Source organism: Schistocerca cancellata, chromosome 4 (assembly GCF_023864275.1).
Source record: "Schistocerca cancellata isolate TAMUIC-IGC-003103 chromosome 4, iqSchCanc2.1, whole genome shotgun sequence".
Classification (NCBI taxonomy): domain Eukaryota; kingdom Metazoa; phylum Arthropoda; class Insecta; order Orthoptera; family Acrididae; genus Schistocerca; species Schistocerca cancellata.
The window spans coordinates 128,932,283-129,220,640 of NC_064629.1; the positions used below are offsets into that span (position 1 = coordinate 128,932,283).

General features: G+C 42.1%; 1 protein-coding gene across 3 annotated transcripts; it reads left to right on the top strand.

Moving 5' to 3' along the window:
* The first annotated feature begins 10,995 nt into the window (after window positions 1–10,995).
* Window positions 10,996–161,317, top strand: LOC126183567 (trafficking protein particle complex subunit 10). Of its 3 annotated transcripts, XM_049925645.1 has the most exons (20): window positions 10,996–11,236; window positions 11,338–11,555; window positions 11,634–11,827; window positions 12,851–13,046; window positions 17,231–17,342; window positions 17,504–17,691; window positions 31,027–31,242; window positions 43,913–44,098; window positions 47,577–47,809; window positions 53,425–53,531; window positions 72,323–72,611; window positions 96,624–96,752; window positions 99,533–99,659; window positions 110,771–110,986; window positions 116,599–116,784; window positions 119,802–120,032; window positions 124,826–125,008; window positions 142,220–142,397; window positions 152,040–152,183; window positions 160,163–161,317. In XM_049925645.1, the coding sequence occupies exons 1-20, from the start codon at window positions 11,203–11,205 to the stop codon at window positions 160,312–160,314; spliced, it is 3,519 nt and encodes a 1,172-aa protein (XP_049781602.1). In that variant the 5' UTR covers window positions 10,996–11,202; the 3' UTR covers window positions 160,315–161,317. The 3 variants fall into 3 exon arrangements, with proteins under 3 accessions (XP_049781602.1, XP_049781603.1, XP_049781604.1); XM_049925646.1 differs by lacking the exons at window positions 10,996–11,236; window positions 11,338–11,555 and having other exon boundaries at window positions 11,686–11,827; window positions 12,883–13,046; XM_049925647.1 differs by lacking the exons at window positions 10,996–11,236; window positions 11,338–11,555; window positions 12,851–13,046 and having other exon boundaries at window positions 11,737–11,827.
* Window positions 161,318–288,358: the final 127,041 nt, after the last annotated feature.

Genomic DNA, 288,358 nt, shown 5'->3' on the forward strand with positions numbered 1-288,358 from the left:
CATTACACCGCAATCTCTTCTGTTCCTAGATGAGACATATTTCCCACGTACGAAGACCAACGCTGTGAACCGGATAAAAGGCCTCTCGATCTCTTATTTGTTCCATGAAGGTGATGAGAGTGTTCTTGATTTTTGGACGTTCCTGCAAGATCACTTTACTTTTCTCGTGCACCATCCGCGGTACCGTCAGTACTATGCCAACTTTTTGGGTAGTGCCTTCTTCGATCCCTCCTGCAGCTGGGGTGTCCCAGGTATGAGATGGTGAATTCAGTGGGATTGTGTAATACCAAGACTCGATCCAATATATCGGCAAATGCAACATTCTTCGTGAAGACGTGCCTGGAACAAACCTGACTGCCTTGGAATTCAGAGCGCGTCTACCCACAAGTTGGCGGGACGCGGATGCCATTTTGTCTGTTCTGCTAGGAGGCCGTTTTCTTTAAATTCTGTAATTCCCTCTTTATTTTGTTTGTTATTGATGGTAATTACACATAATTGTTTTTCGCCTGGAGGGCGTCCTATGTGATCTCAACAAATATATAAAAATAAATAAATTAGTAAAAAAAAAAAAGATGGATAGAGCGTCTGCCATGTAAGCAGGAGATCCCTGGTTCGAGTCCCGGTCGGGACACACATTTTCAACTATCCTCATTGATGTATATCAACCCCCGTCAGCAGCTAATGGTATTGATGTAATTGTAATTTCATTCTAGAGAGCTGCACGGTCACCAAAGGCATCTGTTCTTTCGGACATGTTAGAAAGAACAGATGCCATCTTCATATAGTGAATAGTAAGATCGTTAGGGGAAGGTGTGGTAAAGTGGCCAGAACGGGAAGAGCGGCCATTGCATTGTTTTTGCCCTGAACAGTGTTGCTGACTAGTTCTAATATACAGACTAGTTCGAATATACATCATCTCTGTTATCAGTGACATTGGCAGAGGAAGCTTGTTCCGTTATTTTGTAGTAAATTTTTTTTTTTAATTTCGAGTCGTCTGATAGATGGTAAGTCATTTATACAGGGTGTTACAAAAAGGTACGGCCAGACTTTCAGGAAACATTCCTCACACACAAATAAAGAAAAGATGTTATGTGGGCATGTGTCCGGAAACGTTTAATTTCCATGTTAGAGCTCATTTTAGTTTTGTCAGTATGTACTGTACTTCCTCGATTCACCGCCAGTTGGCCCAATTGAAGGAAGGTAATGTTGACTTCAGTGCTTGTGTTGACATGCGACTCATTGTTCTACAGTACTAGCATCAAGCACATCAGTACGTAGCATCAACAGGTTAGTGTTCATCACGAACGTGGTTTTGCAGTCAGTGCAATGTTTACAAATGCGGAGTTGGCAGATGCCCATTTGATGTATGGATTAGCACGGGGCAATAGCCGTGGCGCGATACGTTTGTATCGAGACAGATTTCCAGAACGAAGGTGCCCCGACAGGAAGACGTTCGAAGCAATTGATCGGCGTCTTATGGAGCACGGAATATTCCAGCCTATGACTCGCGACTGGGGAAGACCTAGAACGACGAGGACACCTGCAATGGACGAGGCAATTCTTCGTGCAGTTGACGATAACCCTAATGTCGGCGTCAGAGAAGTTGCTGCTGTACACGTTAACGTTGACCACGTCACTGTATGGAGAGTGCTACGGGAGAACCAGTTGTTTCCGTACCATGTACAGCGTGTGCAGGCACTATCAGCAGCTGATTGGCCTCCACGGGTACACTTCTGCGAATGGTTCATCCAACAATGTGTCAATCCTCATTTCAGTGCAAATGTTCTCTTAACGGATGAGGCTTCATTCCAACGTGATCAAATTGTAAATTTTCACAATCAACATGTGTGGGTTGACGAGAATCCGCACGCAATTGTGCAATCACGTCATCAACACAGATTTTCTGTGAACGTTTGGGCAGGCATTGTTGGTGATGTCTTGATTGGGCCCCATGTTTTTCCACCTACGCTCAATGGAGCACGTTATCATGATTTCATACGGGATACTCTACCCGTGCTGCTAGAACATGTGCTTTTACAATTACGACACAACATGTGGTTCATGCACGATGGAGCTCCTGCACATTTCAGTCTAAGTGTTCGTACGCTTCTCAACAACAGATTCGGTGACCGATGGATTGGTAGAGGCGGACCAATTCCATGGCCTCCACGCTCTACTGACCTCAACCCTGCCAGCCGGGGTGGCCGAGCGGTTGTAGGCACTACAGTCTTGAACCGCGCGACCAGTACGGTCGCAGGTTCGAATCCTGCCTCGGGCATGGATGTGTGTGTTGTCCTTAGGTTAGTTAGGTTTAAGTAGTACTAAGTCTAGGGGACTGATGACCTCAGATGTTAAGTCCCATTTTGCTCAGAGCCATTTGAACCATTTTGACCTCAACCTTCTTGACTTTCATTTATGGGGGCATTTGAAAGCTCTTGTCTACGCAAGCCCGGTACCAAATGTAGAGACTCGTCGTGCTCGTATTGTGGACGGCTGTGATACAATACGCCATTCTCCAGGGCTGCATCAGCGCATCAGGGATTCCATGCGACGGAGGCTGGATGCATGTATCCTCGCTAACGGAGGACATTTTGAACATTTCCCGTAACAAAGTGTTTGAAGTCACGCTGGTACGTTCTGTTGCTGTGTGCTTCCATTCTATGATTAATGTGATTTGAAGAGAAGTAATAAAATGAGCCCTAACATGGAAAGTAAGCGTTTCGGGACACATGTCCACATAACATATTTTCTTTCTTTGTGTGTGAGGAATGTTTCCTGAAAGTTTGGCCGTACCTTTTTGTAACACCCTGTATTAGTCTTGTTACCTTACTTGTATGAAGAGCAATTATATTTTACAATTTCAGAATTTAAACAACGTCGTTTGCCCTGAAAATGGAACTCCTTGTTATTTCTTTCAGTTTGATAGTTTCTTCTGTGGATCGCTATTACCGACGTGGCACCTGATCGGGAAAAGTCAGATAAAACTGAATTCTAAACCCTTTTATGTGCAAAGCTGCCGACCACCATTTTATCCCTTTGTGATAATCTTGAACTAATAAATTTACATTATATAAAAGAATCTTTGTTCTGTTGTATTTGGCCTAGTACATGAGCCCCACTGAAAATGGACTGCTGCAACCACTTGGTATTGTTTCAGATACTAGGGCATGAAGATGCCTAGAAAACATCCCTGGAAATCAGAAAAAAAGACTTGTGATGCTACTGTGATGGCCCTAGCCACATTACTTGCTTGTGTACGGAAAGTTGCTCACTATGTGTTGTTGTTGTGGTCTTCAGTCCTGAGACTGGTTTGATGCAGCTCTCCATGCTACTCTATCCTGTACAAGCTTCTTCATCTCCCAGTACCTACTGCGACCTACATCCTTCTGTATCTGTTAATTGTATTCATCTCTTGGTCTCCCTCTACGATTTTTACCCTCCACGCTGCCCTCCAGTATTAAATTGGTGATCCCTTGATGCCTCAGAACATGTCCTACCAACCGATCCCTTCTTCTAGTCAAGTTGTGCCACAAACTTCTCTTCTCCCCAATCCTGTTCAATACCTCCTCATTAGTTATATGATCTACCCATCTAATCTTCAGCATTCTTCTGTAGCACCACATTTCGAAAGCTTCTATTCTCTTCTTGTCGAAACTAGTTATCGTCCATGTTTCACTTCCATACATGGCTAGACTCCATACAAATACTTTCAGAAATGACTTCATGACACTTAAATCTATACTCGATGTTAACAAATTTCTCTTCTTCAGAAACTCTATCCTTGCCATTGCCAGTCTACATTTTATATTCTCTCTACTTCGACCATCATCAGTTATTTTGCTCCCCAAATAGCAAAACTCCTTTACTACTTTAAGTGTCTCATTTCCTAATCTAATTCCCTCAGCATCACCCGACTTAATTCGACTACATTCCATTATCCTCGTTTTGCTTTTGTTGATGTTCATCCTATATCCTCCTTTCAAGACACTATCCATTTCGTTCAACTGCTCTTCCAAGTCCTTTGCTGTCCCTGACAGAATTACAATGTCATCGGCGAACCTCAAAGTTTTTATTTCTTCTCCTTGGTTCAAAAAAAAAAAATGGTCCAAATGGCTCGGAGCACTATGGGACTCAACTTCAGAGGTCATTAGTCCCCTAGAACTTAGAACTATTTAAACCTAACTAACCTAAGGACATCACACACATCCATGCCCGAGGCAGGATTCGAACCTGCGACCGTAGCGGTCTCGCGGTTCCAGACTGCAGCGCCTAGAACCGCACGGCCACTTCGGCCGACCTTCTCCTTGGATTTTAATACCTACTCCTAATTTTTCTTTTATTTCCTTCACTGCTTGCTCAATATACAGATTGAATAACATCGGGGAGAGGCTACAACCCTGTCTCACTCCCTTCCCAACCACTGCTTCCCTTTCATGTCCCTCGACTCTTATAACTGCCATCTGGTTTCTGTGCAAATTGTAAATAGCCTTTCGCTCCCTGTATTTTACCCCTGCCACCTTCAGAATTTGAAAGAGAGTATTCCAGTCAACATTGTCAAAAGCTTTCTTTAAATCTACAAATGCTAGAAACATAGGTTTGCCTTTCCTTAATCTAGCTTCTAAGATAAGTCGTAGGCTCTGTATTGCCTTACGTGTTCCAATATTTCTACGGAATCCAAACTGATCTTCCCCGAGGTCGGCTTCTACCAGTTTTTCCATTCGTCTGTAAAGAATTCGCGTTAGTATTTTGCATCCGTGACTTATTAAACTGATTGTTCGGTAATTTTCACATCTGTCAACAACTGTTTTCTTTGGGATTGGAATTATTATATTCTTCTTGAAGTCTGAGGTTATTTCGCCTGTCTCATACATCTTGCTCACCAGATGGTAGAGTTTTGTCAGGACTGGCTCTCCCAAGGCCGTCAGTAGTTCTAATGGAATGTTGTTTACTCCCGGGGCCTTGTTTCGACTCAGGTCTTTCAGTGCTCTGTCAAACTCCTCGCGCAGTATCGTATCTCCCATTTCATCTTCATCTACACCCTCTTCCACTTCCATAATATTGTCCTCAAGTACATCGCCCTTGTATAGACCCTCTATATACTCCTTCCACCTTTCTGCTTTCCCTTCTTTGCTTAGAACTGGGTTTCCATCTGAGCTCTTGATATTCACACAAGTGATCCTCTTTTCTCCAAAGGTCTCTTTAATTTTCCTGTACGCTGTATCTATCTTACCCCTGGTGATACACGCTTCTACATCCTTACATTTGTCCTCTAGCCATCCCTGCTTAGACATTTTGCACTGCCTGTCGATCTCATTTTTGAGACGTTTGTATTCCTTTTTGCCTGCTTCATTTACTGTATTTTTATATTTTCTCCTTTCATCAATTAAATTCAATATTTCTTCTGTTACCCAAGGATTTCTACTAGCTCTCGTCTTTTTACCTATTTGATCCTCTGCTGCCTTCACTACTTCAGCTCTCAAAGATACCCATTCTTCTTCTACTGTATTTCTTTCCCCCATTCCTGTCAATTGTTCCCTTATGCTCTCCCTGAAACACTGTACAACCTCTGGTTTAGTCAGTTTAGCCAGGTCCCATCTCCTTAAATTCCCACCTTTTTGCAGTTTCTTCAGTTTTTTCGGAAGAATGCATGTAGTACCTATATAGTATTTTCTTTTGCACCTAAATATTTGGTGTGGTATAATATGTATATTCAAAATATGGAAGTGATAAACTAGAATAACTAATCATGGTTTGATGAAAATTTTATTTCCCTGCGTTGGCCACTGGACTCCATCTCTCTCCCCCCCCCCCCCCCCTCCTCCCTGTTCGACGACCACTGCTATAGACACAAGTCTTGGGTGACTCCATCTCCCTTTATTCTAACCGTTTGGGTACAACACAGCCGACTTCCCACCAGCCTGAGTCAAAAGTGGCAACTCTGTGAAGACGACCTACTATCAATGCAACACTGTGTTCGGGGAAACATGAATTGTGATCGTTTCGACTCCAATTGTTGTGAGACGTACAACGCCTAGTAATATATTTCCCCTTGATGTCCAAAGACCGCTGATCTGTGACGGCGAGTTTTCTTACTGGTTTGTTATTATAGAAAACGTGTTAAAAGATTTAATAAAACATCGCGTTTCTTGTAATAAATGTGCATTGTTGTTGTTGTGGTCTTCAGTCCTGAGACTGGTTTGATGCAGCTCTCCATGCTACTCTATCCTGTGCAAGCTTCTTCATCTCCCAGTATCTACTGCAACCTACATCCTTCTGAATCTGCTTAGTGTATTCATCTCTTGGTCTCCCTCTACGATTTTTACCCTCCACACTGCCCTCCAATGCTAAATTTGTGATCCCTTGATGCCTCAAAACATGTCCTACCAACCGATCCCTTCTTCTAGTCAAGTTGTGCCACAAACTTCTCTTCTCCCCAATCCTATTCAATACCTCCTCATTAGTTACGTGATCTACCCACCTTATCTCCAGCATTCTTCTGTAGCACCACATTTCGAAAGCTTCTATTCTCTTCTTGTCCAAACTAGTTATCGTCCATGTTTCACTTCCATACATGGCTACACTCCATACAAATACTTTCAGAAACGACTTCCTGACACTTAAATCTATACTCGATGTTAACAAATTCCTCTTCTTGAGAAACGCTTTCCTTGCCATTGCCAGTCTACATTTTATATCCTCTCTACTTCGACCATCATCGGTTATTTTACTCCCTAAATAGCAAAACTCCTTTGCTACTTTAAGTGTCTCATTTCCTAATCTGATTCCCTCAGCATCACCCGACTTAATTCGACTACATTCCATTATCCTCGTTTTGCTTTTGTTGATGTTCATCTTATATCCTCCTTTCAAGACACTGTCCATTCCGTTCAACTGCTCTTCCAAGTCCTTTGCTGTCTCTGACAGAATTACAATGTCATCGGCGAACCTCAAAGTTTTTACTTCTTCTCCATGAATTTTAATACCTACTCCGAATTTTTCTTTTGTTTCCTTTACTGCTTGCTCAATATACAGATTGAATAACATCGGGGAGAGGCTACAACCCTGTCTTACTCCTTTCCCAACCACTGCTTCCCTTTCATGCCCCTCGACTCTTATAACTGCCATCTGGTTTCTGTACAAACTGTAAATAGCCTTTCGTTCCCTGTATTTTACCCCTGCCACCTTCAGAATTTGAAAGAGAGTATTCCAGTTAACATTGTCAAAAGCTTTCTCTAAGTCTACAAATGCTAGAAACGTAGGTTTGCCTTTTCTTAATCTTTCTTCTAAGATAAGTCGTAAGGTCAGTATTGCCTCACGTGTTCCAACATTTCTACGGAATCCAAACTGATCTTCCCCGAGGTCGGCTTCTACCAGTTTTTCCATTCGTCTGTAAAGAATTCGCGTTAGTATTTTGCAGCTGTGACTTATTAAACTGATAGTTCGGTAATTTTCACATCTGTCAACACCTGCTTTCTTTGGGATTGGAATTATTATATTCTTCTTGAAGTCTGAGGGTATTTCGCCTGTCTCATACATCGTGCTCACCAGATGGTAGAGTTTTGTCATGACTGGCTCTCCCGAGCCCATCAGTAGTTCAAATGGAATGTTGTCTACTCCCGGGGCCTTGTTTCGACTCAGGTCTTTCAGTGCTCTGTCAAACTCTTCACACAGTATCTTATCTCCCATTTCGTCTTCATCTACATTCTCTTCCATTTCCATAATATTGTCCTCAAGTACATCGCCCTTGTATAAACCCTCTATATACTCCTTCCACCTTTCTGCCTTCCCTTCTTTGCTTAGAACTGGGTTGCCATCTGAGCTCTTGATATTCATACAAGTGGTTCTCTTCTCTCCAAAGGTCTCTTTAATTTTCCTGTAGGCAGTATCTATCTTACCCCTAGTGAAACAAGCCTTATTATTATTATTAATTAAATAACATTTTACAAATGTCATACAAATATGTTGTATCAGGATGTGTGAACAGCTGTCGTTACAGAGGTGAAAAGAGTTACATCGCTGTATTTAGGTTCTCAACAGATACAGACACCCACGGAGCAATTCCGAAGAAAAGGTGGATAATATCCTAGAGGTCCGTGGTCTACGTGAAACATTTTTAAGAACAGAACATTAATAAAAATTAATATTTTTCAAGGTCTGTAAATAAATGAGCGGAAGTACCGATACCAGTACTCAAGAATTCGACCAAAATTACGTAAACGGGCTATTACCTGATCCATTACATTATTTAATTAACAATAATCTGAATCTGCGAAAGTTCGTAATGGAGTAATACGGAAACGAGAACAAGATCTTCGTGAAAGAAATGAAGAGCGGGTTTCAAGAAGTGTGCTTAAAAGGTTTACTGACTTGTATGAAAAAGTATGTAAGATTGTGGGAAGTGACAAAGTGTACTGAACTGTAATAAACTACACTATGTGATCAAAAGTATCAGGACACCACCAAAAACATACGTTTTTCATATTGGGTGCATTGTGTTGTCACCTACTGCCAGGTACTCCATATCAGCGACCTTAGTAGTCATTATACATCGTGAGAGAGCAGAATGGGGCGCTCCGCCGAACTCACGGACTTCGAACGTGGTTAGGTGATTGGGTTTTACGTGTGTCATACGTCTGTAAGCGAGATTTCCACACTCCTAAACATCCCTAGATCCGCTGTTTCCGATGTGATAGTGAAGTGGAAACGTGAAGGGACACGTACAGGCCGACCTCGTCTGTTCACTGACAGAGACCGCCGACAGTTGAAGAGGGTTGTGATGTGTAATAGGCAGACATCTATCCAGACCATCATACAGGAATTCCGAACTGCATCAGGATTCACTGCAAGTACTATGACAGGTAGCCGGGGAGTGAGAAAACTTGGATTTCATAGTCGAGCGGCTGCTCATAAGACACACATCACGCCGGCAAATGCCAAACGACGCCTCGTTTGATGTAAGGAGCGTAAACAGTGGACAATTGAATAGTGGAAAAACGTTGTATGGAGTGATGAGTCACGCCACACAATGTGGCTATCCGATGGCAGGGTGTGGGTAAGGCGAATGCCCGGCGAACGTCATCTGCCAGTGTGTGTAGTGCCAACAGTAAAATTTGTAGGCGGTGGTGTCATAGTGTGGTCGTGTTTTTCATGGAGGGGGCTTGCACCTCTTGTTGTTTTGCGTGGCACTATCACAGCAAAGGCCTACACTGATGTTTTAAGCACCTTTTTGCTTCCCATTGTTGAAGAACAATTCAGGGATGGCGATTGCATCTTTCAACAAGATCGAGCACCTGTTCATAATGCACGGCCTGTGACGGAGTGGTTACACGTCAGTAACATTCCTGTAATGGACTGGCCTGCGCAGAGTCCTCGCCTGATTCCTACGTAACATCTTTGGGATGTTTTGGAACGCCGACTTTGTGCCAGGCCTCACCGACCGACATCAGTACCTCTCCTCAGTGCAGCACTCCATAAAGAATGGGCTGCCATTCCCCAAGAAACCTTCCAGCACCTGACTGAACGTATGCCTGCTAGAGAGGAAGCTGTCATCAAGGCTAAGGGTGGGCCAACACCATATTGAATTCCAGCGTCATCTATGGAGGGCACCACGAACTTGTAAGCCATTTTCAGTCACGTTTCCGGATACTGTTGATCACATTCTGTTTCTAGATGTTTTTAGTGGAAGGAATTGCAAAAAACTAATGAAAGGAATCAGTTGCAAAATTATGACTTCTTTACGCAGTTCCGCTAAAATTTAGTCAAATAAACCTATATTCAAGTAATCTCATACCTCTTTTGCATATACGTGATTCTGATTTTTCCTTGTTGGTTTTTCTGATGAACTAACTGTGGCGAGGAAACAGCATAAAGTGAAGTATATACCAATTTCAAACAATATCACACAAAATTGTATTGTACCTCAATACTTACTTAAATGGAACCTGTGTTCACAGTGCGCATGTATTCCGGCTTTCCGTATCCTTTTAGATTTCCTTTTCGTAACTGCTTCTGGATATGCAAACCTGATTCCACCCAAATAACTCATCAGAAGAGTGTCATTTGTCAAACCATACAGTGAGGAAACAGACAACGAAATTCATTTGAATTAAGCGATTGCATAGTAACATTACAAACGGCTTTGTGCATCAATACATAACAGCAATTTGTCATCGTCTCTTACATTTATTACCGGCCGTGGTGGCCGTGCGGTTCTAGGCGCTTCAGTCTGGAATCACGCGACTGCTAAGGTCGCAGGTTCGAATCCTGCCTCGGGCATGGATGTGTGAGATGTCCTTAGGTTAGTTAGGTTTAAATAGTTCTGAGTTCTAGGGGACTGATGACCACCGATGTTAAGTCCCATAGTGCTCGGAGCCATTTGAACCGTTTACATTTATTGCCGTGGAAAAAATGTTTTTTAACCTTTTACGTATGTGCATACCGTACATTCTGCACTATACTTGATAGCTGCGTAATGTTTGCTTTTCGTGCATCATAATTTTCCTAACTTGTTAGAAGTCCATTCTTGCTCGTTTAAAGTGGGAATGATATTCCGATTCGTTCTCGTGCACATGTGGCAGTTGCAGCATCGCATTTACGCACGAGAATATGACACATCCTGCTACATAATTTACTCGATTTCAGCGTTGTACGAAACATTCCGTTCTCGAGTTTCGCAATTTTCGGCACTTGTTAAAATTACATTTGTGGATTTACAAACAGGAAGATGTCAGTGACTCATTCTTGTATGCATGTGTTCGACACAGTTGCAGTATGAAAGTAAAACAGCTTCGCTTCTGATGTGCAGCGAGACATCCACTGGCCGTCAGTTTGACAGCTGCGCGTTGTTGTTATACTGAAGCTCCGGGTTATGTAGATTAGACTATGGGTATAACGGGTATATAATACCTCCAGAGTACCGTCTACCAGGAAGTACGTTTTAATCTTTGACTATAGAAGTGGTGTATCTTCGAAGTTGTATTGTAAGAAATGCACGTCACGCGTGTTGAATGTTTGAGTGGTGGCTGTTTGAAGTTGTGATAGAAGCTGAAGTAGGCCATGAGATGTGTGTGACATATACAAACTTCCGTTAATGACAGTGAATGTGTACCTAGGAAATGGTAGTTGGTGTAACATGGTTTGCGATAGTTGTTGTGCTTTGTTGTCTCCTAACTCTATTTTCAGATGTTACAAGGAAGATGAATAATGTACATTATGGACAACAAACCGATAATTACATGTAAGTACAATGATACTTCCCAGAATGATGTTAGTGTGATACGAGAATGCCGCATTATCCTTGAGGTGCCTCCGTTTATTTGTTAATTCGTGGCGTTGCAGATTCTGGAGATAAAGCATTGGTTTCTAGTCTTGAAACCCTGTTAGAGAAAGGAATTCCTCAAGAATCTACGGAGTGGAAGAGATCATATGGAAGAGCCGTTAAAAGTGTATTTATTGAAGCCAAATTTATTCCTTTTTCGAAGGAAATATTGCCGAAAGACTCAGATTGGCACTTGACTAAGCAACCAATCTTCCATACATTTTGGACAGATTGTTCTGTAAGTTTGGCTTCTGTGTATGTTCAGTTATTAAGCCGTGTGCAATAACTTAAAAGTTCCATTATTTACTTCTTCCAGGACGTAGATGTGTACAAAACTTCCGTTCGTGATGACATTGAGAACTGGATGAAAATTCTAAACCAGCATAACATTCACGACTGGTTAATTGTGCTTGTCGAAACTTATGATGTAAAGAAAACTAACAAATTGCTACTTAGAACGTCCGTATTGGACAAAATTAGAAGTGACTTTGCATCGAAACATGCTGACAGGTAAATATATTACATCAATCATTAGTTTCATGATTTAACATAGTGTAGGTGACAGAAATACTGTTTAATTGCATTTTAGCACCTCATTGTTGTGGCACACATTGAAAATTTTGTAGTAGAAACGATCTAAACTTTTTGCATGTGAGTTCTTTATTAGAATATGATAATATTAGCAGTTCAGGTTACATACCATAGCCCCCACAGTGTTTATTATTTGTTTGGCCCAATAGGTGGATTGAATGACATACAGTTTTTGAATGAAATGGTTTTTTCGTGGGTCTCTCCTTGCAGTGTTTGTAAATATTTATCAAACTCTGTATTCGGCTATAGGGCAAAATTCCACCACTCACGAACAGTACGAGTATTGATGCCAAATTTGGGAAGGAATGTAACACATGAGCTAGGATTGAAAGTGCTCATGGTGTATTTATTGTGTAAAATGAAAAACCACAGCCTAAAACATTTTTTGGTATTTTGTATGTTTGATATGAACACAGTGCTTTCTATTGTAAAGTGGTTACCATTAGGTACACATATGAAAGCACCAAACAGAAATGTTAAGATACAAACTCTGTATAAATGTGACCAGTTCAGGAGTGACATGGAGAAACTAAAAAGTAGTAGACCTATTTGCAAATAAGTTACATTCCCCTCCCTCCCAAATAAAGTAAATAAATGAATAGAAATGCCTTGTTGAAAAGACCATAAAATTGATATTGTTGGAAATGTGTATTACTAAATTTTATAAATTAGTTACAAATTACATACTTAACTCAGTTGCTGTTGCTTTCAGAGAGTATTCACTAATGACACAGTCACTGATAACTTAAGAGGATGTGTGGTTTCAAGGCGAGAGACTTTCCCTTCTTATTTCATTTTAGATCAGACAAGCCAGTTGCAGAATATGGCCTGGCTAATGTCATTGCATTGTGTTACATTGTATTCTAAAAGGTACCTAGATAATAGTATTTCCCTGTGTACATCTATTGGAATGATTGTTAGAAAAACTGGCATGTATTTCAGGTGTTTATCTGTCATTAATCCTATTCGCTCAGAGTCCCGTTCTGCTGAATCTTGGCGGGGTATGTTGACAAGAATTAGAGTACTGGTTTTGGCAGCATACAATAGGACATTGATAAAGTTTGAAGAAGTAATTAGGGAACAGAGAGAACGAAGAAATGAGCCTGGATGGAACTTCTGTCATTATTTTCTTTTGCAGGTAAAAGAACTGTACTATTATGTAATGACATTGCTGATTTATGTTAATGATTTTGTGTAGACATGAAGCATACTTAATGCAACACAGTACAACTGTGTTGTGAAGTTAGATTTGAATTGTGGAACTGTGGTATCTTCCATTGTTATGTTAATTCTGAATGATCTCAAACAATCATGGTTTTCCCAGTAGAAAACGTTCTTGAGCTAGTATTTGGTTAGAATGGTTATGCATAAATACTATTACTTAAGAAATTTTTAAAGTGTGAGTTATTGCCACTGGAGTGCCTTTGCTGGCATTTACACCAATTTTAGGTTACAGAAGGCTGTTGGTGACAGCAACATGCATTATTTGTCAAAAATGCTTACGTTTTAGCAAATGGCTAGAATACTAACAAATGATTGCTGTACCAAACAGTTAAACTGATAACTGAGAGCAGAATTAATACACTGCATGGAGGCTATCTGCCTTGTAGACAAGTGAAATGTGTAAAGATGAAGAAACTTAAGTACTCAGTGATAGGCCCTACTGTGACATGTATATGTTTTATGTAGTGATCGAAAAATTATATAATTTTAGAAGAAGGTGTTCACTTGTCAAGAAAAAGTTAGTATTACTAGGGAATTCATTTGTTGGAATTAGAGAATAAAAACAAAGGTTAATGAAGTGTCCTAGCTGTCCGTAGGGTAATTCTTTTCAGTTGACTGGAGTGAGATTGATGCTGATGCTTGTTAAAACCTAACAGTATTAAGAAGGAAACTGTTTCCTAATGTTGTCCAAAAAATTACTTATTTGGTTGTAGGCCAGATTATAGCTTATTAGGCCATCATCAAATGATAGCTGAATGTTTTCCCTATTTCATATTACTAATTTCAGTTACTTAGGAGGAAGGAAGTGGTATTAACAAAGATTTTTCTGGGATGCAGCCCTGTGAAACAGGGCCATCTGTTTGGGTGAAAGAACCAATTGTGTGTGTCAGTTACATTGGGTTATTGTTGATGCAAAACATTTTGTTAAACTGGTATGAAAGCAATATGAGACCTTAAGGTTATTCGTTGTCTGAGCTATAGCACTGCCAAAAATAATTACTGGGTGCCTTGTTTCAACATTTACTTTCCCCACAGCAATGACACACCCAAGTGATGCAGCCAGTTCCCATCCCCAACCTAAACTTGTGATCTGTCACTAACAACATCATCACTGGGATGTTAAACAGTATTCTTCCTTCTCCCCATTCTAAGTGGGAGCCTGAGGGTGCCAATGTAAAGAGTTTCACAAAGAGATATAACTGTTGACTTCAGACAGAATTTCAACTTGCCCATGTCAGAACACATAACTCCAGTTTTTATCTGATTAAAAGTAAAATGTAAGTATCTAACTCTGCATGGCACTTAAACTATGAGAACTGTGGTTACGGTATTGTTGATTGTAAAAGGGTATTGTGTGTGGAAAATGCAGAAAGAAAATTGACAAAGCTCTTTGGCTTCTATATTTTGCACGTGTCGTCCTTTGGTGCTCTTGTGATCAACTTGTAATGGCTCAATTCAAATTGAGATTATTGATACTAACACAGTGAAAGTGCAGAAGAAAATTGTGTTGCTAATGTACCTATTGTTAGCTCCAAAATAATGCTAACAAGTAGTCGTGTAGGCTTAAATAAATAGCTCCACAAATACATAAAATAAGTAGTGTTTGCTTCCACTTGTTTGATCTCCTCCAGAATGGGAGAAAAATGCACAGGATATTCAACCAGAGCTTAAGAAACTATGACTGAACTACCAGCACACATAACATGTACAGTTGGTGGTGGTCATTAAAATGTTTACAAAAAACCATAAAGTAAATGTGCCCTCTTAGGCACATCACAGTGCTAGAGAGATAAAGGAAGAAGGGGAAAAACACAGTACATGTCTCATAGCTAATGGAACTTTCATCAGATGCAGGACTCATGTGGAAGAATTAGTCCATAAAACAACCAAATGCTTTCACAGGAACACATTTGGATATGCTTTCCTGTGGAAATCAACTACACTGTACATTTATTTTTACTTTCTAGGTTGTGCAGACCCTTTTCAGCAATAAATGAAAACTGATATACACTGTAACAGTCACTTTTCAGACAGGTGCCATCCTTAACAGAAAACAGTGCAGAGTACAAAGACGTCTAAACCGAAAGAAAGCAGGGCAACCTGGACACAATGCCACATTTAAAATCTTATCTTTAACCCACTCTAATAGGACAGAAATGTTGTGTTTATTTGTGACTGGTTTATTTTGTATATCACATGATAAACCTGTGTAACCCTTTTACTATTTTAAACAATTGTGCAGTTATTTGTTTTTAAAATGTTTTTCAACAGTAAGACCTTAAGAGATTCTTGTGCAGTATGAATGAAAATTAATTTGTGGAGTTCAAATTGAAATGGAAACTTATTCCTTTAATAGCAAGCCTGATACTTTCATTGTGTAGTCATCATTTTTCACTTTAGTGTTTTTAAAGGAATGACTTTTTTACTGGGTGAAGACATTCTGACATGGATGTATACAATGCCCATGTGGATGAGTTTCTATCACGTTCATAAGAAGAAGCATTTGTTATGTCTCTGCAAGACATAGATGTATTTATGTAGAAGGTCTAATGGCTATAGTGCATCATTACCTCAGTCTGGAAGAGATGGAGGTAACATGGCCAGCCTTAACAGTGATGACTGCTGTACCTCCAACTTTTCTGTTTATCAATTACAGTGAGCAGTCTGTCAGATGTGCAGCACTGCATATGGTGGTGTGCTTTTTACAAGTGCCACTGCAGATGTTCGCAGAAGCCAGTAGGAGAAGCTTCTCTGCCCATTACTCTACCTTAGAAATTTTAAGCCACATAAAATCCTAAACAGTCCTACTAACTTTTTTCCCAGTTGTGACATTATTTGAACCCCCCTTCTTGGGAGGGAATGACCCCTGCTTCAGTATGGTAATATGAGTTATTAGTTATCATTCTTTCATGTGCAACCTTTCCACTAAAGGCCGCCAGACTATTAAAAGTTATTAGTTAGGGATGGATTTGTGAGAAAGGTGAGAACTCTGGAATAAACAGTGAAGGCAAATGCTCAGGAGAGAAGATAGTCACTGTTCAGCCAACTGATTTTTGTGGAAACAGTGTCTCAATGTTCTTGACAACGTGAGTCACATTAAATGCTTTATTAACCTGGATGCTAATATATCCTATTCAAAGTGTTCTGGTGGTATGCCTTTTGTGGTGCAGAATTGAACATCAATACCCAACCGAGTACAGACCACAGTTTCTTTGATGACTGAAATTTGTCAGTGCGTTAATCGAGGGTTGTTGGGTATCAGTTATCAAATGTAATAAAATTACTCATTCCAGTTGTGGAAACTGCTTACTACAATGTATGTGCATTTAAAAAGTCCCAGAATCAGATGCTGTTCAATAAATCATGCTTCTTTACTTTAATGTGAGATTGAACCAGCTTCTTTTGACAATTATTAATAAAATTAGCCAGGAAAAAAAAGTATCTGCACCTGCAGAGAGACACTTATCACTGAACATCAAAGGCCATGACAGGTTTTTACTTCAAAGTGTATATCACTGTTCCATAGGCAAACTGCATAGTGCCAAAATGCATTTGAACCATTGCTCATTTTTCCAATTGAGTGAGCACTGTAATTAGCCTATTTAATATTTATATTTGAGAAAGAGATTACAAATCTGTATTGAGTCATCTCAATTTAGGCTTTCCGTTGTTTTCCATATTACTTTAGCTGAATCTAGATTATATTTTAAGCAAGGCAATGACCAGTTCCTTAATCGTTTTTATCCAAATCAAGCATATACTCGATCTCTTAATGACCTCAGTGCCAGTGAGATGTTAAACTTTACTCTGTTTTGTCAAAAATTAACATTTTGAAAAAACTTAGCTGTAATACTATAAAAATTATAATTGAAACAACCACCAGCCACATGGTTACTGTCATAGTTACATACCTGAAACTTTAATTCCTATTTATTGGTCATGTGGATCCTTGAGACTAGATAATGTAACAGCCTAGTGCAGCATCAGTTAAAGACGTACCAGTTAACATTTTGATTGAGAGAGAGAGAGAGAGAGAGTGTGTGTAAATGTAATAAAATGTGTAATGATTAACAAATAAATTTCCTTTTATACTTTCAGGAAGAATTAGCATTTGTGCTTCAGATGCTTGGTTTACATGATGAAGCACTAGTACAATATGATGAGTTGGATGCCTTATTTACTCAGTTTGTCTTGAACTCAAATGTTGGAGGTAAGAGAAACAATTATTTTCAGTTCAACTTATTTTAGATTGGAGCACCTAAAATGTGTTTTTAATGTTTACTATAGTCTATTGAAAAAAATTAATATTTTTGAAAGGAAACTAAATATGTAATGTGCATTACATAGTATTATTATGCCTTTTTCTGCCAGACACACCTGCATGGCTTAGTGACTTCCAGAAGCCGTTTGATAGTTGGTCCAGCATTGTTTTGAGCAAACAGCTGGATGTGGGACGGCGGTGTCTACTTACGGAGTGCAGAATTTCTTTGCTAGACTTTCGTGGCTACCTGTTTTCACGTCAGAGTGCAATGCTCCTGCTGTTACTCCGACCAGGAGAGGTATGGCAGTATGTAAATCTATCTGAAGTTAATTTGCAACATTTTAGTAAGTTTTAGACAACATGCTTGTAGGTAAAATGGCAATTATTGCAAATTATTATTTAATAAAACAGTGAAAATTGCAAATAGATAACTGATTGCCTGTGATTTTTACTGTTTCATTAAGTGATAATTTTAGTTAGTTTCCTTTGTAAGTCGACTATATTCTGCAAAACATCACCCATGTAGACCACCTGTGTGGTCATGCCAAATGGAGAGCACCTCAGGCAGTTCAGTCAGCAAGCACTGAATTTGAGTTTGCTGGATCCATGGTCTCCATTCTGGTGCTAGTCAGTGTCATAATTGGCTTGCTTAGGTTTATGGGACACTTCCTGAGCTGACATACTTAGGAGTCCAGTGGTTCTACTCTCTCATGCTGCAAATGTTGCTGAAACTGTGTCTACTGCCTGGCAGCAGAAGCACTCAACCTAACTGGTGAGCACCCTGAAGCCATAATAATAATAATAATAATAATAATAATAATAATAATAATAATAATAATAATAATAAACACCCAGTCAGTCAAATCATCTTTAGACAATATTACTCAGAGCCATGCATCTTAGAAAAGCAATGTACAATAACAAAACATATTCTGTGATATTAAGTTGTATTGAGTAGAAAAGAAAAATCTTTGAAAGGTAGTATTCTAAATACACAAATATCTACGATGTACTAGTGACACACACAAATCCATGAAAAAATTGTGCATTATTTACAGAAATATTAATGTAGCCACAAACAACACAGATAAAACATTATTAATCTTCCTACTCATTTGTGCTGCCAGGCTGGTTTCCTTAAAGTGCAACCCTGTGTGCCAAATCCAATGAGGTGCTTAAAATTTCAGTGGTACGGTCATATCTCAGGTCTTTCAAGGGCCAAACAACCTATTGCCTTGTTACTACCACCCCTCAAGTATCAGTAAAACATCATTGGAGTTGCTTTCTCCTTACTGGATAATATTAGCCTGTAAATATTTACATAAATATTTGACCTCAGTTGCCCCCATGTGAGTTACTCAGCAGAAAAATAATTATATATATGAAGATGGTATCTCTTCTTTCGGACATGTCCGAAAGAACAGATACCATCAGTGACCATGCAGCTCGTTAGAATGAAATTACAATGAAATGAATACCCTTAGCTGCATACAGGCATTGATACAAGTCAACGGGGACAGTGGAAAATGTGTGCCCCGACTGGGACTTGAACCCGGGATTTCCTGCTTACATGGCAGATGCTGTATCCATCTGAGCCCTCGAGGACACAGGGCATAGTGCGACTGCAGGGACTTACCTCTGGCACGCCTCCCGTGAGACCCACATTCCCAACTTATTGTCCCGCACTATATTCATAGAGCCCCTGCCCATTATACTCATTACTCACGGCTTTTTGCCAATTCCTGTAAGAGTTCAGGCACTGTTTGTGCATCTATATATAGATGGTACCTGTTCTTTCAGACACCCAAAGGTGCCAGCCCAGCTGGGAGTGGAATCACTGGGGGCAGCTAAGCATTGCGGGAAGGTGCCAGGGGACTGGGCCCCAGTGGAGGCAGGAGGTGATGACATCCATAAGGAGGGCTAGTCTGCCCCTGCAAAAGGGACACTCTGCGAGGCCAGAAGAGGCACTGAGGGAGGAGGCAGCAGATGACCCCACGGTTCTCGTCATGGCGTGAGGACACAGCTGGTTATGGTGGTGTGCAGTCAACCCATAACTGTTGTGAACCATACAGAGGCGGTGGCTTCGCCAGCTTTGGGCTATGGATGGAATGTAATTTGGTCGGTGGCCGAAGGAGCAGATTTAGATACCAAAAGCATATATGTGCACTCACAGGCTGGTGTCTACTGAAAAGGAACATTGGAGGGGATGGGCTAAATCAGCCACACCTGAAATAAATTTGTGATACTAAGCTCTTCTACCTAAAAACCCTTGGCATTCTTTGACATTTGTTGGGCAAGCCAGTGTTGTGACCATGGCGACATGATGACGTAAAGGTTTAACACTGTCCGAAGAAACCTCAAACCCAGTGTACACAATGATTGCAGAGCCAGCAGCCGATCATGATGAGCGCCATGCCAACGAGCATTAGTGGGGAGACATAAACAGATTTACAATGAAATGTTGGCTGGCGGCGACCTTAGAGCATTTTGACCTGACTCTGGTCTCACACTAGTATAAATCCATAGGAACTCTAAGAGTGTGTCAAGATTGTGTCTGTGGATGGATAAGTAGTGTACCTCTTCATTTGAACCTTGAATGTGTGGGTGAGATGTGCCACCTCACCATTAGATTGGGGGTGAAACGGAGTAGTAGTTCAGTTGTGAATGCCTTGGTGGTCCATTACCCATCACAAGCATATAAGGCAATTCTTCAATAGAAAATAAAAAAAGAATTGGAGAGGATCTGAATCATAGATGTGGCTGATATCAAAGGACAGTGGATAACATATGGAAATTTAGAAAGCATCGACAACCAACAACCAGGAAGAATTTACGAAAGGTCCTGCGAAATAACGTGGATGTGTTCCCATGGACATTGCGGTGAGGGCCATCGAGAGAATGTTGCCTGTGGCACTGCCTGTTGGATTGCACAATGAGAGTAGGCCACAAGAAGATGGACAGTTTCACCATCAGTGCTGGGCCAAAACACGTGTTCAAAGGCCAGTAACATGGTACGCGAGACCCCTCCCCCCGTGCCCCCAAATGTCCCTCATGTTGGAGCTGAAGCACAGCCTGCTCTAGGGTGGCTGGGATCAAGAACCCTAGGCAACAGCCCTCCATAGCTAAGAGAACACCACCATCAGACACTAAAAGGTGGTGACAGAGGGCAAAATAGTTACACAAAGGATCAGAAGCACTATCCGGCCAACCATGCTGAATGAGGTGAAAACTTAATGAAAAACCAAATTGACAGCGACAGCAGCTGTGATATGGGAGCCCGTAATAGGAAACCGCTCCCCTGTACATTGCCCTTCAGAATCTAAGTGAAAACAAGAGTTCATCCTGATCAAAAGTTGGATCCAGCTCTATCGGAAGCACGGATAGTGCATCAATGTGCTGCTAGGTAGGCCAAAAATGCATTTCATAGTTGTAGCGAGACATAAACAAGGCCCAATGCCTTGCCGGGCAATGAAGCGGAAGAATGAAATAGCAAAACCAAGGACTTGTGGTTGGTAATGAGGTGGAACATGAAGCCATACAAGAACAAATGAAACTTTTTGAGGGCATAAACAATAGCAAGTGCTAGGAATAGCGCCACTGAGCAGAGTTCAGCATTTTCAATGTTTAAGCTATCGGTTGTTAGGAACCATCCTCATATCAATGTGTGAGAACAGCCCGGAGTCCGTACCGAGAGGCGTCCATAGTGAAAACCAGTTAGTGGCCAGGATGGAAAGTAGCCAAACAAGGAGCAGATTTAGATTTTAAAAGCATATATGTGCACTCACAGGCTGGTGTCTACTGAAAAGGAACATTGGAGGGGATGGGCCAAATTGGCCACACCTTGAATAAATTTGTGATAGTGAGCTCTTCTACCTAAAAACCCTTGGCATTCTTTGACATTTGTTGGGCAAGCCAGTGCTGTGACCATGGCGACATGAAGATGTAAAGGCTTACACTGTCCCAAGAAACCTCAAACTCAAAGTACACAATGAATGACTGAAAAAAAGTGTGTCTTGTCCAAGTTGAATTTCAATCCTGCAGTACTTAAGACCATTAACAAGGTGCATAAGTTACATAAATGCTCTTCTGTGGATGCACTTGACACGACAGTGTCATCAAGATAGTTGATGCATCCCAGAATGGACGTTCAGTTGTTCTGAAAAACACTGAAAAATCACCGGGGTGTTAGCCACACCAAACAGGAGGTGCTGATATTGGTGCAGCCTGAAGGAACTATTTAGAATCGTCATCCAACAAAACCTGTTAACAGGCCTCAGATAAATGAGGTTTGGAGAAAAACTAGGCCCTGGGCAGTATAGTCACCAACACATCGGGACGGGACAAAGAGTAGGTTTCAGTGATGGGGCATCAACTAAAAAAGTCACCAAAGAGGTGAAGCTGATCAGTCAGCTTTTTGACAGTCATAATGGGGTTAGACCAATCACTTATAAAGTGTAGCTGCAGTTTAGATTTCAGGGTAATGTGGGCTGCAAAATTAGTGACACAACTTAACCCATCTGAGAAAAGAGATGGGAACTCAAAAGACAGAGAATCCAACTGCTGGTAAGGGACCTGGTTGGAAAAGAGGAGAATGATATCCAAAATGGAAAAACCAAGACCATTGAAAGCATACAGACCGAACAAATTTGTGGTGTCAGCATCATTCAGTACCAAAAAAGTCAAGGAACAAGCCACAGATTTATAAATAGTGGGAGCCAAAATTGCTGCAAAACTGGAATATGCTGCTTGTTGTAACTCATGAAACATAGAGTAACTGGAGACAATGCTGGAGATCCCATATCCACCCAAGTTTGTGAGCTCAGTAAAGTCACAGCTGCACCCGTGTCTAATTGCAATCTGAGTACTTTGTCCATCATTTGCACTTTGATCAAGTTTGTTATGATTTGTAAACACTGGAGAGACACAGTTAAAATCCATATCCGTGACCACAGGAGGGGTGGGAACGACACACAGATGCTGTATGTTGTTTTTTCCTACAGTTGTTGCAAGTCACCTAACATGTAGGGCATGTGACCCTGTCATGTTACACAAAACAGTATGGGTAAGATGAATGTTGTTGTTGTTGTTGTTGTTGTGTGACAGTTATCCAGTATGATGCAGAGGCCACATTTGTATGTCTGCCACGTCGTCCTGTCCCCAAGAACTGACTGACGCTCGACAACCAGGAAGAGGAACCACTGCAGCTATGTTACACTCAGTCTCAATGTAGTCGCCAGCTGAAAAAGATAACTTGAAAGAGTGAGCCATGTTTAACACTTCAGCCCAAGATGGGTTCTCACACTGTTCTGCACATTGACACACTTCCTTGTCAGGAGCCATCTGAATGATGCATGACAGACCATAGGATCTGCATAAGAATCATGTTGAGCATAGGCAACAAACTGACATTTATGACTGAGGTCATGGAGTTTGGCAACACAGTCCTGGTAGGACTGGTGGAGCTGTCTATGACAACAGTAGAACGTGTGCTGCAGTGATTTGCTTGCATTTACGGTGTTAATTTGGTTGAACAAAAACGATGTAGGTTCCTGGAGGGCTCTAAATGCCACAACTAGTAGATGTGAGGAGAAATCGAGAAAGAAAAAACGCCTTACGCACTTTAGCATCAGCGACATCAAAAGAGATGAAATGTTGCCAAAGCTGCTTCTCATAAGTCTCCCAGGCTTAGACTGCATTGTCATAATGGGGAAAGGGTGGTAGGTATTAGAGTCCTGCATGACCGAGTAAGCGAGCACAAAATACGAGATGGGGCGAGCACACCCTAACTGGATAGGCTGCCCGCACTAGTTCTAGTGACCGAGCATAGAAGCCGTGACCGAATACGTAGCACGTAACTTCAAACACTTTATACGTGTCATTATCCGTGAGAGACTGCAGCCAGTACGGGCTTCTCATTTGTGGTGTCTCTCTCTCTCTCTCTCTCTCTCTCTCTCTCTCTCTCTCTCTCTCTGCAATCATGCAGCGCGAGGAAGCCAGTGCAGTTAAGACGTAATATTGAAACCAATGTTTACACATTGAAGAAAGGGAAGGTCTAAAAAGCCAAGTATGGAGTACATTTCTCTTAGTTGTAGAAGAAAACAGTGCGTCTACTGGGTACGTATCGTGCATAAACTGCTCAACATTAGTGTTTTTCCAGTTGGAAACCACTCATTTAAAGAAACATAGTTGCAAGAAACCTCACAGAGGTACAGCTCCTTCAGGGATACCGGCAGTAATAAAAAATAGTATTACAGCAAAGTGTGTTGCAATCTGTGCTAACGACGTGAGACCTTTTAATGCTGATTCCAGTGAAGGTTTCAGAGAACTAGGTGTGCATTATGGAGAAGTTAACGTGGCAGATGTCAGCCAGTTAAATTCGGAACGCGTTAGTGATTTACTGATCAACAATAACTATAATTTTCTGTTGCAAACAAGTGAAAAGTATGACAAGTTACGTCTGTAAATATTGAATGTTCTTTGTATGCTTTCTTTGTGAAGATGGTTGTCTTTTAGATTACAGGGACAGCACTTATTCAATGTTTCCTGTTAATGAAAGGAAAAATAGATCTTCTGTTTGGAAATGACACTCGTCTTCTATCCGCGATTGTATTGAAATATTTTACTTTCCAAATGCTTTATGAATTTAGCTGTGTCACGTACCCGTTCTTGGAAATGTTACTTTTGTATTAAAAGAGCGAGAGAGAGAGAGAGAGAGAGAGAGAGAGAGAGAGAGAGAGAGAGAGAGAGAGAGAGAGGCGTTGGATTTGTACAGTAAAGTACAGTGCAGGGAGCCGGGGCTAGGCGAGGTGAGACGTCAGCGGTGACCGGTCATGCTCGGTTATCCGCGTGTCCGGAATCCGGACAACAGACATGGGGCGAGTACGTCGCCGAGCCGAGTCGTGTGGGGCCGGACACGAGCGGCTCGGTCCCCCCGTCAACAGACGAGCCGTGACCGGTCAAACACGGAGCGTTGCAGCACTCTAGTAGGTATGCCAATGGTGTGGAAGCCTCCACAGTCAGTGTGGTTGATGAGATCATTATGGCAACAGTAAGAGCCTGCTGTTGCTGGAGGGGAGATTGGAACACTCCCTCCGTGGCAAGAAGAACCAAAAGAAAAACCAGACAGACTGGGCACGTGGAAGTGAACATCACAGTCATCGCCAGTTATAATGTACTGCAAGATAAAAACAACAGTACAGCCAAAATGAGCCACAGTTTATTCTTCTTCCACATACAGGCAAATGACAGTTGAGAACATAGACACAAACACTGAAACAATCCAGGAACTGATACAAACAGTTGCTGACAGTAAGTATGAACACAATATGAGGGTGAGTGCCTGCTGCACAGTGCTTATAAAGAAGGGGGGTTCCAGTAGACATTGTGGCTGGTACCACGCAGTGTGCCTCTGGTGGTCGGCTCACGCAGATGACATTGGTGGAATATTCGAACTGTACCACGCCAGCAGCCTAGTGCCGCAACGTGTATCCAAATATTACACACAGGCTTATAGCAGTAGTGACATACTGACAAGATTTGGGGGAGTGCAGCGATTCCATTGTAGTATAAGATTTTTATGACAGTGAATGTAAGTTGACATTCTCTAACTTGTCCAGTCTTTACTGTTCTGAAGTAGTTGAGAAGTGCACAGTTTTTCTTTCTCATGTTGTCCCCCATACACCTTTAAAGTGTGTTTTCGTCATATTCAGTGATTGCAATTATATCTTTCTTCTGAGCAATTTATTTGGTTGTGGCTTATCTTAATTTTGACTGTTTGTCTTGGACATTATCTAAGTCCCACAAAGACATGGTCAGGTGCTTAAGTAATTTCATGAACATACACACCATCTACGGTTTAGTATCCCCACTAGCGAGCATACATATAAACTTAGATGAGCTGTTATGGGTCTTACGGCAGAATAGTGTGGAAAGCTATGATGGATGGTGCACGTGGAACATAGTAGGGGCAGACCCACTCACCAAGACATTTACTTGGCAGCAGCAGTCATCCAAGCCAGCCAGTTTTTAGGCTGAGATCAACTAACAGGAGCTTAGCTTCTATACTGTGCCATACTTGTAGTTCCGAGTGCCAGTTGTTTTGATCATTTCTGCTTATTATGTTTTGTGCCTTCTCCATGTCAGTCTCTACACGATGTTCAAGCTCTCTGTTTCCTGTAGGTTGATCAGCATGTCGAGTTTTCGCTGCTTTCCGTTCGAGCGCCCACTGTTGGTTAGAAAAATGACATTTTTGCCAACAGGACAGATTAGCATCATTGTCACACCTATGCAGAGACAAAAAGTGAGGATGTAAATAATTGGAGTTTATTAATAACATTGAATACAATGTATTAATGTTTCACAATAATATTTATTAGTTTATCAACCAGCTTTCGGCTTCTTAGGCCATCATCAGGTAACTAATTCTGAACAGATAGCCCACACAACTTCAGTGGGAATTAATAGCTGAACAAAGAGTGCCGTACAAAGATAGCTGACATTTTATGACACTATCGATACAAAACACAAGAATGATGTAATACATAAAGAGACACTGAACAAACAAATCTTACATTACACAAATTGCAGGAAATTCTATAAATTCCATTCTGTTCTAAAGATGGATGTAAAAAGCTGGAGTAAATTTCCTAGATTGTAGTTTCCTGGCAAGCACCCGTGAAGTCGTACCCACAAATAGCATTGGATCCCATAACCTATCAAATCTAAATTTGTCTTCTGAAGAAATACAATTTTTAAATAAGAGAATTAAATACGCTCTGAAATCCAATATTTCCAAAAAAAAAAACAGCTAGACATACTGGAAAGTGGATCTTGAACATTCTTTATCAGGTGATGTGTCCGTGAATCATTTGGTAGCTCATGAACTAAAATCTGGAAATAGAGATACATTTAACACTAGTTGTAGGGAGCAAAAAGTGTTGTGCACATTAAAGAAAAAACTATCTCACTAAGATGTGATTGCCACCAAGGGTGACAAGGGGAACAGTTCAGTTTTACTTAATAAGGCAGAACGTATTGAACAAGTATTTACATTCCTCAACCCTGTAGAGTTCCCTAAGTTACATGAACGATATCACAGTGAAATATGCCATGGAAGTGAAGAACCTTATTAAAATCTGCAAATCCTTATTTAGTGGTAGTGATGTCAAAAACCTCACAAACATGAATCCAATAGAACCCAGGTTATATGGGTTACCTAAGATTCACAAAGATGATGTTCCAATAAGACCTGTAGTGTCTTCAGTTCAGCACCTTGCCATAAATTAGTGAAAGAGGTACAATCACTAAGTAAAACAAAAACTAAATTTCAAGCAAAATTTGGAATACCTACTTCACTTGCATTAGTGAAAAACTGAAAGATGTACCCATTACACCTAGTGCAAAACTAGTCCCATTTGATGTTAGCAGCCTGTTTTCTAATTTTCTTGTTGGAGAGACAATGGAAATTGTAGCAAAATAGTTACATAAAACCAGAACAAATCCAATGGAGATGTAAGATATCAGGATGGCAACTGAAACATAATTAAAGCAGAAGACAAATTTAGACTTGATAGGTTAAAGACACATTCTGCGAACAGATGACATCTGCAACCAACAGCATTTATTTAAGATATACAGAAAAGTAACCTCAACGGACACAGTAATACCAGCCAGTTCCCAGCATCCCATAAAACACAAACATGCTGCCTTCCATTCCATGGTGCACTGCCTACTTTCTGCGCCCCAAACCAAAACAGATTTTGAAAATGAATTGAAAATAGTTAAAGAAATAGCATACAGTAATGGTTATAGTTCTACCCTGATTGACAATATAATCAGCAAAAAGAAGATACAGAGGATAACAGCTCTCCTTTATCCACACCAGACAGCACCAAACCACACTCATAGCAAATGAGTCCTGATGCTGTATGTGGGTAGGACTTCACAGGTGCTTGCCAGGAAACTACAATCCAGGAAATTCATTCCAGCTTTTTACACTAGAAATATTGTTGCCCACCATCTCTTCAACAGTAAAGACAGAATTTCATCTTTAGAACAGAATAGAATTTCCTGCAATTTGTGTAATGTAAGATTTGTTTGTTCAATGTTTCTAGGTATTACATCATTCTTGTGTTTTGTATCAATATATTCATAAAATGTCACATATATTTGTATGGGATTCTTTGTTCAGCTATGAACTCCCACAGAAGTTGTGTGGTCTGTCTGTTGAGCATTAAGTTATCTGATGATGGCCTAAGAAGCTGAAAGCCAGTTCATAACGATTTAAGAAGTATTATTGTGAAACAATTAAGAAGTTGTATTCAAGTTACTAATATGTCTATGTTCCTCCAAGAACCAACAGAATATTCTATAAATTGGAGCTGAAATTCTCTGTGATACGTAGAGTGACCACCAGAGTGCATTAGTATTGTGTTGAGTGTTACCAAGCCTGGTAAGGTATATAAGGGTGTGAGCTGTGTCAGATGTTGAATGATCACTGTGAAGGACATGAGAGGCTAAAGTGTAGTTACAGTGTACTATGGCTCATTGATTGCATTCTGCTGTTAGCAATTCGTTATCATTGTTCGTAGCCAGTCAGGTGATAGTGTACGGCAGCCAATGAGAATTGCTCAGTCTTACCTTGTTTGTCATAAATATTTCACATTTTCCCCAAATATGTTACAATTACCGAAGTTGTGCTTAACTTGGGACCTGATAGCTCAGTTTAAATTGATGTGAGTGAAACAAAATACTCATTATCTTCATTTATAAATCATAGGACATTACGAATGAGTGTGACTGCTACGCACTTCTGACTCGTGATTCTTCATGTTCATTTTGTGTCATTCACCACGTAAACCGTTACCAACAGCAGTACACAACAGAAAAACTGTGGTACATTGTAAATTGTAGCTGGTTGTTGCCCAGGGGATGTTGCGTACTTGTATGAGGCAGCATTATCAGTGCCTGATAGAGTTTGAAAGGGGCTGAATTGTGGGACTCCATATGGCCATCTGGTTGAACGTGCAGTGTCCAGATTTGTGGGGCATTTGTAGTGACAGTGGTCCAGTGTTGAACTGCACAGGAATGTGACTGCTGGCATACTCATCATAGAGATTCTGGTTGACTGTGTCTGACCATTGTAAGGGTGGATAACTGTATTGTGCAGCAAGCACATTGTAATGTCTTCACGTCTACACCTGATAATCGAGAACAGGTAATGGACACCCTGCAACATTCTGCATCATCCCACACCATGGGCTAGAGACTAGCTACAGCCAGACTAATGAAATTATCTAGTGCATAGGCTTCCATTAAAACAACAGCAAATACGGCTCCATGTGGAGTAATGTCTTTACAGGGAAGCTTGGAGTACTGATGGATGGCATTGGACAGTGATTAGTGATGAGTTGTGGTTCTGCACCACCGCAAATGACTGTTACCGGCGAGTATGACACCAACATGGGCAGAGGTCCCATTCTTTCGATGTTTTAGAGTGTTGCTCCTGGCAGCAGGGCATGGGGAGGAATGGGGTATCACTTCAGGTCGAAGCTAGTAGTCACTGAGGGAACTCTGATGGCACAAGGGTACGTCACAGACATTCTCTGTCCCCATGTATTATGTGTCATATGACACTATTGTGATCTCATTTTTCAGTGGGTCAGTGCTTGTACACACATGGCATGTGTGTCTATACACTGTCTGTGTAATGTTGAGGTACTTCTGTAACCAGCAAGATCCCTAGATCTGTCCCTGATATAACATGTTTGGGATGAGCTTGCACTTCAACTCTGTTCGACTTTCGGTATCCAGGATATCAAAGAACAGTTAAACACTTGTGAGCCAGCTTGCCTAAGGGAAGGATACAATCACTCTGACACCCTTCCCAACTAAATCCAGCCCAGATAGGGTGTAACGTCTTTCTGATAAGCGAGCCCATACTGCCAAGTTCTTCATCACTTTGACTTGGTTTTGTAACTACGGATATAATATCGCATACTCTCTAGACCTGTCAAGTTTAATTTTGTTTCCTTCTTCCTTTCTGACTGTTTCAAATTTTTTGTCCGGTGGTATACTTGAAACATTGTAGTTTACCCTGTCTCATCTCTTCACTTCATAAATGTCTAATTTATACGTTGCTTTTAGTGTACGACAAGAGTCTGCAGAACTGTGTAGACTGCCTAAACTTGCTACCGCCACACTGCTGCTGCGTGTTTCATTGAACTGATGGAAAAGTTGCATCCGTGAGTGAAAATGCTTACGATGTTACATGAATGTTGCCAATAGAAGCCTAAGCATTTAGTCTCATGTGTACCTTCAGGTGATGAAGATTTCTGCAACTGTGCACTTCATAGCTCCTGTGGCATGCTTAACAAAGTTATTTCAAGAAGAAAGAAGGTAGAATTTGGTAACTTGGTGCAAAGAATACATGAGTGTATTGATCGATGATATGAACTGAAGTTTACCCTTTTTGACATCAGAAGGAAAGATGATAAAAATAGGAACAAACGTGGTGCAGCATTAAACAAAATATGCTGTATGTTAAGAGTGTAGGCTGCAGACAACAGTACATGACATTAAACAGAAAATAAAACGCCTACATTTACAGTATTGCTGAGAAGACAGGTAATTGAGACTTCAAAGAGAAATGGTTCTGTCAGTTAGGATGTTGGTGTACCAAAAGTATAGCTCTTTGGTGTACTTTGATTCACCAGTGGCATGGAATCTTAGAGTAGCCAATAACTTCTTGGAAAAAGTAATCGCTTTTCTTACACCATCTCCTGGTGCATTAAATTCTGTTGCATGATGTCCTGTACGAATTGATGATTATACCTGTTCATCCTCTGTTAATTTTGGCACACACACACACACACACACACACACACACACACACACACACACACACACACACAAAATAAATTTACATGAAATGAAACAGATGAACACCACATAGCTATGGCAGAAATGAGAGAAATAATTGCTTTAACATGTCATGAATACAAGAAATGAGACCATAAAAAAAAGACCCTGCAACATGCTAAATAACGCTATATAGCAATTTTTGTTTTGAAATTAATGAAAGACAGAAAAATGTAAAAGTTCCATTGTTTGCAGGTGGCAAACTGTATAGTATATTATGGTAGATTCAGCATTCACAACTAAGTGTCATGTGAGTGTTAATAAATATACATTTGTATTATTTTGAAATTAGTACCATAGATGTAAGCTAAGTGTAACGTAAGTGAACAACGCGTAATTCCTCAACTTAGTGGCATATGTCTTAGCTGTTTACTCTATGTAAACTAATGTAAAATATTTGACACTTACTAATCAATCCTTTACAAATGTAAATTCCTTTGAGCCGAAAATTCATGTAACCTACAAAAGTTGTTAACATGTAACAATACTTTCTCAGAAAAAAGTTAAACAAAGACCCTGCTAAAGAAGTCTATAAAGTGCTAGAAAATGTTTGGGTAATAACAAAACTATAAAACTGTGTATTGCACAAGGCATAATTGCTCTCCAGTTCTGCTGAGTAAGCATGGAAAGTAGAAGAGCTACAACTTCCTAAAGATTATTATTGTATATGTTGGCCTGCACAAATAAAGTTACTCATAGTGAAATTTATTTCCAGTTAGCAATGCGTGCACTTCAGTTCCTACACATGTGTATCAGAGAGCTGGAAATCCTAGAAATCTCTACACCACCAGGTGCTGTAGCATGCTGGGTCTTCCTTTGTTGTCTTGAAGTCTTGCAGACATGTGAGAGTTGCCCAGGAAGTACAGATTGTGATAGTGGTGATTCCTATCCAGTGCATGCAGCAAGCCTCTGGGCCTATGCCCGTGATAAGGTAACTCATTGTAGTTGCACTAAGAGACCTTGAAGATGTTCTCTGTTTATGCTTGTCTCTTATTTAATATACACATTTTACTTTGAAATAATTACAACAATCTAATCACTGATAATGTCTTCTACATATTTTGATTAGACAGTTCACTTGAATTGTCATAAGTATCCATACTAAATCGATTTTTTGAGGATTTCACATGGTTACTTAGCAGCCAGTAATTAAAGTTCCTATAATCCTTCACAGGTGTTTGTAACTTGTAGCTACCATAAAGAGAAGCTGATTTTCTATGTATTTAAAGCTGTAGAGTGTTTATTTTTGTGTAGTCATATCTAGTTCCACTCATATCTAGTTCTAACCTCCTCCTTTTATAACTATTTTATAGGTGTGGACTAACAGAAATTAGCTTCCTGTATTGACCCCTATATTGAGAGTGGGAGAAGGATTAAACTGTGATCGTCACTCTGTGTAACATTTCAAATAAAAAACAGTTGATCGTAGGAATATCACATGGCAATATATGACTGCAGAACTTGGATTTCTTTTGTAATTTCATCAAGACGATACAGGAATTGGAGCATTAGAATTCCCATTGTTTTTTAGAAGCATAGAAAATTACATGAAGGTACTCTAGTTAGGCAGTGTGAGGCTGCCACTTTGCATCATTTATACTAATGGTTTTTCACTTATGATGATGTAAAATCATGTATAAATAAAACAACACACAAAAACCAGATGGGAAACAATTATGTCCCTGCATAAAAAAAAATACCTAGAGTATGACACATTTTTTCAGGCAACACCTTTATGTTACTTTTAACTAACTTATCATCTTGTCTCGTAGAGACCTATTGTCATATGATATATTTTGGTACTTAAATGTTTTACATATTTTTATACTAAACAAAGTGTGTGTCACTATTCATTCTTGTGTTATGACTGTGTGAAGTTTCATTTGTTTCAAAGTGAGAAAAACTATAAATAATGAAAGTCACAATTTATTGTGAGTTAGTGGCCAGTACTATGACTCCTTAAAAAGAGGAGCCTCAGGGATGATCTCCAAGCATAACTGTGACAACAGTTTTTTGTGAGTGGTAAAGATTTTCTTTCAATATCTGTGAATTGTTCCAGAGGGTGATTCGTACACATACATGAATATAAATGGTGGACATAAAGATGCTAGTGATATTAGGTACTGTCATTATGGCAACTGCTTCCAAATGTGGCCTTTTTAAAAATGTGATTAAGGATGAGATTTGTTTGCAGCCACAACACTTTTGATCAGTATTCCACATTGGTGTGAGGATGACTAGCTGGTAGTGACAGACAATAAACTCTGTCTAGTAAAGCGCACAGTGCTGCCATGGCATACCTCCTTCCAGCCATGTCGACAGGACTAGGTTTACCTTACTCATCTTCACCTAGGCCACAGCCTTATGTCGTGTGGCTTCTTGCTCCAGCGAGAGAACCTTCCAATGTGTTGTGGTTGTGGTGTACAGATCACTGTGCGCCCCTTTTTATTAGACTGTGTTTTGTTTCCCAACCAGAAGGCAGTGGCAGATGGTTCTGTGATTTGTCCAACTTGTTTCCAAAAATTTTAGGGAGATTTTCTTAATGTATTAAAAGGGTGACTGTCTCTTCCAGTTTATTTGTAAGTGGTCAGCCAGTCACAGTTCCCTGTCCCATTCTTTTAGCTCTCCCATGGTTTTACTTCTGTTTTAATCCCATGTGTAGTACCTTCTATTTTTCCCCATTTTCTTATGGTGTACGAGATAGTGATTCAATGCAAGTGAGTGAATGATGCTTAGTAGACTTGTTGCTTAGTTTATCAGTACTGTATTCTGTATAAAGTGGCACACATCTGCAAGTAGTTGTCTGGCATTACAAGGGATACTTCGTTCTCTCTTACACTGCTTGTATCATCATAGAGTATTGTTAAGTTTGCTTGTTTTGTTGGGTGATAGAGGTAGGTCAGAAAAAGTCCAGGACAGGTTTTTTTATTATTTCTGAGTTTGCGAACTAAAAAGGAACAAATGTTGTTTTTATGTTACCTGGTATGTGTGCATCCTTGAAATGACCTTGGCCATGTTTCCATGCGAACTCACTAGGTGGCAGGGCTGTGCTTAGCAACACCTTTGTTTGGGTTCATGGTGCATTAGTTACAGTGACACAATGGATATTGATTGTGAGCAAAGAATGAACATTAAGTTCTGCGTTAAGCTGTGGAAAACCCCCTAGTGAATCAAAGATAATGATTAAGCAGGCAAGGCACATCAAGAAGTCGTGTTTTCGAGTGGCCCAAAAGTTTTTTTGAAGGCGGAGATTCAGTGCAAGACAATCCCAGAGCTGGTCACCTGTGTACAGCACATACCAATGCAAATGTGGAGTGTGCCAGGCAGTTATTGCAAGAAGACAGTCATGTAACTGTGCATGCAATATCAGAAGTTAATTTGAATTGTGATGTGTGTTGTAAGATTTTACGTGACGATTTAGGGAAATGAAAACTTAATGCAAAACTCATTGCTCACACACTAATGGACGAACAGAAAGAGGAAAGATAAAGAATTTCTGCTGAGGTACTGGATAGAGCCAGATGTGATCCCACATTTGTGTCAAAGATTATTGTTGACAATGGAAGTTGGTGCTACCAGTATGACCCTCACATGAAGCATCGAAGTGCTGAATGGCGGAGGCCTTGCTCACCAACCTCAAAAAAAGTCAAACTGCAACCTTCGAGAACTGTGACAATGTTGATCACATTCTTTGACAGTAAATGATTAGTTCACCATTAGTATGTCCCTCCTGGTCAAACAGTGAACCGAACTCCTTACGTCAAACTCTTGAAACGTTTGTAACAAGCAGTTTGACGTTGCTGCTGTGGTTTGTGGCATTCTCAGGACTGGTTCTTACTGTGTGACAATGCAAGACCCCATACTGCTTTATCTGTTACTGAGTATCTGGCCAGACATTCTGTTATTACCATCCCACATCCACCATATTTGTCCATCCTCTTGCCTTGTGATTTTTTCTTGTTCCTGCGAGTGAAAATACAGTTGAAAGGAAAGCTTCATCAAGATCTCACAGACATCCAACAAGCTGTGAATGAGCTTACAAGCATTGCAGTTGAAAATTTCCCTGCTTGCTTCCAAGACCTCCAGAAACATTGGCAACTGTGTGTAGATAACCAAAGGGACTACTTCAGCAGGAGCTAGGACCATTGCTTGGTAAATAGAATTGTCTGTTAAAAGAAAAAACATATCCTACAACTTTTATAACAAAAAGAGTATAAATAAGAAACAGTTGGAGACCAAAAACAGTTGAACGGGAATCCATAATGTAATGATCGAGATTATTCCATAATGTACCATTCACAAGTCACGGTATCCCTCAGTCCAATTTCTTATTTATATCTAGGTCTGTAAGTTTTGTCTCTTCTGTATATAAGATTTTAGGCAATTATTTATCAGATTCTGTTGCATGCTGTCATAAAAAGTATTGTGAAGTCGACAATTAAAAGCCTAAAAACTCCCTGCGGGTTCGGGGATTAGAATAGGCCCGCGGTATTCCTGCCTGTTGTAAGAGGCGACTAAAAGGAGTCTCACATGTTTCAGCCTTATGTGATGGTCCCCTCTCGGGTTTGACCTCCATCTTTCTAAATTATTCCGAAGAGCGAGCCAATTGGGGAAGGGCGCCTTACATGGTGCACTGTATCCGTCGTGCAATTAGACCTTTAGCCGGCTTTCTCGTCCTTGCAATGGTGTCCCGCTCATTTTCGATCTCTTGGGCGAGGATACGTCCCTGGGTGCGACTACCACGCTGCACTCTGCAGTGTTTCTTTTAACTGCGACGACAACCTTGGACATTTTTGCACCTAAGATCCAGCATGGTAGCCAGTCCGTTGTGGTGGGGCCGCCATGTACCCTATTGGTTGTAGCCCCCTGACAACACAGGGATCGCTCTACTGATGCCTGCGCCGTTAACTCCCCACGTATGCCAAGGAGTAGATGCCTATCCTCCTGGGGTATCGGGACTCCCGGCAACGGCCATCCTGCCAGGTGGCCTTTGCTGTGGCTGGGTGGCGCCCGTGGGGAGGGCCCTTGGTCGGAGTAGGTGGCATCAGGGCGGATGACCCGCAATGAAGCGTGGTACATCATCTCTCGCTGGCGGCCAGCCGCCTCTAAGCGTTCTCGGGCTCAATTTAATGCTCAGAATTACGATCCGAAAACGTTCCCCTCCCTGGCCACGCCGTGGGAAGAGCGTAAGTCTCAGGATGGAGGTAACAGTTATTCGCCCCGATTCTTAGTTTGCACGAGAGCTGATGGGGAGTCTTTTCTCTCCACAAAGCCTCAGTTCTTCGTCGAGCATTTAGAGGACAAGTTTGGGGAGGTGGAGGTCTTGTCTAAAATGCGCTCTGGGTCAGTACTGATACAAACGGCATCCTCCGCCCAGTCACGCAGGTTACTTGCTTGTGACAAGTTGGGGGATGTTAACGTTACTATTACACCACATAAGAGTTTAAATATGGTCCAGGGTGTTATTTTCCATAGGGACCTCCTTTTGCAGTCTGATGACGAGCTGCGCGCCAACTTAGAACGTAGAGGTGTTTATTTCGTCTGGCGCGTTCATCGGGGTCCGAGGGACAATCAGGTTGCTACCGGTGCCTTCATGTTGGGCTTCGAGGGTGATACATTACCGGAAAAGGTCAAGGTGATGGTCTACCGATGTGACGTCAAGCCCTATATCCCTCCCCCGATGTGGTGCTTCAAGTGCTGGAAGTTCGGCCATATGTCTTCCCGCTGCACTTCCAGCCTCACATGTCGAGATTGCGGACGCCCATCTCATTCCGATACTCCATGTGCCCCGCCTCCCATCTGCGTCAACTGCGGGGAGCACCATTCACCTTGCTCGCCAGACTGCAGAATATTCCAGAAAGAGCGCAAAATCATGGAATATAAGACCCTGGACTGACTGACTTATACAGAGGCCAAAAGGAAATACGACCGATTACATCCAGTGAGAATGACGTCTTCCTACGCCGCTGCTACAACACCTGTGCTCGCCCCCTCAGTTTCGCGACTTCCGGCCGGATCGACGAGTGGTACAACTTCTCCTGCCCCCTTGCCAGTGGGGGGGCTCTACCCACCGGGTTGCTCCTATGCCACCTACCTCAGGAGCTACACCATCCCCCCCATCGGGGACGTCAGTCCCCGCTTCTAAGCCGGAGAAGTGTCCAACTTCTTCAGCTTCTCACGCTCGCAAAGGGTCCCTTGGGTCCCTCCCTTCCCAGGTTTCTACCAGCGGGAAGGCTGATGACCGACAGTGGTGTAAGTGCCCACAATCAGCTGGTCGAAGGGCTTCACGATCCTCCTCAGTCCCGGAGACTGAATCGGTGAAGCCCTCCCAGCCAGTTAAACCCAAGGAGCAGCGTGAGAAATCAAAGAAGAAGAGCTCTAAGCCCAAGGAACTCGCGGTGGCAGCCACCCCACCGCAACCTACCAGCTCTGCGTCTGAGGACGAGGTGGAGATTCTGGCATCCGCTGAGGATCTCGATCTCGCCGGTCCCTCAGACGCCATGAATAGCACTAGCACAGGTGCTCAATCGGAGGCAGCAGGTGACCCAGAAGCGTAATCTGCCTTCCCAGTCCCGTCACGCCTTTCTCAGCCATGGACAAAACCATCCTCCAGTGGAACTGCAGCGTTTTCTTCCAACATCTAGCTGAGCTCCGCCAACTTATCAGCCTTCACCCTTTCCTCTGCATTGCTCTGCAGGAAACTTGGTTTCCAGCAATTCGCACCCCCGCCCTCCGTGGCTACCGGGGTTATTATAAGAACTGAGCAGCTTATGAAAGGATGTCTGGTGGCGTCTGCATCTATGTCCTTAACTCTCTTCACAGCGAGTCTGTCCCTCTACAAACAACTTTAGAGGCTGTCGCTGTTAGGGTGTGGACGCCGCAGGCTATTACCGTCTGCAGTCTTTACCTTCCACCGGAGGGTGATGTCGCGCAGCATGTCCTGGCTGCGCTGATAGCCCAATTGCCGCCACCTTTCTTGTTACTGGGCGACTTTAACGCCCATAACCCTCTGTGGGGTGGGTCAGTGGCAACAGATCGAGGCGCCACTATTGAGCATTTATTGGCGCAGCTCGATCTCTCGATCTTAAATGACGGTGCCTCCACACACTTCAGTGTGGCGCATGGCACATAACTCCGCCATTGACCTATCGCTCTGTAGCCCTAGCCTCTTGCCGTATGTCCAGTGGGGTGTGCATGACGACCTGTGTGGTAGTGACCATTTTCCAATCTTTCTGTCACTGCCACGGCGCCACTCTTCTGGGCGCCTCAGCAGATGGGCTATGAATAAGGCTGACTGGGACTTGTTTTCCTCCACTGCCGCTATTGAGCCTCTCTCTCGTGATGACATTGATGCGGTGGTTCAATCGGTCACCACCGGCATCGTTACTGCCATCGAATCTGCCATTCCCCGTTCTTCTGGGTCCCCTCGGCGGAGGGCTGTGCCTTGGTGGTCGCCTGAGATCGCTGAAGCGATTAAAGATCGCCGGCGGGCGCTCCAGCGTCACAAGCGACATGCCTCCATAGACCACCTTATCGCCTTCAAACGGCTGCGTGCGCGGGCCCGCCTCCTTATCCGCCAAGGCAAGAAGGAGTGCTGGGAGCGGTATGTGTCCACCATTGGCCTCCATGTCACTCCATCGCAGGTCTGGGCCAAGATTCGACGCGTCTACGGCTATCGGACCCCTGCCAGCGTCCCTGCACTCTCACTGAATGGAGCAGTTTGTACAGACTCCGATGTCATTGCAAGCTGCTTGGCAGAGCATTTTGCTATGAGTTCCGCTTCTGCGAATTACCCCCTAGCCTTCCGTTCCATTAAAGAGCGGATACCGCTCCTGGACCAGATAGCATCCACTGCCAGATGCTGCAACACCTCTCAGTGGACTGCCAGCGACGGCTCCTCGACCTTTACAACCGTATTTGGGTCGAGGGTGAGTTTCCGTCGCAATGGCGGGCAAGTATCGTTATCCCCATTCTGAAACCAGGCAAGAACCCTTTGGAGGTGGACAGCTACCGCCCCATTAGCCTCACCAACGTTCTTTGCAAGCTTCTCGAATGGATGGTGAGCCGGCCCTTCAATTGGGTACTGGAGTCTCGGGGCCTTCTGGCTCCGTCTCAGGGTGGGTTCTGGAAAGGCCGCTCCGCCGCCGACAATCTGGTGAGCCTGGAGTCGGCCATCCGTACTGCCTTTGCCCGCCATCAGCACCTGGTCGCTGTCTTTTTCGACATGCGGAAGGCGTACGATACGACATGGCGTCATCACATCCTTTCTACGCTTCATGAATGGGGTCTTCGGGGCCCTCTGCCGATCTTTATCAGAAATTTTCTGTCGTATCGTACCTTCTGCGTGCAAGTCGCAGCCTCATATAGTTCCACCCACGTCCAGGAGAACGGTGTGCCACACGGTTCTGTTTTAAGTGTCTGCCTGTTTTTAATAGTCATTAACGGGCTCGCTGCGGCCGTGGGAAATTCTGTCTCTGCTTCCCTGTATGCTGACGACTTCTGCCTTTATTACAGCTCTACTGGCATTGCAGCTGTTGAACGTCAGCTACAGGGTGCTATCCGCAAGGCGCATTCTTGGGCTGTAGCTCATGGGTTCCAGTTTTCGGCAGCCAAGACCTGCGTTATGCATTTCTGCCGGCGACGCACTATCCACCCGGAGCCGCGGCTTTATCTTGCCGGCAAACTTCTTTTAGTGGTGGAATCACACAGGTTTTTGGGGGTGGTTTTCGATGCCCGGTTGACTTGGCAGCCTTATATCCGGCTGCTTAAACAGGCGTCTTGGCGGCATCTAAACGCTCTGAGATGCTTGAGCCACACCCGCTGGGGCACCGACCGATCTACCCTGTTGCGGCTCTAACAGGCATTAATCCAGTCCCGTCTGGATTATGGGAGCCTGGCTTATGGCTCAGCATCCCCCTCTGCGTTGAGGGTGCTGGACCCAATACTACACAGCGGGATCCGACTTGCCACTGGTGCCTTCCGCACCAGCCCTGTGGACAGCATCCTTGTTGAGGCAGGCGTCCCTCCACTGCGTCCGATCGCCGTACGCGTCAAGGAGCTTCTCTGCGGGCTTGAGTTTTTCCCTGTTCCACCTCCTTTCCGGGCACCTCTGCGTACACCCCCGTGGTGTGTTCCTCGCCCTTGCCTTCGGCTCGACTTGGCACAGGGCTCGAAGGACTCGGTCCCTCCAGAGGCCTTCCGCTGCAGCTTTTATTCCATCCTGGCCACGTATCAGGGCTCTGGAATTGTTTACACCGACGGTTCGATGGTTGCTGGTCGTGTCGGGTATGCACTAATTCTATGGGACCGTTCCGAACAACGGTCCTTGGCGGCTGGCTGCAGCGTTTACACTGCTGAGCTGGTCGCCATCTTTCGAGCCCTAGAGTATATCCGCTCCTGCTCAGGTGAGTCCTTCGTTATCTGTAGCGATTCCCTGAGCGGTTTACGAGCTCTCGACCAGTGTTTTCCTTGTTCTCGTCTGGTGATGGTTATCCATGAGTCCCTGCATACTCTTGCGCATTGCGGCCGCTCTGTGGTCTTTGTGTGGACGCCCGGGCATGTCGGTATCCCAGGCAATGAAAATGTTGACCGCCTGGCCAAACAGGCCACCAGTGAACCCACTCTAGACATTGCCCTTCCGGAGACTGATTTGAGGGCAGTCTTCCGCCGCAAAGTTATCTCACTTTGGGCCGCTGAATGGCGCGGTCTGGCCACCCCTAACAAACTCCGTGCCGTCAAGGAGACGACGACTGTGTGGAACTCCTCCTTGCGAGTCTCTCGCAAGGAGTCTGTCATCCTCTGCCGACTGCGTATTGGGCACACGCGGATGACCCACGGCCACTTATTGCGCCGTGAGGTCCCTCCTCTCTGTCACTGCGGCTCGGCATTGACAGTGGTCCACATTTTGTTGAACTGTCCACTTTTATCTGTGCTCAGGCAGTCGTTTGTACTGCCTGACTCACTCCCTGCCCTTTTAACCGATGACTCTGCTATGGCTGACTTAGTTTTACATTTTATTCGGGCAGGGGGTTTTTATTATTTAATCTGAGTGTTTCTGTTTTATTTTATTGTCTTGTGTTGATTCTGGCCTTTGGCCTACGGTTTTAAACTAAGTTTTTTTAATGTGTTTTCGGTGGTTGGCTTCTCCTTTTTTTGTTCCTCTGGTCGGCCAACCACCGTCACACTCCATGTGATTTTATTTCGTTTTGTCTGGTCCTTGTCTGTTTCTTTTGTTCTGTGTCATTTGTCTCCTATTTTGTTGAACATTTTTTATTCTCTGTGGGTATTTTTAGTATTTTGGAAAAAGGGACCGATGACCTCTGCAGTTTGGTCTCTTTAATCCTTAAACCAACCAACCAACCAAAAGCCTAAAAGAAAAAATCTGGCAATGTCTCCTTGTCTAGGCATTTAAAACATAGTGTCAAAGTGAAAGTATGACCTTATTTTCAAAAACGAAATTTATGTTTGCTAATAATATCAATGCTGCTAACATGCTGCACAATCCTGACACAAGGTAGTTTCCAGGACCTGAGAGGACTCGATGAAAAATTGTGTGAAAGGATGATCTGTAACACCAGGACCATCACCTTTTTGTAAAGTAGCTTCACAGTAGGAAATTTTGTTCTGTTGGAGAAATCAGATTGATCAGTTATGGCATTGAATATACGAGCCAGGATATTATTTAACTGGTTAAAGCAGGATCTTAGCAGTAATCTTACAATATTGTCTGTACCTGTTGATCTTTCACTTTTAAAAGAAGTGACCATATCCTTTTCTTGCATTTACTGTTACAGGTGTTGTAATTACCTCATGTAAAGGTGTAGTAAGTGCCCTTTGGCATGTTCATGACTTATCTTATATATAAATAATAATAATAATAATAATAATGCTTTTGCATTGTTTTCTCAACAGCATTTACAAAATTCTTGATAAAGATTTCTGCTGTCATCTGTGGATTGTGGACATTTCTATTTTGAGTTTTGTAAAATATCTTCAGTTCTATTGTGGTTGATAAAAGTTCTCACTCTTTATCATTTCCAACTTCATTTGTAAAATAAATTTTTGTTTGAACTTAATAAAAACTGTTAGATTGCTTAACTTTTCCCTTCCATTGAACAGATAATGACAGATAAGTAAAAAAGAGAATACAAAGCAAAAATGTGGAAGATGGTTTGTAATTCTCTATTCAGTTATTGAAATGAATGCATAATGGCATTATTGGCCAGGAGACACCATCTGGGATTGTTCTACTTGGTCCAAGTCTTTCAATTTGTTGCAAATTTGGTGACTTCTGCATTTTTGTGAAGAAGATGAGAAGAGATGAATAGCTGGATATGACCAAACAATATTACTAACAAGGCTTGCTCAGAATTAACTTGGAATTTGTGTGAAGCACTTCACAATCCCTTGGCCAGTGCATATATTTTCCACAGTGGATGTAAAATAACTTAATGGTTCTAATGATGGTCACTCAGTGTATTACATTGCTTTACCTTTTCTTGAAAACAGAAAACGGTGACATGAAAATAATGTGTGCTTTTGAACTGGGTAATATTCCCAAAACAAGAAATAGCAGTGCCATGCGCAGTCTGATATGAATGTAGACAAGCAGTGTCTGTGCTATTTACCAGCCTTTTAGAAATCGATGCTTTTGTAACTGTTTATGTTGACAATACGATGATAAGTGCAGTGGCAGTAGTCCAGGTTCTAATTCAATTTTCAGAAGAGTGGAATCATTTTTTGTGATTTATCGTTTGGTGTGGAATTGCGTCCTGAGTGTCCATAGCATGCCCCAAGGTAGTATGTTATTTGAGTCTGTTTCATTACTTGATGTATGACAGGTTGGTACACTTACACAAAATCTTCATCATGCGAAATTTAGTTAATGGTGATGTTTTAAATTACAAACTATTTTTGGGATGAATGCTAGAGATTCTTGGTATTGTTTTGTCGGTGGGTAATGAGTCGCATTTCCATTTGGACAATGATGTAAATACTAAATTTTGGGTAGCAGGAAAGCCACACTGCTTCCTCCAGAATACACCAGTGGTGAGTTTAGATAATGATGTAATATCTTTATTATTCAGATCATTGGACTATACTTCTTTAAGTGCTACACAGTGTGTTAACTATGGCAGCCTGTTACACAGTTCTGTATTTTCAAACATAGGGCTTCGATTTTGAACATTGGAACAAATGTGATTCTGGCATGATGAAGACTGAGGCTACAAGGCAAGGCTTGCAGTGCAAGTTTTTTGAAAATAAAAGTCATTCTTTGGCCTCTGTGCTTCACAGATTTGTATCACAGTGACTTCTTTCTTTGCACTTATCTCAAATCCAAGTCAACATTTCAATTCTCCTGCAGCAAAGAAGCTGCAAGTTATCAGTCTTAAAGGAATTATGGCTGTTTCACAGAACATGTTTAGCGGGTTTACTAACACACACACACACACACACACACACATATATATATATATATATATTGAATGCATAAAACCAGTTTTTTTTTTTTTTTTTTTTTTTTTTTTTTTTTTTTTTTTTTTTTTTTTTTTTTTTTTTTTGTCTTCAGTCCAGAGACTGGTTTGATGCAGCTCTCCATGCTACTCTATCCTATGCAAGCTTCTTCAACTCCCAGTACTTACTGCAACCTACATACTTCTGAATCTGTTTAGTGTATTCATCTCTTGGTCTCTCTCTACGACTTTTACCCTCCACACTGCCCTCCTATACTAAATTGGTGATCCCTTGATGCCTCAGAATATGCCCTACCAACCGATCCCTTCTTTTAGTCAAGATGCACCACAAATTTCTCTTCTCTCCAATTCTATTAGTTATGTGATCTACCCATTTAATCTTCAGCGTTCGTCTGTAGCACCACATTTCTAAAGCTTCTATTCTCTTCTTGTCCAAACTATTTATCGTCCATGTTTCACTTCCATACATGGCTACACTCCATACAAATACTTTCAGAAATGACTTCACGACACTTAAATCTTTACTCAATGTTAACAAATTTCTCTTCTTCAGAAACTCTTTCCTTGCCATTGCCAGTCTACATTTTATATCCTCTCTACTTCGACAATCATCAGTTATTCTGCTCCCCAAATAGCAAAACTCCTTTACTACTGTAAGTGTCTCATTTCCTAATCTAATTCCCTCAGCATCACCCAATTTAATTCGACTACAGTCCATTATCCTCGTTTTGCTTATGTTGATATTCATCTTAAATCCTCCTTTTAAGACACTGTCCGTTCCATTCAGCTGCTCTTTCAGGTCCTTTGCTGTCTTTGACAGAATTACAATGTCATTGGCAAACCTCAAAGTTTTTATTTATTCTCCATGGATTTTAATTCCTATTCCGAATTTTTCTTTTGTTTCCTTTACTACTTGCTTAATATTAAAGTTGATAGTTGACTTCACGTATTTGAAAAAATGGCACCTCTTACTTTACACCATCTATTACTTTGCCCTTGCACATTTATTTGGCTAATGTGGTGTGCAATTAGTAAAAGTTGAAATTAGGTAATTTTAGTTGCTTTCATGAAAGCATTGTTTATGATACATTAATCTGTCGCCACAACTAGTAATTTTTTCATTTACAGCTGAGAGAACTGGGTGAATTGTGTGGACTTACGCCGGGTTTGGAACCTACAAGTGAGCAGCTTCATACTGTAGTGCTACTTTCAGCTGGTATGGGAGATCCACCTCCAGGCATCAAACAGCCAACGCCCACTGACAAACTGAAAGAAGCTCTTTCATCAAAAGAAGCTTTTAGGAAACATTATCTGGTTAGTTTAACGCTTGCTTTATTTGTTACATTTTAAAGGGTCCTTTACACACTTGGATATTTGCAGTGACATATCTGTACAGTCAGTGTTCATGCAGACAAATCGTTAAGAGTGAATGAATCGCCAACTGAAAAATTTGTCTGCGTTACTGTCTGTGTTCAGCCTGTGTCGAGTTGGGCATTGCTTGAATAGATGCAGACCAGAGTAAATACTTTAGCACTTCGTATATGGTATGACACGTTTCCAGAAAGATGTGGCTCAACAAGGAAGGTGATAAAACAGCATAAAATTTCAGATCAACATAACTTCTGCTAGTTGCCAAGTACCTCAATGTTACTGTAGGTTATTCATAAGCACTTACTGATTTTTCTCATTACAGAATCATTTCTCCTTATATGCAGTGTAACATACTTCAACAACACAAAGAATATCTCTTTGTCCTAGGTAGTTAAAAGAGTCGTCTTCTTCAATAATTAATGCCTTCAAAAGATTAATATGCAAGAGAGTTATGTGTGTTTGAAGCCAGTCTTTTGTCCATATTCTCCATACTGGTCTTCTTCTTTATATAACTTCCAAAGTATTAGCACAACACAGAATAATTATCTGATAAGTTCATTTAATTAATATGACCAAGGCCAGAAAATACTCTGCGCTATCAGACTACTGCTTCTGGACTGTGTGAACTTGTGATTGAAAGGTGTGACTGTGAATTGATTACTGCAGACAAGATGCGCAGATAGTCATTGAGAACATGATGGGCTTCACCTGAGTGTGTAAATGACCCTTGACATTTTTGTAACTTTTACAATGAAGAATATATGTCTAAACTAGCTGCCAAGAATTAGAACTAAATAATATTGGGAACTGACATAAAAAATTAGTCTTTAAAGCCAATAATTCGCAGTAGAATACTTTCATTACAGAGGCATGGAGTATGACAAGTGAGCATCTTGAAAACAGAGTTAAGTTCACCATGGGGTCTGATCTACTGCATCTGTAGCTCTGTAGGGTAGCCATGTAATGTGATGTCAACAGTGTTCAAACTTGCGGAAGTCTCCATAGGGGCTGTGCAAGAACAAATAGCATTAGTCAAACATATGATGGAAATGTTCCTTGATTCCAAGGTAAAGAACAATTCAGGTAGAAACTGCTTCATGTTTGGAGTGAAGCTACTTCTTTGAGCCATAAGAAAGTAACATTTTGTTACAGAACTGCGGAGATACATCTCTGACAGTGTGGCCTTGTGTATAGGATAATTAATAAGATGTAACAAGGTTAATTCATTGATAAAATGCAGATCAATGACACTGAACGTTTAGCTAAGCTTGCGGACAATGTATTCCATTATAGTTACCAAATGTGACATGCACCCACGTGTATACACACACATTGTTCCCAGCTGGCCTGCAGTCTTTAAATTAAGTAAACCTATTCGTTAATGAATATTCAGGCCTGTGCAGTGTTCATCATGGAATGGGTTGGTGGTGGAAACTGCATTGAAGCAAGTACATCGGTATCAGGGGAAGTCATGTACAGAATATAAGACAAAAAACAAATGGTAAAACACTGACAAAAAAATCTCAAGTTAAAATGAAACAGTAATGGTTGCAGAACAGAAAATAGAGAGACCATGTTAGTTGAAGGGATGAATGAGGCAGAGGTGGGATGACACATATTTTTAAAAAAGTTAGCATAGTGTGTTGGTGGCTTTACATACAGTACTGGTCATCGAAACTGCAGGGTGTAAAATTTAGTACACAGTGCTGCCACCTCTTGCAGCAACAGTGGCTCTAACCTGGCTTGGCATGGAGTCCAACTGAGCACGGCTGACAGATAGGGTTATGTCATTTCATGATACTTCATCATAGTCGTGTTGTGTCAGTCTCTCAGCAACCCATGACCACATAAGTTCCACGGGTGATAGATCTGGAGAATATTCTGGCCATGGTGATAGTTGAACTCCCTCTGCTGTGAGGTAGGGCAGGAGAGCAAGGGCAGCATGCTGCCTCGTGCTGTCTTGTCAACAGATAATGTCACACAGACCTCAAAGACAAGGCTTAGCCGGCAGCCTCAACATGTAAGAAACAAAACAGCTGCTATGCAGTTTACTGACTGTAGTGGTTTCATTGTATGCCCAATGGAACCCTATACCACTATGCCATTTGTTGGGACCCTGTCATAATGATGAGTGACATCTGTCAGTGTTCATTCCCCTCAGTCTCCACCCATTGGATGCTGTACACGGAACTGGGACTTGTCAGAATGGATGACGTGGTGCCACTCCTGTGTCCATTGTTTTCATAGTCTACACAACTGTTGTTCCCCTCTGCTGTTGTGTAAAGGGAAGCCCCAGCAATTATTGCTTTAATGACAGCCTTTAGTACTCCAGATGTCTTTGCACTCTCTCTTACTGGAAGCCAGCACACATCCTGACCCAAGATCCATGATGTGGTTGTATGACCCCACACAGCTTAGTGAACAATATGCCTGTTCTCTTGGATGCTAGTCATGTGAGTCCACAGAGTTCCTGCATGGGATTTAGTATGGCTTCCTAAACCAATTGGTTACTTGTTTCTATGGAAGTCACAGGATCCCAACTGAAATGAGAAATAATATTGCAGAACAGTAAACCACAGTCCCTACAGGCTACAATCTTGCAGAAAGTAAACTACTACAGACTACAATCCTGTTTCTGTTAAATTCTGATACATGCTGGTAGACATTTCTTTTTCTTGTACAAGGCATAACATGATATTTTCACAAACAACAGATTTCTGATTGAGAAACCTGCTGTGTAATTTTTTTTGTATACAGAATGTAGATGTTGTGGTTGCACTGAAATGCTAATCATTTGCATGTCCAAGCATGTGGTACACTTCATAACAACTTGATGTTTGCTGCATGTCACCTTCATGGTCTTGCAGTTTTATTGGTCAAGAGAGTAATTGGTGTTGACATAATTATAGCAGAACTTTTGGTAAAGAAAAGCTGATGTAGAGAGAACTCTGTACATAGCTTTGTAATACTGGCATCAATAAGTGAGAGCACCTGACTTCTGTGATCTTCGTGATATTAACCATAGTTATACACAGATTTTGCATTAGTTCTGTTTTTTTGTATTGAAATACACACATTAATTTATTTTAAACTTTTTAGTCTTGTCTAAATTAAATATACTCAAAAAATCATTTTTCATTTTTGGTACGTACAGTGCATTTATAAAACTTCAAGAATGAAAGACTAGGATAACCATATGGATAATATTGGCATTATTACCTCTTACTATTTGTCTGATAATACTTTCACATTATTGTGAAGGGTGTACAGATTTAGTAGTGATGAATCAATTTTGAGTGAGTGATAATGATGTAAGTAGAATCAGCAATGGCATATGAAGATTTAGGGGGAAAGTAGTTCCGTATGTGCAGTAATAACGTATTAGAAGCACTTGCTAATAATTTTTAATTTCTGTGTCTAGGAGCTTGCTGAACTTGCAATGGGGACATTCAAACATATTGGTAGATTTCGTTCAGCTCGCATGGTTGGCAGAGATCTTGCTGATTTTTATATAAAAATGGAGGAGCCACATAAAGCAAGTGTTTTTCTTGCTGAAGCATTTTTACAGTATGAAGAGGAAGGCTGGTTGAAGTTAGCAGCTGAAACACTGTTGGAACTTGCTTCGTGTTATAAGAAGACTGATATAGTTGACAGGTACTGTAGTGTTTTTAATTGTTGTTTGATTCCTTCAACGTTGTTGGTTTTCTGAGTATTCTTAACTATTAGCTTTTCAGTATTCTGTTTGATCAGAAAAGTATTCTTTCTTTCACCTTCATGTACTAAGCTCATTTATTGTATTCTCTTCACTAATTTTTAAGTAGAATGTTTATTTATCAGCAGAAACAAAAATTACGTGAAATTTTGCTCCAGTAGATCAATGTGTATTATTGTTTTTTATTATTTTTTGTATTGTTTGTACTGCCTGTAAAAACAAAAAAAAGGAGGAAAAAGTAAAATAAAAATTATGATCAAATGAAAATAGTTTTGTGTAACACTAAATCCTGTTGAGGTGTGCCAGTATGCTATTTCTGCACACCTGTTCTGTAATCCATTGGCCTCCTGCATAAAAATGAACACTGGTGGTCTGTCATTCTATCTAGAAAATTAAATTATTGTTTTATATCAGTACACTTATATCTAAGGAGAGACCCTTGCATAATAAGCATGCCGATTGCAAAAATCTAAATCTTCAAATATGACATTACTTGTTGTTTGAGGTTGTTGGTACGCGTCACTTTCGATAAGACACAAACAGTGCTGATGGTCCGATGCAGTTCATTGTAGATAGTTGTTTAAGATCAGTTAACAGGTTTACTTTTACTAACTGCGACATTACCCTCAGGCTTTGGGATTCTGCAAACAGCAAGGTGTTGACACACACGAGACAAAGGCCACAGTGCAGAAGTTCATGTGAGCTGTAAGGTGGGTTAATGATGTCACATTGGCACTAAACTTCACCAATCATGCCCAGCACCACTGTGGATTTGTCACATAATGGGAATGTCGTCACATCCTGTGTTACCCATATTTCACACTTTTTCTTTGATGCCTCTGTGATAGAGGTCAGAACCCAGACATCCAGATATGAAAGTGTGTGGTCTTCTTCTGAATGGCAGAGGAAAAAATTCCAGTCACACCACTGCTCAGAATTAACATGGAAAGGGCTCTTGGGCATGACGTAAAGGATGTCGATGAAACTTCACCTTCCATCGGGGCTCTGATTCCTACACATTTTGTGGTCGAAAACTACAGTTCACTGGGTGGTGATCAACATGACGACGTTCTTGACTCCCTGCCACTCTTGGAAGTTCCAAACCCTCTCTAAAAGCATTGTCGAGCTGCAACTCTGGTGAATGTGATATAATCCCTATGGAGTATAGTGGGACCCCAATTTTTGATCTGGTATATAGTGTGGAAACACTAGGGATCATTCAAAACCATTTGATGAAATTAGGAAGTGATCTGAAGCAGCAAAAGGTGTTAATGTTTTTTCAGTCCTCCGCCATCCTGTTGTGTGATCACAGGGATGCCACACTGACATGTGCATGAATAAAATGGCAAAGGGTCCCTCTAAGACACGCCCCCCCCCCCCCCCCCCAAACCCCCTAGCCTCTGTTTGGCAACACTCTTTTGTTGCCACCCACAATTTGGTGAGGAAGTTAAAAATACAGCTTTCAGCATCACGGCTGCTCTAGTGCCAGAGGACAGTCAAACCTGTTGAATGGGTTGCCTAACCCTCATGTACTACAGCAGCCAGGAAGCCAAATGGATGTCGAAGTTTCTGACAGGTACATTTTTAACATGCGCAACAAAAGTGCATGGGTGGTACTGCAGGTGTTGCACACCCCTATGATCATGGCACAGGAAAGGAGGGGGGCAGGGTTGAATCAGGAGGGCTGAAAAAGCATAAAATACCCCTTGCTACTTCGAACCACATTCAGATTTTGTCAAATAGTTTTGAACGGTCCTTGGTGGTTCTACCCTGTATACCAGAGCAAAAATTGTAGTTGCAGTACACTTCAGAGGGGTCAAACCATGTTAAGTGTGATTGCAGCCTCCCACTGATGTCTTTAGAATAGGTTTGAAACACCCAGGGGTGGCAACAGTGTCTAACTTTGACCTGTTGCTCATCCCTCTGTGAATGTTGTTTTCGACTGTGAAATGTGTAGGAATCAACGTGCCAATGGAAGGTGCAGTTTCATTGATGTTCTTTATGCCATCCTCAAGAGGCCTTTCTATGTTGATTCTGAGTGGTGACGTCTGAAATGTTTTCCTCAGTCATCCATAAGAAAACCATGCGGTTTCAACACTAGCTGTTCTGGTTCAGACCTCTATCGCAGAGGTATCAGAACAAGGAGTAAAATGTGGGTAACGACCTTCTCATCATGTGGTATGCCCCAGTGGCATTGGGCAGAATTGTGGTACAATTTGGTGCCAATGTGACATCACTAACACACCTTAGAGCTCACATGAATTTCTGAGCTGTGGCCATTTCATCACGTGTCAACACCTTGCTGTTTTAAAGTGTTGCTGAGTCTGAGGGTGACGTTGCTGGACACCACACTTTTACACCACGAAAGAGGGAGATTGTAGCCACCTTTCAGACGAATTTCAAACTTATGCATTACAATAGGAAGCAGTTACAGGATTTTGATCAAGTGGTCCATCTATTGTGTTTCACAGTGCCTTATTGCATTATGTGTGCGTTAATTAATTAATCTTGAATAATAATGTTTCCTTTTCTATGATCACAAGATTGTAAGTTTTCTTTTTTAAGCATTCGTTCATGTTTTTGTCGGTTCGAAAATGATTTCATAGAATGCAATTGATAGTCTCTTAGCTACTTCTGGGGGAAAAAAAAATAATAATAATAAATATTCTTTTACACAGTTGCTTTTACCAGCAACATTTGATTCTGGGGTGTGATACCCTATGTGTCTGTTGATACAGTAGTGTGTACAAAATGCATTTTTTTTTTTTTTTTTTTTTTTTTTTTTTTTTTTTTTTTTTTGAACAGTTTGATTTTTGCTTTTGAGATTGTGATTAGCAAATGCTTGATGTGTTAGGACGGTGTTAAGTACACCCTTCCTTAGTTTCATATAAAAATGGGAATTTTGTTTGGTTATACTTTGTGAAAATTTTCTCCATCCTACACTTCATTGCCTCATATCAGTAAATCCAAGAATTTTTGTGACTTGAATTTTTTAAAGTACTGTGTTTGAAATTAATGAATGTGAGATCATTTTGCTATTTTTCCAACAGATATAGTGTAATGAAAAATCTTTTCTCTGTGTGAAAGTGGGCCTTCTATAACTGCATAAATAATGGCAGGTTGTTCAATGTAAATTAGCTTAGTGTGGCAGCACATGGAAAAAAAGGGCTTATCTTGGGAAAAATTTGATTGTATCCCTGTCTTTTGGGAACCATGGCAGTCTCAAAGCTCATCATAATACTTTCAAGTACTAGGAAAGGCTCTTTGGAAGATAGACTATTCACACTTTAACTCTTGCTCGATTGCCATGGAAAGGAATTGTGTTTTAATGGACTGAGAACCATCAGTTAGTTGTATTTTGACAGGCTACATGCCTGTTGATAGTGAAACAGTAGTCAGTTTTTCAGTGGGGCTGCTACACCTTTCACCTGATTACAGGGAGTGTGGGCTATTGCCATGGAGTGAAGTGGTACTAAAGAGGTACCTCAGTTAACATGTAACTTTTAGAATTTTTATTGCACTTGGTCGTATTTGATTTACTAAAAAATGAAACTTTGTGTCTACTGCTTCCGTTTATCCTGTTAAGAGAGAGGAAAAAAAAAAAAAAAAAATTTGTTCTGTTTTCAAGTTTGTAAAACTCTGCCACTAGATGTTGATTTCCACATGCAAACTGAATTACTCACACAGCAAGAGCAACCTATGTTCTTTCATTGAAACTTCAGTTTTAAATTTCGTGGCTTGTTCTGTGAGAGGAGGAGAAACATTGAAGGAACTACCTAAGTTTAAAGAGCATTAAATGTGAGGAAAACATGTGCTACATTCTACATGGGCCCTAAATTGATGCCCTCTTCATTGTTGTAGCTTCTGCTGCCATGAACTTGCAAGAAATTAACAGTTGAGGATGATACCCTTCTGGTTTAAAACAATTCAGCATTCTGAACTTCCGTGAACTTATTGTGACACCATGGAAAATATATCTTATATCGTGGACTGTGGTATGAAAAATCTAAAAACAGTTAATGTCATGTTGCGAAAGACTGCCCCTTTAATATTAACTCCAACATTACAGACTTATCTGAACGTATTTTGTTACTACCATATTAATATGGGGGTTATGCACTACTTACATGTAGTATTCTTAATTATTGATGTTTCACCATATGATAAATAAATGTCATGTGACGAGGGCCTCCTGTTGGGTAGACTGTTCGCCGGGTGCAAGTCTTTCGATTTGAGGCCACTATGCCAACTTGCATGTCGATGGGATGAAATGATGATGATTAGGACAACACAACACCCAGTCCCTGAGTGGAGAAAATCTCCGACCCATCTGGGAATCGAACCTGAGCCCTTAGGATTGACAGTGTAGCACGTAAAAGCCAAACAAATTCATAAAAATTAAAGCTTCCTCTAGTTTTTAGAAGAGTGTTTCCATCTGTTGTAAAGATAGCCTTTTCAAAGATCCATTTATCCGAAACCAAGCCTAAAAATATTACCACCAGTGCATGTGCTTGCCAGGGCAGTTACAGAAGTGTGCTTCTCAGTATGTCAGCCATTTCCTATTAACCATTACCTGAGGCAACAGAGTTAAGTATTTGTCACCTCATCATGTCCTTGTAGTGAATTGGTTGGTAGTTCACCATCTCTGGTGGAGAAAAACTCAACAGACAACAAAAATTGAAAAAGAGTAAATACAAAGCTGCTGGTAAACCTTTTGGGATGTGAGGTTATGGTCCAAGAAACTCTTCCGTTCCCAACATTTCATCCAGGACATCTTCAGAGGCACTTCTCTGCTGAGTCTTGCCGACTGACTGGTTGGACGTCCAAGAGAGACATATATACTGTAAGAAAAGGGGCCTGGTCGAAGTAACACACGATGAGCAGAGATAATCCTTGTCAAAGATAAAACTTAATTTTTGATTGTCATCTTGTTAAAGATAAAATTGTCTAGCGATTCTGCAGAGCTACTGTCCATATGTCACTAAATTTAATTGACTCCTCTTTTCTATTAAAATTATCCTTATGCTTATAAATTTCAATGGCTTCTCTACATAGCCGTGGATAATAATTTGATGTTGTAGTCCTGGATGAAATGTCAGGAACGGAAGAGATTCTTGGACCACGACCTCACAGCCTGAAAGCTTTACCAGCAGCTATGTCATCCAGTCGTGAAAGCCTTAATTTTATGAGTAAATACAAAGCCAACATGAACTTCGTTAAACTGTCGACAGTCACATTCATCTGAGGATAGAAGGGAATGTTCTACCCCCCCCCCCCCCCATCCCCTGCCCCCCAGTCTCTCTCTCTCTCTCTCTCTCTCTCTCTCTCTCTCTCTCTCTCTCTCTCTCACACCCACACACACACACACACACACACACACACACACACACACACCTGTCCTGCATTTCTCCTTTCTCGGTCACATGGTTCTCACTTTACTTTGATGGAATAAAAAAATGGATTGTGAGATATACAATTAGCATTCTTCAACTTTTATCTCATAGTAACAGTGTGATTACAGTTCCTCTTAAATTTCATTTTTTTCTTTTTTTTCCAGGTTTATCAGAACCTGTGCAAAAATTGCAGGTGCAAAAGATCTGAATTGTCAGACCAGAATATTCTATTTTGATGAAATGATGAGTGCGCTTATAAAATTTAGTAGTGGTAAGCAACAGATTTTTTTGCATTATTATTCTTTCTTGCAACACATGGTATAAAAAAGGGAACTAACTCTAATTATGCATGAATAATCAGCTTGAGAGAATGGAAAATGTAACAGCATGCTAGTGTAAACTATTGAAGAAGAGTTCGCCTAATTTACTTTTGCATTATACTTGTTTTTGAAGTGTTTTGTAAGCTGTGAAAGTTATTAGTTGCTGTTCTGACAATGCTTTTCCAGGTTGTCCTGTTTTGGCATTTAATTTCCCATCTAGGATTGTTATTTATTATCTTACGTCAAATAGTCTGTCTAGCAAGAGATGTTCATCCTGAGGGTATTCTGTATGCATGTGATGGGTTTTTCTTTCTTCCTGAGCTTGAAGTACCCTTGCAATCCAATGATGTCTCCTAGCTTTAATGTTGGGTGCGATTTGTGCCACTTCACATAAACTGTAGACTTGAGTGTTTGTTAGTTTTCTCAGTTCTGTTGTGATTTGATGTTGGATTCCTCCAAATAGCTTTCTCAAAATATTACTTCCAAATATTGTTGGTTTTACTTCTTTCAAATTTGTTAATGTCCAATTCTCATTGGCATATTTTAGAACAGGTATGCTAAGAGTTTTACGTATTTGTTTGGTTCTCTTTCTAGAGATCAGGCTGCTGCTTATTATGCCCAGCAGTGCAAGATAACAGCTATATGTCTCCAACAAAATGTTCTCAGTTTACAAGGAGTGTCATTTTGAGTAAAACACTAGAGCTTTCGATAGCTGTCTCCACCGTCATCATCAGGAGTGAAAGTCACTAACTACCTGGGCTGGCAAAGTGTTGTGTTTATGTAGACGCAATGGCAGCTTTTCCTTATATTTTCAAAATTGATACTGTTCATTCCTGTTCCCAATACAAACTGATTTGAGCATATGATGATTCAATATGCTATCCAGTCAGTCTTTCAATTATGTTGTGTGAAACAGGGATATTATATAATGTATGTTGCCATTAGAGGTATAGAGAAACTGAACTCATCGGTTAAAATATTGGTCATTGTTACAAAGCCTATAGAGGTATTCCTAATGATAATCTTGTCTCATGCTTTGTGGATTTCTGTGGTTGCTGTTGACAGTGGTCAAAGGCATGACATGAGAATTTGGAGCTGGTATTCAAAAACTCCCTATGGAGTTTCAAATTGTTCAGCAGAATAAATTTAGTGTTTACGTAATGCCTATAACAAATTTTATCCATTTTGATGCAAATTCAGTGCCTGCAGTAAAGGAAGGCCCACTATCAGTCCCAACAAGATAATTTTGTATATTCAGAGTGTGTCCAAAAGGAATATTTAGTGAGGTGACTTTATACAGCTGTCAGATACTTGAACTGCATTTTGGCTATTAGCTGTATGGATTATTATTTTTATTTGCTGGCTTCAGCCCTAGTGACCATCATCACAGGAAGACTTTCAACAAAAATGAAATATGTAATGTACGCACAAGATAAAGTAAATAGGTTAACAAGTATGTGAGATAATTATATGAAAGTACTAACAAAAGCAGTAAAACAGATGGAGAAGCACTTGATCTTTCCTGTAGATGAATTGAAAGCCACAAGGTGTTTACTTAACCATATGTAGTATATCATGACTCGAACAGCATATGAAATTGGCCCCACTACAGTTCACAACTGTGTATGAAAGATAAAGCTGAAATACTGACCACAGTTAAACAGAGACTGTCAATTAACACATTAAGAACTTTCAAGAATACAATGTGAATATGTTGTATCACATTCAATGTACGTTACATACAAAGACCTACACTGCCAGCAATCAAAGAGGTGGAAGAAAATACACATATGTCTGAGAAGTATATTACAATGTATCAGTGTTGTATACAGTATGAAGACACAGTTTTTGTGGAAACACAATGAAAATATCACTCAAAGTGTATTGCTTATGAATAATGGGATACCTAAAGTGTAATATTGTAACTTACGTCCTATACGTACAAATGTTTTAGTTTGAAAAATATTTGTTTTTGATGTTGTACGGACCTGATGTGTAAATCATCCATGTACCAAGGTTTAGGCTATTGATTTTCATGATTTCACTGACTAGTGCCAGATCTCTAGGTATGCAATAACTGATAAGTGTCTGTGTTTTAGGTTGTATGATGATACAATTTCAAATTTTTGTTATTGGTCAACATTGTTCCTTTAGATAATATCATACATATGCTCCTGTATTGTCCAATACCACCCTGGCAACATTGTAATTTAGAAATTATAGAGAACTTCACTATAGTTCTAAACTTGAGTGAGTAGGTTTCTGATGTTTTACCATTAGTTCTATGGCCTTCAATGAGGAAGAAGCATGTAGGCCAAACTATGACACTGTTAAACTTGACAGTTGCTTAGCTGTTCTTTATACTTACGAGGAAATAGTGCTCAACATGTAGGTCAGTGGTGCCGGAGGTTTGTCATTATTAACACCTAGCTTAAGTGATATAGTATCCATTATTTAAATGGTTGCTACCTGAGATTCAGGTTCATACTACAATAGAATCTTTGATAGTTTCTTTGTCTGCATAGTTCATGCTGCTACATTTAAAGTGAACATGTCGTTCTGATGTTTCTATACAAGTTTTTGTCATTGTACAAATGTACCAATATTTACTGAACAGAGAAATTTGTATTCTTGACATTGCCAATTGTTATTGTCAGCGAATGTAGTGAAATAATACTAATAGTATGAGACAGCTGCTTCAGAAACATATACGGCAGTTCATACTTATTGATTATCTTATGTTGTCCATGATTTTTGTCATCGGTATACTTATGTTATGTTAGTAATGTTTGTAATTTAAATGATTGCTGCCCAGTACCTAGGTTGTATCATTACTGATTGACACTTGATGTAAAAGTTGTATAATACACTCCTGGAAATGGAAAAAAGAACACATTGACACTGGTGTGTCAGACCCACCATACTTGCTCCGGACACTGCGAGAGGGCTGTACAAGCAATGATCACACGCATGGCACAGCGGACACACCAGGAACCGCGGTGTTGGCCGTCGAATGGCGCTAGCTGCGCAGCATTTGTGCACCGCCGCCGTCAGTGTCAGCCAGTTTGCCGTGGCATACGGAGCTCCATCGCAGTCTTTAACACTGGTAGCATGCCGCGACAGCGTGGACGTGCACCGTATGTGCAGTTGACGGACTTTGAGCGAGGGCGTATAGTGGGCATGCGGGAGGCCGGGTGGACGTACCGCCGAATTGCTCAACACGTGGGGCGTGAGGTCTCCACAGTACATCGATGTTGTCGCCAGTGGTCGGCGGAAGGTGCACGTGCCCGTCGACCTGGGACCGGACCGCAGCAATGCACGGATGCACGCCAAGACCGTAGGATCCTACGCAGTGCCATAGGGGACCGCACCGCCACTTCCCAGCAAATTAGGGACACTGTTGCTCCTGGGGTATCGGCGAGGACCATTCGCAACCGTCTCCATGAAGCTGGGCTACGGTCCCGCACACCGTTAGGCCGTCTTCCGCTCACGCCCCAACATCGTGCAGCCCGCCTCCAGTGGTGTCGCGACAGGCGTGAATGGAGGGACGAATGGAGACATGTCGTCTTCAGCGATGAGTCACTTCTACCTTGGTGCCAATGATGGTCGTATGCCTGTTTGGCGCCGTGCAGGTGAGCGCCACAATCAGGACTGCATACGACCGAGGCACACAGGGCCAACACCCGGCATCATTGTGTGGGGAGCGATCTCCTACACTGGCCGTACACCACTGGTGATCGTCGAGGGGACATTGAATAGTGCACGGTACATCCAAACCGTCATCGAACCCATCGTTCTACCATTCCTAGACCGGCAAGGGAACTTGCTGTTCCAACAGGACAATGCACGTCCGCATGTATCCCGTGCCACCCAACGTGCTCTAGAAGGTGTAAGTCAACTACCCTGGCCAGCAAGATCTCCGGATCTGTCCCCCATTGAGCATGTTTGGGACTGGATGAAGCGTCGTCTCACGCGGTCTGCACGTCCAGCACGAACGCTGGTCCAACTGAGGCGCCAGGTGGAAATGGCATGGCAAGCCGTTCCACAGGACTACATCCAGCATCTCTACGATCGTCTCCATGGGAGAATAGCAGCCTGCATTGCTGCGAAAGGTGGATATACACTGTCCTAGTGCCGACATTGTGCATGCTCTGTTGCCTGTGTCTATGTGCCTGTGGTTCTGTCAGTGTGATCATGTGATGTATCTGACCCCAGGAATGTGTCAATAAAGTTTCCCCTTCCTGGGACAATGAATTCACGGTGTTCTTATTTCAATTTCCAGGAGTGTATTACAATTGGAATCTGTTGCCGTTTATCTGCATAATGCCCTTTCAGAAATTAATAGATATTTGTTCATGTAACTTTATACATTGTATTATACACAATATATGATTAAATTATCTTGTACTAATGAGTGTACAAAACTCTGTGTACTTAATTCTGACATAACCTTGTAGTTGCAAGTATTATAAATGATGTATTTTCATGATGTGTCTTACTGATAACTAACAGATTTATTGCTAAGGTATTGACTGGAAATTTATGATTTACAAAACATTCGAGTCCTGTTGTTGGATCTATGGCTGTATGGAATGTAAGTTAGTACATTACTCTTCAGATATCCCATTACTCATAAGTACTAATTTTTGAGTGATATTTTCATTATGTTTCCATGAATACTCTGCCTCTACACACTGTTGACAACACTTACACATTCTAATATTATCTTCTAAGGTATATGTATATCATTTCCACTTTTCTGGTCACTGACAGTGTCTCTCTCTGTATATAACTTTAATCAAATATGATATGGTGTACTTCGCATTGTATTCTCCGAAGTTCTTACATATGTACTTGTACATTGATGGTCTCTATTTAACGGTGATCAGTTCTCACACTATTTCTTTCATACTCAGTTGTGAGTTATAGTGAGGGAATTGTTTTGCTGCTTTGAGTTGTGATATATGACATGTGGTTAATTAAACATCATGTAACATTGAGGACTTTGTCTTCATCTAAATGAAAGATAAATTGCTTGTACATCTAATGTATTTCCTGTGATGATGGTTGCTAGGGCCAAGACTGGTAAAGAATAAAGAATAATTTATACATCTTACAGTTAAAAGGAAGTTCTTCCTCTGCAAGGGTCATCACACTTAATTTTGTTGTGTTATTGAACTGACTGCTGAACAGGTACCAATGCCTTTCTTTAAAGGTTTGCCATATAATGTATTTTTCTGTTTAACTCTGTGTATGCACTGTTGGGTAGCTGAATATTTTTATTTTACATGTTTAAATTTTTTAAAGTTCTGCTAGTCAAGCTCAAAATAGAGAAGACTAGCTCTGTGCTGGTGTGCCAATTGCAGTGTCATCAAGACATACCACCAGTGCAGCAGACATCAGGGCATGAAGAAAGCCTTCGAGTGAGGAAAGCAGAAACAGAAAGACCCAAGCTCGGTGCCCCAACATAATTACTGAATTATCACAGCTAGGAAAGAGGCACTGATGGGACCGATAAATAAGGGCAAATGCGTTCATACACCCAGAGTCACCATGCCCTAGGTGCAGGCTCGGCCCTTCAAGTAATGAGAATTTTGGAGCTCAAAGACATCTCCAATCATGCTGCCATTTTTTTCTGTGTCACTAGGACCAGATAAAACGACGATCTGTTGAGTTTCAGTGAAAACAAGACAAGCTGATTGATGATGGTCTGCCTGCTACACACTAGCTTAGTGCAACACCGATACGCAGCCAACCTGATACCTATCACAGCCGTGGTCTGCTGTTACTGCCTACTGGGACATTGCAGATGCGGAGAAGACTGATGTGCTGCCAACCTTTACCCCCATATGCCGCCGCCCCCCGCCTCCACCCCCTCCAGCGCAGCAGGTGGCAATGGCTCACATCTCCCTGATGAGGCATCTTTGAGGAACATGCTTGCATCTGGCTGCCGATTGCTGCCCTGAAGACACTCTATGATTCAGTAAAGTCAACATAAGAAAGAAATCTTACTGCAGATACCACTGTCACTGATGCGTCCAGGCATGAACTGGAGCACTCGTCCAAACTCTGTGCCCGGCCTCCTGCACACAACGCAGCTTTCCAAGTTGCATCAGCACCCAAAACTTCTAACAGTGCAGTGAAGACCAGCTTTTTACATGAGCCTGTTCTGTTGAAACTACATACCATGTAGTTTCCCTTCTTTGATGAGAATATTGCACAATAGTTAGCAAACCACCAAACGTGATTAACCTGGTCATGTAGTGTATGTACAGTTAGTGTGGTTCTGACTGTAAAATGTATTGACAATTTAAAAAAAAATTGCTGTAGTTCATGGAGTACTACATGCTTCTTCTGGACGTCCGGTTCAGAAGATTAGGTGAGAGCAAACTGTTCAGTAGCTCAGAAAATGAGAAGTTAGAAGTGTAGTGTATCAAAAAGCTCGGACAATTTATAAATTTCAAGTAAAATGTTTGATGTGGATATGGGTGACAATGAATTACATTGTTTATTTGGGTGTAGCTAGTAACCTATAAAATGTCAGAAGTTGTGCAATTTCAGAACCATTCCTAATACAATAGAACCTAATAAGTGACATTAAATTATTATTTCTGTGCTTTTAAAAATGCTCCTGTTGTCTAATCCCATTATTGAGAAATACTAGTAAATGTACCTACCAGTAAAACCTTTCCTCGTGTATTTTGCAGTTTCAGAAACAATCACAGTCATGCTTTGTTTCCAGATACGAAATTATTTGTGCAGGCAGCGAAAGACGCCCCCAGAGGCTGATCAGAAAGCCTCCTCGGTGCGTCTGACAAACAGGTTTCAGGTGCTGTCTCTGGCTGAGCCAGATGCAGCAGCCTGACCTGTTTCAGAGGATGATTCTCAGCCTTCAAGGTCCGTGCAATCACAGAGGGTGGGCTTATTGGTAGTTAGGAGCTCCAATGTCAGGTGCATAATGGGGCCCCTTAGGGATATGGCGGCTAAGGAGGGGAAGAAATCCAGTGTGCACTCGGTGTGCATTCCGGGTGGAGTCATTCCTGATGTGGAAAGGGTCCTTCTGGATGCCATGAAGAGCACAGGGTGCAGCCAGCTGCAGGTGGTGGCACATGTTGGCACTAATGACGTGTGTTGCTTTGGATCTGAGGAAATTATCTCTGGATTCCAGCAGCTATCTGATTTGGTGAAGACTGCCGGTCTTGCTTACGAGATGAAGGCAGAGCTCACCATCTGCAGCATCGTCGACAGAACCGACTGCGGACATTTGGTGCAGAGCCGGGTGGAGGGTCTGAATCAGAGGCTCAGACGGTTTTGCGACCATGTTGGCTGCAGATTCCTTGACTTGCGCCATAGGGTGGTGAGGTTTCGGGTTCCGCTGAATAGGTCAGGAGTTCACTACACTCAGCTGGCGGCTACACGGGTAGCGGAGACTGTGTGGCGTGGACTGGGCAGTTTTTTAGGTTAGAAGGCCGCGGGAAAGTACGGGGTGGGCTGCAATCTCAAAGGGTGCATAGCAAATACAGGATGTGCTTGGATCAAGAAACAGTCGGAATTGTAGTTGTAAATTGTTGTAGTTTTTGCTGGGAAAGTCCCTGAGCTTCAAGCGCTAATAGAAAGCACAGAAGCTGAAATCGTTACAGGTACAGAAAGCTGGCTAAAGCCTGAAATAAGTTCTGCGGAAATTTTTACAAAGTCTCAGACGATGTTCAGGAAAGATAGATTACCGTATTTACTCGAATCTAAGCCGCACTTTTTTTCCGGTTTTTGTAATCCAAAAAACCGCCTGCGGCTTAGAATCGAGTGCAAAGAAAGTGGAAGTTCTGAAAAATGTTTGTAGGTGCCGCCACAACTAACTTCTGCCGTCGAATATATGTAGCACTACACAGACATGCTTTGTAGGCACAAAGATAAATACTGGCGTCAGTAAATAAATTTAAAAAAAGGTGGAAGACGAGCTTTTTTTTCTCCGCCCCGAGTTTCGACCACTGCATTTTCATACATTATCCAACGAAGTAAATACAAATTCCGTATTGTTCATCTTCGAATGTAGCAGAATTTCAATGTACTACGAAAATCCGACTGGCAAGACTGTTTGGGATGTTTTTCAATATGGCCAACTCTACCTATAACAGAGAAAACGGCACTTATCAGATCAAACAAAATAGCAATCGATTCAAACCAGACGAAACACGTGAAAAAGGAAGGGTACCCGTATAAATACGGACGGAGCGCCTGACGCATAGCAATGGCTACCTGGTAAAGCTTACGACTCGAACCAAACTACTGTAGCTGTATCGTCATTCATTCGACCTAAATTGTGTCTCATATTACAATGTACCAACTTTGTTTCGATTTGGAGGTGCGGCCTAAAACTTTTCTCTCCCCTTGAATTTCGAGTCTCAAATTTCAGGTGCGGCTTAGATTCGGGAAATCTTTTTTTCCTTTGTTTCGAGTCTCATTTTTCAGGTGCGGCTTAGATTCGAGTGCGGCTTAGATTCGGGTAAATACGGTAGGCAGAAATGGTGGTGGAGTGTTTGTGTCAGTCAGTAGTGGTTTATCTTGTAGTGAAGTCGAAGTAGATACTCCGTGCGAATTGATATGGGCGGAGGTTATACTTAACAGCTGAACTAAGTTAATAATTGGCTCCTTCTACCGACCCCCAGACTCCGATGATAGAGTTGCTGAACAGTTCAGAGAAAATTTGAGTCTCGTAGTTGGTGGGGACTTCAACCTTCCCTCGATATGTTGGCAAAAATACTTGTTCAAAACCGGTGGTAGGCAGAAAACATCTTCTGAGATTGTCCTAAATGCTTTCTCTGAAAATTATTTCAAGCAGTTTGTCCTCGAACCCACGCGAATTGTAAATGGTTGCGAAAACACACTTGACCTCTTAGCCACAAACAATCCAGAGCTAATAGAGAGCATCATGAATGATACAGGGATTTGTGATCACAAGGTCATTATAGCTAGGCTCAATACTGTTTCTTCCAAATCCACCAGAAACGAACGCAAAATAATTTTATTTAAAAAAGCGGATAAAGTGTCACTAGAAGCCTTCCTAAGAGACAATCTCCATTCCTTCCGAACTGACTATGCAAATGTAGATGAGATGTGGCTCAAATTCAAAGATATAGTAGCAACAGCAATTGAGAGATTCATACCTCATAAATTGGTAAGAGATGGAACTGATCCCCCATGGTACACAAAACCGGTCCGAACGCTGTTGCAGAGGCAACGGAAAAAGCATGCGAAGTTCAGGAGAACGCGAAATCCCGAAGATTGGCTAAAATTTACAGACACGCGAAATTTGGCACGGACTTCAATGCAAGATGCCTTTAATAGGTTGCACAACGAAACATTGTCTCGAAATTTGGTAGAAAATCCGAAGAAATTCTGGTCGTATGTAAAGTACACAAGCGGCAAGACGCAGTCAATACCTTCGCTGCCCAGTGCCGATGGTACTGTTACCGACGACTGTGCCGCTAAAGCGGAATTATTGAACGCAGTTTTTCGAAATTCCTCCACCAGGGAAGACGAATGGAATATTCCAGAATTTGAAACACGAACGGCTGCTAGCATGAGTTTCTTAGAAGTAGATATCTTAGGGGTTGCAAAGCAACTCAAATCGCTCGATATGGGCAAGTCTTCAGGCCCAGATTGTATACTGATTAGGTTCCTTTCAGATTACGCTGATACAATAGCTTCCTACTTAGCAATTATATACAACCGCTCGCTCACCGATAGATCTTTACCTGCAGATTGGAAAATTGCGCAGGTCGCACCAGTGTTTAAGAAGGGTAGTAGGAATAATCCATCGAACTACAGACCTATATCATTGAGGTCGGTTTGCAGTAGGGTTTTGGAGCATATACTGTATTCAAACATTATGAATCACCTCGAAGGGCACGATATATTGATACGTAATCAGCATGGTTTCAGAAAACATCGTTCTTGTGCAACGCAGCTAGCTCTTTATTCGCACGAAGTAATGGCCGCTATCGACAGGGGATCTCAAGTTGATTCCGTATTTCTAGATTTCCGGAAAGCTTTTGACACCGTTCCTCACAAGCAACTTCTAATCAAGCTGCGGGCCTATGGGGTATTGTCTCAGTTGTGCGACTGGATTCGTGATTTCCTGTCAGGAAGGTTGCAGTTCGTAGTAATAGACGGCAAATCATCAGTTGCAAAGCGATTTAGAAAAGATTGCTGTATCGTGTGGCAGGTGGCAGTTGACGCTAAATAACGAAAAGTGTGAGGTGATCCACATGAGTTCCAAAAGAAATCCGTTGGAATTAGATTACTCGATAAATAGTACAATTCTCAAGGCTGTCAATTCAACTAAGTACCTGGGTGTTAAAATTACAAACAACTTCAGTTGGAAAGACCACATAGATAATATTGTGGGGAAGGCGAGCCAAAGGTTGCGTTTCATTGGCAGGACACTTAAAAGATGCAACAAGTCCACTAAAGAGACAGCTTACACTACACTCATTCGTCCTCTGTTCGAATATTTCTGCGCGGTGTGGGATCCTTGCCAGGTGGGATTGACGGAGGACATCGAAAGGGTGCAAAAAAGGGCAGCTCGTTTTGTATTATCACGTAATAGGGGAGAGAGTGTGGCAGATATGATACGCGAGTTGGGATAGAAGTCATTAAAGCAAAGACGTTTTTCGTCGCGGTGAGATCTATTTACGAAATTTCAGTCATCAACTTTCTCTTCCAAATGCCGAGCCCAACCTACATAGGTAGGAATGATCATCAAAATAAAATAAGAGAAATCAGAGCTCGAACAGAAAGGTTTAGGTGTTCATTTTTCCCGTGCGCTGTTCGGGAGTGGAATGGTAGGGAGATAGTATGATTGTGGTTCGATGAACCCTCTGCCAAGCACTTAAATGTGAATTGCAGAGTAATCATGTAGATGTAGATGTATGTGTATAAATATTTCATTTCCAGGTAATGATTCATAACAACAGCCACAATCTCTAGAATTTTCTTTACACATAACCTTTCATGCCTTGAGTTACTCTTTATCAGTTTTGTGAACAGAATACCATAATTGTGCAGTGACATTGGCTTTCAGAGGCATTGAGATTATGTAGCAACATTGTAGTGTGTCTAGACCAGGGGCGGGCAAACGTTGCGCGCGGCTCGTGAGCGCACAGCGATGCACGTGTGCTGCTCGCGTACAATCATGGAATGGGGCAGTGGCGACAGCGGGCAGGTTGCGGCAGTGTAGTACAAGGCTAAGCCGCGGACGTTGATGCGAAGCGACCACTACGTAGTGAACGTTGTATTTCAAGAACCGGAAAATGCAGAGGGAATCAAGGAAACGGAGACGTGGAGATTTGCTATCTTTTAAAAAGTAATGGGAACATCATTTTTTCTTTGTGGAAAGACGTGAAAATTCGAAATGTTTAATATGTGGCAGTATTCTCGCTGGTCAGCGGAAGTTTAGTATTGAAGGCCATTATAATAAATTTCACAAGGACGAGTAAAATTTGTCGGATTCTGAGCGGATGGGGAAATTGACAGCTTAAGAAGAGCGACCTGACGATATTAGATGCATCTGTCCTAGTTGCCGTTGTCACGAGAGATCTGCGACTTTCTCTCGTCATGTCTCTCATCTAACTGATTTAACATTTTATGGAGCACTGTTTTCAATTTTTCAGGACGACAACAATAATAGCCCAGCGGTACGTGCAAGCTATAAAATTGCGCTTAATATAGTGAGAGCTGGAAAACCATTTGCTGAATTAATAAGCCTCGGTTAAGAGCAAACATAAGTGATGAAAATTTACGTAACTGTTTGCGTTTGTCTGTATGCAGAAATTTTGTTCCAGATATTAAACGTATTGTAAACTCCACCTGTGATAATTAAATAAAACGTATCGTAGTTAATAGGTACTCTTTCAAACCATGATTTATTTCAAGCACTCCTGCTAACCTTATTCCATCATTCAATAAAGCAAGCTAGAAAAACAAAACACATTACAGAGGAAGGAGTGGACAGAAGGTATGGTGGGGAAGGGAGGTAAGCGGGTGGCCAGGTTGCCCCTGTGTGCACGCAGAACACCTGTTAACTGCACACGTGCAAGTGCACCGCACATGTGCAGGATTCCTGCCCGCCCCTGGTCTAGACTGTCTCAGTGGTTATGTGCCAGTCCATGGATCCAAAAGTCTGATATGTCCTAGGATTTTTCTAGTCACTTATCACTGCTAGCAATGTTCATTAATGTGAAAAATGTTATGTTACATCTGGATTCCGAGTCCACATTAAGCTGTAGGTCCTCCTGTAACTTGCTGTGTAAGGTATTTCAGAGGTGGGAGGAAAGCAGGGGCATACCAGCTCCATTAGGATAACACCTAGTAAAGCACTGTGGCGTTCAAACCAATTCTGGGTTTCATAACAGCTTAATCAATCATTGCGTGCATTCAGCCAGTGCCTGATGTGTTTCTGAAGTCGTGTGTCTGAATACTAGAAAAAAAGGCATAATGTGGACTTACTTTCAGAGGGCCACATTCTGTTGAACATGTATGTGGTGTTACACATTAAAAAATTAAAATAATTTCAGTGTGCAGTTCTTGTCAAATTACTGAGTGGCACAACCAATCTGTCTAGTTCGAAACACAAATGATTTTAGGCATGCTATTGTGTTTATTTTCTGAGTTTGACAGTTGAGTGACAATGATTTCCTATCTGTAATTTATAGGTTTCCAACCTCAGCAATGTGAATTGTGACCAATACGTTCTTCAACATTTTTAACCATACTGAGTTGCACTAATCGTGGCCTACAGGGATTAAATAAACTGATGGAACTTTCCAAGCATGTTAATAATGAAGAAGCTTCTTTTTCAGTCCAGGAATAATTTTAGTGTACTTCTGTTGAAGAAATTTTACTACAGTTATTCTATTGGATTTTTGGTATGTTGAAACAGCCCAGCACTTCCTTGACAAAGTTTGCTGGAGATGCTACCTCATATAGTCTGTGGTTTGGAAAAGAGCACTTTTTGATTATAGATTAACTGATTACACTTGATGAAGCTTAACCACACCTATAATGGTGTTGATGTTGAATGGGTTCACAGAAGTGAAAAATGGTAATGGTTTCATAAGTGATTGATATACACACTGTAATGGCTGTGTGTGTAGTGAGAATTTTGTGATTTTTCATAGTCCAGAATTTGTTTGCACAGTTCATAAATGAACAAAACATGTTCTTACGGAATGTTACAGTGTTAGAATGGAGAATGTCTGTTACTTGATTCTAGTGTTAGGTATTTACATCATGAGTATACAACAGCATTAGAATGGAGAATGTTGATTGTACAAGGTGCATTCAAGTTCTAAGACATCAGATTTTTTTTCTCCGGACTGGAAAGAGATATAAACATGCGCATTGTTTTAAAATGAGGCCACGTTCATTGTCAATACGTCCCAGAGATGGCAGCACCGTACGGCAGATGGAATTTTACCGCCAGCGGCGATAATGAGAACTGTTTTAAATACTTAAAATTGCGACGTTTTCCTTACTTGAACAGCGTGCAATCATTCGTTTTCTGAATTTGCGTGGTGTGAAACCAATTGAAATTCATCGACAGTTGAAGGAGACATGTGGTGATGGAGTTATGGATGTGTCGAAAGTGCGTTCGTGGGTGTGACAGTTTAATGAAGGCAGAACATCGTGTGACAACAAACCAAAACAACCTCGGACTCGCACAAGCCGGTCTGATGACATGATCGAGAAAGTGGAGAGAATTGTTTTCGGGGATCGCCAAATGACTGTTGAACAGATCGCCTCCAGAGTTGGCATTTCTGTGGGTTCTGTGCACACAATCCTGCATGACGACCTGAAAATGCGAAAAGTGTCATCCAGGTGGGTGCCACAAATGCTGACGGATGACCACACAACTGCCCGTGTGGCATGTTCCCAAGCAATGTTGACGCACAACGACAGCATGAATAGGACTTTCTTTTCGTTGGTTGTGACAATGGATGAGACGTGGATGCCATTTTTCAATCCAGAAACAAAGCGCCAGTCATTCAGTGGAAGCGCACAGATTCACCGCCACCAAAAAAATTTCGGGTAACCGCCAGTGCTGAGAAAATGATGGTGTCCATGTTCTGGGACAGCAAGGGCATAATCCTTACCCATTGCGTTCCAAAGGGCACTACGGTAACAGGTGCATCCTATGAAAATGTTTTGAAGAACAAATTCCTTCCTGCACTGCAACAAAAACGTCCGGGAAGGGCTGCGCGTGTGCTGTTTCACCTAGACAACGCACCCGCACATCGAGCTAACGTTACGCAACAGTTTCTTCGTGATAACAACTTTGAAGTGATTCCTCATGCTCCCTACTCACCTGACCTGGCTCCTAGTGACTTTTGGCTTTTTCCAACAATGAAAGACACTCTCCATGGCCGCACATTCACCAGCCGTGCTGCTATTGCCTCAGTGATTTTCCAGTGGTCAAAACAGACTCCTAAAGAAGCCTTCGCCGCTGCCATGGAATCATGGCGTCAGCGTTGGGAAAAATGTGTACGTCTGCAGGGCGATTACGTCGAGAAGTAACGCCAGTTTCATCTATTTCGGGTGAGTAGTTAATTAGAAAAAAAAAATCGGAGGCCTTAGAACTTGAATGCACCTCGTACAGCTGTATTGCTCCCATTAAATTAGGCTTCATTCTCTTGTGATGATTGTCATAGCAGATACTGCTGTAAAAAAATAAAACTCCTAACTGTTCCCTCCTTATACATTTACAAAACCATGTTCTTCGTTCCTAGGCACAACAATTTTCTGGGGAGGAAATAAGTTCGCCCTTATTTGAAACACAATAAATAAAGGCAAGTACATGTTTCCCACACTAAATATGCTGAGACTCCACAGTATACTGTCTGCAAGCTGGCAGCTGGGTGCCCACAGGCAGAGTTATGAATGTGATTCATCAATACCACTGGACTGTAGCGTACCATCTGTGACTGCCCAATACGAGCTGACAGGTGCTTATGCCCCATGGGTCATGGTTGGAGCAGCGTGGTACACGGGGACAGAAATATATAATAAGTGGACAGACAAAACCATCCTCAATTTGAAACTGGATCCTGTTAAAAGAAATTAACAGGATGTTTTTGGGGGAAATTCCTACTATTTGGTAAAATAATTCATGTTCGATGAAATATGTTGACCAATGTGAAACTTAGCATAGATTTATTGATTGACCATTTTCTATAAGGGAACACTTTTAATACAGTAGACCCTTGTTATTTTGAAATCGAATATGCCGAAAACTCGGTTAACCCATACTAGCTGTTCGGTCCCAGCCAAATTACATTGAAAAATGTACCGCTTACACCAAATTTTGGATAATTTGTACTACAAACAAAATTTTGGTCCCCAAATTACATATTCTGTATCATACTCTTCATCTAAACATAAAAGTATGTAAATATGTAGTGCTGTGCGCTATGGTACTTTCCGTTATGCGTGTAACAAAATTTTCCTCAATAATGTTACTGTTCTGTACTTTCACAACAATGGCCTGATCACTTTTTTGCTGACCATGTGTCATTCCCTAGCGTAAGAGGCCAAGCTGGGGGAAGAGAGGGGTTTGTTGTTTGAATGGTTCCAACACATTTGCTCACAGCAAATTCAGTGTTCCAGCCTCATGCTTCAAGAAAACGATTATGAAATGGCCCAGAAAAATGAAATTTCCGGGTTTGTGTTTTCCGCAGGCTGGCTAAGGCATTTTCAGGACAGGCATAAAATCACAGTGCTGTCATTGTCTGTGTGGAGACACACAGAGTAAAGGAGGAAGATACCAATGAGTGAACATGGAGAATTTCAGTCCAAACTTTCTGATACCCAAGAGATATGTGTAGTATGGATGAAGCTGGTGTTTCCTATAACTTGATGCCTGAATAACCCTACAGGTCAAGGGCAAAAAATGTAAGGGAGGAAAACACAGCATGTAGAGACAGGCACTGGTCTTATGTTGTAATTCAGGTGGTTCTGAGAAGCTCAAACCATTAGTGATTGTAGAATACAAGAATCCACATTATTTTAAAAACTTCAACCTATCCGTATGAAGATGGTATCTGTTCATTTGGACATGTCCGAAAGAACAGATACCGTTGATGATTGTGTGGCTTTCGAAGAATGAAATTACGAGTACAATGAAATCCAGACCATTAGATGCTTACAGGCGTTGAGTGCCCTGACTGGGACTCGAACCCAGGATATCCTACTTACAGGGCAGGCGCTCTATCCGACAGCCATCGAGGACACAGAGGGTAGTGTGACTGCAGGGACTTATATCTGGCATGCTTCCCGTGAGACCCACATTTCCAACTTACTGTCCACACACTACATTTGTTGTGCCCCTGAGCATAGTTGATATTTATCGATGCCTGTAAGCAGCTAATCGTCTGGATTTCATTGTACTCGTAATTTCATTCAACCTATCCAGTCTGCCTGCCAATATGGGAATAACAATAAAGCTGAAACGACTGAATCTTTCTTCAGTAGCTGGCTCTTGAAGGCTCAACGACAAATGGCAGTGAGGAAGAGAAGTATTTTGCTAACTTTGGAGCACTCCTCGGCACATTAGTTAGATCACCTGGAATTTCTGAACATAGAAGAAGTCATCTTCTTACCGGCTAACAGTGTGAGCCCTCTGCAGCCATTAGACTGAGGAAAAATAGCCTCAGTCAAGTGTAATTACAGAAGCCAACTTATTGGGTCTGCTAGCAGTGTAATCAAACTACAAGAAACAGTTCCACATTGTAATGTATTGCAAGATGTCAGCAACATATCTGCTGCTTGGGATGAAATTACAACAGACACCATAACTAACTGTTTTAAGAAGGCCTGGACAGCAGCTGATACCACCACTGAAATTGACGAAGAAATGTATGATTCAACATCTGAACTCATAAATCAGGTAAAACTTTTGATTCTGATGCTGCTCTTCTGCAGACTTCAAACCCAGTTGGTGCCCTCTTGTACTGTCAATATAGAAGAATTAGAAGACTGGATGCAACCAGATATTATTGGTCCTGCTGAAGAACCAGTCAATACCGCTGATGATACAGAAGAGAATGATGGCACTTTGTCACGCTGTGAGGTGAAACATGATGATACGACACCACCACCCGGTGCTGAAGTTGCAGCTGCAGTTGCGGTTCTCAAGAGATTTGCTGCCATTTGTGATGTCTGCATGGCATTTCAGGCTACTTTGTGTGTGGTGTTTTCAGAGTGTGTCATAATATTATGACCAACAGTCTGACAAACAATAATTAATGATTTTCTTTTCAAACTGATGTATAGAAGTAAAATGTGTAATTGATAAGAATTGTTGTAAATAAAATGTGCTATGATCAAAACTTAGTGTTTCAAAGAATAGTACATAGGAGTGTTTATTAAGATCATTGTTTGTACTATTACATGACGTACTAATTCAATGAGGGCAATACTATTCTACAATATGTATGTAATTGTACTGCTTGGAGAAAAAAAGATGACAAGAATTTGACAGTATGTACCTATAGTTTCTCAATTAGACAAATGCCATAAATAGTGTTTTACATGTATGGTGTAGCTATTCTTACTTTTTCTTGGAGATTGTGAAAATAGAGCATACTTATTCATTGGTACCCATGACAAGAGAAAAGGTGAAAAAGTGAACTCAATGTTCAGATATTTTACAAAGTATCTTGTTACTTCAAATTTTGTCTAACTAAATTGTCTGCTTTTCGGTCCCCTGTAGAATGTTTGAGATTGTTGGCGGATGCTCAGTCTCATTTATGCTTGCACCAATTCATCACTATCAAAGTGAAGTCCTCCAAGGTATTCTTTGAGTTTTGGAAACAAATGAAAATCAGATGGGGTCCAGTCAGGACTGTATGGAGGATGATTGAAGGCAGTGAATCCAAGTGTCAGATTGTTGCAGAGGTTGCAGCAGTCGTGTGTGGTCTGGCATTGTCATGCTGAAGGAGAAGTGCTCAATGTGTGAATGACCTTGCATCCACCGTGTTTGAATGATCCCTTCGAATTCATAAGTTGATTACAGCTTGCCGTTTCTCACACACCCAACATAAATTATGTTACTCACCACCATGTTACACGCTACAATTCAGAGCCCTCTAGTGTTGGTAGGCTGCAACTTGGGTCAGTGAAGCAGGGAGGGTGACCTAGTAATATGCATGACATACCTTAATTAATATTGAGAAGAGAACAAAAAATTTGAAGGCATTACTTTTCAGCATGATCTCGTAAATTGACAGATTTGTTGGTTATTCAAGAGGTGAAATGTGTAGTACTGCCAGTGGACATCCAAGTGACACATTACGAAGCTGTAGGTTACTGCTGGCATGTATTGTACTTTAATAGTAATATTTATCACAAATGTCAAAATATTTTGAAACATACTTAACTGTTGTTTAATCTATAGGTTTCCTCAGTTTTATCAAATAAAGGTTTCACCGGTTATTGCCAAATCAGTGAAAATGCACTATATCATACAAGATTAACAGTTCTTGTTTTAATAAGAAACTTGGACTCAGTTTGAAGCTGAGACTGTATGAGTCACTATTTTGGGAAGAGTTAGTTACATAAATAGCAAAATATACTGCAAAAGCCATAAAATGTAAATATTGTCTTACAGGAGGCATACATTCTGTGTCAAATGAAATGACTAAGGATCTTTCTATTTAATTTTATTTAATATTTGTTTTCTTTGTTACAGAAAATCCAGTAACTACACAGTTGTCTGATGCCTTTCAACTTAACAGAGTTGAAATAATAAAAGCAAGCAAACCAATTATTAAACATTCAGTTGTGGAAGTAGAGTTTGAGGTGGAGAGCTTACTGCCTAAGGAGGTGTGCTGCAAGAGAGCATCAGTCCTAGTAAATGAAGTTAGAGAAACTTTGAGGCAAAGTGGGCTACCAGATCCTCGTCCCCATGAGATGGTTTCTGAGAAAAAATCAAAGCAGCATAGTGAAGATGCTAAAGCATCTTTAAAACTTGTAGATAGGTATGGCATTTCTTAAAGTGACCCATAGCATTTACAACAGATTCTTTCATGTTTTACTGATAAATGCTCTAATAATTTTGCAGTCTTTTTGACACCTCTCCCACATGATTTGGTGAATGTTGGGGTTTTGTAGTTTGCACATAACATCAATTTATTAAATAGAATCCTCTCTTAAAATGCAAAAGAATGCATCATGCCCTTCTAAATTAGACAGCCTCCATTACATTCGACTTAGTAGAGGATGGTCCTGCTTACACATTGTTCCAAATAGTAACATTATTTGGAGCATTGAAATTTCCTGCAATGCCAAAAAGAGAGAAAACTATTTCGAAACCTCTAAAAAAGTTCTCTAATACAAGCACTTGGAAATAACAGAGAACATGAAAATAAAAAGAAGTGGGTAACAGTCTTCCGAAGAATTGGTTTCCTATTATCAATCAAGTCTTGTGTTGTGTGTTAACCTGAGTCACTGTAATACAGTTCCACTGTTGGAAAGCATAAAACATTCGATACTGAAAAGAGGAGTTCTATTAATCATTGTTAGTACAGGTGTGCACAAGTAGTGACATCCCTTAACAAAGTGAGAGCAGGAGAGCTGAAAAACCCCAATGTGTCTGTGTATTCATTTAGAATACATTTAACAATTTATGGATTCATTTCTCAGATAGGAGCTGGAATCATTTAATCCACTTCATGATTTCTGTCTCCAGTTTGAGCAATAGTTGATCAAGCTCTGCAAAAATTTGTGTCTAACAGTACCACTAAGCAGAGATCCTCCTCAATATACAAACAGTGACATCAGAAACTTTTTAAGAAACAGCATCTGCTGAGAAACAAGTATGCGTAAACTAGCAGATGGGTACATATTAATCAAAGCAGTGCGCTACCAGGAAGGAAGTGTTTGAAGCTATTAATAACTCCAATGTTATACTATTGCAAGACTTCTCCTAAAATATCAAGAAATAACAATATCAAAGCCAAAATTTTAGAAATTTACCTTTAAATGTTTCCCACAAAGGAAGTCTAAAAATAGTGTTACCATTAACCCTTCTGCTGCCACAGACATTCATTCTGTGGGGACAGCTTTCAGCCTGCTGCATAACCTGCAGCAGCTTTCTGCCCTCCTTTTGAATATTTCAGCCATAGTTTGTGAGCTAAATGCTGTACAGTCTGCATGTTCACTCTCTTCAGTTCGTTCCTGTCTTGGTGCATGCTAGCACAATAAGTCATTCAAAAGGGAAATGAAGTGTTTGCTGAAACACACTATTGATGCACCTGAATACCTTAAGAGTATATAAATAAAATGATTTGTTCTGAGACAAACTTCAGAGCCAGAAATAAATGTTTCCAAATACGAAAATCTTTCCTTTATGTTGGGATAATTTGATGATACCTTAATAGGTGAATCTGTATAATTTTTTATGAACTGATAATATGTAGGCTGTGTATTTACTTCATTCATGGAGTAAGTATTGCTGCATATGCAGAATCGTATCCATATGATGCCAGCATACTACTTCATCTAGATAGACACACTTAAGTCTCAGAATATTTTAGTGTTTAAATACTTTGTAAAAAGTGCAGTATGTATTTTCAATCCTTTTCATGTCCCTAGACAGTAGGCACAGCCAAAAATTGTGATTCATGACTATAATTGTGTATGTTACATAGAATTAATTTTGACGTATTGTTAGAAGACGAATGTGTAAAAGTGCAGTTTCACCTGTGCAACATATGCTACATAATTACATAATGTACAAAATAGATATAACATCATCTGAAACAGAACAGCAAGTCTGTTTCTTGCCAACATACTTCTTCATTTGGTCTGATGCTCCAAAGTGAGTAAACTGAATAGTTTGAGCACTCTCTACAGTACATAATATGTGCATTCAATTCTTGTATACACCTGTAGTCAATTTTCAGGGCTTAAAATCAAGGTACCAAAACAGAATTGTTTTGTATCATGTTACAATAATTTCATCACATTGAAAAGTGATGAATATTTCCAGTTTCTGTGTAACTGGTGAAGTGAATCACATGTATTTATGTCACACAATGTGTAGATATTGTAGAACACCAAGCCTGTTTGTTGCCAGCATATTTGATCATGTGCGGAGGTACTTCAGACTCCAAAATTTAAAGCATCTGAACACTGGTTTGTACACATAGTATGTATGAACCCAGAAGTGTGTCACAACTGTCAACTGTACACACACTCGAACTGTAATCTGTGAGGAGTGTTCAGATGAAAAGGTACAGAACGTCTTAACAACCTGAACAGGTTGGAATTTGCGTATGCCACTTTGGTTTAATGTAGTAAGACGCAAATGTAGTGTCTGGTGTGGTTTTGCACAGGTGTAACCTCTTCATAAAAAATTCAAAGCTGTGCCCTTAGCAGGCAAGGTGGTACTCACCATTTTTTTCAGCATCCAAGGCCTAATACTTGCCGAATTCATCAAACATTGAAAAACCGTTAACACTGGATGTGTACTGAGACACAGTGTAGCCTATGCAAGTCCATCAAGAGCAAACAGTGGCTGCTCACAGAGAGAGTGATTCTGCTCCATGATAACAAGCACCCACACATTTCCAAGGTCACACATAGTGTAATGCTGAAGTTTAAGTGGGACTAGCTTGAGCATCCACTCTACAGCACAAATGTGGCACCTTGCAGTTTCTATGTGTTTGGTCCACTAAAAATATATCTTGAAGGGAAGCACTTCAACTCTGATGATGAACTGAAGGACACAGTGGAGGACTGGCTCCTGCCACATCACAGGAATTTTGGCAAAGGGGAAATATTCGGCTCGTGAAACAATGGGTTAGTTGTGCTCAGGCCTCTGGTGTTTACTTTTGAATAAAGAGTTCGTTAGGCACACAGTGGTGTTTCGTACATTTTCTTTTGAATACCGCTCATACAGTCTTTCTTTTTTTTTTTTTTTTTTTTTTTCAGTCTTCTGTCTTCTTCGTTTCAACCATTTGTGTTGTATTACACATTGTCAACATCCACATTTATCTTTTATCACATCACTCAAATAGCAAGCATCTCGTCAGTTGACTTAAACTCAGTTTCTCCTTGTTTCAATTTCTTTTGCAGTTTTGGAACCTTGTGCCCATTCTTACGAACAATGCCGCACCTGGTTGTGGAGCCAGAGGAACATGTCTGGCCTGGAATACCAGTTGTCAGCAGAGTATGCCCTTGTTACATACATGGTCTCATAAGTGCTGCCACTATGTCGCCACTTTTCCCTAAATTGTGAAAACCACTTTCTGTTGCACCTGTATATACAGCGAAATCCAAAATGTATCCAGTCTGATAGTCACAGAGCACAAACGTCTTTATTCCGAATCTAATTTGCTTCCATAGAATAAATTGTTTAAAAGATAATCAACCTTTCAACATCAAGAGACATACCATCAGTGCAAAGCTTATGATGTGAAATAAACACACTGGAAAACATCATGGGAACTATATCGCAAATATCTCTAATTTTAAACAAACTGTCGCCTTCAGTACTCACAGAGCTGTCACTTAAGTGAGGTGTCCTCTAAAGTGAGGTGTCTTCGAAAGTAAAATAAAACGGTTTCAGGACATAATTTCTTCAAGAACTTTGGTGTTTAAAAGTTTATCATAACACAAGTAATTACTTAACTTCAGCTTTTTAACTGGACTGTTAGAAAGGAAATAGCAACAAAACAATTAAAGTTCCCCAAATCCAGTAGCTTTCTGCTTTGACAGTTGAGAATGCACAGATTCAGGAATATTTGTCTTGGTTTACACACAAAATTGATTCATTTCATCTGCTATAAAGTGAAATAGGTATTTTGATAAGAATATCACGACGAATCACAGAATGCTGGAGTCATTAACCAGTTAACATTTGTGCCCTTAAGCTGACTCATAAAAAACTTGCTTTAATTGCAGGAAATTGATTTGTTTCCAATCAAGAAGGTCACTAAGACATGCACTTTTTTAAAGTGTTTCACTACCATTTTCTGATTCTTCAGATACTGAATATCTGTCAACTACACATCGTATAGAAACCTCAAACTAGTGTGCTTTACCAGCTGATGTATGGGCCTGAGGACTATTGCTCAGAGATTCCGTTGAAGACTAATCACTGCTATCGCCATCAGAGAATTCGCATTCACTATCACTCCTAGTGAGTACCTCCAGGATCTCTCTATCTGTACAACCATTGCGATGTGATATTTCTATTGTAGAACAGAAATCACAAAGTTAATACTGACAAAAATATGTGAAGTGAAGTCAAAATCTGCATTCAGGGACTGCAGCAGTAAGCACAAATTCAGCTGGGTGCGTTGACACATCTAGAGCATGCAAGTTGCTGTGGCTTAGTGTGCTTAAACTCATCATCAACATTGAGAGTGTGCACAGAATGGAATGCATAAACACGTGAATAGTGCTCAAGGAAAACCCAGAGGTTGCACTTAAACACATCCACAGAACCTGGGGAATTGTGGAGTATGATGAGTTAACTCAGCAACAGCAGTTGTAGGGTTAAAATTACTTTACCGTAAGAGAGTAACAAGTAGGGCTATTTTAATAATATACTGTCTGTAATCTTGGAGGGAGAGCAGGGTAGTATGGAGAATTTCACTGTTATGCCACCGGAGTATGTATGCACCTTTCTTCCACTACTGCTTTAGTTCACTCTTGACATTTTTGTATGTGATTAATGTAAAAGTTCTTTACGAGGTAAGAAAAATGACAACACTGTGTTTCTGGCTGTAACAAAGGTGATGGATAATAAGTCTGTGTCTTGTGTATGAGTGAATGTTAGAAGCAGTTTTCTGAAGATGGATAAAAGCATGACGATGATTATTTCAGTTGACTCCTGAGTGTGAGCAGTGATGAAAACATTCCACAAAGCAATAAAATTCTGTAGACACAGCTGAGCATATGGCTGTTGCAATATTGTTAACTTTTTCAAACATACATTCACGCATGACGACTTAAACGCGACTGAAGATATGTGTAGAAAAGATGGTAAAAAGAAAATGTTGATGGGGGACAAAATGAGTTCCTTATCCAGACTGTGAAGGTCCAAGGGATGTCATCCTATGCCTTGTGGTGTTGTGCAGATGTGGTATAGAGGGGCATCTGGTGAGCACATCCCTCTCTTGACCGTTTTGCAGACTCTCCAGACCATGGAGCTGCTACTCCTCAGTCAAATGGCTCATGAAGCTGAGTGCACCCTGTACCAGTCATCCCACAAGGGAGCAATCCTGGGCAGTACTGGGAATCAAACCTGGTACCCCACATGGCAGCCCTGTGCTCTGACCACTCAGCTATGGAGAGAGAATTAGAGACAAAAAGGCAGTCAAAAAAGCATTTGCTGGGACGTCAAAGAACAGTTAATAATAGAAAAAGACTCCCTGCAAAATAAGGAAAGAGACATTTCTGAAACTGTACAAAACACTGTCACTCCCAGTTGTACTACATATATGGAAGCAAAACCTGGTTAACAGCAGGAAAGGATACATTAAGGATCCATAGTGAGGAAGTGAGATTTCTTTGACATGTAGCAGGATACACAAAACAAGATTCAAAGTGAAATACACAAAGAAAGATTAGGATTAGTGTCTCTGAGACCACATCTGGACTTACAACTACTATCTTTAATAGACACAATTTGGAAGACAGAAAATATACCTGCAGACTGGAAAACCACAGCTATATGCCCCATATTTAAGTACAATGAGTCCCTTGGGTTCGATAACTACAGAGGAAGTGCTTTACTGGATGTAACTTATGAAACCATATTTATGTGCGTATTAAACACACGATCCCAATAATTGAAAAACTAATTAGTGACTTTAAAAGCAGTTTTTCCAGAAGTACCTCCACATTATATCATTTATTCACTCTAATAGAAATAACTGAGAAGGCGTGGGAGTTCAGTGTAGATATCCACGTATTATTTCTAGATTTCAAAAAGGCCTATACACAGACACACTCCTGGAAATTGAAATAAGTACACCGTGAATTCATTGTCCCAGGAAGGGGAAACTTTATTGACACATTCCTGGGGTCAGATACATCACATGATCACACTGACAGAACCACAGGCACATAGACACAGGCAACAGAGCATGCACAATGTCGGCACTAGGACAGTGTATATCCACCTTTCGCAGCAATGCAGGCTGCTCTTCTCCCATGGAGACGATCGTAGAGATGCTGGATGTAGTCCTGTGGAACGGCTTGCCATGCCATTTCCACCTGGCGCCTCAGTTGGACCAGCGTTCGTACTGGACGTGCAGACCGCGTGAGACGACGCTTCATCCAGTCCCAAACATGCTCAATGGGGGACAGATCCGGAGATCTTGCTGGCCAGGGTAGTTGACTTACACCTTCTAGAGCACGTTGGGTGGCACGGGTTACATGCGGACGTGCATTGTCCTGTTGGAACAGCAAGTTCCCTTGCCGGTCTAGGAATGGTAGAACGATGGGTTCGATGACGGTTTGGATGTACCGTGCACTATTCAGTGTCCCCTCGACGATCACCAGTGGTGTACGGCCAGTGTAGGAGATCGCTCCCCACACCATGATGCCGGGTGTTGGCCCTGTGTGCCTCGGTCGTATGCAGTCCTGATTGTGGCGCTAACCTGCACGGCGCCAAACATGCATACGACCATCATTGGCACCAAGGCAGAAGCGACTCTCATCGCTGAAGACGACACGTCTCCATTCGTCCCTCCATTCATGCCTGTCGCGACACCACTGGAGGCGGGCTGCACGATGTTGGGGCGTGAGCGGAAGACGGCCTAACGGTGTGCGGGACCGTAGCCCAGCTTCATGGAGACGGTTGCGAATGGTCCTCGCCGATACCCCAGGAGCAACAGTGTCCCTAATTTGCTGGGAAGTGGCGGTGCGGTCCCCTACGGCACTGCGTAGGATCCTACGGTCTTGGCGTGCATCCGTGCGTCGCTGCGGTCCGGTCCCAGGTCGACGGGCACGTGCACCTTCTGCCGACCACTGGTGACAACATCGATGTACTGTGGAGACCTCACGCCCCACGTGTTGAGCGCCCTCGCTCAAAGTCCGTCAACTGCACATACGGTTCACGTCCACGCTGTCGCGGCATGCTACCAGTGTTAAAGACTGCGATGGAGCTCTGTATGCCACGGCAAACTGGCTGACACTGACGGCGGCGGTGCACAAATGCTGCGCAGCTAGCGCCATTCGACGGCCAACACCGCGGTTCCTGGTGTGTCCGCTGTGCCGTGCGTGTGATCATTGCTTGTACAGCCCTCTCGCAGTGTCCGGAGCAAGTATGGTGGTCTGACACACCGGTGTCAATGTGTTCTTTTTTCCATTTCCAGGAGTGTATAATGAGGGAATTTGAAATACCATAATCTAATCAGATTCGTTAAAATTTTATGTACAAAACTTTGTTTTATATACACCCTTTGGAGAAACAGAAAAGTTTAAGGTTTATGCTGAACTGAGACAAGGGGATGCCATTTTATTTAACTTTGTCTTAGAGAAGACCGATAGAGAATTTAGTGAAAATATCCAGAGGGGATCCAATTGCAGGAGTTAAACATTACCAGACTTCCCTATACAGGTAATGTCGCATTAATAAGTAGTACCAAAACAGAATAAATCAGAATAATGCAAAATTACTACAAAACCACTGATAAAACAGGATTATTTGTTACTGAATAAGAGATAGAATATCTGGTCATAAGTAAGAAAATCCAAAGTAATGCACCTTTGGCTGTAGATGGATTCACTTTCAAGACAGTTCACTGCTTCAAGTACATGAGGTCTTTTTAGTAACAACAATAGAATGAACATAGAGATATATGCCTATCTAGCAACTGTGGAGAAAACCCTTCTTAGTTTTATCAAAATCTTGAAGGAAAAAAATCACTTAGTACTAACTGCAAAATGCACACGTATAAATCAATTATTATGCCGGTAACATTATACAGGTGTGAAGTATTAATATGTAGAAATAAAGATGAAGAAAAACTGTTAATTTTCAAAAGAAAAATACTAATAAAAATTTACAGCTTGTTATGTCAAGAAGATAACATGGAATGGAAGATAAGGAAAAATGAATTAAGATACCTGTACAAACATTGTAACATCATCGAAGTGCTAAAAAAGAGAAGGTTGAACCGGCCAGGCCATATAGCAGGAGTGAAGGTAAATAGACTGCCTTAAATAGCACTGAATTGAAAAACAGGCTCTTAGAGTAGGCATATAGTTGACAAGGCCCTTGCACGTGTAAAGTATAGTAAATCTCTAAATGAGAAAAATGAGTACATCTGTGAGATGGAGGAAGAAATGAAGTGAGGTGGGAGCATGGCTTCATAGTTGCAGCATCACACCGAGAATTAATAGCGGTCCTCAGGTTTGGAGCTAAGTGAAAGGTTTAAACCAGAGGCTCCAATGATCCTGCATCAATCTTGGATGTAAATTTCTGTATCTCAGCTATTCTAGACCCCACACCTTCTCACCACTTACTATTATTGCTGCTGTTTCTTGGGGCCAGTGTTCAAGTTACATACTGTAAACGGAGAAAGGTCATACATGTTACCTTTGGATGGGAATTTAGGTTCTTACAGATCAGAAACACAAAACATTAATGTGATGTTAGTACACTGTAGGAGTGTCCATGGATAGGTTCCAGAATTAGGCTCAGGTATTGAAGATATAATGCCCGTGTAGTCTTAGGAACAGGAAGGTAGTTGGAAGGCAGTAGTGAACAGTAAACTTCGAATTGGATTATATATCACAAAGATAACCTGGACAACAATGGTGGTGTCATATTTATTATTGTATAGAACAGGCACAGCTCGTGGTTTCTATACTGGGGAAGGCTGCGGCATTTATCGATCGGAGCCAACATAGACCTCGGGTTATGCTACAGATTAGTCTAGAATTCAGGTGGACGGGGTGGGCAGATCACTCTCTACACATAATTTTACGTACTGTATCTTCTATAATCAGGTATTAAATATCATTAGAAGCTAACTTCGAATTAAAATCTTTGGTAAGCGTTTTTATACGTCATCATTACATTTTCTGACACTTTGCAGCAAATCATATGGAAAGACGTGTTTCGGAGAGATCTTTAATGTGGGTCTGGATGCACAAAGTTCTTTCACTTTCATTCTATGGCCGTGTTCCAAGTTTTTACCAATTAAATTGCACACTGAATTCATATTGCGCTTGTTTCACACTCGCGGTATGTCGCAGATATTCACCAGCAAGTAAAACTTACTAAAATCTTGCAAAATATACTCCGAAAAAGAAACTTGCTAATATTACACGGTATCGACAAAAGCAGTCAGCATCAGCAAGCAAGGAAAGTAAAGTAACGGGACAAATTTCGCGCGCTTTGTCCTCTAACCACTTAGGAAACTCTCGCTAGATGGCAGTACTGGTATGTTACTGTTGTGTTGTGCACTCTGGTGGGATATTTGCAAACTTATTCTAAATGTGGATAAAATAGCCAATGGCTGAAACTAAACAACTATGTAAAACATTATCAAAACAATAATACTAAACGTCGATTAATGACGCATCGAAGCGTAGTAGAGATGTGCAGAGAGAGAGATAGGATAGCGAAGTTTCGGCCACTCTACATTCCTTTATTACATAGATAGTGGAACCTGAAAAATGTGTGGTGGTTGGTATGACACCTGTAGGCTGCAAGCTCTGAGCCTTCGGGTCGCCCATAAAGAGCAGTACTATGTAGAAGCCCCGCCCCCAAACCGCTACTACATGCAGCTTACGGACGTTCCAAGGCGCAGCCTAAACACTACTAACCATTCGGAAAACATCTATCGATATAAACAGTTCCAAAAACGTTGACCGCCGTTATTTTAATCGGAATGGGAAATACGCGAAATTCGTCCTGATAATTTAAATTATGTAATACGTTCTTGCGAAATTTACTTTAACATATATTTTGGGGCGGCTCCGCCTCAGAGCCTTTAATTACGAGCCGCGCCTGGTATAGAATGTAGTAATATCTAGTGATATTATTTCAGAAACTGAATGTGAAATAACCTGTGTGAAGGTAAGCATGATAGGTAGGTCAAACATGGTACTTGGATCCTTTTATGGACCACCTTTAGGAGCAGAGCACTTCAGAGAATACTTGGAGAATAATGTAAGTTTCTCATCCATACCATTGTAATAGTGACATCTACATACACGTACATACTCCACATGGCACTCCACAGTGTGTGGTGGAGGGTGCATTGTACCAGTGTTTCCTGTCCTATTCCATTCGCATATTGAGTGAAGGGGAAAAGTGACTGTGTGTATGCCTCTCTAAATGTGCTCCAATCTCTCACACAATCTTCTCATGATCCCTACATAAGATATACTATTTTCACCGCTACGGGCGCAGGTTCAAATCGTGCCTCGGGCATGGATGTGTGTGATGTCGTTCGGTTAGTTAGGTTTAAGTAGTTCTAAGTTCTAGGGGACTGGTGACCACAGCAGTTAAGTCCCATAGTGCTCAGAGCCATTTGAACTATTTTCACACAGTATTCTTGGAATACAGGTTTTCTAAATTCACCTGACAGAATTTTGTGAGACCTATGTCATCTTTCCTCCAAGTATTCCCATTTCTGTTCCCCAAGCATTTCTGGTACACGTCCATGTGGCCCATAATGACCTGTAACAATTCTGACAGTACATCTCTGAATTTGTACAACATCGATTGTCATAACTTTTCGATAAGCATTCCAAACACTGAAACAATATTGTAGAATTGGTCGCACTAGTATCTTGTATATGATTTCCTTTACGTATGTGTTACGTTTTTTTCAAAATGTGCTGGGTAAATGTAAGTCTTCTCTTCACTTTCCCTAATTACTGACTTTATATGGCCATCCCATTTCATATTGCCTGTCAGTATTACCCCTAAATATGACAGAGTAGGTTTTCTCAGTAACATTCTTGAATAAATCTCACCATATAGCGAAGATGCTGAGTCGCAGATAGGCACAACATAAAGACTATCACAAATCAAGCTTTTGGCCATTAAGGCATTTGTCAACAATGCACACACACACACACACACACACACACACACACACACACACACACACACACACACACACACACGGGATAATGCACCAGTTTGAATGGCACCCATTTCCCAGATTCGATACACCATGCAGTGCCAGCAAATTATACCTCCAAAACTGTGTCTTTTTGGAGAAAGCATTCAATTTTATGTTCACTCCACCTTCAGAAGTTCTCATTTATTTATGCCTCATGGACATTGTTTCTTTACTTACAATGTTTTCCAGTAACTGTGCTCTAAACTCCCATTACAAAATTACGCAATGCTGTTTGTAAAGAAACAATATTCATGACATGGAAATAAATGTAAACATCTGATGATGACATGTTGAAATGTCCTCATAGAAAAACACCTATAGAAGCAACTTGTTGCAGCTAATGCATTATAAATAACCTTCAATTCCAACAGTTGCTGGTAACACTATACTGTCTGTAATATTATTATTTTATTTTGCTACCAGTTTCGGTTCTGAAATATCATCAGCTGCTGTTGATGATGGTTCAGAAACGAAACTGATAACAAAGTAAAATAACATGATGGCAGACAGCACAGTGTTTCATATTTTTTGAAATTTGTACCTGCTGTTCACCATCACCTGCCCAAGATGTTATTTCGAGAAAGTACAGAAAAGCAACATACAACAATGAGATAGGCATTCCCAGTTGACAAGCAATTAGGAGTAACTTCGCCATTTGTGGCCACAGGCAGGTGATTTGAGTGTCTGTGGGTATTAACACACTAAATTTCAAACACTATTAGCAAGGATTTGTCAATACTTTTCAAAAAATACTTCTCATGACTTGTCTGTTGGGCATGGATTGTTTCTGTAACACTAAATAAATTATCATTTCTTTGCCCATATCACTTGATCTTAGTGTATGTCAGGTGTATTATGCAGAAGCAAAACTGGAAAAATCTGAATAACAGAATGAAGAATTGTCAAACCAGTAATATTTGCCCTTAGACACTCAGTATGCATTGGTAATACTGAGAATGTTTAGGTCAGCGTCAGTACTATCCATCAGTATTTCTAGTATTGACAATACAACACTGCTCACCCTCAAACGATCGTTATATTGACGTATTGACAATGATGTTGAACATATGAGGGCCCCTTAACTTTGGTCTGACACTTCTAGTATACTTCTCCTCACACCCCTTGAAGATAGTGAGCTATTTCACCCACTCTCTGAATGAACGCATGTGAGTACATGGCCCATAACTTTGCACTCAGACTGGAAATGTGTTTTGTATTTTTAAAGTTCATTGGCGGCAAAATGGAACTGGACATGCAGGGAGTAAACAAAACTTTCACTGATCTACGCCATGAACTGCAAACCCAAGCGAGCTAAGCATTGGCGGAAGTATCCAAAAATGCTCTCTCTCCACGAATTTCTTCCATGGGCCAGACTGAAACGAATTGCGAGCTGAATCTGGCCAGCAAGGCCACTGGTTGCCCACCTGTGCAGAAGGCTATTTGGTACATCATTTAGTTGGCCAAATTGTGTCATTGAGACATTAAGAAATCATGTAAATTCAATGCGCTAACAGAGATTATGTCAATGTTCATGATGAAAGAAAATTGGTACCCATACTGATTATATTAGATGCTTGATGACTCAGTTTATCTCTGTTGCATTTCAGCATCAAGTGACAGTTTCCATGCATGACTAAGGGTGTAGCCACTGTCTGTTAAAGGTTGTTACACGTTCTGTTTCCGGTGGCTTCTTTGATGACAGAATGCCATGAAGTAGATGCATATTTCCATTTTGTCAAACGTAATCATATATTTATCAGGCTGTGTTTAGGAACAGCAAATTTATTGAAATAGCAATACTTAATGTGGTGCCAGTACTCCGTGCAACATTCTGAAACCATTTGTACTGACTGACCTGTGTAATTGCTACCATATTCAAAGTACATTTTATAAATTCCAGAAACAGAGAGACCAAGGCTGCCCTTCACTAGTCACAGTGTCTTGTTAATTTGTTTGGTTGGCCAGAAAATGGATTGAATATCATGTCTGCCTGCTCTGGGAAGTGGTCAGTGACAAAATGATCCACAAGGACTGGACTTTAGCAACAGAGTAGCCAGACAGGAGGCAGACACACGTCCCAACAGGGAAGTGGATGCCCTCAGAAGGGAGACACCCAGTAGGTGACACAACTGTGTGAAAATACCAGGTATCCTGCATACAATCTTCACCTTAGGTGGAAGCCTGTAGCTTCTGGGGTCAAAGTCCACAGTAGGTGATTGGCTGTACATCCATGTAGTGTGAATGGTCTCCATCTCAAAGTAATGGGCTGGGACTGGTGACGTAACTTGACATCACACACGCACATGTGGATACTGTCTGAGAACATCTGAGCACACTGCAAGAGAGAATCTGATTCAAATACTATTTATGAAACCCAAGCTGACTAGAGTTTTCCTCTTGCCAGCACTTAAGCCCAGGAACCAAAACAAGTTATCACACTTGCTTGCCACCGTGAAGCAATAATGACCTGCTTTTTTCATCTGGTTAGCTTTTCTGGATGGCCTGTCATAGCTGAAAGGTGTCTCAATTTTGCTTTCCAGAAGCTGTGGCAGGCATATATTGCAGCATCAGCATACTAAATAAGTCCCATTGCATTTTGAATGTGTGTCCTTTTTTCACAGTGTGGGGTCACCATGACAGCACCTCTCTTCAGTTTTATTGTTTTGTTTCATTTGCCCCAGTCATTTAAGTTCTCCAAACTAGGTCGTTGTGCAGCAGATATCTGGTCTCAGAATCTTGTCACAAACAGTTTTAGCTCTAAGTATCAACTTGTTTAAAACTGCCTTCTTTTATGCCAGATGATGAAAACTTTGCACACTGAGATACAGATCAGTGTCCCATAAACAGAGTTGTCTAGCTGGCCATCTGATTCTCATTGAAGTGAAACATCTGAAAATTCTAATTTTCCTTCTCTGGGACTTAAACTTCTGCACGTCCCCTCCAGACTTCAATTGTGACACATTTAGTATGGCCATTGGAGTTGGGAACTTTCAGTTTACTGTGACATTTTCAGGCCTTTAGCTTTGAGATATTATTATTGCTCTTTCAGTATTCAAGAAATGACTTGCTGTTCATGGACTGCCATTGGAAGGTGGTCAGGATTCAGTAGGCAACCAGTTGAGGGGATGGTTGAAATAACCAAAACTTGATTGTGCTATAAAACTGACTCATTCACCAGCTTTATTGCTAAAGGCTAATGGATACACCAGTGCCTGGGGTGGAAACTGGCAGAGTGAGTGGTCATGGCATCCAAGAGGTATACGGTAAGGTGCATCTGCTCAAGTCTAGAGCTAACTTGCAAGTCTGCCCCATGGCCCCCACGGACCATTTACAACCTTTTGATGGGTGGGTTGACACCACCATCGCTATTCCTAAAGTGCCATCTTGACAGCAATGCCAACTGTTGAGAATGGCGTTTACCAAGCAATATGTGATCAGGGCATGGGTTGCTGCTGGCATTCAGTGCCAGTTGATGTCTAGCCACAGCTCACAAGAAAAACTTTGTTACTTCACATAAAAATTTGATTTGAAATATCTGCCTCTCATAGTCTGTTAGTCCACCATGTACGCTGTTTCCAGTTATTGTATTCCAAAGTACCTCCAGTCAGAGAGGATTGATTGATAGTGTCACAATAAATATCATATTCATTTCCTCCCTTGGTATACAGTGAAGCTACTGAGAAAATCTAGCTTACCAGACAATGTAATAAAGAATCTGTGAATGCAGTCTCTTAGGTTTCCAAGGCTGTACGGTTTGCCTAAAATTCTGAAAGGAGGTCTTGTTAATGCTATAGATACTACAACCTACAGCTTAGCAAAATACCTGTCCAAGTTACTTAAGCTAATGGTTGGTCACTGTGAACATTGTTTTGAGAACTCTCAAATGTTCGTGGATATAATTAAATAAATCAGAAACAATCCACATGAAATGGTGGTCAGTTTGGATGGTAGTCTCTTTGCTCACGAAAATCCATGTCAAAAATACACGGAAGTTATTAGCAGATGGTTTCCATCATGAGACTGTCAAATTTTTTCACCATGCTTTGATGACCAACTACTTCTTGTACAGAAGTAAATAGATGATAACCAAGCTGGCACACTCCTTCCTTTCCTTGGAGCTACAACAAATAAAATACTCTTTAGCAGAAGCAGTATTCAGTCCATTTTCCCACCACCCATGAAATTTGACATGCTGTGCTACGTGAAAGATGGCTTTTGTTTCTGTGTTTTGGGAATTTATGTAATTCCTTGTGAATCTCGTAGCTCTTACAAATGGTTTCAGAACACTGCACAGAGTAGCAGTACATTAAATATTGTGAAATATTGTGATTTCAACAAATCGGCAGCAGTAGAATCTAGTATCGAGAACAAACATACAATTACATTTGAGGAAATGGAAATATGCATCTACCTGCTGACATTTTGTGATCAAAGAAGCTGTTGAAATTATGTGTAACAACTACTATAACCAGGACAGTGGCTATACCCATAGTGGTGTATGGAAACGGGTGCTTGGTCCTGAAAGGCAACAGATAAATAAACTGAGTTGTCTGCCATCCAATGAAATCGGTTTCACTACCAATTTTTTTCCGTCATAGATGTTGACGTAATATCTAATTGCATATGGAAGTTTTGTGACTTCTGAATCTGGTATCTTATATATTGTATGCGGTGACTTCATCACATATTTGGCCAACTAAATAAAGTACCAAACGGCCTACAGCAACTTTCTGGCCGTAATGACAGAGGAAGTTGTCAGAAGCTTGAGGCTGAAGACAAATGCCGGTGTTGAACAAAAAATATGCAAATACTGTCAGTAATTGCATTCTTGATCATAACTGAAGATGCTAGCCAAGCCTGCATGTCTCGCTGTTATATTTGACCATGAATGGCACCTTTGCATAGTCTTAAATATATTGCAAGTGTAAGTCATGGTCAGAACTGTGTTCTGTGTAGTTTTGATTGCATTATGTTGAAGCTTAGTGAATTAGAGTGGGGGAAAATTGTTGGTGCTTGTATGGTGGATGCTTCCATAGCTAAGTTAGCTGAAGTGTTTGCTGTTTGTCATCTGTCGGTAAGTCACAACACAAATGAAGGTGAATGATTGTTACAGACAGTCATTGAAGAGTGTTGTGACAAAAAATAAGAGGACGACAGCTGCAAAAGTCACTGTAGAACTGAATGTCGCACATGCAAAGGGAGCTCCATAAGCATGCAGAACGAGCTGGAATTCAAAGCTATCCATCAGTGATGGAAATACCTGTAACAGGAAAACATGGTGTTCAAAGCCATAAAACATAGACTATGGAGTAATCAAGTAAAGTCATTTGGTCGATTGAGTCTTGCTTCACACAGTTTTCAGCTTCTGGCTGCGTTTATGTCCCGAGAGTGAAACATGGTGAAGGTTTGGTGAGGATTTGGATGGCCATTCGTGATAGTCCATGGGCCCCATGGTTACTTTGCAAGGTCGCATTAATGCCAAGGATTATGTGACCAATTTGATGTATGAGGTCCATCCTGTGGTACAATGTTTGTTATCCTATGGTGATGCTGTACTAGCCCTTGCTCCCACAGCTCACAACGTTGACTGGTTTTCTAAGTAAGAAAATGGATCGTCATGCCTCCATATGGCCACCGTAGTCACCAGATCTCAATATTACTGAGCCTTTGTGGTCTTTCTTTAGAGAGAAGGGTGTGTGATCAGTATCCACCACGTTCATTGTTACTGGAATTTGCACTATTTTGCAGGAAGAATGGTATAATATTCCCCTGAAAACAGTACTGCACCTGTACTTATCCACTCTGAGGTGACTGCAAGCAGTTTTGCATGTCAGTGGTTTTGCTACACCTTATTAAGCTGGTTAATATGTCCACCTCCTGTATTTAGTAATTGCCCTTAAATACTCCAGTGATGTTGAGATGCTTGAGAAGTTTACTGCTAATCTTGTAATTAGGTACTAGCAAGCTCTTCCCCTTTGTTATAGACATTGCCACAAATTTACCACACTTGAAAAACTGTGCTGTCATTCATTACGCCAACTGTAATTTTGTCCTAGTTATTTTCTGGAATTTCTCACAATCATCCAATGATGATACTTTCTGTACACAACAGCATCGTCAGTGAACTACCCTATAGTGTTGATGATCCTCTCTGATAAATCATGTATGCATATTCAAAACATTAAAGGTATTTAGCACTTCCTTTGGGGTCTCTTGACGTTACTGTTGTGTCAGCTACAGTGGGAGACAGCACTGACACAAACAAGGAAGGAGAGAAGTTGCATTGGTTGGTGGCAGGAATCCAAAATTATCTGTACATTAAACTTAAAGATTAATGTAACACTTTATTTCTAAAAAGAAAAGAAACAAAACATCTCTTTATCAAGTGGCCGCCTGTGCTTTTTACATGTAAATTCTTTTGTCCCTATTACTACTCGCAGAACGCAGGCTAATAACGTACTCAGTACTGATGCTCTAGAAGTCTGTGACCAAACTGGACTGGCTAGTGATGGGCAGCTGGTTAAGTCCGTGTTGACAGGGGCAGTGAACTCTCTTCCTGGAGGTGTGGCACTGCCTGCTATTTTCACTGGCAATTGGGCCAGTACCTTCTTGATGCTGTTTCACAGCACTGCACTGGTTGGTGTGCAGTCAATGCTTTAGGGACTGCACAGTTACCTTTTGTTCTGTGGAACATTTGGCATCCAATATAATCTGTTGGGCTCATTTAGTGGAATATTTTTCAAGGCTATCACAGTTTTCCGAAGACTCCCTATGCTCGTATCTTAGTTAGTAGTTGAAGTTGTGAGACAATTTTGAACACCTTTCAGAAATCTAGGAAATGGAATCTACATGTTACCCTGCATCTACTCAATTCCAGTCATGTTGGACTATTCGCTGCACAAGAGATTTTCAGTAAATATGAGCTTGGAAAAGAGCTAATTCTACCACATATTCAGTGTAAAATGTAACTGGGATTCTATGAGAACCTTGTGTCTTTTTCAGTTTGTGTATCAATGGATGCTGGTATTGATGCGTCTCATTTGCGTCTATATGGTGTCACACTGGTGTGACAGTATACTCCTGCATGCATGCCTTTTAAGTGCAGAACTTAAAACTTGTTCTGTCTATCTGCTGTCTCCTGTTTCAACACAAAATAGATCCTCGAGGCATTGAATGGAAAGTTTGGACCCATTCATTGTTATATGTATGAGCAGAACATCTAGGATTTGCTGATACCTATAGAATCAAAAGGTCATATGCCTATAGAATCAAAAGGTCATATGATTAAAACTAAATTAGTGCCAGAGGCTGGGAATTGCATGAGAATATCTGAATGTTTTATCTGAAAGTTACTTTATGCAGATAGAGAACTGACTCATGATGGGAATACTCGTAGTATCAAGTACACCCAAACTTCTTGAATTAATTAATGTGGAGAAGGGCGTAAGTGAAGTGATCTTAATGCTGTTTAGCTGTAACAGTATTGTGGACTACACGTATTACAAGAAATGTTAGGAAAGGTAGAAAAATATTTTTGCTAAGTAAGAGTGACAGTAAACAAATCACAGAATACCTGAGTAATCAGCATCAAATATTTAGCTTTGACGATAAAGATATATAGCACCAAAATTCAAAAGCATTGTACAATACACATTACAAGTGCGAGGCCTCAGATGCAGCTATCGATTCGGCTCATGTTTGGCAGCTCAGTTGTGTACAACCTACTATATAGGACTCGACGTTCTGGCTCAATACCCCTTCTCCCAATTTTGAGAAAACCGCCCCTAAAATTCATGACTTGCAGGAGAGTCAAAATTGACAAGGTAGGTAGATTGAGCATTTTTTGTCATATAGATGGAGTCTGCAAATGCATATTTTCGTAGAAATCAAAGGAAAAAACTGTTACTGTTGCCACTTATGCATCATCAAGGTAAATGCTGTTCAATTAAAGTGAAGCTGGTATAGTGATCAGGGCATCTGGTTGGGGAGCACAGAACTTTAGTTCAATTCCCAAAGGCATTTTGCAGTTTTCCCCTTTGTATTATTCTCCATATTGAAATTGATAGGAATAGGAAGGAAAGTAAGGTAAATAAAAAGTTTTAAACATGGCTGCATGGTCAGTGACCGTTTACAAATTAAAGTTAAAGCAATTACAGACTTTGGTCACAAGATTGTAATGGCTTTAACTTTAAGGTAAATAAATTAATAAAGAATAATAAAAAGCTAGGCAGGTATATTTCTCAAACAACTTGGATTGGGAAAGAATTAAAATTTTAATCCTTGTCGCCTTACAATGGCTCTTTCACTCATTCTGTTACATGTCCTCACTTTTTACAAACAAGATGCATGGTTCCTGTCATATAAATCTCAAAGCAAATATACTCACATTGCCAAGAACACCTAATGAATGCAATGTTTGCACAACATCATCATTCTTTCCAAAGCTTTGGTGGAAGACAGACTTGGTTTACGTTTAAAAATATTTCTTTTTCATGACTTAATTTTGATGCCTACCACATGTACGGTAACAATAATTCTTGTGTGCATTCTGCCCTACGCCCCACTATAAACAACCGTCATGTGGTTGGATGTCTTTAGTCACAAGTTCACAGCAGTCTTACTCAAAATTTTTCTCGTACAGCGAGGCTTAAATTTTAATTCCTTACTGACCAAGTTGGTTGAGAAATTTGTGTAGCTTGTTACTTCTTATTGATTTACTTACATTATTAACCCTCATTTTCCTGCCAATTTTATTATAAGAAAAAAAGAAACCTATAGAATGCATTCTGGAATTGAACACAGGTTCTCTGCTCCCAGAGTGCCAGTGGCACCTTCATTGAATGACATTTACATTATGGGCACCTAAGTGACGGTTGCAACAGCTTTTCCTTGATTTATAGGAAAATAGGAGTTTGCAGACCCCATACATGATGATGAAAAATGCTCAACTTTCAGTTATCTGTCACTCACAAATTTTGAGTCGATTGTATATTTGAAATTATCTGAAGTTTACTTTAAACCAGTGGTGGGGCATTATTGAGCCAAAACCTCTCAGAGGCCTTAATTGTAGTCTGTACACAAGCAAGCTGTCAAATAGGAGCTGAATCATTGGCAATGTCTAATGCCCTCCCCCTCGTTCGATCAGTATGTGCTGAACGAGGTTTTGAGGGATGGGAAAGATCCACTGTGGTTCAGTAACCACGATGGAAGTTTGCTACGAAACGCAAATAGAGCCACATCACAAATTTTAAGATAAGCTGTAGTCTTGTTTCAAACCAAAGCTGCACAAAGCAAAAAAGAACGTAAAGAGAGCAGGGTGAGAAATAAAATTTTGTAATCTGATCTCACTAAAAGTTTTAAGAAATTTTGGTTCTATTTAAAGTCAGTCAGCAGACTGAAATCATCTATTCAGTGGCTCAATGATCGTACTGGCACCAAAACTGAAGATGGCAAAAGGCTGAAGAACAGAATTTGTTATTCCAAAATTCTTTCATCATGGAAGAGAATAATATGTTTCCTCATTTTGGGTATCACACAAATGTCATAATTTAACATATTTGGATAAGTAATCATGGAACAGAAGATCGACTAACATCACTCAATTGGAGTCTGCCATCCAAACAGCTTTTGCTAAACGTCAACACCTTATAGCGGTCTTCTTCGACGTGCAGAAGGCTTAAGACACCACATGGCAGTACCAGATCCTCGCTACCATACACAATTGAGGTTTCTGCGGTCCGCTCCCAATTTTTATTCAGAAAATCTTGTCTCTTGTATTTTCTGGGTTCAAGTTGGTGCCTCCCACAGTTCTCTCCATATCCAAGAGAATGGTGTCTGGCAGGTCTCTGTATGAATGTCCCTCTCTTTCTAGTAGCCATCAATGGTCTGGCAGCAGCTTGGGGGGGGGGGGGGGGGGCGCTCAGTATCACCCTCCTTGTATACTGATGATTTTTGCCTTTACTATTGCTCCTCTAGGGTGGGTGTCGCTGAATGTCGACTGCTAGGCACCATACAAAGTGTGCAGGCTTGTGTCCTCACCATGGATTTTGGTTTTCAGCCACCAAGACTTGTATCGTGCACTTATGTTGACATAGTACCAGTCAGCCACAAGGAGAACTTTACCTCAACAGCCAACTACTCAATGTGGTAGAGACTTATCACTTTTTAGGTCTGATCTTCGATGCTTGGTCAGTGTGGATTACTCATTTTTGCCAGCTTAAACAAAAGTGCCAGCTGCATCTTAATACACTTCACTGCCTGAGTAACGTAAGCTGGGGTGCAGATCGCACTACCCTTCTGCAGGTTTACAAAGCCATGATACAGTCCTGTCTTGATTATGGGAGTCTGACGTATGGTTTGGCATCACTTTGAGCATTCCGAATACTGGATCTGATACATCATTGTGAGATTCAACTTGTGACAGGAGCCTTTAGACATAGACCTGTGAACAGCTTACTTATATTGGCTGGGATTCTTACATTGCAGATCAGGCACCTACAGCAGCTTGTCATTTATGCTACTTGTTTGCAGCTCTCATAAGCATCTGAACTACTGTCTCCTCTTTCCAAGCACGGAAATCCATCTCCCACAGTGATGGCCCAGATCAGGGATTAAGATTGCAATCCACGTTCGGTCCCTCCTCTTTGAACTCCAGCTGTTTCCTCTACTACCTCTCCTCTGGGCCCACTCATGTGCAACTCCATTGTGCATCCCTTGGCCACAGCTTTGTCTTGATGTATCTCAACTTTCCAAAGACTCAGTTCATCCCGAGGCCCTCCGCCACCGATTTTTCTCAATCTTTGGTGCATCCCAGGGTTCCGAAGTAGTCTATGCTTATGGCTTGATGGTTGCTGATCACGCAGGCTTTACTTACACACACACGGGACATACTGAACTGCACTTCTTGCTGGATGGTTGTAGTGTATCCACTGTGGAGTTGGTCACCATATCTGGTGCTCTTGAGCATATCTGTTCCTGCGCAGGTAAGTCCTTTCTCATCTGCAGTGACTCCTTGAACAGTTTGCAAGCTCTCAACCGGTGTTACCATCGCCATCCTATTGTCGTGGTTATCTAGGATTCTCTGTATGCCCTTGAACAGTGTGGATGCTAGGGGACCTTTGTGTAGACCACGGGCCGCATTGGGATCCCGCGGAAAGAGCTCGCTGATAGCCTGGCCAAGCTGGCTGCCAGTAAGCCGACTCTTGGGATCCATATTCTGGAAACAGACCATCGATCGGTATTACACCCTTCACATTTTAGGGGTTTGGAATACAAAATGGCGCACTCTGACTTCAGCAAACAAACTACGGCCAATAAAGGAGACTACAAATCTGTGGAAGTTCTCCATGCAGACTTCTTGCGGCACCCTTTGCTGGCTCCGCATCGGCCGTACTTGGCTGACACACAGTCGTCTCCTCCTACCCAATGTGGTTATGGCTCTCATTTGACAGTGGTCCACATTTTGCTAAACTATCCCAATCTAGCCATTTTGTGGTAGACACTTAATCTCCGTGGTTCGCTACCCCTGGTGTTTGGAGACAGTGTCACAGCAGCTGACTGTTTTGCATTTTATTTGTGAAGGAGGCTTTTACCATTCTGTTTAAGGGAGCCCCACTTAATCTTATCGTCCCACTGAGTGGTTGGCAGAACATTCTGTTGCCGCCTCTGCTCAGACCGAGCGGCGGCTGTCTGGACTTGGTGGTCCACCCCAATCCTCACCCTACCTGCCCTTCTACTCTTCCTCCCCTCTCTTGTGAGGTCTGTTTGACTTGTTCATCTTCTGTTTATCTGTGCTTATCTTGCCATGTCTGTGTTGTTCATGTTTTTTAGGCAGTTTCTGAGTGGTTTACCTCTGTTAAATGGCGGGGGTGAGGGATTTATGTCCCCTCATTGCACTCTGCTTTCGGAGGCTTCCCTGGTCCCTAGATGGGGCACCTCGCCTGCCTTTCTTCCTGTGTCTCCTTTTTTTTCCATCCTATATTAGCCTTTGTTGACCTTTGGTAGACCTTGGGATTTTCTTCCACTGAGTTTTGTGCGGTAGACCTCTGATGTACAGTCACGTAGACCTGTCTGTTCGAGAAAAAAGGTACTGATGACCTAGTAGTCTGGTCATTTTAATCACCCAACTAACATCATTGGCATGTTTTGTAGGCATCAGAACATTACACAAATCTTCAACAAACTCCAGTATCAGACACCAAAAGAGAAGCATTTTGTTTCATGGAGAAATTCACTGTTGAAATTCTAGAAGCATAAGTTGAAAGAAGAGTTGAGCAGCATTTTATTTTCTCTTTCATGTGTCTTGCAAAATGTCCACGACTGGAAATTTCCTGAAATTAGAAATCATATGGAAGTTTATCAGTAGTCATTCTGTGTACATACCATTCACGAATGGAACAGGGAGGGAGGAAAACAAGGAAAACAGTAGTGGTACCAGAAGTATCCTCCACCACACACTGTAAAAGACCTGCAGAGTATTGATGTAGATGTAAATATTCTTCCTACACACAATCCACAAATGGAACAGAGAGAAACAATCATGTAATACAATGAAAAGTGCACATTGCCATGCACTTTATTAAGATATTCAGTGTATAAATGTACTTACGGAGGTTGGTTAAAGATAATACACAACAGTTTTCCTTAAAACAACATATGCATACTGGATTGCCCTTTTCATAATAGTATGAGTACCATTTTCAGGACAGAATACGCATTAATTTCATTAAAAACAAATGCAAAGGCCACAGTATTAGGACATGGCACATGCATTTCCTCCTGTTCAGTTTCAGTTCTACTGATCAGTTAAAAACTGTTTTCTATCATATTTATTTTGTCAATTCTTCAGTGAACATTATTTTCTATATATGTAATATTTTTTTCTGCCAGGTACATTAAACCAGAAGCAAATAGTGAAATCGCTCAGAAGTTGGCTATGCTGGAACATCTAGATTATAAACAGGACAAAAATCTTGCTTCCGCCAGCGTTGTTGCGAAAAACCCAAAACAGTTCCTCAGGTATTTATCTGCTGCACTGCTCTTTATCTCAGTTGCCAAAACATTATGTAAACTGTTAGTGCTAACTTGTTTATTTTACCTCAAGAAGAATAATAAGTACAAGTCACATAAAATGATATGTAAATTAACAGAGGAAAGTTTCTATAATAATCAGCTGTCTATTTTTATTTCTATATACTGCAGTAAATTTTTGAACATGTTACCTTTATTAATTTAGTCAGTTTCTTTAGAGAAACAGACTAGGTTTTTGTGTTGCTTGTTTTTAAGACAGATATTCAGTTCAAGAATTCCTCACTTTCTGTTAAACATTGCCCTTCTATATAAACACATTATATTTGTGGAAGATCCACAATGTGTAACTCCTTTGAAGCTGTGAATATCACATGGCTTTTATTGCTTTAGCTTGATAAGCATTTTGGCTTACTGAGAATACAACATTTAAAGTATTGTAATGAGAAAGTACAGTTTAGGTTATTAATGAAGAACACTGATATAGTATAAAGAAATTTCAGTCCATCTGATTTTGCCAGTGTACTTTAATCCAAAGTGTACACTATAAAATTTAATTTTGTGAGTGCTGATCTTGGAAATCTGAAATATGCTGAGAGCAAATGTGTGATGCAATTCTCACCTTACAGCAGCAGTTCCTGCACGTGATACCGAAAGTACTTAAAATTGTTAGATTTATAAAAATTACATTCTCTTAATTGTGTGTGAAAATTTGAAATGTATAAAGCTAATTGTTAACAAGTCATACAATTTTGTGAAGTTAGTAACAAATCACCCTTTTCTCTTACTACTATTACATGGGTGGAGTGATACTTCGTGTATTAAATAAATTATTGGCCAAACTACCTGTCACCTGGCATTTTGTCGGAAGAATTTTGGAGAGGGGTATGGGGTGTGCATATACTGCTGTAATAAGGGATGGAAGTTTTTAAAGATATACATTTCTGAGAAAGGTAGTTCAGACTTTCGATCAGTTACCCCTAATAATGAACAACTGCACATTCTCCACCGGCAAATTGGCATTGGTGTCGTCTGCAGTTCATAACACAATAGTTGGTAAAGAAAATCTGTCATAGCATGCTGTGGGGAATGTTGAAGAATCCTTCTCAACCTTTTCCATCTTACTGCCTAAAAGAGAATAATTTACCATCTCACATAAGGAAGCTATCTTTGTCAAAAATTCTTCGTAATATCTTCGTGGGGAAGACTGTGGAGCAGGACTAGTGGTTTTTTCCATGAACTTGGGCAGCGTTTTGATCATTCAGGGAGTTCCTTGTTTTTCTTAATGTATCACACCTTCTTATGAGTGAATCATTTTTTTTACATATAGTTTATAAGAAGATACTGGATGTCAAATGGTTGGAGGGACAAAAGTATTGTGGTATTGTACAAGTGACAATTTGTAACTTCAAGGAGCAATTAAATTGCACCTGCCTCCAAGAAAGTTGCGTATATGGAAATTTGATACGTGCTGTATGTGTAGCATTGTGACAGTCGAGGAAAGTTTATGGAATGGCCTTCCTCAATTTTTCTCATACTTAACGGATTTGAAGCTCAGTGCATGGACTTAAGTTTCCTGAAGCAGTATGACATAGTTCCCAAACAACATCGAAGAATCATGTGGTGCTGAGGGAATTAGATTCACGAACGAGACACTAAAAGTAGGAGATGAGTTTTGCTCGTTTGGACAGCAAAAGTAACTGATGATGGTTGAAGTAGAGAGGATATAAAATTTAGACTGGTAGTGGAAAGAAAAGTGTTTCTGAAGAAGAGAAATTTGTTAATATCAAATGTGGATTTAAGTGTTAAGAGGTTTTTTCCATTAGGTATTTGTTTGGAGTGTAACCATGTGTGGAAGTGAAACATGGACGGTAAACAGTTTAGACAAGAAGAGAACAGAGATTTTTGAAATGTGGTGCTACAGAAGAACGATGAAGATTAGATGGGGAGATTGCATAACTGATGAAGAGGTACTGAATAGAATTCAAGAGACAGGAAATTTGTGCCACGGTTTGACTAAAATAAGGGATTGATTGATAGGACACATTCTGAGACATCAGCAGGTCAGCAGTTTAGTATTGGAGAGAAGTGTGGGTGATGAAAATCATTGGGGAAGACCAAGAGTGGAATATGATAAGTGGATTCAGAAGGATGTATGTTGCAAGAATTATTTGGAGATGATGAGGCTTGCACAGGATTCAGTAGGATGGAGAGCTGCATCAAACCACTCTTTGGACTGAAGAAGAAGACGATGACGACATTTCTTTCACCTCTAGCAAAGGTATGTTAATGAAAAAGAATGACAGGTTGCTCTGCAGTTCAGAGACCATGTTAAAATACAGGTGCCACTCTGACTTACTGGGTAAACCAGTTCATAGCCAGTAGAAAAGAACACACCACCTCCAATGGGGTCTTGCGTAGTAAAGCATCATGGTGTTCAAACCGACCCTGCTGAAGACAGTTTTACCTTTAGTTTGCAGTGTAGAAAACGTAAATAGAACACACTGTAAGAGAAACTGCAAATGTGGTGTTAATGAAGTTGAAAAACTTGACAGTGACATCCTTTTATTGGTCAGACGTATCAGTTTTTAACTGTTGTACACTGGCATAGTGTAGTCATTGTAAATATAATTTTAAAAAGTTTTTAGTTTCTTGTAACTTGCGAAGTATTCAAATCTATGTATATTCAGTAAGAAACATTTACATTACATTCCATAATAATAAAATTATTAAGATGTTTTTAATGATGTACAATCTTCTTCATATTTCAGGAGGACAGATAGTCAAGGAAAATATAAGAAAGTAAATGCAGCAGTAAAAAGTGATTTTATATGCGAGTTCAGTTTAGACAATTTCACTTTATATCCTGGAGTCAACACATTTGTATTGAAAGGAAAGGTAAGATGAAATTCATGTAACTGCAAATGAGTATTGGCGTAATTGTGTTTATATATATAATTTTGGGTTTTCAGTTATTGAAACTGCTACTTTATAGTGAATATTTTGTGAAACAGATGATGCATATTGAAAAAGCCACAACATCTGAGATATACTCCATTACTTACAGTGTAACTGCAACTGTTAGTGCATCTCACAATGCTTCAACACGAAAGATGTGTACAAAACACACTATAAACTTTAGCTACATTTAGGTTATGTCATCATTTCTGACTTAGGGTGAGAGGGTGTACAAAATTTAGTTAATTTTTTTTCCTTCAACATCTTTCTTTGAGATTGACACTAATGTTATTGAATCCATTATTACAATCCTCCAACATCTTTCTGATTTATTATGTAGATTTTCAGTCCTATCCCAGTATGCATTAGAGGAAGATGGCAAAGAGAAGGCCAGATGAAGCTGAAATTGGTTACAGTTTTGTGAAATAGAAGGCACAGTGAAGGTGAAGGAAATGACACTCTCATTTGTTGTGTAATTACTGTAGATGGTAGCCGGCTGGAGTGGCCGAGCAGTTCTAGGCACTACAGTCTGGAACCGCGCGACCACTACAGTCGCAGGTTCGAATCCTGCCTCGGGCATGGATGTGTGTGATGTCCTTAGGTTAGCTAGGTTTAAGTAGTTCTAAGTCTAGGGGAGTGATGACCTCAGAAGTTAAGTCCCTTAGTGCTCAGAGCCATTTTTGAACTGTAGATGGCGCCATTACGCATTTACCATTTAGGAGCAGCTAGAAACATGCGCATGTAGGAAAGGGCATTGAGAGTGTGAAATATCGTAATGGTCAAAACATAAAAATATATAGCTTAGGATGTGGTAATATCATCTTTGAAATGGTAGTGCATAAGTTCAGAACTGGCTCTTTGTGGTTTAGTGCACTAGGCAGTTGATGTATTTAGCTTTAATTGAGCCACAAATTTCTTTAGGAAGTGTTTGATACATTTACTTACATAAGAACAAGGTTCCATTTTTGAAGTTTTCCTTCTACTTGGTTCAGGCCAGAATTAAGGTTATCCGTTGCCATAGCAGTGAACCATTACAGGGACACCAGTTGCTGTTGGAGCATTCATTGACCACCATGCCACTGTTGAGTGAGGTTGTTAATGAGTAGTGTAGCTTGACCACAATAATAATGCATTTATATTGTGACGCTGGTAAGGAGGCAGAATTCCTAATGACATAACCATACTAAACCCAATTTGTGTAATTTTCTGCATTTTTACCCTAAATTGGGTACTCCTGAAATGTCTACATTCTAGGTTGCTTAAGAGTTTGCCTATTCAGGTGTGCCAACTGTTGCCAGTAACTGTATAGCTTAAGCAGTTGGTAAACATTCTCTTTTTGTCAGTTACTTGCTCACTTCAAAAACCGAAGGACTATTTAATTGGTTAATATTTAACAAATCAGTTAGGTAATACAACACATAAGTATTGCAAAATCTGTTTCATGATGTTGAGCAATATGGTCTGTTGACAAAATCAGTGGACCTGTGTTCAGGAAGGTGGGATCTGGCCATCCAGATTCAATTTTCTTGTCATTTCCTAAATCTCTTCTGGCAGGTGCTGGAAATGTTCCTCCAGCAAAGTCACAGTATATTTTTTTACCACTTCCACTGACTAGTGGTCCATTTCTAATGACGATGGTGAAGATAAGTAAATATCACTATCATAATCTTAGTTAATGATAAAAGCATCTCAGCTGTGTCCCATTCTCATACATCAACTACCCATCTTTTATTTGTTTACCAAACATTCCTTCTTTCCTTTCATGCTAATGGTTCAATGTTTATGTGCTACTATCATTGGCCCAAGTTTTTAAAATTCAAACTTAGGTTATTTTTTGCACACCCAAAATTCATAGTGAGTGTCGATACAGCTGCAGGTATTGTTCGTAGCTTTTTACCAATGTCACTGTATGGATGAATATTGCTACAGTTGGATATAACTTGAGGGGTTCTTGCATGACATTCAGGTAAAAATAACTAGATTCTCAAGCTTGGTGATAACCTCAGTAGAGTTAACGTTTTGATTTAAAAAAAAAAGTGAATTTAAAACATACATCCTTGAAAGCTTTTAGTTTGCAGTTCTGCTGCCAGAGTACCACCAGATGATATTTAGAACATATTGCTGAATGTTTTTTATGACACTGTGAAAAGAGCATTGATAATGAATTGGTGTCACTAATTTTTTGTCATTGTGTAGTGTAAAAAGAATATTTTATGAAATTGTTAACTAACAGACTAAAATGGGTTGTTAATGTAGTGGACTGGCAAGACAGCCAATCCACAGTGACAGGTAGCCGAAAGGCATGCGTTACAGCTCACGCTGACTGGCGTGAGGTCTGGAACAGTTAAGGGAAATTATAGTAGCAAATAAAGTACGTAGTTGAAGTAATACTTAACTTTATTCCATAATTGGTGTAAATCTCTCTTGACTGTACATGCTTCAATATCTCAATATTAACTGGTAATGGAGCCTTGCTAGGTCGTAGCAAATGACGTAGCTGAAGGCTATGCTAACTATCGTCTCGGCAAATGAGAGCGTATTTGTCAGTGTAGCATCGCTAGCAAAGTCGGCTGTACAACTGGGGCGAGTGCTAGGACATCTCTCTAGACCTGCCGTGTGGCGGCGCTCGGTCTGCTATCACTGACAGTGGCGACACGCGGGTCCGACGTATACTAGCGGACCGCGGCCGATTTAAAAGGCTACCACCTAGCAAGTGTGGTGTCTGGCGGTGACACCACAGTTAAGATGCCTAATAGCAGATTATTTTATCCTTCACACATGTTCTTACTCTGGCTTTTTATGAATGAAGGTTAATCATGCCAATTTCATTATGATGTCATTCAGTGAATGTGGAGATTTAGTCATCTGAAGTCAGTACATTTATTACATTAGAATGTAAGGATGCATTTATGCTGCCACTTGCTGCTCGCCCCACTACTCACCATACTGCTTGCTACGATCCTTGCCAGGCAATGGTATCAAGCTCTTTTATGTTTCATGCCACTCTTGGCGTGAGCAGTTTTAATTCCTTTTTTAAAACCCGGACACGATCCTGACTGGTTGTTGCAGTAACCATGGCAAAATACGCTGCCGTAGTCTGGGCAATGTCTAGCGGATCCATGTGGAGACAATCATAGAAAATGTAAAAAGTGAATACCTGATGAAAACAGCCAAGGTGGAAAACTTCAAAATGTCTTTCAACAAATATATAGCTGTGGTACCCCACACGAAGAAAATGACAGTATTTCGTTGCAGAAACATGAGCTCATGGAAACTGTCTCCACCCCCTTGTATGGATGGTGACTTGGAACTTATGCTATACTTAGGCTCGGACCACACACACAAAATGTTTCCGCAACAGGAGATATACTACAGTGAGATGTAAGATAAAACAAATCAACCACAAGAATGCAACTAATCCCTGAAAAATTGCGTTCTCAACTGCTATTAGCCTTTGAGTACGTCATTTTACAATTAAATGGCTGAAGGGCGAAAATATTGCTGTAGTGTACAAGTGGTTATTTGTAACTGTATATTTGAAAAATGCTCCAGTCCTCCTCAAAGCTAGTTAACTGTTTTTAATTGTTCTTTCTTGCCTCAATCACATACTGAAACGGATATGGCACAGCACATATCACAATCCCCTCCCCTACTTAAAAATACAACTGCACATATGGTGCAAACCAGCAAGTAAATAGTTTTAATTACAAATTCAAAGGCTGACATTTCAAGAGGATTAGAGACCCACTAGACCAGTTACATAATTTTAACCTAATATTAATGAGCATGAGATCACATTTTTCAAAGATGAAATATTCATTGAAAGCTTACAAGTCAACCACTGTTTTTATATTGTCCATAAAAAACCAAGGGTGTCCATAATTAAAGTTATAGTTTAAAAACGCTGTAGAAAGAGAACTACAGCTCAGAACAATATCAAATTTGAACAGTAAAATACTGACGCAAGGGGATAAGTGATGGGAAAAAAATTTATGAAAATTTGACCAATAGATAGTGCTGTAAGGGTCAGAATATGCTCACCAACTGATGCGTGGAACACAGCTGTTCATCAGTTTGCGTCTGGGATGCCAAACATGACTGTCTCCATGAAGGATAGCGTACTGCTGGTAAAGCTCTTTTACAAGGATGGTGATTGTGCATCAGTAGCCCTGCAGAAGTCCTACACACTCAAGGGTATGAAAACAGGCATTGGTCTGGTGCCCGCTAAGGGTCTGAAGAAGATTACAAAATTCGAAGACAGGTTCTTTTGAAGTGCAGTGTGGCAGAGGGAGCAATGTAGTTGATTTGACATCTGTCGATGTGGCCACAGCATTGCAGTAGGAGTTGAGCAGTGGTGTGCAAACATGCAGTGCATAGGGAATTGCCTGGACATTGGACATGGTGCATAAAATCCTATGAACATCCTGCATAAAATCCTATGAACATCCTGCATTGCTATCCATACAAAATCACTCATGTTCAGGAGCTGATTCCTGCCTACCTGGGAGCAATACAAATGTTCGCCCTGCAATTTCTTGCTCACATGAAGTGGGCAATGAATGGCCATGGAACATTCTGTAGTAGACAGATAAAGTCAATTTCCACCTCCAAGGGCAGGTCAATATGCAGAACTGCAAAATACGGGCAACAGAAAATCAACATATCTATTACCAGTACCAATTCATCCTGCAATGGTAGCTGTGTGGTGCATGCTGATGGCATTATTTATCATAGGGTCATATTTTTTCAAGCAAGTGAGCGCTGTTACCTGTACTGTCAGTGCCAGCTGCTATGAGCATCTTTTGGTCGCCAACGTCATTGCGACACTTCGACAGTGAGGATGTGTGACATCAAGAAGGCCTACGATACTACTTGGAGGCGTGTCATCCTCGAGCAGTTTCACGAATGGGGTTTTCGTGGTTGTCTTCCTCTTTCTATTCAGTCTTTCCTCTTGCCACGATATTTTAGATACCGAATTGATGTCCTATCTGACCGCATTGAGCAGGGGAACAGTGTTCTTCAGGGTAGCGTTTTAAGTGTGACTGTCTTTGCCATCGCTATTAATAGCATTACCTCCATAGTGAAAAGTCCTGTCCAGTTTTCCTTGTTTGTGTTTTTAGGCACCTGCCTAATCACACCCCCAGAAAAAAGAGCAAAAAGTTTTGATGACCAATGTTGTGTGTGAAAGATGAGCTTTTCTTGTAGATATGCTGTATGTATATTAATTTAAACTATTGACTTAAACTGTTTGTGTGTTCACGCTACTTAATAGTGATGTTACTATTGGGTGACTTCATCAAATGTTCAATGCTCTGAATATCTGCTCTCATTGGATGGCGAGATCATGTGACATGAGCCATGATTGGCTGACAAAAGCTCATCGCAGTCTTGATTTTAGTGCTTTGGCAGCTACTGTGCTGTATTTGGTGGAGTTCCTGTTGCTGTGTTTGGTGGTGTTCCTGTTCATATTTTGTAATGCAAAAATATGCTGTGTAAATGTTGCCACACATCAAAGATCTTTCTGAAACACATTGTTTTTTACTGGGTTTCATTTCCTAAAGTGCCGGGAAGTTCTATGCTGGTGCATAAAACTTTCACCATTCAAAGGATTGATAAATCTTACAGCTCTGTGGGGAAAGTATATTGTCACTTACTACAGGAAAAAATGTACTTTCACCAGGGGTATAACGTATTTCCATCTGGGAAAAAAGTGTATTTTTAACCGGCAAATCTAGGAAAAATCTGGATTCCCCCCCCCCCCCCCCCTCCCATGTGTGCTTGTACATCCTGTTACAGCACAGTTTCCACCTCCATAATGATCCTGGCCTCAACATACAGTAACAAACATACTGCCCACACTCACCCAACAGTGTCCACCCCCTGTCCTATCCCCCCAGGGGGCTCGCCACTCTTTGGCGGTTTCATGATTGGCAACCGCAGGCAGCATTTGATGTCACCAGGGCAGACTTCCTTCAGCTTATTGGGCAGCTATCTCCCCCATTTTTTGCTACTCGATAACTTTAGTGCGCATTATCCCCTTTGGGGTTCTCCCAGGACCTGTCAGAGATGCCCTCTTGGCTGACCTTCTTAACCAACTTAACCTCTTCTGCCTTAACACTGGAGCACCCACTTTCCTTTCCAACTCCTCGCACACCTACTCCCATTTGAACCTATCCTTTTGCACAGCCCAGCTTGCCCATTGTCTTGAGTGGTTCGTTCTTTCTGGCACCTACTAGAGTGACCATTTCCCGTGTGCTATCCATTTGCTGACTCCTACCCCATCTGCGTGCTTGCCAAAATGGCAGCTTTACTCCTCCCTAGCGACTTTCAGAGAACAAGATTTCACCAGTTGTCATGTCCATGTGGACTATCTTACAAACATTATCCTTACTGCTGCAGAACGTTCCATTCCATGCACTTCCTCTTTACCACGTAGTGTCCCAGTCCCTTGGTGGACTGAGGTATGCTGCAATGCAATTTGTGCACAGAGACATGCTCTCATCTTATGATGGCAAACTGCTTTCATTATAAACAGATGTGTGAAAGTGTCATTCTGTTCTTCAGGATAACAAAAGAGCTAGCTGGATTTCATTCACTATTTCTTTTAACAGTTCCACCCCTTCCTCTGTTGTGTGAACCAACCTCCGATGACTCTTTGGGACCAAGATCCATTCCCAAATTTCCACCCTGACAGTAGCAGACAATGTTATCGTGGACCCTCTTGGTATCTCCAACACCTTGGGCCACCATTTTGCGGAAGTTTCGAGCTTTTCCCACTATCATCCATCGAAAACTAGTGAAGGAGGCTCTTCTCCAAATTGTGAGTGCTACAATGCCGCCTTTACTATGAGGGAGCTAGATCATGCTCTCAGTTCATCCTCATCCTCCGCCCCAGACTGAGCGAGGTAGCGCAGTGGTTAGCACACTGGACACGCATTCGGGAGGACATCGGTTTAATCCTGTGTCCAGCCATCCTGATTTAGGTTTTCCATGATTCCCCTAAATTGCTTCATGCAAATGCCAGGATGATTCCTTTGACAGGGCATGGCCACTTACTTCCCCATCCTTCCCTAATCCAATGAGACCGATGACCTCGCTGTTTGGTCTCTTCCCAAATCTACCCACCCACCCTCCACCCCAGGGTCAGACGCCATCCACATTCAGATGTTGCAGCACCTTTCTCTTGTGGCAAGCACTTTCTGCTTAACTCATACAGCTGCATCTGGGCAGAGGGCACATTTCCTGGACACTGGCGTGAAGCCACCGTCATACCCATACGTAAGCCTGGTAAGGACAGAAACCTTCCTTCTAGCTACTGCCCCATCTCTCATACTAGCTGCGTTTGCAAGGTGATGGAACGTATGATTCATGCCAGGCTGGTTGACCATCTCGTTACTTTGTCCACCCATGTCACGAATGGTTTTCAGTGGAAATCCCAGACTGTGGCCTTATTTTTTGATTTGGAGAAGGCCTATGACACCTGCTGGAGAACTAGCATCCTCCGTACTCTTTACACATGGGGCTTCCGTGGCCGTCTGCCCTGTTTCCTGCAGGCATTTTTAAAAGATCGAGTTTCCAAGGTGCGTGTGGGTTCTGCCTTAATGGACATATTTATCCAGGAAAACGGTGTGCGTCAGGGTCCCATCCTGAGTATCATCCTCTTTGCTATCCTCATTAACCCTGTAATGGCCTGTCTCCCAGCAGGTAGCTGTGGCTCCCTTTCCGTTTACGATTTTGCCATCTATTGCAGTTCTTCATGGACCTGCCTCACTGAGCGGTGTCTTCGGTGATGTCTTGATTGTCTTTACTCCTGGAGCATCGACAATGGCTTTCGCTTTTCTTCTGACAAAACCATCTGTATGAATTTCTGGCAAAGCAAGTGGTTTCTCCCACCATCTTTATATCTTGGGTCTGTTGCCCTGCTGTTCATTGAAACTACGAGATTCCTGCGGCTCATCATCGATAGGAAATGCTCTTGGTCCTCCCATGTGCCTTACCTGGCAGCCCGCTGTACGCGGTTCCTCAATGTCCTACATGTCCTCAGTGGTACTTCCTGGGGTGCCGATCGAACCACCCTCCTTCGTTTGTACCGGTCCCTTGTGTCGGTTTGAAACTCGACTACAGGTGCTTTGCTTATGCATCTGCACGCCCATCCCTCTTACGCCGTCTCAACGCTATCCACCATCGTGGCATCCGTTTGGCAATGGGCGCCTTTTACACTACCCCGGTTGAGAGTCTGTATGCTGAAGCAGCTGAACTACCACTGCCCTAATGCTGTGACTTTCCCCTCAGCAGGTATGCATGCTGTTTGTCTGCCATGTGTGGCCACCCATCCTATGCCTCCTCCTTTGGTGATTCCTTTGTTTGTCAGTATTGGGTGTGTCCCTCTGCTCTGTTACCTCCTGGAGTCCGCTTTCGGCACTTGCTATGGCGGCTTAACTTCACACTACCTCCAACTTTTCCGGTGGATGTGAACCCTTCACCACTTTGGCTTCGTGAAGCAGCCCATGTTAACCTTGGCCTTCATTCGCTCAAGCCTCAGTCTATCGCCTTCAGTTTCATGACCTTTGCATGGAACTTCATGATAGTACTTTTGTATACACTGAATGGCTCTTGGACTGACCTTGGAGCCGGGTGTGCCTTCGTCATTGGCACCCGTGTCTTTCGATACCGGTTTCCGGCACACTCCTCAGTATTTACAGCTGAGCTCTTCGCCCTGTATGAGGCCACGGAGTACATCCGGTGACACAGCCTTTTCAATTGTGTCCTCTGCTCAGACTCACTCAGCGCCCTTCAAAGTCTATGTGCGCTGTACACCGCCCATCCCTTAGTGCAGTGGGTCCGGGAGAACTGTCACTTGCTCACTCTTGGTGGAGCCGGTGTGACGTTTCTGGTCATGTCGGTCAGCCAGGAAATGAGGCTGCTGCCAAAGTTGCAGTTCTCGTATGTCAGCCCGCGAGTACCTATATTCCCTCTGATGATCTCTGTGTTGCTGTCTGTCAGGAATTGGTGTCCGTTTGGCATTGCCAATGGTCCTTCCTTCACGGGAATAAGCTCTGGCTTATTCAGCCTCTCCCAGTGGCTTGGAAGACCACCTCTCGGCCCTCCTGCCGGGAGGAGGTCATTTTAACTATGCTGCATATTGGCCACTGCCTTTTTTAGCCAGCGTTGTTTGCTAAGTGGTGCTACCCCACCACCTTTTACACATTGCGCCCAAATTTTAAATGTCTGCCGCTTCCTGATGAAATGCCCATTTTTTAACCATTAACGTTCCTGCTTGGGTTTGCTGTGTGGTTTATCGGCCGTTTTAGCAAATGAAGCACTAGCTGTCGACCGCATTTTACTTTTTATCCGCCAAAGCAAAATGGTGAAGGCCATTTAATTTTTAGTTTTGGATCTACACTTCTGTATGGTGTCTTTTTTTAACCCTTTTTTCCACATGCTGTATCTCCACTTAGCCCTGGTTTTAGCTGTCTTCTATTATGTCAATTGGGACTGACGTATAGTCGTTTTTTAACTCCTCTCTGTCTTAGCGTTCTATAGTTTTGACTTGGTCGCATATGATCCCAGTTGTTTTTTGCGCCCTAAAGTAGAACAAAACCAAACCCCTGTCTTATGACATCCTCCCCATTCCTGTCTCCTACACTCTTTGACACAGTCTGCCAATGTACCTGCCCAACTTTTCTGCTCCTCTCCTTTTGTGCTCCGTTTTCCCCACCTTCCTGCCCCACAACCTCTTGACACAGTGACTGTTAGCTTTCTAGTCCCTGCACGGTCCACCAGACAGTGCTCCTCTCCTTCCCGACCCCTACCGTGTTATCCCTTCCCCTTCAAGCCCCCCCTCCCCCCACCACCACCACCAGGCTTCTGCTGCCATCCCATGTGATAGCTACATTCTAGCCTGAGTCGCCGGGGTTGATGGTCATTTGTATATGAGGTGTGCTTGGTTTTGTGGATGAATGGTTTATGTTTCTCTTTTTTCCAGCAAAGGGTGTGGCCAAAAGCTTTTAATTGTTCCTGTCTGCAACTTACTGTGCTATATTTATGATAAGTAGCAATCTATCTTTTCTTACATTATTGAGTTTTTAATATTTTCATCATTTGGCAATCCATATGTTACAATAACTATTATGACTGGAGTGGAAGCTATTTTAAGTCATAAATGTCACTTTCTAGCTAAGGCAATTTGTCACGTGTATGTGGTTTTGTAGTCAAAGATTATACACTAATTATGTACCGACTGGCGGAGCTATATTTCTAGTTATTTTATGCCCAAAATGTAATAAAGACTTTCTTTCCCCCTTTTCCTGGATTTCACCATACTCTGCAGACACATTTGATGCCTTGGCACACTGTTCTGGATTTGGTTTTTCAATTTTGACTTTTTAATGTGTACTAATAACATGTTTGACACACACATTCAAATTGCTGTATCTTTGCTGCAACTGTTTCCCACATGGATAGAAGTGACAATTGGTATCCAATAATGAAAGCAAGCGCATTTAGTGTTCTTTAACGTAGCATTAGTTATGAAGATGACTATTACTGCATGCAGTAAGCTTTCTGCTGTTAATTCTGGTGCTTGCATTTATATTTGTCCTCTCTTCCTGATCAGCTTTATCCGCTATTTTATAACGGGATGATTCTACAACACATTGACAGCTCTATGTACAATTCTAGGCTGCTCATTACGAAATATTGTTTTTGTACATCAGTAAGCCGAACTTATGCGTCCTGTATCTTTGATCTGTTCCTTTGTAGACTGTGCCTGAGAAAGCCCGTAAGGCTGAAATTGGCCAATTGTGCAAGATGTAATAAAATGAACACTTGTCAAAAGCATCCGAGGTGGAAAACTTCAAAATGTCTTTTAACTAAATACTCTGTTTTGGAATCTGAGAAGCATTTTGTTCTCAAAAATTAGAGAGAAAATACCGTTATATGCATGGTATAGATTGAGATTTTTTTGTTGATCAATATTGTACAAAATGCATGTACAGGCACAGTTTTTCAATTTTTAATGAATAATATATGTCTTCTGTTTCTCTTTCAAGGCCCAACAAAAGGGAATTTATCAGCTTGGTCAGTTGTCTTTAATGGTGGAAGGAAAACTGGAGTTTCTGTCACCTATCATATTACCTCGCTTAAGCTTTAGAGTAGTAAGGGAACCTTCATCAGTTAGTCTTAACAAAGGTGAAAAGGATCTGCTCGCAGGACTGGAACAAGAGATGGTACTCACAGTTTCGTCAGGAAGCTTTTCCATTGATGAGGTGAGAAAGTAATTTTTTATGTACTGATACTTCCTAATATAAGGTATTTGTAAATGATCATGATAGAATTTTCCTCTAAATCCCAGCTACTCTAAAATAAGCACCAGAACTTTATTGCTAGAGTAACCACTGGAAACCAAATTTCTTTGTAACTAAATTTTTCTAATGTAAATGATACTCTTAAAATATAACAAAATAAATCTTTCCATTTAGGTATTTAGATCGGTATTTAAGGTGTTTAGATTGTTCGAAGTAAAGAAAAGAACATAAGTACGTTTCTCTCAGGCCGGACTATGGTAGTGTCAGTATGTGCAGAAACAAAAGGTTTTCGAGGCACTGAGATCACGGTGTCAACTTCGAAGAGTTATGTTGTAGAAGAAATGTTATGTTCTGTACTAAGACATTACAACGTTACAATTTCAACAAAATGGAAACCCTCATTAGTGAAAGAATTGAAGAAGATGTAGCCACGTCAGTCAGTGAAGAATTTTGTTGTTCAACTCTTGTCCTTAACATTGACTTACAAGTATTGGTAATTGTGTGCCTAGAGGAGGCTAATGGTGTACTTAATCTAAAAGCCCAAGGTTATATATATGCATCCGTATCCTGTAAGTATTATCTTTCATGAACATTCTCCAACAATTTTGTCTGAAAGACTGGAATGTGCAATGGGTGTTACAACAATCAACAGCCATTATCATTCATTCCAAAGGCAGTTCATGTGTAATTAATAGTTTATAGGACCTCCTTTGCTATTTTTAGGGGGCTTAATCTTTGAGAACGGCTTTCCACTATGTTCTGATACCCTGAAACATTATTAATAGTGTTTTTGGATGTTTGGGTGAATGGCTCTGGCATGCATCTAATACTTCAGTCCAAAAGTTACTGGTTTTCGGAGAGAGAGAGAGAGAGAGAGAGAGAGAGAGAGAGAGAGAGAGAGAGAGAGAGTAACTAACCTTCGTATCATAGGGGAACCATAGTAGTTCAATGCTGGCTGAAAACGAGTGTAAAAGATAATCCTCTTCTTTTTCCTGGGCTTATTCAATGATCTTCTTGTCTCCCTTCCTTTCCTCCTCTTTCAGCAGGCCATTGTGTTTGCTCCCTAAGGTGCTTTGGTGCTTGTGAAAATGACTGACTGGAAGTGTGACTTGTTGGAATATCTGTCCTTCTCATCAGATTTCTCCCCCTATGATTTCCACCTGTTCCAACTTTAAAAGAAATTTGTTGCAGAACCAATGACCTCGCTGTTTGATCCCCTCCTCGCAAATCAACCAAACAAATTTGTTGGTGTAAAACGTTTAGCGTACAGTGAAGAGGTTATGGTAACATAGACGGACAAACTGCATTAGTGTCATAAACATTATATTGTTGTTGTTGTTAATATTAGTATCACTTATTATTATAGGATCAATTAATAACAACATTTTGCTGTAACTCTGTTACCTTTTGGCAAGCCTCTCTATTCAGGGCATCCTCCTTGTGTTCACCATGATGCTCTGTTATTATGTTGATGTACATCTCCATCTACATTTATACTCTGCAAGCCACCCAACGGTGTGTGGCAGAGGGTGCTTTACGTGCCACTGTCATTACCTCCCTTTCCTGTTCCAGTCGCATATGGTTTGCGGGAAGAACGACTGCCGGAAAGGCTCCATGCGCGCTCGAATCTCTCTAATTTTACAATCGTGATCTCCTCAGGAGGTATAAATAGGGGGAAGCAATATATTCGATACCTCATCCAGAAACGCACCCTTTCAAAACCTGGACAGCAAGCTACAGCACAATACAGAGCGCCTCTCTTGCAGAGTCTGCCACTTGAGTTTGCTAAAAAATCTCCGTAACGCTATCACTCTGACCAAATAACCCTGTGACGAAACACACTGCTCTTGTTTGGATCTTCTCTATCTCCTCTGTCAACCCGACCTGGTACAGATCCCACACTGATGAGCAATACTCAAGTATAGGTCGAACGAGTGTTTTTTAAGCCACCTCCTTTGTTGATAGACTACATTTTCTAAGGACTCTCCCAATGAATCTCAACCTGGCACCCGCCTTACCAACAATTAATTTTAAAAGATCATTCCACTTCAAATCGTTCCGTACGCATACTCCAAGATATTTTACAGACATAACTGCTACGAGTGTTTGTTCCACCATCATATAATCATACAATAAAGGATCCTTCTTTCTATGTATTCGCAATACATTACATTTGTATATGTTAAGGGTCAGTTGCCACTCCCTGCACCAAGTGCCTATCCGCTTGCTTCTGTTTGTCTGAGAGGTTTTGGCTGTGTTTAAATTTGCAGTTAAGCTCTCTTTGCTTTCACAGTAGCTTCCTAACTTTGTTGTTGAACCACGGTGGGTTGTTCCCGTCCCTCAAAATTTTACTCGGCACATAACTGTCTAAAACGCATTCTACGATTGCCTTGAACTTTTTCCATAAACACTCAACATTGTCAGTGTCGGAACAGAAATTTTCGTTTTGATCTGTTAGGTAGTCTGAAATCTGCCTCCTATTACTCTTGGTAAACAGGTAAACCTTCCTCCCTTTTTTTATATTCCTATTTACTTCCATATTCAGGGATGCTGCAACGGCCTTATGATACCTGATTTCCTGTTCTGTACTTACAGAGTCAAAAAGTTCAGGTCTGTTTGTTATCAGTAGGTCCAAGATGTTATCTCCACGAGTTGGTTCTCTATTTAATTGCTTGAGGTAATTTTTGGATCGTGCACTCAGTATAATGTCACTCAATGCTCCGTCCCTACCACCCGAACTAAACATCTGAGTGTCCCAGTCTATATCTGGTAAATTGAAATCTCCACCTAAGACTATAACATGCTGAGAAAATTTATGTGAAATGTATTCCAGATTTTCTCTCAGTTGTTCTGCCACTAATGCTGCTGAGTCGAGAGGTCGGTAAAATGAGCCAATTATTAACCTAGCTCGGTTGTTGAGTATAACCTCCACCCATAATAATTCACACGAACTATCCACTTCTATTTCACTACAGGATAAACTACTACTAACAGCGACAAACACGCCACCACCGGTTGCATGCAGTCTATCCTTTCTAAACACCGCCTGTGCCTTTGTAAAAATTTCGGCAGAATGTATCTCTGACTTCAGCCAGCTTTCTGTACCTATAACGATTTCAGCTTCGGTGCTTTCTATCAGCACTTGAAGTTCCGGTACTTTACCAACGCAGCTTCTACAGTTTACAATTACAATACCGATTGCTGCTTGGTCCCCGCATGTCATGACTTTGCCCTGCACCCTTTGAGGCTGTTGCCCCTTCTGCACTTGCCCGAGGCCATCTAACCTAAAAAACCGCTCAGTCCACGCCACACAACCCCTGCTACCCGTGTAGCCGCCTGCTGTGTTTAGTAGACTCCTGAACTACTCAGCGGAATATGAAACCCCACAACCCCACCACCCTATGGCGCAAGTCGAGGAATCTGCAGCTTACACGGTCGCAGAACCGTCTCAGCCTCTGATTCAGATGCTCCACTTGGCTCTGTACCAAAGGTCTGCAGTCAGTCCTGTAGACGATGCTGCAGATGGTGAGTGCTGCTTTTATCCCGCTAGCGAGACTGGCAGTCTTCACCAAGTCAGATAGCCGGCGGAAGTGAGAGAGGATTTCCTCCAATCCATAGCGACACACATCATTGGTGGCGACATGAGCGACTACCTGCAGATGGGTGCACCCTGTACCCTTCATGGCATCTGGAAGGACCCTTTCCACATCTGGAATGACTCCTTCCTGGTATGCACACGGAGTGCAAATTGGTTTTCTTCCCCTCCCTTGCAGCGATATCCCTAAGGGGCCCCATTACATGCCTGACAAGGGGCCCCATTACACGCCTGACATTGGAGCTCCCAACTACCAGTAAGCCCACCCCCTTGCGACCGCTCAGATCTTGCAGACTGAGGGGCAACCTTTGGAACAGGACAAGCTGCCATGTCCGGCCGAAGATCAGTATCAGCCGGAGACAGAGCTTGAAACCGGTTCATCTGACAAACTGGAGAGGCCTTCCGTTCAGCCCTCCGGAATGTCTTTCACCCCCTGCCACACCTCGAGACGACCTCCCACTCTACCACGGGTGAGGGGTCAGCCTCAATGTTGGCAGTATCCTGGGCAGCCACAGCCGTAGTCCGATCGGGGGATGCATGGGAGAACCTGGCCGTCCCCGACAATCCCCCGTCCGGACCCCCACAGTGATGGCCATTGACAACAGCCTCAAGCTGTGTGACCGAAGCCAACACTGCCCGAAGCTGGGAGCAAAGGGATGCCAACTCAGCTCGCATGCGAACACAACAGTCTCAGTCCCTATCCATGCTGAATACTGTTGTGCAAAGAACGTCTGAACTAATCTACAGAAAGCACAAACAATTCGACACAAAATTTAAATGATTATTAAAATACAAGACTGCCTAGTAAATGCAGTAATGCTGCTACTTGCCCACTGCTGACACACTGCTCGGCGGCAGAAGGTAGTCATTCCAAGAGTGTCATGCTCTGCTGCGTTTACATCTGCCAGATGGTTTTCATTCAGAAATTTTCTTTGGCCACTGATGAGATGGCATTCTCAGCAAATTCTCACATCACTGTAATGGTTCTCTTTCAGTTATTTCCATCACTTGTCTCAATTTCCCTTATCACAGCTCTTACTTCGTCATTTGTTTTTTTTTTCTCGATTCTTGATATTCTGGTACTCCTTCGAAAATAATCCGTTTCCACAGCTAATATTCATCTTCTGAGGTCAGAATTTATAATTCACAGTTCTGAACCATTGCATAGGACAGATTCAATCATTAGTCTAACCACTCTTTTCTTGTCCCACCACAAAGAATTCATACACCCTGTTACTTCTCTGCTTCATTGTATTCTGCATTTTACTTCTTATTGCCCAATCCATTTATCAGGAAAAACATTGGAAAGAGTAGATTGACCTGACCTGTGATTAAATAAAATGCAGTTACATTCTTTGCAAAACAAACATTTCCTGGCTAAGGATTTCTCCTTGCCTTCGTTGAATCATTCTGAAGTAGTTCACAATTGCACCTAATATTTGGTTTGTACAATATTCTTGTTTCTTGAACCTAGTTTGAGTTTATTTTTTCCCCTGACATGCCCACTTAATAATAATAGTAATAAAGGCAGTATGAGATGAGCATATGCAACTTCTGTGAAGTCTGTCTGACTGAACACCAGTTTTACTCCAGCTGATCGAAAACACCTTTTATGTTAATATAACTGTGAGTCTGCTTTTACACTCTCTATAAATCATAACCTGATAGCATACAGATAACACTCAGTATGGTGTACAGACTTCTGACCACATGACTCTTCTTTTTCAGTCTCCATTTAAGTAACCCCCATCCCCCCCATATCTCTCTCTCTCTCTCTCTCTCTCTCTCTCTCTCTCTCTCTCTCTCTACAAAAGAAAATTATTACCATGGCTAACTGGCATTTGTTAAGCAGACAACGGTGAACTCCTAGCTTCTTACTCATAGTGCCTAGATAGAGTTGCTAACAATTCACCCAAAAATAGGAACAAATGTTTTGGTGTATCACATTTTAAATACACTATTTACTTTTATTTTCCAGGGAACATGCATTCGATTAAGAACTTCAAGAGGCTTGTGTATGCAGTTAAAGGACAGCAGCGAACCTCTCTCAAATGAGGTGACTGTTTCTCTACCTGAAGCACAGCCATTTGAAACAAAGTCAATGCTCATGAAGGTATTGGCTGACATGCCTCCAGTGAAGGACAACACTGCTGTAGAGCATAAGGTAATTGCAAGGTGGGGTTGGGGGGGGGGGGGGGTAGAGTGAATTCATCTTGTTTATGAAGATGAAAAAGGGCCCAGATTTTAATGACCTGAGGTAACTTGAAAATTATCACTCAAACGACTTTTGAAAATTATCACTCAGACGACCTGAAAATATTGATAAAACAATCTAAAAATCATACAAAATGTATGTAAAGTGACCTAGAGTAATGAAAACTTTATAAGAGGTTTTCTTTTAGAAATAGCCATTGTACAGCCATAAACTGAAGTGACGGCCAGCAGGCAGACATTCTCAAAAGTGATGGAACATCTATTGTCATACAATATATGCTAGTAGCTAGAAAAACTTTCAACATATGCTGAGTCAACTGGAGCACGCACTTCAATATTTTCATTTAGTTTAAAAAACGAATATACAAAATCGACACATGAAATTTCACAAATTGACATAAAGTTTGGTATATTATTGATACAAGATATTTAAATTCTTGTTTCAATACCCATACCTAGTAAAAGTTAACAACAGTAATTGATGTGACAATGAAAATGAGTAGATAAACTGCCAGTTTATTTCCCACATGTACGAATACATTCTTGGGAAATTTTGTGTTCTTCCTAGAAGCACCTGCATCATTCGTTCTTGCCAACAATAAAAGAATGAATTATTGGGTCAAAAGTAGATATTAAATGCAAATGTGTAAAAAACTGAAGTAAAATCTAAAAAAATGACGTAATCTTCAAAAAATGAATTACACCACAATACCATAGCTTATAAGGAAAGAAATAGTGATGCCAGCTATAATGAAATGGAATTAAGATATTGATGTACTGAATGGCGAAACTACTACATGGGTATGCAGTCCCATTATGAAGGATAGCCAAACATGTGTTATTGTCTCAGAAATGTTGCCTTCCTAGTGAGTCACTGCTTGTGCACATTTTCATAAATATCAAATAGCTATTGCTAGTTGGTATTTACTTAAATATTGCACAGCAGGGTATGATGTTAACTATCCAGGTATCGATTGATGTGGCATGACGGTAATTAAGTAGTGACTAACAATTAGAGAAGTAATGACGGTTTGAATGTAACAAGTTGAAATGATAATGACTTCGAAGTGAGTAGTCTCAGACCCTTAGCAGCCTCAAGGGGCTCCTGTTTTTCCAGGCTTCATTCATGTCATATGTCACAAGGTTCAGGATGTGCAGGTTTCGAATTTAATGCAGGAAAGATAAAAATTAGTTGCCAGGGTTTCGTATTGCAGGAGAATGGATAGAATGCTTGCTTCTTGGTGCTACTCTGCAATCCTAAAGAAGAGTGTAGCATGTAATGTGTTCGACAAAGCTTTGATTGCAGTGAAGGTAAATTTGACCAACTTTACAGAGTTGAACATAGTGATGTGTTTCTTACTGAACAAGTTATAATGGCAGGAAAACAATTTATTAATGAAGTAGGATTTCTGTGATATCAACAGAAAATAATGTAACATATTTTATATAATGGAGTCCCTCCTAAGAGACATCAAGCACATTTTCTGTCTCATTTTTGGGCAGATAAGTGCAATTTCATTTTTGGAATGTGTAGCTGGAGTCAGCCAAAACAAATACTGTTCATCAAGTCTTTCATACGACCTCCAATGTTGATGGAAAAGTGTCTGTTTTGCATTACAAAGAGAATGATTTTTAAAGCAAACATATCCTTGTATATGCTTTCCCGGCGCAAACTATTGATGAAGGTTCCTCGGGTCTCCAGCCGGGTGGTAGCATTGATATCTCGCGACGTTTCGAGAAGTGTCATACTATCCATCTTCTGGCGAAGTGTCGAGATTCGTGGAGAGCGGGCTATTTATACCCGGCGGTCGCGTTCGGTTCTCGGTGTAAGCATTCTGTTTGCATCCACAGCGGAGGACATTGACGGGCGCACTTCCGACGGATTGCTGCTATTACCGGGTTGTGCCAACGACGCGCTGAACCTTAACACGCCAGGAGTATACAGTATACCATGCGAATGCGGAAAGCAATACATTGGGCAAACACAGCGCTGCATATCTAAACGCTGCAAAGAACATATCAGATGTGTGCGACTAGGCCACACAGAAAAATCAGCCATAGCAGAACACAGCATCAATGAAGAACACACCTTCAACTTCGAAAACACGAAGGTACTGTGCCGAGCATCTGGCTTTTGGGAAAGTGTGATCAAAGAATCCATAGAAATAAGGATTCACGAGAATCTGATCAACAGAGATGAGGGATACCAACTCAGCGCAGTATGGAACCCGGCGATAGCGGCAATCCGTCGGGAGCGTGCCCGTCAATGTCCTCCGCCGCGGACGCAAACAGAATGCTTACGCCGAGAAACGAACGCAGCCGCCGGGGGGGCGACCGCCATCCCCACCACCGCGCGCACGCCGCTGGTCCACCCCAGCCACCCAAGGTCTTGTGGAGGGGGGGTGACCGCGCATATAAATAGCCCGCTCTCCGCGAATCTCGACACTTCGCCAGAAGATGGGTAGTATGACACTTCCCGAAACGTCGCGAGATATCAACGCTACCACCCGGCTGGAGACCCGAGAAACCTTCATCAATATCCTTGTATGTTCAGAGGATGCATAATTTTTAACTGGCATACTGACCTCCAAATCTATGAACACGGTACACTCACTGGTCATTGTTACTATGAACGCTGTATGCCTTTCCCGTGTGTCTAAATCACATGTGTGGGGAAAATCTTCTGCCCCTACTAGTGTGAAAACCTGCAGGCACCTGTGATAAAGAGGTTACGGAGTCTATCCACATATTATTTCCTCCCACATGTATGTTGTACAGAGTGATTGTGAGGGTCAAATTGGAGAAATTCAGTCTCGTGCAAAGGCTTACCAATAGTTATAAAGTATAAATGAAATTTAGTTCTCAGTGTATGTATCATACTAATTACAAATGTAGTGACTTCATTTTTAGTTTGTTATTGCAGTCACAGGATTGAAAGTGTTGCTCTTATGTACCATTGTTTTATAGGTGAGCTTGCATTTACCTTGGACATCAGAAGAGAAGAATATTACTCTGCACTTTCAGCCATCTTTCAAGACATCATGCCGTCTTTACACAGAACATGCTAACAAATTCATTCAAATTGTTGTATGTGGTCTAAACCAGCAGATGATTGAATTGAAGGATCCAGAGCTCGTAATTAAGGGGAATAAAGATCATTCATTGCTTTCCCATAATCCTACTGCTGGGCAGAAACTAGTAAGTGTGTAAAGTGATTTATAAATTTTTGTGTAGTTTGATATGTTTTGTAAATACTGTTTTATTGAAACAGTTATCTTCATAGTTTCAGGCTTTTGTATGTAAATGTGTTAGAAATCAGTGTATCTTCTTTTGAAATGCATATGTGACTATCTCCTGGAAATCATACAATGAGGTGAAAAATATAAGCTTTTTGAATTCAGTTCTATTGTTTGAGAGAACCTTGAACTGAGATCATAGAACTTGGAAACTCCATAAAAGCATTTAAAAAGTCATTCAAAGCAGACTACAAATGCAGACAAAATCACAGCATAGTGAAAATACAAGGTTTACACGCCCTCTTCTGAACGATTTTCATTCATGATCTTGTTGTTGTAAAGTGTTAAATAACAGCGTATTTGGCGTATTGATCGTACCTGTGCTGAATATCTAGATGCATAGCAAAGCCAGCTGGTAAGCCATCAAAATATGTTACCTGTGTGTCTGAGCTGCAAGTGGTTGACACAACAGGGAGAGAAAAGCTTACTCTGCAGACCTGTAAATCTCCCAAGTGATACTAAGTTCCCTGATCATCAACAACTGCTTCCCTAATGTCTCAATGCAAGTAATGTTAAAAAGAAAGCAGTGACTGTAATCCAGGATTCAGTGTGAACATGATACGTTTTGGGAGATAGAAATTCTGTTTACAGAGTAAGGTAAGTCAGTGATTAAGGCACTGGACTAAGGCTTGGGAAAATTGTGGCTCAAATCTGTATCTGGTTACCAAGTTTAAAGTTTCCTCGCAGTTTTCCTAAATCACTTAAAGCAATTACTGTGATGATTCTTTTGAAAAAGAACACATCTGATTTCCTTCCCTAATTCAAGCTAATGCTCTTTCAAGTCTTCATGATCAGTTGGATCTTGACCTTCAGTCCTCCTCCCTTCCTTCCTACCTACCTATGTTCTTTGCAATATTGTGTGTCTAACTGCTTGGAATTGCTTACGGTACATGGAATAAGGGGGGAGGGGGTTGCAAGGGTGGTGGAAGTAATGTCCAGCCAGCACACAGTACATAGACTGTCATACACACAGCACATAGACTGTCATAGGGAGAGAAGTAGTGTGAGGAGAGCAAGTTGTGCTTAAGTCACATAATGCCGACACTACAGGTGTGATATGTCTCTCATACAGAGCATCATTACAAATGTAAAAGTGACACAGGGAAGTCGTAAACACACGTCTAGAAAAAATACCAGAATATGTTCATTTCCCCTACTTGTATCAATTGATACGAATCTTGTATTAGTGCTCAAAAGCAGCATTAAGTAACATTGTTAATTATTTTCTTCCCTTCATTCCTCATTTAGTAAACTTTAACTGAGGAGTCATAGTCCCACAGCAGGCTTGAAATTTCATCATCACACGTTTCAAAGTCCAGTACCACAATATGATATTCACTAACTACAGCAGAGGCTACTACAATACTAATTGTAATATTGTTGTTGTTGGATCTGTAATGTTGACAGTGTCTGTACATTAACCATTAGCAGTGCGAAGTATTCAGTATACTGACAACTTAAACAGATTCAGAACTAGGTAACCCAGCAATCAAGAGAAATCTGACCAATAGTACGTGGCATATCAGCGATAATTTTATCTTTATCATCATTTAAATGTAAGAGAAGCCTGAAGATACATTTCTTATATCTGAAGTGCTGTGTCACGTACAGTGGTATGCAAACATAAAGACATCAGTGATCTCCATAACACTCCTGACTGTGGGGGACACCCGTATTGATTCTTGAGAAATCTTGACAGGTTCAGAAGTAAAGTTGATGAACTGGGAGAATCGAGCATTAAAGGCAAATGAAAGTGATCATACTACCTCTTGGTTAAAGAGAAGTCACTACTTCAGGACTTGTGCTACCAGTACAGATACATCATCACTACCATGTGTTATTCTAATTGGAGAGTAAAGCCTGTTCATTGTACATAAGATACTTTTAAGTAAGTATACACACCCTTGGAAGCTTTGGCAGGATTGGAAAGCAGTATGGGCATGTAGTTGTTATGTATATGGTACTTAAGTTCAGAAAAAGAAATTGTATCAGTTTATTTGCCCATGGTAATTAAATGGTTTCGAATTGCCAAGGGAATGAGAGAAGATAAATCCAGTAGCCCCAAACCCATCTCGAAGGGTGGGGAAAAATGCAAAGATTAAGGAACTAGGCCATTTAGCATGTGCACTGGGCAGTGGCTGGGAACAGAAAAGAGAAACTTCTATGCTCACGACTCAGAGATCTCTCTGTCTCACAATTTAGGTGATCTTATGATGTGATTTGATTGGCAAGGTGGCCTTGCTGACTAAGAGTCAACCTATTCTGACATGAGGGGGTTGGGTTGATTTGGGGAGGAGACAAAACTGCGAGGTCATCAGTCTCGTTGGATTAGGGAAGGATGGGGAAGGAAGTCGGTCATGCCCTTTGAAAGGAACCATCCTGGCATTTGCCTGAAGCGATTTAGGGAAATCACAGAAAACCTAAATCAATATGGCCGGACGTGGGATTGAACCATCGTTCTCCCAGAGTCCAGTGTTCTAACCAATGCGCCACCTCCCTCAGTATTTTTTGACAGGAACTGGTAGACTGTTGTCACATCAGCTAAAAGGTGTTGGGTGTAAAAGGTGCTTCTTTGTAAAATTTAAATAACAAAAATTGCTCATCTCCAGGGCATGGGGGCACCTTGCATATGTCCTCCTCTCCCTGTGAAAGAATTCAACATGGTTGAATGTGACAGTCTCAATGGGGTCTTAAATCTACACACACACACACACACACACACACACACACACACACACACACACACACACACAGTGTCCAATGTCCTTAAAGTGACCAGGTAACCAGAGGGGGGCACCAATAGGGTATTCGACTGTTTTCTGGAAATCATCTTGCATCATTAATTTTGAAACCCATTGAAATGCTCCGTTTGAGTTGTGATGCCTATGATATCACTGGCAGGTTCATTGCTCCTATTGTTGTAAAGCTCATTCACAGTGGTATCTTGGTTTGGAATTTACATTTAGGAAAATGGGTAACAAATGATGTGTAATACCACATTGTACAAATAAATCTATAAAAATGCCTGAAAAATTGTTTTTGAGTGTTCCAAAAAATGAGAAAATGCGTAAAATGTGGTTGCACTGTACTGGCAAAATGCTACGGAGTCACTGCCCAAGTGCCCTAACTAAATTAAAAAGTCTTGCATTCACAAGTTAACATCAATTCACCTCCGATATATGCTTTGCCACTGTTGCAAGGAAGGACAGCATCATTCTACAAAACTAAATTCACAATGAAAATAAAGACAATTGACTGTCATTATACGAAAAGTTACATTCATTGTTTGCTAGTGCAGTTGGTAGAGCTGTGGTCTGTAATTGTTTATAAGTAAACAATGGAAAATCCAGGATGGAATGTAACAATGCCAGAGAAGGAAAGTATTTTGTTGTGCCTATCGCGACTAAGCATCTCCGCTATATGGTGAGTAGCAACTTTCCTTATCTGGTATTGTTTATAAGTAGTTATTCATAGGTTTGCGGTTCAAATCTGTACCAAAGGACTATTTTAACTTAATTTGTAGATGACTCAACATTCCTCTCTTATGAAAAGCGAGTCACAATTACAAAACTTCACCACGTCGATCAGAAACATGGTATTGTTTAGTTGTCCATGCTGTTTACATGTGCTTACATTCCCAATCGCTGTTCACACATGTCACCTTCAAGATGATCTCTAGTTAATGTGACTACACACATTTTACCTTAGTGGAAACAACCCTTTTTTTTTTTTTTTTTTTTTTTTTTCGTACTGGCCAACTAGGATCCTTATTGTAATAAATTTTCGTCATCATACATAAAGATAAACTAAGTTTATTTCGGACACTGATGTTAGTTTCCATTGTCAGACATCATAGCCCATACATTTGTGTTACATGGTTGGTGTAAATGCTTTATAACTTTCCGCATACAAAACCTCATCATCCTACACCTTGTTATGTTGTGGGCATGTGGTGATACCTTCACAACAGGCAAATTGTGAGTAAATTGTGTGTACGCAGATTAAATGCATTTATTCTCAGTTGTCTATTTCTCTGACCAAAATTAATGCAAAGCCATGCATAATACAACCCGCTGTCATAACAGTAGCTACAGTGATAACTTCCTAATGCTATTTTCGTATTTCGTATAACACTTTTAAAAAGTTTATGACCATGCCAGGATTCAACCCTAAAATGCTCTGTTCTGTAGTCAGATACAATATCCGTTGCACCACAGAGCCGAACAACAGGTTGCCTTGTATACTAGGAAATCTGCACTAAGATTCACTAAGAATTTTACTCTGCTTTGGGTTGTATTTCTTGACTGATAGATGACAATCGAGGTATAAGATGTGGGCCCACTTGTGTAAAATGATCTACAATTCCTTAGTTTTAAGTAAGTTTAATGATGATCCATAATCCTTATTTGTAGAAAATAAACTTCACAGTTTCGCTGATAGTGGTCTGTTAAGATTTTAAGAAATGATTGGAAGATGACCGACACTACCGGAAGCCAGTCAGTTAGAGTTAATAAAAACAGTGATTGAAAGACAAAAATACGTGTGAATTCTCAATTGCTTGTAACTGTCTTTTGTTCTTGAGACATGTTTATGGATACATAGAAAGTGTAACCTTGCTGGCTGAAAAACTAATGCTTTATATACAGTTATTACAATGTTTGACTTGGTGTTCAGTCGTTACCATTTATCTTTCAGGTGATAAAAACTGGACTAAAGTGTTCATTTTTATGGGGGCTAGTGCTTGGTGACACTGATGATACACCGCCTATCAAGACAGAGTTTTCAATCAAATATAGCCCCATAATTGATCCACTGAAACGAATGAGTAGTCCAGAATTCAAACCATATTCTTGTAGCTTTGAAATAAAAGATTACAAGGTAAGTTAGCATTCAGCTTCTGCTTAACATAATTATTTCAATATATTTCAGTATCTTCCATTATCTTAATCACAGATTCGATGTCTGCTTGTTCTATCCCCCCACTTCCTGTTACTCAGTCGTATGGTATTGCATTACTTGTTTAGGTAATCAATCACCTTCCATTTGCTTCAAAAGGTTTTTTTCCATTTTTATTTCTATTGTATTATTTTATAACTTAGTTTATGAACACCACCCTTGTCTCGTGTCTTGATTCCTCTGTCTGTGTAGAGTGTACAACCTTTCACTTTCAGCAGAAACTTCATTTCAGCTGCTTGCATGTTGAAATTAGCATTTTGAGAGGGAGCTTTAATTTCACTTGCGTAGAATATTGTAGTCAGTGCCATTTTCTTAAAGAATTTTAGGTATGTGTGGGTGGGGTGGATGCCCTTTTTAAAGTCATCTTTATTTTCATAAACAGTAATGTAATCATCAGTAAATAGAAAGTTGTTGTTATACCCATTTTGCTTGAAGTGAATGACATGTCTTACCTCAAAACTCCATTCCTTGAGAATATCATCATTATCAACATAAAATACTGTTGGAGAATGTCTACAACCTTGTTTTGTACCTGGATTAGGTTTTATTGGCTGCAGCAGGTTGTCTTTTATTTGAAACATGCTCCATTACAATATTTGTAATACTACGTGTGTGTGTGTGTGTGTGTGTGTGTGTGTAGAGTGGTAGAGTGAAGTGTAGTGGTTGTGTTGTGTTGGGTGGTGGTGGTGGTGGTGGTGGTGGTGGTGAAGAGAAGGGAGAGGGTGAACCCCAGTGCCAATACATAGCCTACTTCTCGCAAATCTACATATACATCTACAACTACATCCATACTCCGCAAGCCACCTGACGGTGTGTGGCAGAGGGTACCTTCAGTACCTCTATCGGTTCTCCCTTCTTTTCCAGTCTCGTATTGTTCGTGGAAAGAAGGATTGTCGGTATGCCTCTGTGTGGGCTCTAATCTCTCTGATTTTATCCTCATGGTCTCTTTGTGAGATATACGTAGGAGGGAGCAATATACTGCTTGACTCTTCGGTGAAGGTATGTTCTCGAAACTTCAATAAAAGCCTGAACCGAGCTACTGAGCGTCTCTCCTGCAGAGTCTTCCACTGGAGTTTATCTATCATCTCCGTAACGCTTTCGCGATTACTAAATGATCCTGTAACGAAGCGCGCTGCTCTCCGTTGGAGCTTCTCTATCTCTTCTATCAACCCTATCTGGTACGGATCCCACACTGCTGAGCAGTATTCAAGCAGTGGGCGAACAAGCGTACTGTAGCCTACTTCCTTTGTTTTCGGATTGCATTTCCTTAGGATTCTTCCACTGAATCTCAGTCTGGCATCTGCTTTACCGACGATCAACATTATATGATCATTCCATTTTAAATCACTCCTAATGCGTACTCCCAGATAATTTATGGTATTAACTGCTTCCAGTTGCTGACCTGCTATTTTGTAGCTCAATGATAAAGGATCTATCTTTCTGTATATTCGCAGCACATTACACTTGTCTACATTGAGATTCAATTGCCATTCCCTGCACCATGCGTCAATTCGCTGGAGATCCTCCTGCATTTCAGTACAATTTTCCATTGTTACAACCTCTCGGTACACCACAGCATCATCTGCAAAAAGCCTCAGTGAACTTCCGATGTCATCCACCAGGTCATTTATGTATATTGTGAATAGCAACGGTCCTATGACACTCCCCTGCGGCACACCTGAAATCACTCTTACTTCGGAAGACTTCTCTCCATTGAGAATATCATACTGCGTCCTGTTATCTAGGAACTCCTCAATCCAATCACACAATTGGTCTGATAGTACATATGCTCTTACTTTGTTCATTAAACCAAGAGAGCCACCAAACTTAATGTCCCCATCTAATAGATGGATCATCGTCAACGACACATGCCCTCACTTCATGACGCACTGTGGAGAGGTTTGGTGTTTAAACTAGGACATTGGCACAAAGTCTGGTGATCAGGAACTTTACACTACCAGTTCTCCTCCCCTTGTCAGCCAAATACTGGCAGAGAAAATATTTTTCCAACTCCAGGGTTCAAACCAGCTTACCCTCAGGTTGAGCGCCACCGCACCGCAGAAGCATGCGTTAACGACCTCGGCCATGTAGGCGGGTAAACTGCTGCAGTGGTGTGTGTCGAGTTTTATTTTAATGTTAGTGTTTTCTATAAAGACTGTTGATAGAGCCTGTTTTGGAACGACTTTTACTTTCATAATAGGTCACAGCTTGTACCATATCCCATGTCCTTCCAGAATCTATGACGGCTATACAAGTCCATAATTTAAACTCCCTACTCCTTTTTTATAATTTAGTTTAGAGACCACCTGCACAGGCAAATACTTAGCGTCTCTGCCTTTGGTGCCGAAGGACCCAGGTTCGATTACTGGTATCTCCGCAGGTTTCTTCGGTGGAAGGGTGGTCTGGAATGGGACCCACTCAGCCTCATGAGGCCAAATGAGGATCTGCTTGAATACAAAAGCAGAGAATCATCCAGACTCGTCTACTGGCAATAATGGCTGGAGAGATTGGCAACATGCTGATTGCATGTCCCAGGATCATTGATGCCTCCTCATACTGCTTTGTAGGCAACAGTCGGCCAGTCACAACAGGCCTATCTAATTCGTGAGTGGTCTTTATACACTGAAGCACCAAATAAGCTGGTATAGGCATGCGTATTCAAATACAGAGATATGTAAACAGGCAGAATACGGCACTGCAGTCTGCAACACCCATATAAGACAACAAGTATCTTGCACAGTTGTTAAATCGGTTACTGATGCTGCAACGGCAGGTTATCAAGATTTGAGTGAGTTTAAACGTGGTGTTATAGTCGGCGCATGAGTGTTGGGACACAGCATCTCTGAGGAAGCAATGAAGTGGAGATATTCCCATATGACCATTCCACGAGTGTACTGTGAATATCAGGAATCCGGTAAAACGTTAAATCTCAGACATCACTATGGCCGGAAAAAGATCCTCCAAGAATGGGACCAACAACAACTGAACAGAATCATTCAACGTGACAGAAGTGCAACCCTTATGCTAATTGCTGCAGATTTCAGTGCTGGGCCATCAACAGGTGTCAGCGTGTGAACCATTCAATGAAACATCATTGGTATGGGCTTTCGGAGCCAAAAGCCCACTCGTGTACCCTTGTTGACTGCACAACACAAAGCTTCATGCCTCACCTGGGACTGTCAACACCGACATTGGACTGTTGATGACTGGAAACATATTGCGTGGTCAGACGAGTCTTGTTATAAATTTTATTGAGTGAATGGACATGTACAGGTATGGAGATACCCTCATGAATCCATGGACCCTGTTTGTCAGCAGGGGACTGTTTCAGTTGGTGGAGGCTCTGTAATGATGTGAGCTGTGATCAGTTGGAGTGATATGGGCCACTGATACATCTAGATACGATTCTGACAGGAGACACATGTGTAAGCATCATATCTGATCACCTGCATTCATTCATGTCCATTGTGCATTCCGATGAACTTGGGCAATTCCAGCAGGACAATGAGACAACCCACACGACCAGAACTGCTACAGAGTGGCTCCAGGAACACACTTCTGAGTTTAAACGCTTCTGTTGGCCACCAAACTCCCCAGATATGAACATTATTGAGCATATCTGCTATGCCTTGCAGTCTGCTGTTCAGAAGAGATCTGCACCCCCTCGTAATCCTACGGATTTATGGACAACCCTGCAGGATTCATGGTGTCAGTTCCCTCCAGCACTACTTCAGACATTAGTTAAGTCCATGCCATGTCGTGTTGTGGCACATCTGCATGCTCGTGGCTGCCCTATGCAGGTGTACCAGTTTCTTTGGCTCTTCAGTGTATTATGATTTAGCAGAGCCAGATCCCGGCATATGTACGAGTAGTACCAGGTGAGTAGATCGTTTGCTCGTTATATTAAGAGCTTCTGATCCCAAATGATTTACTTATTTAGCATTGTCTGTGTGCTTCTGTAGTTTAAATTACAAATTTTTTGCATATTCATTGACAGTTCCACTGTCTTCAGGATGGGTGGGAACTGTGAATGGTGTGTTTGAATGTGACCTGAGTTGGTGACTGTTCACTGCCTGCTCCAGGTAATGTAGCTTGAGGTTGTTGCATCGAACGAGGGGTCTAAGGGATTTCTAGCACATCTCATGTGTCCTGTGAACAGGCCACTGCTGTGGCTGGCCCAGTTACTGCTCACATTGAGGTTGACTCCTCATCAGTGTTAGAGTGGGAGTTTCTTTTAAGGTGTGGCAGTCGGTGAAAGACTTTCTGGGGACCAATGGAAGGGCATTCCCAGTTTGTGTGACAAACAGATTTCGAGTGCGATCTGTGGCTGATTAAGATCCTGAGCCAATTGCAGTCAGTTGCTCTGTTTCAGTGGAAGCCTCTCGACCTGCAAAGTCCAAACATTCACAGAGGGTGGGATTATTGGTAGTTCGGAGCTCCAGTGTTAGATGGAGCCTCTTAAGGATAGTGCTGCCAAGGAGGGGAAGAAATCCAGTGTGTACTCTGTGTACATATCAGGGATGAGTCATGCCAGATGTGTAACAGGTCCTACAGGATGCTACGAAGAATACAGGGTGCGGCCAACTGCAGGTAGTGGCTTATGTTGGTTATAATAACATCTGTTGATTTGTATTGGAAGAAATTCTCTCTGATTTCCAGCGGCTATCTGAAGTGGTAAAGACGGCCAGTCTTGCTTGCAAGATAAGGCCAAACTCTTCATATGTAGCACTGTTGAGAGCATCAGTTGAAGTTGAGGACCTTTGGTACAGAGCCAAGTGAAGTGTCTGAATCAGAGGCTCAGATTGTTCTGCAACTGTGTAAGCTGCAGATTCCTTGAGTTGAGCAATAGGGTGGAGAGGTGTCAAGATCTGCTTAATAGATTAGGTGTCCATTACACACACAAGACAGCTGCATGGGTTGTGGGAAATGTCTAGAGTGGGCTGGACAGTTTATTAGATTAAATGGTCTTAGAAAAGTACAAACAGGGGCTCAGCCCGAAAGGGAGCAGGTCAAACATATGGTGAGGGTAGATCTAGGAACCATAGGTATGACAGAAGTGAATTATTGTAAATATGTTGGTGAAAGAACCAGAGCTCCAAGTGCTAACAAAAAGCACTAAAGCTAAAATCAGTACAGATATCAAAAGAGAGTTCAGTTGAAGTTTTTATCAAGGACCTAGTGGTGTTCAGAAACACCAGATCAAATTCAGTTGTTGATAGTGTGTTTGTTGGAGTTAGAAGTAGTTTGTCTTGTAGTGAAATTTAAGTAAATAGTTGGTGTTTATTAGCATTGGTAGAAGTTACAATTGACAACCAGAATAAATTAATAAATTGGTTCCTTGTCTGACCTCCTGACTGGATGAAAAGTTGCTGAACGGTTCAGAGAGAACTTGAGTCACATTTCAAATAGGTACCTGACGCACACAATTGTAGTTGGTAGTGGTTTCAATATATCCTCGAAGTGTTGGTGAAAATACATTTTTAAAGTCAGTGATAGGCATAAAACATAATCCGAAATTGTAGTAAATGCTTTCTCCAAAAATTATTTTGAGCTATTAGTTTAGGATCCCATTTAAAGTTTAAATTGTTTTGATAACATATTGGACCTCTTACCAGCAAATAATCCTGACCAGATAGGGGAGCATCATGAGGGGTGTATAGATTAGTGATACCAAGGCTGTGATAGTGAGACTGAATACTGTAACATCCTAATTCATGAAAAATAAATGCAAAATATATCTATTTAAGAAAAGGAGAGAGGAAAAAACCAGTAAGAAGTCACTTCATACTTTCCTTAGAGGCAGTGTCCATTCCTTTCAAACTAACTATGTAAGTGTGCACAAGATGTGGCTTAAATTCAGAGAAATAGTACTGAAGGCAATTGAGACATTTATACCAAGTAAATTAATAAGAGACAGGTCAGGACAAAGTTGCAAAATTAACAAAAAAAGTGTGATTTAAAAGAACAAAAAATATTGAAAATTGCCATGCTTTACAGAGGATTAAAATTTATCACAAACAAATGCAAGATGCTTTTAATAGTTTCCTCAACAAAACTCTGTCTCAAAAGTAGTCAGAAAAGCCAAAGAGATTCTGGTTGTATGTAAAGTACACCAGCCGCAGGGCCCACTCAATATATCCACTGTGCGACGACAGTTGTTATGTTACAGATGAAAGTGCCACTTAAACTGGAGATATTAAACATGTTTTCGAAATTTCCTACACCAAAGATAACACAGTAAATATTCGAGAATTCAAGTTGAAAACCTCTGCCAACAAGAGCAACTTATAAGTAGATATCCTTGGTGTTGCGAAGCAGCTTAAATCACTTCATAAAGGCAAGTCTCCTGGCCCATACTGTATAACAGTTATGGACCTGTCACAATATGCTGATACATAGCTCCATATTTAGCAGTCATATTCAACTGCTTGGTTAATGAAATATCACGTCCCTAAGGACGTGAAAGTTGCACATGTCACACTAATACATAAGAAAGGAAATGGCAATCTGCTAAATTATGGGTCCAGATCACTGACGTGAATGTGCAGTAATATTTTGAAATGCATACTGTGTTCGAACGTTATGAATTACCTCGAAGAAAAAGATATATTGACACATAGAATGGATTCAGAAAATACCATTCTTGTGAAACACAATTCTATTAATTCAAACAAATCAGTGAGTGCTATTGACAGGGAATTTGAATGTAATTCCATATTTCCAGAGAGGTTTTGACATTGTTCCTCAAAAAGGCTTCTAATTGTGTGCCTGTCAAGTATCATCACAGTTGTAGGACTAGATTTGTGGTATCATGTCAGAAAAGTCACAGTTTGTAGTGAGTTATGGAAAGACGTAGAGTGAAACAGAAATGGTACTTGGTATTTCCCAAGAAAGCATACAGATGTTATAAGTGATTATCTCAACAGCTTTCTTGGATTGCTTGCAGATGATGCTGACATTTACTGTTCAGTAAGATGATGATCAAAACCAATTGCAAAATGATTTAGACAAGGTATATGTATGTTCTGATAAGTGGCAATTGACTCAAAATTATGAAAAGTGTGAGGTCACCAAACCACATAAGTACACTACTGGCCATTAAAATTGCTACACCATGAAGATGACGTGCTACAGACGTGAAATTTATTTGACAGGAAGAAGATACTGTGATGTGCAAATGATTAGCTTTTCAGAGCATTCACACAAGGTTGGCGCTGGTGGCGACACCTACAACGTGCTGACATGAGGAAATTTTCCAACCGATTTCTCATTCACAAACAGCAGTTGACCGGCCTTGCCTGGTGAAACGTTGTTGCGATGCCTCATGTAAGGAGGAGAAATGGTACATCACGTTTCCGACTTCGATAAAGGTCTGATTGTAGCCTATCGCGAATGCGGTTTATCGTATCGTGACAGTGCTGCCCGCGTTGGTCGAGATCCTGTGACTGTTAGCAGACTATGGAATTGGTGGGTTCAGGAGGGTAATAAAGAGTGCCGTGCTGGATCCCAACAGCCTCGTATCACTGGCAGTCGAGTTGACAGGCATCTTATCCACATGGCTGTAACGTATCGTGCAGCCATGTCTCAATCCCTGAGTCAACAGATGGGGACGTTTGCAAGACAACAACCATCTGCTCGAACAGTTCGACGACGTTTGCAGCAGCATGGACTATCAGCTTGGAGACATGGCTGCGGTTACCCTTGACGCTGCATCACAGACAGGAGCGCCTGCGATGGTGTAATCAATGATGAACCTGAGTGCAAAAATGGCAAAACGTCATTTTTTCGGATGAATCCAGGTTCTGTTTACAGCATCATGATGGTCGCATCCATGTTTGGCGACATTGCGGTGAACACACATTGGAAGCGTGTATTTGTCATCGCCATACTGGCGTATCACCTGGCGTGATGATATGGGCTGCCATTAGTTACATGTCTCGGTCACCTCTTGTTTGCATTGACGGCACTTTGAACAGTGGATGTTACATTTCAGATGTGTTACAACCCGTGGCTCTACCCTTCATTCAATCCCTGCGAAACCCTACATTTCAGCAGGATAATGTACAACCGCATGTTGCAGGTCCTGTACGGGCCTTTCTGAATACAGAAAATGTTCGACTGCTGCCCTGGCCAGCACATTCTCCAGATCTCTCACCAGCTGAAAATGTCTGCTCAATGGTGGCCGAACAACTGGCTCGTCACAGTACGCCAGTAACTACTCTTGATGAACTGTGGTATCATGTTGAAGCTGCATGGGCAGCTGTACCTGTACACGCCATCCAAGCTCCATTTCACTCAATGCCCAGGGTACTGATTTGTCAGGATCTATGCACCCAAATTGCATGAAAATGTAATCACACGTTAGTTCTAGTATAATATATTTGTCCAATGAATACCTGTTTATCATCTGCATTTCTTCTTGGTGTAGCAATTTTAATGGCCAGTAGTGTACTAGAAGGAATCCATTAAATTTTGGTTCCCATATGAATCACACAATTCTAAATAGACACTCCTGGAAATGGAAAAAAGAACACATTGACACCGGTGTGTCAGACCCACCATACTTGCTCCGGACACTGCGAGGGGGCTGTACAAGCAATGATCACACGCACGGCACAGCGGACACACCAGGAACCGCGGTGTTGGCCGTCGAATGGCGCTAGCTGCGCAGCATTTGTGCACCGCCGCCGTCAGTGTCAGCCAGTTTGCCGTGGCATACGGAGCTCCATCGCAGTCTTTAACACTGGTAGCATGCCGCGACAGCGTGGACGTGAACCGTATGTGCAGTTGACGGACTTTGAGCGAGGGCGTATAGTGGGCATACGGGAGGCCGGGTGGACGTACCGCCGAATTGCTCAACACGTGGGGCGTGAGGTCTCCACAGTACATCGATGTTGTCGCCAGTGGTCGGCGGAAGGTGCACGTGCCCGTCGACCTGGGACCGGACCGCAGCGACGCACGGATGCACGCCAAGACCGTAGGATCCTACGCAGTGCCGTAGGGGACCGCACCGCCACTTCCCAGCAAATTAGGGACACTGTTGCTCCTGGGGTATCGGCGAGGACCATTCGCAACCGTCTCCATGAAGCTGGGCTACGGTCCCGCACACCGTTAGGCCGTCTTCCGCTCACGCCCCAACATCGTGCAGCCCGCCTCCAGTGGTGTCGCGACAGGCGTGAATGGAGGGACAAATGGAGACGTGTCGTCTTCAGCGATGAGAGTCGCTTCTGCCTTGGTGTCAATGATGGTCGTATGCGTGTTTGGTGCCGTGCAGGTGAGCGCCACAATCAGGACTGCATACAACCGAGGCACACAGGGCCAACACCCGGCATCATGGTGTGGGGAGCGATCTCCTACACTGGCCGTACACCACTGGTGATCGTCGAGGGGACACTTAATAGTGCACGGTACATCCAAACCGTCATCGAACCCATCGTTCTACCATTCCTAGACCGGCAAGGGAACTTGCTGTTCCAACAGGACAATGCACGTCCGCATGTATCCCGTGCCACCCAACGTGCTCTAGAAGGTGTAAGTCAACTACCCTGGCCAGCAAGATCTCCGGATCTGTCCCCCATTGAGCATGTTTGGGACTGGATGAAGCGTCGTCTCACGCGGTCTGCACGTCCAGCACGAACGCTGGTCCAACTGAGGCGCCAGGTAGAAATGGCATGGCAAGCCGTTCCACAGGACTACATCCAGCATCTCTACGATCGTCTCCATGGGAGAATAGCAGCCTGCATTGCTGCGAAAGGTGGATATACACTGTCCTAGTGCCGACATTGTGCATGCTCTGTTGCCTGTGTCTATGTGCCTGTGGTTCTGTCAGTGTGATCATGTGATGTATCTGACCCCAGGAATGTGTCAATAAAGTTTCCCCTTCCTGGGACAATGAATTCACGGTGTTCTTATTTCAATTTCCAGGAGTGTAGTTGATTCAGCCAAATACCTGGGGATTACTATTACAAAGAACCTGAATTGGAAGCACCACATAGATATCATGTGGAACGTGAAACAGATTCCACTTTATTGGCAGAATGCTTACAAATGCAACATGGGTACGAAAGAGACTGCATGCAGTGAATTTGTCCATCCTCTTCTGGAGTATTGCTGCACTATATCACATCCTTACCTGGTAGGAATCACGGAGGACATAAAAGAAGTCCAAATTTTGTACTGTTGTGAGATAGGGGAGATAAGCAAGTTGGGGTGGCAATAAAACAACTCATTGCAGTAAGATCTTCGCACGACCTTTCTATTACAATTTTTTTTCACCACCTTTCTCCTGTGAATGTTAAAATATATAGTTAACTCCCACCAGCATAGGGGGAAATATCCATTGTAATAAAATAATAGAAATTAGTACTTCCATGGAAAGACTGTTCATTCTTCCCAAGATCTGTTAGAGACTGGATTGGTAGAGAAATAGTGTCAAAGTGATTCGATGAACCCTCTATCGTGTAAATTGTACAGTAGTAGTTATGTAGGAGTGTATAAAACACACTGCTGACCATGAAAACTGCAACAGTAGGAAGGATAGCAAATAATGAAATTTTATCATACAATGTAGGCTTTCACGACTCGTATTGTCTTCATTTAAAACTTGAGGGCTGATAGGTGTTGTTGATCATAGGAGGAATTGCCACCTGGGTCACATGGATAAATTGGTCGTAGCAGAACATGTTTACCAGGAAGGTAACCGTGAAATAAAATTCAGCGAAATGAGTCATATCTAAAATCTCATATTATTATGCGCACATATATAGAGAGGCTATCAAAATTGATAAACACCTTAATAATTTTAACAGGAAAGACGAAGGTGTTAAACTGGATAAAATTTGGATGTCAGCGTTGCACTGCAAGTGTGACGATCAATTACTTTCAATTGAGAATGTTAGCATTACCAGAGACAGTCTCATAGCAGATGCCACATGATGGACAGTGGTGCCCTCTGTACTGCCTATATAATCAGCACTTCCTCGAGTTCTCTTTGCAGTTCGCTACTTTACCTCAGAGGATGTCCCCCGCAGTTGGAGACGAAACGTCAGGGTCGAGTTTTATACATTTACCATGGCCTGTCAGCCCGGAAGTTTTAAGTGAAGAATGAAATTTTACTTATTGTGCTTATACACCATAGGAAAAAGAACAGAGATTTTTAGTGTGTGTGTGTGTGTGTGTGTGTGTGTGTGTGTGAGAGAGAGAGAGAGAGAGAGAGAGAGAGAGAGAGAGAGAGAGAGAGAGCAAAATTTAATACTCAGAGCTGCCACTTATGGCAGCAACAATGACTTTAACCAGGTTGGTCATCTGATTGAACTGAGCTTGGATGGTGTATGTAGGTACATCTTTCCATGCTGCTGCAACTGTATGGCAGAGTTCATCAGTTGTAGTGGCTGATGGTTTGGCAGTACAGTCTAACACCATCTGTATTGAGGTAGATCAAGACGGCATGGGTGACATGTATTATTTTGTTATCTTGTCAAAAGATTGTGTCATTGTGACGTTGAAAATTGCACGTTGAAATTCTGAGAGCATATGGCTGAAGATGTGTCAGGCAATGTATTACTCCCTCCCACATACATCTCATGAAATGAACACAATCAGACAAGTTGGTAGTGTTGATGTAGTTGCTCTGTCTAGGGGGTTGCCACATCACTGTTTGCTAAGCCTCTTAATTAGACCCAGTGCTGCTTCCCAAGCCTTGCTGAGATTATAGTTGCAGTGTGCAGTACCGATTGATAAGATTATCCCTGGTGTGAATTTTGATGGTTTCTCTAACGACACTGTCCCAGTATTTGGAAGTCTGCGCTAAAATCCTTATATGTTCATTTTCCACAGTGTGATTCTCTGACAAACTATGCTCTGCAACCACCGACTAGTTTAGGTGCATTACTCGAGTGTGCTGCTGGTGTTCTCTGCATCAGTCTTAGACGGTGCCATGATTGTCTGATTTATGTCTTGTCACAATGACATGGAATAATGTGATAGGCTCCAGCCTTCCACAAACCAATGTCATATACTCCACAATAATGTCATCCCCTCAGGATGATGATTCTTGTGAGATTGCACTCATATCTGTGATATGGACCCACCATCTGGCATGTTGTTATGGTGTGCTAACAGATGCACAGTGCTCTCACCCCAGGTTTGCATAGCTGTTAATTGGAACAGCAGCCATTATATTTATAGCTGTTAAATTTATGATGTATTATGGCCAGAGGCTGTGCCCTATTTTCAACACTAAACCTCTCTGTTATAAACAACATCCCTCTTGTAGAGAGACTGTCACTACAGATTGTTGAGCATTCGCATAACACTTTTGCTCTTACTGATCAATCCTTTTATGAAATGTGCCAATGTTTGTTACATCTTTTCTGTCTTCCATTAATCCAACCTGGTAAGGATTGCAGATTGATGAGCAATACTGAAGAATAGAAAATAAGGTTTTGTTAGCCATTTTTTAGTGTATTGCAAAGAAGACAAGTTAAGTTGCAAACCGGCACAATTAAGACACTTACATAAAGCTTTCAGCTGCAGCCAGAGAAACACACACCATTCATACACACAAACAGGCACACTTGATGCACAATTGACGGCCAACTCCGGCACCTTGGGCCAGAGTGCTGATTCCTGCCCGGGGTTTCTATTGTTACATTTGCTTAAGATGTTCCCAGTGAATCTCAGCCTGGCATCTGCTTTTTCTACAGTTTATTCCATTTTGGGTCACTTCATATTGTTAATGCTAGACTTTTTATGGTAGTTCCTGTTTCCAGTAGTTTATAACCAGTAGTGTAATTGAACAGCAATGTCTCTTTGGCAATTTATACACAAAAAGACCATGTACTTACGTTCATAGTTGGCTGCCATTCTCTGTACAAAACATTAATCCCAGTAGGTGACCATACATTTTGCTGCAGGCTTCACACCCTTCCTGTAGACAACACCATTGCCTGTGAAAATCCTAGTGGAGCTTTCAGTGTTACCCACTAGATAGTTTATAACACTGATGGAAAAAAAAATTGCAACACCAACAAATAATGTAGAGTAATAAAATTTCAGAAATACGTTTGTCTAGGTAACATATATATGATTAACACTGAAAGATCACAGGTTAATGTAAGCACAAAATAAGTCATTCCAAATTTAAAACGCTGATAAATTAATAACCATTGTAACTACCAGAATGTTGAAGGCAAGCATGCAAATATGCATGCATTGTATTGCACAGGTGCCAGATGTCAGCTTGTGATGGAGTTCCATGCCTGTTCCACTTGGTCAGTCGATACAGGGACAGTTCATACTGGTTGTGGATGACACTCCAATGATGCCCCATATGTGCTTGATTGGAGACGGATCTGATGATAGAGCAGGCCAAGCCAACATGTTGACACTCTGTAGAGCATATTGGATTACAACAGTGGTATGTGGTCAAGCATTATCATGTTCAAAAACACCCCCTGGAATGCTGTTCATGAATGTCAGCACAGCAGGTCAATTTACCAGACTGGCATACAAATTTGCAGTCAGGGTGAGTGGGATAGCCACAGAAGTGCTCCTGCTGTTGTACAAAATCCCACCCCAGACAGTAACTTCAGGTGTAGGTCCAGTGTGTCTAGCATGCAGATGGGTTGGTTGCAGGCCCTCAGGTGGCCTCATTGTAACCAACACCATCACTGGCACTGAGGCAGAACCATTGTTCATCAGAAAACACAAAAGACTCCACCTTGCCTTCCAGTGAGCTCTAGCTTGACACAACTGATCTCACTGGCATTGGTGGAATGCATGCTATAGGGCATCTGGCTCTGAGCTGTTCTTGAAGTAACAGATTTGTAACAGTTTTGTGTCACTTTGGTGTCAACTACTGCTCAAATTGCTGCCGCAGATGCAATATGATGCAGCCAGAGCCATATGCCAAGTATGATGGTTTTCCTTCTCGGTAGAGCCACGTGGCCATCCAGAGCCCAGTCTTCTTGCAACTCTACATTCTTGTGGCCACTGCTGCCACTAATCATGTACCTTGGCTACATTCCTGCAAAGTTTTTACGCAATATCGCACAAGGAACATCGAGGTCCTTCTTGGAAGACCTGTTGCACAAACTCATTCAAACTCAGTGAGGTCTTGATAAAGGTGTTTCTTGTCACCTTAAAGGCATTCTTGACTTAACATCAGCTCACCTCATTCAATGTAAAAGATAACTAATGCACACAACCATTAAGTGTATATTTAAATCAAACCTGATTTGTATTCTCATAGTGGCACTACTAGTGCCACTCTTATGCAACTGGCACGATATTTGAATAGACTTGATCTTTCAGATGTAGAAACATGCCTACCAACTTTCATTTAGAAGGTGACAATGATTTAACAGTATGATTGGGGGGGGGGGGGGACGAAATTAGTTACAAACTACAGCGTGCACACACTTTATTGAACAAGTAAATGTCAATACAGATATTCCGATTTAGGTTATGACGTCTTTAACATGCCTGCCGTCATTGTTGTCGATGTGGCGCAGACAAATAGCAAAATTCTGCATGACTCACTGAAGTTTCGGAACATGGTTGCTGTCAATAACCTGAATGCTTGTTTTCATCTCATCAGTGATTTTGGGATTATTGCTGTACACCTTGTCTTAAAATATAGCCCCACAAAAATGAGTTGCGTGTGTTCAGATCCAGAGAATATGGCGGCCAATCGAGGCCCATGCCAGTGGCCACTGGGTACCCCAGATCCAGAACACGGTCTCCAAAGTGCTCCTCCAGGACATCACTCTCCTGATTTGATGGGGTCGAGCTCTGTCTTGCATGAACCAAATCTTGCCAAAATCAGTCACTTTGGATAATGCGAATGAAATCATTGTCCAAAACCTTCACATACCATTTGGTATTCAGCGTGCCATCAAGGAATATCCCACAGATTATTCTATGACTGGATATTGCACACCAGACAGTCACCTGTTGAGGGTGAAGAGGATTCTTGATCGCAAAATGCAGATTCTCATTCCCTCAAATGCCCCAGTTTTGCTTATTGATGAACCCATCCACACGAATGTGGGCTTCATCGCTAAACCAACATACTAATTGCTGTCATGCCCTGTGGCCAGCTGTACAGTTTGAACATCCTAACACAAACCGTTCAGAAGTTACGATGATTTTATTTCATGAAGTTCAGTAATTGTCACCATGTATGTTGCACAACTTCTTCTTGGTATTGTGATATTTTCCTGTCACTGTATGTTGTAAATGCTAATAGTCTTTAAATTACCTTTATGTCAGTCATCTTTTTCCTTTTATGAACAACTGTTATGCATTTTTGCAGCAGCAGTGGGCTGTGGAGTGGAAGTGGCTGTGATTGTGGGTGTGCAAATATATTTTTAGGTGACACAATTTTATTACAAACACACAGTTGAACAAAAAAAATAAATCAGTTGTAAACAATAAATTTGACTGCCACAAGAAACATTAAGAAACAATGGTAATAAAATAAGGATAAAATATGCCCAAAGCCTGAAATTCAGGCAGTGGATTATTCTAAAAAAATACAGATACACTCTTAAGACAAAATAAGTGCACCATCTGGTTATTTAGATTGTCAAAATCCCGAGCTGGCTGGAGGACCCTCCCCATAATGCTCCGAACATTGTCAACTGGGCCGAGATCTGGTGACCTTGCTGACCAAGGTGGGGTTTGGCAAGCACAAAGACAAGCAGTAGAAACTCTCGTCGTGTGAGGGTGCAAATTATCTTGCTGAAATGTAAGTCCAGTATGGCTTGCCATGAAGGGCAACAAAACAGACTGTAGAATATCGTCAACGTACAGCTGTGCTGTGAGGATGCCACGGATTACAACCAAAGGGTTTATGCTATGAAAAGAAATTGCACCCTTTCATCACTCCTAGTTATTGGGCTGTATTGGGGGCATCTAGTCAGGTTGGTATCACACTGCTGTCTGGGGCATCTCCATGCATGTCTTCATTGATCGTTTGACTCAGTTCGATGCAGATCTCATCACTGAAGACAGTTCTACTCCAATCAATGAGATTCCAGCTCAGAGGCATGTCTGGAGATGGCCTGGGCAGCAGTGGATACCAACCTGACTGTTGCCCTCCATACGGCACGGCAACCAGGAATGATGCTCTGGGGTACAATTTCTTTCTATAACAGCACCCTTTTGGATGTCAGCCATGAAACCCTTACAGCACAGCGGTACATCGACAATATTCTACACTCCGTTTAGTTGCCCTTTGTGACAGGCCATCCTGGGCTTACATTTCAGCAAGATAATGCCTGCCTGCACACAGTGAGAGTTTCTACTTCTTGTCTTCAGGCTTGCCAAACGCTACCTTTTCCAGCAAGGTCGCTGCACTTCTCTCCAGTTTAGAATGTTTTGAACATTATGGGCAGGGCCCTCGAACCACCTCAGGATTTTGACGATCTAACGTGCTGATTGGACATAATTTGGCACAATAGCCCTCAGGAGTACATCCAACATCTCTGTCAATCAATGCCAAGCCAAATAACTGCTTTCATAAGGGCCATAGGTGGACCAATGCATTATTGACTTGCTTGATTAGTGAAGCTCTTTCTCTTGAATAAATCCCCCATTTTTTCTGAAATTGTAGTCATTTGTTCATCTGCACATGACCATCACAGCTACCAATTTCTGTCCCATTCAGATAATTTTTTCGTGGTGATTTTCTTTTTCTTCTTCTTCTTCTTCTTCTTATATTGTAGGAGCCATGTGTTACATAACATCCCTGTTGGCAAGTTATAGTTACATGTCCAAAATTGCACTAAAAATGCAGTGAATGAACTAAAGTACACAGTCAGTCAACATTAACCAATGCTGCCTCCTTCTGAGCTGCTAACCACCAACCCCAACCCCTCTTCCTGCCTCCCACCTTTCTCTCTTCCTCTACCCACCCCACTTGACACCAACCCCACCCCGACCTAGTCCACCTGTCAGACTGCAGCACTGGCATTGTGCATTCAGCCAGTGCCATGTAATGGCTTTGTTATGATTGTGGTTACATAATTTTAATGGTTGCACCTATTGTGCTATTAGCCCATACTTTAAAAAGAAAATGAATAGTTGTGCAGAGGTTATAAGAAGCTTGATTTTCTTTTTTTTTTTCAGACACTGTATGAAGTCAAATCACAGGTTGAACCTTTAAAAGGGAACGAATTTTGTCGGGCAGGCAGCATGTGCCATCTCCAACTGCATGTCCGCCGAATTAATCCTAGTTCTCATAACTCCTTAATGTATGAAGTACTTGCTGATCAAACTATTTGGGCTGTGTGTGGAAGAACAGCTGGTAAGTTGATATAATTATTATTATCTAATTGCTGCACATTCAGCATAGAGGTGTTTGACTGCAGTTTTGCAGGATTCTTATCAGTTTGTATTACATTTGTTTGTCAGTCCTGCATTTGATCTTACTGTTTCAGCTACATTTATCCCCAGATGTGTACATCTGCAGTCTTCAGGCTTTCCACAATACCACAGGTTGTAAAGTCATATCTCATTTCCCATTGCACAGACCATTTAAACATCCCAACAGTTCCCTACAGTGATCTTTCCATGTTTCTTTGCTGTTAATGCTTCAGGGGTTAGAACCACAGAAACAATACATTTTTCTTCCTGCTTGCACTGTTACTTGCCATTTTTCACAGTTGGAACCCTTAGAAAACCAACCAAGGACTTGGCAAATAATCTGTCTCACTCAGTCTAAGGAAATTTTAAAATACTCTTGGCTTACATTGTCGTTGCTATAACCCACCCTGTGGCATTATAGGGCGTTGTTAATTTGCACAAATGAGGAACCTACTGCTGCTTTTGTTGGATAAGTCATGTTGTCATTATTGTAAGTCTCCACAAATGCTGAACTTAGTTATGCTTGGTGCAGTATGTTAACAAGGACATGCATTTGTCACCTGTGCTATGTCTCTTGTTCATCCCCCCCCCCCCCCTCTCTCAGGTAATTAATTTTCTATTACCTGTACATTTTTTCATTTTTGTTCTGTTATCACATATCGCCACTACTGTAGTCTTACTCTTTACTTTTGTTCATCTCTCTCTACTGATACAATACGCAAAGTCTGCACGTGTTATCTTTGAGGAAGGAGTTAACATTTGCCATATCTATAATATGTGTAATGAGTATTAAATGGAAAAAAAACCTGGATGCGCAGCCAGGAGGGATGGGATTGGGTTTTGTAAACACAAGGTCCATGTGGGTTGCTCAGTGACCCCAGTTATTTATCACAGTAAGATTTGTATGTGTGTCAATGACCATTGTTTGTAATAATGGAAAATTTTGTATAGCAGAAAACAGACATCTTTGTTAACACTCTAGAAACCGGCCACTTAGAAGAATATTAGGACTAGGAAACAGGTCAGTTATACTGTTATTTAAAGTGTTCTGCTACATGTGTAATTGCTGGATCTTGAAGAGTAATACATACTACCAAAGGACCAAGCTTCAAGATTTATTTTTCACATTTACTTTAGTTCTTTGATAGATATCAAATTTTAAAATAATGGCAATGAAAAGTGCAAATCTCCTTCCAAGAAAAAAGTGTGAGGTTAGTTATTGAGCAATTTCTTCCGTTTGAACTTTGAAAATTTCTTGCTCACTCACCAAATGTGATGTATTTGTGGCAGCAGAATTACAGCAAACTGTGAAACCTAATGAGTACAGGCATGGAATTATGTTAATGTGGTCACATATTGGCTCAGCCATTCGTGACAGCATCTACTACATTCAGTTGAGTCTCTTTTGAAATAATTCTAGAAATTGACAAAGAAAGTAGCACCTGTCAAGGGACAGGTAGCAAGGCATTGTTCTCACATGAACTGAGTGCAGTTTTTGAGCAACAGGTGGCTCGAATGTCAGGAAAATCGCAGCATGATCTATACTCGGACATGATCTTCTCAACAAAATTTTGTTGTGCGAGCTATGCTCGAGCTTGGTCTTCAAAGTGTTAACAATCCATATAATGAAAATGATGGCTAAAAAACGTTACTGTCAAATTGTGTGCTGACTTGGTTTATAACTATTATAGTAAAACTGTCAATTGTGAGAAACTTACAGTGTATCTCCCCCAACCATCATTTGTGATAGACTTAGCAAGATATGTTTTGGAGATGTGGCACCATTTTTCATTTTGAGAGAAGCTGAGGTCACTAAAATCTGTAGAGAGGTTTTGAAGTGGGTTACTGGTAATGCAGACAGGAACATCACTGTAAGCAGCCAGCCAGCTGAAAGAAAAATTGGTATAATACTCTTACTACAGTTCACATACTTTTGTTTCCACATAACTCATTGCCTGATGGAAAAGTCATCTGCATTTGATGAGTGAATCATCATCACATTTAATACAAATCCCCACTCCAGTAGTCACTGCAGAAAAATATCTGAAATTTTAAGCCAAAAATGTTGATATGGAGTGTGGTGATCAGGAACTCCACACCACCGGAAATTGGTGAAGGAAATGTCTTCCACTACCATAACATGAACAAACTATATCAGAGTAAAGTGTCACCACATAAACATACATGAATGATGTCAACTACAGAACTAAATCAGGCTCACACTGCTACTGCAAGACTTAATCAGAATTTAATGGGAAAAGCAACTTGACATGCCAGCGGGAAATTTGGACGTAGACAAATGTTGGCTGTTGTGCGAAATGCTGTTCTTCTTCAATGTTCAAATATAGACTGAGAGTGGCTGTTTTCACACTATTGTGAAATGTTGGTTTTTGTGTGGTTGCAGAGTTATTTTTTCTGTAATTGACTAAATTTAATAGCTTTAACATATTGTTTTCAATAATATAAATAATTGTGATATGTGAGATCATTAAATGTAATGTAATTGTGAAGTATATTTTCATTTTAATCCAGTAAAACAATGAAATAATAGAAAAAGTAAAGAACATACAGTACTCAACCAAAAAAAAAGAGCTGTCGGAAAAAATACAGGAATTTGCAAAAATTATGCTGGAAAGTCCCTATATATGGCATGTCGTGGCACCTTGAGTACAGAGAGAGGTAAATCTCTAGGCAGCCTTTAACAAAATCTGGTTGACTGGAGGTTCCCCTTACTCTGAAGGAAGACAGTATTTGTCCTCATCCTCAAATCAAGGAAGGACTTCATAATACCCCAGTAGCGATGATAGCATTATCCTTGTTAGCTATGTAGGACAGGTTGTGGATTACATGGCAAGTCAGATTCTGACACTAGACTTAGGATAAAAGAAGCTCGTCAGTAGCCTCTTATGTGGTTTCAGGAAGACTCACCCCCACACTTGGCAGATAAACCCTGATGGAAGCATCAGTACAAGTGGCATTTATATGCAGGCTGTACATACTGAATATTTTCTTGAATCTGCAACAGTAGTTGGAGACATACTATCCTTAGACAGCTCCATAAGTGGGACATCATCCCAACTTCATATGGCCCTTTCTTTCAAGTCAGTTTATCATTTGATAATATCATACACACAGACATGAAGAAAATCGTGTCTCCCATAGACCAGTTTGTTGCATTAATATGCTTTCTGCTAATTGTCTGCAGACATGTTGACAGTTTTGCTGATTTTTCATTCTCAAGCTCCAGTCTTGCAACAATTACTTGTTTGTTACAACTGGTAACAAAATAGAAGAGCAGTGGGTAGAGAAGCCATTATGTAGACCTAATTAGAGAAATGTGTATATAGTTTCAATTGCTCATATCCCCTTCAGATGAGGCATATTGCACTCAGTTTTAAAAATACAGTGATGTTTTTAGAACTCACTTTTGTTGAAAAGGTGATAGCATGTTTTAGGTATGGAGCAGATAACTGTTATTTTTCAAAAGAGCACTGCACTTAGCTTGTGTTCTGAGTCAGGTGAGCCACCACTTGGCATCTGGTGGCAGCTCCTCATGGTGCATGATGTGTACAGTGTCTGTCTTCCAATTTCTATCATTCTGTACTATTGCTTGCCTATCAGTGGACTAATTTTTCATGAACTGTCAGTGTAAACAAAGCACGTGGTGTAGATCAAATTTCTTTAATCAGTAATAGAAGCAGTAATTCCTTACCATAAGTTGCAAAGTAGGTTCAGAATTATTTTAGATGTGCTAGAAGAAGAACTGGTATCAAGGATATATTTGTAAACAGCTGTTCAATAATAATTTGGTTGAACACTGAAAAACTGTAATTTAGTGCAAGCTGCCCCCTCCCCCATGCCTCTTAGTTGCTCTGCAGCATTCAACAATTCTCTGAATGATTTGTTCTCAAAATTTACTTACCAAATCAACTTGTGATTTTTTAAATTGGGTTTACAAATATCCAGAGAGCACTTACACAGAACGGCTGTAACTATGCGTGAATACTTCTCATTTTCTCTAACACTGGGATTATGTCACTAAGCAGTCCAAAGTTTTCCAGCCATAAAAGAAGCCTAGGAATTCCTGCAAAGACAGAGAATTACATGGTTTTACTGTTTAACTGGGCACACAGGCACAGGGAAATAAAGCAGCAGATAATGTAACTAAGAGATTGTCATCTTATTGTTGAGATGGAACAGAATTGTGCATCAAATGTTTTTTTTTTATTTCGGGGGATGAGATTCAAATAGCTGCTGCCAGTGAAGCCAACAACTTGGTCATTTCATACCAGTACCTCCATGTCAAGGATGCAAAATCAAATTGTTAAACACATCTTTGTGTAAGACTGTGCACTGTGACAAATTAATTCCTCGTCTGTGAAGAAGAACTATCAGTGTAGTGTATTTGTAGCATACAACTTTACAGAGGTTCAACAAAAGTATGGAAACAGTGAGAACTGTGTGCTTAAACATAGATGCATATGCTAGCCAAGGTCACCGATGGTTCTGTTGTATTTAACCACAAACGGCACCTGTGTAATGCACTCAATAAGATGCAGCAGTCAGTTATGGTCAAAACTATGTTCTGTGTAGCTGCGAGTGCATTATGTCAGAGCTAAGTAAATACAAAATGGGCAAATCGTTGGTGCTTGTTTGGTGTGTGCTTCTGTAATCAAGGTAGCCTAAGTATTTACTGTTTCAAAAGGCATTGAAGATTTATACCGCATACAAGGAAAATGGGAAATTGTCATCCACTAAGTCACAATGTGGACAAAAGTGTGTGTTCAGTGATAATGAAAGATGGTCATTGAAACAGATTGTGATGAAGGAAAAGATGGGAGCTGCAAAAGCCACTGCAGAACTGACTGTTGCAATTTCGAACCCTGTCAGTAGCAAAACAACTCAAAGGGAGTTCTATAAGCTGGGAACTGCAGGTTGAGCTGTAATTGCAAAACCAGACATCAGTGATGCAAATGCCCATCACAGGAAAATGTGGTGCTAGAGCCATAAAACATGGACTATGAAGCAGTGGAAGAAAGTCATTTGGTCAGATGAGTCTTACTGCACACAGTTACCAACTTCTGGCTGAGTTTATGTGCCAAGAGTGAAACATGGCGGGGGTTTGATAGTGATTTTGGTGGCCGTATTACGAGAATTCATAGGCCAATGGCTACTCTGCAAGGCTGCATTCCTGCTAAGGATTATGGGAGCACTTTGTGTGATAAGGTCCAACCCATGGTACAGTGTTCGTTCCCAAATGGTGATGCTGTGTTCCAAGACAGGGCCCCTATTCCCACCACTTGTATCATCCATGAATGGTTTTATAAGCTTAAGGATGGCCACCACAGTTGATGGATCTCAGTATTACAAGCCTTTATGGCCTACTTTGAAGAGAAGGATGTGTGATAGCTATGTACCTGCATCATTGTTACCTAAACTTGGCACTATTTTGCAGAAATAATGCTCTATAAAATTCCCTTCCTGTTTGTGATCATTACAGTTAATATTATAAACTGTAATGAGTCCTGTTAGTTAATTTGCTCAATGTACTCATTAGAGGGAGGCTGACTGATAAAATGATTGATGAACTACAGCAGTATTATGGGATGGCCATTAGAAATAATACTGAGAATTTGTTGAAAATGAAGCAGACAGTATGGGCTACCTTCTTCCATAGACTGTCTGATGAAAAACCAGTACACCACCTTTGCCCTCCTGGACCTGTTTCATGGTGCAATTACGGCAGTGCCCAGTACTCAGACAGTTCATACAGCCATAAACATCCATCCCAGCAGCAGTCATGGGTATCATAAAACCTATTTACAGAGATCTGGCAAATCCTGATTTACTGAAGAACTGTCTGCATGGTCAGACTCAAAATCCCAATGAGTCATTCAATAATCTTATACGGACTCGCTTACCAAAAACTGCTACAGCATATGGGAATTAATCCTGAGCAAACTGTGTCAACTTAGAGAACTTGAATGGATGGACAAGATTTGCATTGATAAAGCAGAGTATGCAACATAGTTGGCCACTAAGGAGTCCAGAAAAAAGAAAAGAAGAAAAAACTTGGAAAAAGGTCAAGAGGATGATATACAGTATGGTGCAGGGTGCTTCTGAGTGACTAAAAATTAAAAAAATTAAGCATATATTAAGTGAAAAAATATATTAAGTAAGAAGTCTTTTGAAACTTTAGAAGCCGTTCCTGAAAATTTACTTTTTTCTGTTGCATTTTTCCGTAAATCTCGGAAACCACTTCGAGTAGAGTATTCAAATTTTCAGGGAGTAAGAACATATATATCCTGAGTCTACTGCACTAAAAAAAGGGCATAATGTTATGTATAATTAAAATTATTTAGGATAATGTAAAAAATAATACACAAAATTTTAACCATGTAATTAAACAATTGTATTTCTGAAAATAGTGGTTCAAACACAATTATTATAATTCAGTAGACTCAGAATGTACAGTTTAATGCCCTGTAAAAGTGTCATGTCAATGGCTACAGTGGTTCCTGAAAAACAGGAAGCCAAGTCACTAAGTTTAACACTATCAAAATAGGGTGTTCCAGCTCCACTTAACAAGCATTGTTAGCTACTTTCCTCCAGTTGCAGTACAGTTCATTGAAAACAGAAATGCATAATAAGTCCTTAGGAGACAAACTGCACCACACTTTCACACAAGGCAAATCCTCAAACTTTACAACAGTAACACGGGGATTATCTTTGGCCCAGTGCACATATTATGCCAGTTGATGGTTCCATTAATGTTTAATTGTACTTAATTAGACCAGACAATGTTAGTCATCAGTTCCAGTTCACATGTAACGATCCCCTGATTCCATTCACAAAATTACACCATGCAGCTTGGGTCACGACTACTTAGCTGTTGCATGGTCCTCAGAATGAAGTAACGTAACATACTTCTCTTCTGAATGTGTTATTCACTCTTAGCATGTAACCACTCTCACATGGCCCTTCTGTTAAAGATTCTTGTGGTGATTGCTGAAACAGTTCCAGTACTATGCTATAAAACAAGTTCACACAGATAGCAGACATGTTTTAAGCATTCCCCTCATTTCTATGCATACATAGCCATAGTCTGCAGACTTGCATTCACAGTTGTATTACTAAGTGAAATACTGATGATGACGAGTACACGTGTCTACGAGGCCACCTTGATCATCCTTTCTGCACTTCATTCACTATTTTATGTTTTGTAGACATGCTTTTATGAACCCTGTAGATAGATTGGTCACGTACTCACATCCATACTTTCTGTTAACTGCAGCAACATTGTCAGACTTCCAGTACCACTTAATAAGCTGCTTCTACTTTTCAAAGTTCAAATGTATGTCCACTATCTTGGTATTAGTGTTCTGCCACTCAGTGGATTTCACAACTAGACCGGCTGTTCTACAACCATCTGTTGAGGGAACATAAAATTACCTTCTCATAGGAAAAACCTTGTCAGGAGAAAAATAAATTTTCTGTGACAGTCCAAAATGTACGTATGGAGTTCGCAAATGAAAGATACAAAAGTCTTAACCACCAAACTGGTTCAAATTTGCATATGCTGCTGTCGGATACTGCACGGAGACATCTAGGGATTCGAGTGTGGTGTCTGGTGTGGTTGTTCGTATGCGTCACCTCCCCCTAAAAAATTAAGAGCTGTGCCCTCTGCAGGCAGGTTGATGCTCAGTCTTCTTCAGCATCCGATACTCATCGAATTCCTTGAACAGGGGAGTTACTTGTACTGTGAGGCACTCCATAGCCTATGCAAGTCCATCGAGAGAAAAAGGCCTGGGCTGCATGATGGTAATGTGCGTCCACACATCCCCGACATCACAAAAAGTGAAATGACAAGTTCAGATAGCAGCAGCTTGTGCATTCGCCCTACAGCCGGGACATGTCATCCTGTGACTTTTTTGTGTTTGGTACGCTAAAAAAAGCATCTCAAAGGGAAGTACTTTAACTCAGACATTAAATTGAAGGACACAGTGAAGGACAGGCTTGTGCCACGGCCACAGGAATTTTGGAAACAGGGAATCCTCCCACTCATGAAATAGTGGGATAGTTCTGCTCAAGCATCTGATTATTACTTTTGAATAGAGACTTCAGTTATACCCACAGTGTTGTTTTGTACCTTTTCTTTTGAAAACCATACATTTTTAGTGTATCCTGTACATAGCATGCTTCCGCTTTGTGTTACAGTGTAAGTACAAAAACTGCAAAGCTGCTACATGGTGTCACGTGACTTCACTTGATACAACATTTTGAAAATTAAGTACTCCTTCCATGTAAAACTCCATCGAGTATAGTATACGGTGCAGATTTTTTTGTGACTGTATGCAGTCAATGGACACAATTCTCTGTCATCGCAAGGCTGATTAAGTCCAGTGTAGCAGTTATGCATGAACGAATTAAACCATTGTTTCCAGAAATTGTTGATGGCCTTAACCCACCATTTGTATTCCACTGAGACCATTTTGGTATTACATTAATGAAAAAGAAAATGTTTTTATTTGTAAAACTTCACATTAACAGGACTTCATAACATCATCGGAAAAGTATAAATTTAAATCTGAAATTTAAAACTATGCTTGAAATTAGACCAAAATACTGAGAAACTGATAAATGTGTAATTAGTTCCCCCCAGGAATGAAGAAAATATTTGGAATTAAAACAGAAAATAACTCAATATTCAGTCTGTCAAGGTAAATGTAGGTATCTGTGGAGACTATTTGGATTCTGAGTGTACTAGAATTGTGTGACGTATCATAGTTGATCACACCAGAATGTGATTAACCACTTTGCACATAGGTAATATCTGTCAAATACATTAGTCCTGTTACTCCTTAGATAGAGGATACTAAAATGTATCAACTGAAAGCTGTGCTGAATATATTAGTGATGCAGAAATCCAGAAGGTTTTTGAGCAAGCAAGGCCTATGACTGACAGAAAAGAGTTACATTATAATTTAAGAAACTGTTGGTTTATTGAAAAAAGTTCTGGATCACTCACTATATTTTTTATTTTGATATGGTGCACAGATCAGCTTCTGATCCAATACAGGGAAAAAAGAAGAAAAGTGTACAACAATACAAAAATTGTCCCACACTCTTAATATCAGAAGTGAATATCTGCCACAACTTTATGGAAAATCCGGAGCAGTGTTTCCTTTGTGGACCTTCAGCCTTGAAGAGCCATGAACTCCAGAATGGATCTTTCCCACTGCATGATGGAATTTTGCCCATCCGTTATTTTATATTGTATGAATTATGAATTCTTTCATTGAAGTGTTTTCTCCCATTTTCTGTAGTCATCCTATGGTGTGTTGTGATGAGGAACTCCTTTATTACTAGTGGTCTCCACACTTGGTGCCTGGCTGATATGTATTTCCATGTGTACCAAATTCTGGACCACATATTTAGAGGCCTGTAAACAGATGTGTTAACATATTTTGTCCAACCTCTTAGATCGCTAATCTAGTTACTAAGTCTGGTTACACCATCACGACTGTTTATATGAAGAAGTTACATATTGAGTTTATATTACAGAATGATAATATTCTTTCAGGTGTTATATCTTTAGAAGACTCAGATAAACAGAGTGTAACATTGGATGTTATGCCTCTGATTGGAGGATATCTACCACTGCCATCAGTTCGCCTGTCTAAGTACATCCCTGCAGAAAAAAAGTCACCAGGAACAAAAGTTCAAGGTATAATATAAGCTGCAGTCTATCAATTTGTTTAATTCGTACTGTTATTTGACAACGGAGTCTAACCATTTAGTAGTACATAGCAACAGTACTGAACAACTGTGTTTCAACCATCATTCAAAACAGTGAACTTTATATCCAGGTTTGCATAAGAGAAGGAATGCCCCTTGAGTATTGATCCACTGGCAGTCATCAAAAGTATTAAGATGGCCAATTTCAATATCTAATTTCTGTATTGAAATTGGTTGCTTGTTAGGTAATTCGTCATAAAATGATATCAGTTACTTACCTGCTTGCAATTATTTCTTATAAAATTTTTCATAAATTAAAACTTCATTTTCAGGGCCAGTCTCTAACATAATGGTTTTTAGGTTTTTGGCTTGTTTGGAACATTCCACTTCACTTTCACAAAGTTAATTTAAGGTTATGCAGACATACATGGACCTCCACTGTGGCAATTTGTAGTTCTTTCCAATAAGAGCTGCTGCTACCTAAAAACCAAGAAACAGATTTCTATATCTGATCATTATAACTTTCTGTCGTCAGACTTCATTTGCAACAATTCAGTTGTGAAAAGCAATTTGTAAAATCATTTTAATTTATAAGGTTTGATGAAAAGCTCTCAGGTTTCCAGCTAGGTGTGATTGTTGAGATATGATGTTATTTTGGTGAGTGTCATATGCGTCATTTATACCAGAAGAAAAAGATACGCATTGAGTTTAGATTTCAGAAAGATAATATTCTGCCAGGTGTTATATATCTCTAGATACTACTTGTCCTCATCATCATCTTTGTCAGAAGAGACAATATCATAATACTGCCACCTGGCCAGAAACCCAAGAGCTTTTCATCAGTGGATACGCCTTAAAAGTCTACATTCCCACATTTAACAAATATGTTCCAAGATACAGAGTTTCTTAAACTCAATGTCACTTATATCTTTATCATTCACTTTGCAATTTACAGAACTGTACATATTGTGGGTATATAATTGCATGATAAATAACAATAAATCAAGAATGAATTCAAAAAATGTGATTATGGTTCAGCACCAGCTGTCAACTATTTCAGAACAAATGAAAATTTGTGTTGGACCAGAAGTCGAACCCGGATTTCCCACTTGTTGTGAGTGGTCACCTTACCCATTTTGGCTGTCTGAGCATGCTTGGAGGAGCAGCCCAAATCTCCATTTGTCCTGGTGTGTTTACTACATTCTCTTGTGCTCACACTATGTTCCTGTGATTTCCACACAGGTTGGGGCATTGTTTTCTCTCATCATATTGCCTTATCTTGGCATGAAATACTGTCATGCAGTTTCGTGTTGTACTATATAGTCCAAAGCATGTTCCTTCAGACATGGAAGTGGTATTACACTGCCTTCTTACTCTTACCTTTCAACTGAATTATCAGGTTGTTACAGGAGGCTCTATAGTCTAATAGGGCTCCAAATGATGGGGGAGAGGTAGAGGGAGAGGGAGAGAAGGGGGGGCGGGAGAGGAGGAGGAGATCATAGATGAAAAGATCTGAACAGGTCTTCCTCAGCAACAAACTATTAAGAGGAAAGGATGTTACTGCTAGCTGCCACAAGCGATTAACAGTGACATGGCAAAGCTCTGTGAGGTAGTTAAAGAGCTCTATAGACAGTCTGTCCCAACCCTTAGAAAGCCCCTAGCTGATGTATGGAAGAGTCTTTGATTGCAGTTGACTGACTGCAATTCATCTGCAGTGACATACTGGACTTGTATTCAGGTGTGCTTTGGTTGAAGTTCCAGTCTGGCCATCCAGATTTATGTCTTCCATGATTTCTCTAAATGACATCAGTCTAATGTCAGGATGATTCCTCAAAAAAGGTTGTGGCCAATTTCTTTCCCCGTCCTTCCCTAGTGCAAGCTTGCATTTCTTTATTGACCACATAGTCAGTGAGGTGTTTAACCCTAATCTCCATTCCTCCTTCCCTCAGAATCCCACCACCACCACTATCACCACCACCATATCTCCTGTAATTCCATGATTATATCAGCTGTCATTTTCCCTATATATGAATGTGTGATAAAGTTGCCACTCTTGATAAAGTCAGCATTACAGACAAACAGTCTGTAGTTGTGGTATATACAGGGTGAGTCACCTAACGTTACCGCTGGATGTATTTCGTAAACCACATCAAATACTGACGAATCGATTCCACAGACCGAATGTGAGGAGAGGGGCTAGTGTAATTGGTTAATACAAACCATAAAAAAATGCATGGAAGTATGTTTTTTAACACAAACCTACGTTTTTTTAAGTGGAACCCCATTATTTTTGTTAGCACATCTGAACATATAAACAAATACGTAATCAGTGCCGTTTGTTGCATTGTAAAATGTTAATTACATCTGGAGATATTGTAACCTAAAGTTGATGCTTGAGTACCACTCCTCCGCTGTTCGATCGTGTGTATCGGAGAGCACCGAGTTATGTAGGGATCCAAAGAGAACGGTGATGGACCTTAGGTACAGAAGAGACTGGAACAGCACATTACGTCCACATGCTAACACCTTTTTATTGGTCTTTTTCACTGACGCACGTGTACATTACCATGAGGGGTGAGGTACATCTACACACGTGGTTTCCGTTTTCAATTACGGAGTGGAATAGAGTGTGTCCCGACATGTCAGGCCAATAGATGTTCAATGTGGTGGCCATCATTTGCTGCACACAATTGCAATCTCTGGCGTAATGAATGTCGTACATGCCGCAGTACATCTGGTGTAATGTCGCCACAGGCTGCCACAATACGTTGTTTCATATCCTCTGGGGTTGTAGGCACATCACGGTACACATTATCCTTTAACGTGCCCCACAGAAAGAAGTCCAGAGGTGTAAGATCAGGAGAACGGGCTGGCCAATTTATGCGTCCTCCACGTCCTATGAAACGCCCGTCGAACGTGTACCTCACCCATCATGGTAATGTACATGTGCGTCAGTGAAAAAGACCAATAAAAAGGTGTTAGCATGTGGACGTAATGTGCTGTTCCAGTCTTTTCTGTACCTAAGGTCCATCACCATTCCCTTTGGATCCCTACGTAATTCGGTGCTCTTCGATACACACGATCGAACAGTGGAGGAGTGGTACTCAAGCGTCAACTTTAGGTTACAATATCTCCGGATGTAATTAACATTTTACAATGCAACAAACGGCACTGATTACATATTTGTTTAAATGTTCAGATGTGCTAACAAAACTACCGGGGTTCCATTTAAAAAAAAACGTAGGTTCGTGTTAAGAAACATACTTCCGTGCATTTTTTTATGGTTTGTATTAACCAATTACACTAGCCCCTCTCCTCATGTTCGGTCTGTGGAATCGATTCGTCAGTATTTGATGTGGTTTACGAAATATATCCAGCGGTAATGTTAGGTGACTCACACTGTATATCCAAATCTACCTGCATACTCCGCAAGTCACCTATGGTGCATGGTGGAGAGTACCACATACCACTACCAGTCATTTCCTTTCCTGTTCCATTCGCAGATACAGTGAGGGGAGAAAAGACTGCCGATAAATGTCCATACGACCCCTAATTTCTGTCATCGTACCTCTATGGTCCTTATGCAAAATGTATGTTTGTGACAGTAGAATGGCCAGCAGTCAGCCCCCAAATGCCAGTTTTCTAAACTTCTGCAGTAGTGCCTTGTGAAAGTAGCATCATCTTTCCTCCAAGGATTCCCATTTCAGTGTACAAAACATCTCCGTAATACTATAGTGCTGACTGAACCTACCACTAATGAATGTAGTAACTCACCTGTGCATTGCTTCAATGTCTTCCATTAATGTGACCAGTTGGGGCTTCTCAAATGCTTGAGCAGTACTCAAGAATGGGTTCCATTATCATTCTATATGCTGTCTCCTTTATAAGTGAGCTGCACTTTCACTAAATTCTCCCAATAAAATGAGGTCAAGCATTCGCCTTCTCTACCATCAACATGATGTATCCATTCTATTTAATATCGCTTCACATTGTCATGCCTGGACATTTAATCACAGTGACTGTGTCAAACAGCATACTACTGATGCTGTATTCAGATGGTGCAGGATTGTTTTTCCTACTCATTCACATTAATTTACACTTCCTATATTTAGAGAAAGCTGCCATTTATAACACCAACAAGAACTTCTTCTTGTCCCCTTGTATCCTCCTACAGTCACTTGACGATGACACCTTCCCATACACCACACTGCCATCAACAAAGAGCTGTAAATTGCTGCTCACGTTGTCTGTCATATCATTTATGTATATAGAGAATAAGAGTGGTTCTATCACACTTCCCGGGGGCACTTACGAGGTGCATTCAAGTTCTAAGGCCTCCGATTTTTTTTCTAATTAACTACTCACCCGAATTCGATGAAATTGGCGTTACTTCTCGATGTAATCGCCCTGCAGACGTACACATTTTTCACAACACTGACGCTATGATTCCATGGCAGCGGCGAAGGCTTCTTTAGGAGTCTGTTTTGACCACTGGAAAATCGCTGAAGCAATAGCAGCACGGCTGGTGAATGTGCGGCCACGGAGAGTGTCTTTCATTGTTGGAAAAAGCCAAAAGTCACTAGGAGCCAGGTCAGGTGAGTAGGGAGCATGAGGAATCACTTCAAAGTTGTTATCGCGAAGAAACTGTTGCGTAATGTTAGCTCGATGTGCGGGTGCGTTGTCTTGGTGAAACAGCACACGCGCAGCTCTTCCCGGATGTTTTTGTTGCAGTGCGGGAAGGAATTTGTTCTTCAAAACATTTTCGTAGGATGCACCTGTTACCGTAGTGCCCTTTGGAACGCAATGGGTAAGGATTACGCCCTCGCTGTCCGAGAACATGGACACCATCATTTTTTCAGCACTGGCGGTTACCTGAAATTTTGTTGGTGGCGGTGAATCTGTGTGCTTCCATTGAGCTGACAGGCGCTTTGTTTCTGGATTGAAAAATGGCATCCACGTCTCATCCATTGTCACAACCGACAAAAAGAAAGTCCCATTCATGCTGTCGTTGCGCGTCAACATTGCTTGGCAACCTGTCACACGGGCAGCCATGTGGTCATCTGTCAGCATTCGTGGCACCCACCTGGATGACACTTTTCGCATTTTCAGGTCGTCATGCAGGATTGTGTGCACAGAACCCACAGAAATGCCAACTCTGGAGGCGATCTGTTCAACAGTCATTCGGCGATCCCCGAAAACAATTCTCTCCACTTTCTCGGTAATGTCGTCAGATCGTCTTGTGCGAGCCCGAGGTTGTTTCGGTTTGTTGTCACATGATGTTCTGCCTTCATTAAACTGTCGCACCCACGAACGCACTTTCGACACATCCATAACTCCATCACCACATGTCTCCTTCAACTGTTGATGAATTTCAATTGGTTTCACACCACGCAAATTCAGAAAACGAATGATTGCACGCTGTTCAAGTAAGGAAAACATCGCCATTTTAAGTATTGAAAACAGTTCTCATTCTCGCCGCTGGCGGTAAAATTCCGCCTGCCGTACAGTGCTGCCATCTCTGGGACGTATTGACAATGAACGCGGCCTCATTTTTCAACAATGCGCATGTTCCTATCTCTTTCCAGTCCGGAGATAAAAAATCGGAGGCCTTAGAACTTGAATGCAACTCGTACATTGATACCTTCGCCTCTGATGAACACTAGCCATCGAGGGCAACATACTGGACTTTGTTATATAAGACGACTTGGAGTCACTCACATATCTGGGAACCTATTCCACATGCTCGCACCTTCATTAACAGTCTTTAGTGGTGCACCATTTCAAACTGCTTTTCAGAAATCGTGGACTACGAAATCTGCCTGTTGCCCTTCATCCATAATTGCCACAATGTCGCGTGAGAAAAGGGCAAGCTGAGTTTTACATAAGCAATGCTTTCTAAAACTGTTGTGATATGTGGAGAGAAGCTTTTCCATCTCAAGAAAATCTGTTGCATTAACACTGAGAACATGTTCAAGAATTTTGCAGCAAACTGATGATAAGGATATTCGTCTGTAATTTTGAAGGTCTGTTCTTTTACCCTTCTTATGTACAGAAGTCGCCTGCACTTCCCTCCAGTTGCTTGGGACTTTGCACTGAGGAAGAGATTCATGATAAATGCAAGATAACTAACGGGCTAGTGCCATAGAGTACCCTTTTAAAGCTGAATTAGGATTCCATCTAGACCTGGTGACTTAGTTGTTCTCAGCTCTTTCAGTTGCGTCTTTACCCCTGGGATGCCTACTAGTATGTACTTCATACAAATATCTGTGCAACAGTCAATTAATTTTCCTTTTGCTGTCTTCTGTTACCACCCTAGACTGGTTGACGATTGACTGGATAGAAGCATTTGTCCTGCTTAGTGATTTTATGTATGACCAGAATTTTCATGGGATCTTTTGCTAATATATGATGGTATAAGGTGTATGCTTCACACATTGAGCTTCTTATGGACACATGAATTTTTACCATCTTTTGCCTGTCCACATTTGCACGATCTTTTTTGGACTGAAATTTGCCGTTTCCTCAGCAATTTCCAAATATGATTATTAACCCACAGAGGATCTTTTCCATCCTTAATAAACTTGCTTGGCACACAAGTCTCGTGGGCATGATTTGCAATAAGTTTAAACTTTGCCCGTATTCCTCTGTGTTCATCATATTGGAACTAAATGATGTTAAGTGGGATGCTAACAACTGCTTATCTGCTTTTTCTAACATAATACTCTCTTAGCATCTTCGATGGATTTATTAAGTGACCATCATTGATGTGGTATCATGATCACTAATCCCTGTCTCTGTATTGGTGTTATCGGTAAGGTTAGGCCTGTTTTTAGCTACAAGGTCTAAAATATTTCCATTACATGTGTGTTGTCTAAGGCAGTTTTTGGAAAATGTGTTCAAAAGTACTTCACAAGACTGACTGTATCAGCTGCAGTGAATCACAGATGTCCCAATCTATACTCTGTAGATTAGTCACCTCCAACTAACACTGCATATCTTGGTATTTCTGTGCTACTGAGCATAGGGTTTCACATAGTTAAGGCCAGATACCAGTCTGGTGCTGTGAAGCGGTTACTCTTGATTGACCCTGTACTGACATATGATAAAAACTGTAACACAGCAGTTTCCTACTGCAAACTAAGTAGCAGCCAACGTTAACTAACCAACGATGTCATACTGTTCTCTCATTGTCCTGCTAACATCAGTTGTCTGTCAGTTTGCTTACCTGCTATTTTTGCAGTCACTGTTCATAAAATAACACTTTCCACATGCACATATTACTCATCTCTCTTTTTCCATCATACTCCACATGGCACTGGGTGAGAGATCATCACTGTATGTAGTTCAAAAGACGTGTATACTCTGAAATAGATAATACATTATTCAAAGTAGACACCACAGCATCATGCCCTAAGCAAACTGGGGATATACATAGAAGCTTAATATACTAAACATCTGTTGACCACGAGAACTAGTGAGTTTACTGTTTATTCCTCTAGGAAGAGACAGTGATCTGTACCAGATTAGTGACACTGATACGTTTCAGCATTGTCTGTGTATCGGAACTCTCACCATAGCCTTCAGTTGTGCTTTGTGGTAAACTCAACACTGCTGAGATAGTAGTCTGTCTTTGGCTTGGTTCAAGGTGTCTAAAGATTCTACCCTGCAAAACAGGATGACATTCTATAGCCAACTTCACCAAGGGAACACACTTCAGTGACAAAGAATTCAGGGTTAGATATTGATGCATCATTTGGCTGTAAAACAATCGTAAACATAGTGAGAGATTTTGTGCTCCTGTACTTCAGACTATTTGACAAGGTACAAAAAATTATAAATTGATGAATAAGTAGTTATTTTGAAAATATTTTTATTGCTTACCTCCATAAAATATTTCTGCATATTTTAATCTTTATTATTTTACATCAGCACATACAATTCATTTCCATTTTAAACATTCTTTTCTAGGTCAGAAGAACAAAATTGATGTGTCTCCTGTTCACCCAAGATTGGAACCTTTCAGCCCAGGGCAAGTGTATAACAGCAGCAGTGGTGAACAGATTCATGTTCTGGCTGCAGTAACACCAGCAATGTTACTGGATTCTGCAATTCATCAGTAGTAAATTCTTTTTATACAAATTTCTTGCCATGAGAAGTGGGAAAATTTGCTGTCACAGAGTACTTTATTAGCATCTAGTTCATGTTGAGGAAATATTGGTGTAACAATGGCGTAACATCAGAAACTTTACTCATTACCTACTGCTTGTCCATTGCACTTCAGATTAATACTCAGAGATCTGTGCAACATTTTCATAACTTCTTTCGAGACACTATGTGCCTTTTTCTGGCTAAACTAACTAATTCCAAACCTAACTGGTTGTACACTTTATAGAAATCTGAAAATGGAACTGACAGTTGAATTTGCATATGCATTGTGGAATTTGTACGACCCCTAATCTCCATGTTGTGTTGATACATTACAAAAGAAGTTTCCAAAAAGAGCAATTTTAGTATAGTTAGTAGCTTTGCAATAATGCAGAATGTGCAATGGTATCAGGACCTAAGAACTTTCAAAGTTATAGTTCTGAAAGTGTGTGCCACAACTATTTGTGCCAATGTTCTACTGTAAAGTGGCAGGCATGAAACAATGAACTAGTTTTAATGTTACTGTAACATTTGTTTATGCCTCATATGTGAACAAACAGTGTGTTCATTAGCAGTGTATGATCTTAATATTAGTGTTACTGTAAAAAGTACAAATGTACGATGCAGGAGTGTGTGCAAAAAGTTACTTTGTTTATGAATAGACCTATGCTATATGACTTGACAAATACTCAGTGTTTTATTTTCATGCAATTAGTGTCATCTTTCATTTAAGTTAATGGAGATATTTACATCATACTCAGATTCATCATTCTGTATAAATTTCTTCATGGACCCTCACTGACTGTCCCTAAATATAAATAGAGTGTGAGAAAAAAATGATTTTCCATGGCAAAAAAGGTCTTAGATGTGCGTTGACCATGACTTTTGATATTACCTCTCTGCAAATATAGGTAAAATTTAAAGAATGATATTATGCAGTATGTGCAACTGCCTTGTAAATATTCTCGAATGTATTATTAACAGAGGAAATAGTACTTTACATATTTTTTGATTTAAAGTGTAAATATATATTCAGATTTATAGTCATAGTGGCAGAAAAGCCCTTCCGTACTGGCTTTGCTCTGTTGTAGGAAAATCCTGATGGCTGCCGTTGTAAGTGTCAAATTGAAAATGTTTTTGTGTGCCACTTCCATTTAGTTCTGTGCACATGCTGTGATTTTACAGATATTTTTGTTTCTTCCTTTATTTTTACTGTGAGCTGTTGATGATGTCAGCATAAGTATTTAGAAAATTTGTGTTCCTCTGAAATCTTAACACATTCAAAAGTTATTTAGAAATCTCTTCGTGGTCTTTACATAAATCAAAGCTGCACAAGTATATTTTTTGATGTTACGTAGTTTCTAATAAAAAGTTCACTGTTTTGTGTGCTGAATATGATAGAGATTCTGTTCCCACCTTGGGCAAGATAAGTAACTTGGTGTATGCACAAACAGTGTAATATTTTGAAAGTACGAAGAGTAATTGTCTGTGGCTACACTACTGAAATTAATGATAGAGATTTATATTGCTATTCTGAGCATAGCAATCATTTAACATGGGCAAAAACTTATTTTGTTTCTGGTTTACTCGTAAGTTCCTAGTTTAGTCCCTTGATTTGTACAAGGAACATCATTTGTGTTCAGGAACAAAACTTATTCAATTTTGCAACGAAATTATATTAAAACTGTGGTATTATCTTCCATTAATATCTTTGTATGTTCTTGTGATGTGTTGAGTATATTAGCTTCATGCCCGCATGAATTCAAATTTGCAGGCTTTATATAGGTTACAGAGATTGTATTGCTCATATTTGTTAATTTATAAGTTAAGACTGTGGTGCTTGCAGATACTCAAAATTCTGGTATTTGCATTGTGAATTTTATAGACTGATTTGGATTCTAATATTAGTGCATAAATGCATGTGAGAATCCACAGATCATTAGTATTTGTGTGTTGTAAAACATAGTACCATTCTTGTTCCAAACAAAGTAAAATTTATTATGAAATGAATTTATTATAAAGAAGCGCCATCATTTCATGTGGTCACATTGGAACTATCTTAACCATATTACCAGTTTAACTGGGGCACAGGATGTTCTCTCCTTTTGTTACAAATTAGGTGAGGAACTGATTTTGTTTACAGGAATCTGATTTTACTGACTGACACTGAGAGTGAGTAATTGTAATAAATATGTTTAGAGCTTGTTTATGAAGCCAACCGGCCACATACTTGTGAACATAGCTTCATTATTATGTTTGTCATGTTTCTCTGTCCTGGATGTTAGACATGAGAATTACTTCACTTATTTTTCTGTTTTGTATATTATTCGCTCTCAGTGCAATGTAGTTTGCCAACTACATATTAGTCTAAGTGATTGACTTCCTTCGAGATGTCTGGTAAATAATTAGAAAATGTTTCTTAGAACATCCGTTTTTACATTTGATAACATTTCTTGTAGAAGTGTGTGTGTGTGTGTGTGTGTGTGTGTGTGTGTGTGTGTGTGTGTGTGTGTGAGAGAGAGAGAGAGAGAGAGAGAGAGAGAGAGAGAGAGAGAGAGAGAGAGAGAGAGAGAGAGAGAGAGAGAATGTCAGTATGTAGTTGTGTTGTAAGATCTAAACAGCATTTCTCCCAGTTCAGTGTTAGAAAATGTGAGATAACTGTTTCATGATATTACATGGAAATGAATTCTGTTAATTAATTTTATTTGATTAAATTTATAGTTTGTCACATATTGTAAAATTTTAGCCTATGCCATGCCATGCAGTTGATGACAGCAGAGTTGTTTGTATTTTGTATGTTATTGTCAAGTTTGGATATGTCACAAATTTGTTAAGCTTTGATATACATAATAGATCACAGCTTGCCCATAAATATCTTCTTACAGTTTCCTATTCTTAACGGGAGAAATTACTGAAATTAAATATGTTTTTTGTTCTCAGATATTTGTTTGTTGAAGAGTTATATATGTTAAAATGTTTTACATGAAACAAAGAATTAAAGGCTGTGAGTATCTAAGTTAATTAAATGTTATGTTCCAAAGAAAGTTCCTGCATTTTTAGTGTTTAACCCGGAGCCTAATTTTAGCTGCGTAAAAGTGAGTTAACAAGTTCAGTTACATCCTGGTGACAGAATGCTGTTTTGGGGCTAATCATGAAACTACAATAATAGCATTTTGCAAGATGGAATAGTGAGCTGGCTACCATGGCCATTTGCAAATATTTGGGGTTTATAAATGTTTCTTTACAATACTGATACAATGTTAAGTGCTTAGCTGATCTTAGGGTGTTTTATTTTTGTTTGGGATGTCATTTCACATCTTTAGTTTCCAGGTCTGTGGGTGTTAATTGTGGTAGAATAAAACTTAGATGGCACAACAGAGAAAGATGATGTTTTAGAGTACTATAGATAATACAAGTTTTGGAGAAAATCATATCATAAGAAGAGATTCCAGTGGACTTTAATAATATTAACAGTTCCATGCTTCTGCAACCATTATATGCTGCACACAGCAAAATACTGTTAACACTAATCTCTGTCTAGTTTCTGAAGTTCATGGAGCTAACATGTGTTCAGCTGGAAGATTGTGAATCCTGACATGGCAGTTAACATGATGTAATAGGAAACATGATTTGTTTGAATGGACAACTTGTTTCCATTGTTCAATGGTCCAATCAAGACATTTCTGTGTGCACTGCAGCAGTAACTGATAAGGGTTTTGATTGAACAAAAGAAGTCTGGCACAGAATCCCATTTACAAATGTCACCAATGAATGACGTCTGGCAAAACACTTTTGCCTTCCTCAGGACTGTGCTTATTTGTTGGTTGCACCACAAAGTGGTGCTTATTCTGCTTAACCCTCCAGAGGTCATGCTGTTGTATTTTGTACAACACCTGTCTTTTTTTTTTAACTACCCAATTCATCTGGTCAGCTTCTCGGAATATTGGTGCCATCTGTTCCTTGTGTCACTATGTTTCTTGCCACCTGCCCCTCTCCACCCCTTTGTTGCGGCTACTTTTCTGCTTCTAAACAACTTGGTTAGTACGTGCCTGGCTGTTCTACAGAGTACAATGCGTGATGGTTCTCATTCTGATTGTTTTTGGTCATGTTTATTCTTCATTAAGCTGTGTTTTACATTATGTAAGTACAGTTCTTTTCTGTTTTTCATATGTGTAATGCTAGTGAGTAGAATAGTACACATTCAGAATGTTTTTATTGGGTGTGACCTGGTAAAACTTGAATATATTTCCAGACTTTGTAAGCATTATGAGGAGAAGAGAATGAAAAAAAGGCTCACAATCAATCAACTCAAAATATTGATGAAAGCAGTTTTGATTTGAGTGAGTAGAAATAACAAACACTGACCTCAATTCTAAAACTAAAGTTGAGGGTAATGATAGAGGGGATGAAGATGAAATAAGGGCTGAAGATTTTTATGTTGGGAAGGATAAAGTTATGAAATGGTGCAAATCAAGTTTATTGAAATCTTCAAAAATTAAGGAAAATAGTTTTTGTTTTACCTGGTCCAAGAAGAATTTAAGAGATTCTGTATCTCCACTTGATGCACTTTCAGAACTTTTCGATGTAAAAGTTATTAATGAAATTTTAAGACATACTATTTCAAAAGTAGAAAAATTATGCCCAATTTATGCTTGACACTGAGATTGCACTGATCTAACCAGTGAGTAACTATTGTCCACTACACCTATCCTTATTGAAATCAATTTGAAAAATGGATAAATGTGGATGAAATGTGGAAGAGTTACAGGGAAAGGATGAGATGGGAATGACACTACCAAGAGCAGCCATGAGTTCTCGCAAGTTTCTACTGATTTTGAGTTGCATTTGATTTGATGATAACACAACCCAGTAGGAAAGATTGAATCTTGATAAGATTGCTGCCACAAGATGTAAAACAATTCCTTTTGCGTGTCTCTTATATTATAAAAAAATTAATATAATTATATACTCAAAACACTTTTTACTTTGAACATAAAATCGATAAAATTTATTTAATACATTAAACCTAAAATTAGACGAATAATTTAAGTGAAACAACATGTTGTACTTTATGCAACGTACGACTGCCACAGAGCGCAGAAGTAAGTGTGAGGCCTTTCCCAAGTGCACAGAGCCCCCAGCGCTTGGGAACCTACCACACCTAGCAGAGCCTCAGGCTTGCTGCTGTTTTCTCTCTGTCTGCTAGTTTACTCACTACCTCATCTTGACTTTCTGTTGGGTTTGCTTTAAATATGTTAGTTTTCAAGTTACTTAAATAAATGAGTGAATCTATACATGTTATAAAAGTGGATATACATACGTATGTATGTTCCAGATTTCCTCCTAAATCACTGGATCAATTTCAACCAAACTTAGTACCTGTATCACTTACTATCTGGAAAGAATCACTGTGGGGGTAATTGCTGTTAAAGGGTTGGGTGGGCGTAAAAGAGAAGTGTAGCCCACAATGCACGAATACCCAGACTTCATTTGTCCAGTGTTAGAGAATGAGAGCACTTAATGAATGGCAACATGCTTTACACATAATTTCAAACTGTTACAAACCGTTTTCTCGCTGACTGCATTTTCATTGGTCGTGCAGTAAAACTCCTGCATGAGGTATGACATTTCAATTTGTTGCCACTTTACTACTAACCCTATTTGCAGCACATTTTGCAGATGGACTGGTGGTGAGGAGTAGATAAGAGGGGGAGGATGAGGAAGAGGGGAGGAGCAGATGGGCAGAGAGGGGGAGATGGAGATGGAAAGAGAGAGGGGGAAGGAGGAGATTGACTAATAGAAGGTTAGATTAATTGCATTCCCAGGCAACACTGGATACTCGGCAAGAAAATTCAATCACACTTTGAACAAAATAATATAGGTAACATTGTTTCCTGAAACCAGGTAGCATAGACTGAAAAAACACATAAGAGTCAGTATCTTGAGCTGAAGACTTAAAGTATCTTTTCATTTAATTAAGTTTTTCTTTCATTTCCAGTTTCAGTTTGTGTTGGTAGAATAGCATTTATCGCGAATCTCTTGCCCAACGTAAAGACCCGAGCGACTGGAAAAAAGCGCAGGTGACGCCTGTATATAAGAAGGGTAGAAGGACGGATCCTCAAAATTACAGACCAATATCCTTAACATCGGTTTGTTGCAGGATTCTCGAACATATTCTCAGTTCAAATATAATGAATTTCTTTGAGACAGAGAAGTTGCTGTCCATGCATCAGCACGGCTTTAGAAGGCATCGCTCCTGCGAAACGCAACTCGCTCTTTTATCACATGATATCTTGCGAACCATGGATGAAGGGTATCAGACGGATGCCATATTCCTTGACTTCCGGAAAGCGTTTGACTCGGTACCCCACTGCAGACTCCTAACTAAGGTACGAGCATATGGGATTGGTTCCCAAATATGTGAGTGACTTGAAGGCTTCTTAAGTAATAGAACCCAGTACGTTGTCCTCAATGGTGAGTGTTCATCGGAGGTGAGGGTATCATCTGGAGTGCCCCAGGGAAGTGTGGTAGGTCCGCTGTTGTTTTCTATCTCCATAAATGATCTTTTGGATAGGGTGGATAGCAATGTGCGGCTGTTTGCTGATGATGCTGTGGTGTACGGGAAGGTCTCGTCGTTGAGTGACTGTAGGAGGATACAAGATGACTTGGACAGGATTTGTGATTGGTATAAAGAATGGCAGCTAACTCTAAATATAGATAAATGTAAATTAATGCAGATGAATAGGAAAAGGAATCCCATAATGTTTGAATACCCCATTAGTAGTGTAGCGCTGGACACAGTCACGTCGATTAAGTATTTGGGCGTAACATTGCAGAGCAATACGAAGTGGGACAAGCATGTAATGGCAGTTGTGGGGAAGGCGGATAGTCATCTTCGGTTCATTGGTAGAATTTTGGGATAATGTGGTTCATCTGTAAAGGACTCCGCTTATAAAACACTAATACAACCTATTCTTGAGTACTGCTCGAGCGTTTGGGATCCCTATCAGGTCGGATTGAGGGAGGACATAGAAGCAATTCAGAGGTGGGCTGCTAGATTTGTTACTGGTAGGTTTGATCATCACGCGAGTGTTACGGAAATGCTTCAGGAACTCGGGTGGGAGTCTCTGGAGGAAAGGAGGCATTCTTTTCGTGAATCACTACAGAGGAAATTTAGTGAACCAGCATTTGAGGCTGACTGCAGTACAATTTTACTGCCACCAACTTATATTTCATGGAAAGACCACAAAGATAAGAGGGATTAGGGCTTGTACAGAGGCATATAGGCAGTTATTTTTCTCTCGTCCTGTTTTGAAGTGGAACAGGGAGAGAAGATGCTAGTTGTGAAGTTGAGGTACGAGGTACCCTCCACCATGCACCATATGGTGGATTGCGGAGTATGTATGTAGATGTAGATGTAAAAGAAGAAAAACATAAGGCAGCTTCACACTCTGCATAGCAGGTGTCAATAGCCATGACAGTGGCGTATAGCTACCACCCTCGTTGTGGACTATCTCCAATATATTTCACTTATTCTCTCGAGAATGAAAATATGTATTACTCTCCTTCCCCTATTCAAAATAATTTCAATATACTAGCTAATGTATGGCGTAAAAGGGACATAATGTAAACAAGCCAGCAGTTTTTCACAGCAAACTTTTCAAAATATGCATGGTGTTGTACTTCACTCTAAAGTATCACAATAACTATGAGCACTAATGAAAAGAAAACAAGTTCATTAGCAGGCTGTAATGTGTGGCTATGGATTTTTTATTTATTTATTTTTCCAAATAGTATCCTCAAAATTGAATAAGAAAGGCTGCATAGTGGAGAACATTAGCTAATCCCTAAACAGTGGTTTTTAATTTCTTACATGCTGTAGCTTTGCCCCGTCTGCATCATACAGTTTATTTAAGCAAATCAACAAGCATCTCCGTGGGTACCCAAAGGTAGGGGAAGCTTGACACAACTTGCAGAAGTCCACTGCCCATGTGACAGATATTGGCATGACCAGTGGAAGGTTAGTAGCAACAAGAAGTGTTTTAGGTTCTTGGAAAGGACACGAAATTTGTCTGCTAACAGTTTCTCTATCACTTGTTCTTTGTGAATTGAAGCTTTTTGTCCATTCCACTGGTAGAAGATTGGTCATAAATTATGACAGACCTGAACCATTAGTTTGAAGGTGTCATTGATTTGCCCTGCTACATGCACTGTACATATTTGCAGCTTGACATTTTGTGTGATGGGTGCTGGCAGTGAACCCTGACTCCCACAAATACTAATTTCTTGAGGCAGGTAGCATACAAAACAAAAATGGATCCATACAAGAGTACACCCCTCATGGGTGCTCGTGACCCTTTCGTGAGTATGTGCTCACTCACTTCCTTACTTGTGCTGCAGTTTCTCGTTTTAGACTATCCTTCCTTCTCGTGCTTTCTTTCTCATGATGGCAGCTTTTGATGTTGACTAGACTATCAGGTTTGGCTTTCCTTTCTAGATATATTCTTTCATTTACTGTACATCACCTTTCAGCTGAAGTAATTTTTGATACCTTTTTGGGTTTGTCCTTCATTCTGAAAATTTTTTTCTGTAGTGTGGACCAATTGGAGAAGATCGGCTTAAATATTACCTGTTGCATGCAGTGCATAGTCTCATTTGTGCACTGAAAAACCAATGCTGTAACTAATCCGATGTGGTGGGGTCATTTCGTATCCTTCCAGTAGAGTGCCGCCCCCCCCCCCACCCCGATATCACAGGGATCACACTGCCCATGCCTGAGCTACTAGCTCCCCACACATGCAAAGGAATAGGTGCCAATAATCTGGGGCATCAGGCCTATGGGGTGAGCCCTTCATCGGAGTGAGTGGCATAGGAGCAGATGTTTTGCAACATATCAAATTAAATCAAGGTAATCGCCTTTCTGATCTGGCCATCTCATCAGACAGGTACAGAAATTTCAATGCAGATACTTACAATCCCGCCGCTTTTCCTTCCCTGGCTACCGCATTTGAAGTAGGATGAGCCAAACAATCGGGAACGAACAATTTATCCAATACCTGGGAAGTACGTGAACAGATGGACATATTTTTACTGCAATAAAACCAATATTTTTTGTGGTATGCATTGAAGATAAATTTGGAGAGGTTGAGTCATTGGGAAGGATGTGTAATGGATCGTTACTAATTAAAGCTTCCTGTGGTACACAATCTACAGCTCTTCAAGCATATAAATGACTGGATGATGTACCAGTGACAGTTGCCCCCACATAAAACATCTGAATGTGGTCCAAGAAGTCACCTTCCACAGAGGCCTTATTCTCCAGACAGATGAGGAGCTGCAGGCTAATCTCAAATAGTGAGGCGTACATTTTTTCTGGCACATACGAAACATCTCAAGGAAAACTGAACAGATACATGCACTTTCATTTTAACCTTTGAAGGAAATTATGTCTCAGAAAACGTTAGTTACGATGTACAGATGTGGCATGAAACCTTACATCCCACCATCCATGAGGTGTTTCCAGTGCTTACACTTTGGTCATATGACATCCTGCTGCGTTATGGACACAAAGGGCACAGACAGTGAGTGATCATTCTGCAAAGGTAGTCCTTGTGAGCAAGTGCCTTTGTACATAAATTGTATGCAACACCATCCTGATCTTTCACTGGTTTGCCCAGTCTTTAAGAAAGAAAAGATTATACATGATATAAATCTATTGACTGCTTGTCATATACCAAGGTGCAAAAAAAAACATATGAATGCCTACTTCCTGTTGACATCATGACCAAATGCGAAAGTCACAGCCATCACTCCCTGCTCCCCAACTTCTCCAAACCAGATCTCCCACCGCCCTCCTCAGCCAGACAAGCAGCTTCCTCCTCCAGCATCTACCAGTGACAGTGTACTCTCAAGACCACTCTCCACGGAAACCCACAGATCAACGATTGTGTAAGATGTCTCCATCATGATCACCCACACTGCTAGAACTGCTATTCCCATTTCTACAGGTTCCTTCGATTTCCAGCCAGTGCCATAGTGGATCAAAAACATCGCAACAGCTATTCGGAATCATCATAGGGCCCTGCAGAACCTAAAGCAGCATCTTTCACAGACCATCCTCCTCACGTTCAAGGGACTCTGCACTAAGGCTCGCTTTCTAAGTAGTCTGAAGTGTGCTCCCTGCCGCCGTTGGATAAGCAGCTGCCAGCAGCAAGTCGTATACACTTAGCTCACTTATTTGTTACATAGTTTAATTCTTAATTTCTTTGCGTGTTTTTGGGTACTTGCATTGTTTAATCCATAAATTTCGGGCGTATTATAGTATTTGAGAGTTGTAGCATCGCGTTTTAGTACCTGAATAGTGTAAAATCGCGTAGTCTCCTTCTGCCGCCGAGCAGTGTGTCAGCAGTGCGCAAGTAGCAGCATTACTCCATTTAATAGGCAAGCTTGTATTTTAATAACCGTTTAAATTTTGTGTCGAATTGTTTGTGCTCTCTGTAGATTAGTTCAAGCGTTCTTTGCACAACAGTATTCAGCATGGATAGGGACTGCGACTGCTGTGTTCGGATGCGGGCTGAGTTGGCATCCCTTCGCTCCCAGCTTCAGGCAGTGTTGGCTTCAGTCACACAGCCCGAGGCTGTTGCCAATTGGCATCACTGTGGGGGTCCAGATGGGGGTTTGTCGGGGATGGCCAGCTCGTCCCACGCATCCCCCGCTCGGACTACGGCTGTGGCTGCCCGGGATACTGCCGACATTGAGGCTGACCCCTCACCCGTGGTAGAGTGGGAGGTCATCTCGAGGTGTGGCAGGGGGCGAAAGACATTCCGAAGGGCTGAACGGAAGGCCTCTCCAGTTTGTCTGACGAACCGGTTTCAGGCTCTGTCTCCGGCTGATACTGACCTTCGGCCGGACATGGCTGCTTGTAATGTTCCAGAGGTTGCCCCTCAGTCTGCAAGATCCGGGCGGTCGCAGAGGGTGGGCTTACTGGTAGTTGGGAGCTCCAACTGCAGGCGCGTAATGGGGCCCCTTAGGGATATGGCAGCAAGAGAGGGGAAGAAAACCAATGTGTATATCGGGGGGAGTCATTCCAGATGTGGAAAGGGCCCTTCCGGATGCCATGAAGGGTAGAGATGGGTCGAACTCGTTCATTCCCGTGAACTACTTCATTCATTTCACTCAAGCGTTCATATGAAGTAGCTCATTCATGAAGTACGGAAGCCTGGCGAAGTTGCCCAGTTCGCCGCTCAGCCGCGGCTACGCTCGCTTCGCCTCGCTCGTACAAGAAAGCTTCGTAATACTTCATAATTTTATCAACAGATGGCCGAACTATGCACTAACGTCCACGCAACGTTTTACGCTCTTACAGGGTCTGAGAGTTAAATAGAGCATGGTCGAAGGGAACAAAGGAAAGATAAACAGCGAAATCTGTCACATATAAAAGAAGGTATTACATTTAATCTTGCTCGACATTTTCGGATGAAGCGCCCAAAAAAGTCTTTATCTGCCAAGTGAAACCTTATTTGTTGTATTCATGGACTGAAAACTAGGGCTACCAACGAAATGCAGTCCAATTTTTGTTCCTTTTAAAATTTAATGCAAAATAGAACGAGTATGTTTACCACTGTTACAAAGTCTATATACCTACGTTAAGTAATTATTCAGTAGTTTTCTTGTAGATTTCATTTTTGTTGAGAATAATAACCCTCCAAATTCAAAACGTAAACTGTCACCTGTAGTCATTGGTACGATTTCATGTAAAATCCCTCTTTATTTTCTTTGGAAAGCAGTTTTTGTGTCTGTTCACTTTTATACAATGGCTAGCAACTCGCGATCGCGTAAAAGTAGTGAAATTTGGGGTTTCTTCGCCGATTTATGTGATGGGAAAGCAAAGTGCAATTGTTGTTCTAAGTGTATTTCATATAAAGGAGGAAATACATTTAATCTAGCGCGTCATGTTCGAGTGCTGCATCCAACAGTGTCATTGTCAAAAATGGTTCAAATGGCTCTGAGCACTATGGGACTCAACATCTTAGGTCATAAGTCCCGTAGAACTTAGAACTACTTAAACCTAACTAACCTAAGGACATCACACACACCCATGCCCGAGGCAGGATTTGAACCTGCGACCGTAGCAATCCCGCGATTCCGGACTGCAGCGCCAGAACCGCTAGCCACCGCGGCCGGCTGTCATTGTCAGTCAGGCACTTAGGGCCCCCTGCTCCTGCATCTTCCCATATTTCTTGGACAAAAAACCCGGTCAATCCGGAACCAACATCAGCAAATGCCAGAAGCGAACAGCAGTTGGTGCCAGAAAATAACAGTATCACTTCATTATCAGACAGCAGACATCAATATCACGGAACATTACCTATGTATTTTCCGAAACCTCTTTCTAACAAAAGAAATCAGGAGACAGATTTCGCACTTCTGCAGACTGTTGTAAAGGATTCTTTGCCCTTCAGCATAGTGGAAAGCAAACATTTCCAAAGTTTTGTAGGCAAACTGAATGGTGCTTACAGAATGCCATCTCGGAAGACCAGTTCCAATACACTGCTACAACAACACTACACCATGATGAAAGAAATTGTGAGCGTCAAAATTAATTCTGCGGAAGCGGTTGTGCTCACAATGGATGGGTGGACCTCAACTACAAATGAGAGTTATTTGTCGGTGACAGCACACTACGTTAAAGACCTGGAGCTGGCGTTTTCCCTCCTAGAGTGCTTTAAATACGACGAAAGGCACACCTCAGAAAAACTCTCGGAAGAACTGCTACGTGTCACAAGGGAATGGGGCATTCAAGAAAAAGTCGTGTGTGTTATCAGCGACAATGCTGCTAATATTGTGGCAGCTATAAGACTCACAGCCTGGAAACACATCCCCTGCATTGCGCACACACTCAGTTTAATTGTTCAGAATGGGCTTCCGCACATTCAACCCATTCTGAATAAAGTAAAAAAAATTGTTGAATTTTTTAAAAGAAGTTCGCAGGCCTGCACGAAACTGAAAAAGATGCAGGAACAGTTAAAAGAGCCAGTTCTGACACTAAAACAGGACACTGTTACAAGATGGAATTCAACCTATGATATGCTGCGAAGAATAATCGAGGTTAAGAATTCCCTAATGACAGTTATCACTCTGAATTATCCGGATCTTCCAAATCTGACCTCAGAGGATATTGCAAGTGTAACACAAGCCTGTGACCTGTTGAAAGTTTCCAAAGACTGCACTGAGGAAATGTCAAGTGAAAATGTTGTCACTGCTTCTAAAGTTATACTCCTTAGTCGCTCGTTGAAAAAATGGTGTTGCAGGTTTGAACACTGAAATTCATGCAGACGTGCAACAGATGGCCGAAAAGTTAGCTGAAGACCTAAAACGACGATTTAGAAATATAGAGGAAAATTCCATTTTCGCGGAAGCAACTGCACTGGATCCCCGGTTCAAATTACATGGTTTTTCTGATAAAAATTCTGTTGAGAAAGTGAAATTAAACCTGATCAGGCACTGTGAGAAATTTGTGACGAACACATCAACTGCTACTGCAACAATCTCAGTTCCAACCACTGAATCTACTTCTAGTCTCTGGCTCGAATTTGATGAAGTGTTTTCCAGGCTGCAGAGTAATCCACACCCGAGAGCTGCTACAATAGTGGAAGTGGAAAAATATTTACAAGAGCCCCTGCTACAGAGACAAGGCAATCCACTTCAGTGGTGGTCTGAACGGCTGTCAGTATACCCCTCGCTCTTTGAACTTGCAAAAATACGACTGTGTATTGACGCAACCTCCACGCCGTGTGAAAGAATGTTCTCGAAGGCAGGACACCTTATGACTGACAGAAGAAATCGCCTGACAGGAAAAAAAGAGGAACAAATCATGTTTTTAGACGGAAATCTCTGAACAGTCACAAAATCCGTTGATATATATATATATATATATATATATATATATATATATATATATATATATATATATTAATTAGGGAAATCCTCAAATTGACATTTAGTGTAATTATTTCAATAATGTGTACGAGATAAACATTCCTACATGAACGATTATCTTTCAAGCGTGGATTCCACGCATGCTTCAGTTCCAGACTCACAAGGTAAGCATTTTATTTTCATGTTGGCTGTGCGTGCTCACACAGCCAGCCTCTTCGTTTCTATCTGTAATATTCATTTGTCTGCAAGTGCTGCCAACGGTAGGCTACCCGTAGACGCGAAGTACAACTGCACAAATAGTCACGGGTAATGATGTCAGCACTGCAGGAAACAGCTGACGCTGCCTTCCCCTCGCCCCTCATCGCCTGTAACCCTCCTAACCCTATCATTCCCCACAAACACCGCGCGATTCGTCGACAGGCACTAGAGGGAGGACTGAAGAGAAGGGAGAATGAGTGACGTAGCGCCGATGTACTGGGGGAGCGAGAGGGGAAGAGAGTGAGTGAACTAGAAAAAAGTGTGGAGTGTGCTATCTGTGAAGCGTTTGAAGTACCAGTACATTGAAATTGAGTGGTTAGTTCACACTTCACTGGAGTGAAGCGTTCATTTGAACGACTCATTCACGAGCTCCCCATCACTAATGAAGGGTACAGGGTGCACCCATCTGCAGGTGGTCGCTCATGTCGGCACCAATGATGTGTGTCGCTATGGATCGGAGGAAATCGTCTCTGGCTTCCGGTGGCTATCTGATTTGGTGAAGACTGCCAGTCTCGCTAGCGGGATGAAAGCAGAGCTCACCATCTGCAGCATCGTCGACAGGACTGACTGCGGACTTTTGGCACAGAGCCGAGTGGAGGGTCTGAATCAGAGACTCAGACGGTTCTGCGACCGTGTGGGCTCCAGATTCCTCGACTTGCGCCATAGGGTGGTGGGATTTCGGGTTCCGTTGGATAGGTCAGGAGTCCACTACACACAGCAGGCGGCTACACGGGTAGCAGGGGTTGTGTGGAGTGGACTGGGTGGTTTTTTAGGTTAGATGGCCTCGGGCAAGTACAGAAAGGGCAACAGCTTCAAAGGGTGCGGGGCAAAGTCAGGACATGCGGGTACCAAGCTGCAATCGGTATTGTAATTGTAAACTGTCGAAGCTGCGTTGGTAAAGTACCGGAACTTCAAGCGCTGATAGAAAGCACCGAAGCTGAAATCGTTATAGGTACGGTAAGCTGGCTGAAGCCAGAGGTAAATTCTGCCGAAATTTTTACAAAGGCACAGACGGCGTTTAGAAAGGATAGATTGCATGCAACCGGTGGTGGCGTGTTTGTCGCTGTTAGTAGTAGTTTATCCTATAGTGAAGTAAAAGTGAATAGTTCCTGTGAATTATTATGGGTGGAGGTTACACTCAGCAACCGAGCTAGGTTAATAATTGGCTCCTTTTACCGACTCCCGACTCAGCAGCATTAGTGGCAGAACAACTGAGAGAAAATCTGGTATATATTTCACATAAATTTTCTCAGCATGTTATAGTCTTACACTCAGATGTTTAGGACGGGTGGTAGGGACAGAGCATCGAGTGACATTATACTGAGTGCACTATCCGAAAATTACCTCGAGCAATTAAATAGAGAACCGACTCGTGGAGATAACATCTTGGACCTACTGATAACAAACAGACCCGAACTTTTCGACTCTGTAAACGCAGAACAGTGAATCAGTGATCATAAGGCCGTGGCAGCATCCCTGAATATGGAAGTAAATAGGAATATAAAAAAAGGGTGGAAGGTTTATCTGTTTAGCAAGACTAATAGAATGCAGATTTCAGACTACCTAACAGATCAAAACGAAAATTTCTGTTCCGACACTAACAATTTTGAGTGTTTATGGAAAAAGTTCAAGGCAATCGTAAAATGCGTTTTAGACAGGTACGTGCCGAGTAAAACTGTGAGGGACGGGAAAAACCCACCGTGGTTCAACAACAAAGTTAGGAAACTACTGCGAAAGCAAAGAGAGCTTCACTGCAAGTTTAAACGCAGCCAAAACCTCTCAGACAAACAGAAGCTAAACGATGTCAAAGTTAGCGTAAGGAGGGCTATGCGTGAAGCGTTTAGTAAATTCGAAAGCAAAATTCTATGTACCGACTTGACAGAAAATCCTAGGAAGTTCTGGTCGTACGTTAAATCAGTAAGTGGATCGAAACAGCATATCTAGACACTCTGGGATGATGATGGCATTGAAACAGAGGATGACACGCGTAAAGCTGAAATACTAAACACCTTTCTCCAAAGCTGTTTCACAGAGGAAGACCGCACTGCAGTTCCTTCTCTAAATCCTCGCACAAACGAAAAAAATGGCTGACATCCATCCAAGGAATAGAAAAGCAACTGAAATCACTCAATGGAGGAAAGTCCACTGGACCTGATGGGATACCAATTCGATTCTACACATAGTACGCGAAAGAACTTGCCCCCCTTCTAACAGCCGTGTACCGCAAATCTCTAGAGGAGCTGAAGGTTCCAAATGATTGGAAAAGAGCACAGGTAGTCCCAGTCTTCAAGAAGGGTCGTCGATCAGATGCACAAAACTGTAGACCTATATCTCTGACATCGATCTGTTGTATAATTTTAGAACATGTTTTTTACTCGCGTATCATGTCATTTCTGGAAACCCAGAATCTACTCTGTAGGAATCAACATGGATTCCGGAAACAGCGATCGTGTGAGACCCAACTCGCTTTATTTGTTCATGAGACCCAGAAAATATTAGATACAGGCTCTCAGGTAGATGCCATTTTCCTTGACTTCCGGAAGGCGTTCGATACAGTTCCGCACTGTCGGCTGATAAACTACGCAAGAGCCTACGGAATATCAGACCAGCTGTGTGGCTGGATTGAAGAGTTTTTAAAAAACAGAACACAGCATGTTGGTCTCAATGGAGAGACGTCTACAGACGTTAAAGTAACTTCTGGCGTGCCACTGGGGAGTGTTATGGGACCATTGCTTTTCACAATATATATAAATGACCTAGTAGCGCCGGCCGCGGTGGTCTAGCGGTTCTAGGCGCTCAGTCCGGAGCTGCGCGACTGCTACGGTCGCAGGTTCGAATCCTGCCTCGGGCATGGATGTGCGTGATGTCCTTAGGTTAGTTAGGTTTAAGTAGTTCTAAGTTCTAGGGGACTGATGACTATAGATGTTAAGTCCCATAGTGCTCAGAGCCATTTGAACCATTTGACCTAGTAGATACAGTAGTGTCGGAAGTTCCATACGGCTTTTCGCGGATGATGCTGTAGCATACAGAGACGTTGCAGCATTAAAAATTTGCAGCGAAATGCAGGAAGATCTGCAGCGGATAGGCACTTGGTGCAGGGAGTGGCAACTGACCCTTAACATAGACAAATGTAATGTATTGCGAATAAATAGAAAGAAGGATCCTTTATTGTATGATTATATGATAGCGGAACGAACACTGGTAGCAGTTACTTCTGTAAAATATCTGGTAGTATGCGTACGGAACGATTTGAAGTGGAATGATCATATAAAATTAATTGTTGCTGAGGCGGGTGCCAGGCTGAGATTCATTGGGAGAGTCCTTAGAAAATGTAGTCCATCAACAAAGGAGGGCCGGCCCGTGTGGCCTTGTGGTTCTAGGCGCTTCAGTCTGGAACCGCGTGACTGCTTCAGTCGCAGGTTCGAATCCTGCCTGGGGCATGGATGTGTGTGATGTCCTTAGGTTATTTAAGTTTAAGTAGTTCTAAGTTCTAGGGGACTGATGACCACAGATGTGAAGTCCCATAGTGCTGAGAGCCATTTGAACCATTTGAACAAAGGAGGCGGCTTACAAAACACTCGTTCGACCTATACTCGAGTATTGCTCATCAGTGTGGGATCCGTACCAGGTCAGGTTGACCGAGGAGATAGAGAAGATCCAAAGAAGAGCGGCGCGTTTCGTCACAGGGTTATTTGGTAAGCGTGATAGCGTTACGGACATGTTTAGCAAAAAAATGGTTCAAATGGTTCTGAGCACTATGGGACTTAACATCTTAGGTCATCAGTCCCCTAGAACTTAGAACTACTTAAACCTAACTAACCTAAGGACATCACACACGTCAATGCCCGAGGCAGGATTGGAACCTGCGACCGTAGCAGTCGCACGGTTCCTGACTGAGCGCCTAGAACCGCGAGACCACCGCGGCCGGCCATGTTTAGCAAACACAAGTGGCAGACTCTGCAAGAGAGGCGCTCTGCATCGGAGTGTAGCTTGCTGTCCAGGTTTCGAGAGGGTGCGTTTCTGGATGAGGTATCGAATATATTGCTTCCCCCTACTTATACCTCCCGAGGAGATCACGAATGTAAAATTAGAGAGATTCGAGCGCGCACGGAGGCTTTCCGTCAGTCGTTCTTCCCGCGAACCCTACGCGACTGGAACAGGAAAGGGACGTAATGACAGTGGCACGTAAAGTTCCCTCCGCCGCACACCGTCGGGGTGTAGATGTAGATGTAGATGCTGGGATCGCTACGCCACTTTCTTGGGAACATATGCCCCTTTCTTCCGTATGTGGACTAAGCTCTAGTCTCCTGGGCCACCAAAGATTGACAACTGTTGTGGGTCTTCTGTGCCAGAGTGCTCTGTTCTTGCTGAACACCTTGTACCTGCTTTGTGACAGCCTTGGCATCCCCATTTTACCAAGCTCCCTTCACAATGTTGAAAATATCCCCATATTCCCCCCCCCCCCATCCCTCCCACCAAGACAAATTATATAATGAGTCTTTCAGGGACCTGCTTCAGATTCTTGCCCTCTCTCATAATATGGCTACAGGCCCTGATTCAATTCATAACCAGAAAATCCAATACTTGAATGTTGCTCAGAGGATACACCATCTCAGGGCCTTCAATCATATTTGGCTCAAAGGCAGCTACCCTTTGCAATCGTGACATAGTATCATCATCCCAGTCCTTCATCCAGGCAAAACCGCAATGTCTCTCACCACCTGCTGACAGATCACCCTCACCAACATGCCCTGTGAACTGCTTGAAAGTACAGTTTCCCTTAGATTATGGATCGAGAGACTGATAACTTAGTTTTTTAGTCCGTTAACCTCCACTCATCCAACCAACTGTGTACGAGATAATCGAAACGGAAATCTTGTTGCCTCAGATTGTAAAATGGTACTGCAATATTTCTGCAAACATTATTGTTTTCTAGCTAAAGTTGGCACCTAGCGCTAAGTAGTGGCTGACTTCTGTCGATACGTGAGCGAAAAGTATGTATAGTGGTTAACCAAAGTGGGAAAGCTTAGCATTACTATTGTAACAGAATATTACTGGTTCCTGTTTGTTTGGGGGGGAGGGGGGATTTTTGGGTATAACATCCTATTGTTGAATTAATTTGAGAAGGATCATCAGCTTCAATAGAATCGGGATGGGGAGGGATATCTGTCATGTACTTTAAAAAGGAGCGAGAATTGCATTAATCTTACTTGAGTTACAGAAACCATGGCTAACCATATCTGGGTGGACAGGAAAGATTTGAACTCAGCTCCTTGTGAATGAAAACCCAGCACTTATTCATTGGTTTTGCTTATCTGAATTATGTTTCATTTATTTACATTTAAGATGAAATGACATTCATCACCCTAAGTTGACATTTTGCTTTAATTTTTATTAATTTCTTTGTGGTTATGCAGTGATGATACTGTCTTGTAGCCAACTGGAAGTGAACAATATTCTGCTCATCTGGTATTCTTTAATTACTGGAGTTATCCTATCATGTAGTGTTGGAGCATACTTAACTTCTTTTGATTGCTAATTACGCTTAACATTGAGAATTTCTTTTCTTAATTGAAGCTTGTGTTGTACACCCGGGAATGATTGGAGGTAGTGTACCTCCCATCCTGCAACTTGTGATCCACCTCAACTAGCCAGTTACTGAGGGATTTGTGTTTAATGGTGAATCCAAACTAGTGCTTAATGTGGCTGCAAACTGGTTTCCACAAATTAGGCAAAAGTCTGAAAAACAATAACTGAAGAGCTCGTCAATCAAATGATTATATTATATTATGTTTGAGTATAATGGCTTTTCTGGAGACTAGAAATCTACTCTGTAGGAATCAGCATGGGTTTCGAAAAAGACGATCGTGTGAAACCCAGCTCGCGCTTTTCGTCCACGAGACTCAGAGGTCCATAGACACGGATTCCCAGGTAGATGCCGTGCTTTTTGACTTCCGCAAGGCGTTCGATACAGTTCCCCACAGTCGTTTAATGAACAAAGTAAGAGCATATGGACTATCAGACCCATTGTGTGGTTAGATTGAAGAGTTCCTAGATAACAGAACGCAGCATGTCATTCTCAATGGAGAGAAGTCTTCCAAAGTAAGAGTGATTTCAGGTGTGCCGCAGGGGAGTGTCGTAGGACCGTTGCTATTCACAATATACGTAAATGACGTTGTGGATAACATCGGAAGTTCACTGAGGCTTTTTGCGGATGATGCTGCGGTATATCGAGAGGTTGTAACAATGGAAAATTGTACTGAAAAGCAGGATGATCTGCAGCGAATTGACGCATGGTGCAGGGAATGGCAATTGAATCTCAATGTAGACAAGTGTAATGTGCTGCGAATACATAGAAAGAAAGATCTTTTATCATTTAGGTACAATGTAGCTGGTCAGCAACTGGATGCAGTTAATTCCATAAATTATCTGGGAGTACGCATTAGGAGTGATTTATAATGGAATGATCATATAAAGTTGATCGTCGGTAAAGCGGATGCCAGGCTGAGATTCATTGGAAGAATCCTAAGAAAATGTAATCCGAAAACAAAGGAAGTAGGTTACAGTACACTTGTTCGCCCACTGCTTGATTATTGCTCACCAGTGTGGGATCCGTACGAGATAGGGTTGATAGAAGAGATAGAGAAGATCCAACGGAGAGCAGCGCGCTTCGTTACGGGATAGTTTAGTAATCGCGAAAGCGTTACGGAGATGATAGATAAACTCCAGTGGAAGATTCTGCAGGAGAGACGCTCAGTAGCTCGGTACGGGCTTTTGTTGAAGTTTCGAGAACATACCTTCACCGAGGAGTCAAGCAGTATATTTCTCCCTCCTACGTATATCTCGCGAAGAGACCATGGGAATAAAATCAGAGAGATTAGAGCCCACACAGAGGCATACCGACAATCCTTCTTTCCACGAACAATACGAGACTGGAATAGAAGGGAGAACCGATAGAGGTACTCAAAGTACCCTCCGCCACACACCGTCAGGTAGCTTGCGGGGTATGGATGTAGATGTAGATGTAGAGAAGTTCAGTATGTCACTACAACAGTAATGTTTCACAGTACTACTTCAAGAACTGCAGCACTGTAGCTACTGGCTTGCATCCTCTAAACATAGCAAACAACTACATGTTTGAGAGTAGGACCAATTGATAAGGTGAGAGGGAGACTGTTGTGTACGACTTCATACACAATGGTAAGGAAAGGTGGGTTACTGAGTGGTGCGGCAACTGTCGACATAGGAAAGCTGGACAGGAGCAGAAATACTAGTGAACAAGTTAAATCAGTAAACAGAAGATTTACATAATTTTTATTTCTCCAAGTGTGCAAAGACTCATTACAAATAATGCAGTGAGGAACAGAGTTCAGCTATCACAATTTCAACGTGGGTGAGGCTCTCTGAGCTGACCACAAGTGATGGTATCATAGCAAAGAGGTTCCAAGTGTGAGTAGACCGAGTGGCTGCCGCCAGCCATGGTATATTGTGGCAGCAGGGGATGCTCATAATCCAGATCCGCTGGAGGTGTGGCACAATGGGCATGCACTACTGGGTCCACCAGATCCTGTGCAGCTGCTATTGGTGTCTGATGGAAATTTGCAATTCCATTGCCAGCATGATACCACAAAAACAAAACAGCTACCTTAGAACGGCATCATTCACTGGATGAACTACAATGTAGTACCAATGCCCCGTCTGCAGCTCGTAGTCGTGCGGTAGCGTTCTCGCTTCCCGCGCCGGGGTTCCCGGGTTCGATTTCCGGCGGGGTCAGGGATTTTCTCTGCCTCGTGATGACTGGGTGTTGTGTGATGTCCTTAGGTTAGTTAGGTTTAAGTAGTTCTAAGTTCTAGGAGACTGATGACCATAGATGTTAAGTCCCATAGTGCTCAGAGCCATTTGAACCATTTTGAACCAATGCCCCATCAGAGAGAGATCAAGTTCAGGAACATGTGGTTATGTTTGTTCTTTTGGAACATGACCGTATTCCAATAACAATATGCTCTTAGTGCTGCCACAATAAGGGTGTTGCTGAATGCTGTGAGCAGAAGACTTTATGAAGGAGAAAGGTGTGAGATAAGTCATAACAGTTGTCACTCACCTTTCGTTACAGAAGGGAAGATAGTAGTGAATGCATCAATATCTACAAAAAGTATGAAAACTAGTGCTTATTTTGGAATGAAGGATATTGAATAGGATTGTTAGACCATATTCATGTTGTAAAAATGTTTCCTGTGCTGTGGCGTGATGTTATATGAAGTACCTACTGCCTTTGGCCACATTCTATTAAGATAGGATCCAGTTAAAAATTTCCTGTCAAGACTGTGACACCAAACTGTCAGATTTCTTTTGATATTGGCATCATGAAATTATGCCCCCCCCCCCTCTCTCTCTCTCTCTCTCTCTCTCTCTCTCTCTCTCTGTGTGTGTGTGTGTGTGTGTGTGTGTGTGTGTGAGAGAGAGAGAGAGAGAGAGAGAGAGAGAGAGAGAGAGAGAGAGATCCCTGATCAGCCAGAACAGTGTGACATCGTACCTAATAGCTGGTATGTACACCTTCGGTATGGATAACAGTGGCGACACTTCATGGCACAGAAGCAGTGAGGCCTTGGTAAGTCACTGGAGGTGTGTGGCACCACATCTGAACAAAGTCACCTAATTCCCGTAAATTTTGGAGAGGAGGGTGATGAGCTCTGACGCCACATTAAATCTCATCCCTGATGTGTTCGACTGGGTTCAGATCTGGAGAGTCGGGGGGCCAGCACATCAACTGGAACTTGCTGTTGTGTTCCTTGAACCACTCCATCACACTCTTGGCGTTGTGACATGGCACATTATCTGGATGAAAAATGCTACTGTGTCAGGAAACATGATCGTCATGAAGCAGTGTACATGGTCTGAGACCAGTGTATGATACTCCTTGGCTGTCATGGTGCCTTACACAAGTTGCACTGGCCCCATGGAAACTCACATGAATATTCCCTAGAGCATAATGGAGCTGCTGCCAGCTTGTCTCTGTCCTGCCATACAGGTGTCATGGAGTTGTTCTCCTGGAAGATGGAGGATTCACAGACTCCCATTGGCGATGGTATCAGGGCTCATCAAACCATGCAATGCTCTCCCACTGAGGTTGCTGGTGTTGTGGTGTTAACATTGGCACATACATGGGTCGTCTGCTGTAGAGGCCCGTCGTCAATAGTGTTCAGGCACACTTGCCTATGACATCCAACATCTGTAATGTGGGGTGGCCACCCAACCTCGCAATGTCTGGACGTACTTTCACCTCGGTTTCACCATGTTTTGAAGACAGTCACCGCAGCACTCTTCAAACAGCCGACAAATCTTGCAGTTTCCGAAATGCTCATGCTGAGGGAGATGGTACAGTGGTTAGCACACTGGACTTGCATTTGGTGGGACGACAGCTTAAGCCCGCATCCAGTCATTCTGATTTAGGTTTTCTGTGCTTTCCTTAAATCACTTCAGGCAAATGACGGGATGTTTCCTTTGAACGGGCATGGCTGATTTCCTTCCTCATTCTTCCATAAACCGAGATTGTGCTCCATCTCTAATGATCTCGTTGTTGACCGGGCGTTAAATACCAATCTCCTCCTCCTCCTCCTTCAAAGTGCTTGATTAGATTAGATTAGTACTTGCTCCATAGATCATGAATACGACACTTCGTAATGATGTGGAACGTGTCAGGTTAATAAAAGGTGTCTATACAAGATATTACATTACACAAAATATTACATGACACTTAATATTTTTAATTTTTTTTTTTTTGTGGGGTCGGGGAAATTAGCCAGTTACTATATCCAAAAATTCATCTAATGAGTAGAAGGAGTTGCCATTAAGAAATTCTTTTAATTTCCTTTTAAATGCTATATGGCTATCTGTCAGACTTTTGATGCTATTAGGTAAGTGACCAAAGACTTTTGTGGCAGCATAATTTACCCCCTTCTGAGCCAAAGTTAGATTTAACCTTGAGAAGTGAAGATCATCCTTCCTCCTAGTGTTGTAGCCATGTAAACTGCTATTACTTTTGAATTCATTCGGATTGTTAATAACAAATGTGCCGAGCCCCTGGCCATTACAGTCTGCCCTCAGTTAAAGTTGAATAGATAGTGCATCTTCCCTATTCTACACACACACAAACATAATTCATCAAAGATAAATGCAGGAAAATAACCTGATAGTCATTGCTCAGATAATTGAATAATAGGAGCTCACTAGTAACCAGAAGGATTAAATGATGTGGTATTGTGAGGTGCAAGGAAGTTTGGAGATATATGGAGAAAGATGGCCAACTTTTCGCTTCTGAAGCAGACCTATTCATGTCGCGAAGTATTTTGATAACAGTGGGAATGACTATCAACAGAGACAAAGCATTTCTTGCACTGACTTCATCACTGTGTATAAAGAAGAAAAAGAAAATAAGACACTGGTCCAGGGAATGGTTAAACTGAAAGAGAAATATACCTATGAAACACTGCTAAAGGAAATATTACCTTCAGAAACTAATAATTACATAAAATTTTTCTGAATGGACAGTCAGACTTTTAATAATTTGTTAGTTACTTTGCCCTGAGATTGAAAAATAAGAAAAGTATGTGAAAATTTATTCTTTTCTACTTGGTGTATTACGAAAGTTCAATAAAATACCACAACGTGGGAACACACATTGTCTGTGAAAGACCTGGAGAGCTCTGATTTTCTTTTTATTTATTTATTTTTATTGCACTTCCGCTCGTATGGTTATTTTATTGTTAACCTCTTCCTGCGTAATGTATGGATGAAAAAGACACAACTCTCTACTATTTTGGTAATTTACAGTGCTGTCATGTTGTTAACGCTGGTCATAGTTCCCATTCTTCTGGGAATTCAGAATAAATGATAATAAAACTAAACATGTACAGTAAAAAGTCAACACAAACCATGTCCACCATCATGTCAAACAAAATTTCTCTCAAACATGTCAGACAGTGCATCTACACCACAAAATATTTCACAAAGATAGTAAGTACTAGTATGACAAACTGTTTGATTATGTACGGGTGTTATTAATCTGGAATCATGCCCAACAACATTGGTCTGAGGCGCACTTTTGGTTTCTGCTTGAATTAAACTAATCTGTAAATGAAGGTAGTCTTGAACAAAGTAAAACAGTTCGTTGTACCAAACTTCATTAACACTTGCAATACTAAGGGTGGTGGGATTTGTTCTCATAGTCATTTCTGTTTAACCCAGGATGGCTCCTAAAATAACACTCTCTTAGTTGTTTAAAAATTCCATAAATTTACTGAATCGGTCAGGTAATAGAACATAATCTCATGTGATACACCTAATAATGGATGAGACGTTAATACTGAAGCAAGATATTTCTTTTTGCCACATGTTACAAAGGACTTCAAAGCAAAATGTGCTTCAACAATGAGTTAGCTCATCTGACACTAACCATTTTCGTTTTGTGCATCAAACCAAGTTAAATATTAATCAGTAATAGTCAATACAATACATTACTGCTTACAAGGGAACCTCCCCATCGCACCCCCCTCAGATTTAGTTATAAGTTGGCACAGTGGATAGGCCTCAAACAACTGAACACAGATCAATCGAGAAAACAGGAAGAAGTTGTGTGGAAGTATGAAAAAAACAATAAGCAAAATATACAGACTGAGTAGTCCATGTACAACATATGCAACAACAAGGAACGCCGTGGTCCCGTGGTTAGCTGCGGCCCCAGAAGTCCTTGGTTCAATTCATCCCTCCAGTGAAAAGTTTAAATTTTTATTTTCAGACAATTATTATCCGTCCGTCCGTCCGTCCGATGCGATCACTTTTTTGGGAGTGATTATCACATCCACAAGAAAACCTAAATCGGGCAAGGTAGAAGAATCTTTTTACCCATTCGCCAAGTGTACAAGTCAGGTGTGTCGACAACATAGTCCTGTCATGTGACGCACATGCCGTCGCCATTGTCGTATAGAATATATCATACGTGTTTTCCTGTGGAGGAATCGGTTGACCTATGACCTTGCGACGAAATGTTTTCGGTTCCCATTGGAGAGGCACGTCCTTTCGTGTACTAATCAGACGGTTTTGCGGTACGGTCGCAAAACAGAGACACTAAACTTATTACAGTGAACAGAGACGTCAGTGAACTAACGGACAGATCATAACTTTGCGAAAATAAAGTAAGTAACTTTTCACTTCAGGGAAGACTTGAACCAAGGACTTCTCGTTCTGCAGTTGTTCACGCTAAACACGGGACCACGGCACTCCCGAGCTCAGATTCTCCTTGATGTTGCCTATGTTGCGCATGGACAACTCAGTTTGTGTATTTTGCTTATTTTTTTCATAGTTCGACGCAACTTCTTCCTGTTTTCTCGATTGATCTGTGATCAGTTTCTCGAGGCCTATCCACTGTGCCAACTTATAACTAAATCTGAGGAGGGTGCGATGGGGAGGTTCCCTTGTTAGCATTGAAACAAAGGTTTTATTTTATTTGAAACTGATCTCGATTGTGAGAGCAGTATGTACTGTATGTGACTTGTAGGAATCGTTTGTTACGTATATGATCATGAATAAGAAGCAAAATGACTTTACTAAAGTGGTTAAAACAAAATAAAAGTGGCGAAACAGTGAGGATGCAAGCATTATCCCAAAAAATTCGTATGAAAGTAGTGATAGCGTCGAAAGCGCAGTATGTATCTCTGAAAAGCCTTGCAATAAATTATGTAACGGGTTCATTCAGTGGCACCACGCTTTTGTCTCATCGTTGCAGTTCACATGGGAAGATCCAGTAGAATAAAACAAAACTATTTTTGTTTCGTTACTGACTAGAAAGCAAAGCTTTTGTAAAGTTCTAGCTGCTACGCTGCAACGGTATTCACAGGAGATGGAGGAATATGTGGGCGGTAATACGTTTTCCGTCCTCTCTACGAACGCCCCCGTTTACTTACCGCTGTGCAAGCAGCGTACTGCAACTTGAAAACGAGAGAGGAAGAGTGAGAGAGATAGTGATATACACTCCTGGAAATGGAAAAAAGAACACATTGACACCGGTGTGTCAGACCCACCATACTTGCTCCGGACACTGCGAGAGGGCTGTACAAGCAATGATCACACGCACGGCACAGCGTACACACCAGGAACCGCGGTGTTGGCCGTCGAATGGCGCTAGCTGCGCAGCATTTGTGCACCGCCGCCGTCAGTGTCAGCCAGTTTGCCGTGGCATGCGGAGCTCCATCGCAGTCTTTAACACTGGTAGCATGCCGCGACAGCGTGGACGTGAACCGTATGTGCAGTTGACGGACTTTGAGCGAGGGCGTATAGTGGGCATGCGGGAGGCCGGGTGGACGTACCGCCGAATTGCTCAACACGTGGGGCGTGAGGTCTCCACAGTACATCGATGTTGTCGCCAGTGGTCGGCGGAAGGTGCACGTGCCCGTCGACCTGGGACCGGACCGCAGCGACGCACGGATGCACGCCAAGACCGTAGGATCCTACGCAGTGCCGTAGGGGACCGCACCGCCACTTCCCAGCAAATTAGGGACACTGTTGCTCCTGGGGTATCGGCGAGGACCATTCGCAACCGTCTCCATGAAGCTGGGCTACGGTCCCGCACACCGTTAGGCCGTCTTCCGCTCACGCCCCAACATTGTGCAGCCCGCCTCCAGTGGTGTCGCGACAGGCGTGAATGGAGGGACGAATGGAGACGTGTCGTCTTCAGCGATGAGAGTCGCTTCTGCCTTGGTGCCAATGATGGTCGTATGCGTGTTTGGCGCCGTGGAGGTGAGCGCCACAATCAGGACTGCATACGACCGAGGCACACAGGGCCAACACCCGGCATCATGGTGTTGACATTCCTAGACCGGCAAGGGAACTTGCTGTTCCAACAGGACAATGCACGTCCGCATGTATCCCGTGCCACCCAACGTGCTCTAGAAGGTGTAAGTCAACTACCCTGGCCAGCAAGATCTCCGGATCTGTCCCCCATTGAGCATGTTTGGGACTGGATGAAGCGTCGTCTCACGCGGTCTGCACGTCCAGCACGAACGCTGGTCCAACTGAGGCGCCAGGTGGAAATGGCATGGCAAGCCGTTCCACAGGACTACATCCAGCATCTCTACGATCGTCTCCATGGGAGAATAGCAGCCTGCATTGCTGCGAAAGGTGAATATACACTGTACTAGTGCCGACATTGTGCATGCTCTGTTGCCTGTGTCTATGTGCCTGTGGTTCTGTCAGTGTGATCATGTGATGTATCTGACCCCAGGAATGTGTCAATAAAGTTTCCCCTTCCTGGGACAATGAATTCACGGTGTTCTTATTTCAATTTCTAGGAGTGTATATACGTGCGTATATATATCAAAAATATTTCTTTTCTTCATATCTCCTCTGTCCACCACAGATGACGTGTCATTGATCTCATTTGTAGTAAGACTGCAGTACATGCGAGATGCCTTTCCGCTTCCACCATCCCGAGTAGAATGCGTAAGTTCTAATTAACGTTCAACAACCTGCAGTCTTCTATAGTGGTTTTCCCCTGCGCAGAAAACAGCGCGTAGGTCGGGAATCCGTTATCTTGAGGTCGTAAGAAACTCTTAGCGAGAAACTGATATTATGTGAATAATTCAATTTCCAATCACGTTGTTCATACGGGATGCCACTCGCTTTTTATTAGCAGAAAACGAGAAACTGCGCAATTACACTCCACTTTAGAGTCACAAATAATTTCTTTCCTTCAACAAATTAATGAATTGCTTATTTCCATAATTACTGTCACACTGTTTCCAACTACATTTCCAGTTAACCATATATTGCTAATAAAGTCTTAACTAACACCGACCGCAGCAGACCACATGTCCGTCCTCCGAGACTGCCCCACCAGCTCCGATCTTACAGCCGAACCACTTCGCCCTCCATCCAGCGTCCATAGGCGCTATCCGAAGATCACCGAAGTGCTTCGACTGCTTTTCGTTTAGCAGTTGTTTGTTATTCTGCTGGTTATTAATACTTGTCAAATAATGGAATGGCAATGCTTTAATTAGAAACGCAAGTGAATATGCTGTTTACGTTGTCTAATACGAGGGTTGCCCAGAAAGTAATGAACTGCGTTTTTTTTTTTTTTTTTTTTGTCTCAGCCGAAAACAATGCTACGAGTGCGAAATGTTACGTATGTATTATTTGAAGTTTCATGAGTGAGCGCGCCAAGTTTTCGTCACTCCCGACAGATAGCGTAGCTGCATGACAGTTTCAAAATGGCGTCTGTAGGTGATGTATGCTACAAGCATTCCGTCATTGAATTTCTCACTGCAGAGAAAGAAACTGTGGAAAATATTTATAAACGCTTGTGGAAAGTCTATGGAGTATCTCCTATCGACAGAAGTACAGTTAGCCTCTGGGCACGGAGGGTGAGGTCATCAGAAGGCGGTTCGGCGGATCTCCAAGATTTGCAGCGGTCGGGGAGAACATCCGCGGATGTCACACATGACACGCGTGATCTAGCCCGCTCGGACTTTGACATGTTTGGGCCATTAAAGGATGCCATTCGTGGAAGACATTTTGAGGACGATGAGGAGGTGATTCACACAGTGACGACGCACTGGCTCAGCTACCAGGACAAGAATTGGTACCGACAGAGCGTACACACCCTTGTTTCGCGCTGGAGGAACGCCATCATAGAACGGGATGGAGATTACGTGGAGAAATAGGGTGTGTAAATAAAACACCAGTCTTTCATGTGTGTAATTCTCATTATGTTCAGTAAAGAATTCTTGAAGAAAAAAAATGCAGTGCATTACTTTCTGGGCAACCCTCATACTAATAACAGAAAATTATCATTTTGGCCTGCAACTTCCGAATGCAGCAGCCAATCGTGGAGAAGGACCACAATTTAGGCGGTTTTTATCATGATACCCGTACTGAACAAACCACCTATCATCGGTACGTCCCACCACCTTCCGTAATCTTCCCACTGCTGCCTTCTCAACTGCTCTAAGAAGAGCAGAGCTTCTTATACCTGAATATTTTGGCTGCGAAGCCAGAAATATTACAAAGGCAATGGTCACAGTACGTTGGATGGGTTTGTGTTTGCTGTTAGAGTAAATCAGGTTATTTTTGGGGTGTGGAAGTGTGTTTAGAAAGTTAGTGTTTCACAATGGACCATGAGCCAGGCAGCAATTGTGAAACTGTTGGTGGAGTACTTTGGTATTGCATAAGATGTACCTACTGGAGAAGAGCGAGTTATTTATGAACAATTGAAACAAAAAAGGATGCCGTAATAGCAGAGATTACTACAGTTTTAATAGACGAATAGGCATCAGTTGAAGAAAATAAACTGCCATGGCAATGGGGAGTGAAGCAATGTCATCGGTGGCGGATTTCCAGGGAAGCAGCGGTTCATTTTAACAGCCATCATCTCCAAGAAAACGAACGAAGTTCTCAGAAGTATATGTGACTGATCCGTACAAGATATAGACAAAACAACCAAGACAAAAACATAGAAATGTTGATCCTCCTTGTCTGTGTCATCCTGGATTAGCAGCTGATATCACACTGTACCTGAAAATTTCAACAGTATTGACACAGAAAAGGAAAATAAAGAGCGAGACTGTGTCACAAAACTTTGAAAACAGGCTAAAACAACATCATTCGTCAAACCCAAACACTGTACAGGACATGATAAATCGCTAATTACATGATCATTCTAGAGCAAAGAGACAGGAAAACACAATAATACATGGCTGCACATTAAGACTAAGGGAACTGAAAATAAAGATGAGAATTGGCCCTCACAATTCACAGCAGTTCAAAGCTTCCAGCTTATGGGTAAAGAAACTGAAATGTAAGAATAAGACTAACTGCTGCAAAATAATCCACAAAGTTAGCAGTGGTTGGTTAAAGGGGATGCCTACACTCAACAAAAAGCTTATCCATTCGTGATAAAAATCAAGTCTCTCTGAGGAAAAAGACTGTCACCAGATCAAATAATTAATGCCGACCAATCAACATTTTAGAAAGAGTTTCCATCTACGGATTGACTCTCGCAGTGAAGGGGAGCAAGCACGTCTTTGGTGCAGTTGGATCCATAGCGGCAACAAATATGATAATGCCTGGGGTTGTGACGGATGGAACGCTGCTACCGCATTTGTATGTCCTTGTATCGGAGTCCACCGGCCTTTTTCCTGCAAATATTAATATAAATGTACCGAACATCAAGGCATTTTCTAGCAAGTCTGCCTGTATGAAGAAGAGGGATCTGAAGGATTTGAAAGCCTTCCAAAAGCAAGTAATGTGGTCAGATATACAAGAAAAAACTATAGCTCTTCTTCTGGTTGAATCCTGGACAAGTGGACAACCAATAGAGATGACAAATTATATAAATCTGCAGTTCATAAAGGCGTTGAATTCACCAAGAAGCTATTTGGAGAAAAGTGCACAGGCATTGTGCAACTTGCCGACGCTTTCTTCTTCTACCTATACAAAATTTTTGTGATATTTACTACAGGTATCATTATGGCATTTTCTGACAATGGCATTAACATATGGTCTTAGAGACCACTTCTTACACCTTCAGTCGTCCGTGTATTTCCAGTTCTGGGAGGTATGATTCTCCAACTTTATCAAATTTGTATTTTTTCAATACGGCTACTCCAAAAACTTTCCTAGTGTATTCGGAACACCCATGGAGTACTGTTTCGATGAAGAATTAGCAGAAGAGTGTTCCCATGCGATCTGTGACCAATCCGCTTTCATCGAATGTGCCCACTGTGACAACTGTCTACGCACTGACCATGCTGTTATTGTTGACTTGCATATTTTTTGCCTCTAGTCAAATAAGTAAACTCTGTTATAGAGTGTTTCATGTCATATTATTGATTATTTGTCTCAAATAATCCATTTGTGTAATAAATCATTAATATTTACAGTACTCTCATCATAATTTTGACGACTGATATCTCCTGTTCTAATAGTCCATAGCAGCTACAATTTTTAATGGTGTATGTATATTTTATTGCTCTATCAATAGCGCTATGTATGAAAATAATTTACGTGACAAGATATCGTGACCGTCCCTTGTCAGACCAGTGGAATTATTTTAGTGCTGAGAACCCATGAATAATTATTACTAAATGTAACTTATCATGTAAAATAAGTTCAGAAGCAAATTGTATTCCCAAAAGACCTCAGGGACTACACATTATGCAAGAACTGATGCAGGGAATAATAAACTGCTATGGCAGTGATGAAAAACCTCAACAACAGACGCCGAGGAATAAATTTGTGGACATAAATTACGTAAATCACACACATCTACGTCAGAAATAAGCAAAACGCAATGCTTAGAACAAGGAATAATAACAGTGCAATAAGAAGGAGTTGAACCACTGATCGTGTTCTTAGAACAGCTTACAAAATTGCAAAATATCAGAAGTCTTATACTGATATGCCAGTTGATATATCTAATCTCTTAGCGGACTCAGTATAGGAAGAATAAAAAAAATGGTTCAAATGGCTCTGAGCACTATGGGACTTAACATCTATGGTCATCAGTCCCCTAGAACTTAGAACTACTTAAACCTAACTAACCTAAGGACAGCACACAACACCCAGTCATCACGAGGCAGAGAAAATCCCTGACCCCGGCGGGAATCGAACCCGGGAACCATGACGTGGGAAGCGAGAACGCTACCGCATGACCACGAGATGCGGACTGAGAAGAATCCTTCACACAAATTTCTCTTGCACTAATATCGCATCTCTTACTCACTAGCAGCATGCACGAAAAGATTTTGAAACATATCGTAGAATACAAACTGAAAATAAGTGTACACTACTGGCCATTAAAATTGCTACACCACGAAGATGACGTGCTACAGACGCGAAATTTAACCGACAGGAAGAACATGCTGTGATATGCAAATGATTAGCTTCTCAGGGCATTCACACAAGGTTGGCGCCAGTGGCGACACCTACAACGTGCTGACATGAGGAAAGTTTCCAACCGATTTCTCATACACAAACAGCAGTTGACCGGCGTTGCCTGGTGAAACGTTGTTGTGATGCCTCATGTAAGGAGGAGAAATGCGTACCATCACGTTTCCGGCTTTGATATACGTCGGATTGTAGCCTATCGCGATTGCGGTTTATCGTATCGCGACATTGCTGCTCGCGTTGGTCGAGATCCAATGACTGTAGCAGAATATGGAATCGGTGGGTTCAGGAGTGTAATACGGAACGCCGTGCTGGATCCCAACGGCTTCGGATCACTAGCAGTCGAGATGACAGGCATCTTATCCGCATGGCTGTAACGGATCGTGCAGCCACTTCTCGATCCCTGAGTCAACAGATGGGGACATTTGCAAGGCAACAACCATCTGCACGAACAGTTCGACGACGTTTGCAACAGCATGGACTATCAACTTTTAGAGCATGGCTGCGGTTACCCTTGACGCTGCATCACAGACAGGAGCGCCTGCGATGGTGTACTCAACGACGAACTTGAGTGCACGAATGGCAAAGCGTCATTTTTTCGGATTCTGTTTACAGCATCATGATGGTCACATCCGTGTTTGGCGACATCGCGGTGAACGCACATTGGAAGCGTGTATTCGTCATCGCCATACTGGCGTATCACCCGGCTCGATGGTATGAGATGCCATTGGTTACACGTCTCGGTCACCTCTTGATCGCATTGACGGCACTTTGAACAGTGGACTTTACATTTCATATGCGTTACGACCCGTGGCTCTACCATTCATTTGATCCCTGCGAAACCCTACATTTCAGCAGGATTTTGCACGACCGCATGTTGCAGACCCTGTACGGGCCTTTCTGAATCCAGAAAATGTTTGACTGCTGGCCTGGCCAGCACATTCTCCAGATCTCTCACCAATTGAAAACGTCTGGTCAATGGTGGCCGAGCAACTGGCTCGTCACAATACGCCAGTCAATACTCTTGCTGAACTGTGGTATCGTGTTGAAGCTGCATGGGCAGCTGTACCTGTACACGCCATCCAAGCTCTGTTTGACTCAATGCCCGGGCGTATCAAGGCCGTTATTACGGCCAGAGGTGGTTGTTCTGGGTACTGATTTCTCAGGATCTATGCACCCAAATTGCATGAAAATGTAATCACATGTCAGTTCTAGTATAATATATTTGTGCAATGAATACCCGTTTATCATCTGCATTTCTTCTTTGTGTAGCAATTTTAATGGCCAGTAGTGTATTAAAAGAGAAATCTGCCACACTAAGCAAAAATGAGCCTCTAGCTGTGTGTTTAAAATTTTCTGTGGAGGACACTGAAAATCGTCAAACTATGTTTTTTAAATCTGATTGAACTAGTGAATGGAACAATTTCTAGTATTACTGCTTGCCCTTTATTTAAAAGAATGTCTTACATGTTTTTCACGCGATTGTGCCTTAACAATGTTAGGCAGAAACAGTAGTGTAGGTGCACAGCTTAAAAATTTGTTTCCCTATACCGTAATCTGTCATTGCAGAAACCATAAAGTAGAGCTAGCTGCTATTGACTCCATCAGAGAAGTCCAAAGAAAAAATTACTTTCAGATATTTGCAGAAAAACTGTATGATCTATGCAGTCAGTCTCTTAAGAACCAAATGTAACTAAACACTTGTGTAATAGTGATCTCTCTACCTCTCTTGGTGTCTTCTGTCTCTTATGTTTGTCATTACTGATGTCAGTGGCTCTATCTTAGGAGCTGATTTTCTGAAGTTTTCCAAAGTGATGCCAGACCTAGTGAATGGCTCTTTGTTCAGCACTAAAATTGAAAACTTTTTGCCCTTCACGGCACCGCCCCGGTCTCTGGTGATCGCCTGCGACCCATCACTGCCGGCAGTAAGTTTTCTGTGGTGCGTACCTCAGATTTATGAGACTTGTACTTCGCCAAATGCGGACTGCACGTGTGTATGCCACGAAGAAAGTAGGCATTTCTTCCGCTACAGTGCCCATGACAGGTGACCTATGCGCCATTTCCAGTGATGCTATTTGCAAATAGTTGTTCAATGAATTCCTTCCTCTGACCGACACACTCAAAACGAAACAACGATGGAGCCACATCCCAAGCATCATATCAAAACCTCGCTCGACCAACTTGTTTTCTGTCGTGCACGTCGCCTACCTCCAGAGAAATTTGTTGCAACACAAAGGCAGATGAATAAAATGCTATCTGAAGGCATCGTGCCTGTCTCAAGACAGCGATTGGGCCCTTCCACTCGCTGTAGTGGAAAAGAAAACTGGAACGTAGAGATTGTTGTGCCAGATGAAATAACAGTCGTAGGCACTGAGGTGGGTTCTTAGATTTACTTCTGGAGAAAGCCAGTTGGATACTGTACTCAAGCACCGAAGAAACTGGTATAGTTATGTGTATTCAAATACAGCGATATGTATACAGGCAGAATACGGCGCTGCGGTCGGCAACGCCTATATAAGACAACAAGTGTCTGGCGCAGTTGTTAGATCGGTTACTGCTGCTACAATGGCAGGTTATCAAGATTTAAGTGAGTCTGAACGTGGTGCTGTAGTCGGCGCACGAGCATTGGGACACAGCATCTCCAACAAAGCGATGAAGGTGGGACTTTCCCGACGACCATTTCACGAGTGTATCGTGAATATTAGAAATCCGGTAAAACATCAAATCTCCGATATCGCTGCGGCCAGAAAAAGATCCTACAAGAACGGGACCAACGACGACCGAAGAAAATCGTTCAGCGTGACAGAAGTGCAATTCTTCCTCAAATTGCAAACCACTCAACGGAACATCGTCGATATGGGCTTTCGGTGCTGAACGCCCACTCGTGTACCCTTGATGACTGCGCGACACAAAACTTTGCGCCTCGCCTCGGCCCGTCAACACCGACATTGGACTGTTGATGGCTGGAAACGTGTTGCCTGGTCGGACGAGTCTCGTTTCAAATTATATTGAGCAGATGGACGTGTACGGGTATGGAGACAACCCCATGAACACATGGATCCTGCATGTCAGCAGGGGAGTGATCTATATCTACATCTACATTTATACTCCGCAAGCCACCCAACGGTGTGTGGCGGAAGGCACTTTACGTGTTACTGTTATTACCTCCCTTTCCTGTTCCAGTCGCGTCTGGTTCGCGGGAAGAACGACTGTCTGAAAGCCTCCGTGCGCGCTCTAATCTCTCTAATTTTACAGTCGTGATCTCCTCGGGAGGTATAAGTAGGGGGAAGCAATATATTCGATACCTCATCCAGAAACGCACCCTCTCGAAATCTGGCGAGCAAGCTACACCGCGATGCAGAGCGCCTATCTTGCAGAGTCTGCCACTTGAGTTTGTTAGACATCTCCGTAACGCTATCACGGTTACCAAATAACCCTGTGACGAACCGCGCCGCTCTCCTTTGGATCTTCTCTATCTTCTCCGTCAACCCGATCTGGTACGGATCCCACACTGATGAGCAATACTCAAGTATAGGTCGAACGAGTGTTTTGTAAGCCACCTCCTTTGTTGATGGACTACATTTTCTAAGGACTCTCCCAATGAATCTCAACCTGGCACCAGCCTTACCAACAATTAATTTTATACACTCCTGGAAATGGAAAAAAGAACACATTGACACCGGTGTGTCAGACCCACCATACTTGCTCCGGACACTGCGAGAGGGCTGTACAAGCAATGATCACACGCACGGCACAGCGGACACACCAGGAACCGCGGTGTTGGCCGTCGAATGGCGCTAGCTGCGCAGCATTTGTGCACCGCCGCCGTCAGTGTCAGCCAGTTTGCCGTGGCATACGGAGCTCCATCGCAGTCTTTAACACTGGTAGCATGCCGCGACAGCGTGGACGTGAACCGTATGTGCAGTTGACGGACTTTGAGCGAGGGCGTATAGTGGGCATGCGGGAGGCCGGGTGGACGTACCGCCGAATTGCTCAACACGTGGGGCGTGAGGTCTCCACAGTACATCGATGTTGTCGCCAGTGGTCGGCGGAAGGTGCACGTGCCCGTCGACCTGGGACCGAACCGCAGCGACGCACGGATGCACGCCAAGACCGTAGGATCCTACGCAGTGCCGTAGGGGACCGCACCGCCACTTCCCAGCAAATTAGGGACACTGTTGCTCCTGGGGTATCGGCGAGGACCATTCGCAACCGTCTCCATGAAGCTGGGCTACGGTCCCGCACACCGTTAGGCCGTCTTCCGCTCACGCCCCAACATCGTGCAGCCCGCCTCCAGTGGTGTCGCGACGGGCGTGAATGGAGGGACGAATGGAGACGTGTCGTCTTCAGCGATGAGAGTCGCTTCTGCCTTGGTGCCAATGATGGTCGTATGCGTGTTTGGCGCCGTGCAGGTGAGCGCCACAATCAGGACTGCATACGACCGAGGCACACAGGGCCAACACCCGGCATCATGGTGTGGGGAGCGATCTCCTACACTGGCCGTACACCACTGGTGATCGTCGAGGGGACACTGAATAGTGCACGGTACATCCAAACCGTCATCGAACCCATCGTTCTACCATTCCTAGACTGGCAAGGGAATTTGCTGTTCCAACAGGACAATGCACGTCCGCATGTATCCCGTGCCACCCAACGTGCTCTAGAAGGTGTAAGTCAACTACCCTGGCCAGCAAGATCTCCGGATCTGTCCCCCATTGAGCATGTTTGGGACTGGATGAAGCGTCGTCTCACGCAGTCTGCACGTCCAGCACGAACGCTGGTCCAACTGAGGCGCCAGGTGGAAATGGCATGGCAAGCCGTTCCACAGGACTACATCCAGCATCTCTACGATCGTCTCCATGGGCGAATAGCAGCCTGCATTGCTGCGAAAGGTGGATATACACTGTACTAGCGCCGACATTGTGCATGCTCTGTTGCCTGTGTCTATGTGCCTGTGGTTCTGTCAGTGTGATCATGTGATGTATCTGACCCCAGGAATGTGTCAATAAAGTTTCCCCTTCCTGGGACAATGAATTCACGGTGTTCTTATTTCAATTTCCAGGAGTGTATGCTCATTCCACTTAAGATCGTTCCGTACGTATACTCCCAGATATTTTACAGAAGTAGCTGCTACCAGTGTTTGTTCCGCTAGCATATAATCATACAGTAAAGGATCCTTCTTTCTATGTATTCGCAATACATTACATTTGTCTATGTTAAGGGTCAGTTGCCACTCCCTGCACCAAGTGCCTATCCGCTGCAGATCTTCCTGCATTTCGCTGCAATTATCTAATGGTACAACTTCTCTGTATACTACAGCATCATCCGCCAAAAGCCGCATGGAACTTCCGACACTATGTACTAGGTCATTTATATATATTGTGAAAAGCAATGGTCCCATAACACTCCCTGTGGCACGCCAGAGGTTACTTTAACGTCTGTAGACGTCTCTCCATTGATAACAACATGCTGTGTTCTGTTTGCTAAAAACTAGTCAATCCAGCCACACAGCTGGTCTGATATTCCGTAGGCTCTTACTTTCTTTATCAGGCGACAGTGCGGAACTGTATCGAACGCCTTCCGGAAGTCAAGAATAATAGCATCTACCTGGGAGCCTGTATCTAATATTTTCTGGGTCTCATGAACAAATAAAGCGAGTTGGGTCTCACACGATCGCTGTTTCCGGAATCCATGTTGATTCCTACATAGTACATTCTGGGTTTCCAAAAACGACATGATACTCGAGCAAAAAACATGTTCTAAAATTCTACAACAGACCGACGTCAGAGATATAGGTCTATAGTTTTGCGCATCTGCTCGACGACCCTTCTTGAAGACTGGGACTACCTGTGCTCTTTTCCAATCATTTGGAACCTTCCGTTCCTCTAGAGACTTGCGGTACACGGCTGTTAGAAGGGGGGCAAGCTGGTGGAGGCTCTGTAGTGATGTGGGGCGTGTGAAGTTGGAGTGATATGACTAGATACGGCTCTGACAGGTGACACGTATGTAAGCATCTTGTCTGTTCACCTGCATTAATTCATGTGCATCGTGCATTCCGCCGGACTTGGGCAATTCCAACAGGACAATACGACACCCCACACGTCCAGAATTGCTACAGAGTGACTCCAGGAACACTCTTTTGAGTTTAAACACTTCCGCTGGCCACCAAACTCCCCAGTCACGAACATTATTGAGCATATCTGGGATGCATTGCAACGTGCTGTTCAGAAGAGATCTGCACCCCCTCATATTCTTACGGATCGATGGACAGCCCTGTAGGATTCATGGAGTCAGTTCCCTCCAGCACTACTTGAGACATTAGTCAAGTGCATATCTCGTTGTTTTGCGGCATTTCTGCGTGCTAGAGGGGGCCCTATATGATATTAGGTAATTGTACCAGTTTCTTTGGCTCTTCAGTCTATAACACAGAATATTAGATCATTTTATTATAAATTGGACAGGACATATTTATTTACTACTGTCACTGGAAACTAATTTGTGACTTGATACAGTACAAGATAATAGTCTCTACTCCCAGTGGACAAAAAAATGGTTCAAATGGCTCTGAGCACTATGGGACTCAACTTCTGAGGTCATTAGTCCCCTAGAACTTAGAACTAGTTAAACCTAACTAACCTAAGGACATCACACACATCTATGCCCGAGGCAGGAATCGAACCTGCGACCGTAGCGGTCTCGCGGTTCCAGACTGCAGCGCCTAGAACCGCACGGCCACTTCGGCCGGCTCCCAGTGGACAGTTGACTATAAACTTTACTAGTGGATGATTGAAGACTAGGCTGAGCATTACTCTTACATAAGCACACGCAGCAGTGGTGTATGGAACTGACTTCATTCATATGCCGTTGCATCTGACAGCAAATATAATTACTTGTGGTTCCGTCGCGAGCTACCAACCTTGCCATGAGACCTCACCTCGTTCTTCGGACGACACCACCTTGACCCTCTCTCTCTCTCTCTCTCTCTCTCTCTCTCTCTCCGTCCCACCCCCCCCCCCTTCGCTCACCATTCCCCAGACCACTGCGCATCGTCATCGTGTAGGAGACGTAGATGAGGAGACAAGGAGTGGAACAACAGCCGATGGCAGCTCCGTGTCTGCACCCCCGTATCTACTTAGTGAGTGTTCAGTAACTCCGGCCGAAAAACCGACCACAGAATGCACGCTCGCATCCAGTAACTCAGACACTGTGGTCGGGCAGACACGAAGGGGATCCGCTGGGATGGCGTGATGGCTATCCGGGGGCAGCGCCTCTACCGACATCGGCTCAAGCTGTGGGACAGGCGGCGACGTCAGTATTGGCAGTGGTGGCAGCCACAGCACAGCCGCCATCGCTGACGTCGTCGCCTGTAGCCTGAGCCGATGTCGGTAGAGGCGCTGCCCCCGGACCCCGGATAGCCATCACGCCATTCCAGCGGATCCCATTCGTGTCCGCCCGACCACAGCGTCTGAGTCACTGGATGCGGGCGTGCACCCTGTGGCAGGTTCTTCGGCCGCTGTTCCCGGACGCTCCCAAGGTAGATACGGGGGTGCGGACAGGGAGCTGCCATCGGCTGTCGTTCCACTCCTTGTCTCCTCATCTACATCCTCTACACGATGCCAGTGCGGTGGTTTGGGGGCAGGGAGGGTGAGGAGGCAAGTTGGGGTCGTCCGAAGAACGAATGAGGTTTCAAGGCAAGGCGAGGTTGGTACCTTGCGACGGAACCACAAATAATTGTAGTTGCTGCCAGATGCAACGACAAATGCGTGAATGCAGTACAGACACATTGTCAATAGGGCCATACGCCACCGCTGCAGCACGCTTATTTACGTAAGAGTACTGCTCAGCTTAGACTGCAGCCATCGCTGAAGACGAAAAGATCATCTCAATATAACCAATCGCAAAGCGTACTGTCAATTGTAAATTGAGTAAAGAGACTATAATCTTGTACCGTACCAAGTGATAAATTAGTTTTCAGTGATAGTAACAAATACAGAGGGGTCCAAAAAAATGTATCCACTGTTTAAAAGTCCATAACTTGCAAACTAATTGACGGAGTTGTCTCATTTATGGCGAAAGTGTAGCTTAAAGTCCAACTTAAAGATATCACTGTAGGTGTTCGAAATGGTCACCATTAACATCCACACAGAAACAATGCCGCCGAACTGCAGTACGAACTACTGACTGCAACGTATTCAGTTGGATATTTGCACATGAATGTACGATGTAGTCTGGAAGTTCATCCAATGTGCGTGACTTTTGTCGATAAACGACGTCCTTTAGTGTTCCCCACAGGTAAAAGTCCAGAGGTGTTAGGTCTGGGGAACGTGGTGGATACTCCACAGCACTCCATCTTCCTGGTAGATTTTCGTCGAGATACGCCCTAACACGATTTTGGTAGTGGGCTGGGGCACCATCTTATTGAAAGTAAACTCTTCCGTCTCCCTACAAGTCTCGGATGGCAGGTAAAATGGATGTCTGAAGCTTCTGAAGGTACACCTCACCGGTAACTGTGCCGTCAAAGGGCAAATTCACGGCTTTGTCTACATGGGCGTTCGGATTTTCGGCGGCCAAGTAGATGCAATTGTGGCGATTTTCTGTACCATTGGGTTTGAACTGTGCCTCATCAGACCACACAATCATCTCTGCAAACTCTTCATCGTTGCGACTAGGTGCAACTAAGAACAAAACACTGACTATCTGGCGACTGTCATCTGACAAAACAAAACAACGCAATTCAACGCTTGTGTGGAGATTGCCGGAACTACAAACTATTACACTACCAAAGATGAGACAACTCCGTCAGTTAGTTTGCGAGTTATGTACTTTTAAACAGTGGATACATTTTTCTGGACCCCTCTGTATACATGACATTCCTGTGGACATGGATTGTTTCAATGTTAAGTATTTCGTCTTGTTCAAGTTATAAAAAAGTGAGCTTATATACTTAGGTGACAAAAGTCACGGGATAGCGATATGAACATATACTGACGACAGTAGTATCGCGTACACAAGATATAAAGGGGCAGTGCATTGGTGAAGCTGTCATTTGTACTCAGGTGATTAACAAGAAAAGGTTTCCGACGTGATTATGGCCACACAATGGGAATTAACAGACTTTGAACATGGCAGCTAAATGCATTTCGGGAATCGTTAGGGAATTCAATATTCCGAGAGCCACTTTGTCAAGAGTGTGCCAAGAATGCCAAATTTCAGGCATCGCCTCTCACCACAGACAGTGCGGTGGCCTACAGCCTTCACTTAACGACCGAGAGCAGCGGCGTTTGCGCAGAGTTATCAGTGCTAACACACAAGCAATACTGCGTGAAATAACTGCAGAAATCAATGTGGTACGTACGACGAACGTATCCTTTAGGACAATGCGTCGCGTCGAAATTTGGCGTTAATGGGTTATAGCAGCAGGCGACCGACGTAATTGCCTCTGTTAAAAGCACAACATCGCCTGCAGCGCCTCTCCTGGGCCCGTGACCAAATCGGTTGGAAAACCGTGGCCTGGTCAGACGAGTTCCGATTTTAACTGGTAAGAGCTGATGGTAGGGCTCGAGTGTGGTGCAGACATCATGAACCCGTGAACACGAGTTGCCAAAAGGCACTGTGCAAACTGGTAGTGGCCCAGACTGGTGTGGGTTGTGTTTACATGGAGTGGACCGATTCTTCTGGTCCAACTCAACGGATCATTGACTGGAAATAGTTATGTTTGGCAACATGGAAACCCTTTGGAGCCATTCATGGACTTCAAGTTCCCAAACAACGATGGAATTTTTATAGATGACATGTGTCATGTAAATGGGCTACAGTTGTTTCTGATTGGTTTGAAGAACATTCTGGACAATTCGAGAAAACTATTTGGCCACCCAGATCGACCGATATGAGTCCCATCGAGCATTTATGATACATACTTGAAAGGTCAGTTTGTGCACAAAATTCTGCACCGGCAATACTTTCGCAGTTATGGGTTGCTATAGAGGCAGCTTGGCTCAGTATTTCTGCAGATGACTTCCAACGGCTTGTTCAGTCCAAGCCACGTCGAGTTACCGTACTACGAGCGGCAAACGGAGGTCTGACGCGATATTAGGAGGTATCTCAACACTTTTTCCCCTTCAGTGTACTTAACGATGTTGTGTCCAATAGGCCTCCTGCAGAAGTAAACCTAAGAGCCTGCCATTGTGCCGAAGAGTGTCTCCACGTACCACCCTTCTTTTTCAGTATATGGGGTGAAGAGGGCCAGTTACTGCCTGAGGCAGGCACGATGCCTTCAGATAACATTTTCTTCATCTCTCTCTGTGCTGCAACAAATTTCTCTGGTGGTACGCGACGTGCACGACAGAAAACAAGCTGGCCAGGTGAGGTTTTTGATATGACGGAGTGTGGCAGCGTCTTTGTTTTGCTTTTAATGAGTCCATCAGAAAAATGGCTCTGAGCACTATGGGACTTAACAGCTGAGGTCATCAGTCTCCTAGAACTTAGAACTACTTAAACCTAACCAACCTAAGGAAATCACACACATCCATGCCCGAGGCAGGATTCGAACCTGCGACCGTAGCAGTCGCGCGGTTCCGGACTGAAGCGCCTAGAACCGCTTAGCCACCGCGGCCGGCGGTCCATCAGAGCAAGGATTTCATTCAACAACTGTGAGGAGATAGCATCACTGGAAATAGCGCCTAGTTGACCTGTCATGGATACTGCAGTTTGGATACTGTGGCTTCTTTCATGCGTGGCACACACAAGTGCAGTCCTCATTTGGCGAAGCACGAGTCACGTGCATCCGCAGTATGTACCACAGAAATATTTCTGCGGGCCGTGCCGGGAGCCAGCAGTAGGTCTGGCATCACTTTTGAAAACTTCAGAACATCAGCTTCTAAGATAGGGCTGCTGACATCAGTGATCACAAACACAACAGACAGAAGACACCAGAGAGGTTCACCACACTGCACAATGCACTTCAATCAGTCGATCTTATGGTCGCCACTTGTCGAGATATCGCCTTCCTTATCAATTACTAGCATTTCATCAAGTCTAGATGATAAAAGAAAAGCTGGATTTGGAAATCTCCTCTGACAGTGTTACTGAAACAAGTTTTTTCTACATCTCGTAGAAAATCTCCGTCTTACCATATGCTTTCCGCTTCCAAACACATAATTTACTTAGTTATTTATTCTTGCGACGCTCAGTGTTGAATAAAATATTTTCATTTCGTGTTTCGGAAGAAACTATAAGCTCAACAAATTTTATGTCCAGTATCTAAGCCGCAGTGTGTTTTAAACACGCAGCTCGTGGTCTCGCGGTCGCGTTCTCGCATCGGGGTCCCGGGTTCGATTCCCGGCGGAGTCAGGGATTTGCAACTGACTCTAGATGACTGGGTGTTTATGTTGTCCTCATCATTCATGAAAGTGGCGGGTTTGGACTGAGCAAAGGTTGGGAATTTGTACGGGCGCTGGTAACCGCGCAGTTGAGCGCCCTACAAACGAAACATCATTAGCATTGTTTTTTATTGTAGCAGGTGATCGTTTCCGGTTTCATTTTACTTCATGTTTCTTCGTCAGTTACCCTATCAGATACAAGCTCAAATTGAGGATGATAATCTTCTTCACTTTCGCTTTGGGGTATGCGATCACTCTTCAGTGTAAAACACTTTTGTTTGTATTCTTTGTCGCTTCTGTTACTTGCCTCTTAATTTGCTTAGGAATTCGAACAAACGAAAACCTATCACGTTTAGTCACAGTCTCTAGAAGAGGTAACATTGTACCTGTGTCTTACGTAAGTAAAATCGTTCTTGCAGCAACTTCAGTTCTTTTATTTCCTGTTTTGTAGGACCCTTCAAGCTATTTGCCAGCATAAATTTATAAATTACTCGTAAAAAAATTTTTACAATCAAATAAAGCAAATATTTTTGTCGTATACCTTGCAGGTTTTGAAGTAATGTATTATCTAAAGTTGCTCCAACCACGGAAATCTTCCGACAATAAGAACCTTCCTGTTTCTTTTCTTTCATAACATTTCATCTAGTGTAGTGGCTACAAAACAATCAAAGAAATCTGTGATTGTTGCAAGATGATTAGTGATCTTTGTCACGGATCTTGTTTCTCTGTCATCAAATCTGGAACACTTCGCAAGAAATCTAAACACATTTCAATTCCGAAACCATTCAAATCCCATATCTCATCGAGATTAATTCGCCCTGCATTATACAATCAATCTACATACAGTAATCCGACAAAAGCTTTTATCTCAATTAAATCAGTCGGCCTTGTACTTGAGCGTCAGCACAAATTTAGCCAGGGGAGGGTAAGCCACTAATATATTCATTTTTAGACAACTGAGTTAGTCAGTTTCTAGATGTGTCATGCCAGAAGAACTAAGTTTTATTGGTAACTCAAGAAACTTATTATATCCGAAAAAATTAATAATTATCCATGGTGTATGTGAATTCTGTAATGAACATAAGCTCTGTACTCCAGCTTCCTGGTTGGGTGTTGCAAATGCCCTTCTTGTTCCCCTTCAGGTGAATATGGCCTTGAATGTTTCGCCAAGCTGAAATTCGCCTTTATAGCTTATTATATCTCCTCGGGAAACACAAATATCGGCAGTTTTATTTGCGTTTTTCGTCGCATCCCTTACACCTGGAATTACAGAGTAATATTTTTCCATAGTAAAGGTTCTGTGATTTTACTGATCTTTCTTCATTTTCATCGTAGTCTTTCGACAGCGTACCTTATTCAACGTTACTCTATTCTGTATCTCAGATCTCCTCCCTCTATCGATAACAGCAGGAGCATTAGTGTCGCAATCTTCACTACCATTTCTGTCATTGTCTTCATCTGCGAATGAATCATCCAGTAAGAGCTTCTCAATTTATCCAACATACTCTTTTCTTTCCAGATGACATATTTTTCTCGGTGTATATTTCAGAAAAAAATAAATTCGAAATATCTTGTCAAAATCTAACAATAAATCTTATACGTACCTATTAGTGAATATGTGACGTAAATTTAAGGAAACAATAATATGTGAAAATCTAAAGAAAAAGTATAGCAAATATAATCGCGGACATCTCCCAGCTATATGGAGAGTATTAGCCAGAGTGGTTTATCTTTAACGTGATAAGCTGAAATACGTGGAAATAAAATACAGTAATATCAGAGAACTGAGTCCGCCTTGATGCAAAACAACTTATTATTCATTTATTTCTTTATTCTCCCAAACTAGTTTCGGCGACAAATATCACCATAATCAGTGTTTTTTTAAAATCTAAAACAAGCAGAAAATAGCATGGCTATACAAACACAGTAGCACGTTATTACATTTTTACTAATCGTTTTTTTAAATATAGATTTCTATGGACACTTTTATACGACCTTATTTATTGTAAGTTGCAGCATGTTTTAAGCTATTATTGTCGCTGTCTGCGACATATTTTCTGTGCGCATTTTGTTTTTGTTGCCGGTTTTTACTTACCGAACATCATGTCATCTGCGAACATGTGAGCGGCTGTTAGTAAACAAAATACTGAAAGGTGAACTTTGTATGTCAGCCGCTCACATGTTTACAGATGACATGATGTTCGCTAAGTAAAATAACGGCAACAGAAACAAAAACCGCACAGAAAATATGTCGCAGACAGCGACAATAATTGCTTAAAACATGCTGTAACATACAATAAATAAGGTAGTATAAAAATGTCCATAGAAAACTATATTTAAAAAAAAAACGAATAGTAAAAATGTAATAACGTGCTACTGTGTTTGTATAACCATGCTATTTTCTGCGTGTTGTAGATTAAAAAAACCTCACTGATGATGGTGATATTTGTCGCCGAAACTAGTTTGGAAGAATAAAGAAATAAACGAATAACAAGGTGTTTTGCATCAAGGCGGACTCAGTTTTCTGATATTACTGTTTTTCTGTGCAATCACGGACCAAATGGAAGAGTTCCAAGATAAAATCATTGGAAATGAAATGCCAAAAGGTAATTAGAAGGAAAGGAAATGATTCTGGTGTAATGAAGCTTGGTCTTACTGTTTCTCTTTGTTTCAGTTCGGCTTTCACATTCGGAATACTGCGCCTTTCACATCAACGAAACTACTGGGAAACATCCTCCCTGACAGGACGAAATGCGGGACTGGCGAATGAGACTCTTGTGTGCTCTCTAGTTTTCCGAGAAAACAAATTCATTTGCGTCGGTCAAAAATCAGCCACTAAAGGAGTGTTAAATTAATGTGGAAAATATTCCGAATGCTTCCTAATAATTAAATTCTGTAATACGTTATTGAAAAATATATTTTAACTTATTTTTTGGGGCGGCAGCGCCTCAGAACTTTTAACAACGAGTTCCACATGCCAAAGGGTACAGCTATTTTATGAATCAGTCGTTCAAAATACTCAATCCACTGCCAACATATGCATACGCAACCATTTTTTTTACAGTAATCTTCTAAAACATCTCGGTAAGGTGTTACGCTCAGTCCAGGCTCATCGAACACAATATTCACTCATGCTCATAAATTAAGGATAATTGCAGAATGTGGTGCCACACAACGTGGCACTACAGAAAACTGGCGCTAATAGCATAGGTACATAGGGAACATACACGACACAGATCTGTAAGTCCACGGCATTGGTGATAAGTTGAGAAAACCGTCCCGAAACACATGTGCTACAAAACGCCACTGTTCCCTGCGCATGTACCCCGACATCAATATCGGATATGATCACCATGCACACGTACACAGGCCGCACATCGGGTTGGCATACTCTGGATCAGGTGGTCGAGTTGCTGCTGGGGTATAACCTCCCGTTCTTGCACCAGTGCCTGTCGGAGCTTCTGAAGTGTCCTTGGGGTTTGAAGACGTGCAGCGATACGTCGACCGAGAGCATCCCAGACGTGCTCGATGGTGTTTAGGTCTGTAGAATAGGCAGGACACCCCATTCGCCTGATATCTTCTGTTTCAAGGTACTCCTCCACGATGGCAGCTAGGTGGGGCCGAGCGTTATCATCCATCAGGAGGAAGGTGGGACACACTGCACCCCTGAAAATCCGGACATACTGGTGCAAAATGACGTCCCGATACACCTGACCTGTTACAGTTCCTCTGTCAGAGACATGCAGGGATGTACGTGCGCCAATCATAATCCCACCCCACACCATCAAACCACGACCTCCAACACGTTCCTTTCAAGGACATTAAGGGGTTGATATCTGGTTCCTGGTTCGCGCCAGATGAAAACTCGGCGAGAATCACTGTTCAGTCTACACCTGGACTCGTCCGTGAACATAAACTGGGACCACTGTTCCAATGACCATGTACTGTGTTCTTGACACCAGGCTTTACGGGCTCTCCTGTGACCAGGGGTCAGTGGAATGCACCTTGCAGGTCTCCAGGCGAATAAACCATGTCTGTTCAGTCGTAGACTGCGTGTCAGGAGACAGCTGTTCCAGTGGCTGCAGTAAGGTCCCGAGTAAGGCTACCTGCAGTACTCCGTGGCCGTCTGCAGGCACTGATGGTGAGATATCGGTCTTCTTCTGGTGTTATACACTGTGGACGTCCCGTACTGTAGCGCCTGGACATGTTTCCTGTCTGCTGGAATGGTTGCCACAATCTTGAGATCACACTCTGTGACACACGGAGGGCCCGTGCTACGACCTGCCGTGTTTGACCAGCCTCCAGTCGCCCTAGTATTCTACCCCTCATAACGTCATAAATATGTGTTCTTTGGGCCATTTTCAACACACAGTCACCATTAGCACGTCTGAAAACGTCTGCACACTTACTCACTGCACCGTACTCTGACATGCACCAACACGCCTCTGCCAGCGCCACCGTGCGATGACCGCAGGTCAAATGCACCGCATGGTCATACCTCGAGGTGATTTAAACCCTCAAACCGCCCACCAGAGCGTTGTTTCACCATGTATCAGCATTATCCATAATTTATGAGCATGAGTGCAGCTTAATCCGGGAGTTGAAATTCTCCAAACTACGTGGGACGTTCAGTGTGTAATTCAACACACTTTTTTTCTGAAAGTAGGTTAGTTTTATTCAGGATTCCAATACACTACGATATTCCCCACTCTTTTGGTTAAAAAACCCGATTTTTCAATACAATTCCATTCACTTTGATGATCTTACGCCACCTTATTGGGAGGGCCTACATGCCCGCTTGGTACCACTCTAACGGACGATGTCAGAGCCAACGTCTTGCTACATCAAAAACCTCCCCCTCATCCACGTTCTGCTTCCCACGGAGTGCATCATCCTTCATAGGGCCAAACAGATGGAAGTCGGAAGGTCCTAGATCCCAGATCCAGGCTGTAGGATAGATGGGGAAGAACAGTCCAATGAAGTTTTGTGAGCTCCTCTCGGGTGTGCGGACTTGTGTGAGACCTTGCATTGCCATGGAAATGGAAATGAGCGTTTCCATTTTTGTAGCGACGAACACGCTGAAGCCGTTTCTTCAGTTTCCTGAGGGCACGACAATACACTTCTGAGTTGATCGTTGCACAATGAGGGAGGCCATCAAACGGAATAACCCCTTCAGAGTCCCAGCTTTTCCAACTGAGACTACGGCTTTGAGCTTTTTCTTTGGCAGGGAGGTGGTGTGGCGCCACTCCGTGGATTGCCGTTTTGTTCACCGGTTCGAAGTGATGAACCCATGTTTCATCGCCTGTGACGATGTTCGACAAAAAAATTATTACGATCACAATCGTAACGCAGAAGGAAATCCGTACAGGTGGTCCTTCGTTGCTCTTTATGGTCTTCTGTTAGGCGACAAGAAACACAGTGGGCACAAACTTTTGCTTACCGCAACCGGTAGAAGCATGTGTCAACACTACCAACAGAGACGTCAGAGACATGATTGATTGTGATTCGTCGATCACCTCGAATGAGAGTGTCCACACGTTGCAACATTGCAGGAGCCATAGCTGTGTACGGCCGACCGGTACGCGGGAGGTCGGACAGGTTTGTGCAACCTGCAGACAGACGCCTCGCCCAACGACTCGTTGTGCTTTTGTTCACAGCCAGATCTCCGTAGACATTCTGTAAGTGCCTATGAATATCTGCGATGCTCTGCCTGGAACGCACCCCCGTTCCAGACGCCATTTTGAAGGCTACGTATAGCGTCGTAACCTATCGGAACTTTATGAAATTATAGGGGCTGAAGCAGGAATGTTCCACGATGTCCCGCAAGAAATTCTGCATTTTTTCAACTGAAATTGGACGAGAAAAAATGTGTTGCGTTATGTATTGATCACCCCTCATACTACACGGAACTGCAGAAACGTTAGTAGTGAATAGACTTAACATCCAGTTACAATCTGTAGAACCCACCGATGCCAGTTCTGGATGATTAACATGTCACTCCCTACCTATAATCACAGAAAATCACAATAAATTACAAAAAAACGTGACAGCTCGTCATACTTGCATTATCACTGTACAGTACTTAGAAAAAGTTGACAGTCTTAAACTGACGTGATAAAGTATTATGAGCACAGCCCACCCTGAGACTGAAGGCAGCGGGCATGTGACGCGGTAAGGAAAGTATATAAGCGGAGCAGAGACGAATCATTCTAGTGACATAAGCGATTTCGACAAAGGGTACATTTTTATGGCCCAGCGCCTGGGGATGAGCATTTCGACAACGGCGAAGCTGGTCGGCGGAAGCGTGCTGCTGTTGTGAGCATCTATGTGGCTGAAGGACGATGAAAATACGAGTAGGCGACAAGATGTTGGACGTCCATGCCTTATCACACAACGTGGAGGTCGGACGCTTTCCCGCTCTGTAAAGTAGGACACTTTCCAGCGCATAATGTTGAACACGAATCTCTGCAGCAGACGGTCCCTCCGTGTTTCCATTTTCATCCAATGACATCAGCAGTATCGACTGCAGTGGGCGGGAGTCATCAAGGACACATGAGGGACATGCACCGGAGACACATGACAGTAATCTAAACGACCTTGACAGCTGTGGACTACGTGGACATTTAATAACATTAGCTGCCAATGGGCGTTGAATTAAATCAATGGGAAAAATCGAAAATTTGTGTTGGACCCAGACTCGAACTCTAATTTTTCCGCTTCTCGCGAACGATCGCCTTGACCGCCTCGGATATCTGGATACTCCATGACTGACTCAAATTCCCAACTTATCCACAGACTACTTGACGTATTACCCCAGCCCATTACCTTCACTACACACAGATACTGCTGATTTCCATTGTTTGTGCGTCTGCTCTGAAAGGACCGTTGACCGTTTTGCCCTGGTTATTTACACTGATTACCCACCTAAGAGCCGGTATGTCTACCTTTGGCACGGATAACAGCGGCGACGCGCCGTGACATGAAATTCAGTGAGGCCTTGGTTGGTCACTGGAGGGAGTTGGCACCATATCTGCACACACCAGTCACCTAATTCCCGGAAATTCTGGGGAGGGAGGTGACGAGCCCTGACGCCACGTTCAGTCACATCCCAGATGTGTTCGATCGGGCTCAGATCCGGTGAGTTGGGAGGGGGGGGGGGGGAGCACGTCAATTGTAACTCGCCACTGTGTTCCTCGAACCACTCGATCACACTCCTAGCCTTGTGACTTGGCACTTTATCTTGTTGAAAAATGCCATCTGGAAACATTGTGATGAAGGGGTGCACATGATCTGCTACCAGTGTACGATACTCCTTGGCCGTCGTGATGCCTTGTACGAGCTCACTGGGTCCACGGAGGCCCACGTGAATGTTTCCCACAGCATAATGAAGCTGCAGCCAGCTGGTCTCCATCCTGCAGTAGAAGTGTCAAAGAGTTATTCCCCTGGAAGACGACGGATTCGCGCCCTCCCATTCTCATAATGACAAAGGCATCGGGCTTCATCACACCAAGCAGTGCCTTGCTACTGCGCCAATGTTCAGTGGCGATGGCCACGTGCTCATTACAGTTGCCGTTGTCATGATGTTAACATTGGCATATGCATGCGCCGTCGGCTGCAGAGACCCGTCTTTATGAGTGTTCAGACACACTTGTACTCAGTATTGAAGTCTGTTGTTAGTTGTGCCACAGTTCACCGCCTGTCCTGTTTTATAAGTCTGCCCAGTCTACGATGTTCGACATCTGTAATGAGGGGTGGCCACACAACCCCATGACGTCTGGACATGGTTTGAACCTGGTTTCGCCACCTGTTGAAGAAACTCACCACAGCACTCCTAGAACATCCGACAAGTCGTGCAGTTTCCGAAATGTCCGTGCCGAGCCTCTGAGCCATCACAACCTGCCCTCGGTCAAACTCAGATAGATTGCACACTTCCCCATTCTACAGACGGACAGTGATACTACATGCACCCTGCGTGTTTCTGACTAGCATTCTTTCTTCGCCCCATGAAGCTGCTATGGCCTGGACGGCTTCATATCGATAGTAGATAGGTGGTCATATGTTCTCGCTGATCAGTGTATATGTGGTTCAAATGGCTCAAATGGCTCTGAGCACTATGGGACTTAACATCTGAGGTCATCAGTCCCCTAGAACTTAGAACTAATTAAACCAAACTAACCTAAGGACATCACACACATCCATGCCCGAGGCAGGATTCGAACCTGCGACCGTAGCAGTCGCGCGGTTCCGGACTGAAGCGCCTAGAACCGCTTGGCCGTATATGCGGTGTCTGCTCTTTCGAATATGTCCACAAAAACAGGCATCATCTTTTATCCTGCAGGCTTTATATGACAATCAATCAAAGGAAAAATGACTAGCTGCTGGTAGGCATTGAATTAAATCAACGGGGATAGTTGTAAATTTGTGCCGGACCGGGACTTGAACCCAGATTTTTCGCTTTCTAGCGAATGGTCTCCTTGACCACGGGCTATCTGGACATGGTCCCTGACCGAAATAAATTCCCAACTTGTCCACACACTGCCTGACGTAGTGCCCCTGCCCATTACCTTCACTACTCAGACGGACCGTTGATTCCTGTAGGAATCTGGGATTTTTTATCTGAAAGAATAGACACCACGTGTACAAAGCAGGGCGAGACGGCCATGATCCTTCCAGTGCTGCGAGTAGTGAAGATAATGGGCAGGGGCAATATGTCAGTTAGTGTGTGGATTAGTTGGGAATTTGGGGCGGTCAGAGATTGTATCCAGATAGCTGAGGCGGTCAAGGCGACCGTTCAAGATAAACGGAAAAATCCGGTTTCTAATCTCAGTCCGTCACCAATTTTCAACTCTCCTAAATGATTTAATTCGGTGCCCACCACCAGCTGTCATTATTCCACTGAATAAGTGTCATATAAAGGCTGCAGGATCAACATGGTGTCTTTCTTTTGCACATGCTCGAAAGAGCAGGCACCACAAATATATACGTGAGCATTATTGCCGAACACCTGGATGCTTGATGTCTTCCCTAACGGCGTCGGCATCATTCAGCGGGATAACCGTCACTGTCACAGGGCCAGAATCGTACTACAAATGTTTGAGAAACATGATAGTGAGCTGACGTTGAAGACTTGGCCACCAAATTCGCCTGATCTGCACCCAATGGAACACATCTGGATCTGAGTTGCTATGGACGCCAGCTCAGGGTCCATAAGCCAACGGCCCGTAGTTTGGGTATATTACGTGATCTGTTCTTAGGCATTTGATACCACATACCTGCAGAAGACTCCCAAGGACTTGTTGGATCCATGCCACGCAGAACTGCTGCTGAACTGCGTTCCGCCGGCCGCTGTGACCGAGCGGTTCTAGGCGCTTCAGTAAGGAACCGCGCTGCTGCTACGGTCGCAGGTTCGAATTCTGCCTCGGGCGTGGATGTCCTTTGGTTAGTTAGGTATAAGTAGTTCTAAGTCTAGGGGACTGATGACCTCAGATGTTAAGTCCCATATTGCTTAGAGCCATTTTGAACTGCGTTCCAAAGGTGGACCAACACGCTATTAAGGAGGCGCTCATAATGTCTTGGCTCATCAGTGTATCCACAAAGAAAAAAAGTTCTTAAGGTTAGACATCTTGTATCCATTTTCACGCTAAATCTTTATTTCACTCCAGACAAAAAGTGAGATCATTACCAATCCTCAACAAGAATGAGTGCCCACTGGCTAGATTCATTCATTCATTCGTCTGGCCACGGCCATCGCAAGCCTAAATGCAGCCCTGTATGAACTGCAAAATTCCCGCCCCCCCCCCAATTTAAAAAATTGTGTAATGTTTAAATCTGTCCATTTTTTGGTATGTGTGGAAACTTGACTTGAAAAGGCAGTCATATGATTTAAAGAAATCCAGCTCTTAAAAATAATTTTAATAGACCATGCGAATTTACGGTTACCGTAAATGAACATTTTTTTACGATTGTATACCGATAATGTATTCTGCGAAAACAGAGCATAATTACAATAAAATTTAAAATTTACAACTTAATTTACTTTGAAGAGTAATGTGGACGAGGGTGGTTTGAAAAGTTCTGGGAACGGAATAGAAAAAGAAGTACTCACATCTCTGAAACTTTTTTATTTCTCAATGTAGTCTCCTTGTAGATTAATGCACTTGGTGCAACAATGTTCCAGTGCCTTCATCCCATCTCGAAAATGAGTTTCCCCCAGGCCTGCAAAACAGTTGTCAACTCCGGCTATCAATTCTTCGTTTGAAGTGAATCTTCGTCCAACAAGAAAAATTTTCAGTTTTGGGAAGAGATTAAAGTCTGACGGAGCCATATCAGGCGAATAAGGCGGATGTGGCAACAATTCATACTTTAGTCCGTGTAATTTTGCCATGGGGACGGCACATGTCTGCAGGCGCGCATCAAGAGTCGCGGCGCCATCTTGTAGATAATTTTTTCATTTCTAATTCTTCACTTAAAATGTGATATCCTCTTTCAGATGACATCTCGCAAGAGTGAGCTATTTCACGCACTTTCAATCGGCGATCCTCCATTTTGTGCACTTTCGCAATGATTTCTGGAGTAGTGACCCATCCTGGCCGACCACTGCGCGGATCATCATCTAAGCTCTCCCGACCAAATTTAAATTCATTTGTCCACTTGGGAACAACTGAATATGAAGGAGCTGAGTGCCCCTGCCCATTACCTTCATTACCCAGACCGATCGTTGATTCCTGTAGGAATTTGGAATTTTTTATCTGAAAGAACAGAAACCACATATACGAAGCATGACGAGACAGCCGTGATCCTTTCAGTGCAGAGACACGAAGGAGCTCGAATTCCAACGGGAATTAGCGATCGCTGCGAATAGTGAAGATAACGGGAAGGATCAGAGACCCCCAGTGTACTCTGGAAGGCGGCATGAATGTCCTTTGCTTTCATACCTTTCTTTACGAAGTACTTAATCACTGCTCGAATCTCGATTTTTTCTGTCTCCGCAAATCATTACGCGGGAACAACAACGGAGCCACGCCACCGCCACAGCTATCTTCCCCTGATGTGGCACTTGTTTACAGACAATAAACCAATGAATATCGCGTGAACAACTCGTTGCGATAGCGCTGACCTCTCGTGCTGATTCCGAGAACTTTTCAAACCAGCCTCGAACAATAATAATTTAATTTGCATTGAACAAAATAAAAAACAACGCGGTAAATTACTTAGCAATTGAACATTTAAAAATAACTAGACAAATCGAACTTTCCCGGCTTTCGCTTGCGCAAACTCTTTCACCCTATCCACCCAATTAAGGTCCCCTGCAATCTCGTGCTCAGTAGATATTGTTGCATGTTCACTTAAACGAGTGCGGCTCACCATTGATCTGAGATGTGTTTTTATGAATTTTAGCTTTGAGAAATGTCTCTCTCTTCACGCAACTGTCACCGGGAGTGTTAGGAGAATTCTTAGAGTAATGTTAACCTTGGAGTAACTTCAGGGTCTCTGTTGGACCCATTCCGGGTGTCAACAACGTCGAAAGAACTTTTAAGTTGTTCCCTCAATTCCTTCGTAGGTGCAGTGTCGATGATGATGATGATGTTTGGTTTGTGGGGCGCTCAACTGCGTGGTTATCAGCGCCCGTACAATGACCCAATCTTTGCTCAGTCCAATTTCGCCACTTTCCTGGATGATGATGAAATGATGAGGACAACACAAACACCCAGTCATCTCGAGGCAGGTGAAAATCCCTGACCCCGCCGGGAATCGAACCCGGGACCCCGTGCTCGGGAAGCGAGAACGCTACCGCGAGACCACGAGCGCCGGACAGGTGCAGTGTCATGGCTTCTTGCTTCGTCGCCGCGAAACAAATATCCGCGGTACATTTAGATCTTCTAGCTCTAATTCTATGGCCAATTCTTTGGAATCCGACAAGAAAGGCACAAACTTTTCTTCTGTTCTGCAGTTTTCAAAACGTCTTTTTGTACTTTCAAGATTTCCATGGCCTCATAAACATTAATGTCAGTGTTTCGAGGGTCTTACGGACTGCACTGCTACAAAGCAGTACGTCGTACCGGATTACCACGGAAGTAAGAAAGGTGCAATTTTTTGTTTAACTCGCAAGTGCCGTGGCTTCGTTAGCGGTCATGCCACCGAATTCTTCTGTTATGTGAACAAGCGCGTTACAAACTCCTCAGGGCTTCAGCGTGAGGTTAGGCAGATACTTCTTCAAGTCATCCCAACACCGATGCGAAGAAATCGTACAAGCCCTTCACCGTCGAAACCATGTAAACAAAATACTGGGAAGACAGCCGGCCGGTGTTACCGAGCGGTTCTAGGCGCTTCAGTCTGGCACCGCGTAACCGCTACCGTCGCAGGTTCGAATCCTGCCTCGGGCATGGATGTGTGTGATGTCCTTAGGTTAGTTAGGTTTAAGTAGTTCTAAGTTCTAGGGGACTGATGACATCTGCTGTTAAGTCCTATAGTGCTCAGAGACATAGCGGAATCGTTTACAACTAGATTCAAAAAGTAACTGCTACATGGTACACTGAATGCTCTCTTGTTCGAGTCTAAAATTCTTTTCTGGAGACCGGGATGATTTCCCTTCATGTTCACCCCATTGTCGTAACCTTGACCTCTCATATTACACAACGGGACTTTTTTTTTATCTTTCAAAAATTTAAGTACTACCTGCCTCAAAAGGGAGCTTGAAGAATCGGGCACTGGAAGAAATCCCAGGATATGCTTGCGGATCCGGACATCGTATAGCCCTTCGAGTTGTATCTCCTGGACGAAGCGTACCACAACTGTCATCTTCTCGACTTTTGAAATATCTGAGGTGCAATCCAGAGTGTTACTGTAATACTTCGCAGATTTCATTATTAATGAAATTTTGTTGGTTATGAATGACCCAGTAAGATGAATTATTTCGTTCTGTGTGTCTTTTCCAGGATAATGACGACCCTTGTAGTTCCGTTGTCACGCTGAAAGAATGTATCTGTACTTACTCTGAAAGGCAGACATTGTTGGCCCAGGAGATTTATTGTCTCTATTAAACGCTAAAGAAGATTTTGTCAATGTTCTCTTTCAGTATTCAGTAGCCTTTGATGATGGGTGTCAACGGTTCGTGAATTTTTGAGTCCTTCAGAAAACACGATCCATTTTTTGTGTGAACTGAAATGCTCAGTAGACTTTGCATGCATATCGAGATAAGAAGCAAGATGCTGCCAGTCGCTTATACCGTTCATCGCAAGTTTTACTGTAGAGAACGAAAAAAGTTAGCAACAAAAGCAGAAGACAGCATTCTTGCTCCTTGAGTACATCAACCAACGTCTAATCTGATTTTTCTAGGGTTCAGGGTTGAAGCTCAAGTTGTCCGCGTTTTTAGGAGATTCTTCAGCTTTATTAATCCGCTCGGGAGAACCTCGTCGCACGACCAAAGTCGTTAGAATGCAATCGTTAATAATTTTCGATCATCTTTTGGGATCTGAGTCAATTGTGTGTTCCAGTTTAGGCCCGCATTCAATTACATCTGCGGTGTTGACTACCGTAGCCGATGTCCCTCCGGTATATTCCGAGTCGGGTCGCTCAATTTCGGTTCTGAATGTAGTTTTGTTCTCAGAGCTTCCCTCATAAAACAGGTCTTCACTTGAGTGGAGGCCTGTTGAAAATCTTGTGGATGGCCCACTGTCAGCATTGTTGCTGTCTTCGGTGACCACAAGGATGTTCTTGTCAGTTTTTTGGTGATGTCCTGAAGATGAAGACGTAGCTTCAGTAGTTCCAATAGTTTCTTCGGTCTGCGGCTCAGCACTTCGACGCTGGTAGGTCGTTCTCGCTTTTGCTTGAAATTCACTGCAGTGCATCCTTTTGCTTTTTATCATCTTCTTCCTTAAGCACACGTCTTTTCCTATGTTCTGTGCCAGACAATCTTTTTCTCCCGTTGGATTTTAAACAAAGATTGCGTGAAAAAAACATTGCTCTGAGCACTATGGGACTTAACTTCTGAGGTCATGAGTCCCCCATAACGTAGAACTACTTAAACCCCGGCCGGCTAAGATTGCGTGAAACTAACTGTTGATATCAGTGTTTTTCTGTTGTACCTTCGTTTTGCTTTCCTCGTCTCCACTTTGGCCATTTCTTAAACTAAAAACTTAAAGAAAAGTGGGAAGGTTCAAATGGTTCAAATGGCTCTGAGCACTATGGGACTCAACTGCTGAGGTCATTAGTCCCCTAGAACTTAGAACTAGTTAAACCTAACTAACCTAAGGACATCACAAACATCCATGCCCGAGGCACGATTCGAACCTGCGACCGTAGCGGTCTTGCGGTTCCAGACTGCAGCGCCTTTAACCGCACGGCCACTTCGGCCGGCTAAAAGTGGGAAGGAAGCGCCTTTTCTTGTCCTGCAATTCACTGAGATTGTTTCACATTTCATCGAACTCATAGAATTTTCTTTCTCAATTACTAATTGGGACTGCGGAATTTTATGTAAATTGTGTTTCTGGTAGTTGCCAGATATAATTTTTCTCTATTAAAATTCCTTAATGTCATACATTAATAAATCACATCAAAGTATTATAAAACTTCATGTTGTTGTTGTTGTTGTGGTCTTCAGTCCAGAGACTGGTTTGATGCTGCTCTCCATGCTACTCTATCCTGAGCAAGCTTCTTCATCTCCCAGTACCTACTGCAACCAACATCCTTCTGAACCTGTTTAGTGTATTCATCTCTTGGTCTCCCTCTACGATTTTTTCCCTCCACGCTGCCCTCCAATACTAAACTGGTGATCCCTTGACGCCTCAGAATATGCCCTACCAACCGATCCTTTCTTCCAGTTGTAAGTAGGCTGTTTAGGTTCTTATATTGGTAACGCCGCCGCCACGTAGCGCTCTCTGTCTGAAAATCACTGGCTGTGCTGTGTTATTTATTGTTTTGTTGCTCATGTGTGAAGTTGATGTTTCGAAAGTTATTCTGATCTTGTATGTATGTTCTCATGTCATAATTCCTGTAACACAGATGTATATGTTATTTCGATTCTTTTGTAAAGCCTGTACTACAAATGTTATCTGTATTGTTGTGTTTTTAATGATGTATTTTGTACCTTTGTAATTGTATTCTCATGTTATAATATTGTAATTGACACCATTTCATCAAATTAAGTAACTTGTAAGTTACATTTCACTGCACACGTTTCTGTTGGTCATAGTATATGGACAATATGTGAGAAGTAGGGACTGTTAGTGTTTGCACGTGTGTTAATAATTCAGCAAGGGGCTGGATAACTGCATTGCTGGTTCTAAGAACATTAAAAAAAATTGTGAGTGCACAAGTGGTGGGTCATGGACTTTGCTATATTCTCCGCAAGACTCTTCAATGGTGATTGTGCACCTGCACAGTCACAGCAGATGGCTGCTAGCCATTTCTACAAGGACTACAGTGGGTCTGCATCTTTGATGACCCACCAGTACCATTATTTCTACAAGGACTGCAGTGGGTCTGCACCTCTGGTGGCCTACCAATACCACAATCTCTACCAGGACTACAGTGGGTCTACTCTGTGATGACCTACCTACCAATATTCTTCAAAACGTCGAATGACTCTGCTGTGGGTTTGCTCGGTTGTAGCCCATTACCTGTCAGCATGTCAAGAGTCAGCATTGTCTTTCTGTTGGAAGGACAACACTACCTCTTCAAGACTGCATGGAAATCCACTACTTCCGTGTGCATTTTCTTTCACTGCTCAGACTTTGAGAAAAGAAACGGCAGTTTTACTGTGATGAATGATCGGGACTGTCTTTATGGACTGTGAGAAAATCTTAGCTTTTGACCAACATTGTATCAATAAGTGTGTGCATTTGATATCTTTGTTATTGTAATTATGAAAAATTTTATCAAATCATTATTGGCCACTGCCCAAAACAATTTGTAAAATTTTTTGTGGGGAGCATGGGGGCTATGTAAGTAGGCTGTTTAGGTTCTTATATTGGTAACGCCACCGCCACGTAGCGCTCTCTGTCTGAAAATCACTGGCTGTGCTGTGTGCAGTCTGTGGTTAGTTTGCATTGTTGTCTGCCATTGTAGTGTTGGGCAGCGGCAGCTGGATGTGAACAGCGCGTAGCGTTGCGCAGTTGGAGGTGAGCCGCCAGCGGTGGTGGATGTGGGGAGAGAAATGGCGGAGTTTTGAAATTTGTAAAAATGGATGTCATGAACTGCTGTATATATTATGACTTTTGATGACTATTAAGGTAAATACATTGTTTGTTCTCTATTAAAATCTTTCATTTGCTAACTATGCCTATCAGTAGTTAGTGCCTTCCGTAGTTTGATTCTGTTATCTAGCTGGCAGTAGTGGCGCTCGCTGTATTGCTGTAGCTTGAGTAACGAAGATTTTTGTGAGGTAAGTGATTTGTGAAAGGTATAGGTTAATGTTAGTCAGGGCCATTCTTTTGTAGGGATTTTTGAAAGTCAGATTGCGTTGCGCTAAAAATATTGTATGTCACTTTAAGCACAGTCGTGTATAATTGTTCATAAGGGGACGTTTCACAGTCAAGTTGTGCCACAAATTTCTCTTCTCTCCAGTTCTATTCAATACCTCCTCATTAGCTATGTGATCTACCCATCTAATCTTCAGCATTCTTCTGTAGCACCACATTTCGAAAGCTTCTATTCTCTTCTTGTCCAAACTACAGGGTGTCCAGAAAAGGGCTCCCTGATTTCAAAATTAAAGATCTCGAAAACAAAGATCGATAGAGGAATGCAGTAAACGGTATGTTTATTGTGAAAGCTGTAAGAAGTTTATACAGCAGTTTGAAATAATAGTTACAAAAGCTGCTAACAGATGGCGCTGTACTCTGTACAGCTCATATCAGCATACACAAGTGAAATAATCGTATGAAAACAATCTTTGCAAACAATCACATCACAATGTTTTCAAAATGTTCACCATGGGCACTACAGAGGTGGCGCAAACGAAGAATGAAATTCGCCATCACATTTCGTAGTGTCTCAACCGAAATGGATTCACATGCCACAGAGATCGCCGATTCAATCTCGTCCAGCATGGCGGGATGCTTCGGGTAGACCATGCCTTTCACTGTGCCCCACAAAAAAAAGTCACAGGGAGTCAAATCCGTCGAATATGAAGGCCAGTCCATGCCTGCACCAGTAAATTTGGGATATTCCAAAGCAGTGACTCGATTCCCGAAGTATTCCTCAAGAAAGCGAAACACTTGTTCGGTCCGATGTGGTCGGGCTACATCTTGCATAAACCACTCAGTACCTGGTCGATCCTCTAACGCTTGCTGTGTGGCGACAAATTGTTCCAAAATTGCAACGTAACGTGCACCAGTGACCGTTTCTCGAATGTAAAACGGGCCAATAATGCCTCTGCTGCATACTGCAGCCCACACAGTAACTTTAGGAGAATACAGGGGTTTCGCTTCACACCAATATGGCTTTTCGGAACCCCAAAATCGCCAGTTCTGCTTATTCACGTATCCATTCAGGTGGAAGTGTGCTTCATCTGTAAACCAGATGCAGCCAACATCAAATCCTTCACTATCAATCATTGCGAGCATCTGATTAGCAAAGGCAACCCTTTGTTGCACAGCTCGTACGGGTATGGCCTGGTGCGTTTGAATTTTGAATGGAAACATGTGTAGGCTCTTTCTCAGTATTTTCTGCGTGCTGGAACGCTTCAAACCAGTCTCAGATGCAATTCTACGGACGGATGACATTGGATTTCGCTGAATAATTCCAAAAACTGTGGCGATACTTTCAGGCGTAACTGCGGTTTGCTTGCGGCCAACATGCCCCATTAGATCATCAGTTACGCTGCCTGTTCGTTGAAATTTTGCGAAGAGCGTACGAATGGTTTTCGCATCGGGTCCTTTTGGAACATTAAATCGTGCTTGAAAACTTCGCCTTGTTGCCGTAGGACTCTCTTCTAACCTGTGGTACTCTAGCACCAGAAAAACGCGTTGTTCAATGGAGTACATGGTTTTAATCTCTTTCTTCGGTACGCTAACCTCCTTTCACGTTTCAATAGTGGAACTGAACGCTCTGCGCTTCGGATCACTGTTTATACTAGGCATTACGTATGGCGATTACAGCGCCATCTGTTATCAGCTTTTGTAACTATTATTTCAAACTGCTGTATAAACTTCTTACAGCTTTCACAATAAACAAACCGTTCACTGCATTCCTCTATCGATCTTTGTTTTCGAGATACTTAATTTTCAAATCAGGGAGTCCTTTTCTGGACACCCTGTATTTATCGTCCACGTTTCACTTGCATACATGGTTACACTCCATGCAAATACTTTCAGAAACGACTTCCTGACACTTAAATCTACACTTGATGTTAACAAATTTCTCTTCTTCAGAAAGGCTTTCCGTGCCATTGCCAGTCTACATTTTATATTCTCTCTACTTCGACCACCATCAGTAATTTGGTCCCCAAATAACAAAACTCATTTACTACTATAAGTGTCTCATTTCCTAATCTAATTCCCGCAGCATCACCCGATTTAATTCAACTACATTCCATTATCTTCGTTTTGCTTTTGTTGATGTTCATCTTATATCCTCCTTTCAAGACACTGTCCATTCCGTTCAACTACTCTTTCAGGTCCTTTGCTGTCTCTGACAGAATTACAATGTCTTGGGCGAACCTCAAAGTTTTTATTTCTTCTCCATGGATTTTAATTCCTACTCCGAGTTTTTCTTTTGTTTCCTTTACTGCTTGCTCAATATACAGATTGAATAAAATCGGGGAGAGGCTACAACCCTGTCTCACTCCCTTCCCAATCACTGCTTCCCTTTCATGCCCCTCGACTCTTATAACTGCCATCTGGTTTCTGTACAAATTGTAAATAGCCTTTCGCTCCCTGTATTAAACCTTCAGAATTTGAAAGAGAGTATTCCAGTCAACATTGTCTAAAGCTTTCTCTAAGTCTACAAATGCTAGAAACGTAGGTTTGCCTTTCCTTAATCTATTTTCTAAGATAAGTCGTAAGGTCAGTATTGCCTCACGTGTTCCAACATTTCTACAGAATCCAAACTGATCTCCCCCGAGGTCCGCTTCTATCAGTTTTTCCATTCGTCTGTAAAGAATTCGTGTTAGTATTATGCAGCCGTGGCTTACTAAACTGATAGTTCGGTAATTTTCGCATCTGTCAACACCTGCTTTCTTTGGGATTGGAAGTCTGAGGGTATTTCGCCTGTCTCATACATCTTGCTCACTAGATGGTAGAATTTTGTTAGGACTGGCTCTCTCAAGGCTTTAATGACGTAACAAGTCAAAATTTATACAAGGAGCGAGTTGAAGTACAGTAAAAAAAGTAACTTGTTGATACAAAAAATTAAAATTTAAAATTCTGCTCAAACAACTAGGTTGTTCAGCGCCATTTTGGAATATTCTTTGCTGAAAAAATACACGCACACACGCAAGAATCCATTTTTGTCAAACAGATACTTTAAAACAACTATTAATGCTCAAACAAGTTATATTCTTTTTTGATTTGAAACAACCTAACCTTAGAAATAATTTACTGTTGGGAAGGTTTTAAAGCTAATTACACAAAAACGGCTGGATCATCCACCATCGTTCATAGCACATTTATACACTCCTGGAAATGGAAAAAAGAACACATTGACACCGGTGTGTCAGACCCACCATACTTGCTCCGGACACTGCGAGAGGGCTGTACAAGCAATGATCACACGCACGGCACAGCGGACACACCAGGAACCGCGGTGTTGGCCGTCGAATGGCGCTAGCTGCGCAGCATTTGTGCACCGCCGCCGTCAGTGTCAGCCAGTTTGCCGTGGCATACGGAGCTCCATCGCAGTCTTTAACACTGGTAGCATGCCGCGACAGCGTGGACGTGAACCGTATGTGCAGTTGACGGACTTTGAGCGAGGGCGTATAGTGGGCATGCGGGAGGCCGGGTGGACGTACCGCCGAATTGCTCAACACGTGGGGCGTGAGGTCTCCACAGTACATTGATGTTGTCGCCAGTGGTCGGCGGAAGGTGCACGTGCCCGTCGACCTGGGACCGGACCGCAGCGACGCACGGATGCACGCCAAGACCGTAGGATCCTACGCAGTGCCGTAGGGGACCGCACCGCCACTTCCCAGCAAGTTAGGGACACTGTTGCTCCTGGGGTATCGGCGAGGACCATTCGCAACCGTCTCCATGAAGCTGGGCTACGGTCCCGCACACCGTTAGGCCGTCTTCCGCTCACGCCCCAACATCGTGCAGCCTGCCTCCAGTGGTGTCGCGACAGGCGTGAATGGAGGGACGAATGGAGACGTGTCGTCTTCAGCGATGAGAGTCGCTTCTGCCTTGGTGCCAGTGATGGTCGTATGCGTGTTTGGCGCCGTGCAGGTGAGCGCCACAACCAGGACTGCATACGACCGAGGCACACAGGGCCAACACCCGGCATCATGGTGTGGGGAGCGGTCTCCTACACTGGCCGTACACCACTGGTGATCGTCGAGGGGACACTGAATAGTGCACAGTACATCCAAACCGTCATCGAACCCATCGTTCTACCATTCCTAGACCGGCAAGGGAACTTGCTGTTCCAACAGGACAATGCACGTCCGCATGTATCCCGTGCCACCCAACGTGCTCTACAAGGTGTAAGTCAACTACCCTGGCCAGCAAGATCTCCGGATCTGTCCCCCATTGAGCATGTTTGGGACTAGATGAAGCGTCGTCTCACGCGGTCTGCACGTCCAGCACGAACGCTGATCCAACTGAGGCGCCAGGTGGAAATGGCATGGCAAGCCGTTCCACAGGACTACATCCAGCATCTCTACGATCATCTCCATGGGAGAATAGCAGCCTGCATTGCTGCCAAAGGTGGATATACACTGTACTAGTGCCGACATTGTGCATGCTCTGTTGCCTGTGTCTATGTGCCTGTGGTTCTGTCAGTGTGATGATGTGATGTATCTGACCCCAGGAATGTGTCAATAAAGTTTCCCCTTCCTGGGACAATGAATTCACGGTGTTCTTATTTCAATTTCCAGGAGTGTATATCATACTCTACATACATAAAAATCAATTGTCGCGCGTATGGAAGATCACCACCTGAGAATGGCTTGACCGATTTGGTTGATTTTTTTCTTTTTTTGGGTTCGTTATTGTTAGGACAAGGTTTGTAGGAAAGAAAATTTTTAGAAAGTCCAGCGGAAGAGATGGATATTAATCGATTATGCAAGATGGTCACTTGAGAAGTGCTCGACCGATTTGGCTGATTTTTTTTTATGTTCGTAATTGCAGATGGTAATGGTATTTTTGGTATGAATAGGAAAATTTAAAAAAAAATTGCGTTCAGTTTGACAGCTCTGCTGTCACATGTTTTCATCACAAAAAGATTATATACATAAAAAGAGGAAACGTTGCTGCCGAAAACCTCTAAAAGTTTTTGACCGATTTACTACAAATTTTTACACGAGACTCTAACGAACGTTCGAATGGACAAAGGCTATATATTTTTGTAATATATGTATGATAAACGAAGGTTGAAACTTAAATAGTGGGAACTATTTATTCACAACCGATACAAAAGAGTTACATGTTTGCACCTGCTACTGTCCTTCAAAGTAGTCACTAGCGTTATGTAGGACCCGTTGCCAGCGATGTGGAAGGCGTAGTAACCGTTAGCAGAGCCTGTTCTGTTGATGGTGCGAAACGAGCGGTCTAAAGTTATGGTGATTCTCGTGTACGACTGTGGTGGTGTTTTCCTAACGCATTACGTTCCTTCACGGCAGACCGTCAATGCACAGTATTACTGTTCGTGTTTGGAGCATCACCTACGGCCAGCTTTCCGAAAGAAGCGGCGACACTTTCTGTGCAACCCACCCATCATTTTGCACGACAATACCCTGGCGCATACAGCGCAAGCTGTGGCTGCTCCGTTCGGCCGATGGGACTGGGAAGTAAGTCTTTGTGACTTTAATTTGATTCCGAAGATGAAAGAACCACTTAGTGGCATTCGCTTCGGAACTGTTCCAGAGATTCGACAGGCAGTAGACCGCTCCATTCGCACCATCAGCAGAACAGACTCTGCTAATGGCATACTACACCTTCCACATCGCTGGCAACGTGTTCTACACAACGCTGGTGACTACTTTGACGGACAGTAACAGGTGCAAACATGTAACTCTTTTGTATCGGTTGTGAATAAATAGTTGCCACTATTTAAGTTCCAACTGTTGGGTTGGCAGAAGAGCCAACACCGTGTTACTAGAGGAGGCCGAAAGGCACGCGTTTTAGCTCACGTAGGCTGGCTTGAGGAGGGAAGAACTATACTGACGTGAGGTCTGGAACATGACAAGTAATTAGAATTCAGAAAGCGGACGTAACTAGTTTGATACTTAACTTTAGTCCATTAATGATGAACGTCGCTCTTGACAGTACATGATTCACAATATTATCTGTTCAGAATAGTAACTGAATATGGCGCCTTGCTAGGTCGTAGCAAATGTCGTAGCTGAAGGCTATACTAAACTGTCGTCTCTGCAAATGAGAGCGTATGTAGACAGTGAACCATCGCTAGCAAAGTCGGCTGTACAACTGGGCGAGTGCTAGTGGAGTCTCTCTAGACTAGACCTGCCGTGTGGCGGCGCTCGGTCTGCAATCACTGATAGTGGCGACACGCGGGTCCGACGTTACTTCCAGTTTTTACACGATACGTTAATTAACATTCGGGCTGACATAGGCTATATATTTTTATAACATATTAGCTATATAAATATACAGGGTGGGTCACTAACTATTACCACCTAGAATGACTCCGAAAGTATGATAGGAGCTGAAACGTTTGTGGGACAAAAGCTGCATGGGACAACGGGGGCCATAATATGACGTTGGTTTTTTGTTGCTAGGTGGGGTCACGCCACAGATATGAAGGTCAACTTCGTTTTATTTTAAATGGGATGCTGTAGTTTGGTACTTATTTTCCGATAGCGGCTGTTAAGACGAATCCAATGATGTGTAACAGTAAGGTCTTTGAAGGTCAACGAAGGTCACAAAGGTGGCGTGAACGTCCATTTGCAGAAGGTTTTCGAAGTGATGACCATTGGTATCAATGCAGTGCTGCAATCTTCTTATCATGGATTGAGTGGCATTCCTTATTACATCGGCACTTATCGAAGTACATGCTCTGACAATTCTCTCTCGCATATCTTCAGGTGTAGTTGGACCATCTTTATAAACAATGTCTTTTATGAATACGCACAAGAAAAAATCCAGAGGCATCAAGTCTGGCGAACGAGCCGGCCACGACACATCTCCTCCGCATCCAATCCAACGATTTGGGAATTGACTCTGCAACTCATTTCTAGCCATCAGCGAAAATAGTGCCGGACATCCATCGTGTTGATACCACATTTTGTTCCTTGTTCCTAAAGGTATTTCTTCCAATAACAATGTTATACCTGACAGTCGGACTAAACTATTAATGGGATCGTTTTACCGACCCCCCGAAAAAAAAAAAAATGTGTGTGAAATATTATGGGACTTAACTGCTAAAGTCATCAGTCCCTAAGCTTACACACTACTTAACCTAAATTATCCTAAGGACAAACACACACACACACACACACACACACACACACACACACACACACACACACACACACACACACATACCCGAGGGAGGACTCGAACCTCCGCCGGGATCAGCCGCACAGTCTGTGAATGCAGCGCCTCAGACCGCTCGGCTAATCCCGCGCGGCCAACCCCCCGACTCAGAAGACAGAGTTGCTGAATAGTTCAAAGAAAACTTGAGTCACATTTCAAATAAGTACCCCGCTGATACAATTGTATTCGGTGGTGACTTCAATCTACCCTCGATATGCTGGAAAAATTATACGTTTAAACGCGGCGGCAGGCATAAGACATCATCCGAAATTGTACTGAATGCTTTCTCAGAACAATTAGTTCATGAGCCCACTCGAAACGTAAGTGGTTGCGAAAGCATACTTGACCTCTTAGCAACAAATAATCCTGGACAAATAGTGAGCATTGTGACGAATACAGGGATTAGCGACCACAAGGCAGTTGCCGCTAGGCTGAATACCGTAACACCTACAACCATCAAAAAGAAACGCAAAGTATATCTATTTTAAAAAAACTGATAAAAATGCTCTTAACGCCTTTTTAAGAGACAGTCTTCACTCCTTCCGATCTGATCATGTAAGTGTAGAAAAGTTGTCGAATGTTTTCAAAGAGATAGTATCAACAGCAATTGAGAGATATATACCACATAAATTAATATGTGATGGTACTGATCCCCCATGGTACACAAAAGGGGTCAGATCGTTGTTGCAGAAGCAACGAAAAAAGAATGCCAAATTTAAAAGAACGCAAAATCCCCATGTTTGACAAAGTTTTACAGAAGTTCGAATTATGGCGCGTACTTCAATGCGAGATGCTTTTAATAATTTCCACAACGAAATTCTGTCCCGAAATCTTGAATAGCCAAAGAGATTCTGGTCATACATATAGCACACCAGTGACAAGGCGCAATCAATAACCTTCACTGCGCGATAACAACGGTGAAGTCACTGAGATTGTATACCAGTCAGGTTCCTCTCAGAGTATGCTGATAAAATAGCTCCATACTTACCAAATATATACAACCACTCGGTCACAGAAAGATACGTACCTAAAGACTGGAAAATTGCTCAAGTCACACCAATACCCAAAAAGGGAAGTAGGAGTAATCCGCTGAATTGCAGGCCTATATCACTAACGTCGATTTGCAGTAGGGTTTTAGAACATACACTGTATTCGAACATTATGGAGTACCTCAAAGAAAACGATTTATTGACATATAGTCAGCACGGATTCAGAAAATATCGTTCTTGTGAAACACAACTAGCTCTTTATAGAAGTAATAAGTGTTATCGACAGGGGATGTCAAATTGATTCCATATTTTTAGATTTCCAGAAGGCTTTCGACACCGTTCCTCACAAGCGTCTTCTAATCAAACTGCGTGCCTACGGAGTTTCGCCTCAGTTGTGCGCCTGGATTCGTGATTTCCTGTCAGAAAGGTCACAGTTCGTAGTAATAGACGGAAAGTCATCGAGTAAAACAGAAGTAATATCCGGCGTTCCCCAAGGGAGTGTTATAGGCCCTCTATTGTTCCTGATCTATATTAACGACACAGGAGACAATCTGAGTAGCCGTCTTAGATTGTTTGCAGATGATGCTGTCATTTACCGCCTTGTAAAGTCATCAGATGATCAAAACGACTTGCAAAATGATTTAGATAAGATATCTGTATGGTGCGAAAAGTGGCAATTGACCCTGAATAAAGAAAAGTGCGAAGTTATTCACATGAGTACTAAAAGAAATCAGTGAAATTTCGATTACGCGATAGGTCACACAAATCGAAGGGCTGTAAATTCAACTAAATGCTTAGGGATTACAAGTACAAATAACCTAAATTGGAACGCTCACTTAGATAATATTGTGGGTAGAGCAAACCAAAGATTGCGATTCACTGACAGAACACTTAGAAGGTGCAACAGGTCACCAAAGAGACTGCTTACACTACGCTTGTCCGCCGTGTTCTGGCGTACTGCTGGGATCCGGATCAGGTGGTGGGACTGACGGATGACATCGAGAAAGTACAACGAAGGGCAGCTCGTTTCGTATTATCGCGAAATAGGGGAGATAGTGTCACAGACATGATACGTGAATTGGAGTGGAAATCATTAAAACAAAGACGTTTCTCGTTGCGAAGGGATCTTCTCATGAAATTTCAATCACCAGTTTTCTCCTATGATTGCGAAAACATTCTGTTGGCACCCACCTACACAGAGAGAAATGATTATCGGCGATAAAATAAGAGAAATCAGGGCTCGCACGGAAAAATTTAAGTGCTCGTTTTTCCCGCGTGCCGTCCGAGAGTGGAACGGTAGAGAGACAGCATGAAGGTGGTTCATGGAACCCTCTGCCAGGCACTTTGTGATTGGCGGAGTAATCACGTAGATGTAGATGTAGAATGTTTCTTGCAGGAATGTGGTGTACTTCCTACCATTAAGATTTCCTTAGATGAAATAGGGGGCTATAATTCTGTCCTCCAGAATCCCACACCATACGTTCACCGACCACGGTTTTTGGTGTGCAACTTGCCGCAGCCAATACGGATTTTCAGTTGCCCACTAATGCATGTTATGCAAATTAACATTTCCGTAGTTCATGAATGTAGCCTCGTCAGTAAATAAAATCAAATTAATAAATGTGTCATCCCTCTGAATCTGAAGTTGAACCCATCGGAAGAATTCAGTGCGACGCATACAACCCGTTCCAGTTAATTCTTAGTGGAGACTGATATGGTAAGGATGATATTTATGGCGATGCAGAACACGAACAACACTATTCTGGCTCATGCCAGATTCCCTCGCGATTTGACGCGAACTAACACAAGGATCTCGAACCACAGTGGCAAGAGTACCAATTACCGTTTCCTCGTTAGTAGCTTTCCTTTGCCGGACATGTCTCCGATGCGTTAAAGATCAAGTTGTTCTCACTTTATTATACACATATTTAAATGTACAACGTGCAGGGTGAGTACATTGAGGATATCTTTCAGCGTACAAGTCTCTAGCTCTCACAGAATTCCGTTGGCATTCTCCATAAATGAGAAGCATATCGACTTGTTCTTCGAAGGAATACACCATTCACATTCACTTGATTCGACGATACTAGTCTTAACTTTCCAATTATTGTTGTATTGCGAAACAGTCGATGGCACGTTAGATAGATTCGCCGTATTCGACTAATATTTAAAAAATGGTTCAAATGGCTCTGAGCACTATGGGACTCAACTGCTGTGGTCATCAGTCCCCTAGATCTTAGAACTACTTAAACCTAACTAACCGAAGAACATCACACACATCCATGCCCGAGGCAGGATTCGAACCTGCGACTCCTGCCTCGGGCATGGATGTGTGTGATGTCCTTAGGTTAGTTAGGTTTAAGTAGTTCTAAGTTCTAGGGGACTGATGACCACAGCTGTTAAGTCCCATAGTGCTCAGAGCCATTTGAACCATTTTTGAACCAATGGTCATCACTTCGAACACCTTCTGTAAATGGACGTTCATGCCACCTTTTTGACCTTCGTTGACTTTCAAAGACCTTACTGTTACACATCATTGGATTCGTCTCGATAGCCGCTATCAGAAAATAAGTACCAAACTATAGCATCCCATTAAGAAAAAAAAAAGAAAACGAAGTTGACCATATCTCTGACGCGTCCCCATCTAGCAACAAAAAACCAACGTTATATTGTGGCCCCCGTTGTCCCATGCAACTTTTGTCCCACAAACGTTTCACCTATTGTCATACTTTCGGAGTTATTTTAGGTGGCAATAGTTAGTGGCTCACCCTGTCTATGTGATATACAAGGGGAAACGTTGTCACTAAAAACCACGAAAAGCTCTTGGCGGAGGTACTTTAAGTTTTTACGCGATACTCAGGCACATATTGACATGGAGAGGGGGGAGGAGGAGATAGACAGAGAGAGACGGAGGAGGAGATGTACGGAGAGAGAAGGACGGGGGGAGGGGATGAGAAGATGGGCACACAGAGGGGAAGGGGAGTAAGAATTTAGGAAGTACATGCAGTTCCCATTCATATTTAGCAGTTACCAAGTATGCTGGATTCACTAGAAATTTCTATAAACATACAAAATTACTTGTTTCTCAAATACTTTAGGAGGAATAACCGCCTGAAGTTTTCACTCCAACATGCTATATCCTTGATTGACTGTAAATAAAACTTGATTCCTGAAAACCAAAATAGCCAATATTATTGTGTTAAAATCGGCCTAAATCCCGCTCTCTAGTTGCTCTTTCGTCCGCCGTGTGAAACGAAGTCTTTCTCTACTCGTTCCTACGATTTTTTAAAACTTCTTATACAACAGGGAAGCAAGCGTTACAAAAAAATGCAGCACACTGACAGGGTCTGGCTTCATGCGTCATGCTCTCTAGAGGAACGGAAGGTTCCAAATGATTGGAAAAGAGCACAGGTAGTCCCAGTCTTGAAGAAGGGTCGTCGAGCAGATGCGCAAAACTATAGACCTATATCTCTGACATCGATCTGTTGTAGAATTTTAGAACATGTTTTTTGCTCGCGTATCATGTCATTTCTGGAAACCCAGAATCTACTCTGTAGTAATCAACATGGATTCCGGAAACAGCGATCGTGTGAGACCCAACTCGCTTTATTTGTTCATGAGACCCAGAAAATATTAGATACAGGCTCCGAGGTAGATGCCATTTTCCTTGACTTCTGGAAGGCGTTCGATACAGTTCCGCACTGTCGCCTGATAAACAAAGTAAGAGCCTACGGAATATCAGACCAGCTGTGTGGCTGGATTGAAGAGTTTTTAGCAAACAGAACACAGCATGTTGTTCTCAATGGAGAAACGTCTACAGACGTTGAAGTAACCTCTGGCGTGCCGCAGGGAGTGTTATGGGCCCATTGCTTTTCACAATATATATAAATTACCTAGTAGATCGTATCGGAAGTTCCATGCGGCTTTTGGCGGATGATGCTGTAGTATACATACAGAGACGTTGCAGCATTAGATAATTGCAGCGAAATGCAGGAAGATCTGCAGCGGATAGGCACTTGGTGTAGGGATTGGCAACTGACCTTTAATATAGACAAATGTAATGTATTGCGAATACATAGAAAGAAGGATCCTTTATTGTATGATTATATGATGGTGGAACAAACACTGGTAGCAGTTACTTCTGTAAAATATCTGGGAGTATGCGTGCGGAACGATTTGAAGTGGAATGATCATATAAAATTAATTGTTGGTAAGGCGCGTACCAGGTTGAGATTCATTGGGAGAGTCCTTAGAAAGGAGGTGGCTTACAAAACACGCGTTCGACCTATACTTGAGTATTGCTCATCAGTGTGGGATCCGTAACAGGTCGGGTTGACAGAGGAGATAGGGAAGATCCAAAGAAGAGCGGCGCGTTTCGTCACAGGGTTATTTGGTAAGCGTGATAGCGTTACGGAGATGTTTAGCAAACTCAACTGGCAGACTCTGCAAGAGAGGCGCTCTGCATCGCGGTGTAGCTTGCTGTCCAGGTTTCGAGAGGGTGCGTTTCTGGATGAGGTATCGAATATATTGCTTCCCCCTACTTATACCTCCCGAGGAGATCACGAATGTAAAATTAGAGAGATTCTAACGCTCACGGAGGCTTTCCGGCAGTCGTTCTTCCCGCGAACCATACGCGACTGGAACAGGAAAGGGAGGCAATGACAGTGGCACGTAAAGTGCCCTTCGCCACACTCCATTGGGTGGCTTGCGGAGTATAAATGTAGATGTAGATGTAGAATAAGGCTCAATTTCGCAAATTGTCGTCACTTTCTTCTGAACTCATTGTTTCAGATTTAGCGCTGAATAGCGCTTGTGACGGCTACGCGGTCGTGGGCGTCTCGTCACGGTCCGTGCAGCTTCCCCCGTCGGAGGTTCGAGTCCTCCATTGGGCTCGGGTGTGTGTGTTAAGTTAGTTTAAGTTAGATTAAGTAGTGTGTAGGCTTAGGGACCGATGACCTAACTAGTTTGGTTCCTTAAGGTCTTACCACAAAAGTTTGACTTTTTTCATTTTTCATTACCTTTTTCTTTATAATGAGATTAACAACGTAATAGATGGTTACAGTGTTTATTAGGCGACTAGCTTCGAACCGTTACAGGTCCATTTTCATGCCTGGCCTCCTGAGGCTCTACTTACAGTCCCTGATCTTAATAACAAACATTGAGTGACAGCATATGCTCTGTAAATGCTCGCAGGGTGAATGCCACAATCTACACATACCTGTTACCGAGTCAAAGTGTGGATTATGGTATTCATCCGGCTAACATTTGCATGTGTTACCATTCAGTGTTTATAATTAAGATCAGGCACCGTCAGTGCAGCCTCAGGAGGCAAGGCTTGAAAATGAACCTTTAACGGTTCGAAACTAGTCCCCTAATAAAAACTGCAACTATTGACAGAGCCATTAATAAACGGTTTAAGGAATTGAAATGAAGTTGCTGTTCCGTGTCAATGAAATGTTGAAACTGAATATACAGAAAAATGTAAACGCGCTGCAAAAATTTGAAAATTTGTGCTAAGATCTTATGGGACCAAACTGCTGAGGTCATCGGTCCCTAAGCTTACGCACTACTTAATATAACAGAAACTAACCTGACCCTAAGGACGACACACACACCCATGCCCGAGGGAGGACTCGAACCTCCCACGGGGGAAGCCGCGCGGACCAAACGCTCTACACCGCGGTCGCTCGTAAGAAAAAACCGCCACTGAACGCAAATCATCCTAATAATTTATTGGCTCTTTCGTGTCTGACTATTCAATAAAAAGTAACAAATTAGTCTTCGCCGCCACGTCACTTCATTCTTCTTCCCTTTATTTCATTCTAGCTATTGGGACGACGCGTGCTTATCTGCCGCCTTGCCAATTTTTCAGTTAACAGATCATAAGAAAAGAAATTTTCCTTTCTACAGCCATGAAGGAGAAAAAATCTAACTTACAAGCAACTTGCATGCGCAATACTAACTGTACTGTACATGAAAAACAATTACCTATCACATCAATGTAAATTATATGATCCCAAGTTAAAACAAATTGTAACGCCCCTCTTTTTCCGCGTTTAGGAAAAGGAGTAAAGTACGTCTGCCCTGTCTCGTCTCCCTCGACCAACAGCCAAGACGAATTATGTATTTTTCAGTCGTAAAGAACACAGCAATAGCTACAATCTCTGTTGGTCCATTGCGGATACGGGACAGCGGCCGGTCAAATATTTACGAAAGAGAAATGGTCGAACAGCCGTATATTTTCAGAAGCTATTTTGTTTTGACAACCAGTATCAGCATCTCGTTAATGACATTTTCAGGGCACTATTGTCTATACATGGAATGCACAGGGGCGTGAAGACGACATTAATGAGATGCCAAAACTGGTTGTGTAATTAAAATAACATCTGAAGACATGCGGCTGTTTGGCGACTTCTCTTCGGTAAATACACTATGTGATCAAAAGTATCCGGACACCCCCAAAACATCCGTTTTCATATTAGGTGCACTGTGCTGCCACCTGCTGCCAGGTACTCGATATCAGCGACCTCAGTAGTCATTAGACATCGTGAGAGAGCAGAATGGGGCGCTCCGCGGAACTCACGGACTTCGAACGTGGTCAAGTGATTGGGTGTCACTTGTGTCATACGTCTGTACACGAGGTTTCCACACTCCTAAACATACCTAGATCCACTGTTTCCGATGTGAAAGGGAAGTAGAAACGTCAAGGGACACGTACACGACCTCGTCTGTTGACTGACGGAGACCGCCGACAGTTGAAGAGGGTCGTAATGTGTAATAGGCAGACGTCTATCCAGACCATCACACAGGAATTCCAAACTGCATCAGGGCTGCTCATACGCCACACATCATGCTGATAAATGCCAAACGACGCCTCACTTGGCATAAGCAGCGTAAACATTGGACGATTGAACAGTGAAAAAACGTTGTGTGGAGTGACGAATCACGTTACACAATGTGGCGATCCGATGGCAAGGTGTGGGTATGGCGAATGCCCGGTGAACATCATCTGCCAGCGTGTGTAGTGCCAACAGTAAAATTTGGAGGCGGTGGTGTTATGGTGTTGTCGTGCTTTTCATGGAGGGGGGCTTGCATCACTTATTTTTTTGCGTGGTACTATCACAGCACAGGCCTTCACTGATGTTTTAAGCACTTTCTTGCTTCCCACTGTTCAAGGGCAATTCGGGGATGGCGATTTCATCTTTCAACACGATCTAGCACTTGTTCATAATGCACGGCCTGTGGCGGAGTGGTTACACGACAATAACATCCCTGTAATCGACTGGTCTGCACAGAGTCCTGACCTGAACCCTATAGAACACCTTTAGGATGTTCTGGAACGCCGACTTCGTGCCAGGCCTCACCGACCGACATCGATACCTCTCCTCAGTACAGCACTCCGTGAAGAATGGGCTGCCATTCCCCAAGAAAAGGGTGGGCCAACACCGTATTGAATTCCAGCATTACCGATGGAGGGCGTCACGAACTTGTAAGTAATTTTCAGCCAGGTGTCCGGATACTTTTGATCACATAGTGTACCTCCACAGGCCTACAAATGAACTGTCGGATCCCTGATACGCAGAATCAGTGATGTATTTCGTTCCATGGACGGAAAAACAAGCTATTAAGAAGGTGGTTATAATGTTTTGGCTCATCATTGTATGTAAATGTAGGGTGAGTTTGGTAATGAGCATTCTAATAGTCGGCTTACTGGAATCATCATCAATTTCTTCCTTAAAGAGAGGTATTAGTTTTATGTTTCTTCCCTTTATTAAAATGACGTTTATGAGTGTTTCATTATCAGAAGAGTCGTTATTGTGGAGACAAGGTTTCAACAAACAGTGAAAATGTTTTTCTGTAAGTCATGAACACAGTTGTTATTTAAATGAAGTTAAAATTGTGAAGCGTGCGATTAAACAATGTAGTGCGCAATGGGGATTTCTAATTCATTCAAGGACACTGATTGTGAAAACACTAACTTCTGTCGATGATGTTACCACAGCAGAGTCAGTGGGGGCGGTGAAACGTACCAGGGCTGTCCACCTTAAAGCGTTGCGCCCTTCCTGCAGTGTATTAGCAGATGCTTTTCTTTTCTTTACTTTACTAACAATGGAGCGTAAATTTCAGCAATTTTTTCCTAGTCACTTGCCTGATATAAATGTTAGTGTTTACGCATTGCGACTTTTTGTATATTGTAAGTTCTGTGGTTGCTATATTGTGAAGTTCGTTCTCCTATGTTGTGCTACTCTGGAAGTTAATTTATCACTAGAAGCAGCTAAACTAAAATCCACGCGCTTCTATTGCATCTGGAGTGAGGGAGAAATGTGAAAATACGAATTTTCTGAAAGATTTATCTGGCTTCTGAAATCATTTTATTTTTGTAAAGCATAACTACACCTGTAAAAGTATCATTTACCAATAAGACTGGCGTATATATTTGCAGACTATGGACTAAATCCTCTTGGTCCACGAGGAGCTCTAGAAGCCTTATAGCGAACACTTCTGAGAGAAAGAACCCTCTGAATTACGAATATCGGATGGCTGGGGTTCCTATTACCATTCTTATCCTACCCTCTGATGTTTACTACCACAGTACTGTGAGATGAATTCAGTTCGAAATTCTGAAAAGTTCGTCAAAACCGCCTAGTCATATCTTACCAGAGCCCTGCTTCTGGTAGAAGGTGTGGATCAAACACGCTAATTAGGTGGTCCTCGGTCAGCTATGTCGCTACAAATAATTCACAGAATGAGTCCACAAAAACTGCTTGGCAAATCTGCGGGCTAACGCCTCCGAATGTTTCGTATGTGGGACCAATGTATGTGCTCGATGCAGGAGTTACTTGTGGGTTGGTGCCAGTAGCCCTGCAGCCCGCTACTCGGGCGCCACCTGACGACAGGCTGCGGGTGACGCTGCCCCGACTGTGTGTATCGTGTTTCGTATGTGGGACTATTGTATGTAGACCGTTCGCTAGTGCAAGTCCTTCATTTTGACGCCACTTCGGCGACTGGCATGTCGATGGAGATGAAATGGTGAAGATTGGGACAACACAACATCCAGTCCCTGAGAGGAGGAAATCTCGGACTCATCCGTGAATCGAACCCGGACCCTTAGGATTGACATTTTGTCGCGCTGACCACTCCGCTACAGGTGGCGGACGCTACCCCGACTTACTAGCAACGATTCTGTCATCGCACTCTCTATAAAATACTAGATGGAGGATATTAGGGCAGTCCTTATGACGACAAAATCCAAGACGGGGATTCAAAAAATGGTTCAAATGGCTCTGAGCACTATGGGACTTAACATCTGTGGTCAACAGTCCCCTAGAACTTAGAACTACTTAAACCTAACTAACCTAAGGGCATCACACACATCCATGCCCGAAGCAGGATTCGAACCTGCGACCGTAGCGGTCACGCGGTTCCGGACCGAGCGTCTAGTACCGCGAGACCACCGCGGCTGGCGGGGATTCAAGACGGCGGAGCTAGGTATACTGGGACAGGCCGCATGATTACCAGCTCACTTGTGCTAACAGCCCAATTTAGCTAATTATACAATCCAAGCGCTCTGTTAAAAATGGCGAAAAATTTAAAAATCTACTTGCGCTATGTACAATTACCTCCACCCCAGTTACCATCCCACTTAAGCTGCTGATACATTGCCAGCCGCTGTGGCCGAGCGGTTCTAGGCGCTTCAGTCCAGAATCGCGTTGCTGCTACGGTCGCAGGTTCGAATCCTGCCTTGGGCGTGGATGTGTGTGACGTCCTTAGGTTAGTCAGGTTTAAGTAGTTCTAAGTCTAGGGGACTGATGACCTCAGATGTTAAGTCCCATTGTGCTTAGAACGATTTTAACCATTTGTTGATACATTTTTCACCCTAAGTTCAGACTGCCAAGAGCTAACAGCCATAAGTTTAAAAATGTGTGCTCTTTAAACATTTACGGTAGGACAGAATGGGATCAATTGTGCCTTTATTTAAACAAAATGCAGAGGAGCCCTTTCCGTGGTCCGTCCGCAAGGTCTCCGGTGGTGTATTTGTAAGTGCGTGTGCTGGGCCCCTCCACGCCCGCACCATCGTGGTAACCAAACTAAAAGTTCTACTGTCACCTCCGTCAACATGTTAGTTATCTAGTAAGTAGATCACAGGTTGCTGGGCTGTGATGTTATCAAATGGTTCAAATGGCTCTGAGCACTATGGGACTCGACAGATGAGGTCATCAGTCCGCTAGAGCTTAGAACTACTTAAACCTAACTAACCTAAGGACATCACACACATCCATTCCCGAGGCAGGATTCGAACCTGTGACCGAAGCAGTCGCGCGGTTCCGAAACTGAAGCGCCTAGAACCGCTCGGCCACCGTGGCCGGCGCTGATGTTATCAAATGGCTCTGAACAGTATGGGACTCAACTGCTGTGGTCATAAGTCCCCTAGAACTTAGAACTACTTAAACCTAACTAACCTAAGGACAGAACACAACACCCAGCCATCACGAGGCAGAGAAAATCTCTGACCCCGCCGGGAATCGAACCCGGGAACCCGGGCGTGGGAAGCGAGAACGCTACCGCACGACCACGAGATGCGGGCTGATGTTATCCGTGCGTCTGGGTAAGACTACGCATTAACACGGTCCATCAGGTGATAGTGGACGAAACGCGAGTGAGGGTAGCAATTTGAAGAGCAGAGGGAAAAAAGTGCCAAGGCTCGTGCCGTGGGAAAAAAACCTCTGCGACAGTGGGATGGGTAGTAAGAGCTGTAGTGGCTTACTAGCTGCGATAGTTCACGCAGGGTTGGATTTGTTAGTATGGGTATCATGCATCATTACCGTGGCAGGCGGTGGCGATGTGTCCCAGTTGCTGCAGCCGCTACATTCCTTTAACAATCAAGATCGTTATATAGTAGTGGGAGATCGGCCATAGGTTATCTCACTGTGTGGGGGATGTGTGGAGCTTGTCTGCATGCAGTGTACGGTACGGCTTCCCTGCGTGGTGCCAGTTATTCGGCAGTGTATTCCAGCTGGATATCCAGTAATGGCGTCTGATTAACAGGGGCTCACCTGTACCGTTGTGTTTGCGTGTGCTTGGCCATAGATGTTAGGTCCTTACAAGTATGTCTTTTGGTCTTTTATGTTCCCATCTATGGTTGTGGTCGAAGTTCCCCAGATTCAGAGTAAACGGGTTCTGCGAATGTCTGGAGTTTCTGTATAGTCTTGTGGTGAGTTTGTGGATTACCTCCGTGAGAGCCTCAAGTCGGTATTCCCGGTGAAGGTCCGCGATGCGTGTGTATCGTGGAGCATTGACTGTGGCGCCGCCCGTGCCAGAGGACTGGGTCCGGAGCAGACAGTTGTCACGTGCATTCAGACCGCCTCGCCACGCCACACCAAGTCCAATCGACTGTCTAGCTATCGCATTTCAACCCAACAACGCTTTTAATGTGGTGTTAGTCTATCTCTTCTTACAGAAAAGAAATGTTACAAAACTGAACTGTACAACACTGTTTTTGCATCCCTACTTATAAAAAAGACACATGCAATGCTGATATGTCTTTACATTGTATGGTATACCAATCTCACGTTGTAAGCAATTGTTTGTCATGGTTGATGTGAAAGATCCGCCTTCAGTGTAGATGGCTTCTGTGCAGAGAAGCTGGGTTCAATTTCCAGTACCGCCAGGGACTTTTTCTTGATGGGAGGACTGGTACGGAGTCCACTCAGCCTCGAGATGCCAACTGAGGAGCCACTTGACCGAATAGTAGCGGCTACGCGATCTGGGAAATCTGCAAAGCAGCCGGGAGAGCGGCGTACTGACCGCATGCCCTCCATACCGCATCAGCATGACGCCACAAGACACAGGGCGATGTAGTGGTGGGTAGACATCCCTTCAGCCTCCATGGCCTGGGCAAGGAGCTCATTGATATGGAAAGAAAAACCAGTGGCCAAAGTTTAACAAAGTAGATTCTTTTGTTCTATATTTTTCTAGTTGATACACTTTGCATTTCAGATGACATGTTTTTCAAAATAGATGTCCAACAAGTTGGATCAGTTCATACAATCTACATTTCAGATAATAGTATGTCTTTATATAAAACGAGGTACAAACAAGTGCACAATATTTACAAAATAATTTAATAGTTTAAATGCGAACATTTTTAGGTTAGACTTTACCGTGACTGTTACTGACATTAAATGAAACAACAAGTTCACTGTTACCAGTCACCGTTTTATTTATTTCCACGACGCGTTTCGAAGGTTTAAACCTCCGTCATCTGGTGGATTTACATTAGTAAGTATTACATTTGTGTGTGTGTTGTGTTACGATTTTTGGAGGAACTTGTGGCACTGCCTAGTGGAGAAACGAAACGTTATTTCAGAATATGGTTTAGGATTACTTTTGACGAAAAATTAAACTGATATCTAATGGTAAACATTAAATAAGTAAACTACAGTACCTTCAGTGATCACAGGTTCCTTTTGCTGTCGTAACACATCACATGTATACTGCCACATTTGTAAACAAATATGGCGTCTGGAATCAGCTGGGCGCAAGCTTCGTATAGCAGAAGTGAAGACATAATCGCAAAGTGCAAAGAATATACATCATAACAATATTATTACAGGATAATTGCTTTAAGCATTTAGCGGTGTTTGTTTATGTGTGTGTACTTCAGGTGCTATATAAATCCAATTCTGACAAGTTAAAACAGCAAACATTCGTACTCGTTTATACAATCACGTGAAATGTTAAAATGGCTTAAACTTCATACTTATTGATAACAATTAGGTGAAATGTTACAGACTATAATTACAATGATCATATTGGCTACAACAGTAAAATCATACATACATTACACTCTTTGATTGGGGTTAATAAACAGATGTGAAGTGAGGGGCTGGGGGCAGAAGGAGAGGTAGAGAGAGAGAAAAAGTGTGTGTGTGTGTGAGAGTGAAAGGGAGAGGGAGAGAGAGAGAGAGAGGGGGAGAGAGAGAGAGAGAGAGAGAAAGGGAGAGAGGAAAGAGTGATTATATGATAGGAAACATTTACATGGCAAGGAGTCTTAAGATTGCATGTTGCATATATTAGCTGCCTAAAGGTTGGGGTAATACATTGGTTAATGCTATAAAATATGCAGATAGATATACATTTGTGCCCAGTAGCTGATGTACATAGAGTTTTAAGCTGACAAGGGGTACAAGCTGTTGGTGTGATGAATTATCTGTGAATGAGGTCAATCTCTTGTAGTCTTGGCAGCTGTCAATATTTATGGTAAATATTAGGTGTGTGTGTGTGTGTGTGTGCATTTTTATGAGTGTAGGCAGTTGCTGAAAACGGAGATGATACTATTGTAAATATTGTCATTTTTGTCATTTAAGATAGATTCTGGTTGTTCCATTTGATGTTTGTATATTTGGAGTGTTTCAAGGATGTTTAGTTTTCTGCCTTTTGGTTGGATGTGTAAGATGCTAATACTTGTGTTGTTAACATGGTGTTTTGTTTCATGCAGGTGGGTAGCTATTGCTGATGTGTGATATTTTTTGTTTTTTAGTGCTGCCATGTGTTCCTTGAACCTAATCTCAAATGATCTGCCTGTCTGGCCTATGTAGAAGCAGTCACAGTCCAAACATTCAATTTTGTACACACCTGTGTGATGAAGTGGTTGTCGTGTGCCGATGTTGTGGGGTAACTTCTGTCCAATCTTGTTGTCTGTTGTAAAGGATATGCTTATGCCTTTCCGTTTGAAGACATTGGCAATCTGGTATGAAATGTTACCCAGAAAGGAGATTGTATGGAAGATGTTATTTTCTTTTTGTTTTTTGTGTTCTGATTCCTTTGCTATTATTGAGTGTTTTAGGGTGTCTACTATGGAGCTGTTATAACCATTTTCAATAGCTGTTTGTTTTATTATTTCAATTTCTTGATCACATTTATCTTCTGAGAGTGATAGTTGGATAGCTCTATTAATCATGTACCGGAATGCTGCCATTTTGTGTGCTGCGGGGTGGCAAGAGGAGTTGTGGATTGTGGTATGTGTTGTGGTAGGCTTCCGATAAGGCGCTAGGCCACTAGGCCACTAGGCAGTGCCACAAGTTCCTCCAAAAATCGTAACACAACACACACACAAATGTAATACTTACTAATGTAAATCCACCCGATGATGGAGGCTTAAACCTTCGAAACGCGTTGTGGAAATAAATAAAACGGTGACTGGTAACAGGGAACTTGTTGTTTCATTTAATTTAATAGTTTGCAAAAGATACACTAGCGGAACAGAATTAATAGACCCTTTCAGAGGTTTCCAATTCACTCGTGATTTATTATTGCAAACGTACATTGGAGTACATGAAATAATTAGATTACGGATCAATAGCGCAAGTAGTTCTGAGGTACAAGGTATCGACCAATACTGAAACACCCATATTAGCATGTAGAGTAGCCTCCAAAGCTGGCAATAAAGGCGCTAATTCTGGCATCCAGTCGGCTGTAGAGATGGCGAATACTGTCCTGAGATACATTATGCGACGCGTGCTCGACCTGTTTACGTAATTCTGCAAGAGCTGTCGGTTGACAAGTCACACGAGTCTTTTCTCGTCCCATAATAACCCACACATGCTCGATTGGACACAAATCCAGAGATCGTGCTTGCCAGAGAAATTGCTGCACGTCTGGCAGGGCATATTGAGTTTCACGGGCAGTGTGTGGGGTAGCATTATCCTGTTGGAACGACACATCATCTTCCTGTTGCAAGAACGGTAAAAGGACGGATTTAAAAACATTCGGCATGGAACATAATCGCAGAGAAGGCTGTGAGATGACGTCAGCCAATAGTACGCTGACTAGGACCGCATCACGACAGCAGCGGCCTCTATCCCAGATATGGCTCAAATTCGAAGATACAGTATCGACAGCAATAGATAGATTCATACCGCATAAGTTAATAACAGACGGGACTGATCCACCATGGTACACAAAACACTGTTGCAGAAGCAGTGAAGAATGGATGCCAAATTCAGAAGAACGCAAAATCCCCAAGACTGGCTAATTTTCACGGAAGCTCGAAATTTATCGCGGACGTCAATGCGAGATGCTTTTAATAGTTTCCACAATGAAACATTGTCTCAAAATATGATAGAAAACCCAAAGAGATTCTGGTCGTATGTAAAGTACACCAGTGGCAAAAAACAGTCAATACCGTCACTGCGCGATAGCGATGGAAATGTTTCCGATGGTGGTGCCACTAAAGCGGAGTTACTAAATACAAAAAATGGTTTAAATGGCTCTGAGCACATAGGACTCAACTTCTGAGGTCATCAGTCCCCTAGAACTTAGAACTACTTAAACCTAACTAACCTAAGGACACCACACATCCATGCCCGAGGATTCGAACCTGCGACCGTAGCGGTCTCGCTGTTCCAGACTGTAGCGCCTAGAACCGCACGGCCACTCCAGCCGGCTACTAAATACAGTTTTCCGTAATTCCTTCACGAAAGAAGGCGAAGTAAATATTCCAGAATTCGAAACCAGAACAGCTGTTAGCATGAGTGACATAAAAGTAGATATCTTAGGTGTTGCGAAACAACTCAAATCGCTTAAGAAAGGCAAGTCTTCCGGTCCACATGGTATACCAATCAGGGTCCTTTCAGAGTATCCAGACACAATTCCTCCTTTATTAGCAATCATATACAATCGCTCATTTGACGAAAGGTCTGTTCCTAAAGACTGGAAAGTAGCACAGGTCACACCAATATTCAAGAAAGGAAATAGGAGTAACCCATTGAATTACAGACCCATATCACTGACTTCAATTTGCAGTAGGATTTTGGGCCATATACTGTACTCGAACATTATGAATCACCTTGAAGAAAATCACTTATTGATACATAACCAACACGGATTCAGAAAATATCGTTCTTGTGCAACACAGCTACCTCTTTATTCCCGTGAAGTAATGAGTGCTGTCGACAAGGGATCTCAGATAAATTCCATATTCCTAGATTTCCAGAAGGCTTTTGATACCGTTCCTCACAAACGATTATTAATCAAATTGCGTGCATATGGAGTATCATCTCAGTTGTGTGACTGGATTCGTGATTTCCTCTCAGAGAGGTCACAGTTCGTAGTGATAGACGGTAAATCATCGAGTAGAACAGAAGTAATATCTGGCGTTCCGCAAGGTAGTGTCATAGGCCCTCTGCTGTTCCTGATTTATATTAATTATCTAGGTGATAATCTGAGCAGCCCCCTTAGACTGTTTGCAGATGACGCTGTAATTTACCGCATAGTAAAATCATCAGACGATCAATTCCAATTACAAAATGATCTAGAGAGAATTCCTGTATGGAGCGAAAAGTGGCAATTAGCACTAAACGCAGAAAAGTGAGAGGTCATCTACAAGGTTACTAAAAGAAATCCGATAAATTTAGGGTATACGATAAATCGCTCAAATCTAAGGGCTGTCAAATCGACTAAATACCTAGGAATTACAATTACGAGCAACTTAAATTGGAAAGACCACACAGATAATATTGTGGGGAAGGCGAAACAAAGTCTGCACTTTGTTGGCAGAACACTTAGAAGATGCGGCAAACCCACTAAAGAGACAGGCTACACTAAACTTGTCCGTCCTCTGCTGGAATATTGCTGCGTGGTGTGGGATCCTTACCAGATAAGTTTGACGGAGGACATCGAAAAAGTGCAAAGAAGGGCAGCCCATTTCTTGTTATCGCGCAATAGGGGTGGGAGTGTCACTGATATGATACGTGAGTTGGGGTGGCAGTTACTGAAACAAAGGCGGTTTTCTTTGCGGCGAGATCTATTCACTAAATTTTGATCACCAACTTTCTCTTCCTAATGCGTAAATATTTTGTTAACACTCACCTACGTAGGGAGAAATGATCATCATAATAAAATAAGAGAAATCAGAGCTCGAACGGAAAGATTTAGGTGTTCCTTCTTACCACGCGCCATTCGAGAGTGGAATGGTAGAGAAGTGGTATGAAAATGGTTCGATGAACCCTCTGCCATTCACTGAAGTGTGAACTACAGAGTAACCATGTAGATGTAGATGTATCCGAAGAGAAAATAAGCGCCGCTCCTGCCAGCATCGGCCGCACTGGAAGTCGGGCACTAGAAGAGGCGCACTAAAAGATGAGCCGTCATCCTAACGGTTTAGCTGAGACTTGTGATCCATATCAACTGCTTGTATGGAAATAGTATATAGCGAAGGACAATTGCTTGCAGCACTTCAGTGTGGAAGGCAAAGTTAAGTATTGTCAGTTCAATTACGGTAATAAAAAATGGTTCAAATGGCTCTGAGAACTATGTGTCTTAACATCTGAGGTCATCAGTCCCCTAGACTTTAGAACTCTGGTGTCACCGCCAGACACCACACTTGCTAGGTAGTAGCCTTTAAATCGGCCGCGGTCCGTTAGTATACGTCGGACCCGCATGTCGCCACTATCAGTGATTGCAGACCGAGCGCCGCCACACGGCAGGTCTAGAGAGACTTCCTAGCACTCGGCCCAGTTGCACAACCGACTTTGCTAGCGATGGTTCACTGACAAAATACGCTCTCATTTGCCGAGACGATAGTTAGCATAGCCTTCAGATACGTCATTTGCTACGACCTAGCAAGGCGCCATTACCAGTTACTATTGATACTGTAATCATGTACCATCAAGAGCGACGCTCATCATTAATGGATTAAAGTTAAGTATTCCACCAGCTACGTCCGTTTTTCTAAAGTCTAATTTCCTTGTCCTGTTCCAGGCCTCACGCCAGCCTGCGTGAGCTAAAACGCGTGCCTTTCGGCTTCCTCTAATAATACGGGGTTGGCTCTCCTGCCAACCCAGAACAAGAACTACTTAAACCTAACTAACTTAAGGACATCACACACATGCATGCCCGAGGCAGGATTCGAACCTGCGACCGTAGCAGTCACGCGGTTCTGGACTGAAGCGCCTAGAACCGCTCTGCCACCAGGGCCGGCTACTGAAATGAACTCCATTAATATGATCTGCTTGTATGTTGTCTAGCTATCCGAGAAAACAGCTTCCTAGGCACCCTATGTTACACGAATGGGCATGATATCACACCGAACATTGGTTAGTATCCCCTCCAAACACATCAAAGGTGAACGTGAGTTGTAGCTTATCGCACCCCTGATCATAAGGCTTAGAGTGGGGCCAGTGAGTCTTCGACGAATGGCGCGCTCATCAGGTCTACATCGTATGCGCAAACGATCACCACCTGGGTACAGGCAGAATCTGATTTAATCGCTGGAGGCCACGGTGCGCCATTCCATGATCCTCTGACAGCTACAGTAGAGGCGAGGACGTTCATGTTGTGGCATGAGTGGAAGACGGGCTAGAAGTGTGTGTGCTCATAGTCCCACTGCTAATAACCAGTTTCCAACAGTCTGTGTTGACCCGTCTGGGTTCACAAGCCCTCTTATCTGTGCTGTGGTAGCTGTTCGATCTGCCACTGCTGCCGCTACAATACGACCATTTTGACAGGCGTCTGTGTTGCGAGGACGTCCAGAACCTCGTCTACAGGCGTGACTACTGATACCAGAATCGTTGCACAACTGATGCAGCACGTCCAACTTGTGTGGCAGTTCTCCAAAAGGACCATCGCACCACTTGGGAGACCACAGTTTGACCCCTTTCAAACTCGCTCAGTTGGCTGTAGGAGGCATGAGTGCGTTTCCATGGCATGGCTACCTGCTCGCTTCACACGTTTGCACCACACCGAACCCTCTGGCTTTGAGCATTCCCTATTAAAGGATAGACATAAATGACATTCTGGCAGCTATGCCACTATGCTATGTGTTGGTGGACAACATTGACAGCATTATCAGCATATCTGCTATGCTGTAGGTGTCATATGCTATCATTAGATCAAAATCAATGGCGTCTTTTCAGTTGTACTAGCTTTTTCCAGAAGTACATATACAAAATAAGTTTCACATATTGGAACATTTCAATATGTTCTTCACAGATTGACGCACTTAGATGTTTTAAAAAGCTTGGAAACACATCACACAGTTCATCTAACATAATAAATATTACTCTTATTTGTATGGCACAGCAGCGGGAGTGGAACTCCACTAACTCTCATACATGGCATGCAAACAATATACAGGGTGGTCCATTGATAGTGACCAGGCCAAATATCTCACGAAATAAGCATCAAACGATAAAACTACGAAGAACGAAACTCGTCTAGCTAGAAGGGGGAAACCAGATGGCGCTATGGTTGGCCCGCTAGATGGCCCTGCCGTAGGTCAAACGGATATCAACTGCGTTTTTTTAAAAATAGGAACCCCCATTTTTTCTTACATATTCGTGTAGTACGTAATGAAATATGAATGTTTTACTTGGACCACTTTTTTCGCTTTGTGATAGATGGCGCTGTAATAGTCACAAACGTATAAGTACGTGGTATCACGTAACATTCCGTCGGTGCGGACGGTATTTGCCTCGTGATACATTACCCGTGTAAAAATGGACCGTTTACCAATTGCGGAAAAGGTCGATATCGTGTTGATGTATGGCTATTGTGATCAAAATGCCAAACGGTATCCTGGACGACATCATCCAAGTGTCCGGACCGTTTGCCGGATAGTTACGTTATTTAAGGAAACAGGAAGTGTTCAGCCGCATGTGAAACGTCAACCACGACCTGCAACAAATGATGATGCCCAAGTAGGTGTTTTAGCTGCTCTCGCGGCTAATCCGCACATCAATAGCAGACAAATTGCGCGAGAATCGGGAATCTCAAAAACGTCGGTGTTGAGAAGACTACAGCAACATCGATTGCACCCGTACCGTATTTCTATGCACCAGGAATTGCATGGCGACGACTTTGAACGTCGTGTACAGTTCTGCCACTGGGCAAAAGAGAAATTACGGGACCATGACAGATTTTTTGCACGCGTTCTATTTAGCGACGAAGCGTCATTCACCAACAGCGGTAACGTAAACCGGCATAATATGCACTATTGGGCAACGGAAAATCCACGATGGCTGCGACAAGTGGAACATCAGCGACCTTGGCGGGTTAATGTATGGTGCGGCATAATGGGAGGAAGGATAATTGGCCCCCATTTTATCGATGGCAATCTAAATGGTGCAATGTACACTGACTTCGTACGTAATGTTCTACCGATGTTACTACAAGATGTTTCACTGCATGACACAATGGCGATGTACTTCCAACATGATGGATGTCCGGCATATAGCTCGCCTGCGGTTGAAGCGGTATTGAATAGCATATTTCATGACACGTGGATTGGTCGTCGAAGCACCATACCATGGCCCGCACGTTCACCAGATCTGACGTCCCCGGATTTCTTTCTGTGGGGAAAGTTGAAGGATATTTGCTATCGTGATCCACCGACAACGCCTGACATCATGCGTCACTGCATTGTCAATGCATGTTTGAACATTACGGAAGGCGAACTACTCGCTGTTGAGAGGAATGTCGTTACACGTATTGCCAAATGCATTGAGGTTGACGGACATAATTTTGAGCATTTATTGCATTAATGTGGTATTTACAGGTAATCACGCTGTAACAGCATGAGCTCTCAGAAATGATAAGTTCACAAAGGTAAATGTATCACATTGGAACAACCGAAATAAAATGTTACCAACTGTTCGTCTAAAATTGTGAGCCATATGTTTGTGACTATTTCATGACAGGTGGATTGGTCGTCGAAGCATCATACCATCGCCCGCACGTTCACCGGATGTGACGTCCCCGAATTTCTTTCTGTGGGGAAATTTGAAGGATATTTGCTATCGTGATCCACCGACAACGCCTGACAACATGAGTCAGTGCATTGTCAATGGATGTTTGAACATTACGGAAGGCCATCTATCAGAAAGCGAAAAAAGTGGTCCAACTAAAACATTCATATTTATTTACGTACTAAACGAATATGTAATAAAAAATGAGGGTTCCTATTTTAAAAAAACGCAGTTGATATCCGTTTGACCTATGGCAGCGCCATCTAACGGGCCAACCATAGCGCCATCTGGTTTACCCCTTCAAGCTAGACAAGTTTCGTTCTTTGTAGTTTTTTTCGTTTGACGCTTATTTCGTGAGATATTTGGCCTGGCCACGATCAATGGACCACCCTGTATTGCTCACACACCTGGTGTGCAAAGCACACACTCACGTACTCAGTATACAGTCAGTATACAATTTTTCAGCATACATGACGATCTTAAATCGTACACAGAAACGACTGATAACCGCTTCAAACAGGTAGATACAGACATTAAGGCGATTGAAAAACGTCTTTGCGATAAAATTGAAGCCACAGCCAGGCAATGAAGAGACAGCACCAAACCTTTAAGAGATGACATTAATGCCAAATGACATCAATGTAGTGAAACCTATCAAAATTTTACTGAGAAATTAACCATTACCTCTATTAAGCGGCATGAAATTCTCAGTTTTTCCCCCGACGCTGCTGTGAGCAACAGCAGTTTGATAATTTCGGACAACATCAATGAAACCATTGTGCCTACCAAATCTGATAACAAAGTTAAGTTTCCCACGTCAAAAATTTCATTACATTCCATTGATACTAACGATAATACCGTCTGGAGTGACGGACATGACCGCTCTATTGAGCCACCCACGCAGCCTTAAACAGTTAATAGCAAAGTTATGAAGCCTCATATTAAAGCATGATGACACTAACAGTAAAGAAGTTTTCTGTCAACCCAAAAATGTTACACACAACGCCGCCTTTTGTAATGATAACCTTCCGTTCACACCACAGCTTTCCGCTTCATCGCCGCGCGGGATTAGCAGAGCGGTTTAAGGCGCTGCAGTCATGGACTGTGCGGCTGGTCCCGGCGGAGGTTCGCGTCCTCCCTTAGGCATGGCTGTGTGTGTTTGCCCTTAGGATAATTTAGGTTTAGTAGTGTGTAAGCTTAGGGAGCCGGCGTGGTAACTCAGCGTGTTCGGTCAGAGGGTTAGCTGCCCTCTGTAATAAAAAAAAACTGAGTTAATCGATCAACGACGAACTTAAACGGGTGTCTCACGACGTCCGCCACGAGCAGATACAACGAACGGAAACAAACAAAATGAGATAAAAAAAGCGGTTTAAGGCGCTGCAGTCATGGACTGTGCGGCTGGTCCCGGCGGAGGTTCGAGTCCTCCCTTAGGCATGGCTGTGTGTGTTTGCTCTTAGGATAGTTTAGGTTAAGTAGTGTGTAAGCTTAGGGACTGATGACCTCAGCAGTTAAGTCCCATAAGATTTCACACACTTTCTTTTTCCGCTTCGTCGTGTGCAAACACTTCTGATTCAGTCAACCTTTGTGCTAATAAATGCTACTTCCCACCGATCGATTTCCAAACCAGATCCATACAACAAAATCAATCAGCAACTAATAACTTTTATTTCCCTCAGGTTAATGATGCGAGCAATCAAACATCAGACGCCATATTGAGTGTCAACAAAGAACAAAGTTTGTTTCCTTCCGTGACGCATACCAGAAATATTACATTGTCACTGCGTCACAACGCAAAATTTTATGAAGAACAGGACGATTTCCCTTACACCGAATCTTTGAATTGTGCAATTTAAACTGCGCAAAAGTAAACTATGTAACCCACCCCCCCAGACAATTGATATAATTACCAGCCCATTCTGAGAAGCAAAATTTTTCTAACAATACTTCTGTTCGATCTACTATTGATACGGATTCCTGTGAAGCCACGCAATATATCACCAGTCCGTTTATCTCTTTCAAACCAGATACGTACAATCGCGACAACACACAGTCAGAACTCAAAATGAACATCCACAACAAGACGATGTCCATTACTAAAGAAAACAAAACACAGCAACCTCCTGGAAGTCACATTCAGAATTTAAGCACGGATGCAAATGTTATTTTGAGTAAACAGGGTTTTATTATCGACAATACGCCAGCCCAATATGATGACACAGCCTGTAAGAATGATAATCACAACAGTTTGAATTGATTTTAACAGTCCACTTCTAATTCTAACGAACAGCACATTCACTCTGATTACGTTAGAGAACTACAGTTGATAGCAGCTTTCATAAAAAAATTATCTTCTGGCACAGTTGACCTTACCAACATTGGTGATATTCGAGATAAAATTTGTGAAACCCCTCTGAGTAATACTTTTAGCACCAGTACAGAAAAGCCTAAGCCACGAAAGCGACGTCGAAGGAAGCATATTCAGCAGACCGGTATACATGGCAGCAGTCAGTTTATGTGAACAGGATTCAATTATCCACGATCAGTCAGTTCTATCTAAAGAGACAGCCAGTCAGGACAATGCCAGAAGCAGTTCCAAATTATTTTCTCAGCAGACTACACAAGGGGAAGAGAATATTTTATATTCACTTCATCGTTTATTTAATACAAGCAAACATACAGATTCCGATATACCGACCCCGCACAGTCATCCTACACAAACTGAAAGCAGCTCTGATAATATTGAAACCATAGAGGCCACGTGCAGACGGACTATGATATCTGCAACAGGTAAATGCCAAGCCGTCCTTAAAACCAGCAGCGACGCGGTTAGCAATACCGTAGGGCCGCACAGATGCACGCCACAGTTTACTACTACAAAGCGATGTAGCGCTACGCCGACCAAAACAAATCTCTGCTCCGCTTATATAAAGCCCACTCCCGTGAAAGCTACTTCGTTTCACTCGCGAAGCCGATCTGATTTAACAGCAGTGGACGGATTCTGTGAAATTATTCGGCAGTAGACGATAAAACAACCAGAGCTGAATATCACCAGCGCCAAACTGTCAAACAGGTTTTTTTGAAAACATGGATTTCCAAAACTAATCACATCTACATTCATCTCAAAAATATTTTGCCAAGCCAAACACCGAGCTGCGCTACGTAAATACAACACAGCAGGTTCTGCCATCACATAAATTATCTTTTATACGATTTTACTTTTTCGGACTGCGACGTTACACACGATTTTGACACTGATACATTGAATCTGTCTTTTCCTTTTACGTCTTTTGTATCTATGCAACACCTGAATATGTACTGAATATGCACTGAATTTCAATTTCCATCGTATAGCAATAATGAGAAATTACCGAAATAATAATAGGGTAAGTTTTGGCGCCGAGAATACTGCTACGATTATGAATGAAATTATACGCACGCTTATTTCAGCAGCAAGAATTTCAGAAGAAACTTTTACGGCATTTATTCTACGTAACCAGCAACTTTATTTACGCTACAAATATGCACCAATCTTGACAACATGAATTATTTCTTCAGTTTGACGTCTTGCATTCCGAAGACATTACACTTCTGCTATTAATATATTTTTTCGCCGTTCAGCTTTGTATAAATTTTTTTGCTATTTTTCATGAACTATGCTAATTGCCTAATTTTTTACAGATGTGCTTATGTATATTGCCAGCTTTCATATATGCTTATTCTTATTTACATGATTATGCTTATTCTTATTTACATGATATGACACAACACAGATCCTTTTGCCTGATGCATTTTCCATGCTTATAACAAATTCTGTTGGTACCTGGTTTTCACGATTTCTTGATTATTCAGCATTTTATTAGGTGGCACCGTGCCCGGCAGGGAGAATCTTGCAGGTCGGTTCTCTGACCGTAAGCTTAGGCCTTGCACGCACTTCTGTTTCCATATGCATGTGCATGAAAACAACTGGAAGAGACACCATTTATTTTGACATGTGTCCAACGGATCACATTCCTTGGGTTGTCTGACCGCTACAAGCTGTAACTCAAACTTTTTTTATATAACAAGAATTTGTGTCCTTTCTGTCTATAGCCTCTATATACCTTACGATCTTTTATTTCTGATGCTATTTTCTCTTTACTGATACCATGTAATGTGCTATTTTTTATGATACTATGCTGAAATGTATGCTATTGTCTAATGAATTACTATTACATTTTTTGTTAGGTTAGCCACACTCTTTGCACTTTATAATGTTGCCATGTATCATTTATGCCCAGTCTTGTGCTCTAATTTGCGGTATATCTCTAGTACTTGATGGTATCACTAGTTTACTTTCTTTCACCTATGTAGATTTAAGAAATCAATATACCATGTAACTCATGTCCATTACATTTTCTCATCCATTTCCTATATTTTGCAGTACAAATTGTAAAAAAGCCTCACTATATCCTAACGAGACATTATTCTCATAAATAGAAGCACATGAAAGTGCAGGAAATGCAGTACATAGAAAGCACGACATAAAAAACTTATATGGAATTCTAAACACTGTTGACACTTCTCACACTGTTTCCTGGCAGGCCTTTTATAAACATTTTCCTCTTAGTGTACTAGGTAAAATAGGCAAATTGCCTATAAAGATTTAGGATTAAGGATATTTCTTTCTTTGCATCTGGTGTTAGATATAAGAGTATTATTGGAATATTTAATGAGTGTTCATGCCCTGAGCTGCACCAGTTTTATAGAGTAATGATGGAATATTGATGTTTAATAAGTGTTCATGCCATGAGCTGCACTCCAATAATGAGGATTATATTGACATTTTGATAATTTTTCTTAATGATATTCTATGATGTTAATATGTATTTTGTGTAAGTTGTGTAATTTCTAGGAAAATCAGTCTTGCCTTGTGATTGGAGATGTTTGTGGGAGAGTGTCACAGAAGCTTTACACCTAAAAATATTTTTTTCACCATTCCTTATGAGATTGGTTATGATACTGCCTTCTTATGTTAGCGTGCATGACTGCCTCTTTTTTGTTTCCAGGCTAATAGTCACATTTACAGGTCCCACCACTTATGCAGTTCACCCTCATCATTGCATTTTTGTCTCAGAATTTCCTGTGATATGTTAAATTTCCCTAGCCACTAAGGTATATTGCACCTAGCACTCCTGTCTTGATACTTGCATACACTATACTCAATTTTTTTCTTTGCTATGGCCATAGCAGTTCTTGACTCAAGACAAATGACGATTGACTGTTAATCATTTTCTCTACAGATAAAGTGCACTGCCTTTATCAATCATTCTCATATCCTTCACTGTGGATATGCGCATTATTAGAGATATATGTCATATAATAAACAGTTTTATGAAGCCCTGAGTGTGCTACACAACCTATAACTATCGTATATTTACTCTGTAATTCTATTTGTCTAATATGTACTCTTACAGGCCATACAGAGCCATACTTTTATATAATACTGCTATTTATGCACTTTGTTCTTGTAGAAAGTCATGCTGAGTTAGCTTTGATGTTTATGCTACGTAAAACTAGGCCACCTTGAGCCAGAAAGATGTTTTCTGTCACATTATCAATTAAGATCAGCATTTATTTCGTGTGAAACCAGGCCACTGTGAGCCTCTAAGAACATTTTTGTCTCTCTTTAGTTATTAAGGTCAGCAATTATTTCTTTGTAAAACTTGGCCACTTGCAGCCACAAATATGATGTTTGTAACATTTTATAGCTATTAAGATCGGCATTTATGTAAGTAGGAAAGCAACTTGACGCCTCTGGGTGACATTTTCTATTCAAATGTTTTAGATATTATGATTTGCATGCATTTCATGTACTAGGCCACTTGGAGCCCCAATCGTTTTATAGCTATCAAGACCAGCATTTATGTGTGTAGGAAGGCGACTTGGAGCCTCTATTGACATTCTCTCTACATTTGTTTTTGTTACTTAGATGTGCATGTATCCCAAGTAGAAGGCAACCGGGAGCCATTCCATTTTTTATTTTACTGTTAGATTTTCTTAAATAATTTTGTCACAGTATTGCATAAACATGGCCTCTGACAGCCAGCATTCTAATTTTCATGACATTTTATGAGGAGTTTGTGTAATCATTTATGTCAAATGGCCACTGAGAGCCAGGAAATTTAAATTTACACTACAATTTTAGCTATAACGGCCACTTGTAACCAACCTATGACCTTCCATTAATACGTATACTTTGTATAATGGCCACATGCAGCCTTACCATGAGTATTTCTTATTACCTTCTTAAATATTTTGTCAGGATGTTTACTATGTAAAACGAGCTTGTTGCCATCTCGCTATTTTTGTAATATGTGTAACCATTGCTATATGCATTATGATAGGTATACAGGCCACTGCAGGTCATTATGAAGGATTATCTGTTTCCAATAATATTTTCTTGCCTCGTTTGCTTAAATCTTTATGTCTTATTTATTTACCATGTATGTTACTATTGGTATACTCACAGACTGATACCACATTTCTTGAGAAATATTATACTTACAGGCTGACTGTTGCCACACTTCTCATTATATTGTATAGAATGACACATGTTAATGTCGTAATGTACACCACTATCGCTTTGTCCAGTTCATGGTTTTATTAGGATATTGCATCTTTACTGTTCACTGTTCCCACATTTATTAGAAATTGTCATGTTGCAACATTCAGTATAGGCTGATTTAAGACTTACATAGACATTCCTACATTTATTAGGATATGTTCCACTACCTTACCTGTTTTACTGCTTCCCACCTTCCGTCATCCAATTTCCTCTCTCTGCTCATGGCATTGGAGCTATTGGATATCAGCATTCATACTTCAGTGTGGCTGTGCAGAACATGGATCGATGAATACTGTTCAATTTCAAATGTACTGATGATGATGATCATCACAGTACTGATATACTGAGAACAACCAACTTTGGCTGTTGGTAAATGTAGTGCCAGGTACCACCTGTACCCTTGTACTGGAATGAGACTACAGTGTCTTGTTTAGCTGTTTGTGGACGCTGGGCCAACCTACTGCGGCTAATGCTCAGATGTGAGACTGCAAAGAATGCAGCCATGTCTACATGGTTGCTAGCTTCAGCCATGCACCAACCTTTCCTTAACCATTTTCCCATTATTTTCTTGACAAGTAGGGATATACTTTACTCTTAGTATCACTAATGTTATGCATCTTCTAGCAACATGAATTTAGAACATCTTGTGTATGAGATGACCAAACTTCACATTTACTACTTATGAACAATGGTTTGTGCCATCTTAAGGATTATCTTGTAATGATTACGCAGTACCTATTATTCATATTGTAAATTATGATGTAAAAAAAATTGCCCTACATTTGGTGTCCACTGGACATACAAACCGTATGGCAACTTTAACAAACACCGCTGGAGGGTTATGTGAGGTGCCCACTTGTACGTGGAGCCCGATTTTGTAATATATTTCATGAACAATGACATGAAATGGTTATACATGTATAAGAGATTGTATCTTCGACACCACTGAACCAAAGATGTTGCGAGGGGCAGAATCCATTGTAAGTAGGGGCGTGTAGAACGCAGTAGGAGTTGCCGTTGTACTCTGTTAAATGTAGGATGTAAAACTTTAAGCTAGTGGCTAGCTGAGAGAATTTAACTGTTGGCCTATGGACGCAGCATAGTAAAGTTTAGTAAGGTAATGAAATTTGGTATACTTAGTTTAAAGTATGCAGCAACGCAACGTGGATTTTTCTAATTCTAACAGTACCGTCCCTTGAATGTAGGAACCAAATATCTTCCATCAGATTTAATGTGTAGGTTGATTAGGTACGCCAGATTTGTTATTTTGTGTGTTTTGTAATCCTGATACAGACAAATTAAATTTTCGAATCTTTTTTGTCAAACGATGTCAGATCTTTTGACATGTAACAAACCAAGTACTGTTAACTACGTCAGTAAGTGAGAATTACAAAACACCTGAGAAGTTCACTGATTTTGAAGTTAATGTAGAATGTTTCATATCAGATTTTGTGAAGGAGAAACTTTATTTTGAATACAATTTCCGAAATGAAGAATTCGGTCTTACCTCATCCTCTACCATGTCGCGTGACATTCTTGGTATGAAGCTGTTTTATGGGTGGCATTGCACTTCGCTGAGACAAGATTGAATATTTTGTATGCCTATTGCGAAGAGAACAGAATACCAAGATTACATCCTTTGTGACCCAAGTGCTTCGGAACATGTATTTCATTGTTTATTTGCATAGGAAATTTTATCTCTTTATTGCACAGTGCCATAGAACTCGGTACTCACGAGACTGAGTATATTTCCGAGGGCTGATTCCATTATAGGCATTACATACTGGTTTTCCAGATTAAGTTGTTTAATTTTTCTTTGGTCTACACTAAAACTGATTAAGCACACAATTTTCTCAACAAAGCCATCATACACTAAATTTGGATAACACAAAGTTATTTTTAAAGAACGTTACATTTGTAACAAACACAATTATATAAAGAACGTTACAACCCTTTTTTAAAAAGTAGACAACTAAGGGGAAAAGTAATGAGATATTGTGACTATGGTGGTCAGGGGAGATGCGAAAACTCATCATCATGCTCACAATACCAGTCCAGAACGATGCAAGTACTGTGAAAAGCGACATTATCGTCTTGGAACATTGCATCACAATTGGGGCAACCATTGCACCATGAGATGGGCCTGATCAGACAAAATGATCACATAATCCTTGACAGTAATGCAACGTTGCAGGGTAACCATGGGGCACATGGAATGCCACAAGGAGGGCGCCCAAATCATCACCGAACCCCCTCCATGTTTCACTCTCGAGACGTAAACTCACTGAGAAGTTGGAAACAGTGTAAAACAAGGCTCATCCGACCAAATGCCTTTCTTCCATTGCTCCATAGTCTAGGTTTTACGGCTTTGGTATCACATTTTCCTGTTACAGGTATTTGCAACACTGAAGAGTGGTTTTGGAATTCCAGCTCACCATGCAGTTCCCAGGTTATAGAGCAGCTTTTTGTTGTTTTTGTGCAGGTAGAGTTCGCGACTGCGGCTTGCAGTTCCACAGTTACTTTTGCAGCTGTCATCCTCTTATTTTTCATCACAAACCTCTTCGAAAACCATGTGTCACAATCACTCAAAACACACTTTCGTCCTTATCGTTACGACCTGATACACTGTTGCAAATCATACGGGTCATTCCGTTAGAGTAGTATGTGAGGCAGTGGGGTCATCATCACGATATGTCACAGTGGCGAGAAAACACTTGAAGTTGGTACATATAGCAAAGGGTACACCCCACTTGTGGAGAGAATTCTTACATTTCAAGAACTTACTCGCCTCCATAGGTATCTCTACATATACTTGCTCCTGTGTAGAGCAATCCTGCAGATACTCTCTTAATCGTTTACTGTAGCAAACGAGTTCAGGCACGTAGGACAAAAATGCCGTTTATGACTATCTTTATTCAATTCGAGGGGAAAACAGGATCCAGCAGAAGTGTTGTTTCTCCCCTTGAGGAACTAACAACATGTCTAGATGTTGCTGATGCTAACTAGCGAATTTGGAGAAGTGAAGGAGTCAGACAACTTTACGCTTAACATTATCCTGCGCATTGTACTCATCTGACTTGCATTCGCCCAAGCTGCCTCTTAAATTTAGCAATGACCTGAAGTCTCATGGGGAATTCGATATCATCATGTTTATAAAATCCACGAATATTATCAACATAGTACTTAGTCAAATGTTAAGGACGTATTTTTAATTTTTTTTGCACACCAGGAGTGATCATGTGAAGCAATAGTTGTATCTATTTTGAACATTAATAACGCCATTTTTGTCAGCTGTATCCTTATGAAGAGGGATAAAGGAAGACTTACATGTATTGAATCAGACACATGCATGTGGATGTCCAAATACAGGATCCTACCAAGAGCTTTCCTGGAATCTTTTTCTTGGAATCCAGAGACTCGAGCCTGTATCGGGCTAGGGTACACTTCTCATTCCACTCTGCAATTGAGGCATCCCATGATATCACACCATCATCACACCACATATGTATGATGAAGTTTTTGGAGACATGTCCCTTCATCACTAGAGCAAACTCACAGGATAGGATTGCACTGCACTTAATGGCAGGCTACCACAGGTTGTTTTTGATCTTGGGTAGCTCCCTTTCCAAAATGTGTAGTCACACATTTAGGGAAAATATTGGATCACGATACCCAATAGTATTATCAATGTGGACAAACAATACCCTATTTCTAGGTGCACCTCAAATCAGGGAGTATGGCAATACTCTGTGACAAACTTGACCCTCTTTGTCACTAACAGAACAATCAGAGAGGCTGCTTCCAGCTCATAGATGATGATCATCATTAAAACTACATTGACCCATCCAGCTGTCGAGAGCTCAGGGCTGGGCTCAGAGCACCATGTGACTTAACTTCTGAGGTCATCAGTCGCCTAGAACTTAGACCTAATTAAATCTAACTAATCTAAGGACATCACACACATCCATGCCCGAGGCAGGATTCGAACCTGCGACCGTAGCGGTCGCTCGGCTCCAGACTGTAGCGCCTAGAACCGCACGGCCACTCCGGCCGGCTCGAGAGCTCAGGTATTGGTGCTTATGATGCTATGGGTGTGGATAGTGATGATACAGACGTTGACACTGCAGGTGATGATGCTGCCACTGCTGAGGGTCCAGCTGCAGGCAATGCCATCATTGGTGCTACAGGCTGCAAAGACCTGGAAATGGGTGCAGGCAACGAACCAGCGCTACCGATCAAAGAGGCTCTGGTGCATGTGCTGATGCTTGAAATGTCTATGGAAATAGTGGCAGGTCTAAATAGTTCAGTATTTGTGAAAAAAAACCAGAACAGCAGTCTATAAGCATCCAAAATTTGTGCACGTGCACAAGTAGAGTTGAAACTATTACTTACGTAAAAAAGACCTATCCTCAGCCGAATCAGTCAAGGGTGTGTATCCTCACTTGAGTTTCCCCTCTAGCATATGCATGCACTCATCAGTGCCAACAGTTTTCAAGCTCTGAGTCAAGTCATCATCTAACACAAAGCCCTGTGATGGTGTGGGATGACTCATTGATATGTATCAGTTAATTACCTATTGTATGTGTTGTCTGGCTCACTAGAAAAAGAAAAAAAACAACACTTGATAAGTACACACTTACAAACACACACACACACACACACACACACACACACACAGGGTGTATCATAATTAATAGCATAAATGTATACAGTTAAAAGTACATGATACTAAAAGCAAAGAAGTCTGAATAAACATTGGTCCACAAACGAACCGTTTGCGAGATAATTGCAACATTGTGATATCAGCCACTGCTGACGTTATTCTGTGTAAACACTGCATACCGGTTTGTGGCTTAATTTTTTTTTTATATTTTCGAGATGTATAGTCGTAAACAGATTGGATATGACAGTACAGTACACAGTCAGAGTGCCACTCATGTCAGTTGTTTGCGGAACATGAGTTGTGTTGTACAAGTGTTGGTGGTAATATGGAACATTACAATAACGAGAAATATTTAGGTACGCATTTCGTGCAAGGAAGGGCTAGTGACAATTCACAGAGGGCATGCAGTTGTACCAAGAGGCATACCATGTCCTAAGGCACTCCAAGAGTCGAACAGTTACAAGGGTGCATCAACACCCCTGTGAAACTTGGAGCTTTGCACATGCTATGGGAGTGAATAGGCCTGCAACAACTACACCTATGCTTCAATATGTGGTGCTGGAGACAGTCGAAGCCTCTCCAAGAATCCAGATATGGAGACTTGCAACACAAGTTCTGGAATGAGTCACATTAGTATTTGGAGAATAATGCATCACAATGCAGTGTACCTATAGCACATCCAAACTTAGTGAAGTGGAGTTTGCTCCTGTATAAATAGTCTGTCAGTAGATGCAACTACAAGCTGTTGACAACTACGTCTTCGACAATAGCACTTTACTTGTAGATGATGATGCGCTTAATTATCACTATTCTTACAGTTGGAGTCATCTAGTCTCCAACCCACATTAGTATCCACATCAGCGACGTTTCTCACTGAGTTTGTGGCGGTTAGGTGATCATGTTATTGGGCCATACACGATACCAAACAAACTCAGTAAATGGAATAACCTTCTGTATCTGTGGCATCATCTTGCACACTTGCTTGAGGATGTTACCTTACAGCAATGCCAGAGGATGTGGTACATGTATGATGGAGCACTGGCATATTTTTCTGCTATGGTCAGACGACGTCTAATGCGCCGATATGACTGAAACTGGACTGGGGAGGAGGATGTGTACCGGTCTCCATGGTCATCTGATCTGAGTCCCATGGATTTCTGCATTTGGGGCCACCTTAAAGGTGTAGTGTACAACAGTCTGTTTAACATGGCTAAAAAATTGTCAATGCTTGTCAGTAATTTCGAAATAATCTGCGCGCGTTTGAAAAGTTTTGAAACGGACTGTAGTGACGGGTAAAGGCATGCATCTGGCTACAAGGATGATACTTTGAACACTTGGGTTAACTACAAGTGCAAGTATATAACTTTTGTTGTGTTCATTCAGAACACAAGCATTTCTATCAAAGTAACTCTTATAACTTTACTTAATGTTGTTCACTCTTCCTAATTGGTACGATATTTACACAAAATCAGGTCAGTAGTTTCTGGCAACCACAAAATGGCAATTATCTCACAAACGGTTAGTTTGCAGACCTATATTTACTGAATTAAATAATAATACATGGCGCCTCAAACCGCGCGGCCACTCCGCGCAACAGTTTGTCGCTGACTTACACCTAAACAGTCAAATGAATATGAACAAAACTCTGAAGTGATGTCACCATATCTTCAAAAGTCATTCCAAATTCGTTCCAGTGCATTCTATGAAAATTTCAACTGAACCATAACCCACTTTTACCTGTCTTGATTCATTTCATGTCTGAAAGAATTTCTCAAAGCGACATTCGTGGAAAATGTCGTGGTAGCTAGTCCATTGTTTGTGGGGGTGCTGAAGTCGACATCTTTAAATACAAAATCGGTATTCACCGAGGAAGCCTTGAACATCAGTTATAATGTTTACAGTCTGAGGTGCCATAGGAAAATGTTTGGGATTTTATTCTACACCTGTTAATACATACACGTCTCTGCACAATTCCAGTGATGGGGAATAGTTAATGATGTGATCATGTAATATGATTGTGGAAGCTACCGTGCTTGCTGGGAAGTTCTCAGAATCTTCAGATTTAACACAGGCATCACTCTCATTCTGTTTTGAGTAATCTATAACGACAACTGCAGTTAACTTCTTAAATTCGTTTGGACAGAGCAAAAAGTCCTCATTCTCTTCACCATCATAACATGCTGAATGAAACCTTGCATACAGATCCAACTGCAGGCTGTAGACATTATTAGACCAGTCTTGTTGTAAAATGTCGTATGGATAGAGCTCTGAATTAAGGTAAGCATTCACACTTGTTAAACTGTAATTGTCTAATTCATTCAAATCGTTTCAAGTTCCTTTTCCTATGAGTTTGAAATGCAAGTGTGATAAATCGAGGCGTTTCTAATAGAACTGCTGTTTTAATAGTCCAGGATTGCTAAGACGTATTTGGAAGTAGAGGATATTCAAACAGCTCCCATGATCGGAAATTTAAAGACAACTGACTGTCAGTGTTGAATATTTTTAAAAGTTTTAAGCATTCCTTGTCAACTTCTGAAATGTGGGGTGCTTTCCAAATTAATTAGTCAAGCAAAAACTTATTCTCTCCAGGAGCAGCTTTCTGGATGTCCGCAGTCCCATCCATTCCACTTCATACTAAAATAACTTACTGATTTATATTAACTAGAATAAGTTTCATGCCCTCAAAACAACCCATCGGCATCTTCATAGGTGTGCACGCACAAGATCATTTGTATTCGTCTGTTAATGTTGCTTTCTCAGTAAAACATCCTGCATTTTCGAAACGGCTGGAGTTCGATTTTGACGCAGAATCTATGCTTTTAAGGTTAATGTGATGCCTACAGTCCAAGAGTGCACAATATCAACTGCTGTACAGCCTCCATCTCCTTTTCCCACAAATTTCCCCTCCAAGCATAGGAAACTGGTTAAAGCATCTTGGTGTTGGACCACAATTTGTATCTCATCATTGTTACTCAATGTTGTTGCACCGAAAGGTTTGTGTGAGAAGTCTTCCTGATGAATGGTTTGTGCATAATATTCGAGAGGGGCAGTTATGTTGAGTGACAGGATTCTTACATGGTTTCAAACCCAACAATTTAAGGAACTGGCAGTTATTTGGTGTTAACACATCGTGCTGTCATTGTAAAATGATCTACTGTTGACTCCATGAGCTCGTTTTATACTGTAGGACCATCCTGCTTCAGATACAGCCATATATTGATTTCTTCAGCATGAAAGTCAATGAGACATCCATCCTGGTCCACAACATTCAACTCAAGATGATCTAACTTCTGAATAGTCACTGGAATGTAAATAGCGTTTTATATCCTGAGCTAACTGTAGGGAAGAAACTGTTTATTGCGTGGATTAATTTGTCATTGAAATACAAATCTGAAGCAATATTGCACTCAAAGGAAATTGTGGTAACTGGTCATACATCTACTGAATGAGCTGATTCATAAAATTTATTCTGATTCTTCCGTAAAATTTGAGAAACCTATTTGCAATCCTACTGCCATGTAGTCTATTACCTCCTTGGTTATTCTTATTTCAGTTTTAAGCATACTGACATTCGTTCGTAAACTGAAACCTCGTACTTACCGTAATAAAATATGTCTAAATAATCAATGTTGTGTCTGCGAGTGGGTATTTGCACAATTTTACCACTTCCTAGATGTAGTTTGCAGTTTGATACTGTGATACTGGGAATACTGTTGTACGCTTCTGAGACTATCAGTGCAACACTCCAATACCTCCTGCTTAATTCGATTGTAATTCCCACATAGTAACGATGATCGCTCTTTTAAAGGCAATGTCTGTAACATTGTTCCTGAATCTCACCTGAAGAAGTTATGTGCTTGGTTATTTGTTTTTATGTCTTCTTCGCAGCTGTCAAGACGAGTCTGAGACATTAATGTCAATACAGGTAGGTACTGAACTTATGATAGCGTTGAAAATTATTCAATACGAGGTTACCAGTAAAGAAACAGAATAATTCTTCTGGTAGCCTGCAAATGAATCAAAGTAGTAGATGCAATGTGGGTTTCTTCTTTTAGCATATACCATCTAGCGAGTTCCAGGTCCTCACTCAATGACGAAATTTGCAATTCCACATTCAATGAACTTCCACAGCCTTAGGTATTGTACTTCACAGAAACATTCTACGAAATCTGGGACTGGAGCAATTTTTGGCGAATTTAAGCAGATCTGTTGGACGGTATAGCTAGTAGCTTTCTTCTTATGAACAATCCAAGCCTTCTTGTGCGGTTTTAAATGCAGTGCTTTGTCAATAGGCACAGATTCCACAAACCTGTTATATCTTTTCGCGACATCAAGCTGCTGTTGTGTGTTTCCCATATCTTTTGCAGTCCTACAGTGTCACGAGATAAAAAGCCAACTGCTGAAAGTCCCGGCAATCCTGGAATTATGAATAGAAAGAGTCCATCTAATGTGCTAGGTAGTGGTAGGACTCTAGGTGTTTTAAACAGTTTTCTTTTCGAGGATCTTTTAGATGCCACCACCGTAAGTTTATCTATGCCGATAATCCTTCTTATACATACTTCCTTAACGCTGTCAGCAAAAATTCGATCTGCAACGTGGCGTCCAGGGAGATTTTTATTTGCTGCATACGTGACATCATATTGTCAGCTGGCCTGATGTAGTAGATTGATTCCCTTGTCCCCTCTCATGAATCAAGCTTCGTTCCTGGTCCACAATAATTATACTTGGAAATACACAGTTCTATAGATAACTTGTTGAGAATACCACTACCTCTGCTAATGCACTTTCTATCATGTATGATATGCTACTGCACGGTTTGAGGTTCGTGCACCTTGTTACATGGAAAATCATTAGCTTCCACGCAATTGTTGTATGATGAAGGGAAGCCAAGCCATTGAACAAGGGCATTATTACTCCATCACCTTATTACACATACTAGGAGAAAGATGTCTGGTTCACTGCCTCTCTGCATTTTTTCCGTATAAAAACTACCAGCTATTTCGCTACCACTGCAATCCTTAAGGGTGCAAGTTCTAGGATTTATTTGCTACACCTTACAAACTTTAAATATCTCCCTTAAAGAGCTTGGTAACCATAATTTATCAAATGCAGTTTTGTATTTTGAAATGTGTACTAAATCGCTTACATTAAATTTCTGTTCACGCGGATCTACCATTTTAATACAGTTGTACAAGTTATTTAGAAGCTCATTGTCATGAATGTATTTTGATTCCATTTTCATTGTTCATCACAAGGTTTGGTTACATTGGTCAGTGATTTATTGAAGGATACCCGTCTATTTATAACAACTGCAAAGATTAAAACAAATCTACATTCATGCCGTTATCATTTAGTTGAAACATTTCACAGTACTTCCCTTCATCTGGGAGAACACTGAATAATGTTGTATTTCATACCACTCAATTAGTGCCTTGATGTAAATATTACAAAACTATCTACCATGGTCTGTTTGAAGGCTGTGTGGGATGCGACTGCATCCCATCTGCAGAAACCTATCAATCACCTATGCAGTTGCACTCAACATCTTTGTTTTCGCACGTATATTTCAAGCAAATTTTGAGTATATATCAGTGTCAATTAAGATATATTTGAAATCATTGTTCTCTCATGAATATTGTCTGATGTGTACAAGAGCCGCTTGCTGTAAGTTGTCCAAACCTCACGTTATAATGTGAGCGTCTTTCATACCGTAACCATAATTCTTCAATAATACACTTTTTTTCTCGATGCTGTGAAATTATTCAAATGATTTCATTCGAATGAGCTATATTCTCAGCTATGACCCTGCTGTGAGTGGTCGTTATTGTTAAACTATTGTGTTGGGGTCATAATAGTAGATTTATTGTGGAGATCGTTCATTGATTTTTGTATTCTGGATCTCGATAATCCCGTAGCCATGTACGCCCTGTAACGCAAGTTTAATGACTTTTTGCATTTTGGTCCTAGTCCATTGGCTTTCTTATATATTCAGTCATTAGTAATATTTGACCATACATATCTGTATTTTTCAATGAAAACCTGTCAATTTTTGAAGTTCTTAAGATTTTTTGAGTAACCCAGGCGTTCTGTCAAATTCTCTATCACCGATCAGTACTGCATTATTGGTTAAACTTATAGCCTGTGTGCCGAACATATGTGATTTTCCCCTGCTTAATCCATATGTTCTATCTGTCTGACGGTCACTGTGATGTTAAATGGAATCGTCAGTAGCATCTTCTTCGGAGTCGTTTGCCTTCAGGAGTCATTCAACACATTGATTAAAGTGCTCTAATCTTAGCAATCACAGTTTCTCCCAGATAGCCTAGCACGCTTCAACAGCTTTATGTTTTGTCGACATATTGTTATATACTAAGCAGTGTTTGGAACGATATACAACTTATATACACCTTCATTTGCACCCTTTTCAATTACTTCAGCTTCTGTATTCAATTCACAGATTAACCTCAAAATATCATGAGACCTAATATTTACTTCCATGATACTTTTCTCGACTGTTTTAGTTCGCACAGTATGACGTTTGATACTACTGTCGAGTGTCTCAATTTTCGTGTCAACGTACCGACAAATGTTCTGTCTCCTAACTCTCTCAGACTGAATGCTAGGGGATATCCATGCAAATTTGTCCATAGTACAATGTTAATAGTGTAATGAGCTCATTGATTCACTATATATGCATTTAATCACCTTTTAAAAACCTTCTGAAACTTCCATCGGTTTTAGGCGTCATCCATCTGCCTTGTGTTATTAAGAACCGAAAGCTGAATTGAAAATTATTTCAGAAATTTCCACATAAAGTCTAAATTCACATAATCTCGTCTGGAAGCAATAATAAGGATTACATTATCTCTTATCAATGGCTTTGGAATCCTAGGGCATGTCTAACTTAGGGGAAAAAATCAACCGCCAAATGACGCTCAAAGATTAACTATTTCTGTATTTCATCGTGCTTTTCCACTGCAGTGTCATAAAATACAAACACGGTATTGGGTTTTACTCCTTCAGGTGGTGGGATATGGCTACGTTCAGTGAAAGTCCTGAAGGTAACGCTGGCAATGCCTGAAAGTATCTCTTCCAGTAGTTCGTATTTGGGTTGGAATAGTATTTACGAAGATACATGTATGCATTTGAAGGAAATTCTGTCTGAATGCATTAGCAGGGACACGAGGACATTTGCCTTGTCACAATCCAATGAACCTACAATTAACTATCGATCTAATGCTATCCAGCAGCAGATAACCTTATTATTCTGTTTTTCTGTAGTATTCTCAGACCATTCAGTTACTACAAAGTCCTCCACCTGATGATGGTAAAGAGTATATGACTACATTAGAATGCATTGGATTTTATAGAAAAACATACACAGATGTCAAACACAAACACTATTTACTTTTTATGAGCTCTTACATATACCTAGCTATATGTAAGAGCTCATGAAAAGTATATATATATATATACGTGAGTCACCTAACGTTACCGCTGGATATGTTTCGTAAACCACATCAAATACTGACGAACCGATTCCACAGACCGAACGTGAGGAGAGGGGCTAGTGTAATTGTTTAATACAAACCATACAAAAATGCACGGAAGTATGTTTTTTAACACAAACCTACATTTTTTAAACGGAACCACGTTAGTTTTGTTAGCACATCTGAACATATAAACAAATACGTAATCAGTGCCGTTTGTTGCATTGTAAAACGTTAATTACATCCGGAGATATTGTAACCTAAAGTTGACGCTTGAAACCTCCGACGTTCAGTTGCGTGTTGTAACAAACACGGGCCACGGTCGGCGAACAGCATCTGCAGGGACATGTTTACGATGACGACCGTGTTTACGAGTGTGGCTGTAGTTGACTGTTGTGGTTTGGTCTAGCTGTCGCAGTGTCCGCATGTAGCGCTTGCTGCTATTGTTATTCTGCATTCCTCTCCGCACGCAGACCAACTGTAGTACACCGTGTTACCAGACGTCTGTGATAGTGTAGTGTTGCAGGAACTGTGACCATGGTGTATTCGAACTCTGAAAAGGCGGAGATGATACCCATCTATGACGAGTGTCGACGAAATGCAGCTGAAGCCTGCAGGGTGTATGCAGAACGGTACCCGGACAGAGAGCATCCAACGTGCCGCACGTTGCAAAACATCTACCGCCAACTGTATGCAACAGGTATGGTCGTAGCACGCAAACGGGTCCGCAACAGGCCCGTCACAGGAGAAGCGGGTGCAGTTGATGTGTTAGCTGCTGTTGCCATGAACCCACACATGAGTACACGGGACATTGCGAGAGCCGGTGGACTGAGTCAAAGTAGTGTCATGTGCATACTGCATCGTCACCGCTTTCACCCGTTTCATGTGTCGCTACATCAGCAATTACATGGTGATGACTTTAATCATCGAGTGCAATTCTGTCAATGGGCATTAACAGAGAATGCGTTGCAGTTCTACCTGTTTACTGATGAAGCGGGTTTCACAAACCACGGGGCAGCGAATCTACGGAACATGCATTACTGGTCCGTGCACAATCCTCGCTGGCTCAGACAGGTAGAGCGACAGCGACCGTGGACTGTAAATGTATGGTGCGGAATCATTGGCGACCACCTCACTTCGTTGCAGGGGCCCAAACAACTGCAACATACATCGCGTTTCTACAGAATGATCTGACAACGTTGCTCGAAAATGTCCCACTGGAAACGCGTCGACGTATGTGGTATCAGCATGATGGTGCACCTGCACATTCCGTAATTAACACTAGGCTGACCCTTGACAGGATGTTCGACGGGCGTTTCATAGGACGTGGAGGACGCATAAATTGGCCAGCCCGTTCTCCTGATCTTACACCTCTGGACTTCTTTCTGTGGGGTACGTTAAATGAGAATGTGTACCGTGATGTGCCTACAACCCCAGAGGATATGAAACAACGTATTGTGGCAGCATGCGGCGACATTACACCAGATGTACTGCGGCGTGTACGACATTCATTACGCTAGAGATTGCAATTGTGTGCAGCAAATGATGGCCACCACATTGAACATCTATTGGCCTGACATGTCGGGACACACTCTATTCCACTCCGTAATTGAAAACGGAAACCACGTGTGTACGTGTACCTCACCCCTCATGGTAATGTACATATGCGTCAGTGAAAAAGACCAATAAAAAGGTGTTAGCATGTGGACGTAATGTGCTGTTCCAGTCTCTTCTGTACCTAAGGTCCATCACCGTTCCCTTTGGATCCCTACGTAATTCGGTGCTCTCCGATACACACGATCGAACAGCGGAGGAGTGGTACTCAAGCGTTAACTTTAGGTTACAATATCTCCGGATGTAATTAACATTTTACAATGCAACAAACGGCACTGATTACGTATTTGTTTATATGTTCAGATGTGCTAACAAAACTAACAGGGTTCCATTTAAAAAAAACATAGGTTTGTGTTAAAAAACATAGTTCCGTGCATTTTTTTATGGTTTGTATTAACCAATTACACTAGCCCCTCTCCTCACGTTCAGTCTGTGGACTCGATTCGTCAGTATTTGATGTGATTTACGAAATATATCCTGCCGTAATGTTAGGTGACTCACCCTGTATTTATACTCAAATAAGTATGTAATTCCTTGTCTACATCTAATTAGGTAAATGGACACATAATTCCGTGTATTGCCATACAACATGCATCGAAATATTGAGCTATGTTTTCTTCCATTGGATTTGGAGTTTGCTATAACAGATCTATTAAACTACTCTATAAATTTTCATAAAAGCAATAAACATAAGGCAGTCAGCTCAATATCTGGTTGAGCACATGCTATATGGCATAACTATTGTACATTAAATTCTTGAATGTATGCTCCTGCATGGGAGTGGACTCTGCTTCATTAAAAAGTTAAAGCGTTTGTGGGAAGTCGCTTGCACTAATCCTTTAACCACCTAATAGCACTGTGAGTGTCTGAGTATTTCAAACGAAAATTCCCACAACCGAGTTGAGCTATCGCATAACTTGCAACTCTGGAGAGGATAATATCACTTCACTGCCACAATAATGTGGGTTTTCAAAAATCATAGCTAGGCTGAATTCACTATCTGACATCATTCCAACACTGACACATTTACTGTGACTTGAATTTGAGGGGAATGATGTGCTGAAATTTTATATGTGCTTCTGTTGCAGCATCTCCATCAGTGGATACTCCACAACATCACCTGTAAATAGAAAGCTAGGCTATGCACACACTACACACACAGACATGTACATGCACAAGCGCACTGACAATACTTACATGATGTAGACTGTTTTGGAGCAGACTGACTCTTCATGGTGGTGACGTTAACTATTTGACTGCTCGTGTATGACTGATCATTATTTACTGCCAGTGCATATATATATATATATATATATATATATATATATATATATATATATATATTATTTTCCCATTTCAGTGTGAGTAACTTTGTAAAAAACACGTGAGTAGTTGATATGGTATAGACAGCTGCAAGATTTACTCTTTGAATTTATTGAATGAACCTAGTATTACAATTGCTACATCTACTATACATCTTCATGAACTTCTAGGTGGGGGTGGTCTAACAAGGAGGCTATTAATGTACAGTTACTGTTTCCAGATATCTGTATTCACTGATTGAATTCCATCAATTTTGAATCAATGTATTCTTTTGTTACCATATCAGCGGTTTTGTGACCTTCAAAGCGTATAGGTTTATAATTTGATGAACTTCATTGCATTCATTGCATTCAAACTGGTTTACTATGTGTGGAGTAACTTGGAACTGTATATACAAAGGTCATTCGGTAAGTCATGCCAACTATAGTATATCTTATGATAACAGGACAATATGGTAATTCTACAAAGTGTGTAACATTATTGTGCACGAGTACAAATGGAACAAAAATGAATAAAAATCAATCACTGTCCTTCAAAACAGTACCCCATTGTATCCACAGAGCGTTTGTCAATGACGGACAAGACGCAGAAAGCTACTGCCATTGCCGTCGATATGTCCCACCTGTCGTCTCCAGCTGTGGAATGAGGTCGAAGTCGCATGGATTGAGGTCTGGTGAACAGGATGGGTGGGGGTGGATTTCCCACCCAGCAGTGCTGGACGTTTTCACTGAAGTGTATGTCGCAGATGATACAGAAGAAAGTTCTGGTAGTATTGAGCATTGGTGGTGTGGCCATCCCTAACAGGATGAAATCCCAATATGCCATGGCTGTCATACACATGAACAAGACCTTCGTGGGTGATGGATTCTGTCGCATGTTGCTTCGTCATGGTGAAACTAGATAACGCCATTCTGCTGACTGGGTCTTCAATTCTGGTTCATACGCTCATGCCACGCTTCATCGATCGCAAAAGTTATGGAATATCTTCTAATATCGTGTCTTACCTCGTTTTACCAGGCGTAGTGCAGCAGCTTGAAGTGGCAAAGACTCAACAAATCTTTGGATGTACCTTACAGAAATATTGAGCCATGCTGCTTCTGTAGTTATTTATGATTGCGAATGTAATGCCGGTGCAGTATCTTGTACACGAACTGACCTCTCGATTATGTCGCATGAATTTTCGATTTGCTTCATATTGGATGATTTGGGTGGGCAAATTATAAGCTGGAATTGTCCAGAATGTTCTTCAAACTAGTTGGGTACATTTGTGGCCCGGTGACGTGGTGCGTAGTCATCTATTAAAAATTTAGTCATTGTTTTGGAACATGAAGTCCATGAATAGCTGAAAATGGTCTCCAGGTAGCCAAACATAACCATTTCCAGTCAATGATCGCTTCAGTTGGACCAGAGGACTCAGTCCATTCCATGTAAACACAGCCCACTCTATTATGGAGCCACTACCAGCTTGCACAGTGCCTTGTTGAGGACTTGGGTCCATGGCTTCGAGTGGTCTGCACCACACTCGAAAGCTACCATCAGCTATTACTAACTGAAATCGGGACTCATCTGACCAGTGCACCGTTTTACAGCTGTCTACGGTCCAACTGATATGGTCACGAGCCCAGTAGAGGCCGTGCAGGTGACGTCTTGCTTTTAGCAAAGGCACTCGCGTCAGTCGTTTGTTGCCATTTCCCATTAACACCAGATTTCGCCGCACTGTCCTAACTGATGCGGTTATCGTACATTACATCTACATCTACATCTACATCTATACTCCGCGAGCCACCTTACGGTGTGTGGCGGAGGGTACTTATTGTACCACTATCTGATCCCCCCTTCCCTGTTCCATTCACGAATTGTGCGTGGGAAGAACGACTGCTTGTAAGTCTCCGTATTTGCTCTAATTTCTCGGATCTTTTCGTTGTGATCATTACGCGAGATATATGTGGGCGGTAGTAATATGTTGCCCATCTCTTCCCGGAATGTGCTCTCTCGTAATTTCGATAATAAACCTCTCCGTATTGCGTAACGCCTTTCTTGAAGTGTCCGCCACTGGAGCTTGTTCAGCATCTCCGTAACGCTCTCGCGCTGACTAAATGTCCCCATGACGAATCGCGCTGCTCTTCGCTGGATCATGTCTATCTCTTCTATTAATCCAACCTGGTAAGGGTCCCATACTGATGAGCAATACTCAAGAATCGGACGAACAAGCGTTTTGTAAGCCACCTCTTTCGTCGATGAGTCACATTTTCTTAGAATTCTTCCTATGAATCTCAACCTGGCGCCTGCTTTTCCCACTATTTGTTTTATGTGATCATTCCACTTCAGATCGCTCCGGATAGTAACTCCTAAGTATTTTACGGTCGTTACCGCTTCCAATGATTTACCACCTATGGCATAATCGTACTGGAATGGATTTCTGCCCCTATGTATGCGCATTATATTACATTTATCTACGTTTAGGGAAAGCTACCAGCTGTCGCACCATGCATTAATCCTCTGCAGGTCTTCCTGGAGTACGTACGAGTCTTCTGATGTTGCTACTTTCTTGTAGACAACCGTGTCATCTGCAAATAGCCTCACGGAGCTACCGATGTTGTCAACTAAGTCATTTATGTATATTGTAAACAATAAAGGTCCTATCACGCTTCCTTGCGGTACTCCCGAAATTACCTCTACATCTGCAGATTTTGAACCGTTAAGAATGACATGTTGTGTTCTTTCTTCTAGGAAATCCTGAATCCAATCACAAACCTGGTCCGATATTCCGTAAGCTCGTATTTTTTTCACTAAACGTAAGTGCGGAACCGTATCAAATGCCTTCCTGAAGTCCAGGAATACGGCATCAATCTGCTCGCCAGTGTCTACGGCACTGTGAATTTCTTGGGCAAATAGGGCGAGCTGAGTTTCACATGATCTCTGTTTGCGGAATCCATGTTGGTTATGATGAAGGAGATTTGTATTATCTAAGAACGTCATAATACGAGAACACAAAACATGTTCCATTATTCTACAACAGATTGACGTAAGCGAAATAGGCCTATAATTATTCGCATCTGATTTATGACCCTTCTTGAAAATGGGAACGACCTGCGCTTTCTTCCAGTCGCTAGGTACTTTACGTTCTTCCAGCGATCTACGATAAATTGCTGATAGAAAGGGGGCAAGTTCTTTAGCATAATCACTGTAGAATCTTAAGGGTATCTCGTCTGGTCCGGATGCTTTTCCGCTACTAAGTGATAGCAGTTGTTTTTCAATTCCGATATCTTTTATTTCAATATTTTCCATTTTGGCGTCCGTGCGACGGCTGAAGTCAGGGACCGTGTTACGATTTTCCGCAGTGAAACAGTTTCGGAACACTGAATTCAGTATTTCTGCCTTTCTTCGGTCGTCCTCTGTTTCGGTGCCATCGTGGTCAACGAGTGACTGAATAGGGGATTTAGATCCGCTTACCGATTTTACATATGACCAAAACTTTTTAGGGTTCTTGTTTAGATTGTTTGCCAATGTTTTACGTTCGAATTCGTTGAATGCTTCTCTCATTGCTCTCTTTACGCTCTTTTTCGCTTCGTTCAGCTTTTCCTTATCAGCTATGATTCGACTACTCTTAAACCTATGATGAAGCTTTCTTTGTTTCCGTAGTACCTTTCGTACATGGTTGTTATACCACGGTGATCTTTCCCCTCGCTTTGGACCTTAGTCGGTACGAACTTATCTAAGGCGTACTGGACGATGTTTCTGAATTTTTTCCATTTTTGTTCCACATCCTCTTCCTCAGAAATGAACGTTTGATGGTGGTCACTCAGATATTCTGCGATTTGTGCCCTATCACTCTTGTTAAGCAAATATATTTTCCTTCCTTTCTTGGCATTTCTTATTACACTTGTAGTCATTGATGCAACCACTGACTTATGATCACTGATACCCTCTTCTACATTCACGGAGTCGAAAAGTTCCGGTCTATTTGTTGCTATGAGGTCTAAAACGTTAGCTTCACGAGTTGGTTCTCTAACTATCTGCTCGAAGTAATTCTCGGACAAGGCAGTCAGGATAATGTCACAAGAGTCTCTGTCCCTGGCTCCAGTTCTGATTGTGTGACTATCCCATTCTATACCTGGTAGATTGAAGTCTCCCCCTATTACAATAGTATGATCACGAAACTTCTTCACGACGTTCTGCAGGTTCTCTCTGAGGCGCTCAACTACTACGGTTGCTGATGCAGGTGGTCTATAGAAGCATCCGACTATCATATCTGACCCACCTTTGATACTTAGCTTAACCCAGATTATTTCACATTCGCATTCGCTAATAACTTCACTGGATATTATTGAATTCTTTACTGCTATAAATACTCCTCCACCATTGGCGTTTATCCTATCCTTGCGGTATATATTCCATTCTGTGTCTAGGATTTCGTTACTGTTCACTTCCGGTTTTAACCAACTTTCCGTTCCTAATACTATATGCGCACTATTTCCTTCAATAAGAGATACTAATTCAGGAACCTTGCCCTGGATACTCCTGCAGTTTACCAATATTACGTTAACTTTTCCTGTTTTTGGTCTCTGAGGACGGACGTTCTTTATCAACGATGATAATGTCCTCTCTGGTAAGCCGTCAGGTATTTTATCGTTTCGCCCAAGGGGGGGTCCCTCTAACCTAAAAAACCCCCGTGTGCACGCCACACGTACTCTGCTACCCTAGTAGCTGCTTCCGGTGTGTAGTGCACGCCTGACCTGTCTAGGGGGGCCCTACAGTTCTCCACCCAATAACGGAGGTCGATGAATTTGCAACCATTATAGTCGCAGAGTCGTCTGAGCCTCTGGTTTAGACCCTCCACACGGCTCCAAACCAGAGGACCGCGATCGACTCTGGGCACTATGCTGCAGATATTAAGCTCAGCTTGCACTCCGCGTGCGATGCTGGTTGTCTTCACCAAATCAGCCAGCCGCCGGAAGGAACCAAGGATGGCCTCAGAACCCAAGCGGCAGGCGTCATTCGTTCCGACATGTGCTACTATCTGCAGCCGGTCACACCCAGTGCGTTCAATAGCTGCCGGAAGGGCCTCCTCCACATTACGGACGAGACCCCCCGGCAAGCACACCGAGTGCACACTGGCATTCTTCCCCGACCTACCCGCTATTTTCCTGAGGGGCTCCATAACCCGCCTAACGTTGGAGCTCCCTATTACACATTGATTTCTGCGATTATTTCACGCAATGTTGCTTGTCTGTTAGCACTGACAACTCTATGCAAACGCCGCTGCTGTCGGTCGTTAAGTAAAGGCCGTAGGCCACTGCACTCTCCGTGGTGAGAGGTAATGCCTGAAGTTTGGCATTGTCGGCACTCTCTCGACGCTGTGGATCTCAGAATACTGAGTTCCCTAACTACACTCCTGGAAATTGAAATAAGAACACCGTGAATTCATTGTCCCAGGAAGGGGAAACTTTATTGACACATTCCTGGGGTCAGATACATCACATGATCACACTGACAGAACCACAGGCACATAGACACAGGCAACAGAGCATGCACAATGTCGGCACTAGTACAGTGTATATCCACCTTTCGCAGCAATGCAGGCTGCTATTCTCCCATGGAGACGATCGTAGAGATGCTGGATGTAGCCCTGTGGAACGGCTTGCCATGCCATTTCCACCTGGCGCCTCAGTTGGACCAGCGTTCGTGCTGGACGTGCAGACCGCGTGAGACGACGCTTCATCCAGTCCCAAACATGCTCAATGGGGGACAGATCCGGAGATCTTGCTGGCCAGGGTAGTTGACTTACACCTTCTAGAGCACGTTGGGTGGCACGGGATACATGCGGACGTGCATTGTCCTGTTGGAACAGCAAGTTCCCTTGCCGGTCTAGGAATGGTAGAACGATGGGTTCGATGACGGTTTGGATGTACCGTGCACTATTCAGTGTCCCCTCGACGATCACCAGTGGTGTACGGCCAGTGTAGGAGATCGCTCCCCACACCATGATGCCGGGTGTTGGCCCTGTGTGCCTCGGTCGTATGCAGTCCTGATTGTGGCGCTCACCTGCACGGCGCCAAACACGCATACGACCATCATTGGCACCAAGGCAGAAGCGACTCTCATCGCTGAAGACGACACGTCTCCATTCGTCCCTCCATTCACGCCTGTCGCGACACCACTGGAGGCGGGCTGCGCGATGTTGGGGCGTGAGCGGAAGACGGCCTAACGGTGTGCGGGACCGTAGCCCAGCTTCATGGAGACGGTTGCGAATGGTCCTCGCCGATACCCCAGGAGCAACAGTGTCCCTAATTTGCTGGGAAGTGGCGGTGCGGTCCCCTACGGCACTGCGTAGGATCCTACGGTCTTGGCGTGCATCCGTGCGTCGCTGCGGTCCGGTCCCAGGTCGACGGGCACGTGCACCTTCCGCCGACCACTGGCGACAACATCGATGTACTGTGGAGACCTCACGCCCCACGTGTTGAGCAATTCGGCGGTACGTCCACCCGGCCTCCCGCATGCCCACTATACGCCTTCGCTCAAAGTCCGTCAACTGCACATACGGTTCACGTCCACGCTGTCGCGGCATGCTACCAGTGTTAAAGACTGCGATGGAGCTCCGTATGCCACGGCAAACTGGCTGACACTGACGGCGGCGGTGCACAAATGCTGCGGCCAACACCGGCCAACACCGCGGTTCCTGGTGTGTCCGCTGTGCCGTGCGTGTGATCATTGCTTGTACAGCTCTCTCGCAGTGTCCGGAGCAAGTATGGTGGGTCTGACACACCGGTGTCAATGTGTTCTTTTTTCCATTTCCAGGAGTGTATTTCGAAATGGAATGTCCCATGCATAGCTCCAACTACCATTCCGCGTTCAAAGTCTGTTAACTCCTGTGGTGCGGCCATAATGACGTCGGAAACCTTTTGACATGAATCACCTGAATACAAATGACCGCTCCGCCAATGCACTGGCTGTTTATACCTTGTGTACGCGATACTCCCGCCATGTGTATATGAGCATATCGCTCGCCCATGACTTTTATCACCTCGTGTCATTCACTTGAGCATCTCAATCCCTTCCTGCTCACATCGCTGCAGATTCATATGGCTGGTCTCGTATCATGTCCACTTCTGCACCCCTGTCAACTGATGTGTTACCCATTATAAATGCTTCTTGTGCACTTTCAAGTCTTGCCATAAAATGCAGAACAGTGTCGCCCTCTACATACCCTTCCATATCATTAATTTCTGCGTAGTCCAACATGGTCCTCTGCCAAAAACTGTTAAATAACAGCCACAGACATGCCTATATGAGCATATGTGGGCCATCCACTACTCAGCAAGTTTGTCATTGCTGCGTGTTCACGTCGCAGAGGAGCCTTCATCCAACGTGCAACTGTTTCATGGGGCACTGCCCTGTCACCCACAGCTGCTCGTAGTACTGTATGACAATGAGTAGCATTTCTGCTGGACAGAAATGCAGTTTTCACGTATGCTCGCTGTTCCACTCTGCTTACACGCATCTTGTATCACGCTCAGGCTCAACACAAGGCATTTCGCAAAATAATAAATGAATCTATACTCTTTCAAGGTCACAAACCTTCTAATACGGTAAAAAGATACATTGCTTCAAAACTGATAAAGCGTAGAGAGTGAATAACGGAACTTGAGAATAAGAATCGTTCTTTATTAGCCTTCATCTTTCTTGCTTTCTTTCGCGTACGCCATAGTCTCGCAGCGATCGCAGGGTCGGCGTGGTTACAACGGATGTGGCAATATTAGTGTTAGGGAGGGCCGGATGCCCTTCCTGCCGCCACCCCGTACCCCCCAGGACGAAATCAGTGTCCCCAACTGTCTGTGTCGAGTGTAAAACGTGAAATAGTGCGGACGTGTTTCAAATGCCTGCGACGCGTGTAGCTGAGGTGGAACGTGGGGACCAGCCCGGTATTCACCTAGCGGGATGTGGAAAACCGCCTAAAAACCACATCCAGGCTGGCCAGCACACCAGCCCTCGTCGTTAATCCACCGAGCGCATTCGATCCGGGGCCGGCGCACCTACCCGAGTCCATTAAGGAGCGCGTTAGCGCGCTCGGCTACCTTGGCATGTGTTTATTAGCCTTCATATTAGGTCATTAACCATCTAAACGTTCCTGAAGACATGTAATCGAAGTGGCGCAGCTGGTAGAGTAGTTATTGTAGTAATCATAGTAGGAGGTTCATTTCATAGAGTCAGATGCTACGTCCCACAACCATATGTACCACAGCGACCATACGCTTTTTATGACCTTATACATTGACGGAAAAGAATCGCAGTGTCAACATGCATTTAATATATAGTACTGAAAATTCATGAATTTATTTGCCTGGGTAACATATTTATGTGATTAACATTGCAAGATCACAGGTTACAGTAAGTACGAGATAAGCCACTGCAAATGTGAAATGCTGATACATCAATAAACGGTGTAATGGCTAGAATGTTGAATACAAGCATGCAGACGTGTAGGCATTGAGCTGTACAGGTGCTGGATGTCAGTAAGTGGAATGCAGTTTCATGCCTACTGAACTTGGCCAGTCACTTCAGGGACAGTTAACGCTGTTTGTGGATGACGTTGGAGGTGACGTCTGATGATGACCCGTTTTCGCTCGATTGGAGACAGCTCTTGGAGATCGATCAGGCCAAGACATTATGTTGGCACATTGTAAAGCAACTTGGGTTACAACAGCGGTATGTGGGCGAGCGTTATCCTGTTGGAAAACACCCTAAGGAATGCCGTTCATGAATAGCAGCACAACAGGTCGAATAAACTGTCTGACGCACATATTTGCAGTCAGGGTGAATGGGATAACCACGAGAGTGTTTTGTGTCGTCTCGTTGTCACTGTAGGCTTGTACCATGGGAAGGAAGGAGAGGGTGTTGTTTGGTGACTGGTATCCTCTTCTATAACACAAACAGCTTTCTTTCTTTCTTTTACTTGCGCCTTTGTCCCGCAATGGTCGCAGGGTCGGCATAGTTACAATGGAATTGGCAAGGTTAATTGAAAAGGGTAGCCAGATGACCTTCCTGCAGGCACCCCATACCCCCCCAGGACGGAATCAATGTACCCCAGCTGTCTGCATCTAATGGAAACCATGAAAGAGTGCGGAAGTGTTACAAATGTCTGTGTGTCATGTAATGGAGGCAGGATGTGGGGACCAGCCCGGTATTCACCTAGTGGGATGTGGAAAACCACCTAAAAACCACATCCAGGCTGGCCGACACACCGGCCCACGTCGTTAATACGCTGGGCGGATTCGATCTGGGGCCGGCGCGCCTACCCGAGTCCAGGAAGCAGCGCATTAGCACTCTCGGCTAACCTGGCGGGACTATAACACAAACAGCATGGGTGTATTAACAGGGTTCTTCATTCATAAGAACAAGAAGTTGCTTAATATAGTCCATGCGTTCTAGTACAAATTCTTCCATAATAGTCCACGTTAGCCTCACTGCTGGTGAAGCACACTAGTCTGGTCGCTAGGTAGTGACCGACTCTGAGCTAGAGGCTGAGCTAACTGCGACTGTGACTCCCACTGGGCTGTGACTGATGACTCGACTTGTTGACTCTCTGGATGACTGAATGGCTGGGTTGATCGGTCTGTGGCGGCGATCTAAATACCGGTGCGCGAGAGGGCGTTGGCGGTCCATTGCCTGTGAGTCTGATTTTGGCCTCTCTCCTGATAGGCGCGTTGCTTGCGTCTGCTACGGATCTTCTCGCAACGTTTTTGCCGCCTCGTGTGCTGACGACAGCTTATGCTAGCAAAGAGTGCTCCTGCTGTCTTACGAAATCGCACCCAGACCATAGCTCCAGGTGCAGGTTCAGTGTGTCTAGCACACAGATAGATTGGTTACAATCCCTCAAGTGGCCTCCTTCTAACCAACACACGGCCATTCCTGGCACTGAGGCAGAACGAGTGTTCATCAGAAAACACAACAGATCTCCACTCTGCCCTCCAGTGAGCTCTCGTTTGACACAACTGAAATCGCAAATGATAGTGGTTTGGGGTCAAATGGTTCAAATGGCTCTGAGCACTATGCGGCTTAACTTCTGAGGTCATCAGTCCCCTAGAACTTAGAACTACTTAAACCTAACTAACCTAACGACATCACAAACATACATGCCTGGGGCAGGATTCGAACCTGCGACTGTAGCGGTCGCGCGGTTCCAGACTGTAGCGCCTAGAAGGTTTGGGATCAGTCCAGGGTGTTCGGCTCGGAGCTGTCCTTGAAGGAACTGATATGTAACGGTCCGTTGTGTCACTGTGGTGTCAACTGATGCTCATACCGTTGCTGCAGAGCAGTACGATGCCCCAGAACCATATATCAAAGATGATGGTTCTCCCTCACAGTAGTACCACGTCGCCATCCAAAGACTGGTCTTTTAGCGATCGAAATTCTCGTGACCACTGGTGCCTGCAATGGTGTACACTGGCTACATTCCTGCCAAGTCTTCCTGCAGTATCACAGAAGGAACATCCAGCTTCTCGTAGTCCTGTTACCTGGCCTCATTCAAACTCAGTGAAGTGTTGATAATGGCGTCTTGGTTGCCTTAAAGGCGTTCTTGATTAACATCAACTCACCACGTCAAAATCCAAAGGTAATTAACGCTCACGACCGTTATAGCATGTATTTAAGGCAGACCTGTTTGACATCCACATAGTGGCGCTACTAGTGACACTCTTACGTCACTGGTGTTAAATCTGAATATACATCATCTTCCAGAGACAGAAACACTTTTACTAAGTTTCACTTATGTCACACAACCCTTTCTTGGTTTTGTGATATTGCTTTCCCGTTGGTGTATATATAGTGTTTCTCTCGTAAGAGACGTTAGGGGTACTTTCCCTGGTGGTTCGCCAGCTATTTTTGGCAGTTTAGTTTTTGCAGTGTTTCCTTCTGCTCATATTTCCGGCAGTAAACGGACATTAAAGATTGGCAATTTAGCAACACTGTAATCATATGTACCGTAAGTGCTTCTGTCTACAGACTGGACTTGCACGGTGCAGATGATGCAATGAATAGGGTTTTGGCTTAGCATGCAGGAGGTCGACAGTTCGATTCTGTGCCGAGGTTTTTTTTCTTTTTATTTTCCAGCTTCATTCTACCAAATAATACTGTAGTACACACATTTACTTAAGCCATATGTATCTCACATTTACATAGTACATTCCTAACGAAATGTAGTGGACCTGAACGAAGCAACAATAATAGTTGGTACTAATCGATGGGACCATTGGGGGGGGGGGGGGAGGGGGGTACAGAAAACAGTTTTAGAATCTAGCAGATGCAGTGGCTCGAAAAAATCGCTACCACGACGTGCAGAAGACTGCTTTAAAAGCTGGCCAATGAAAATGGTCGTACCTCCACTTCTGTGTTCATAGTATTTAAGTGCAAATGTTTTGTAAAAGATCCACCGTAATCGCTGTATGACAATTAAGACGCGAGATACCGAACTACGCTGACTACAATGAGCAAATGAGGACAAATTCGCCGCGATTAAGAATCAAAACCTTGACCTCCCGTATGCTAACCCAAACTGGTAGCCACTGCACCAACTACACAGCATTACTGGTATATACTGACACAGTTACACGTGATTACAGTGTTGCCAGATTGTTGTTAGTATGTGAGGAATCGCTTTGCAAAGTTCGAGCGCTCGAATTTTTCTTCACCCTTCACATACACTGAACCGCCAATAAAACTGGTATAGGCATGCGTATTCAGAGACAGAGATATGTAAAAAGGGAGAATACGGCGCTGCGGTCGGCAACGCCGATATATACTGTGCAGTTGTTAGATCGATTACTGCTGCTACAATGGCAGGTTATCAAGATTTAAGTGAGATTCAAAGTTGTGTTATAGTCGGCGCACGAGCGATGGGACACGGCATCTCCGACGTAGCGATGAAGCTGGGATTTTTCCGTTCGACCATTTCACGAGTGTACCGTGAATATAATGAATCCTGTAAAACATGAAATCTCCGACATCGCTGCGGCCGGAAAAAAGTGCCTGCAGGAACGGGACCAACGACAACTGAAGAGAATCGTTCAACGTGACAGAAGTGCAACCCTTCAGCAAACTGCTGCAGATTTCAATGCTGGGCCATCAACAAGTGTCAGCGTGCGAACCATTCAACGAAACATCGTCGATACGGGCTTTCGGAGCCGAAGGCCCACTTGTGTACCCTCGATGACTGCACGACATGGAGATTTACGCCTCGCCTGGGCCCGTCAACACCGACATTGAACTATTGATGACTGGAAACATGTTGCCTGGTTGAACGAGTCTCGTTTCCAATTGTATCAAGGGGATGGTCGTGTAAGGGTATGGAGACAACCTCATGAATCCATGAACCCAGCATGTCAGCTGGGGACTGTTCAAGCTGGTGGGGGCTCTGTAACGCTGTGGGGCGTGTATAATTGGAGTGATATGAGACCCGTGATCCGTCTAGATACGACTCTGACAGGTGACACGTACGTAAGCATCCTGTCTGATCACCTGCATCCATTCATATCCATTGTGCATTCCGACGGACTTGGGAATTACAACAGGACATTGCGACACCTCACAAGTCCAGGATTGCTACAGAGTGGCTCCGGGAACACTCTTCTGAGTTTAAACTCTTCCGCTGGCCATCAAACTCCCCAGACATGAACATTATTGAGCATATCTAGGATGCCGTGCAGCTTGCTGTTCAGAAGAGATCTCCACCTCCTCGTACTCCTACGGATTTATGGACAGCACTGCAGAATTCGTGGTGTCGATTCCCTCCAGCACTACTTCAGACGTTAGTCGAGTACATGTCACGTTGTGTTGCGGCGTCTCTGGGTACTCGTGGAGGCCCTACACCATATTAGGCAGGTGTACCAGTTTCTTTGGCTCTTTGCTGTATATATATATGAACTCCTACGCTTGCGAGTATGTCTAACGCACAGCTTTCCGGGATTGGGGGGGGGGGGGGGGAGACGTAGGCGTGCCGTTTCCCGGCACGAATCCGCCCGGCGGATTAGTGTCGAGGTCCGGTGTGTCGGCCAGTCTGCGAATGGTTTTTTAAGTCGGGTTTCCATCTGCCTCGGCGAATGCGGGCTGGTTCCCTTATTCCGCCTCAGTCACACTACGTCGGCGATTGCTGCGCAAACACTGTCTCCATGTACGCTTACACCATAATTACTCTACCATGCAAACATTTGGGGTTACACTCATCTGGTGTGAGACGTTTCTGGAGGGGTCCAGTGGGGTCCGAACCGCACAATAACCCTGGGTTCAGTGTGGGGCGGCGGTGGGGTGAGTGGACTGCTGTAGCCTGTAGTGGGGTTGTGGACCACTGAGGGCTACGGCGGGGACGAAGCCGCTTCGCCGTTTCTAGGTCCCCAGTTCAATACAATACAACACAACAATACAATGTCTTCACATTCCTGGCGAGTGACTTTTCGTGTTTATATCCATGAAATAGGATGGGGAAAGTAGGCCAGCTATAAATGGATTATGGAATATGCTACAGGGTTAGACAGGACCACACAGGTTACTACGTATAGGGTGATGACATAGGGAAAAGAAGGTCACAAACAGTATGTTTGTGCACATGTAAGTGGTTTCCTATGGTGGAATGTTACATTCTTGTTGAGTGAATAAAATGTTTAGACACATCTGAGCAGATTTTACCCAACAGGGTAGCACTGTAGGGGAACAACCTGTTCGACCCTCCTATGTGAGTTTCTATGTAAGCCATGAAAAGGAGCCGGCCGGAGTGGCCGTGCGGTTCTAGGCGCTACAGTCTGGAACCGAGCGACCGTTACGGTCGCATGTCCGAATCCTGCCACGGGCTTGGATGTGTGTGATGTCCTTAGGTTAGTTAGGTTTAATTATTTCTAAGTCCTAGGCGACTGATGACATCAGAAGTTAAGTCGCATAGTGCTCAGAGCCATTTGAACCATGAAAAGGATAGGAAAAACTACAAATATTCTGAAGGCTCGCCGGCCGGGGTGGCCGAGCGGTTCTAGGCGCTATAGTCTGGAACCGCGCGACCGCTACGGTCGCAGGTTCGAATCCTGCCTCGTGCATGAATGTGTGTGATGTCCTTAGGTTAGTTAGGTTTAAGTAGTTCTAAGTTCTAGGGGACTGATGACCTGAGAAATTAAGTCCCATAGTGCTCAGAGCCATTTGAACCATTTTTCTGAAGGCTCAATCGTGACTGAAATTAGTGCCTTGTGGGCTCAGGTCTGTCAACTAGCGTACAAGAGTATCAGTACTATGTGTCATGTGCTTGCGAGCAGTGGCCAGTTGACATGGAGTCGCTGCCAACTAGAGAGACAGCTCTGAAATCATGTCGCCCACTGCGCTAAATCACAGGCTTTGTAGAGCGGGTAGTCTGCAGGTGTGACTAGCGCTCAGTTGTGCTCAGGCCACAGCAGCATGCAGACAGTAGCCTGCGGCAGACTGCAGCAGCGTGGCCCTACACAACGTGGCACGGTGGCAGCAGTCGAGTATTCAGAATAGGTGGGACTTGGCGCCATTAAACGTATTGCCTATCTGTGAGACAGGAACGTGGACGCGAGGTGTATTGGCTGCTAGCCCTGCTAGTACAGAGGCTTAGCAGCGTGTGTACCTGGGTAGACAGGCAGAGGGGCGCTGGGAGAAGCTTTTACCTCGTCTCCAGGGGAGACCGGAGTGAGCCGCGGAAGGAGCTCTCCCGTGCTTTCTTTAATTAAAAACGCAATTGCTCCTATCCTATTCTGCCGTAAAAGGTTAAAGAGCACATACTTTTAAACATAGGGCAAACAGCTCTAGGGATCCTAAACTTATGAAGGAAAACGTTTAAACAGCACAAGTCATCTGACAACTGTTTATAGCACCATCGGATTTTTTTTAATTTCCCTCCATTTTTGAGCTTTCCGCCGTTTCTTGAACCACCCGCCATTTTATTCATAGGGGAATTGGCATGTGACGTCAGAGGGGTGAGGGAGAAATGGGGGGGGGGGTGACTTCATTGGATTGGTAATACTGCAAACTGTTCCACTAATAGTACAGCTACACTACTGGTGTTATATGTGGACTTACCAAAACCACTCTTGACTGTGAACTGTGGTTATGGAATGATGCCCCATCAAGGATAGGGTGACTTTCATCCTATAGATAAGGTTTGAACCTAAGTGCGTCGTTAAACGCTATAGGTTACGTGACTGTTCAGTGACAGCAGACCTAGTCGGTCATCTATAAGGTACTTTATACTAACCTGGTAACTTGAATGCCAGACCAGCTGCGCAGCATAGCTTGCAATGATGGTGGTTAAATCATATAACAGCCTCCACTCCGAACTAGCCCTCTTAACGGACACTATTAATAACTAAATAGACAGGTGCAGAATTAGAATCATTTATTGGATATATGCATGAGTAAGCGAAAGAATGTTAGTTGCTGCCGCCACGGCGGATGAAATGGTTCGGCATTTTATGTGACTGGAATATCGATACACCTTGTACTGACGGTCAACAGTTTCCAGACGGAATTGCACTCTGCAGCGGAGTTTGCGCTGATTTAAAATTGCCTGGCAGAATTAAAACTGCGTGCTAGACCGAGGTTCGAACCTGGGACCTGGTACTTTCCCTTGCATAAGTAAGTGCTCCACCGACTCAGGACCCGCCCCACAACTTTACTTTTGTCAGTACGTCTTCTCCTGCATGCCTTGCAAGACAACGGTCCCAAAAGAAAGGAAGTTGCGTATGAATGGCTTAGCCAGAGCTAGGAGATTAGCTTAGATCATATATACTTTTCGATCCAACAAATCCATAGTGAGGAGGTCCTCCAGGAAGCAGAGAATGTTAGAAAACAAGAATACACAATAAATATTTACAAAGAAAAACAGATATGCTAATATACCTTCCACGCATCCACATGTTGTGGAATTAGTAAAAAAAATCACAAACGTGTCATCATTTGAAAAGAAATTACAGACTTATCAAAGAGGTAAACATGGTAATTCTTAGGCTGTTGTAGCCATTCATTATCAATCATTTTACAGCATTTTTATTGTTTATAATTTATGGCCTTCACTGGACGTCTCTAAGCAAAGGTTTATACAAGTTGTTGTTATCCAATAATACAATAGAGTTCAATAATAAATCTATAATACAATTCAATAGTACAGTGGTTATACAAGAATTATTATAATTTATTATTGTTTGAAGGGTGTTTTGCTCGTCCGTCTGTCCAATATCTCTTAATTCTTCCAGATGTTCTCTTTCTTCCCTTCGTCTTCGATCAGTCTTCCTGTAGCCCTTTCATTGATCTTAGTTTACAGCCTGATTTGTGTATCTTGGAGCATTCTGGTTTTCTCTGTTTTCTTTTTTTAAAGTTATCTACTGTAATTTGGTGTTCTCTTATATTTTCCTTAATTTCTGTGATCAATTCAATGTCGATCTTACTATT

Excerpts from the sequence above, each read along its gene's own strand:
- LOC126183567 (XM_049925645.1), top strand. The coding sequence starts at position 11,203 with ATGTACATTATGGACAACAAACCGATAATTACAT. Across the intron at positions 17,343-17,503 it reads CTTGAACTCAAATGTTGGAG|ACACACCTGCATGGCTTAGT; the intron begins GTAAGAGAAACA and ends TTTTTCTGCCAG. Across the intron at positions 125,009-142,219 it reads TTGAAATAAAAGATTACAAG|ACACTGTATGAAGTCAAATC; the intron begins GTAAGTTAGCAT and ends TTTTTTTTTCAG.